At 55.4% G+C, this 245,108-nt stretch overlaps 19 protein-coding genes and 4 long non-coding RNA genes across 61 annotated transcripts; 17 read left to right on the top strand and 6 right to left on the bottom strand.

Moving 5' to 3' along the window:
- Positions 1–4,816: 4,816 nt before the first annotated feature.
- On the bottom strand, positions 4,817–13,320 carry LOC129048904 (uncharacterized). Of its 4 annotated transcripts, none has more exons than XR_010141713.1 (4): positions 12,427–13,320; positions 9,215–12,334; positions 7,973–8,070; positions 4,817–6,376 (listed from the first exon to the last, which is right to left on the bottom strand). It is a non-coding gene; the product is annotated as an uncharacterized LOC129048904 (long non-coding RNA). The 4 variants fall into 4 exon arrangements; XR_010141714.1 differs by having other exon boundaries at positions 4,817–6,361; XR_008511586.2 differs by having other exon boundaries at positions 7,973–8,088; positions 10,547–12,334.
- STIP1 (stress induced phosphoprotein 1) lies at positions 13,313–32,717 on the top strand. The gene is made up of 14 exons (XM_002821589.4): positions 13,313–13,891; positions 20,598–20,807; positions 21,737–21,878; positions 22,025–22,166; positions 23,190–23,358; positions 25,577–25,703; positions 25,799–25,901; positions 26,160–26,280; positions 28,102–28,198; positions 28,332–28,456; positions 31,049–31,085; positions 31,298–31,401; positions 31,623–31,795; positions 32,230–32,717. Exons 1-14 carry the CDS (start codon positions 13,883–13,885, stop codon positions 32,300–32,302), a joined length of 1,632 nt encoding a protein of 543 aa, XP_002821635.2. The 5' UTR covers positions 13,313–13,882; the 3' UTR covers positions 32,303–32,717.
- Positions 32,718–32,825: 108 nt separating this feature from the next.
- On the top strand, positions 32,826–53,021 carry FERMT3 (FERM domain containing kindlin 3). Of its 2 annotated transcripts, none has more exons than XM_054525709.1 (15): positions 32,826–34,989; positions 35,536–35,706; positions 38,790–39,023; positions 39,232–39,351; positions 39,455–39,623; positions 39,825–39,927; positions 48,719–48,826; positions 48,992–49,126; positions 49,208–49,257; positions 49,359–49,483; positions 49,691–49,797; positions 49,907–50,140; positions 50,482–50,606; positions 52,176–52,317; positions 52,441–53,021. In XM_054525709.1, exons 2-15 carry the CDS (start codon positions 35,547–35,549, stop codon positions 52,618–52,620), a joined length of 1,992 nt encoding a protein of 663 aa, XP_054381684.1. In that variant the 5' UTR covers positions 32,826–34,989; positions 35,536–35,546; the 3' UTR covers positions 52,621–53,021. The 2 variants fall into 2 exon arrangements, with proteins under 2 accessions (XP_054381684.1, XP_054381683.1); XM_054525708.1 differs by having other exon boundaries at positions 35,533–35,706.
- TRPT1 (tRNA phosphotransferase 1) lies at positions 52,946–55,410 on the bottom strand. 11 transcript variants are annotated; one of them, XM_054525711.2, is made up of 8 exons: positions 55,321–55,410; positions 54,916–54,999; positions 54,629–54,710; positions 53,931–54,100; positions 53,672–53,846; positions 53,414–53,470; positions 53,229–53,339; positions 52,946–53,097 (listed from the first exon to the last, which is right to left on the bottom strand). In XM_054525711.2, the coding sequence occupies exons 2-8, from the start codon at positions 54,988–54,990 to the stop codon at positions 53,006–53,008; spliced, it is 762 nt and encodes a 253-aa protein (XP_054381686.1). In that variant the 5' UTR covers positions 54,991–54,999; positions 55,321–55,410; the 3' UTR covers positions 52,946–53,005. The 11 variants fall into 11 exon arrangements, with proteins under 11 accessions (XP_054381686.1, XP_009244478.1, XP_054381687.1 ...); XM_009246203.3 differs by having other exon boundaries at positions 55,180–55,384; XM_054525712.2 differs by having other exon boundaries at positions 53,229–53,291; positions 53,925–54,100; positions 55,321–55,382.
- Positions 55,067–60,093, top strand: NUDT22 (nudix hydrolase 22). Of its 7 annotated transcripts, XM_063728090.1 has the most exons (8): positions 55,321–55,439; positions 55,776–56,273; positions 56,710–56,808; positions 58,417–58,514; positions 58,648–58,741; positions 59,392–59,481; positions 59,591–59,675; positions 59,906–60,093. In XM_063728090.1, coding segments are annotated over exons 1-8 (1,041 nt in total). In that variant the 5' UTR covers positions 55,321–55,364; the 3' UTR covers positions 59,908–60,093. The 7 variants fall into 7 exon arrangements, with proteins under 7 accessions (XP_063584159.1, XP_024111017.2, XP_054381695.1 ...); XM_063728089.1 differs by lacking the exon at positions 55,321–55,439 and adding an exon at positions 55,067–55,239 and having other exon boundaries at positions 59,591–59,947; XM_063728087.1 differs by having other exon boundaries at positions 55,319–55,439; positions 59,591–59,947.
- Positions 59,591–63,435, top strand: DNAJC4 (DnaJ heat shock protein family (Hsp40) member C4). Of its 2 annotated transcripts, none has more exons than XM_024255257.2 (6): positions 59,591–60,099; positions 61,026–61,119; positions 61,585–61,769; positions 61,859–62,020; positions 63,041–63,127; positions 63,227–63,435. In XM_024255257.2, the coding sequence occupies exons 1-6, from the start codon at positions 60,014–60,016 to the stop codon at positions 63,336–63,338; spliced, it is 726 nt and encodes a 241-aa protein (XP_024111025.2). In that variant the 5' UTR covers positions 59,591–60,013; the 3' UTR covers positions 63,339–63,435. The 2 variants fall into 2 exon arrangements, with proteins under 2 accessions (XP_024111025.2, XP_063584161.1); XM_063728091.1 differs by having other exon boundaries at positions 61,856–62,020.
- A 219-nt stretch (positions 63,436–63,654) lies between these two features.
- Positions 63,655–67,921, top strand: VEGFB (vascular endothelial growth factor B). Of its 2 annotated transcripts, none has more exons than XM_002821587.5 (7): positions 63,655–64,056; positions 64,606–64,648; positions 64,968–65,164; positions 65,407–65,480; positions 66,316–66,351; positions 66,650–66,784; positions 67,485–67,921. In XM_002821587.5, exons 1-7 carry the CDS (start codon positions 63,997–63,999, stop codon positions 67,504–67,506), a joined length of 567 nt encoding a protein of 188 aa, XP_002821633.2. In that variant the 5' UTR covers positions 63,655–63,996; the 3' UTR covers positions 67,507–67,921. The 2 variants fall into 2 exon arrangements, with proteins under 2 accessions (XP_002821633.2, XP_003777770.2); XM_003777722.5 differs by having other exon boundaries at positions 63,660–64,056; positions 66,549–66,784.
- A 2,171-nt stretch (positions 67,922–70,092) lies between these two features.
- Positions 70,093–73,204, top strand: FKBP2 (FKBP prolyl isomerase 2). Of its 6 annotated transcripts, none has more exons than XM_002821583.4 (6): positions 70,093–70,250; positions 71,504–71,678; positions 72,273–72,385; positions 72,525–72,571; positions 72,915–72,950; positions 73,042–73,204. In XM_002821583.4, the coding sequence occupies exons 2-6, from the start codon at positions 71,508–71,510 to the stop codon at positions 73,101–73,103; spliced, it is 429 nt and encodes a 142-aa protein (XP_002821629.1). In that variant the 5' UTR covers positions 70,093–70,250; positions 71,504–71,507; the 3' UTR covers positions 73,104–73,204. The 6 variants fall into 6 exon arrangements, with proteins under 6 accessions (XP_002821629.1, XP_009244471.1, XP_002821628.1 ...); XM_009246196.3 differs by having other exon boundaries at positions 70,098–70,250; positions 71,477–71,678; XM_002821582.6 differs by having other exon boundaries at positions 70,099–70,356.
- LOC129048903 (translation initiation factor IF-2) lies at positions 70,397–71,312 on the top strand. The gene has a single exon (XM_054525725.2). The coding sequence runs from the start codon at positions 70,397–70,399 to the stop codon at positions 71,195–71,197; it is 801 nt and encodes a 266-aa protein (XP_054381700.1). The 3' UTR covers positions 71,198–71,312.
- Positions 73,205–73,554: 350 nt separating the features above from the next.
- On the bottom strand, positions 73,555–76,015 carry PPP1R14B (protein phosphatase 1 regulatory inhibitor subunit 14B). The gene is made up of 4 exons (XM_024255241.3): positions 75,487–76,015; positions 74,272–74,355; positions 73,998–74,030; positions 73,555–73,893 (listed from the first exon to the last, which is right to left on the bottom strand). The coding sequence occupies exons 1-4, from the start codon at positions 75,742–75,744 to the stop codon at positions 73,825–73,827; spliced, it is 444 nt and encodes a 147-aa protein (XP_024111009.1). The 5' UTR covers positions 75,745–76,015; the 3' UTR covers positions 73,555–73,824.
- An 86-nt stretch (positions 76,016–76,101) lies between these two features.
- On the top strand, positions 76,102–77,285 carry LOC134762092 (uncharacterized). Its single transcript, XR_010141715.1, has 2 exons — positions 76,102–76,690; positions 77,024–77,285. It is a non-coding gene; the product is annotated as an uncharacterized LOC134762092 (long non-coding RNA).
- Positions 77,286–80,563: 3,278 nt separating this feature from the next.
- Positions 80,564–97,138, top strand: PLCB3 (phospholipase C beta 3). Its single transcript, XM_024255240.3, has 31 exons — positions 80,564–80,829; positions 83,506–83,583; positions 83,840–83,908; positions 83,991–84,131; positions 84,327–84,406; positions 84,489–84,542; positions 84,634–84,709; positions 84,813–84,913; positions 85,468–85,634; positions 85,710–85,856; positions 87,537–87,777; positions 87,942–88,026; positions 88,115–88,301; positions 89,087–89,292; positions 90,622–90,718; positions 90,803–90,887; positions 91,175–91,299; positions 91,630–91,784; positions 91,875–92,036; positions 92,727–92,826; positions 92,920–93,024; positions 93,238–93,329; positions 94,155–94,308; positions 94,397–94,432; positions 94,515–94,707; positions 95,091–95,244; positions 95,331–95,407; positions 95,520–95,609; positions 95,700–95,757; positions 96,400–96,486; positions 96,568–97,138. Exons 1-31 carry the CDS (start codon positions 80,731–80,733, stop codon positions 96,769–96,771), a joined length of 3,705 nt encoding a protein of 1,234 aa, XP_024111008.1. The 5' UTR covers positions 80,564–80,730; the 3' UTR covers positions 96,772–97,138.
- Positions 97,139–99,035: 1,897 nt separating this feature from the next.
- BAD (BCL2 associated agonist of cell death) lies at positions 99,036–111,899 on the bottom strand. 2 transcript variants are annotated; one of them, XM_054525726.2, is made up of 4 exons: positions 111,390–111,899; positions 110,703–110,897; positions 100,586–100,776; positions 99,036–99,538 (listed from the first exon to the last, which is right to left on the bottom strand). In XM_054525726.2, the coding sequence occupies exons 1-4, from the start codon at positions 111,451–111,453 to the stop codon at positions 99,410–99,412; spliced, it is 579 nt and encodes a 192-aa protein (XP_054381701.1). In that variant the 5' UTR covers positions 111,454–111,899; the 3' UTR covers positions 99,036–99,409. The 2 variants fall into 2 exon arrangements, with proteins under 2 accessions (XP_054381701.1, XP_024111006.1); XM_024255238.3 differs by lacking the exon at positions 111,390–111,899 and adding an exon at positions 111,152–111,282.
- GPR137 (G protein-coupled receptor 137) lies at positions 99,535–116,019 on the top strand. 6 transcript variants are annotated; one of them, XM_002821577.6, is made up of 8 exons: positions 99,535–99,862; positions 113,032–113,403; positions 113,487–113,536; positions 114,243–114,468; positions 114,588–114,737; positions 114,863–114,991; positions 115,127–115,245; positions 115,662–116,019. In XM_002821577.6, the coding sequence occupies exons 1-8, from the start codon at positions 99,860–99,862 to the stop codon at positions 115,882–115,884; spliced, it is 1,272 nt and encodes a 423-aa protein (XP_002821623.3). In that variant the 5' UTR covers positions 99,535–99,859; the 3' UTR covers positions 115,885–116,019. The 6 variants fall into 6 exon arrangements, with proteins under 6 accessions (XP_002821623.3, XP_002821621.3, XP_024111003.1 ...); XM_002821575.6 differs by having other exon boundaries at positions 115,556–116,019; XM_024255235.2 differs by lacking the exon at positions 99,535–99,862 and adding an exon at positions 111,720–111,901.
- A 3,250-nt stretch (positions 116,020–119,269) lies between these two features.
- On the top strand, positions 119,270–126,537 carry KCNK4 (potassium two pore domain channel subfamily K member 4). Its single transcript, XM_009246193.3, has 6 exons — positions 119,270–119,711; positions 123,377–123,500; positions 123,618–123,778; positions 123,966–124,152; positions 124,608–124,747; positions 125,853–126,537. The coding sequence occupies exons 1-6, from the start codon at positions 119,523–119,525 to the stop codon at positions 126,231–126,233; spliced, it is 1,182 nt and encodes a 393-aa protein (XP_009244468.1). The 5' UTR covers positions 119,270–119,522; the 3' UTR covers positions 126,234–126,537.
- On the top strand, positions 126,203–131,212 carry CATSPERZ (catsper channel auxiliary subunit zeta). Its single transcript, XM_009246192.4, has 5 exons — positions 126,203–126,935; positions 127,162–127,492; positions 129,938–130,017; positions 130,218–130,284; positions 130,987–131,212. The coding sequence occupies exons 1-5, from the start codon at positions 126,915–126,917 to the stop codon at positions 131,088–131,090; spliced, it is 603 nt and encodes a 200-aa protein (XP_009244467.1). The 5' UTR covers positions 126,203–126,914; the 3' UTR covers positions 131,091–131,212.
- Positions 131,213–131,929: 717 nt separating this feature from the next.
- On the top strand, positions 131,930–143,181 carry ESRRA (estrogen related receptor alpha). Of its 2 annotated transcripts, none has more exons than XM_002821568.5 (7): positions 131,930–132,155; positions 133,577–133,913; positions 140,399–140,515; positions 140,687–140,815; positions 141,187–141,354; positions 141,444–141,713; positions 142,148–143,181. In XM_002821568.5, exons 2-7 carry the CDS (start codon positions 133,589–133,591, stop codon positions 142,405–142,407), a joined length of 1,269 nt encoding a protein of 422 aa, XP_002821614.3. In that variant the 5' UTR covers positions 131,930–132,155; positions 133,577–133,588; the 3' UTR covers positions 142,408–143,181. The 2 variants fall into 2 exon arrangements, with proteins under 2 accessions (XP_002821614.3, XP_009244466.1); XM_009246191.4 differs by lacking the exon at positions 131,930–132,155 and adding an exon at positions 132,269–132,864.
- TRMT112 (tRNA methyltransferase activator subunit 11-2) lies at positions 143,132–144,539 on the bottom strand. Its single transcript, XM_002821572.5, has 4 exons — positions 143,896–144,539; positions 143,707–143,808; positions 143,501–143,590; positions 143,132–143,411 (listed from the first exon to the last, which is right to left on the bottom strand). The coding sequence occupies exons 1-4, from the start codon at positions 143,971–143,973 to the stop codon at positions 143,304–143,306; spliced, it is 378 nt and encodes a 125-aa protein (XP_002821618.1). The 5' UTR covers positions 143,974–144,539; the 3' UTR covers positions 143,132–143,303.
- Positions 144,540–148,225, top strand: PRDX5 (peroxiredoxin 5). 2 transcript variants are annotated; one of them, XM_002821571.4, is made up of 6 exons: positions 144,615–144,840; positions 146,178–146,312; positions 147,115–147,246; positions 147,319–147,357; positions 147,461–147,522; positions 148,000–148,225. In XM_002821571.4, the coding sequence occupies exons 1-6, from the start codon at positions 144,664–144,666 to the stop codon at positions 148,103–148,105; spliced, it is 651 nt and encodes a 216-aa protein (XP_002821617.1). In that variant the 5' UTR covers positions 144,615–144,663; the 3' UTR covers positions 148,106–148,225. The 2 variants fall into 2 exon arrangements, with proteins under 2 accessions (XP_024110956.1, XP_002821617.1); XM_024255188.2 differs by lacking the exon at positions 147,115–147,246 and having other exon boundaries at positions 144,540–144,840.
- Positions 148,226–167,786: 19,561 nt separating this feature from the next.
- On the top strand, positions 167,787–185,796 carry CCDC88B (coiled-coil domain containing 88B). Its single transcript, XM_024254789.3, has 25 exons — positions 167,787–167,981; positions 168,072–168,141; positions 168,233–168,291; positions 168,384–168,467; positions 168,562–168,705; positions 168,957–169,102; positions 169,257–169,338; positions 169,485–169,643; positions 170,143–170,289; positions 170,471–170,579; positions 170,743–170,879; positions 170,962–172,122; positions 176,336–176,463; positions 176,555–176,672; positions 178,188–178,283; positions 178,583–178,723; positions 179,224–179,480; positions 179,838–179,981; positions 180,148–180,334; positions 180,447–180,592; positions 180,811–180,909; positions 181,100–181,266; positions 182,127–182,333; positions 182,493–182,561; positions 183,958–185,796. Exons 1-25 carry the CDS (start codon positions 167,787–167,789, stop codon positions 184,011–184,013), a joined length of 4,308 nt encoding a protein of 1,435 aa, XP_024110557.2. The 3' UTR covers positions 184,014–185,796.
- A 249-nt stretch (positions 185,797–186,045) lies between these two features.
- RPS6KA4 (ribosomal protein S6 kinase A4) lies at positions 186,046–199,094 on the top strand. 2 transcript variants are annotated; one of them, XM_024255887.3, is made up of 17 exons: positions 186,046–186,209; positions 186,297–186,368; positions 187,082–187,300; positions 187,396–187,511; positions 188,053–188,160; positions 188,388–188,468; positions 188,561–188,664; positions 188,770–188,920; positions 192,202–192,366; positions 195,052–195,180; positions 195,358–195,491; positions 195,594–195,687; positions 196,323–196,496; positions 196,576–196,770; positions 197,103–197,262; positions 197,441–197,604; positions 198,162–199,094. In XM_024255887.3, exons 1-17 carry the CDS (start codon positions 186,155–186,157, stop codon positions 198,357–198,359), a joined length of 2,319 nt encoding a protein of 772 aa, XP_024111655.1. In that variant the 5' UTR covers positions 186,046–186,154; the 3' UTR covers positions 198,360–199,094. The 2 variants fall into 2 exon arrangements, with proteins under 2 accessions (XP_024111655.1, XP_024111656.1); XM_024255888.3 differs by having other exon boundaries at positions 186,100–186,209; positions 186,297–186,322.
- Positions 199,095–201,023: 1,929 nt separating this feature from the next.
- On the bottom strand, positions 201,024–213,878 carry LOC129048906 (uncharacterized). Its single transcript, XR_008511590.1, has 5 exons — positions 213,799–213,878; positions 212,642–212,948; positions 206,238–207,550; positions 205,299–205,908; positions 201,024–201,576 (listed from the first exon to the last, which is right to left on the bottom strand). It is a non-coding gene; the product is annotated as an uncharacterized LOC129048906 (long non-coding RNA).
- LOC129048905 (uncharacterized) lies at positions 209,013–228,023 on the top strand. Of its 3 annotated transcripts, none has more exons than XR_008511589.1 (3): positions 209,013–209,108; positions 214,095–214,515; positions 227,761–228,022. It is a non-coding gene; the product is annotated as an uncharacterized LOC129048905 (long non-coding RNA). The 3 variants fall into 3 exon arrangements; XR_008511587.1 differs by lacking the exon at positions 209,013–209,108 and adding an exon at positions 221,350–221,469 and having other exon boundaries at positions 213,771–214,515; positions 227,761–228,023; XR_008511588.1 differs by lacking the exon at positions 209,013–209,108 and adding an exon at positions 213,771–213,916.
- Positions 228,024–245,108: the final 17,085 nt, after the last annotated feature.

Genomic DNA, 245,108 nt, shown 5'->3' with positions numbered 1-245,108 from the left:
TTTCACTATATTGGTCAGGCTGGTCTCGAACTCCTGACCTCAGATGATTCACCCACCTCGGCCTCCCAAAGTGCTGGGATTACAAGTGTGAGCCACTGTGCCCAGCCAACAAACATGTATTTAAAATAAACATTTATATCATGTTATTCACCTGCTCAGAAATCTCCAAAACCCATGTCCTACACGGCCAGGCTGCTGAAGCACCCTGGACTACCACTGTGTACTAGCACTACTGTTTCTTTTTGCTGGGATTCAGCTCTGTTGTCACAAAGATAGTGAAGGTCCCTGCTAACAGCTCTCCGTGGTCTACTGGAGGCCTGGGGCACATGCGTAAGTGGTCCTGGGCAGGCAGCAGGATTCTGAACATTGGTGAGGAAGGATATCTTCATAGAATTTGAGATAGACCTTTTGGAAAAAGTAAAATTTTGCCAGGTATGGAAGGTGTGTATGCGTTGGGGGCGTTCCAGGCAGAGAGACCCACAGAAGCAAAGGTGTGGAAGTCTGTGGAATGCTGAATCTTCCACGGGGGCTGTGGCATAGGGTGTTGTCAGTTGAGGATTTTTAATGTTGGAGAGGGGATTTTGTGCAGAGAAAAGCTACCTACTGCTGCTTGTGTTTAAATTAATACTGTATTTATTAAACATATAAATTTTAAAAAATAGTTTTTCTTAAACATCCAAGTGCAATTTGTAAATCTAGTTTTCTATGTATAAGCCTACTAATTTTTTTATAAAAGTAAGAACAATTATGTTCACTTATCTTTGATATTTAATTAACTCATAAGTTCAACAGATTAAATTCTTCTAAAAATTAATGCCAATTACAAACTTAGGTAATTAAATCCTCGAATAGATTTTAAACTATATTTTACAGAGTTAAAGTAGCTGATCCTCTCAAACACCTCAAATTCCCAGCAGAAGAGACTTACAAAGATTTTTTTTTTTTCCTTATCACTTAAGCAACTCTTTTTCTTTTTCCTTTTTTCAGGGACAGTGTCTACAGGGTCTGGAGCAATCATGACTCACTAGCTTTGACCTCCTGGGCTCAATCGATCCTCCAGCCTCAGCCTCCTGAAGAGCTGGGACTACAGGTGTGTGCCACCACACCCAGCTAATTTTTTTTTTTTTTTTTTTAGAGATTGGGTCTCACTGTGTTGCCTAGGCTGGTCTCAAACTCCTGGGCTCAAACAATCTTCCTGCTTCAGCCTTCCAAGGTGTTAGGGTTACAGGCATGAGCCACTGTGCCCAGCCAAGCAACTCTTATATACTAATAAACTTATAAATGTGGGAAATCAGTTATCTTAAATATTCAATCCTGTTTCCAGACTTAGATCCTCTTAGACTGTCACAGTTATCTACTGCTTTGTAATGAGTCACTGAAAATCTACTGGCTTAACATAACAACAGTTCTAAGTCAGCAGTTTGGGCTGAGCTAAGCTAGCCGGTTCATCTGCTGGTGTCACTGGGTCACTCTTGTACCTGCAGCTATAGTCATCTGACAACCCAACTGGGGTTGGGGGTCCAAAGTGGTCTCACCCACATGACTGATGGTTGGTGCTGGCTGTCAGCTGAGGCCCCTTGGCTCTGCTCCACATGGTCTCACCTTTCAAGGTGGCAAAGCCATCCAGAGGAGCAGATGCACCATCACAGCAGGGCTGAAGTTGCAGTGACATGCAGGACCACAGTACAGTTAGGGCTTTCCTGCTACTGGTCTGAGATTTAAGACCAGAGCAGGACCCAGGAGAATTCTACCATATCTAAAGGGATCCCCAGATCCACTCCTCTCCTGTGGGACTTAATGATAAAGTCTGATGCATCACTGTTTCCTAAGAGTCTTTCGAGTGGCAGCTCTTCCCCATTTTTACCCTGCCAGCTTTCTACTTTTTATTGCCTCATTTGGGTAGATAAGCATCCGTCCCTCCAGCTCTCAGGTCCTCCTGTCGTCTTCTCTGTCTGATGACAATTTTGCATTCCACCCTCATCCAGGTTGTACTACTCTCGTCATATCTCACTTTATTACTTGCCTATGTTTCATTTTACTATCCGTTTCATTGGCCATATTGTACAGTCATTATGTTGAGAGGTATATAAGAGAAGGATGGATTACAAGGTATTAAATGTCCAGAGCTTGTAGCTATAAACCAGGAGCCTGGAAAACAGAGGATGCCCTTCCACCTGATTTTTTTTTTTTTTTTTTTTTTTTTGAGATGGAGTCTTACTCTGTTGGCCAGGCTGGAGTGCAGTGGTGCGATCCTGGTCCACTGCAACCTCCGCCTCCCAGGTTCAAGTGATTCTCCTGCCTCAGCCTCCCGGGTAGCTGGGACTACAGGCGCATGCCACCACGCCCAGCTAACTTTTGTATTTTTGTAGAGATGAGGTTTTGCAATGTCGGCCAGGCTGTTCTTGAACTCCTGACCTCAGGTGATCCACCCACGTTGCCCTCCCAAAGTGCTGGGATTACAGACGTGAGCCACCGTGCCCAGCCTCTACATGATTTTTGGCAGAGTTATCTGAAGACCATGTCAGCTGTCTGGGAAAGTCCTCAGTGATCTTGAGAGGGCCAGACAGATACTGAATGTTCTTATCCCACACCACCCTCCCCAGGGGAAGGGCCTTAGTGGGCCACGGGGTTTCGTCCCTGGAGCTGGCAGAGGGGGGGCTTCAGCTGCCCCTACTCTGACTTCAAAGAAGGCCCAGGAAGGAGGTAGATGCTTCAGGGACATTTGGATTGAAGTGCACAAAATCCTTTAAAAGTAATGTTTATTGTAATACGTTTTAACAACATAGAAATAAAGTAAAAAGTGAAAGCCAGCAGGGTGCTGTGGCTCAGGCCTGGAATCACAGTACTTTAGGAGGCCAAAGCAGGAGGATTGCTTGAGCCTGGAAGTTCGAGACCAGCCTGGGAAACATAGTAGGACCCTGACTCCACAAAAAATAAAAATATTGGCCAGGCGCGGTGGCTCACGCCTGTAATCCCAGCACCTTGGGAAGCTGAGGTGGGCGGATCATCTGAGGTCGGGAGTTCGAGACCAGCCTAACCAACATGGAGAAACCCCATCTCTACTAAAAATACAAAATTAGCCGGTCGTGGTGGTGCATGCCTGTAATCCCAGCTACTTGGGAGGCTGAGGCAGGAGAATTGCTTGAACCCGGAAGGCAGAGGTTGTAGTGAGCCAAGATCATGCTATTGCACTCTAGCCTGGGCAAAAATAGCTAAACTCCATCTAAAAAAAATAAAAGTAAAAATATTAGCTGGGCATGTTGGTGCACCTGTAGTCCCAGCTAATCTGGGGGCTGAGGCTGGAGAATCACTTGAACCCAGGAGTTCAAGAGTAGCCTGGGCAACATAGTGAGACCCTGTTTCTACAAAAAAAAAAAAAAAAAAATAGTGAAAGCCCTTGTTATGGGCTGAATCGTGTCTGCCTGAATTCCTATGTTGAAGCCCTAACCCCCAGTAGCTCAGAATGTGACCGTATTTGCATATAGGGCCTTTAAAGGGGTATTAAGGCTGGGTGCGGTGGTTCACACCTATAATCCCAGCACTTTGGGAGGCCGAGGCAGGTGTATCACCTGAGGTCAGGAGTTTGAGACCAGCCTGACCAACATGAAGAAACCCTGTCTCTACTAAAAAATACAAAAATTAGCTTGGTGTGGTGGTACACGCCTATAATTCCAACTACTTGGGAGGCTAAGGCTGGAGAATCACTTGAACCCGGGAGACAGAGGTTGCAGTGAGCTGAGATCGTGCCACTGCACTCAAGCCTGGGTGACAGAACGAGACTCTGTCTCAAAAAAAGAAAGAAAAAAAAGAGGTAATTAAGTTAAAATCAGGCCATTAGGGTGAGCCCTACTGCAGTCTGACTGGTGTCTTTTTTTTTTGAGATAGAGTCTTGCTCTGTTGCCCAGGCTGGAGTGCAGTAGCATGATCTCAGCTGACTGCAACCTCTGCCTCCCAGGTTCAAGCAATTCTCCTGCCTCAGCCTCCCGAGTGGCTGGGACTACAGGTGCCTGTCACCACGCCCGGCTAATTTTTGTATTTTTAGTAGAGACGGGGTTTCACCATGTTGGCCAGGCTGGTCTCAAACTCCTGACCTCAAGTAATCCACCCGCCTCAACCTCCCAAAGTGCTGGGATTACAGGTGTGAGCCACTGCGCCTGGCCTGACTGATATCCTTTTAAGAGGAAAGTTCGGGGCTGGGCGCAGTGGCTCACGCCTGTAATCTCAACACTTTGGGAGGCCGAGGCGGGTGGATCACTTGAGGTCAGAGTTTGAGACCAGCCTGGCCAATATGGTGAAATCCCGTCTCTGTTAAAAATATAAAAATCAGCCGGGCATGGTGGCACACGCCTGTAATCCCAGCTACTCGGGAGGCTGAGGCAGGGGAATCGCTTGAGCCCAGGAGGTGGAGGTTGCAGTGAGCTGAGATCCTGCCACTGCACTCCAGCCTGGGTGGACTCCATCAAAAAAATAAAAGTGGGGGGCAGAAAGTTGGACACACAAAGAGACATTAAGGATGCTGGAGTGCAGAGGAGGGACCACGTGAGGATGCAGGGAGAAGGCAGCCGTCTGCAAGCCATGGGGAGAGGCCTTGGAGGAAACCACACCCGCTGATGCCTTGAACCTGGGCTTGCAGCCTCCAGAACTCTAAGAAAATACATTTCTGCTGTTTAAGCCACCCCATCTGTGGCATTCTGTTATGACAGCCCCAGCAAACTATCACAGCACACCGCCTCCCTGTTCCCAGTCCACAGAGGTAATTCCTTTAGCCACTGGCTGCGTATCGTAGATTTTTTTCCCTGCATGTATAATCATATGTGAAGAAATACACACATAATTTTATTTTTACAAAAATAGGATTCAGCCATACACACTGTTCCACAACTACTATGCTCTTTTTTTTTCTTACTCACAACACTTCTGACACCAAATGTGTGGGTTTTTTTTTTTTCCACATCGACCAACTCTCCAACACCATCTGGGTGTCCTACAATTGAATCCATTCTGATACTATCAACCTGGAGTTGGCATCAGCTCCCACACGTTAAGGGCCCAGTCTCATAAGACTGCCCCTACTTCAAACTCCAGGAGCAAGTCCTGGGCCCCCCATACTTCTGATGTATGAATTGGGGGTTCCCATGACCCCCTCCTCAGGTTCAGTAATTTGCTAGCACAGCTCACAGGACTCAGGAAAACAGTTTACTTACTTTTTTTTTTTTTTGGAGACAGTGTCTCTGGAGTGCAGTGGTGCTCGCTGCAGCCTTGAACTCCTGGGCTCAAGCAATCCTCCAGCCTCGGCCTCCCGAGTAGCTGGGAGTACAGGCATGTGCCACTGCACCCAGCCTTACTTACTATTGCCGGTTTATCATAAAGGATACAAGTTCAGGAACAGCCAGATGGAAGAGATGCATAGGGCAAGGTGCGGAAGGCAGGATGCGGAGCCTCCAAGTGCTCTCTGATCACGCCACCCTCCCAGCACCTCCATGTGTTCTTCTCTGAACCCTGTCATTTAGTTGTTTTTTGTTTGTTTGTTTGTTTTTCAGATGGAGTTTTGCTCTGTCACCCAGGCTGGAGTGCAGTGGTGCCATCTTGGCTCACTGCAACCTCTGCCTCCCGCCCAGGTCAAGCGATTCTCCTGCCTCAGCCTCCTGAGCAGCTGGGGCTACAGGCATGCACCACCACACCCGGCTAATTTTTGTATTTTTAGTAGAGACGGGGTTTCACCGTGTTAGCCAGGCTGGTCTTGAACTCCTGACCTCAGGTGATCCACCTCCCTCAGCCTCCTAAAGTGCTGGGATTACAGGCGTGAGCCACTATATCCGGCCTCATTTAGGAGTGTTATGGCGGCTTCATTATGCAGGTATAATTGATTAATTCTTGACCACTGGTAATTAACTCAATGTCCACCCCATCTCCCCTCCCCAGGGTTTGAACCCTCTAATCATTTCCTGGGTTCCCCTTCCCCTGGCTACCACCCTCATGCGCCAAGAGTCACCTCATTAGCATACATTTATGGTTGAAAGGGGCTCATTATGAGTAACAAAAGATGCTCCTCTCCCACCACCACTCAAAAAATTACAAGTGTTTCAGGAGCTCTGTGCCAGGAACTGGAAGTGAAACCCAAATATGCATACTTATTATATTCACAATATCACAACCACTAACTTTTTTCATTCTACCATATGTCATTGCCATGTCAATATCTACCCAAATGTTGTTTCTTCACACTTGCCAATATCCCATCCTATGGCGGCAGCATCGTGTTTTCCAGTGTCCTCCATGGTTGGACTCAGGTGGTTTCCATCCCTTTTGCTGTCCCAGACAGTGCTGCGTGAGACGTCCTGTGCCACCAGGGTAGGGTCACCTGTGGGACACATTCCTAAGAGCAGAATCACGTTTGTGTTTTCAATAGCTACTGCTAAGCGTACCTTCCTACGGGTGGTGTAGAAGAGGCACGTATCCCACCCACGCCCACACAGGCACACTCTCTACCACTTGGTATTTCTCAACAGAGGTGCTGGAAAGGAGACAGTGGGGTTGGGCCATTTGGATCTGAGGGGCTACAACAATTTGGCTCAGAAAAGAATAAGCAGAAAAGGGAGTGAGGAAGCCCAGAGAGAAGGTTCAAGGGACCTTCAGGGAGAGGCTGAGGGACCCCCAGGGCAGCGGAGGGTGACCAGTTCCATTGGCTCATTCGACAAACACTAAGCACTGACAATGCCCCGGGCTCTGCAGTGGGGTCCAGCACATGGCAGTGAAGGAAACGTCTTCCTCATGGGAAGAAGTCGACACACAGGAGTCATTTCAGAGTGCTTGGATCAGCGGGCTGGGGCGGCTGGAGAGGAGCAGATGGAACAAGCACTAGCATGACACTGGCTCATGAGAATTCCTGAGAATTTCTGCCATACGTGGCGAGGGGGAAAGTGCAGGAACAAATCCTTGGATGTGACTCTTCTAGTTACCTACTGCTGTAGAACAAACTACCTTAAGCTACCTTGCTTTTCTGGCTGGAAACAACAGCCATTTAATTCCATCTCAAGATTTTGTGGGTCAGGGATCAGCTAGGTGATTCTTCTGCTCCATGTGGCCTCGACTAGGGTCACTCAGTGGGATTCGCTGGAGACTGGGCTGGGCTAGAGGGCCCAAGACAGCTTCCTTCATGTTACCTGGAGCCTGCGCTGCGTTGCAGAACAATTGGCTTGCCACAAGGCTAGCATGGGCTTTCCCACACCATGGTGGCCTCAGGGCACTCAGACTTCTTCAGTGGCAGCACAGGCTCCAAGACAGTGTGTCCCAAGAAACAGGAAGTGGAAGCTGCCAGTTTTATAAGGCTTGGAAACTGCAAGAATATTGTATTCTATTGGTCATAGTAGTCCCAACTCCATGGAATTCAAGGGGAGGGGATACAGACCTCCCACTTTGCAATGAGAGGGGTGTCAATGAACATGCACCATCTTTCATCTCCCTCAGTGACCCTTGACATCGTTCTCTTGCCATTGGGTGTCATATTATGTGCTGTGGTCAGTTGCAATCTGCCTGCCATGTAGCAGGCAGGTTTCACCCTCGACCCTCAACCTCGGTGTGCAGGAACTGCTGTGTTTATATTAATATTTCTCTCCCTCAGCTCTATTGACATTTGGAGCCAAATAATTGTGATGACTATTTTGTGCCTTGTAGGGTGTTTAGCAGCATCCCTGGCCACTACCGCATGTGCACATATACACAAACACACACACACACTCAGTTATGACAACTCAAAATGTCTCCAGACATTGCCAAATGACAGCTGGGGACACCCTAGCTGAAAACTATTGCCTCAGCCGGGCGTGGTGGCCCATGCCTGTAATCCCAGCACTTTGGGAGGCCGAGGCGAGTGGATCACCTGAGGTCAGGAGTTTGAGACCAGCCTGGCCAACATGGGAATAACGCATCTCTACTAAAAATACAAAAATTAGCCAGGCGTGGTGGCACATACCTGTAATCCCAGCTACTTGGGAGGCTGAGGCAGAAGAATTGCTTGAACCTGGGAGGCAGAGGCTGCAGAAAGCTGAGACTGTGCCACTTCACTCCAGCCTGGGTGACAGAAAGAGACTGTCTCAAAAAAAAAAAAAAAATTGCCTTGGGATCACCTTGTTCTAACTGTAAGCCTCCATCCTACTCAGCTGTGAGGAACTCATCCCATTCCCTGTTCACATGGTCCTTAACCCTTGGGAAGGGCTCTGATCCACTGTGGGCCGTGGCTGCCGCTGAGCTGGCCTCACCTCAGCGGTCCCCTGAAATATAGAGTCTCTCCTCCCATCCCCCAACCCAACCCCACATCTTACAGAGGCTATATATGGTCTGGGTGCCCAGGCTGGGGGGGCCCCTTGCAGGGTGTCTAAGCACATTGTCACCTCTGACTCTGGCCATCTACCAGCCCAAGGAGCAACACTCCTTCCCCCCACATCCTGAGGGGGTCCCGGGGGTCTGCGTCCAGCTGACGGAATTAGCTGATGGACTGGATGTGGGCTGTGAAAGAGACGAGTCAAGAATGCTTCCACAGTTTTCAGCCTGAGCCACTGAAAGAATAATGATGCCATTGGCAAGAGGAAGTCAAGGGCAGGCGGGGTTGAGAGGGATATTGGGAGTTATGATTTGAGCACCCTGGGAAGTCCATCAGACATCCAAACCAAGATGTCCAGATGGCAGCTGGATAAATAAGTCTGGGACTGGGGGGTGAGATCTGTGCAGAGGACAGAATTATGGGAGTCATCTGAGATGGCATTTATAGCCACGAGACTGGCTGGATCTCCCAGGGAGGGGGGTGTGGATAGCAAGGCCCGGGACTGGGCTCCAGGGTTCTCTGATTAATAATTATTAGATAATAATTATCATTTTATTCCTTGAAGCATCTGGCACAGTGCCTGGCTCTATACAAGTCCTCGGAATTGGACAGAACTCTACAGTACTTTATTTTCCCCATTAATGAGGATGCCAATTCTATCTTTGCAGAAGAGCTACAAGTTAGGATCACTCAGTTAAGTTAAGAAATTAAGAGATTTCTTAGGAGTTTCAAACAAAAATTCCAGGTCTACAGAGCCCAACTTCTGAGCTGCAGCCCTTCTCTAACCCCTACTCCCCACCTACACTGAGATCCAGCTCTCCTAGTTTTTCTGATATTGAGAAAACTTTAAAGTTGGGAATTTGCTCTGCTGAGACTCAGTCACCCTCGCTGTACCTTCAGTGCCATTGCTGCAGGAACTACGGCCTTCAAGCTGACTCCAGATACAGCCTCGCCATGCCTCTCCCTACCAGCACTGAAATAGCAGCGTGAATCACTCTGGGACGTCACGTGATGCCCAGGCCAGGATGCAGCTGTGGTTGGTGCTCCTCTGTTCCAGGGACCTGGGAGGAGGGCCCTGACCGGCCAGAGTGGCTGCCTCCCTGTCCTCCTCTGAGTCCACCAAGAGGCTTGGAGAAGACTGAGTTGGTGGAAGTTAGAAGAGCTAACACTTCTGGGTATTCAGAGGTGGCTTTACTGTAACACTAAAGCAGCTTAAACATCGGGGACCCCATTTGTGCTCCTTCTAAAGCCACACACCTCATTTTTTGTGTGTTTCTTTTCTCAAAGCGAGCTCTCAAATTGTCATAAGCTTCAGGTCTGACAAGACTCAAGGCCAACCCGGGAGGATTATATTGTTCAATCTGCATAGTAACCTTGGGAAGTCAAGAGCACTTCATCCCCACTACCTTACAGAGAAGGACACTTAGAGCACAAAAAAGCCTTCCTTAGGTTTCTTGAAAATTCTGGGCCAGGGCCAGGCATGGTGGCTCACGCCTGTGTAATCCCAACACTTTGGCAGGCCAGGGCAGGTGGATCACTGGAGGTAATGAGTTTGAGACCAGCCTGGCCAACATGGTAAAACCCCATCTCTACTAAAAATACAAAAAAAAAAAAAAAAAAAAAAAAAAAATTAGCTGGGCGTAGTGGCAGGCACCTATAATCCCAGCTACTCGGGAGGCTGAGGCAGAATCGCTTGAACCTGGGAGGCAGAGGTTGCAGTGAGCCAAGATCGCGCTACTGCACTGCAGCCTGGATGACAGAGTGAGACTCTGTCCCCCACTCCCCCCACAAAAAAAGATAAAGAGAATTCTGGGCCGGGTGCGGTGGCTCACACCTGTAATTCCAGCACTTTGGGAGGCTGAGGCATGTGGATCATGAGGCCAGGAGTTCAAGACCGGCCTGGCCAAGATGGTGAATCCCTGTCTCTACTAAAAACACAAAAATTAGCCGGGCGTGGTGGTGGATGCCTGTAATCACAGCTACTCTGGAGGCTGAGGCAGATAATTGCTTGGACCCAGGAGGCAGAGGTTGCAGTAAGCCGAGATCGTGCCACTGCACTCCAGCCTGGGCGACAGAGCAAGACTCCATCTCACCAAAAAAAAAAAAAAAAATTCTGAATTTGCCCTGGCCTCAGGACCTTTGCATCTTCTGTTGCCCTGTGTGGCGCCCTGTAGCCCCTAGGCTTCTCCTCACCCCATCTCTGACAGGCCTTCACTAACCACTCACCTCTGGGAGTGCTTTCCTTCCCTGCCTCCCAGGTCATCTCTCTGTGCCTTGCCTTTTGTGTTCTCTGTAGCACTCACTCTTAAGAATTATCATTTGTGCACCGATTTTGATTTAGTAACTCCATGTAGTTCTTATTCTGTGGCCAGGCACTGTTCTTTATTTTTCTTTGGAGACCGAGTCTTGCTCTGTTGCCCAGGCTGGAGTACAGTGGCACAATCTTGGCTCACTGCAACCTCCACCTCCCAGGTTCAAGCGATTCTCCTGCCTCAGCTCCCCGAGTAGCTGGGACTACAGGCGTGCATCACCATGCGTGGTTAGTTTTTGTATTTTTAGCAGAGACGAGGTTTCTCCATGTTGGCCGGGCTGGTCTCGAACTCCTGACCTTAGGCAATCCCCAGGCACTCTTCTCGACAACTTCTAAGTGCTTTATAAAAATATCAAATCATGTAATCCTCACAACCACTATGATGTCAACACTTTTTAATCCCCATTTGAAGATGGAGGCAACTGAAGTACAGAGAGGTTGTGCAAGTTGCTTAAAGTCACACAGCTGAGAGTTTAGGTATCATCTCTTTCAGTAGAAAAGGTTCCTGTGAGCAGAAGCTTCATCTGGGGCTGCCCTGGTCACTGCTACAGCCCTGCACTCAGAGCAGTGCAACACACTCTAAAAAAAGGTGTGTGGGAAATGGGACCTGGCCACGCAGAGAGAAGCTGCTGGGGAGAAGATGGAAGGCCTGGAAAGGCCACTGCTGGTCAGGTGGGCAGCAGCGTGGTGGCCTAGAGACAGTGCCAAGAAGAAATGAAAGGTGTCCTTGACAGATGGATGTAGATGAATAAGAGAGGAGGCCAAGGCCTCGGAGGAACCCTTGACCCCGCTTTTCTTCATGCTCCCTCCAAAATGCATCCAGAATCAAATTCCTGTCCCCTTCTCTGCTCCCATTCTGGCTCCCTGGGATTACTGCCACAGCCTCCTAAGAGGTATCCCTGCTCTCACCCTCCCCTCTTCCTCCACACAGCAGCCAGAGGGATCCTGAGAAAACTAAAATCATGTCACTTCTCTGCTCAAAACCTGCCAATGTGTTCGGGAGTGGCAATGGCCTCTAGCCCTGCAGGACCTGGCCTCTGCTTCCTCTCGGCAGCTGTGCCTCCTGCCATCCTGGCTACCCCGAGGCAGCTCCCACCCCAGGCCCTTTGCATTGGCTGTTCCATGGGCCTGCAAGGTTCTCCCCTACGTTTCCATGGATCTCACTCCCTTGCTTTCTTCAAGTTTTTTCTCACCGTGCCCCACAATTGAAAATGCAAAACCGCTGGGCACGGTGGCTCACATCTGTAATCCCAGCACTTTGGGAGGCCGAGGCGGGGGGATCACTTGAGGTCAGTAGTCTTGAGACCAGCCTGGTCGACATGGTGAAACTCCGCCTCTACTAAAAGTAAAAAAATTAGCCGGGCGTGGTGGTGCACACATGTAATCCCAGCTAATTGGTAGGCTGAGGCAGGATAATTGCTTGAACCCAGGAGGCAGAGGTTGCAGTGAGCCAAGATCGCCCCACTGCACTCTAGCCTAGGAGACAGAGCGAGAGTTTAAGACCAGCCTGGACAACATGGCGAAATCCGTCTATACAAAAAAAAAACAGAAAAATTAGCTAGGCGTAGTGGTGCTTGCCTCTAACCGCAGGTACTTGGGAGGCTGAGGTGGGAGGATGGCTTGAGCTCAGGAGGTTGAGGCTGCAGCGAGCTGTGATGGCGCCACTGCACTCCAGCCTGGGAGACAGTGAGACTCGACTCCGTCTCAAAAAAAAAAAAAAAAAAAGCAGGCGGTTAGATTGCACAGGCTCTGAACTCCATCCTAAAGCCTCCAGCACTTTCAAGTGAGGGATTACCAGGTTTGCGGATGTGCTGCAACTTGGCTGCAGTGTCCAAAACGGGTGGGGCAGGTGGAATTAAAGATGACGCTGTGGAGACAAGCTACTGGCAGAGAGGACACACTCTAAACCCTGGGAAGATGGCATTACCCAGAGAGAGGGAAGGATGAGGACACTGCAGAGCCCAAGATCATCGCCAGACCCGAGTCATGCGGCTCCTTTGTTCCAGGAACCGCAGCTGACCCTAGAAGCAATAGCAGCATGTTCACTCCGCAGGTGCATCTCTTCCACGCTTTGGGGTGCCTGCCCTGCCTCTGACTTCTGGGGCTGGGATTTAAGGCCCTACCAGGCCACAGCTCGCCAGCTCATAGGCGGTCAACTACTGATTCAGTTCTTCGTCTCCTTCACTCCTTTACATCGGACTCACGAGGGCTGAGGGGCAGCTCCCTTTCGTTAAGTGCTTCCCGCGTGCTAAACACCGCACGAATTCCACTTGGCCCTACAGGACCAAACGACCGGCGCGCTGAGAGAGGGTGTGCAGTTCCACTGAGGACGCCCAGCGGGACAGCCGGGCCCGCCGCGGTGAGATCCCCGGCCTGTCCAGCCCAAGCCCAAGCGCCCTCGCGGTCACGTGGCATTTCCGGAACATTCAGAACCTAACAGCCAGGATGCAGGAGGGCCGGGCCGAGACCGGAGCGCTGGACAACGCGGGCAACTGGCGCTCGAGGGCCAGGCAGCTCCCACCGGCTAGGACCCCCATCCCGATGCGCGGGGGAAGGGTTGGGGCCCTGTGCCGCTGGCGATCCCGGGGACCGCCTGGAAGTCGCGGCACTCGGGAGCGAGGGGGAAAGCAACCCAGAGGCCTCCCAGCCGCCGGAGACACAGCTACTGACCCCAACTGCAGCCGGTACTCGCATATGCCACGGGCGGGGCGAAACCCGGCCTTTTGAAGGGCAGCGATTTAAACCAATCAGCGCAAAGAGTTGGCAACCCTCCGCCCAATTGGAATCGCTCTCATTCTGAAGGCGGTTCCGACATGGAGTCCGGCAGCCCAATGGGAGAGGTGGAAATTTCCAGAACGAACAGAACCAATGGGCGCGGCCAGCGCGGCTACGATTGACAGTGCAAAAGACCAATCCGTGTCGCAGAAGTCCGCTCCTCCCTCCATTCGTGGAGCCTCAGATGGGTGGGTTTATAGAGGAGAGCCCAATCCTGAGGTGCGGGGGAGGCAGGGTTGAGGGAATTACTCCCCGCTGTCCAATGAGAGGGAAGTGGAGATGATGGGCTGGACCTCAAGCCAATAGTAGAGCAGCACAGAGATTCCCCCTGGAAGAACTCGACCAGTGAGCAGGCGAGGAAGGGGCGGGAGCCGGGGGTCCCGGCAGCTTCTAGTAAGTTCCAGAAGGCGGCGCGTGCGGTTGGGAACGCGGAGCGGACGGATTCGATTCAACGGGGTTCCGGGCTGCGCTGCGCTATGGAGCAGGTGAAGGGGGAGGGGCGGGCTGAGGCCCCGAGACTGCTCGGGGACCGGCGGAGGCCAGGCGGCGGTAGGGGGGCGGGGCGGGCGCCGGATCAAGGCGACTAGAGCTGGGTGCTGGGGCCGGACGGGGCGGCGGCGGGGAGGTGAGGGCCGCGGGCGGCGGGCGGGAGCGGGGTCTGTAGCGAGGCCGGCCGCGGGGAGCGCCCATCGCCCCCTGGTTGGGCGAGGAGGGCCGGGAAGAGGCCACAGCTTGGGTGAGTCCGGCCGGCGGCGGGAAGAAGGGTCGCGACCGGGCCCTGAAGGCATCCCGACGGGGCGGCTGTGGGCCATGCTGGGGAGGGTGCGGGCCGCAGGGGGCGGGGTGGAGGTGGGCCGGGGGCCGGGGTCCGCACCCGCGAGGTACCCCTCCGGGAGATCTGACACGGCCGATGGAGAAAATGCTCGGGACTTAGCCACGCGGAACTTGGACGGATCCAGGGAGCGGGGACGGGAATACACTGGGAGTAGCCGAGGATCTTAGCAGCCTGGGATGCAGTTGAGGCAAATCTTACTCTTCCACATCTGAGAAGGTCTGGGTGGGAGAGCGTTGAGCGAGGGTCTGAGGAGCGGCAGACCGACTCTACCTGATGCAGGAAAGGGAACGGTGCCGCAAAAGTCCTTGGAACGTATTCCGTCTCTGACAGTGTTTTACAAATGTATTGCGGCCCCTCCCCCTCTTTTTGTATGCTCGTGTGTGTGATTGTCGAGTGACTGAGGACCAACGCTTCCGAAAGGTGCGTCTGAAAGATGGATTTCTGACTACCCGGGGGTGGTTGTAGACAATTTACAGAGATCAACCGCTGAAAGTTATGGGCCTCTATTGAGCATTTGAGGGGCCGAGTTTGAAGCGGTTGCTGCTTCCTTTCAGTGACTTGGTTATGTCCTCAGTAGTTTGTGGTTGTGAAAGGTCTAGAGGTTTTGTTCCATTGCAAGCTGTCATTGAGCTGTAATGATTCATCGGAAGAAAAAGGACAAAACAACCTCCAAGAAACCTCTACCAACCTGCGAGAAATCATCCTCCCGCTCGGGAGTACTACCCTCTTCGCTCCGGGCCCGTAACACTTGAGGGTGACAATTCTGAAACTTATTTGGTTCTTAACTTCAGGGCCATAAAACTAAGATCGCCCACACGCTCCCCTTAAATAAGACATCTCGATGGACTAGTGACTACCATCCTTTTTTTGGTGTGAGCTACAGAGCTGAGCCTTTGGTCTCCTGTAGCAGTTGCTGCTTTAGGCAAAGCTCGAGCTTCCTTGCTGTATTAAAAAGAGTGGAAATGAAGTCAGTAAACTTTTTTGTGCCCATATAATATTTCAGTTGTATCTAGGGTTAAATGGGCTGTAGTATAGATGAGGAAAAGATTTCTGGAATAAGATGTTGCTCTTTTACCTTTAAGAAAGGATCTGGGGCCGGGCGCGGTGGCTCAGCCTGTAATCCCAGCACTTTGGGAGGCCGAGGCAGGCGGATCACGAGGTCAGGAGATCGAGACCATCCTGGCTAGCACAGTGAAACCCCGTCTCTACTAAAAATACAAAAGAAAAATTAGCCGGGCGTGGTGGTGGGCACCTGTAGTCCCAGCTACTCGGGAGGCTGAGGCAGGAGAATGGCGTGAACTCGGGAGGCGGAGCTTGCAGTGAGCCAAGACTGGGCCACTGCACTCCAGCCTGGGCAACAGAGCGAGACTCCGTCTCAAAAAAAAAAAAAAAAAAAAAAAAAGGATCTCGGCTGGGCGCAGTGGCTCACGCCTATAATCCCAGCACTTTGGGAGGCCAAGGTGGGCGAATCACCTGAGGTCAGGAGTTCGACACCAGCCTGGCCAACATGGTGAAACCCCCTCTCTACTAAAAGTACAAAAATTAGCGGGGCATGGCGCAGGCCTGTAATCCCAGCTGTTGGAGAGGCTGAGATAGGAAAATTGCTTCAACCCGGGAGGCATAGGTTGCAGTGAGCCGTGATCGCGCCACTGCACTCTAGCCTGGGTGACAGAGTGAGACTCCATCTAAAAAAAAAAAAAGAAACGATCTCTGTTACCAAATTTATTTTGTATGTTTTTTTAGAGACAGGGTCTGGTTCTGTGCCCCAGGCTGAAGTGCCCTGGTGGGATCATAGTTCACTGCAGCCTCAAGTTCCTGGCCTCAAGCGATCCTCCTGCCTCAGTCTCCTGAGTAGCTGGGCACACCACCACAACTGGCTAATTTTAAAATTTTTTGTAGAGACGGGGGTTTTGCTGTTTCCCAGGCTGGTCTCGAATTTCTAGGCTCAAGCAATCCTCTAGCCTTGGCCTCCCACTTCATTAGCACCAGGATTACAGGCGTGAGTCACCTTGCCTGGTCTTAAAATGTTTGTTTTTAAATTACCACCACTCGCGATAGAAGTGTATGTACAGGTAGGTAGATGGTAAATGAATATTTGACTTAACTCAGGACAGCAAACTGGCATGGCAGCTGTACAGATGACCTGGCATTTAATCCCAGGTGTGTTTGAGCCCACCATCTGGAAGCCATTCCTGAAAACAAACACGATGTCTCTACCTTTTGTTTTCATTTTCAACTGTGAGGTTTGTATTTCAGTTTAGAAAATACTCAAGTTGGGCCGGGTGCGATGGATCACGCTTGTAATCCCAGAACTTTGGGAGGCCGAGGTGGGCGGATCATGAGGTCAGGAGTTTGAGACCAACCTGTCCAGCATGGTGAAACCCCGTCTCTAGTAAAAATAACAAAAAAAAAAAAAAAAAAAAACTGGGCCGGGCGTGCTGGCTTACACCTGTAATCCCAGCACTTTGGGAGGTTGAGGCGGGTGGATCACGAGGTCAGGAGTTGAAGGCCAGCCTGGCCAATATGGTGAAACCCTGTCTCTATTAAAAATACAAAAATTAGCTGGATGTGGTGGCACGCGCCTGTAGTCCCAGCTACTTGGGAGGCTGAGGCAGGAGAATCGCTTGAACCCAGGAGGCGGACCTTGAAGTGAGCCGAGATTGCGCCACTGGACTCCAGACTGGGCGACAGCGAGACTCCGTCTCAAAAAAAAAAAAAAATTAGGCAGGCATTGTGGCGCGCGCCTGTGATCCCAGCTACGTGGGAGGTTGAGGCAGGACAATTGCTTGAACCCGGGAGGTGGACCTTGAAGTGAGCCGAGATTGCGCCACTGCCCTCCAGCCTGGATGACAGCAAGACTCCGTCTCAAAAAAAAAAAAAAGAAGATGGACAGATTTTGAATGTTCAGGATTGTTTTTTTTTTTTTTTTCAAGAGGGGACTTTCAAATAAATCCCACAATAATACACTTCTTACATTTTACCCAGCACAGGCGTACAGCCATGTAACACATTCAGCAAAACAGTATTTACTGTTATGTGCACTGTGTGCTGGTATTTTTTGTCCCATTTGGTCTCTTAAAACGCTGGTCATGACCTACAAAATTGATTTGCTGACCCACTGCTGATCAGTACTCTGTTTGAAAAATGCTTTTCTAAAGCATAGGCAGGAACTTCACCAGCTGCCTCTTGACACCACTTGAGTTTTGTTAACTGTTGGTCTTCTGGCCTCCGTCTTGGGCTCTAGGATTTTTTATCCCTTGTTTGCTTAATTTGGCCGGTTCCTTCTGCGCTTGCCTCTGTTAGGTCTCTGATTGATGGAAGTTCCTGATCTATTTGAGGATTCCAAAATCATTTCTCTTTTTTTTTTTTTTCCCCAGTTAGAGTCTCACTCTCTCCCCCAGGTGAGAATGGCAGTGGTGCGATCTTGGCTCACTGCAGCCTCCGACTCCCAGGTTCAAATGATTCTCCTGCCTCAGCCTGCTGAGTAGCTGGGACTACAGGCATGCACCACCACATCCGGCTAATTTATTTATTTATTTATTTTTGAGACTGAGTTTCGCTCTTGTTGCCCAGGCTGGAGTGCAATGGTGCGATCTCAGCTCACCGCAACCTTCGCCTCCCAGGTTCAAGCAGTTCTCCTGCCTCAGCCTCCCGAGTAGCTGGGATTACAGGCATGCACCACCACGCCCGGCTAATTTTTTTTTTGTATTTTTAGTAGAGACAGGATTTCTCCATGTTGAGGCTGGTCTCAAACTCCTGACCTCAGGTGATCTGCCCACCTCGGCCTCCCAAAGTCCTGGGATTACAGGCGTGAGCCACCGCACCCGGCAGCGGCTAATTTTTGTATTTGTAGTAGAGATGGGGTTTCACCATGTTGGCCAGGCTGGTCTCGAACTCCTGACTTCAGGTGATCCACCCGCCTCAGCTTCCCAAAGTGCTGAGATTACAGCCTAAAATCATTTCTCTTGACAAAATTATTTCTTGCATCAATTTACTGGGTCGTAGGTGGATAATACATAGATTGAGTTAGTAACTTCGGTGACATAACTCTATCTCACAGAACGCTTACCTCTTAAAAGTGTATTTTGGCCTGGTGTTGTGGCTCACCTTTGGGAGACTGAGGCAGGAGGGTTGCTTTAGGCCAAGAGTTTGAGACAAGCCTGGGCAATATGGCGAGACACCATCTCTACCACAAAAAGAAAAAAACATTTAGCCAGGTGTGGTGACACACACTTGTAGTCCCAGCTACTTAAAAGGCTGAGTTGGCCGGGCGCAGTGGCTCACGCCAGTAATCCCAGCACTTTGGGAGGACAAGGCGGGCAGATCACCTGAGGCCAGGAGTTCCAGACCAGCCTGACCAACATGGAGAAATCCCATCTCTACTAAAAATTCAAAATTAGACGGATGTGGTGGTGCGTGCCTGTAATCCCAGCTACTCAGGAGGCTGAGGCAGGAGAATCGCTTGAACCTGGGAGGCGGAGGTTGCCGTGAGGCAAGATCGTGTCACTACACTCCAGTCTGGGGACAGAGCAAGACTCCGTCTCAAAGAATAATAATAATAAATACAATGAGTTTCTCGAGGGGTTGCCTACCCTCAGGTAGGCTGCTGTGGGGCACCTGACCTTTTGTGGGGCAGCTCGGTAAGGAGAAACCCTTTAGCGAGGACCCTGTTCTGACAGGGCCAAGGCCTGCCTCGCATTTTTTTTTTTTTTTTTTTTTTTTTAATGAAAAAGTAAACTTTTTTTTTTTTTTTTTTTTGAGACAGAGTCTCGCTCTCGCCCAGGCTGGAGTGCAGTGGCATGATCTCGGCTCACTGCAAGCTCTGCCTCCCAGGTTCATGCCATTCTCCTGCCTCAGCCTCCCAAGTAGCTGGGACTACAGGCGCCTGCTACCATGCCCGGCTAATTTTTTGCATTTTTAGTAGAGATGGGGTTTCACCGTGTTAGCCAGGATGGTCTCGATCTCGTGACCTCGTGATCCACCCCCCTTGGCCTCCCAAAGTGCTGGGATTACAAGCGTGAGCCACCGCGCCCGGCTGAAAAAGTAAACTTTAATGTGGAAAATGCAAACTTGAGGAGGGCAGAAAGATCACACACAAGGCTGTCACTTCACACTTGGAGGGTTGCACAGCGGCCCAGCAGAGGCACAGCGGCCCAGCAGAGGCACTCCTCACTTGCCAGACGTTGGAGCAGGTGGGTAGAGGTGCTCCTCTCTCCCCAGTTGGGCACCCGGGCAGAGGCGCTCCTCACTTCCCAGTCGGTGGGGCAGCCGGGCAGAGCTGCCTCACTTTTTAAAACTGCTGTATCCCGCCGGGCGTGGTGGCTCACACCTGTAATCCCAGCACTTTGGGAGGCCAAGGCGTGTGGATCACCTGAGGTCAAGAGTTTAAGACCAGCCTGACCAATATGGTGAAACCTCGTCTCTACTAAAATTACAAAAATTAGGCAGGCATGGGGGTGTGCACCTGTAGTCCCAGCTACTTGGGAGGCTGAGGGAGGAGAATTGCTTGAACCTGGGAGGCGGAGGTTGCAGTGAGCCGAGATCGTGCCACTGCACTCCAGCCTGGGTGACAGAGTGAGACTCTGTCTCAAAAAACAAAACAAAACCAAACCCCGCTGTATCCTTACTTCTTGCACTCCCTATGTTTGAGAAGGGAGAGGTTTAAACCACAGTAGCATTTCTTTATCCTCCATCCCCTTTGTAATGTAGTAATGTTTAAGAATGGCAGGAATCAGTTTGGGGAGCTAGCTTGACTGTTACCCATTAATGAACATTTATCTATCATGTGGCAACATTTTGCCACACCAGGAAATGGAGACTGGTTCTTCCCTGATGGGAGGAGACGGCAACTACGCCATAGGCAAGCATCTTGCCACTCCCAAGAAAGAGAAGCCTCCGCTGCCATCCCACAGCCTTTGGGTCACTGGAGCATGTATCAGTGCCACTCCGCCCACCTTCTTCCTGTGAGGGGTGACTAGGGCTGTGCTCTGTTTGTCATTTGGATGCTTTGGAAATCTGTGGCAAATGAATTGACTTTTCCATGGAAGGAGCATGTGGTACGTTCTGGATTGACTTCGTGAGCTCCATGTGGAGACCGGAAGAGTGGCAGAGCCCTCGTTCGTCACATAGGGGCCAGCGTGGAGTGCAGCCTGGGCTCTTTACCCCTGTTTATTTTTTCTTTGCTGGCTCCTTAGGGAAGGTGTGAGAAATTAAATAAATGAACCGGTTTTCTCTCTTCTGATCTGTAAAGTCACCTATTTATTTGTTGATAACTACATAAAAGAATGAGTATTGTCTTTAAAGCTTGGGATTAAATGGGCACATCATAGAGAAGCTGTGTGTTCCTTTCCCCTCAGGTCAATGAGCTGAAGGAGAAAGGCAACAAAGCCCTGAGCGTGGGTAACATCGATGATGCCTTACAGTGCTACTCCGAAGCCATTAAGCTGGATCCCCACAACCACGTGCTGTACAGCAACCGTTCTGCTGCCTATGCCAAGAAAGGAGACTACCAGAAGGCTTACGAGGATGGCTGCAAGACCGTCGACCTAAAGCCTGACTGGGGCAAGGTCAGCTGTGGGCAGTGGAGAGAGAGAGGCCCTTCAGACCTTTCCAGAAATGCCTTTTGGTGGCCTGAGGTTTACCTGTCCTAATACACTGATAGTTACCTACCCGCCTCCCCATTTGAGTATCCTCCTCAGAAATGGCATTTTTCATCAAATCTAAGATAGCCATTAGTTGTAATACAGGCTTTATTTTTGGTACTAAGAAGGAAGAGGCCGGGGCTGGGCGCGGTGATGCACGCCTGTAATCCCAACACTTCGGGAGGCTGAGGTGGGCGGATCACTTGAGGTCAGGAGTTCAAGACCAGCCTGGCCAACATGGTGAAACACTGTCTGTACTAAAAATGCAAAAAAAAATTTAGCCAGGCATGGTGGCATGTGCTTTTAGTCCCATCTACTCAGGAGACTAAGGCAGGAGGATCACCTGAGCCTGGCAAGCGGAGGTTGCAGTGAGCTGAAATCGTGCCACTGCACTCCAGCCCAGGTGACACAACAAGACCCTGTCTCAAAAAAAAGAGGAAAAAAAAAAAAAAAGGAGGGGAAGAGGCCCGGTGCAGTGGCTCACGCCTATAATCCCAGCACTTTCGGAGGTTGAGGCAGGAGAATTGCTGGAGCCCAAGGGTTTGGGACCAGCCTGGGCAACATAAGGAGTGCCTGTCTTTACCAAAAGTAAGGGAAAAAAATGCTGCCAAAGAAACTGACCACAGTTGATCAGAGGTGAACAGGGTGGGGCAGATGTGCCTCTGCTATTTGGATGGATCCTTAAAGTAGCAGCCTTGGCCTCGTAGCCTATTCCTCTCCTTTTTTTCTCTTTGGACTTCATGTGAATACTCATTTCTTTTCCCCCATAAAAGTAGAATTGTTCTTTTTTGAGTTCATCTTCTAGATTTACCTCTGGGTGTTCTTTATTTTGTGTCTGTCTTTGGTGGTTTAAGGGCTATTCACGAAAAGCAGCAGCTCTAGAGTTCTTAAACCGCTTTGAAGAAGCGAAGCGAACCTATGAGGAGGGCTTAAAACACGAGGCAAATAACCCTCAGCTGAAAGAGGGTTTACAGAATATGGAGGCCAGGTTGGCAGGTAGGTACCACGCACAGTTTTCTTTCTTATTATTAATGGGATTAATTTTGAATCTTCCCCCCAAGAAATGTCAGTCTGGTAGGGTATGGGACACAGTAATTTAGTGAACTCATTTCATAGTGATGTGCTTTCCTTTACTCGGACAGAGAGAAAATTCATGAACCCTTTCAACATGCCTAATCTGTATCAGAAGTTGGAGAGTGATCCCAGGACAAGGACACTACTCAGTGATCCTACCTACCGGGAGCTAATAGAGCAGCTACGAAACAAGCCTTCTGACCTGGGCACGTAAGTGGACGCCGCTCATTGAGGTTCTGGAAATCGGGGGAATGTTATGTTTTCTTCCTGTAACCTCACAGCAGAGGGTTCCCTTGTCTAAACTGTGGAGTTTCTGCCTTTGCTTATTCTCTGCAGAGCAGTAGGTGGTGGTCGTTTATTTGTAGTTATAGAAGGGGTCAGGGGAGCATATATCACAGTAATCTAGAATGTTCCTTGTCATCTGTATACACCTCTTGCCTGCTCTTCTAGAACTCTGATCTAGCGTCAACCCCATCCTTTCCATCTACTTAGGCCCTACTGTCTCTGTTGGTATATCAGAGTGGAAACAGGGTTGAAGTTCATGTGTAAAGATGTGTCTAAATCTTGTACTGGTATCCATCTCTATCGCAATCTTCTGGCCTGAGATCAGCTATGGAAGTATACCTAAAACAAGTCATTCCTCTGTGTATCTGCCAACCTTGAGGAATAAACTTGACCTCTGTGACTTCGTTTTATTTTATTTTATTTTATTTTATTTTTTCGAGGTGGAGTCTCGCTCTGTCACCTAGGCTGGAGTGCAGTGGTGTGATCTCAGTTCACTGCAACTTCCACCTCCTGGGTTCAAGCGATTCTCCTGCCTCAGCCTCCTGAGTAGCTGGGATTACAGGTGTACACCACCACGCCCGGCTAATTTTTGTATGTTTAGTAGTAGCAACGGGTTTCACCATGTTGGCTAGGCTGGTCTCAAACTCCTGACCTCAAGTGGTCTGCCCGCCTCAGCCTCCCAAAGTGCTGGGATTATAGGTGTGAGCCACCGTGCCCAGCTATCTGTGACTTCATTTTATTTATTTTTGTTGACTATTTTAGATGGTGTTTTGACGGTTTGAGTATTCCTCAATTGTAACTCATGATTGGTGCAAAATCTAGCCATCTTTTGATGGGTAAGGAGCTTCTAAACACAGGAATCTGACTTTAGTAGTAAGTGGGAGTTAAAAGACTGATTGTGGGGAGGAGTAATTACAATTTTTCTTTCTTTTTTTAAATCAATACTAGGAAACTACAAGATCCCCGGATCATGACCACTCTCAGCGTCCTCCTTGGGGTCGATCTGGGCAGTATGGATGAGGAGGAAGAGATTGCAACACCTCCACCACCACCCCCTCCCAAAAAGGAGACCAAGCCAGAGCCAATGGAAGAAGATCTTCCAGAGAATAAGAAGCAGGTCTTGTTTTTTTCTCTCCTCATTGTCACCTATTTGTAAACAACTAGAAATCTTTATGTCGAATGGGGACATCTATTGACCTTGATTGACCATGATTATTATGGTTTTTTTAGAGACGGAGTCTCGCTGTGTTTCCCAGGTTGGTCTTGAACTCCTGGCCTCAAGCGATGCTCCTGCTTCAGCTAGGATTACAGTCACGAGCCACTGTGCCCACCTGAAACTATTTTGAGTGCTTTAGTATGTGCTAAGCTTATGGCTATTATTCCTTAGAATGGTCAGCATGTTAAAAAATCAACTTCAGGCCAGGCGCGGTGGCTCATGCCTGTAATCTCAGCACTTTTGGAGGCCAAGGTGGGCAGATCACCTGAGGTCAGGAGTTCAAGACCAGTCTGGCCAACATGGTGAAACCTCATCTTCACTAAAAATACAAAAATTAGCCAGGTGTCATGGTGGGCGCCTGTAGTCCCAGCTACTTGGGAGGCTGAGGCAGAAGAATCTCTTGCAGTCGGGAGGCAGAGGATGCAATAAGCTGAGATCTCGTCATTATCCAGGCTGGGTGACAGAGCGAGACTCTGTCTCAAAAAAAAAAAAAGATGAGCTTCACAAGAGCATTCCTAGGAGTAATGTGTAGCAAAGAGTGAGCAGCGGGAGTTGCCCTTCCCATGGTCACCACAGCAGCTTCATTGCTGCCCGTGTGAATGTTGGTCCGAGCAAGACTGGAAAGTTGGGAGTAATTCACGTCCTTGTCGTGATCCAGAAAAATGTTGTCCACATCAATCCGTAGGCCTTTGCTTCCTGGCTGGACATGGTGTGTGGTTGGGAGTGTCCGCTAAGCAGCACTGTTTTAGAGCAGGAGGCATGCGTCTCAACGATTTCATTTCCCTCCTTGTAAACTGGAACAGCAGATTGTTGCCAAATTTAGCACCTTGAAATGGGTAAGCGTTGGTTGTTTAGGGTGTCTCAGCTGGAAAAAGGCCCTCCAGTGTGGGCGATAGTGAGCTTTGCTGAAGACTCGTGCCACTCAGCCGCTTCTCATCCACTCACCACCCCCTCTGCTATGGTTCCCTGACAACTAAGACCCTGAGGCAACCACAAGACCGACACCAGATCTGCTGCAGCCTCAGAATAAAGCCTGGTCAAATCAAAACCACAATGAGATACCATCTCACACCAGTTAGAATGGCGATCATTAAAAAGTCAGGAAACAAGAGGTGCTGGAGAGGATGTGGAGAAATAGGAACACTTTTACACTGTTGGTGGAACTGTAACCTAGTTCAACCCTTGTGGAAGTCAGTGTGGCGATTCCTCAGGGATCTAGAACTAGAAATTCCATTTGACCCAGCCATCCCATTACTGGGTATATACCCAAAGGACTATAAATCATGCTGCTATAAAGACACATGCACACGTATGTTTATTGCAGCATTATTCACAATAGCAAAGACTTGGAACCAACCCAAATGTCCAACAATGATAGACTGGATTAAGAAAATGTGGCACATATACACCATGGAATACTATGCAGCCATAAAAAATGATGAGTTCATGTCCTTTGTAGGGACATGGATGAAATTGGAAATCATCATTCTCAGTAAACTATCGCAAGAACAAAAAACCAAACACCGCATATTCTCACTCATAGGTGGGAATTGAACAATGAGAACACATGGACACAGGAGGGGGAACATCACACTTTGGGGACTGTTGTGGGGTGGGGGGAGGGGGGAGGGATAGCATTGGGAGATATACCTAATGCTAGATGATGAGTCAGTGGGTGCAGCGCACCAGCATGGCACATGTATACATATGTAACTAACCTGCACATTGCGCACATGTACCATAAAACCTAAAGTATAATAATAATAAATTAAAAAAAAAAAAAAAAGCCTGGTCCAAAACGCTTCTGTCCTCACCGGTTGCTTCAAGTCAAAGGGATTTTCTCTCCCCTAAAGAAGCGCTCTGCTTCCTGACAAAGATCCAGGAGAGTAGGTGGAAAAGGAGTTTCAGAGCAAGCAAAGATGAAGTTAGTTTTCATTCTAACGGCTGATACTTGACTGTATTATCTATAGCTGATTGATGAAGAGGCCTTCAGGAAAACTTGCTAGAATTCTATACATGTTAGTTGTATTTCAGAACTTGTGACAGATCATAGATTCTTGCTGTCTTTGTCACCTCAGTTAGATTTGCTTAGCACTCACTTCTTCTAAACCTCATCTAGGCACTGAAAGAAAAAGAGCTGGGGAACGATGCCTACAAGAAGAAAGACTTTGACACAGCCTTGAAGCATTACGACAAAGCCAAGGAGCTGGACCCCACCAACATGACTTACATTACCAATCAAGCAGGTGAGGCCCAGAAACAAGGGGCAAGGGAATTGTTGGGTGTCTCTGAGGGAAGAAGCAAGGACTGACTGTTCCTTCTTAACCATCCTGCCTGGCAGCGGTATACTTTGAAAAGGGCGACTACAATAAGTGCCGGGAGCTTTGTGAGAAGGCCATTGAAGTGGGGAGAGAAAACCGAGAAGACTATCGACAGATTGCCAAGTAGGCTCGACCTTCCAGAATACCTTGAGTAGCGCGGAGGGTTTGCTGTCCAAGACTTAAGTTTCTCTGCATGGGGAGGAGGGCTGCTGGCCATAGAATTTGCTCTGTTAAGAAAGGGCTGGCAAGAAGGTCACCGGAGACAAGACAAAAGGTGTTGAAGGCAGTGATGCGGGCCTTTCTAGCTGCAGGTGTGTTTTTCTGCAGGAGCTGACCTTATCTCTTTGTCCTAAGCGGTCCTTGTCCCTCTTTCTTTATCAGAGCGTATGCTCGAATTGGCAACTCCTACTTCAAAGAAGAAAAGTACAAGGATGCCATCCATTTCTATAACAAGTCTCTGGCAGAACACCGAACCCCAGATGTGCTCAAGAAATGCCAGCAGGTGCGTAGGAAAAGAACAGGTGTATTTTCTTGTTTTCCTAATAATTGAGCCATTGTTTCTTACTGTTTTATTTAATAATTAACTTGACTTTTTTTTTTTTTTTTTTTTTTGAGATAGGGTCTCACTGTTTCACCCAGGCTGAAGGACAGTGGCACAATCATGGCTCACTGCAGCCTCAACCTCCTGGGCTTCAGTGGTCTTCCCACCTCAGCCTGAGTAGCTAGGATTACAGGCACGTGCCACCACGTCTAGCTAATTTTTTTTTTTTTTTTGAGATGTAGTCTCTATTTCTCACCCAGGCTGGAGTGCAGTGGCATGGTCTCTGCTCACTGCAACCTCCGCCTCCCAGGTTCAAGCAATTCTCCTGCCTCAGCCTCCCGAGTAGCTAAGACTACAGGTGTACACCATTATGCCCTGTTAATTTTTATATTTTTAGTAGAGATGGGGTTTCACCATCTTGGCCAGGCTGGTCTGAAACTCCTGACCTCATGATCCACCCACCTCAAGCTCCCAAAGTGCTGGGATTACAGGCCACTGCACCTAGCCATGTCCAGCTACTTTTTTTATTTGTAGAGAAGGGGTCTCACTGTGTTGCCCAGGTTGGTCTTGAACTCCTGAACTCAAGTGATCCGCCCTCCTCAGCCTCCCAAAGTGCTGGAATTACAGGCGTAAGCCACTATGCCTGGCTGAACCTGACCTTTTTTTAGGTAGTGGCTTTGGTCATCTTATATGATTCTTTCTCTGTCATTTAACAGTGACAACATGTAGGAAGTGATCTGGTTTATTTTTTTTGCAGTTTTTGGTATTGGCCAAGATTTCAACCCTAAATGTGTTAATATTGAGGGCCTGTGCATTAAGAGTGTTAATAGTTCTTGTAACATAACATTTTGACTATTTTATACAACAAAAATGATGTGAATTAGGCCAGTTGTCATAAATTATGTAGGGCGTGACAAAGGATTGGTGAGAAAATGAGTTGTGCTAGTATGGCGTGCATCCTTTCCATACAGGGCTCATTTTGGACCAAGTGTTGTGTCAGTGCCATTCATTCTCTTTCATGGCATACTTAATGATAAAGACTGTAAATTTCTTTTAAAATCTTGCCAGCAATAGCCGGGCGCGGTGGCTCACGCCTGTAATCCCAGCACTTTGGGAGGCCGAGGTGGGTGGATCATGAGATCAGGAGTTCAAGACCAGCCTGGCCAAGAGGGTGAAACCCCGTCTCTACTAAAAATACGAAAAAATTAGTTGGGCGCGGTGGCAGGCGCCTATAATCCCAATTACTCAGGAGGCTGAGGCAGGAGAATCACTTGAACTTGGTGGGGGCGGAGGTTGCAGTGAGCCAAGATCGTGCCACTACACTCCAGCCTGGGTGAGAGTGAGAGTCCATCTCAAAAAAGAAAAAAAAAAAATCTTGCGAGCAATACTCTGAAAATTAAAATCCTAATCTGATTTTTTTTTTTTGAGACGGAGTCTCTCGCACTGTCGCCCAGGCTGGAGTGCAGTGGCGCGATCTCGGCTCACTGCAAGCTTCCGCCTCCCGGGTTCACGCCATTCTCCTGCCTCAGCCTCCCGAGTAGCTGGGACTACAGGCTCCCGCCACCACGCCTGGCTAATTTTTTATATTTTTAATAGAGATGGGGTTTTCACCATGTTAGCCAGGATGGTCTTGATCTCCTGACCTTGTGATCCACCCGCCTCGGCCTCCCAAAGTGCTGGGATCACAGGCGTGAGCCACCGCACCCGGCCCCTAATCTGATTTTTAAGCCCAATATTTAGATGATTATGAGTGTTTATTATTCCAAGAATTATGTTTTGTAGGCAGAGAAAATCCTGAAGGAGCAAGAGCGGCTGGCCTACATAAACCCCGACCTGGCTTTGGAGGAGAAGAACAAAGGCAACGAGTGTTTTCAGAAAGGTATTGCCTGCAGCTCAGGGATCGGGGGAGCGGCGCTGGGTGTGCCTCCCGTGCCTGGCTATGGGGTAATATGGCCGGCTGCATCTGGGGGCTTTCTGCTTTTTAAAAGATAGTCTTTGTTTTTCTTCCCCAGGGGACTATCCCCAGGCCATGAAGCATTATACAGAAGCCATCAAAAGGAACCCGAAAGATGCCAAATTATACAGCAATCGAGCTGCCTGCTACACCAAACTCCTGGAGTTCCAGCTGGCACTCAAGGTGAGGAGACCTGTGGGGGCGGCCATTACTGAAAGCCTGCACATGAGGAGTGGGTTTTCTCTCTGTGTTCTCATTAACATTGAGTTGATGATGATCATGATGTTTGAGACAGTGTCTCACTCTGTCCTGCCTCAGCCTCCTGAGGAGCTAGGACCACAGGCACATGCCACCACATCTGCTATATTTTTTATTTTTTTGTAGAGTTGGGGTCTTGCTTTGTTGCCCAGATTTATAGTGGTGTGTGTGTGTGTGTGTGTGTGTGTGTGTGTGTGTGTAAAATATGGGACCTGTATCTAACTGGTCCTGGCCCATGGAGCTACTACTGGTTGGCAGTACATTAGAAGGTGGGTCCTTTCAGCCCCGTATCCTTCCTCTTTTTTCTTTGTTTTTGCCTTTTTAACCATTTTTAAGAAGTGGAATTGCTGGGCCATGTGGTGTCTGTGTTTACTTTTTTTGTTTGTTTGTTTGAGACAGTCTCGCTCAGCTGCCCACGCTGGAGTGCCATGGCACGATCTTGGCTCACTGCAACCACCATCTCCTGGGTTCAAGCGATTCTCCCATCTCAGCCTCCCAAGTAGCTGGGATTACAGGCACCCGCCATCATGCCTGGCTAATTTTTTGTATTTTAGTAGAAATGGGGTTTCACCATGTTGGCTAGGCTGGCCTTGAATTCCTGACTTCAGGTGATCCACCCGCCTCAGCCTCCCAAAGTGCTAGGATTAGAAGCGTGAACCACTGCGCTTGGCCCCCCCTCCCTTTTTTTTTTTTTTTTTTTTTTTTTAAGACAAGGTCTGGCTCTATCGCCCAGGCTGGCTGGAGTGCAGTGGCACGATCTCAGCTCACTGCAACCTCTGCTTCCCCAGCTTAAACCATCCTCCCACCTCAGCCTCCTGAGTAGCTAGGACTACAGGTGTGCACCACTGTACCCAGCTAATTTTTGTATTTTTTATAGAGACAGAGTTTCACCATGTTTTCCCAGGCTGGTCTCAAACTCCTGGGCTCAAGCGATCCTCCTGCCTCGGACTCCCAAAGTGCTGGGATTACAGGCATAAGCCACTGCGCCTGGCCTATGTTTAATTTTTGAGGAACCACCGTATGTTTTTCAGCAGCTGTACCATCCTTCCTTGCTTTTCTGTTTTGCTCAGCTAGGTAGGTCTGCTGTTCTCAGTCATATCAAGTTAGGTCAAATATGATTGTTTGACACTGTGAAGTTCCCTCATCCTCTCGAATCTCAGCCACCCTGCCTCTATCAGCAGTTTTTTTCAACTGTTCTCTAGCTGACAAACCTGGACCATATTGTGGGAAGGTGACAAAGTGTGACCTGTCTAGAAACAGCCATACCTGGGTTAGTGTTGGTTTTTATATTTTGTGCCACTGTCTTCTGGGTCTGTGTCTTGGCCTAGAGACATCATTTCTACTAGTAGGATTGTACGAGAGTCATGTCAAAAGCACATTGATTTGTGAGGCAAAGAATAGCAGGTTGTCAGTCACCTGGGAGGTGGGCAGTACTTTCCCGATCATGAGAGCGTGGAGAAAGAATGAATGGGATTTCTGCTGCTGTCCCAGCTTCTTGGTGGAAGGGTTGGAATTAAGCCCAGGGGAGCTCAGTGTACTAGATAGTGTTCTCTTCCTCAGCATTTCTCACTTCGAAGATGTTTCAAAGAGAAGAATACATAGTGAATATCTGTTCCACCTTTATCTGACAAATATTGACCTGTTTTTGCTGAACTGTTTGCGAAAGGAAATTGTATACATTTGGTACTTAGAATGAGACATCCAAGTCTTGTGCACACATTGCCTGAAAAGACTCCCTGTCCAGTGTAGCACTGTCAGCACACGCGACCTCACCAGGCCAAGCCCTGATGCCATCTGAGGTCTGTCCATCCATACTGAAACTTGCCCACTTCTCCAAAAATACGTTTTAAAACTCTGAGGTTTTTTTATTTATTTTTGTTTGTTTGTTTTTATTTTTTTGAGACAGTTTCACTCTTGTTGTCCAGGCTGGAGTGCAATGGCGTGATCTTGGCTCACTGCAACCTCCGCCTCCTGGGTTCAAGCAATTCTCTTGCCTCAGCCTCCTGAGTAGCTGGGATTATTACAGGTGCAGCCACCAGCCCAGCAATTTTTTTTCTTTTTTTTTTTTTAGTAGAGACGGGGTTTCACCATGTTGGCCAGGCTGGTGTCGAACTCCTGACCTCAGGTGATCCACCTACCTCAGCCTCCTAGAGTGCTGGGATTACAGGCATGAGCCACCGCACCCGGTGTTGTTTTATTTTTTAATCAGCAATGGTTTTGGATTCCAAAGCTCTCAGGACCAAGGCCCACGCATTTTGTCTAGTTGTCATGTACTCTTCAGTTTCTCAAACTGGAATTGTCCCTCACTATGTGTTTTTCATAACATCAGCCTCTTGCAGAGTCTGGGCAGTTTGTCTTGTGTGGGATGATCCATCATCTGGAGTTGTCTTTCCTGGTGTTGTCACCTCTGTGTGGTGCTGGGTGAGGCCTTAGAGTTGAAAGTCCACATGCTTGAGTTGCCTGTAGTAAGCTTGTCCAAGGGAATGAGCCTAATTTCTTTCTGTTTCTTCATTCTAGGACTGTGAGGAATGTATCCAGCTGGAGCCGACCTTCAGTAAGTGCCTTTCTGCTGCCTGTCCCCTGTCTCTAGCCAAAAGATTAGAGAAGGAAAGGGCAAGCCCTTTGTCTACCTGTGTGTCCTTGGGACCTGTAGGATTTAGGATCCAGCATCAGCAGGTGTGAACAGTGTTGGTGTGCAGGTGAAGAGGTGCAAGGAGCAGCCTTGGGCGCTGCGGTTGGATAACGCGCCACCTCTCCTGTTTGTAGTCAAGGGTTATACACGGAAAGCCGCTGCCCTGGAAGCGATGAAGGACTACACCAAAGCCATGGATGTGTACCAGAAGGCGCTAGACCTGGACTCCAGCTGTAAGGTGGGGCTGCTTCTGGCCTCCAGGGGCTCCCCCTGCCTCTTTCTCTGTTGGGTCTTTTCCATGTTCAGTCCCTGATTTCTTCCCTGTCACCTCCATTTCTCTCTGTTTCTCTCTTACTTGCTCTCTCTCCCCTTGTCAGTTACTTCTGTTATCTTGGACCTGCTGAAGCAGTGAGCTGGGTGGTCCTAACACGCTTCCCCTTTGTCTCTTCTGGACTGCAGGAGGCAGCAGACGGCTACCAGCGCTGTATGATGGCACAGTACAACCGGCACGACAGCCCCGAAGATGTGAAGCGACGAGCCATGGCCGACCCTGAGGTGCAGCAGATCATGAGTGACCCAGCCATGCGCCTTATCCTGGAACAGATGCAGAAGGACCCCCAGGCACTCAGCGAGTACGTAGAGTCAGAGAGGCGGCCTTGCTGGAAATGGAGAACAAAAGCAGGCAGATGAGTGCACGCAGCTGGGGGGTGGTATGCTCAGTCTGCGAGGAAGAGGAATTCTGTCATTCTTCTTGAACTTAAGGAGATTGGCAGTGGGTGGCGAGCTGGAAGGGCTTTGTTTGTTAGTTGTGATAGCTTAAGCAGTCATTTGGAAAGGCCCATTTAGCTGGGAGAAAGGTCTTGACTGGAAGCTGTGTCGTGGGCTCAGAGTAGGACTGGCAAGTTCTGCGAAGTGGAGCAGGCCTCTGCGGCTCGGCGTCCCGGGCCTCGCCAGGACCCCTCCCTGCCGGGGCCTTCTGTAGAGGGGGTTGAATTGGGTTTTTCTCTGAGAGCAAGTAAGACTTTAAAGGTTGTCTCATTTCAAATAACTGCGTCTTCCTCTGTAGACACTTAAAGAATCCTGTAATAGCACAGAAGATCCAGAAGCTGATGGATGTGGGTCTGATTGCAATTCGGTGATGACTTGTTCATCCCCCCTTCCCTTCGCCCTCATGTGGAAAGAGGAGCTGGGACCGCGGCGAGCAGCACGGAGCGGAAGGGAGAGCAGGGGAGAGAAGGCCTCATCTCTCTATATTTATACATAACCCCGGGGAAGACACAGAGACTCGTACCTGCGCTGTTTGTGCCGCTGCTGCCTCTGGGCCCTCCCAGCACACGCATGGTCTCTTCACCGCTGCCCTCAAGTTCCGTGTCTCCTTCCCCTGCGCCCAGTTGCTGTCTCGGCTGCTCTCCCATAGTTGGTTATTTTTTATTTGGGGCAGTGGGCATGTATGGGGAGGGGAGGGGGTTCTTCCAGCCTCAGGTCCCAGCCGTCTCACATTGTTTATTCTGCATCCCCTTCTCCAATAAAACAAGCCAGTTGGGCGTGGTTATATGTTGCTTTGGCCTTGAGTGATTTTTTTTTTTTTTTTAAACCAGGAGTTTGTCTTGCAGGGGCTGCTCCTGGAACCTGATCTTGCTCTTCTCTTTGGGGCAGGCTTAGGAGGAGTCAGGTGGCTTGGCACAGCTCCATGGCTTTGCCGAGAAGGTTGCCAGGTGGCGCTGTTGCTCAGCAGCTGGAAGGGAATCTGAAGGCTTCCCCACCCCAAGTGGTACCAATGAGAGGTTCAGATAAGCTTTGGGGTGACCCCAGTGCTGTTAATTCTCCACATTATAGTCTCAAAGTTAGAAACCGGCTAGATCCAGAGAACAGGATTCTAATGTGAGATGCTGAGACCTCTGTGGGGAGAGGGCAGCTATGCCGTCAGCTGCTGTTAGATTTAGGAGTTGGGTTATGGATTGTTTTTGTTTTTGTTTTGTTATTTGAGATGGAGTCTCAGGCTGGAGTGCAGTGGTGTGATCTCGGCTCACTGCAACCTCCACGTCCTGGGTTCAAGCGATTCTCCTACCTCAGCCTCCCCAGTAGCTGGGATTACAGGAGCCTGCTACCACACCCAGCTGATTATTGTATTTTAGTGGAGACAGGTGTTTCGCCATATTGGCCAGGCTAGTCTCGAACTCCTGACCTCAAGCGATCTGCCCGCCTCAACCTCCCAAAGTGCTGGGATTACAGGCATGAGCCACTGCACCCCCCTGGGTGATGGGTTTTTTTTGAGACGGAGTCTCACTCTGTTGCCCAGGCTGGAGTGCAGTGGCGTGATCCAGCTCACTGCAAGCTCTGCCTCCCGGGTTCACGCCATTCTCCTGCCTCAGCCTCCCGAGTAGCTGGGACTACAGGCGCCCACCATCACACCCGGCTAATTTTTTTTTTTTTTTTCTCTGTATTTTTAGTAGAGACGGGGTTTCACTGTGTTAACCAGGATGGTCTCAATCTCCTGACCTCGTGATCCACCCACCTCGACTTCCCAAAGGTTACAGGCGTGAGCCACCACGCCCGGCCTGGGTGATGGTTTTAACGCAGGGCTCTCACCTGAGAACTTAGGGTGCTAAGCTTTAATTACACTTTTCCATGGTTGCAACAAGCTGCGTTTTCTAAAGCTCTCTTCCTGGACTGGGGAGGTCTCTGGGGCAGGAGTAAAACTTCCTCATTTGCTCCAAGAGTGCTGCTTTCTGGGCTAGGAAGGCGCTGAGACTAGCAGCTGGCTGAACTTCCTGCTGCTAGTTTCATCAGCTTGCTTTTCCCCTGGGAATCCCCGGCAGGCCGCCCCCTTCCCCATCTGAGTGGCGCCATTCAGGCAGCCTCCCCCACCAGCAGGACTCTGCCGCCCCCAGGCCTGCCCACCCTCTGTGCTCCAACCCCCAGTGTGTTCACTGGAAAGGCCACTGTCCTGCGCAGAGCTGGTGGCGGATGTGCCTTGCTCTACTGAAGTCCACATCCAGGGCAGGAGATGAGCAGGAGGGTATAGACCACCAGAGACCCCTGAGGTGTCACCTAAGCAGGGACTTGATGGGAGTGAGCCTCATGGGGATTCAGGGAGGCTCATCCAAGTGGAGCACAGTGGAGGGGTCGTGTTTGGAGCTGGGGGACCTGAGGGCCCGGGAGGTTGTGGATGGTCAGGGCCAAGTTCTGTTCACTCGTTCACCTGGCAGGTCTGAGTTCATGAGTTTGAAAGTAGCCCTACGCGGAGCTAGGAAAAACTGCAAAATGGACTTGTTTCCCTCTGGGGCCTTGAGGGATCCTTGGTTGATAGGGACAGCCAGGCTGGAACCGATTTAACTTGTGAGTCCCAAATAACCTGGATACACTCTGTCAACTCCTGGGCTCTCCCTCCGGCAGCCCAGTGATGTTTCAAAGCCCAAGGTCCCCGCCTCATGTGACAGGCTGGGGATGGGAGACGCTTCCCACAAAGGTGGACCTAGCCCTGAACACACACAGCCGGGGGACTTGAGTTTGCACTGAGCTTTCCTCCAAATGAGGCAGGGGGCGTTTTTATGGTGTTGAGTCGCTAAGTCCTGCTCTCCCTAGCTTCCTGTGCTCTCTGGGGACAAAGGTGGGGGCCCCTGGAACCCTCTGTGGGCTGGCAGCGTGCTTCCTGCACCCAGCGCCAGCCCGCCCTGGGGAGGGGCTGAACCCGCCCTGCTCGTGATAAGGCACAGGCAAGGGCTGCCCTGAAGGAAGCTCCAAAGAGAAAGGAGGGCAGGAAGCCCACGGTCCGCAGGGGTGTAGCCCGAGACCCACCTGCAGCCCCCAGCCCTTGCCAGGAAAGGTAAGCTCAGGCCTCACTGGGACCCTGGGCCCTTCTCTTCCTTACCCTCCTGCAGCCTCTGCCCAGCCTGCTTCTCGCCATGCGGCAGCCTGAACTTTCCACCTCCCCGGGGAGGCTTTGGCTGGTTTGTGATGTTGGCATCTGAGCTGTGGGCCAGGATCGGAACTACTTCCTGGCCTGGGTACGAAGCCATGGCCAGAGTGGCCAGAGTGGCCAGCTGCCCCTGAGGGTCTGGGAGTGAGCTGTGGGCTGGCATTGAGCACGGTGGTCCTGAGTGAGCCCCTTCTTACCCGGCCTCAGTCTGCCCGCCTGTAGGATGGGAGCGGGTTGGACTACATGGTCTCTGAGGGCCCTCGCGGCTCGAGCGCCAGCGCTGGAGAGAGAGTCAGGGTACCACGGGCGTGCTGGCCTGGGGGCTCACTCCCGCCCTCCTTCATGAGCGGCTTTCCTCTGGGTGTGTCCAGGGCACCACAGAGCTCTTCTGCCCAAACCCGGAGGCCTACCAGGGCCTGCCCACCTTGCCTCCTTCCACACTCTCTGTAGCAGCAGCTGCAGCCATGGCGGGGATGAAGACAGCCTCCGGGGACTACATCGATTCGTCATGGGAGCTGCGGGTGTTTGTGGGAGAGGAGGACCCGGAGGCCGAGTCAGTCACCCTGCGGGTCACTGGGGAGTCGCACATCGGCGGGGTGCTCCTGAAGATTGTGGAGCAGATCAGTGAGTGTCCGCTGCCCGCCTGCTGAACTCGGCACCATGGGTGGCCGCCATGGGTGTCTCTGGGCACTTCCGGGCCATCCCTGCTGCTCAGCTCCCGATAATGGTGTCACGGTGACTCAGGCATTAGCTTAATCATTTGGTTCCAAAAAAGACATTTCCCCAACTTCCTCTCTCTCCCACCCTCTTCCCTCCCTCCCTCCCGCTCCAGCTGGTCTGCTAAGGATCAGACCCAGCCACAATCCCCCATTCAGCCACCAATAGGGGCGGAAGGGGTGGTCTTGCCTGGGCCGAGGCCGAAGTCACATTGCTGAGGTCTGAGGGGGTCTAGGTGACCTAGGGGCCTGCCCCCACACTCCCTCCCCTTGGCGGAAGCTTTCAGCAGGTTGGTGACAAGCCCAGCCTGGGTGGGAAGGCCCTGCCCCTGCCCCCACAGGAAGTTACAGCAGAGCAGCCTGTGGTATCAGTCATGGAGGACCACGGGGCCAGTGACACGGGGGCTTCTCATCTTCCTTCCCTGCCGAGGGTGGGGGCTACCCCTTCCTGAGAGGGCGGCAGGAAGACCCCGATAGGCAGAGCCGGAAGACAGGCCCACCACAGTCCCAGCCAAGAGCCTGGGCCTGGCTGCCAGTGGGTGGGGGGTGGGTGATGGCGGGGAGGCTTCCTCAGACCCCGCCAGGCCGCCACGTGCAGCTCAGGAGAAGGTCAGTCTGACTGTGGAGAGGATAGGGCCCAGAACGACCCGGCCACAAGGCTGAGGCTGCGAGGGGAGCTGCCAGGGGCAGGGCCCGGAGCAGCTGTGAGAATAGAAGTGAGGAACAGAGAGAGGGCGGTGAAGACCTGGGTGGCCCCAGGGCACGGCACGAGGGTAACGTAGGAGGCCTTAACCTGGAGTCAGACAGACTCTGCTGCTCTACCCGCTGCTGGGCACCCCAGGGCAAGTCCCTTTAGCTCTGTGTTCCCTGTGGTGGGGATACTGTCATTCCAAAGCACATCAGCTCTGTCTACTGATGCTCAGCCTGGCCGCCCTGGGCCAGTCCCTGGCCTCCTGGAGCAGCAGCGGGTGAGACTGACCCGTGGGGGCTGCGTGCCGGCTGCTGCACAGAAGGAGCTATCACGGGGGCCTGGAGCCCGAGGAGGGGGCTGTCCCGAGCCCAGGATGGGGATAACCCCAGGAGAAGTCCTGAGAGGTGGCCTCAGCAGGAAGGAGCAAGGTGGTGGCGCTGGTACTCTGAGGGCTGTGAATTAGGGCTCTTGGCCGGTGAGGATGCCGGGAGCATGACCAGATATGAGACTGGATGGTGCCTGGCCAGCTCTGCACGGCCCCGAAGGCCTCCAGAAGGGGTCTAGACTTTCTTCTGGAGGGGAAGGTGGCAGCCAAAGGGTTCTCAGCAGGAGGCTGTCCTGCTAAGATCAGCAGCAAGGCGAAAGGCTGGTGGCGGCGGGCCCCTGAGGAGGCTGTGGTCCTGGTTAGAGACACCAGGGCCTCCTAAGGCCGGGCAGGGAGGACGGAGAGGAGGGTGGATTCTAGAGGTGGAATTGGCATTGATTACATGTGGCGGCTAGAAGAGAAAGGGAGGATGCCTGGGCCTTTGGCACGAGTCCGTGTCCCCCAGCCCTGAGAGGTGGTGTGGGGAGCTGGCGAGGAGGGGGACCTGGCGAGGAGAGGGCACCTCTGTGCACAGCGAGTCTGAGCTGAACAGCAAAAGCCGAGACCAGGAGTCATGGTGCTTACAGTCCCAGTGTCAGCCACTTGGCCACAGGAACAGAGGGTTCTGGAAGGGAGGAAGCCAGTGGACAGGCTCCTCAGCTGGCAGCACATGGGTTTCTGGCTGGAGGCCCAGGGCAGGGTCTGGGCTGAGGGCCACGCATGGGGAGGCAGCAGAAAATGGCAACTGAAGCTGCAGAATAGGGAGACCCAGTAAGGGGACCTGGCCGAGGCAGGAGAATAGGGTCCCAGGCCGAACCTGGGGAAAGGACAAGGTAAGGGGCCGGTCAGGAGAGGGGCCAGAGAGGACAGGAGAAGAGCAAGGAGCCAAGAGAAGGGGAAGCGGCGGCGCACAGCCAGGGTCCCACCGGGGCGCCCAGGAGGGAAGGGCCCAGCCTGGGAGGGGAAGCGCCAGAGGACGAGCGCTTCTCTTGGTTTGGCAGCAGTGGTGATGCTCGGCATGTGCAGCAGCGGGGTTGGGGGCTGGCTGAGGCGGGTGGGATGCAGTGGGAATCAGAAAACTCACCGGGAGGACTTGGGAGGAACTCAGGAAACGGGGCTTTGCAAACTCTCAAGGGCTGTGTGCCCAGAGCAGCTTTCCGGCAGCCTTTTTCCTATGCTCTCTCCCGCCTGTTCATGCTCCTGGAGGAAGGAGGCGGGGAGACCTGTGCCTTCCTTACTGTAACTCCAGTTCCCAGCTGGCTGACAAGGGACAGACGCACATCTTTAATTCAATGCTCTCTCATGGATCGTCATGTGCGTGCGCGAGTTTACCACAAACCCTGCAGCTACCACGTGGGAGGCATTGTTCCATGTCCCAGTTTGTAAGATCGTTATTATATCTTACAAACAGGGAAACTGAGGCCCAGTGAGGTTAAGTGGCTTGTCCAAGGTCACACAGCTAATACCTAAAAATATTGAGTGCTCACTGCTCCAGGCCAGGCACAGGTCCAGGCCCTAAGGACATACAGCAGTGAGACAGACGTAGTCTCTGCCTCCAGGAGCTCCCCAGAATGCAAGACAGAGGCCATTAAACCGTGGATTGCGGGAGGACAGAGGGTGCGTCATGTGGAGGGAGCCCAGTGGGCTGGAATGCAGGAGATGGGGCGCTAAGATTGGGGCATCCAGATTCTGGGATGGAGAGCTCCCCTGGGAAACGATATAGAAGCCAAACCTAGAAGGCCAATCAGGGGCTGCCTACAGAGAGCCCTGCTGCTGTTACCATGGGGTAGACCCCAGGCCCGCCCAGGCTGCCCCACTCTTGGCTTAGGCAGGGTAGGGGAGCGGTCGCCCCAGGCTTCTGAATCCTGGGGTTGTGCTGGGTGTTGGGGGCAGCAGGGAGGAAGGCTGGACCCAGATGTGCCCCTGTGCCCCACAGATCGCAAGCAGGACTGGTCAGACCATGCCATTTGGTGGGAACAGAAGAGGCAGTGGCTGCTGCAGACCCACTGGACACTGGACAAGTACGGGATCCTGGCCGACGCACGCCTCTTCTTTGGGCCCCAGCACCGGCCCGTCGTCCTTCGGTTGCCCAACCGCCGCGCACTGCGCCTCCGTGCCAGCTTCTCCCAGCCCCTCTTCCAGGCTGTGGCTGCCATCTGCCGCCTCCTCAGTAAGTTGCCCAGCTGATTCCCCCTGCCCCACGAGGGTGATGCAAAGAGGCAGGTTCCCCCGTTTCCAGGCCCAGCTCTGTTGACACTGTCCTTGCTGTCTGGGTTGCCACCCTGCCTGCAGGGCTGTGACCCACCCCAAGCACCCATGGGTGAGGTGGGGAGGCTGCAGCAGGACCTCGTCCCCGCTGAGAGCCCAGCTCCCCTCAGGCATCCGGCACCCCGAGGAGCTATCCCTGCTCCGGGCTCCTGAGAAGAAGGAGAAGAAGAAGAAAGAGAAGGAGCCAGAGGAAGAGCTCTACGACTTGAGCAAGGTCGTCCTGGCTGGGGGTGAGTGCAGGTGGGGGCGGGCCTGGGGGGGCAGGGGCAGGGGCTGGCCCGTGAGTCCCAGCCCTGGGAGACAGGCCTGGTTGACCCCCAACCTGCACTCCAGGCGTGGCGCCTGCACTGTTCCGGGGGATGCCAGCTCACTTCTCGGATAGTGCCCAGACTGAGGCCTGCTACCACATGCTGAGCCGGCCCCAGCCGCCACCCGACCCCCTCCTGCTCCAGCGTCTGCCACGGCCCAGCTCCCTGTCAGACAAGACCCAGCTCCACAGCAGGTGCGCCCAGAAGCCACGCCCCCTGTGTCGGGGCTCCCCCACCCAGGATCCACCGCCTGTCCCATGTCTGTGCCCACCCCAAATCCACACTTCGTTTCCAGGCCTTTTCTCTGTGTGTGCTTGTCCCCCCAGCCCAGCCCCCCTCCCCACCCCACAGCCGTACCTGGCGCAGCCCTGACTGCTGCTTCTGCCGCGGCCCAGGTGGCTGGACTCGTCGAGGTGTCTCATGCAGCAGGGCATCAAGGCCGGGGACATACTCTGGCTGCGCTTCAAGTACTACAGCTTCTTCGATTTGGATCCCAAGGTGGGCCGGGGCAGGGAGAAAGCAGGCCTCAGGTCCCTGAGATGTGGAGACCTAGGGCCTGGGGTATGGGCTCTGGGATGTTAGTGACTTGTAGTGGCCTGTCCATCTGCCCGTTTGTCCATCCACACCTTTGTTTACTGACCCTACAAACACGCACTGAAACTCATCTACTCACCTCAGCATTGGGCCAGGTCCTGGGCCCTGGGCAGATGCTGAAGTGGGTGGAGACCAGTAAGTCTCAGTGCCTGTTTCCCAGGGAGCTGTCAGGGAGGAAGCTAAGACCCACAGATCCTCATAGACAGTGTGTGTGTGGGTGCCCCTGAGAAGTCTGGGGCTCAGGTGGGAGAGGCCCAGGCCTGGGAGCTCTGGGAAGTCTTCCTGGAGGGGGAAGCATTTGGGACTGCAGCACCTGGGGGTGGGTGAGGAAAGAAGCTTTGCAGGGTGGCCCCTCTGTGCCCTGTTAACTCTTCCTCCCTTCCTCCATTGGCAACCAACATGCTCCAGGCAAAATGCTCCATGCAATGTGCTTTGTGCACATCTCAAAAACTTCCCAGAAGCCCACAGGTTGCTCTTCCTACCTGTGGGCCCCGCCTCTCTGCCCCCTTTCTCTGCAAAACATCGTAGTTGTCTGAACACTTGCTCCGCAGAATCCCACTTCTTGCTTCCAAGCTTTCTCTGGGTGCTGTTGGACTCCCTCTCACTCCTTGGCCGCAGCTATTCTATATATTTTGTCACCATCCACACGTGAGAAGTGCACCTGCTGAGGTGGCCACGCCTCCAGGCTATCTGTCCCCTGGCCATGTCCCACACACTACTTGCTTGACCACTTACTTGCGACATAGACACCACCCCGACCACTCCTCCGGAATATCTTCCTCCTGAAGCCTCCTGTCCACTTGCTTGGGGGTGGCCTCTCCCCGAGCCACTCTGCCAGGCTCTGTGACGCTCCCTCCTCCTCTCCATGGCCTCTCGGTGTTGGTGAGCCACAGGCTCTGCCCCAGGCTCTGCTCTGGGCCTCTGCTCTCTCCCCTCCTTCTCTCAGTCATCTCCAGTCTTGTGGATTTCAATACCATCTCCACACTCTCTCCCAGTTGATCATCTCCAGCTCAGATGGCTGTCTCCTAAGTTTTATTTATTTGTATATTTACTTATTTTTATTTTTTGAGACACAGTCTTGCTCTGTTGTCCAGACTGGAGGGCAGTAGTGTTACCCCAGCTAACTGCAGCCTGGACCTCCCAGGGTCATGGGATCCTTAAGCCTCGGCTCCCCGAGTAGCTGGGACTATAGGTGTGTACTATACCTGGCTAATTTTTTATTTTGAGATGGAGTCTTGCTCTGTTGCCCAAGCTAGAGTGCAGTGGCGCAATCTCGGCTCACTGCAACCTCTTCCTCCTGGGTTCAAGCAATTATCCTGGGATTACAGGTGTGGGCCTGGCTAATTTTTGTATTTTTTTAGTAGAGATGAAGTTTCACTATATTGGTCAGGCTGGTCTCGAACTCCTGACCTCAGGTGATCCACCCGCCTTGGCCTCCCAAAGTGCTGGGGTTATAGGAGTGAGCCACTACGCCTGGCCTAATTTTTTTTTTTTTTTTTTTTTTTTGAGATGGAGTCTTGCTCTTGTTGCCCAGGCTGGAGTGCAATGATGTGATCTCAGGTCATCACAACCTCCACCTCCTGGGTTCAAGCGATTCTCCTGCCTCAGCCTCCCGAGTAGCTGGGATTACAGGCGTTGAGCCACCATGCCCAGCTAATTTTGTATTTTTAGTAGAGACTGGGTTTCTCCATGTTGGTCAGACTGGTCTCGAACTCCTGACCTCAGGTGATTTGCCCACTTTGGCCTCCCACAGTGCTGGGATTACAGGCGTGAGCCACGGCGTTGGGCCAGCTGTGCCTTTTTACTCTAGTGTTTTCCTCTCTATGTCATATTTCCACTTCTTTGTTTTGCCATTTCACACATTATCTATTGACTTTGTAAGAAGGTTTCACTGTCTTACATTCTCTTCGCTGCCCACACAATACACACATTTCCTTGCCTCTTTCTAAGTGAGTAGTGTCTATAGTCTTTGGTTAAAACAATGTGATATGGCTGTAAATAGTAACACATATAAATAGTGTTCCTAGTTAAGCCACAGAGTAACTATGATTATTTTTTCCCTTTTTGCTCAAATGTTTTTGAAGTTCATAATTGCCTTTTTTTTTTTTTTTGAAATGAATTTTGCTCTTGTTGCCCAGGCTGGAGTACAATGTCACAATCTCAGCTCACTGCAACCTCCACCTCCTGGATTCAAGCAATCTCCTGCTTCAGCCTCCCAAGTAGCTGGGATTGCAGGCACGCACCACCATGCCCAGCTAATTGTATTTATTTATCTATTTTTGTTGTTGAGATGGAGTCTTGCTCTTGTTGCCCAGGCTAGAGTGCAATGGTGTGATCTTGGCTCACTGCAATCCTCAGCCTCCCTAGTAGCTGGGATTACAGGCGCCCACCACCACGCCTGGCTAATTTTTTGTATTTTTAGTAGAGATGGGGTTTTACCATGTTGGCCAGGCTGGTCTCGAACTCCTGACCTCAGGTGATCCACAGGCCTCAACCTCCCAAAGTGCTGGGATTACAGGCGTGAGCCACCATGCCTGGCCGACACTTATCTTTTCTTTCTTATTTTTCGGTTCTTTTTCTTTTTGTGTCCTACTCTCTGGAGACCTCTTCAACTTATCCTCTAAAATAGCTATTGAATTTTTAATTTCTGTAACTATATTTTTAAGTTCCAAGAGCTCTTGTTTTTTGAGTGTTCCTTTATAGGGCTTTTTTTTTTTTTTTTTTTTTTTTGACAGGGAGTTTCATTTTTGTCGCCCAGGCTGGAGTGCAATGGCGCAATCTCGGCTCACTGCAACTTCTGCCTCCTGGGTTCAAGCGATTCTCCTGCCTCAGCCTCCCACATAGCTGGGATTATAGATGCCCGCCACCAGCATGCCCAGCTAATTTCTTCTTGTATTTTGAGTAGAGATGGGATTTCACCATGTTGGCCAAGCTGGTCTCGAACTCGTGACCTACGGTGATCTGCCTGCCTTGGCCTCCCAAAGTGCTGGGATTACAGGCATGAGCCATCCACGCCTGGCCATAGGGCTTTCTTTTTAAGTGAACATACGTTTAGAAAAATACACAAATATAATTAACATATCAAGCAACAGAATTTTACTGGGCCCAGAAGCCCCCTTACACTCCAGGCAATAGCTCCCACAGGAAGTAACCACTAACTTTGCTTCTAACATCTTAGATTAGTTCTGTCTGTGAAATGTACATAATGGAGCCACACAGTCTATACTCTTTTTGCACCTGGCTTCTTTCAGCGTTATGTTTGTATGATTCATCCATATTGCATATATCATCGTCTTAAATTCTTTCTCATTGTTGTATAACATTTCATTATGTCAAATACCACAATTAATGTATCCATTTTACTGTTGATGGACATTGTACAATTTCCAGATTGGGGCTGTTATGAATAGAGATGCTATGAACATTCCAAGCTATGTATCTTGGTGAACATGTTTATACCCTGTGATATAGGGCATCCATGAGTTGAACTGTGGTAGCTACTGTTAAACAGCTTTTCAAAGTACACCAGGCCGGGTGCGGTGCTCATGCCTGTAATCCCAGAACTTTGGGAGGCTGAGGTGGGCGGATCACTTGAGGCCAGGAGTTTGAGACCAGCCTGGCCAACACAGTGAAACCCCGTCTCTACTAAAAGTAGAAAAAGTTAGCTGGGCATGGTGGCACATGCCTGTAATCCTGGCTACTCAGGAGGCTGAGGCATGAGAATCGCTTCAACCTGGGAGCTGGAGGCTGCAGTGAGCCAAGATCCCAAGATCGAGCCACTATACTCCAGCCTGGCAACAGAGTGAGATTCTGTCTCAAAACAAACAAACAAACAAGCAAGCAAACAGGTGATTGCACCAGTTTACACTCCCACCAACAGTGGATGAGCGTTTCAGTTGTTCCACGACTCACCAGTGCTTGGTATTTTCTATTTTTTCATTGTAGCCATTCAGATAGGTGTGGTGATGGTATCTCATGTAATTTTGTTTAAACAGTTTCGTTGAGGTAGAATGTACATACCATAAAAATCACCCATTGTAACCATTCAGCTTGATTTTTTTATTTTTACTTATGTATTTATTTATTTATGTATGTGTGTATTTATTTACGTATTTTTGAGACAGAGTCTCACTCTGTTGCCCAGGCTGGAGCGCAATAGCGTGGTCTTGGCTCCCTGCAACCTCTGCCTCCCAGGTTCAAGCAATTCTCCTGCCTCAGCCTCCCAAGTAGCTGGGACTACAGGCACGTGCCACCACACTCAGCTAATTTTTGTATTTTTAGGAGAGACTGGGTTTCACTGTGTTGGCCAGGCTGGTCTTGAACTCCTGACCTCGTGATCCACCCGCCTTGGCCTCCCAAAGTGCTAGGATTACAGGCATGAGCCACCATGCCCGGCTCAGCTTATTTTTAACAAATGTGTATGGTTGTGCAACCATCACCACAAACCAGTTTTAGAACATTTCCACTGCCCCAGACAAGCACTGATTGCACGATGCCCATTTGCAGTTGTTCCTCCTCCCACACCCCGACCACCACTGATCTGCTTTCCATGTGGCTTTAATTTACATTTCCCTGATGACTAATAAAGTTAAGTCCCTTTTCATATGGCTATTAGCCATCTGGATATCCTGCTTTGTGAGGTTTCTGTTCAAATATTTTGACAATTGTCATATTGAGTCATTTGTCTTTTTTTATTGATTTGTAGGAGTTCTTTATATATTCTGGATATGAGCACTTTGCCAGATAAATACATTGTGAATATATTTTCCCCCTCTATGCTTTGCCTTTTAATTGTCTGAATGGTTTCTTTTGATAAACAGCAGCTCTTAATTTTAATAGAACCAAATTTATATTTTTATCTTTCTTTTTTTATTTTTAGAGATGGGATCTCGCTCTGTCACCCAGACTAGAGTGCAGTGGTGCGATCATAGCTCACTGCAACCTTGAACTCCTGGGCTCAAGCAATCTTCCTGCCTTAGCTTCCTGAGTGGCTGGGACTACAGGCATGTGCCACAAGCCTGGCTAATTCTTTAAAAATTGTTTAGAGATGGAGTTTTGCTACGTTGCCCAGATTGGTTCTCAAGTGATCCTCCCGCTTTGGCTTCCTGAGAAGTTGGGATTTTTTTTTTTTTTTTTTTTTTTTTGAGATGGAGTCTCACTCTGTCACACCCAGGCTGGAGTGCAGTGGCACGATCTCGGCTTACTGCAACCTCTGCCTCCCGGGTTCAAGAGATTCCCCTGCCTCAGCCTCCCAAGTAGCTGGGATTATAGGCGCCCGCCACCACACCCAACTAATTTTTGTATTTTTTGTAGAGACAGGGTTTCACCATGTTGGTCAGGCTGGTCTCACACTCCTGACCTCAAATGATCCGCCCGCCTCGGCCTCCCAAAGTGCTAGGATTACAGGCGTGAGCCAGTACGCCCAGTTACATTCCTTTAAAAAAAGAATATTCTGGTCTTGTTTTATGAGTGCAGTGCTTTAGCTCTGTAAGGATTTTTTTTTTTTTTTTTTTTTTTTTTTTTTTGAGATGAAGTCTTCTTCTGTCACCCAGGCTGGAGTTCAATGGCAAGATCTCGGCTCACTGCAATCTCTGTCCCCCTGGTTCAAGCCATTCTCCTGCCTCAGCCTTCTGAGCAGCTGGGATTACAGGCATGCACCACCACGCCTGGCCTAATTATTTTTGTATTTTTAGTAGAGACAGGGTTTCACCACATTGGCCAGGCTGGTCTCAAACTCCTGACCTCGTGATCTGCCCGCCTCAGCCTCCCAAAGTGCTGGGATTACAGGCGTGAGCCACCGGGCCCAGCCTCTATAAGGATTTTTTCACCGGGTGCGGTGGCTCATGCCTGTAATCCCAGCACTTTGGGAGGCCAAGGCGGGCGGATCACGAGGTCAGGAGATCGAGACCATCCTGGCTAACATGGTGAAACCCTGTCTCTACTAAAAATACAAAAAATTAGCTGAGCGTGGTGGTGCGCGCCTGTAGTCCCAGCTACTCGGGAGGTTGAGGCAGGAGAATGGTGTGAACCCGGGAGGCGGACCTTGCAGTGAGCCGAGATCACGCCACTGCACTCCAGCCTGGGCGACAGAGTGAGACTCCGTCTCAAAAAAAAAAAAAAAAAAAAAAAAAATCCTTTGTTTGCTCTGTTGCCAGGCTGGAGCGCAGTGGCACGATCTTGGCTCACTTCAACCTCCACCTCCCAGGTTGAAGCAATTCTCCTGCCGCAGCCTCCCTAGTAGCTGGGACTACAGGCGGGTGCCACCATGCCCAGCTGATTTTTGTACTCTATAAGGATTTTGCTTCGCTTTTGAAGTTCTCTTCTGCGCCCTGCCTGGCCTTCATTTCCTCCAAACTGTTTTATTCTTGTTGTCTTGGTCTCTGTGGTTCACTCTTGAAGCTTTCCTTAAATGTGGGGAGTCCATGCCTGTCCATTCATATTTAAAAGTGAAGCTCTAAGAAACCAATTGGAGACCCTGAGTGTGTGAGTAGGGCTTGGCATCTTGGTGGCCCCCTGGAGGCAATGAGACCGGGGTGCCACTCTTTGTCGGGCATTTCTCTGGTGGCTCAGCCTCTCAGTGGCAACCCCACTGATCTTTCAACTGGAGATAGAAGGCTCCCTGCCAATGTCTTGGGTGACAAGTGGGAAAGGGTGTGGGTGTGTCACTCATCTGAATGCCAGCTTTCTTTAAATTTGTGTTTTTGCTGGGCACGGTGGCTCACGCCTATAATCCCAGCACTTTGGGAGGCCGAGGCAGGTGGATCACCTGAGGACAGGAATGCGAGACCAGCCTGATCAACATGGAGAAAGCCTGTCTCTACTAAAAATACAAAAGTAGCTGGGCGTGGTGGCACATGCCTGTAATCCCAGCTACTCAGGAGGCTGAGGCAGGAGAATCGCTTGAACCTAGGAGGCGGAGGTTGCGGTGAGCCAAGATTGTGCCATTGTACTCCAGCCTAGGCAACAAGAGCAAAGCTCCGTCTTAAGAAAAAAAAAATTATCTGTTTTCAGCCTAGTGCAACCCCCACCCCACCCAGCTGTGTCTGGGGTACCAAATGCAGGGGTGCATCTGGCTCAGCATCTCCAGAGAGTGAGTCCCAGCTTCTGCCAGGTGCCTCCTTGCCATCACTTGGCTGCACGGAGCTGGGGAGGGACTTGCTTTTTTTCATGGACTTATCCAGAGTCCTCTCTTCAGCTCACCCTCGCATCTCATCCAGAGGATCCGCATCAGAGCCTGCCAGGGGTCTGCCATGCAAACTGGATGCCTCTGTTCAGATCTCTGTTCTTTTTGCTGCTTGCTTTCCACCTATTTTCAGGTCTCATTGGTGGATTTACCAGACAGGAGAAGGAAAAGGCATTTGAGGCCCTAGCTCTCTCTGCATAACCCAGTTCTCATCTACAGTTTGCTCTCCATCTTCCAAATTGTTTTCTTTTTCCTTTTTTTTTTTTTTTTGAGACGGAGTCTCGCTCTGTCGCCCAGGCTGGGGTACAGTGGCGCGATCTGGGCTCACTGCAAGCTCTGCCTCCCAGGTTCACACCATTCTGCCTCAGCGTCCTGAGTAGCTGGGATTACAGGCGCCCGCCACCACGCCTGGCTAATTTTTTTGTATTATTGGTAGAGATGGGGTTTCACTGTGTTAGCCAGGATAGTCTCGATCTCCTGACCTGGTGATCCACCCACCTTGGCCTCCCAAAGTGCTGGGATTACAGGCGTGAGCCACTGCGCCTGGCCTTCTTTTTCTTTCTTTTGGAGACAAGGTCTCACTCTATCCCCCAAGCTGGAGTGCAATGGTGCAATCACAGCTCACCACGGCCTCAACCTCGTGGGTTCAGGTGATTCTCCCACCTCAGCCTCCTGAGTACCTGGGACTACAGGCGCGCACCACCTCATGTGGCTAATTTTTTGTATTTTTTAGTAGAGATAGGGTTTCACCATGTTGCCCAAGCTGGTCTGAAACTCCTGGGCTCAAGCTATCCGCCTGCCTTGGCCTCCCAAAGTGCTGGGATTACAGGCGCAAGCCACCGCCCCGGCCTGTCCTTTGTCCTTTTGGGTTTATCTTCCTAAACCTTTGCTATCAATTTTGGGTGGGTTTCAGCGGGATTGTTGGTCTTCTGTGGGTAACTGGGATCCCCTCTTGGAGTCTCTGCCCTCCCTGTTCCTTTTCTCTGGAATCCTCTTCCTTCACTCTTCCCTTGAGTGGCCCATTGTCATCCTTCCTATCTCTACTCAGCTTGTCACCTCCTCAGGGAAGCCTTCCCTGACTGCTTCCCCATGTTCCATTCTCTCATCTCCTCCATTCTCTCATCTCCTTTGAACTTGGGGGGCCCTAGACCGAGGGCTCATGTGAGCTTCCCTGTGGAAACTGTTTCCTTGATAGTGTTTATTGCAGCCTTGAATTATTTGACTTACTGATTGGTTTACTCAGTCTCTCCTGCACCCAGGGCAGCATGCCAGCACACAGTAAACATCAGCACAACCAAGCCAAGATTTAGACGTGCAGGCCTGGGCAGCAGGGGGCTAGCAGACTGTAAGGACGGGGTTGAGGTCTGTGGCCCATGTCTGGCCACTGAATGAATCTGCCTCAGCAAGGAGGGCAGGGCAGAGGGCCAAGGCTGGCAGGGGCTCAGCACAGGGCATCCAGGGCAGCTGGCATCTGACCAGCCCAGCCTCCAGCCTCCCCTCCCACCGATCCAGACAGACCCCGTGCGGCTGACACAGCTGTATGAGCAGGCCCGATGGGACCTGCTGCTGGAGGAGATTGACTGCACCGAGGAGGAGATGATGGTGTTTGCCGCCCTGCAGGTACCAGGCGGGCCTGGGGGCACCAGGGAAGCTGGGAGGTGAGCCAGTCCCAGGGCAGGAAGGGCCTTCCTGAGCGGGGGCTACCTCTAGGGAAGCCCGGCCTGGGGGTACTGCTAGGAGACCAGGCTGCTGGACTCAGCCCTCCCTGGCTTTATGACCACCTAGTACCACATCAACAAGCTGTCCCAGAGCGGGGAGGTGGGGGAGCCGGCTGGCACAGACCCAGGGCTGGACGACCTGGATGCGGCCCTGAGCAACCTGGAGGTGAAGCTGGAGGGGTCGGCGCCCACAGATGTGTTGGTGAGGAGGGGCTCAGGGCAGGGGCTGGGCAGGGAGAAGTGTGAGGCACCTGGTGCCCCTCTGACTCTGGTCCTCCCATAGGACAGCCTCACCACCATCCCAGAGCTCAAGGACCATCTCCGAATCTTCCGGTGAGTTGGGGGCCAGAGTAGGCAGCCCTGCTGGAGGGGTTGGTCTGCATATGGAGGGAGGGGGCGAGGTGGCCTTTCACAAACCCCCGCATCCCACGAAGGCCCCGGAAGCTGACCCTGAAGGGCTACCGCCAGCACTGGGTGGTGTTCAAGGAGACCACACTGTCCTACTACAAGAGTCAGGACGAGGCTCCTGGGGACCCCATTCAGCAGCTCAACCTCAAGGGTGAGTGCACAGGGCCAGGGGCTGGGGGGGGGGGGCGGTCCCCACTTGTTGGCTAGGCAGGTGAATGCTCCACCAGCCCTGTTTCCTCCTGGAGACCGGGGAAGATGCCCTCTGTCCTGAGGTGATGGCGTGGGCTAGCATGCACTCCAGGACCTCAGGCGGCTCTTCCCCTCCCGACCTCCTAGTCCACCCCTTCTCTCCCTCCAGGCTGTGAGGTGGTTCCCGATGTTAACGTCTCCGGCCAGAAGTTCTGCATTAAACTCCTAGTGCCCTCCCCTGAGGGCATGAGTGAGATCTACCTGCGGTGCCAGGATGTGAGTGAGGGCTGGGCAGGGGCCAGGGCTGGGCAGGAGCTGGGGCAGGGGCAGGGGCTGAGGAGCATCAAGCTTGGTTAGCACTGTCCCCCTCACCCCTCTCGCCCAGGAGCAGCAGTATGCCCGCTGGATGGCTGGCTGCCGCCTGGCCTCCAAAGGCCGCACCATGGCCGACAGCAGCTACACCAGTGAGGTGCAGGCTATTCTGGCCTTCCTCAGCCTGCAGCGCACCGGCGGCGGGGGCCCGGGCAACCATCCCCAGGGCCCTGATGCCTCTGCCGAGGGCCTCAACCCCTACGGCCTCGTTGCCCCCCGTTTCCAGCGAAAGTTCAAGGCCAAGCAGGTACCAGGAGTCAGGGTGGGAATGAGCATAGTGCTTACCCAGAGACCCCTGACCCCTGGGTCTCCAGAGCCTTCCTCAGGAAAGCTATGTGCTCACTGGACTTCTCCCACTGCGTCCCTGAGATTGCGCAGCTGGTACCCACCCTCTGGGAGGAGTCACGGTCCAGGTGCCCATGTCCACCTGGCAGCCTGGCGCAGTGCAAATCTGCACCTTGGCGGCCCCACGTGGGCACTGCCCCTTCCCAGGCTCACATGCTGTCACCCTGACGGGGAGGTGGGGGCTCGGTGACTTTGGAGGAGGGGAATAGTGCCTGGCAGCCTGTCACCAGTATGGTCCCGCAGCTCACCCCACGGATCCTGGAAGCCCACCAGAATGTGGCCCAGTTGTCGCTGGCAGAGGCCCAGCTGCGCTTCATCCAGGCCTGGCAGTCCCTGCCCGACTTCGGCATCTCCTACGTCATGGTCAGGTATGGCCCCTGGCCCGGCCCCCTGCCCAGCACCGTCTCTGCCCTCACCTGCCACCCGACTGCTGTGTGCCCACATCCCAAGAGTGGGTTCTGGACAGGCACCCCGAAGACTCCCTTCCCTTGTTCTTTGTAAGCAGGCCTTACTGAGGGCCCCATGTGTGCCCCTCATGCTGTCCCTCCACAACAAACATAAGAGACAAGGCTCATGCCTATAATCTCAGCACTTTGGGAGGCTGAGGCGGGCGGATCACGAGGTCAGGAGTTCAAGACCAGCCTGGCCAACATAGTGAAACCCCGTCTCTACTAAAAATACAAAAATTAGCCGGGTGTGGTGGCATGCACCTGTAGTCCCAGCTACTCAGGAGGCTGAGGCAGGAGAATCCCTTGAACCCAGGAGGCGGAGGCTGCAGTGAACTGACACCACACCACTGCATTCCACCCTGGGTGACAGAGCGAGACTCTGCCTCCAAAAAACAAAGCAAAACAAAACAAAAAAACAAATAAATAGGCGGGGCGCGGTGGCTCACATCTGTAATCCTTGCACTTTGGGAGACCGAGGTGGGCAGATGATTTGAGGTCAGGAGTGTGAGACCAGCCTGACCAACATGGTGAAACCCTATATCTACTAAAAATACAAAAATTAGCCGAGTGTGGTGGCGGGCGCCTATAATCCCAGCTACTCGAGAGGCTGAGGCAGGAGAATCTCTTGAACCCAGGAGGCAGAGGTTGCAGTGAGCCGAGATTGTGCCACTGCACTCCAGCCTGGGTGCGAAAGAGTGAGACTCAGTCTCAAATAAATAAATAAATAAATAAAAGAGCCTGTGCGATGGCTCATGCCTGTAATCCCAGCACTTTGGGAGGCCAAGGCAGGCAGATCACGAGGTCAGGAGTTCGAGACCAGCCTGACCAACATGGTGAAACCCCGTCTCTACTAAAAACACAAAAATTAGCCACGAGTGGTGGCACGTACCTGTAATCCCATCTACTCGGGAGGCTGAGACAGGAGAATCGCTTGAACCTGGGAGGCGGAGGTTGCAGTGAGCAGAGATCGTGCCACTGTACTCCAGCCTGGCAACAAAGCGACACTCCGTCTCAAAAAAAAAAAAAGACAGTTCAGGTCAGAAGAGCAGAAGAACCAGTTCTTGCTCCAGCTCTGCTGTGGACAGTTCACTGTCTGGGCCTGGGTTCACCGATCCGCAAGACAGGGCTAGCGGTGGATGCTGTTATGGGGAGTGGGCCCCTTTGATTAGTTGTTTCCCAAGACTGCAAAGAAGGGAGGGAGACAGCAGCTGATGAGGATGGCAACAAAAAACAAAAAAAGTTACCATTTAAAGGCATGGCCTGTTTGCCCGATGCTGCTAAATGCTGTTGTGGGGATTCTATCAATTAACCCCCATTTTCCAGATGAGGAACTTGAGGCCCAGGGAACCCAAATGGCTTGCTCAGGGTCACACAGCTGGTGAGCTGCAGTCGGGAAGGGCTGGCTTTCCAGCACGGCGCCACCTTGTCTGGGCAGGCTCGGGCCATGCAGGGTGGAGCCCTGGCTCACTCTCTCTCGCTGGGGGCCAGGTTCAAGGGCAGCAGGAAAGATGAGATCCTGGGCATCGCCAACAACCGACTGATCCGCATCGACTTGGCCGTGGGCGACGTGGTCAAGACCTGGCGTTTCAGCAACATGCGCCAGTGGAATGTCAACTGGGACATCCGGCAGGTAGGCCCAGACCCAGGGTATATGGATGGGGGACAGGTGCCAGGCCGGAGCTGGATCCAGCCAGGGTGGGGCAGGGGCTGCTCCCTTATCCCAGCCACCATTTGCCCTCTGTCTGCCCTTCAGGTGGCCATCGAGTTTGATGAGCACATCAATGTGGCCTTCAGCTGCGTGTCTGCCAGCTGCCGAATTGTACACGAGTACATCGGGGGCTACATTTTCCTGTCGACGCGGGAGCGGGCCCGTGGGGAGGAGCTGGATGAAGACCTCTTCCTGCAGCTCACCGGGGGCCATGAGGCCTTCTGAGGGCTGTCTGACTGCCCCTGCCCTGCTCACCACCTGTCATGGCCACTCCCAAGCCCACACCCACAGGGGCTCACTGCCCCACACCCGCTCCAGGCAGGCACCCAGCTGGGCATTTCACCTGCTGTCACTGACTTTGTGCAGGCCAAGGACCTGGCAGGGCCAGACGCTGCGCCATCACTCAGGCCAGGGATGGGGGTGGGGGTCCCTGAGCTCATGTGGTGCCCCCTTTCCTTGTCTGAGTGGCTGAGGCTGATACCCCTGACCTATCTGCAGTCCCCCAGCACACAAGGAAGACCAGATGTAGCTACAGGATGATGAAACATGGTTTCAAACTGGAGTTTCTTTCTTGTTACTTTTTAAAATTTCTTTTTTATAAATTAATATTTTATTGTTGGATCCTCCTCCTTTCTCTGGAGCTGTGCTTGGGGCTACACTGACACTCTGTCTCTTCATCACCAGCCAAGGAAAGGGGCTTTCCTGATAAAGACAAGAGTTGGTTAGAAAAGGGAGATCTAAGTCAGTCTAGGGTTGGAAGCTAGGAGAGCGGTGAGGGCAGAAGGGCACAGCCTTCAGGAACAAGGAATAGGGGCTGGGGTGGTGGCTCTCACGGGTAGGGCGTAGCTGCAGGGCCTCCTTGAAGTACTTGGGAAGCAGGAAGCCATCAGTATTCCCTGGAGTCAGAATCACCCCATTGGCAGAGCGGAAGAAGGGTATTCCATCTGTTGACAGAGCCAGAGATGTGACTCATGCCCTCCCCGAAGGCAAGGGCAGGCCCTGCTTTGTCCAGACTCACCTGCCAGAGCCAGGGGGCCATCGATGAACACAGCTATTTCACAATGGGGCCGCATGCCTGCAGAGACAGCTGGAGCTGAGGCTTGGGCACCTGGAGTGCAGTCAGCAACCTGGGCAGACTGGACTCCTGGGCTGGGGGATGCAGGGGTGCTGCTCCATGCCAGGCATGGGGTGACCCCAGACAAGTGTTGTAACCTTTGAAGGGGACCTGGGAGGACAGAGTGGGTGGGAGTAGCTAGGTGGAGGGGAGGGCACTGACCACTGATGACACCGGGGTCTCCAGGCAGTCCTGGGGCCAGGTGGATGTGTGTCCTTCCCTGGCAGGACAGGCCCTTGAGTAGGATGGATGGCCAGTGCTTCCAGAATGTACCATGGACTAGCATCGGGGGCAGGGCCTGCGGTGTCTCCAGGGGCATCAGCTCCAACTTAGGTACCTGGTTGAATGAGCAGCAGTGAGACCCCCTTCGCAGGCAGGGGTCCCTCCCATCTGGCTCTCGCGCTTGTCCCCTCACCCCAACCTGCAGGGAATGGCCCTGGTTGGCCCGGATGAGAAGGCCAGTGCTGGGATCCCCGGGCTGCAGGGCGAACCGCTGCTTCCTATTGGTGTCCACCACGCGCTGCACATCTTCAGCAGAGAAGCCGCGGAACTGGGGCAACTGCAGGAGGGCGCCCAGGGGCACGAAGCCGTCTGTGGGCAGGCAGGGTGCTCAGGAGCCAACCTTGCTCTGGACTGGGCCAGGGTTAACAGGGAGCCATAGGCAACCGAAACAAAGTCTGGGCTTGGAGATCGCTCGGGCATCCTCTGTGGGACCTTTAGAAAGTCTCCCCTTTCTGGGCCCCAGTTTTTTCAACTTACATAAAAAGAGGATCTGCCTCACGGAGGGGCAGGGAGGTGAGTGCTCAGCATAGCGCTGGCCCGGAGTGCACACTCACACCACCAGCTGCGCCATACCCTCCAGGGCACGCCCTCGGGGTAAGTGCTGACCTGGCTGCTTGGCTGGAGGGGGCGGTCACCAGGCCTGGCCCAGACAAGAACTCTCCTCAGTCTGCTGTGGACATGACAGGGGCTCTAGGCCTTGCTCTCCTCTGTGCATGGGGAGGAAGTGCCCTCTGTGCCTTCCTCAGGGAGCAGTGGAGGCAGCCGTGGGGGCGGAGTCGCAGACAGGCTCACGTTTCTCTCTGGGCTCAAGCCCCAGCCTCCAAGGCCCCCACTTACCAGCTCCCATGGGAAGCCCCAGCTTCAAGGCCCCATGGCGCAGGGCATAGGACAGAGCCTTGGACAGCTGCACGTCTCGGTCCTGAAAGAACCCAGCGGTGGCCCCTGGTATCCATGGTGACCCCGCCCTGCTGCCCATCCTGAAACCTCAATGACCCACTGCAGAGAGAGCCCAGAGAGAGAGGAGTGCCAGTGGTCTCCAGGAATAGTAGGACCCTTCAGCTCCGCCCCCCAGCAACTCCCGGGGAGCCTGGACTGGTGGGAGGGGGTGGGGAGGAGGCGCGCACCTGTTCTCGGGGTCTGGGACCCCTTCTACCCCTGGACCCTGCTGCTTCCTGCCTCCTTCCTCCAGAGAAGTTCATGGTTAAGACCTGTGGGGAGCAGTGACGAGGGGGGACTGCTTTAAGGCCCCTCCCACGTCCCCACCCCTCCCAGAAAGTCACAAAGCCTCAGGAAGTGAGCGCTGGGTGGGAGTATACGGCTCATTAAGTTCACCACCCCTAAGTCCCTGCTGCAGAGACGGAAACTAAGGCCCAGCAGGCCAGACTTGCCCAAGGTCACACCGTCAGCCAGGAGCGCAGGGAGGCCGAGCCCCGCACTCCAGATCGCTGGTGCGCCCCGCAGGGTGGTCTGGGAGGCAGGGCCGACGTGCCGACGGATGGGGCGGAAGCGTCGGGGCGGTGGGGACAAACCTCCAGGATCCTCAACCGCGGCGGGGCGGGCGGCGGACCCGCCAATGAAAAGCCGCGGGGGAACGGGGCGGGCACTTCCGCTTCGGAGAAGGGGCGGAGCCTGCGGGACCCGGCGGTCGGTGAGCGCCCGCTGGAAGCTGGAGCTTCCGGGCCCTGGAAAGGGGTCCCCGCGCGCCCTGGGTCGGAGACAGACCCCGGGGTTTGGGGGACATGGGCATTTGGGGCGCCTGAACCCAAGACCTCTGGATGGTAGGGATGCCTGGGCGTCCTGGGTACCCTGCGGGACTCGGGGCTCCTGCGGGGAAGATGGCATGTTTTACTGCCCAAGGAGTGGTCCGGGGGGTGGAGAAGCGCTGCGGGTACCCTCAGGAGGTCTGCGACAGAGGGGGCCAGCTGCGCAGCCCAGGAGTGGTAGTGGCCCCCTGGGTGACAGGCCTGGTTGTATCCTCCCCCAGAGCTGCCCCGTTCAGACCATGGACCCTGAGGTGACCCTGCTGCTGCAGTGCCCTGGCGGGGGCCTGCCCCAGGAGCAGATACAGGCCGAGCTGAGCCCCGCCCATGACCGTCGCCCACTGCCATGTGGGGAAGAGGCCATCACTGCCATCTGGGAGACCCGGCTAAAGGCCCAACCCTGGCTCTTCGACGCCCCCAAGTTCCGCCTGCACTCAGCCACCCTGGCGCCTATTGGCTCTCGGGGGCCACAGCTGCTCCTGCGCCTGGGCCTTACTTCCTACCGAGACTTCCTGGGCACCAACTGGTCCAGCTCAGCTGCCTGGCTGCGACAGCAGGGGGCCACCGACTGGGGTGACACGCAGGCCTATCTGGCGGACCCACTGGGGGTGGGCGCTGCACTAGCCACAGCCGATGACTTCCTTGTCTTCCTACGCCGCTCCTGGCAGGTGGCTGAGGCCCCTGGGCTGGTGGACGTGCCTGGTGGGCACCCTGAGCCTCAGGTGAGATTCCAGGCTGGGCACAAAGACCCAGACAGCTCAAGGGAGCTGCAGCTCTCCACCCTCCCAATCCTCCCAGCTTTGATTTCCTCATCCCTTAAAGGGAAAATTGGCCTGGTGTTTCTCTGAAAGTTTGCTCAGGGCAGTCCAGCTGGCTCCCCACTGACCCCTGCCCCAGTCCTGTGAGAAACTAGAAAACACGGGGAGGAAAGATTGGGCACAGGAAGAAGATGCCCTACTCCACCCCTGCCACCTGTGTATCTCCTTTGAAGCTAGACCTCTGGTTGTCTGCCAGGGAAAGGACACCAGACTCAGGATCACTAACTCTCTTACACTGTGCCACATCAGGCCCTCAGGGCCAGCAGGTATAGGCTTGCTGGTCCTGAGATAGGGCAGGGGGAAGAGGTGGGGAGCAGGGGCTGAGCCTGACCTCCCACAGGCCCTGTGCCCTGGTGGCAGCCCCCAGCACGAGGACCTCGCTGAGGAGCTGGTGGTACGTGAACTCTTTTCCAGTGTCCTTCAGGAGATCTGTGATGAGGTGAGTGAGGTTGACCTGGACAGGGTGGTAGACATGAAGGGAAGGGGTAGGACTTGCCAGAATCCTACAGGTCTGGGCTGGCAGGAGGCCTGCAGGCATCTGGCCAGCAATGAGGGAAGAAGTTGGCTTTGCAACTATACATACTTGGAGTGGAATTCTAGCCCTCAGCACCCTCTGCCTTGGATTCTTCTTCTTTTCTTTTCTTTTTTTTTTTTAGACGGTCTCGCTCTGTCACCCAGGCTGGAGTGCAGTGGCACGATCTCAGCTCACTGCAAGCTCCGCCTCCCAGGTTCACGCCATTCTCCTGCCTCAGCCTCCCAAGTAGCTGGGACTACAGGCGTCCGCCACCATGCCTGGCTAATTTTTTTGTATTTTTAGTAGAGATGGGGTTTCACCGTGTTAGCCAGGATGGTCTTGATCTCCTGACCTCGTGATCTGCCCACCTCAGCCTCCCAAAGTGCTGGGATTACAGGTGTGGGCCACCGCGCCAGGCCGGATTCTTCTTCTTTTTTTTTTTTTTTTTCTTTTTGAGATAGAGTCTTGCTCTGTTGCCCAGGCTGAGTGCAGTGGTGCCATATCGGCTCACTGCAACCTTCGCCTCCTGGGTTCAAGTGACTCTCATGCCTTGCCCCGCCAAGGATTCTTCTTTTCAATGGGAACAATGATAAATATCTTGCCTACTCCCCAAGTCTGTTGAAAAAGGAGTAAGTGGCCGGGCGCGGTGGCTCACGCCTGTAATCCCAGAACTTTGGGAGGCCGAGGCGGGCGGATCACAAGGTCAGGAGATCGAGACCATCCTGGCTAACACGGTGAAACCCTGACTCTACTAAAAATACCAAAAATTAGCCGGGCGTGGTGGCGGGCACCTGTAGTCCCAGCTACTCAGGAGGTTGAGGCAGGAGAATGGCGTGAACCCAGGAGGTGGAGGTTGCAGTGAGCCAGAATCGTGCCACTGCACTCGCACTCCAGCCTGGACGACAGAGCGAGACTCCGTCTCAAAAAAAAAAAAAAAGAAAGAAAAAGGAGTAAGTAAAGGAGTAAGTGTGGCAGGGTGTGGTGGCTCACACCTGTAATCCCAGGACTTTGGGAGGCCGAGGCCAGCGGATCACCTGAGGTCAGGAGTTCGAGACCAGCCTGGCCAACATGGAGAAACCCCATCTCTACTAAAAATGCAAAAATTAGCCGGGTGTGGTGGCGTGCGCCTGTAATCCCAGCTACTCAGGAGGCTGAGGCAGGAGAATCACTTTAACCTGGGAGGCAGAGGTTGCAGTGAGCTGAGATCGTGCCACTGTACTCCAGCCTGGGCGACAGAGCGAGACTCCATCTCAAAAAAAAAAAAAGAAAAAAAGAAAAAACAGTAAGTGGGAGTCCCAGTCACTAAATTGACTTCTCTTGGGTGACCCTGGGCAACGTGTTCAATCTCTCTGGTTTTGGTGTACCTGTAAAACAAACATGCCCATCATCTGACATTCTGTAATGCTGGGTCCTTGATCTACAAGTTATAAACTGCTGTACACGGGTAACAGGCTGTTTTTCATTGAGACAGGCAGGGATGTGGGCAGTGGCATTGATAGGTGGGACCTCCCCCCACCCCACCCTCCACCGCAGGTGAACCTGCCGCTGCTCACCCTGAGCCAGCCCCTGCTGTTGGGCATCGCCCGAAACGAGACCAGTGCTGGCCGAGCCAGTGCCGAGTTCTATGTCCAGTGAGTAGGCTCGGGTACATGATCCTGGGTCTTGGGAAGGTGGGTGGTAAGGAGTGGGCTGAGGCAGCTGTGGCTCCACAGGGACCCCGCAGGGGCTGGTCACCCACTAAGCCACCCTTGTGTTCTTGTCCAGGTGCAGCCTGACTTCTGAGCAGGTGAGGAAGCACTACCTGAGTGGGGGACCCGAGGCCCACGAGTCTACAGGAATCATCTTTGTGGAGACACAGGTGCAGAGTGACAAACCATCTTGCTTGGAGGCCAGGGCTGGGGCCTGCCGAGGCCTGGCAATGCATATCTTGTAGGGGAGGTGTTGGCTGGGTCACAATTCCCTCCAGAGTCACAAGATTTGCTCTCAGTGCAAGGGAAAGGTCCAGGGACCTGTTCAGCCCCTTAACATGCCTCCCTAAGGACAGTGCAGAGGTCTCTGAGGCTCAGGAATTCTGGGCACAGCCCTGGCAGGAGATGTGGCAAGCTTGAATGCCTGGGTCTCCTTGTCTCCCCACAGAAAGTGCGGAGATTGCAGGAGACGGAGATGTGGGCTGAACTCTGCCCCTCGGCCAAAGGCGCCATCATCCTCTACAACCGGGTTCAGGGAAGTCCCACTGGAGCGGCCCTAAGGTCCCCAGCCCTACTCCCGCCACTCTGAAGATAATAAAGGACTTTATTCTTGGATTCCGTTGGCATCTGCTATTTCTGTGACAGAGAGGAGCAATGGGCCCTGAGTGTGTAAGGCAGGACAAGTGACTTGGGAAAAAAAAACACCCGCCCAGCCTCAGTGTCCCCCTCTGCAAGCAGGGGATAAGAGCTGTGCCTTCCTTGGCTGGCTCCAGAGAGGCTCCGGGGCGGAAGCAGCTCCATAAGATATGCCTTGCTGCAGAGGGGAGCAACAGCGGAACGGAGAGACGGTGGCCGGGCCGAAAACGTCACAAAGCCTCAGAGAGCGGGCTCTGTCCCGCCCGCTCCCCAGGTGGGCGCCCGCGCCTGTCCAGCGCGTCCGCAGGCTGGGGTACCGGAGGCACCAAAGGCCAATAGACATGTAGGGGCGGGGTCTCCACCGGTTTTTTTTTTCCTGACAGGTGGACGTGGTCTTGGCATCCACGCCAATGAGAGTGCGAGGGCGGGGCCTGAATAGACGCAGGAAATGGCGACGGCCGCGAGTCTGTGAGCAGCGGGGGCGGGGCCTGGTTGTGGCCCCTCCTTCTCCCGGCCCCAAGATCCCTGGGTGGGAACGGGGTCTCGGAGTCCCTGGCTGGGTGGCCAGACCCCGAAGCCAGCGCGGGGAAGGGCTGCGGATGCCCGGGTCAGAGGAAGGGGCAGATCCAAGGACACGCGGGTCTGGTCCTGGGCAAGAACCGCCCCCTCCCCGGGCCTGCTTCAGTCTTCCTTCGCAGAACACCGGGCCAGGCCCCTTCCCTCTGCCCCCGGGTGCTTGAGGTCTAGCCCCATCCTGGTCCAGTGCGCTCTTGGTAGCCTCCTTTCCCAGCTGCCCGCCCGCCGCCATGCCGCCCTTACTGCCCCTGCGCCTGTGCCGGCTGTGGCCCCGCAGCCCTCCCTCCCGGCTCCTTGGAGCGGCCGCCGGGCAGCGGTGAGTTGGGCGCGGGGGGCCGGCCCGGTTGTTCAATGGGTTTCTGTTTGCCCTATGTGCTGAGTTAGTTGTGGTCTCTACTCCGTGTCAGGAGGCTCCCAGGTTTGTCTCAGATAACGCTCGCCTTCCTTGCTGAGGATCAGAGATAGAGAAGACCCCCAAGGTCATACAGCGATTTAAGCGGCAGAGGAGGAGTTTGAGTCCAGGTCAAACCCAGCGCTCTTACCACAGCTCTAGTGGTTTTCAAGCATCACTGTATCACTGTGCATAACCCTCTGTAGGGGGTGGGAGATGGGGAGGTGTCGGGTACAAAATCCAGATTCCTGGGCTCTGCTCTGGAGATTCTGAACTGGAGGAATCAATTGGGTGGGGGTCAGGAATCAGTTTTTTCTTTCTTTTTCTTTTTCCTTTTTTTGAGATGGAGTTTCGCTCTTGTTGCCCAGGCTGGCGTGCAATGGAGCAATCTCGGCTTACCGCAACCTCCGCCTCCCGGGTTCGAGCGATTCTCCTGCCTCAGCCTCCCGAGTAGCTGGGATTACGGGCATGCATCACCACGCCCGGCTAATTTTGTATTTTTAGGAGAGACAGGGTTTCTCCATGTTAGTCAGGCTGGTCTTGAACTCCTGACCTCAGGTGATCCGCCCTCCTCGGCCTCCCAAAATGCTGGATTACAGGCGTGAGCCACCGCGCCTGGCCAGGAATCAGTTTTTTCCAACAAGTTTTTGGACTCCACTTTGAGAAATCCTGACCTGCACTATGCCTGAAACACTCCAAAGGGAGGGCTGATCTGGAGACAGATCTGTCCTGGGACCTGTTTCAGCCCTCTCAGCTCTTGGTGGCTGAGTTGAAGGGTGTGGCCCAGAAGGCAGGGCAGAGCTAGCTTCTGGGATCCTTCAGCCCCTGCAGGTTTGGGACTCTGTTCACAGGTCCAGACCCAGTACTTATTATGAACTGTTGGGGGTGCATCCTGGTGCCAGCACTGAGGAAGTTAAACGAGCTTTCTTCTCCAAGTCCAAAGAGGTACCAGTACCCCTAAGGTGGGGAGGGGGAGCAGGAACTCTGAGCCAGTGTGGGTGTGCTTCAAATTCCCAGGAGTAGACCAGCATCTCTGGCGGGTGCCACATTTTTTCAGCCCTCATAGGGAGTGGCAGGTGCTCAATGGTAGGGGAAAGGCTGTGGGCAGGAGCCAGGGCTCCTGTCTGATGGGCTGGGCTTGGTTTTCTTGACCTGCCTGCCTGCTCTTGAGAAACCTGGACCGGGGCATATGGTGAATGCAGGGGGCTGGCAGGTGGGGAGGGCTTGAACACAGGAGGAGGCAGGAGTCCATGCTCTCTGGCCTTCTGAGGAGTGGGCAGGCCTGAGTGAGGGTCACTGACCAGGCAGGGCCTCTGGGTATGACTGGAGCCCTGGTGGGTAGATGTCATCAGCATGGGTCCTGGGGAGGGACAGGCAAAAGGAGATAAGAGGAGTCCTGCCCCACCCCAGCTGCACCCGGACCGGGACCCTGGGAACCCAAGCCTGCACAGCCGCTTTGTGGAGCTGAGCGAGGCATACCGTGTGCTCAGCCGTGAGCAGAGCCGCCGCAGCTATGATGACCAGCTCCGCTCAGGTAGTCCCCCAAAGTCTCCACGAACCACAGCCCATGACAAGTCTGCCCGCCAAACACACAGGTACAGTAATCCTGCCCTCAGCTTGCCCCACCCCCAGGTCTCTTGGGGAGCCTCATTTCCACAATGTCCCTTCCTCTGCCTCCCAGCAGCTCCTGGGCACCCCCCAACGCGCAGTACTGGTCCCAGTTTCACAGTGTGAGGCCACAGGGGCCCCAGTTGAGGCAGCAGCAACACAAACAAAACAAACAAGTGCTGGGGTACTGCCTCCTCCTCATGCTGGCCGGCATGGGCCTGCACTATATTGCCTTCAGGTGATGCCTGTTCTCCCCGGGGCGATGGGCAGAGGGCAGGAGGGTGGGTGATTTCCAGTGTGGTCAGCCAGTCCTCCACAGCACCTCGTGGCCCGTACTCTTGTGTCTCTCAAGCTAAGAGCTGCTTGAAATCGGTCTCTGGAGACTCTCCTTACTTAGTAAAGGCAGCGCTGAACCAAGAGCTAACGTTGTCATTTACAGTTTTTCATATTTCGAATGTAAATCTTTCGTGCTGGCTGCCAGGAAGGGATTGAGCCAAACAAAATCAAGCACAAGCAGCAAATGCAGCACAGCTCATTCATTTGGCAGTAGGCATCTCCCTGCCACTCTCACGCGTGCCACAGAGCTGATTCTCTTTATTCTATTTTTTTTTTTTTTTTTTGAGATGGAGTCTCACTCTGTCGCCAAGGCTGCAGTGTAGTGGCGCGATCTCAGCTCACTGCAACCTCACGTCTGCCTCCCAGGTTCAAGCAATTCTTCTGTCTCAGCCTCCCGAGTAGCTGGGACTACAGGCGTCCACCACCACGCCCGGCTAGTTGTTTTGTATTTTTAGTAGAGATGGGGTTTCACCATATTGGCCAGGCTGGTCTCAAACTCCTGACCTCAGGTGATCCACCCACCTCGGCCTCCCAAAGTACTGGGATTACAGGTGTGAGCTACCGCGCCTGGCCACAAAGCCGATTTTCTATAGCAGATACCTAAAGGCCAGTGCCCACTGCTAGCAGCCTGAGTAGTTCAGTGATGGAGTTAGACCCATACCCTTTCTAGTCTTCTGGGAGGAGCACCCCCATGTCCACAGCTGCTGTCACACCTCGAAGTGACCAGGGACTTCAGATGCCATTGGACCCTAGACAAGCCAAGGCCACTCTGAGCCCTATCTATCACAGGAAGGGTTAGACTGAGGTCCCTAACCCTGTGTGAGGGTAAAAAGCTGTGAGTCCCCTAGAGTGGGGTGGAAGGGGGCAGGACTTCAGGGACAGCAGGAATTGGAGTCCCAGGGTTAATTGTGACCCATTGCAGGAAGGTGAAGCAGATGCACCTTAACTTCATGGATGAAAAGGATCGAATCATCACAGCTTTCTACAACGAAGCCCGGGCACGGGCCAGGTCTGTCCCTGCTCTATTCTGCTCCCTGCTCCCTGCTCCCTGTCAAGGCTCCGCACTTCGGGATCCCTATCCCAACCACCCAGGTGCCCTCTCCTCCAGGGCCAACAGAGCCAGCCTTCAGCAGGAGCGACAACGGCTAGGGCAGCGGCAGCCGCCACCATCCGAGCCAACCCAAGGCCCCGAGATCGTTCCCCCGGGCGCCGGCCCCTGAGGGGCTCACCTGGATGGGGCCTACAGTGCGTTCCCGCCTTGCTTCCTTCCCTGGACGGCCCGCTCCCCGAAACGCGCGCAATAAAGTGATTCGCAGAGCTCGTGTCCGGCTCCCTCCTTAAGGCCCGGCGCCCCCGGCCCCGGCCTCGCCAAGAGGCAGCGCCCCGCCCTCCGGGTAGTGGCGGCGGCGACCCGGGAGCCCGGCCTCCTGGGCGGTGCGTCCCCTTTCCCCTGCCGCGGCGGGAGGCGGGAGGGGGTGTGCGGAGGAGGCGGGCCCCGCCGGCGGCCTCGCCCCCCCACCCCGCCGCCCCGCCCCCGCCCCAAGGCCCGGTGGGGAGCGCGTGTCTGGGTCACATGAGCCGCCCGCCCGCCAGCCCGGGCCTGGCCCCCCGCCGCCCCCGCCGTCCCCGCCGTCCCCGCCGCCGCTGCCCGCCGCCACCGGCCGCCCGCCCGCCCGGCTCCTCCGGCCGCCTCCGCTGCGCTGCGCTGCGCTGCCTGCACCCAGGGCTCGGGAGGGGGCCGCGGAGGAGCCGCCCCCCGCGCCCGGCCCCCGTCCGCCGCGCTCGGGCCCGCGCCATGGGGCTCTGGCTGCCGCCGCCCCCCGCGCCGCCGGGCTAGGACGATGCGGGCGCCCCCGGCGGGCGGCCCCCGCGGGCACCATGAGCCCTCTGCTCCGCCGCCTGCTGCTCGCCGCGCTCCTGCAGCTGGCCCCCGCCCAGGTACGTGCGGCCTGACAGCGCGCCCGCCCGCCGTGCCCTCTCTCAAGGTTGGCGGAAGTGAGGAGGGGACCCGCGGCCTCGGCCAAGGGGATCTTCGGGGTCCGGCCTTGGACGGGGGCCCGGCGCGTGCATCCCCTGGGAGGTGCCCCTCCCCGCTGGCCCGCCAGGCCCAGTCTGGGGCCACTCCTCCGCCCCACCCCGTCCCCTGGGCACCGCCGGGGGCGGGGCTCCCTCGGTGCCTGCAGGACCTGCTTCGGTGCGCACTGTGCGCGCTCCTGATCTGCATGCAGCCCCCAAACATGCTCGGCTCCGCGGCCTGGAAATTTGGCGCGGCCACCAGAGCACCTGTTGTGTTTTGGGCTAGGGTAGGTCCCGGGTGGCCAGAAAAGGACAGGTAAAGCTAGAGCGGTGGCCACAGGAACAGAGCAATCTGGAAAGATGTCAGAGAGGTGGTGAAGCCTCTTGATGCAAGGGCAAAGCCCCAGGGATGGCGACAGGGTCACACCCTCCTAAAGTGTACCTTGGGTACAGGTCTTTTCTCTTCCACAGGCCCCTGTCTCCCAGCCTGATGTCCCTGGCCACCAGAAGAAAGGTAATACTCACAAAAACTCGGCACTAGCCAGCACTAAGAGGGTTTGTCCTGGGCCCTGATTCCAGGTGCCTGGTGTCCACCATCTTGTGTAACTCCCCTAGAATATTCAAACTATTATTCTACCCATTTCACAGAGGAGGAAATTGAGGCAGTGGGGTTACTGGGATCTGGATAAACAGGGCAGGGGAAGACAGGTTGTGAGGGCAGAGTGGGGAGGGCTAGTGGAGGGTGGCTGTGACTTGGGGACTGGGGAGGACAGATGCTGGGAGCAGCTGCAGGAAAACCAGTGAGGACTTAACCCCTACCGGTCTGCTCCCAGTGGTGTCATGGATAGATGTGTATACTCGTGCTACCTGCCAGCCCCGGGAGGTGGTGGTGCCCCTGACTGTGGAGCTCATGGGCACCGTGGCCAAACAGCTGGTGCCCAGCTGCGTGACTGTGCAGCGCTGTGGTGGCTGCTGCCCTGACGATGGCCTGGAGTGTGTGCCCACTGGGCAGCACCAAGTCCGGATGCAGGTACTGGGCAGGTGGGGCAACGGGCAGGGGATGCAGGTACTGGGCAGGTGGGGCAGCGGGCAGGGTGGATGCTGGCTGGCTCTGGGCCTGGGGCAGCCTGGAGACTGAGGCACAGGAGACAGGGTTGGGGGGAAGGCTGGTGGCCAGCCTCCCGGCTATTGGGTGAGCTTTTCTCCCTCCAGTCTTAGAGCATCCCCTTTCTCTCTCTCCCTCACTGTCCCCCGTTCTTCTCCTGAGCACAGATCCTCATGATCCGGTACCCGAGCAGTCAGCTGGGGGAGATGTCCCTGGAAGAACACAGCCAGTGTGAATGCAGGTGCCAGCCAGGCCCAACTTCTGAGCTCGCAGAGGCCAGGCTTGGGGGGTGCTGGGTTTGGTGGTCCACAGAACTGGGGACCAGGTTCCTAAGAGTAGAGCCAAGGGGCCAGGCGTGGTGGCTCACGCCTGTAATCCCAGCACTTTGGGAGGCCGAGGTGGGCGGATCATGAGGTCAGGAGATGGAGACCATCCTGGCTAACGTGGTGAAACCCTGTCTCTACTAAAAAAATACAAAAAATTAGCCGGGCATGGTGGCGGGCGCCTGTAGTCCCAGCTACTCGGGAAGCTGAGGCAGGAGAATGGCATGAACCTGGGAGGCGGAGCTTGCAGTGAGCCAAGATCGTGCCACTGCACTCCAGCCTGGACAACAGAGCAAGACTCTGCCTCAAAAAAAAAAAAAAAAAAATTGTAGAGCCAAGGGTAGGCCTTGGATCTGGGGCAACAAGGTAGGATGCTTGGGCCGGGGGTAGTGGCTCACACCTATAATCCCAGCACTTTGGGAGGCCCAGGCAGGCAGATCACCTGAGGTAAGGCGTTCAAGACCAGCCTGGCCAACATGGTGAAACCCCATCTCTACTAAAAAAAAAAAATACAAAAATTAGCCGGGCATGATGGCGGGTGCCTGTAATCCCAGCTACTTGGGAGGCCGAGACAGGAGAATAGCTTGAACCTGGGAGGTGGAGGTTGCAGTGAGCCGAGACCACGCCACTGCACTCCAGCCTGGGCAAGAAGAGGGAAACACAGTCTCAAAAAGAGAGAGAGAGAGAGAATAGGATGCTGGGATTTCCTCATCTTCCTCTTGTTTGTCTGTGTCTATCTCTCTTACTTTTCAGACCTAAAAAAAAGGACAGTGCTGTGAAGCCGGACAGGTGAGTCTTTTGGACTCCAGCTGAGCGGGGGCTGGGGGAGTACAAGTGAGTCCGGAAGCTGTTGCTCCTCTTTCTCCTCCCACCCGTCCCTCACTTTCCCTTTCCCTCTGCTCCCCAAGCCTGTGTTCTCTGCCCCGACCCCAGCTCTAGGGAAGACTCTTCCTTCCCACCCCAGACATGTCGCTTCTCCTCCCTAGGGCTGCCACTCCCCACCACCGTCCCCAGCCCCGCTCTGTTCCGGGCTGGGACTCTGCCCCTGGAGCACCCTCCCCAGCTGACATCACCCATCCCACTCCAGCCCCAGGCCCCTCTGCCCACGCTGCACCCAGCGCCACCAGCGCCCTGACCCCCGGACCTGCCGCTGCCGCTGCCGACGCCGCAGCTTCCTCCGTTGCCAAGGGCGGGGCTTAGAGCTCAACCCAGACACCTGCAGGTGAGGCGTCTGTGGGGTGGTGTGTGTTTGGGAAGGCACCAAGGCCCTGTCCTGGAGCAGGTCCAGGGTGAGCCTGCCAGTGGGAGGAGGGCCAGGGAAGGGGAAACTGTTGAATGTGTTGAACAAATATTTACCAAACAGCTGCTGGCACCTGGAGCTGTGTAAGCAAGCCCAACATTCTAACTCAGGAGTCAGCTATAGGAGGGACGATGCCAGCAGAGGATGTCAAGGGCTGTAGTGAGGGGTACCTGGCCTCATCTTTCAGAGGTCAGAGATCTCTTGGAGGAGGTGACATCTGCCTGGAGTAGAAATGTAGGACACAGCTTTTCCAGCTTGCAGTTCAGGCCTTCCCAGAAGCCCCTGTGGTAGACATCTACCCTTACCTATGGGCTTCAAGAGGCCAGGGGACATAGTGGAACCCTCGTCCACCCTTACCTGATGTGTTTCTCACCATCCGTGTCCCACAGTGAGGCCATGGGGTGAAATCATATGGGCCGGGCCAGTGGGGGCTCCCGAGGAGTGTCAGGAGGGGATGGCCTTTGCAGAAGGTTCATCCTTCCCCCTGCAGCCTCCAGTGCCCAGGGCCGAGTGGTGTGGCAGGACGCTCAGGTTGTGATCTTAGTGGGCCCGAGGCACACGTGAGTCCAGGGCTGAGGCTGCGCTCCAGCCAGCATGAACAGATCACTTCCTCCCTCCTCAGGTGCCGGAAGCTGCGAAGGTGACACATGGCTTTTCAGACTCAGCAAGGTGACTTGCCTCAGAGGCTATATACCAGTGGGAGAACAAAGAGGAGCCTGGTAAAAAACAGCCAAGCCCCCAAGACCTCAGCCCAGGCAGAAGCTGCTCCAGGACCTGGGCCTCTCAGAGGGCTCTTCTGCCATCCCTTGTCTCCCTAAGGCCGTCATCAAACAGGACAGAGTTGGAAGAGGAGACTGGGAGGCAGCAAGGGGGTCATATACCAGCTCAGGGGAGAATGGGGTACTGTCTCAGTTTCTAACCGCCCTGTGCAAGTAAGCATCTTACAACTGGCTCTTCCTCCCCTCACTAAGAAGACCCAAACCTCTGCATAATGGGATTTGGGCTTTGGTACAAGAACTGTGACCCCCAACCCTGATAAAAGAGATGGAAGGAGCTGTCCCTGCCTGTGTCACCGTTTGTCACTGTCCAGGCTGGCTGGTTTGGCATGAATGTCTGCATCACTAAATCCAAAGCTTGTCTTGCTCCCTCGTCGTGCAGATGGAGGAAATGAGGACTAAGGCCCCACAGCAGATCCCAGGCAGGGCCAGAATTATGTATTCATCACTTTCAAGTTATTGCTAGGCATGGGAGTCAGGGACAGCCCAGTCAATACAGACTGCCTGCCCTCCTGCTCTTCACCGGGGTTCTTTTCTGGAAGGAGACGGCCTTCTGTGGCCAGAGAGCTTGGGGTAGGACCCAGATCTGCTGAGTGACCTTGCTTGTCACTACCCCTGCCTCTCTGAGCAGCAGTTTCCACATGTGCACATAGAGGGAACAGAAGATTGCTGTGGTTGGCGTCCTCAGGCCCCAGAGAAGTTTGAGACTATCTTTACATAATAGAAAAGAACACTTGTTCTTCCTGCCAGGCAGCACTTTCAGCATCTGCTGCTTTTTGTTCCCTGCAGCTTGAATCTAAAGCCCCAGCACCTGCCCTGTCTTAACTTCACTCCCACCTCCCTGAAACGAAAGCACCAAAATTCTGGGGCTGGTGGGCCTGGTTTGGGCGGCAGGCTCCCCTCAACCCAACCCACACAGTGTTTTTCTTTTTTTTTTTTTTTGACGGAGTCTCACTGTCGCCCAGGCTGGAGTGCAATGGTGCGATCTCCACTCACTGCAACCTCCATCTCCTGGGTTCAAGCGATTCTCCTGCCTCAGTCTCCCAAGTAGCTGGGATTATAGGCGCCCACCACGTGGGCCCAGCTAATTTTTGCATTTTTAGTAGAGATGGGTTTCACTGTGTTGGCCAGGCTGGTCTCGAACTCCTGACCTCAGGTGAACCACCTGCCTCCGCCTCCCAAAGTGCTGAGATTAGAGGCGTGAGCCACTGCGCCCGCCCAACCCACACAGTTTTCTCTACCCTCACCTCCCTCGCACCCTGCAGGTCCCTTCATCGGTTGCTGCCTGAGATTCTCCTGACTTGTCTATCCCAGCCCAGGCCCAGCCCCTACCCTTCTCCCTGCAGCCTTCAGTGCCCAGGGCTGAGTGGTTTGGGGTGGATGAAAGGCCAACCTTGGGCATCACTGCTTTGCCTGCTGAAGCAGGACATTCAGGGCAGAGTTAACTCAATTGGGCAGCCACTAGGAGGGGCAGCTACCCTAATGGAGGCTTTCTCTGAGGTGTTGGGTCAGAGCATGTGGGTATGATCTTAGTGGGCCTAAGGCAGGAGTGGGTTGAACCAGGAGACAGTTCCTGACAGCGATTACTGCTTTCAAATCATTTTCTCAGTCATGATGTCACTGGACATGCCATAGGTCAATTAGCGTGAGGCAGAGAGGGGTTAGGGCCCCAGAGCTACCACCTCCAGAGCCCAGTTAGCCCCACCAGACACACACAATGCTTCACATGCACCTCCTCACTTCCTCCTCAATTCTGAGGTCAACATCATGATTGTCTTCCTTTTATAATTGAGGAAACAGGCTCAGAAAATCTAACTGGCCAGGGGGATTTGACCTCAAATCAGCTGTCTCCCTAACCTTCAACCTAGGTTTAGCTGCCTCTCAACTGCAGGTTCATTACTTCAGTTGACAGATGTTTGGTGGCTGCTGGGGCGCCTGAAAATATGTCTGGTCGGGGAACAGACCCAGCCAGATCATTCCAGTCATGAGTCACAGCCCAGGTGCACAGGTAGAGGTAAGCCTGGCTCCTGGGAGAGAGACGTGGGCGGGAGCATTGGCTGGAAGTCAGGGCTTGTCATTGGACATCATCTCGGTCCTGCCGGGGCCCTGTGGGGTGGGTGTCATCAAGCCCGTGTTACACGCCTGTGTTGGATGACAAATTCTACCAAGCACACAGCCGACCGCGAATTCAAACGTGAGTGTCACTGTGAAGCCCAGGCTCCACAGCGACTGAGGGCTGTGGGCCATGATGAGGCCGGGGAAAACAGGAGTGCTGTGGGAGAGGATGGGGGTGACTTGAAATGGCGCCTCAAGACCCCCTCCGGGAACCCACGCCCGCCTGACCTTACTATCACCTCGGCCGGAAGTGTCTCCGGCCTTTTCGGAAGTCACTTTCACCTAACCTTACAGACTACCGCTCCGCCGGAAGTGACGCAGAGCAGCGGCGTCGCGGGGGCGGGGCTAGGGAAAGACCCGCGCCAGCGGGCGTGTGGCCGCGGGTTTCGCACGGTCCAATGAGGGAGGGCGGCGTGGCCCGGCCTGGTAGAGACGAGGACGCGCCTGCGCAGAGGCGGCAGCACCACCGGGGTTGACTCCGGGGGCGCGGCGAGGAGGTGAGCGGCGGCCACAGCCCGGGCTGGGGGGAGCCGGGGTGCAAGAGGGCAGGCTGGATCAGGCCGGGCAGGAGCGGACCGGGCTCCGAGTGTCAACGAGAGCTAGGTGACGAGGAAATTAGGGGTGGGGGCCGGAGCTGCCGGAGATGCCGCAGGGGGAGGGTTCTCACGCCGCACGGGGCGGAGTCCTGGGACTCGGGGCGGGGCGTGGAACCGGGACGGGTGGGACCTCCGAGCTGGTGCCAGTGGAAGGCGGAGCCCGGCGGCGGCGGGGGGCGGAGCTAGGAGGGTCGGGGGACGGAGCCTGGCTCTTGAAGGAGGAGCTGGAGGAGGTGAAAGGCGGAGCCTGGGGGTCGGAAGCAGAGGGGGACGGAGCGCAGGCGCTGGGGGCGGGGCTTCAGCTGGTGAGTGGCGTGGCTACGGCTCCGGAAAAGGGGTCTAGTTCTGTCGAAGGCGGGGCTGCAGGCCCGGGGGCGGCACCGCGTCCTCCGAAGGGCGGTGCCAAGGAGCCAAGTGAGGAGCCCGGCCCGAGTAATGGCCCCGGGCGTCCTCGCGGGGGTGGTCTCCGTGGTGGTCGGGCTTGGGGACGCCGTAGGCCGAGAACTCCACCGGGAGAGGTGGTGTGGGTGGAGCGGGCTCGGCGGCCAGCAGACACAGGGCCAGTCTGGGTGCCCCGGAGACCCCCAAGGGCTCAGAGTTGGGGCGGCGCCCCGGGCGGAGGCACAGGGCCAGGCTGGGGGGTATCTCCCGAGGACCCGGGCTCCTCGGAGCCACCCAGTGGGGATGTGTGGGTGCCTCGGGGCCGGCCCCCTGCAGCGGCCGCAGAGGTGTTGGTGTGCTGGGCCGGGGGCAGCTGGGTGTGGCGTGAGTGGGGCCGCCCAGTCGGGACAACTGCAGTGCAGCCAGATAGGGTCTGGACTTTGCGTAAAGGGACAGGCGGGAACTGAAGAGCGGAGGTGGGGACTGGGAGGGAGGGAAGGTATGGGGGTGAGCAGAGGGGCGGGGCCCTGGCTGCTGTGGCCTCCCCTGACCCCCTCCCCCCGCTGCTGGGGTCCTCGGCCAAGCCCCCTTCTCACTGGACTGGTAAGTGTGGCCCCGGAGCCCGGGGGAGAGGGCGGTGACCCGGGACAAAGGGGATCCCCCGGGGCAAGGAAGATACAGTGGCGGTGGAACCCTCCTCTTACCTACCTGTGTTCCATACTCTCCCTACCCTCCCCCTCGTTCAGTCGGTCGGTCGGGGTCTTTGCCCACAGAGACATGAGGCTGAGCTGGGTCCGGGTCCTGACAGTACTGTCCATCTGCCTGAGCGCTGTGGCCACGGCCACGGGGGCCGAGGGCAAAAGGAAGCTGCAGATCGGGGTCAAGAAGCGGGTGGACCACTGTCCCATCAAATCGCGCAAAGGGGATGTGCTGCACATGCACTACACGGTGAGTGGGTTGGGCGGGCCTTTTGGGAGTGGGTGGGGCTTCCGAGGACCAGAGAGTGCTTGGGAGTCTGGTTCTCCATCAGCCAAGTAGGTGACCTTGGGCAAGTCCCCTCTCCCCTCTAAGCCAGTTTCCATGGTTCTGCCTTGCCCTTGCCTACTGCCCAGGTGGGCACCAGCAGGCAGTGACAGTGTACTGTGAGCTGCCCAAGACTCTGTCCTTTTAAAGAACTATGACCAGCTGGGCGCAGTGGCTCACCCCTGTAATCCCAGCACTTTGGGAGGCCAAGGCGGGTGGATCACCTGAGGTCAGGAATTTGAGACCAGTTTGGCCTCATGATGAAACTTCCTCTGCTAAAAATACAAAATTAGCCGGGCGTGGTGGCGGGCACCTATAATCCCAGCTGCTTGGGAGGCAGAGGCTGCAGTGAGGCGAGATCACTGCACTCCAGCCATGGCAACAGAGACTCCATCTCAAAAACCAAAAAGGGTTGACCACCAGTGCTGTGGGGGCCAGCTTGATGGGGAAAGCAGCTGAGGGAGGGGGGTGTCAGGGGTGGTCCCCCTCTTCCTCACTGGCCTTCTCATGGTTCCACAGGGGAAGCTGGAAGATGGGACAGAGTTTGACAGCAGCCTGCCCCAGAACCAGCCCTTTGTCTTCTCCCTTGGCACAGGCCAGGTCATCAAGGGCTGGGACCAGGGGCTGCTGGGGTGAGTCATGGGGGAATGGGCTTGGGAGTGGGGGCGTGCATGGCCACCGCCCAGCAGGTAAGCTGTGGGAGGCAAGCCCCAGGGATACAAGACAGGGGCCCTGGGTGCTGCCATGGGCTGAGCATGTGTCTTCCTGCAGGATGTGTGAGGGGGAAAAGCGCAAGCTGGTGATCCCATCGGAGCTGGGTAAGAGGCCCCTCCTGAGGGTGCAGAGCAAGTTTGGGGTGTGTGACTGGGAAGGGTGAAAGCTGCTTCAGCCTTTCATTGGTCTTCACCGTATCCATTCATTACAATACATGCCTCCTCCAAGTTTGGCTGTGTCTAGCAGTGAGTACAGGGCAAGATCACTGAAGCACTCAGCTGTAGTGGCCCCGCTCTGCCCTTGCCAGGTCTTTGGCACCCCCTTCCCATCTCCATTACCCTTCTCCATTTCTGGCCTTCTTGCTGAGAGGGGCGGAACACCCTCCCTTTGCCCATGCTGGAAGGGAGCTTGGCCATCACTGACTGTTTCTTTGTGCATTTTCAACAGGGTATGGAGAGCGGGGAGCTCCCCCAAAGATTCCAGGTAGTAAACCTTTTGACACCTCCCATCACCTGCAGCCAGCCCCCCTCCCTGTGGCCCTGGTTGGCATTTTGACTCTCCTTCTCCCCTACAGGCGGTGCAACCCTGGTGTTCGAGGTGGAGCTGCTCAAAATCGAGCGACGATCTGAGCTGTAACCAGACTGGGGAGGGGCAGGGGGAGAGGCCCCCATCAGGGACCAGACTGTTCCAAACAAACAAACAAAAAAACCACACAAAAAAAACACTTAAAAGTCCAAGGAGCAAGCCTGTGTGTGTTTGTGGGCCCTGAGAGACTCAGAGACCTCAGCTCCGGCATACCCCACCACCTTCTCCTTTCCTGACTGTGGAGCCTTGGGGGTCTAGGCTCAATGACACGGTGGCCCTTGCCCAGAGAAAAAGAGTGTTCCTGTCTGCCAACAGCAGTACTGCTCCCCCCACCCCCACAGCTCCCCAGCCACTTTCAACTCCTGGTCTGGGAGCCAGCACTGGGCTATCGTCATGGCTACGTGGCCCTTAGGAAGGCCTGCCGTCACCTAGGGAGAAGCTGAACTGGCAGAAGCCACAGAGCAGTGTGCCCCCCTAAAAAAGACCAGCCGAACCCGTTAGCTGCACCAAAGGCGTATCCTAACTTTATTAAAGGGCCCGCGCCGCAGAGTCAATATAAAAACACAAAAAGTCCCATCAGTTTAATAACAATAAAAAACCCCAAAAGTGGAAAACTGAGGGGGCAGGGGAAGAGACCCCTGGGCCAGGGGCACGAGGAGCCCTGCTCATGGCACCAGGCCTGGCCACAGGGTCCCCCGGTATTGCTGTTGCTACGAGGTTGGGGGGCAGCGATTGTCCTGTGGGAGCCACCGTTCGCCTGGGTCGGGGACCCTCACTTCTTCTGGGGTGTGCTCAGCTTCTGCATGCCCCGGATCTTATCCAGCAGGCCAGAGATGAAGGCCTGGGTGGGGTGGGAGGGTAAACATTAAGGAGACCAGACCCCAAGATGACAGGAGCTGGGCTCCCCTCACCCTGCCACCCCCGCCCCGCGGGGAAATCTCTTACCTCTGTGGGTTTGTAACAGTCAACCAGCAGCTCCTAGCAGGGGATGGGGGAGGAAGGATAAGTGAGTCCTCAGGAGTGGGGGCCTGGAGCTCGCCTATACCCACTTCCAAGAGACTGGGGCAACCCTGAGGCACAGGAGATGCCACAGCCACCTCACAGCTAGGCATTGGCCCCATTCTGCTGAGGCAGGAGCTGGGGCTTGAGGGCCTGGCTCCACAGCCTCGCTTTCCCGGGGCAGTGCCTCAGGCAACCCACCGCCCCCCAGCCCCCTCACCTTGACCCTGGCAGCCCGGGCATCGTCACTCTCCATGTCCAGGAGCTCATCCACATCAATCTCCAGTTCTGGGATCTCCTCTTCCTGGGGTGGGGGTGAGGGAGGAGGGAGAGACATAAGCCTGAGTTGGAGAGAGGGTGTGAGAGGGGCTCTGGGTTGAGGCCCCTGCCTACCTCGGAGGAACCCGGCCCTCTGCCCAGCAGACAGAACAGCAGCTGCTCTGAGGAGGAAAACAGATCAGGCCCGTGCCAAGGCAAACTGCCCAAAGCGGGGTTGCGGGGGGAGCTTCCTGTCCCTGTCAGTGGGCACCAGGGGTACCAGACAAGGCCAGACAGCCAGGGCTGGGGACCTTGGGCTGGGAACCCAGCAGATGTGTCTCCCCAACATCCGCGCCCCCCATCTCACCAGAGCACCGGTGGGTGCAGCTGTCCCAGCTTATCATACCCCCCTCCCCTCCCCCAAACACCTGTCAGCTCCCCGGGAGCCAGGAGGAAGTGAAGGCTGAGGGGTCACTGGGAAGGACCTAGGACTGGCAAAGAGGAAACAAAGAGCCCATGCTTTGGTGAGGGAGGGGGTGCCCACCACCCTGCCACACCCTCCCCAGGAAGCCCCTATCCTGTTTGTAGTCAGCTGCATTCCAGGGCTGGGCTAGGGTAGGCAGGCAGCACCGGGCAAACCCACTCCTCCACCCTGCCCCCCGGGGCCTGAGTCACCGTCTGAACAACCAAGGAGTCATGGGGGTGGAGAAGCAGAGCCCAGAAAGCGGGCTAGCCTGCACGCACGCCAAGATGGAGCTCCAGGCTAGCCCACAGAACAGAACAGCCCAGCCCCAGCCGCCCTACCAGACCAGCACCTTGTAACCACAGTCTAACCCAGCGGGCACTAGGCGGTGAGACCTCCTGCCGCTGCCAGCCCAGACTAGCTCCCTTGCTTCTTGCCCAAGGCCCAGGCTACCCCTTGAGGCTTCTGGAGGACACTAGGCTTGACCTGGGGAGTGGCATGATGGGGGGCAGGGTCCGAGGCAGCGGAGAAGGCAGAAGTGACTTAGGTCAGGCAAGAAAGAGTATATATTGGGGGCGGGAGTGCAGAGAGGAGGGGAGCGCGCGGGGAAGCAGAGCGCCCTTTGACTACAGTGACAGGCGAGCTCACAGTGGAGCTGCCAGGCGGACCGGCACGAGACCGATTTTGGGGTGTCGGCGCGGGGTGGGAACACACCTGGCAGTCGTAGAGGCGCGTGAGCTGCTCCAGGATCCACTCCTCTAGGTTGAGGCGCTTCCGTAGCTCCTTGCGGTCATACTTGACGGTGACCTTCCCCTGGCGCCTCACTGGGCCCTCATCGTCCGCGCCGCCCGGGCCCTCTCCTGCGGCCCCGGGGGGGCTCTGAAAGTAGACGCGTGGTCCTGGGCCGCCACTGCCCGGCCCGGGGGCCGGGGCCGCCAACGCCGCGCCCCCCGCGGTGCCGCTGTCCGCCATGGCGGCCGCCGGGGCCACGTGCGCGCGTCGGGCCCCTCCCTGCGCCACCGCCTCCGGGACGCCCGCCGGTTGGCTCGGGTTAGCTCGCCGGCTCCGCTCCGCGCGGCTCCGCGGCGAGGGCGGCGGCGGGGGCGCCCGGGGGCAGCTGCAGCATGCGGAGCCCCCGGGCCTGGCCTGGCCGCGCCCCGCCCCCTCCCCGCCGATCCGCCCGCCCTTTGTCCCCCGCGGCCGCCGCCCGAGCTGCCGCCGCCGAAGCCCTTTCTCTGTCTCGCTCTTCCTCCGCCCCCCGACCACACCCCCTTAAAGGGCCAGCCCCTCTACAGGCCCCTCTCCCCTACTCCGCCCCCGGGCAGGGGTAGGGGAGGGTCTATTCGGCAGGGGGTGGCCTAGCTGTCCGTACCCCTCAAATGCAACCTTCCAGTCCCAAACCCAGGCGTTCTAAGCGCTCAGGTCGACGATTTGCGCTCACGCCAGGACCCTAGTCCTCATTGGACCCTTCCTCATTCTGTCCTCATTGAGGCCATCTGAGAATAGGGGCCATCTGAGAATGCAGGGGAGTGGACATCGTGTGCAGACAGGGAGTCTGGTGAGGAGATGCTGCGGTCCCCGATGTCCAGGTCCTCAAGCCCTCGGCCAGCGAGGGGCGAACGGGCTCCTCCGCACGGACCGACACGTGGACTGGGCTCCTGGGAAAGGAAGAGTGGAGAAGGCAGGCAGGAGCTGTCCGGGTCCCTAGGCTCTCTGACTAGCAGGTCCCACGCCCCCAGCGGAGGAAGCCGGGGCTGGGGGTGAGCGGTGGCACCCGGCCTGCCCGAACGGCCAACCCCGGGCAGCCACCGCCCACCGGCAAGATGGCGCGAGGCTCGGGCTTGTGGGAAACGGAGTCCGCGCCCAGCGCCGCCCCTCCCCCGCCGTGCGGCCAGGCCGGGAAGCGTAAAGTTGTTTGGTGCGTACTCTGCGCCCCGCGCCCCGGGTGCGCACAGAGGGGGAAACTAAGGCGCAAAGAGCTGGGCAGTGCGGGGGCCGGGACTCATAATAATAAAGGCGGTAATCGCGGCTGCCCCTAGGAGCGTGCGTCGGGACCGCCGCCCAGTCGGCTCCGCAGAGAGGGCGCCTTCCCGGGGCTCCTGCACCCCCGCCCTGCGGCTCCTCGGTCCTTCACATAGTCCTGGCCCACCTCCAATAAGCCGACGGCGCATCCCATTCCCTCCCTCTATTTGATTTTGTGCATCTTTAAATGGTCTCATTCATTCGTGTATTGTCTGTCTCCCACTTCTAGATTGTGAGTGCCGCGGGGCTGAGCCCTGCGCCGACCTGGTCTGCTGGTGCTCCCAGGCTTGAACAGTCTTCAAATCCACTGCTATTAGGCAAATTACCTGGCTCCCGCTGAACCCCGGCACCTAGAACTATGTCACACTCGTAGTAGGCCGCCGCATTGGTTGAACAAATGATTTTGAAAGAATGAATGGCTTCCTCTGTGCCTGCATTTCCTCAGAAGGTTGTAACAAAAATTAAATAGGAAAATTCGTGGAAAGTTCAATTACTACACCACGGAGGTTAATTAAGTCCCACTGCTAGATAAAACGGGAGATGAGACTTTGAACCCAAGCTGTGTGGCTCAAACCCCCTGACACGAAGTCTCTACTCAGCCTCCTCACTTCCCTGTAGACACCACCCAATAAGGCTGCGCAGCTCCCAGGGGATGTTTCTGTGGAAGGCAGGCTCACCTTGTGCCATCCCAAACAGGGTCTTGGATCTGAGAGGCAATGTTTCTGCTCCAGCCCCTCAGACACTCTTTGGAAGTTGTGGGGGGAAGCCCTCTGCAGCGGGTGGGGTTCAGAGATGGATTGGGATTGGCCCTGGGATCACACAGCTGGGGCTGCATCCAAACTCCAACCCAGGATGTTGGGCTCCTCCTTTGCCCTATAGTCAGAGAGAAGAGACCAACAGAAGACAGAGGCTGGGCATTGTGAGGGCAATGGGCTCACAGGGTTCAGTTCAGGGAAGGGTAGAGTGAGCTGACCCTTCCCCTTCCCGTGCCCCTCGTCTGGCCTCAGCCTCCCTTCAGCCAGTCTGGGTGCCAAGGAAGGGCTGACCCTTGCTCTTGCGGATTAGGTAGGATCCACCCTCTCCACAGGGAGTCCCATCCATGGCCTGGCCTCCTGCCCTAAGCCTGGCCTGATAGGAGGATCACTTTACCCCAGTCCAAATTCCCCACCACACCCCACCAGGCCAGTCCAGCTCCGTCTGAACCCAAGCATTGTTTGTGCCTTGAGGGTGCACACAGATTAAAGGGGGAAGACCCTCAAACAGCCCCTAATGCAGCTTCTGTGGAAGTGGGGCCTGCAGGCCATGAAGACCTCCAGCCCTAGCTCTGCCCCCAAGATGCTGTGACCCTGAGCACTGACCTTTCTGTCTGTCCTCCCTCAGGGCTGGTGTGAAGGTCTCCAGCCATGTCCATGTCCACAGGTCAGGCATTCTTTCTGACTCTCCCTCTTTCCCCCCCTGCGCCACGCCCAGGCATACCCAGATTCCTGTCCAGTTCCCATGGCTATCCACCCGAGACCACTTGGTGCAGGTGGGCATGCTGGCCTGCCACCTTCTTGGAAGCTGGGCCACAGAACCTTAGCCTTGGAGTAGAAATACTGGGTTCAAATCCTGCTCTGCCCCGTGGGCTGAGAGGCTGTATGCAAGTCACTTACCTGCTCAGAGCCTCTTCAGGGGGCTTACGGTCCTGACCTCCTGTGGTTGGGGGCCCATGCCCAGCCCTGGCCCTCCTGCCTGAGCCCTACTGGGAATGGAGTGTACCACTGCTCCTCCTCCTTCTAGCCTCAGTCTGTGGCCTCCCTGGCCCTACCGCTTCCAGGGCCCCAGCCCCCCTCCATTAGAGTGCATCCTTGAAGCAGAGGCTCTGGGGAGGGTCCTGTGGGTCAAGACCGCTCCTTTAATCAAGGGTAGAGTCCGGAAAGGCTGCCTGCCTTCACCATTACTGCCTGCTGAGAAACCCTATTACCATTACCAAGGATGGAAGAAAGTGTCTGGGAAGGAAGGAGCCCTGTAATGGGGGCTGCCCTGGCCTCCGGAGACACAGGGTTGGGGGAGGAGAGAGGCTTAAGCCCAGGAAACAGGTGCCCATCCTGTTTTTTTCCGCAAGGAGCTGCTGCCCAATGCTTCTCTAAAGTACCCTTGCCCAAGGCCTAGGGCCCACAGCTCAGATCCCCTAAGCTCAGGCCTTGGTTCCAGGCTTTGCTAGCCCTGGCACAGGCTGGAGGTTCCACTGCCCCAGAGCTGACCTATGCCCTTTCCTCCCTCCCTGGTATACCCACAGCTTCCAGCCACTCATGTCAATTTGGCATCTCCCACCCATTTGCTTATGTATACAACAACCTTTAGGTTCTGGACAAGGTGACTGAGGCACCTAGAGAGACTAGGTTCTGCCACTAGCAAGAGGCTGCTAGCAAGAGCCGGACTTGAACTCCAGCCTGTGAGGGCAGAGGCCAAGCTCCACCTTGCATGGTTCTGTTTTCCCAGTGAGGTCTAGAGGCTCCTGGGCCTCAGGAAGTCGGAGGGTTGAAATCCTCCTGAGAAGCTGTGTGACCTTGGGCAAGTCCCTTCCCCTCTCTGGGTCTCAAGTGGAGATTATAATCACACCCCACAGGGCCAGGGCTGAGAGCGAGGAGATCCGCCAGGTTAGAGTTGACGGAGAACTTGGTGGGGTGTGGAGGAAGGCCAGGGCCAGGCAGGGCTCCTTGTGGGGGTCTCAGAGCCTGGGGCAAAGGGGCCTGCAGGGGAGCTCCTCCTCCGCTGACCCCTCCTCCCCCAGAGCCAGCTGCATCTCTTTCTGGGTTTCTAGGTGACTTGGCTGGCCCCTCTGGATGAGTTCTACTTTAAACCTGCTGCTGTTACTGCCTCTGTATTGGGGGGGCTCCCACAGGGGCCCCCAGGCAGGAACCCCCCCCACCAGCTAAGCCCTGCGGGAGGGGCTGCAGCCCCCACCCATCCCATTGCCCATGCGCCTTCCTCGCTCCCATCTCTGGAACGCAGATTTCAGGGCACCTGCTGTGGGCCAGGCACTGCAGAGCCCCTCCTCAACCCTCCTGTCTGGGGACACCCACAAAGCTTCTGACCCCTCTGGGCAGACAACAGCGTCCCCCCCGCGGTTCCCAGCCAAGAGGCTCACAGTCAGGCTCCAGTCATGGAGTCTGCGGCAACAAGAAGGGGGCTGTTCTAGGGCCCACTCTGGAAGACCAGGATGCTTGGGTCCTCAAAGGAGGTGGCAGGCGCCCGGCCTCCCTGGGCTAGGGACGGGGGAGGGGTGCCTGCCGGCGGGAGGTCCATTAGCCGGCTAAGTGCTCCCAGGGAGGGGGGACCGCGCAGCATAAGAGTGGGTGAGGCGAAGCCAGGGCCGAGCGGGGCGGGAGAAGCTTTTCCTGCATTCAGCTAAGTGCGACAGAAGAAGGTGGGCGACAGGGCTCTGCGGCGACCCCCGGCCCAAGTCCAGCCCTCCACTGGTACTGCAGCCCCCGTCTCTCAGAAACCTCAGTGGGCTGATCCCGGACCGCCTTAAGCAGCGCCCTCTACACCCAGTCCCTCCAGCGGCTCCCCAACAGCCACTTCGGCCCCCAGCGCCCTCCTTCCACCACAGGCCTGAAGAATCAGGTCCTGCTGAGCCCGGCAGCAAAACCCCCGACCCGTCCGCGTGCCCCTGCCCCAATCCCCGCTCGGGCTGCAGTCGCCGCCCCGGCCGCCAGGGGGAGCCGACGCGGGGCGGGCGGGTCCGACGCGATGGGAGGGGGCGGGGCCCGGGAGGCCCCGCCCCGTCCCCGCCCCGCCCAGGCCCCGCCGAGGCTCTGGTCGGTCCGGGACAGACTGGCGGGCGGGCGGGCGCTGACGCCGCGGGGCCGGAGCGGGCTGCGCGGTGGGAGCAGCGGCGCCGTCGGTCCCCGTCAGGGCTCCGTGGGTTCCCGACCCGCCCCTGGCCCGGCCATGGCGGGCGCCCAGCCCGGCGTCCACGCGCTGCAGCTGGAGCCGCCCACCGTCGTGGAGACCCTGCGGCGCGGGAGTAAGTTCATCAAATGGGACGAGGTAAGCGCGCGGGCCCCTGCTCCGCCCAGATCCCGGGACTCTTTCAGTCAAGCTCGACCAGACGCTGGGGACCCCTACCCCAGCCTCGCCTGCCCGTGGCGCCACCCTCATCCCAGCCTGGCTGCGCCCCGGAAACTTAAGTCCCCGATCGTCTCCGTAATGAAGATTTTGTCCCCCCAGCTCCCAGTCCCTCAGCTCTGGAAAATTTGGCTCCACTCCTTGGCGCAGAGAGTTTGAACCCCAATAAACCCCGTCCCCCCGTTTTCTATTCGTTCTTCCCACCGCTCCCTGCCAGGCTAATTCTGGTTCCTCGATCCTGGCCTGGTCCCCAGACCCCTGCCCAGCACTAGACTACCCAGCTGCAGGACCCTGACCTCCAGGCTGGCTCGGGGCATCCTCATTCTGGGTGTGTGCCAGGGCGCCCCTACTTTCCCCGGTGCCCTGCCTGAACAGTCCTCGTCCATTCATCATTTTCCCCCCTGTTCTGGCTGGCACCCCTTCGCCCTGCTTCTGGATCCCAGCCCAGCTCCCTGCTCAGATGGGAGCACCCAGTCACCCCCTAAGTGGAGACTTTGCCCCCCAAGTTCCTCCACCCCTGGGAACTTTGTTCCCCACTCCTTAGGCTTGGGACCTTGAACCCCAATACATCCTGGCCCCCCTTTCCCTGTCCTGCCCCTGGTGCTTCCCAAATGCCTGTGTCCCCACCTTCGGCTGCTCATCCCCATCCTGGGTCCCCTCTTCTGCCCCCTGGGCCCCTCCTTCCCCAGGGCCTCCACCCGGCCGGCCTGAGCTTCCTCGCGGCTCCTTCCCAGTCAGGCCACGGGCCTGGAAGACTCTGGGCTCTTTTCCGGCTGGGTGGGGCCCCGGGGTAGGCGTGGGAGCTGGGGGGAGGAGATGGGGGCGTGGCCTGAAGCGGCAGGTGTGCGAGGAGGGGTGCCTGGGTGCCCCAGGGGCCGGGGGAGACCCCTCCCCCCAGGCTGGCCTGAAGGGAAAAGTTTCTTCTTTTCCTTCCACTGTGATAAACCCAAATAAGGAAGTAGGAACAGGGAGAGGGCCCTGGGGGTGGGGTGGGGGGTGCTGACAGAGGCTTGGGGCAGGAGAGCAGGGGGCCTGGGCTGCCTTTGAGGTCCAGACCCCTGGGGAGAGGTGGGAGGGAAACACTAGGGGCAGTACCCATAGACTCCCCACCCCCTGCACACCATTCGGGGGCCTCAGGCCCAGGGTAGGTTTGGGAATCCCGAGAGGGGCTGGGGCTGGGTGTCAGCCCACTGAAGTGGGGAGGCCCATGCATCCCCAAATTTTGGGGGCCTTCTGCCCCTTCTGTTCCCAGATGAACACCCATCTTTTGTAAGCAAAGCCTGCCATGGGTGGGGCTGGTGCAATCCCCATTGTCCAGAAGAGGAAACTGAGGTCTGGAAAGCAGAGACTTATCCCAGGCCCCACAATGGGGTGTGGCTGAGGCCAGGAGCTGGGAGCCTGGCAGAAGTCTCCGTTCCCTGCTTCCCAGGTCACAGGACGCTGCAACCACACTGCCTGCAAGCAGGTCCTGGCTGCAATGACCTCGGGCAGGCTACGAAGTGTCCCTGTAACTCAGTGTCCTCATCTGTAAAATGGGAGTGACAACAGCACATGCCTCTTAGGCTGATTAGGAGGCCTTCGTGTGCTCGAAGATGCTAGGTGCATAGAAGTGTACCTGGTGCGCAGCGGGGGCGGTGTGTGTATATGAGATGTATTGATAATAATAATATTGTCCACCAGACACTGAGCAGCATTTTGGGGGTGGCACCCAACATGAGGTGGGGTCATTTTCTGTCTGGAAGAACCTGGAATAGGAGGGTTCTACCTGTAGCCACTTGGTCACTCTGGCCCTGGCCGAGTCTAAGCCCTGGAGGACAGCCCCTCTGGCTGCTGGTCCTGAGTCACACGGGGTGGCCCTGAGATTGTGCCAGGGACCAGGCCCTTCTCAGAAAATGGGGCTGGCATGCACTTCTCTGCCCCCTGCCAGCTGCACGGCCGTTTGAGGGAGGAAGAACTTACTGCCCGGTCCTGAGAGTAGGGCAAGTCCCCTTCTAGGGGGACTGTTCTTCTATAAGATGGGGATGAGCTTTGAGGCTGTGAGGACCCTGGCAGATGTGGTAAGGTGGATAATGGGCTTTGAGGCAGACCAAGGGGCCATCGTGGTGTCCCAAGGGATGCAGAAGGGCAGTGGGAGTCAGACTTCTCACTTTCATGCCTTAAACATTCTGTAGTGGGGTGAATTGGGGGGCTGCCACTGTCGCAGAGCTCTCAGCACTTCTGGGGAAACTGAGCCCAGGATGGGGGCTGGGGACCCCTTCCAGGGGGTGGGTCAGATTTCACGGGTAGAGAAGGAAGGGCAGGGTGTCCTGGCGAAGGGAACATGAGACAAAGCCCTGGGAAAGGTCAGGTAGAATCCTAGGGCCAGAGGGAGGTGAGGCTGGGAAGAGGCGTTGGGGTAGGTGTGACACTGAATGTCACACCTAGGACCTTGGCTTTGTTCTGAGGGCCACAGGCAGCCGCACAGGACCTGTGGACTGGATGAGGTTTCGTCTTAGCTCATGGGCAGGAACTCTGGGGTGCATGATGGGAGGGCCCCAGGGGCCAGGCCTGCACCACAGCCCTCACTTCCTGACTCCTGCTGCCCTGTGCTGTCCCCAGGAGACCTCCAGTCGGAACCTGGTGACCCTGCGTGTGGACCCCAATGGCTTCTTCTTGTACTGGACGGGCCCCAACATGGTGAGGGTGGGCACTGGTGCAGCTCGCTCAGGCCAAGGACCCCTGTCCCAGACCCCTGCCCTGCCCGTGGGGGTGGGGCCCGGCTGCAGGCTGACCTCTCCCACTGCTGCCCAGACAGGAAGTGCTCAGGGCAGGAGCTGAGGCTGGGGCTATAGCCAGGGGCTGGCCACTCCCTGGCCTGGGTAGGGAGCTTGGAGGCTCCTGGCTATCGCCCTGCAGCCTCTCATACCCAGCCCGGCATCTGGTTCCCCCCCAGGAGGTGGACACACTGGACATCAGTTCCATCAGGGACACACGGACAGGCCGGTATGCCCGCCTGCCCAAGGTGAGTGATGGAGCCTGGGAGTGAAGACCACAGCGAGGTTGTAGGGGAGCCCCCTCCTCACCCTTCGCTGTCACCTACTCAGGACCCCAAGATCCGGGAAGTTCTGGGCTTTGGGGGTCCCGATGCCCGGCTGGAGGAGAAGCTGATGACGGTGGTGTCTGGGCCAGACCCGGTGAACACAGTGTTCTTGAACTTCATGGCCGTGCAGGATGACACAGCCAAGGTGGGCTGGCACCAAGGGGACGAGGGGGGAGTCACTGTCTTATTCCGTGAGTCGGCCGTCACTTAACGAACACCTGCTGTGTTCTAGGCTGCTCTGTGACCTACTGTGTACCAGAGACAGCTGTGGACCTGGGTTGTGGCTGGGCAGCCCCTCTGTCCCCCACTCACCGCCTCCCCGTGTATACTGGCCCTCCAGGTCTGGTCTGAGGAGCTGTTCAAGCTGGCTATGAACATCCTGGCTCAGAACGCCTCCCGGAACACCTTCCTGCGCAAAGCGTGAGCCCCAGGCCACCCGAGGGGGAGCTGGGGGGTTCACGTGGCTGTTTTCAGGGTGTGACCTCTTCATCTGCCTTCCCAGATACACGAAGCTGAAGCTGCAGGTGAACCAGGATGGTCGGATCCCCGTCAAGAAGTGAGCACCCCTTCCCCCAGCACCTTCCTCCTGCCCTGACCTTGGTGACCTTTGTCCTCCACTGACCCTGAACCCCTCCTGCCCGCATCAGCATCCTGAAGATGTTCTCAGCAGACAAGAAGCGGGTGGAGACTGCGCTGGAATCCTGTGGCCTCAAATTCAACCGGGTGTGTGGGGTGGGGACGGGGCGGGGTGGGGCGTCACGGTGGGCACCCACCCTTCCAGGGCTGGCCGCCCCTGGCTTCTCACCCCACACTCCTCGACCTCCAGAGTGAGTCCATCCGGCCCGATGAGTTTTCCTTGGAAATCTTTGAGCGGTTCCTGAACAAGTTGTGTCTGCGGCCGGACATTGACAAGATCCTGCTGGAGATGTGAGTGGGCCCGGCCTGCCTCACAGCCCCTGTGCTCTGTGTTTAGGTTCTGCTTAGCGTGCCTCTAGCTCAATGGGGAGAGGGGAAACTGGTGGGCCGGGTCCTGGAGCGCCGGGGGGCGGAGGGGTGCCCGGGGAGAACCTGTTGATGATGTGCCTGTGCTCAGAGCCGCCGTTTCTGCCCCTCAGTTACAGGCAGCTCTGGGCTAACCCTGTGCCAGGGTTGGTTTAATCAGCCCACTCTGCAATGGGGTCCAAGGCTCAGGCGTGTTGTGAGGTCTGGAAGCAAGGGGTGGTGGGCTGACCACTTGGCAGCTCCTAAGCCCCGGCCATTGCCAGTGCCCACTAGTCTGCTGCCTTGACAATCTTGAGTAGTCAGGAGAGTAAAGGGGGAAACTGAGGCCCAGAGGTTGGCCATGACTCACCCAGAGTCCCACTCACTGGGTGCCAGATCCAGGGGCAGGCCTTCTGACTCCCTTGCCCAGGGCAAGGGCTTGGCGAGGGGGTGGGAGCCCTGCGAGGCTCCATCCTGACCCAGCTTCCTGTCCCCTCCAGAGGCGCCAAGGGCAAGCCATACCTGACGCTGGAGCAGCTCATGGACTTCATCAACCAGAAGCAACGCGACCCGAGACTCAACGAAGTGCTGTACCCGCCCCTGCGGCCCTCCCAGGCCCGGCTGCTCATCGAAAAGTATGAGCCCAACCAGCAGTTTCTGGAGCGAGGTGAGCTGGCCGGGGTGCAGGTGGGTGGGGGCAGGTAGGACCCCAGCTGACCCTGCTGATCTCCTCCCACCCTAGACCAGATGTCCATGGAGGGCTTTAGCCGCTACCTGGGAGGCGAGGAGAATGGCATCCTGCCCCTGGAAGCCCTGGATCTGAGCGCAGACATGACCCAGCCGCTGAGTGCCTACTTCATCAACTCCTCGCATAACACCTATCTCACTGGTGAGTGGGGAGCAAGGGTGGCGCCCGTGACCTCTGCCCTGTGACCCTTGCACAGCCCCACTCCTGGGGTACAGTCCTTTTGGCCCATTTGCTCATTCATCGGCCAGTGCTGGGATGCAGGCAGGGAACAGGCAGCCAGCCCTGAGCAGTGGGGCCTCATGGTGGCTTTCCCAGGGAAGGGCTGGAACGGCTTGTTAGGGCCTGCAGCAGGAGAGACTGCAGGGTGCATTTTTTTTTTTGAGACAAGAGTTTCGCTCTTGTTGCCCAGGCTGGAGTGCAATGGCACGATCTCGGCTCACCGCAACCTCTGCCTCCCAGGTTCAAGCGATTCTTCTGCCTCAGCCTCCCAAGTAGCTGGGATTACAGGCATGCGCCACCACGCCCGGCTAATTTTGTATTTTTAGTAGAGATGGGGTTTCTCCATGTTGGTCAGGCTGGTCTCAAACTCTCGACCTCAGGTGATCCGCCTGCCTCGCCCTCCCAAAGTGCTGGGATTATAGGCATGAGCCACCCTGCCCAGCCTGCAGGGTGCTTTTAAGAGGCTGGAAGGGGGTTGGGTGCGGTGACTCATGCCTGTAATCCCAGAACTTTGGGAGGCTAAAGCAGGCAGATCACTTGAGCCCAGGTTTTGAGACCAGTCTGGGCAACATAGCATGACCCCATCTCTACAAATAATTTTTAAAAAATTAGCTGGGCATAGTGGCGCATGCCTCTGGTCCCAGCTGCTTGGGAGGCTGAGGTGGGAGTATCGCTTGGTTCTGGGAAGGTTGAGGCAGAAGTAAGCTGTGATTGCACCACTGCACTCCAGCCTGGGTGACAGAGTGAGACCCTTTCTAAAAAAAAAATTAAATAAATAATAAAAAAGCAGAAAGGAAGCTGGTGGGGCAGGGTGCAGAGTGCCGGAGATAGGTGCCTGCTAAGAGAGAGAGAGCAAGGCAGGGCTAAGCCCAGGGGCCTAGAGGCACTTGGATTTATCCTGAGTAGGAGGGAGAGGCTTTTTGGAGGGTGAAGCAGAAGAGATGATGTGACCTGATATGATATGTTTTTAGAAGGATGATGCCAGGTGCTCTATAGAGATTGGATTGAGGCCAGGCACAGTGGTTCACGCCTGTAATCCCAGAACTTTGAGAGGCTGAGGCGTGGATCACCTGAGGTCAGGAGTTCGAGACTAGCCTGGCCAACATGGTGAAACCCCGTCTCTACTAAAAATACAAAAATTAGCCAGGCATGGTGGTGGGCAACTGTAATCCCAGCTACTCGGGAGGCTGAGGCAGGAGAATCACTTGAACCAGGGAGGCGGAGGTTGCAGTGAGCCAAGGTCGTGCCACCGCACTCCAGCCTGGGTGACAGAGCGAGATTCCGTCTCAAAAAAAAAAAAGAGAGATTGGATTGGAGGCAGGGAGGCCTGGAGTCTTCCACACAGGAGGTGGTGTGAGCTGTGCCAGGGCTGAGGTGGGCGGAGGGAGTGAGGAGACGGAGGGATTGTTGAGGCAGTAGGGAGCTATAGTAAGTCTCAGGGATGACTCCCCCAGCTCACGCTGGTGGGATGGACAGGTGGTGGGTATCCATCTGAGAGACAGAGAGCCCTCTGCAAATCCAGCATGGCCTGGTTCCAGGTGGGGCCGGGGTGGTGAGGAGCTGGGCTGGTGGGCGGCCTTGGTGACGGAGCCTCGCCCCCAGCGGGGCAGCTGGCTGGGACCTCGTCGGTGGAGATGTACCGCCAGGCACTGCTGTGGGGCTGCCGCTGCGTGGAGCTGGACGTGTGGAAGGGACGGCCGCCCGAGGAGGAACCCTTCATTACCCACGGCTTCACCATGACCACAGAGGTGCCTCTGCGTGACGTGCTGGAGGCCATTGCCGAGACCGCCTTCAAGACCTCACCCTACCCCGTCATCCTCTCCTTCGAGAACCATGTGGACTCGTGAGTGAGCCCCTGGCATGAAACCCCGTGGACCCGGGGACAGTCCTCCCGCCTCAGCGCTATTGGACTGCTCAGGGACCTCCAACCCTGCGAACCGCCGCTGACATGTCCCGTAGACCTCAGCTTCCCCTGAGGACCTCTGACCTCTGACCTCGGTTTCGCAGGGCAAAGCAGCAGGCAAAGATGGCTGAATACTGCCGCTCCATCTTTGGAGATGCGCTACTCATCGAGCCTCTGGACAAGTACCCGGTACAGGAGCTCGGAGCGAGGGGGGTGGCGTGGGGGCCAGGGTGCTGTGGACCCGGTCTAGGGCCCTGACTCGTCCATGCCTGCCCAGCTGGCCCCAGGCGTTCCCCTGCCCAGCCCCCAGGACCTGATGGGCCGTATCCTGGTGAAGAACAAGAAGCGGCACCGACCCAGCGCAGGTGGCCCAGACAGCGCCGGGCGCAAGCGGCCCCTGGAGCAGAGCAATTCTGCCCTGAGCGAGAGCTCCGCGGCCACCGAGCCCTCCTCCCCGCAGCTTGGTAGGCCCCAGCCCGGCCCGCCACCCTGACCTGACCCCAGCCTCTGGCCTCATGCTCCAGACCCTGTGACACTTCATCCCAGACCCCCAGCCCACCCTCCCGCCTCGCTCGCGCCTGTTCCCACAACTGGCCTGTCTCCTCACCACCTGTTGGCTGGTGTGGGGCCTCTGACCCCTGACCTCAGGTGCAGGTCTCACCGAGCTGCACCCCAACTCCTGACTCCCAACCTCAGCCTCTCACCTGTCAGAGCTTTTCCACAACCCGGTGATGGTTCTGAAGGCTGACCTCTGACCTTAGTAAACCACATCCCACACTGGGTGTGACCTCGGGCCCCTAAGCCCTCGCTGAGTTCACCTGCCCAGTTGGTTATCATTTCAGCAGACCTCTGACCTCTCACCCCTGACTATTCACCTCACTGTGCCCCCTGCTTAGACGTGGCTCTGACTTACCCCTGACCTGTAACCCCTCTGTGTCATCCCTTACCCCGCTATTAAAGCTGTGGTACGCTACTTCCTGACTTCTTACCGCACTGAACCACCCTATCTACCTCCCTGCTGAATACCACTCCAGACCTTTACCTTTGACCTATGACCCCTCTCAACCACTACTGGGTTTAATACCATCTGCCCCCTGACCTCTTGGCCTCTCCCCAAGCCACACTGCCCTGAGAGTACCCCTTGAATTCCCCACTGAGTCACCTCTGCACACACTGGGAAAAACCCTTCCAGGCTTCCTAAGCAGCTGTGTGGTCCTGACCCCTGACCCTGTGGCCCTGTCCTCTGCAGGCTCTCCCAGCTCTGACAGCTGCCCAGGCCTGAGCAACGGGGAGGAGGTGGGGCTTGAGAAGCCCAGCCTGGAGCCTCAGAAGTCTCTGGGTGAGGAGGGCCTGAACCGGGGCCCCTATGTTCTCGGACCTGCTGACCGTGAGGATGAGGAGGAAGATGAGGAAGAGGAGGAACAGACAGACCCCAAAAAGCCAACTACAGATGAGGTCAGGCCCACAGGGTGGGCAGGTGGGGGAGGTAGCATCTATTTACCTCCCAGGGGGCTGGGTCTCACCATCAACAAGACTGACATCACCCCTGCCTCAAGACTGTCATCACCCCTGCCTCCTGGGGCTCAGTGTGGGTGTGACTGAAGGTGGGAGGAGGGGTCTTCAGTCATCAGGCATGGAAACAAGCACACAGTTCTGCTGGTGATGTGGCCTGGGAGGTGCGAGTTAGGGTACAGAACTGGCAGAGGTCAGGAAGTCTGCCCTGGGCAGGGAGGCTGGGCAGGGAGACCTCAGGAAGGGGGACAGTGGCCGGGCGCGGTGGCTCACACCTGTAATCCCAGCTCTCAGGGAGGCAAGAGGCAGGAGGATAGCTTGAGCCCAGGAGTTCGAGACCTGCCTGGGCAATATAGCGAGACCCTGTTCTCCAGAAAAAGGAGAAACAAAAACAAAAACAAAACGAAGGGGGGACAGCATGTGCAAAGGTCCTGGGGCAGGGTCAGGGAGTGCAGGAGTGGGGAGCATTGAGTAGCTGTGGAGTGGTACAGAAAAAATCAGTCTGAGCTGGGCGTGGTGGCTCACACCTGTGATCCCAGCTACTCGGGAGGCTGAGGCACGAGAATCCCTTGAACCTGGGAGGTGGAGGTTGCAGTGAGCTGAGATTACACCATTGCACTCCAGCCTGGGCTACAAAGGGAGACTCTGTCTCAAAAAGAAAAAAAAAATAAGACATTGCTATAAAGACAATTACTGGAGCAGTTAGTGAAATTTAAAGATGGACTACATATTAGATAATATGTTAATGTTTTGTTTCCTGAATTTAATTATTGGATTGGAGTTATAGAAGAGAATGTCCATATATGCTGAAGTATTTATGGGTAAAGGGTCATGATGTCTATAATTTACTCCCAAATGATTCAGTAAAAGTAATGATAATTGTAACACCTATATGGGCCAGGCGAGGTGGCTCATGCCTGTAATCCCAGCACTTTGGGAGGCTGAGGTGGGCGAGTCACCTGAGGTTGGGAGGTTCAAGACCAGCCTGGCCAACATGGTGAAACCCCATCTCTACTAAAAATACATAAATGAGCCGGGCAAGGTGGCGGGCGCCTGTAATCCCAGCTACTTGGGAGGCTGAGGCAGGAAAATTGCTTGAGCTGGGTGGTGTACAGGGCGCATCAGTGAGACCCCAGGGAGAAGATTGTCGGCACCGCCAGCAGTGCGTGTATAGTGATGGGAAGAGGGTCATGCCTCCTTCGTGAGGGGCAGGTGAGGGAATGGCCAGCTGTGGCAGGAATGGCACTGCTGACCCTGGGTTGGGGCCCACAGGGCACGGCCAGCAGCGAGGTGAATGCCACTGAGGAGATGTCCACGCTTGTCAACTACGTCGAGCCTGTCAAGTTCAAGTCCTTTGAGGCTGCTCGAAGTGAGTAGGGGTGGGTGGCAGGCATGGGAGCTTGCCCAGCTCAGCCCTGCCAGGTCTGATGCCCTTGCTTGGCTCACCCCTAAGAGAGGAACAAATGCTTCGAGATGTCGTCCTTCGTGGAGACCAAGGCCATGGAGCAACTGACCAAGAGCCCCATGGAGTTTGTGGAGTATCCTTTGAAGGTGGTGTGGGTGGGCAGGCCAGGGTGGGGTGCTCGGAGGCCGGCTCCGGTGTTCTGTCCCCACTTGTGCCACCTGCACAGGGTGCTGGCCCTCCGGTGGCCCTCCTGCACCCTGACCTGGGGCTTGGGTAGGACCAGGCAGTCTCAGGGGGCATGGCTAGGCTGAGAAACGGAGGCCGGGTGTGGGGGGTCACAGGAGCACCTGGCTGAGGCCGGAGGTGGAGGCTGACGGGGTGGGCCCTGGCACCTGTGTGGCTCCTGACCACCAACCTCAGATACAACAAGCAGCAGCTCAGCCGCATCTACCCCAAGGGCACCCGCGTGGACTCCTCCAACTACATGCCCCAGCTCTTCTGGAACGTAGGGTGCCAGCTTGTTGCACTCAACTTCCAGACCCTCGGTGAGCCCTGGCCCCCTCCATCTTGACCCCGACCCTCAGTCTTACTGACTTCTGACCCATGATCCTGCTGGTCTTGCCTGAATGGACCTCTGACCCTGTCTAATCCCAGATCCCAGGGGAACCGAGCCCCCGACTCACCCCGCCTCCTGCCCTTGGCTGATGCCAGACCCCTCCCCTGTCTGATCTGTCCTGGATCCGGACCCTGATGCCATTTGAGCCCACCCCTGACCCCGGACCTTGGATGCCATCTGACCTGATGATGTCTCATTCCCCACATGGCACCGTCCTGCCTGATCCCTGCCCCTGCTCGACTTGCCCATGGCGCCCCAGATGTGGCGATGCAGCTCAACGCGGGCGTTTTTGAGTACAACGGGCGCAGCGGGTACCTGCTCAAGCCGGAGTTCATGCGGCGGCCGGACAAGTCCTTCGACCCCTTCACTGAGGTCATCGTGGATGGCATCGTGGCCAATGCCTTGCGGGTCAAGGTGGGGCCTGGGGGTCTGGTGCTCAGGCCAGGGGTGTCCTGGGGGCAGGACTCTCAGCATCCGCCTCACCCTCCTTGGCCCACCCCCCAGGTGATCTCAGGGCAGTTCCTGTCCGACAGGAAGGTGGGCATCTACGTGGAGGTGGACATGTTTGGCCTCCCTGTTGACACGCGGCGCAAGTACCGCACCCGGACCTCTCAGGGGAACTCATTCAACCCCGTGTGGGACGAGGAGCCCTTCGACTTCCCCAAGGTGAGCCTGGCCCCCGCACCCGCCCAGGCGCAGGCAGATCCAGCCCAGACCACCCCGGCTCTCAGGTGGGAGAACAGGAACCAGGCACACCGTTGGCGACTGGGGATCAGAAAGTGGGGGGCGCCATAGGTCCCCCAGGACCTGCCTGTCCGAGTGTCAGGCTCCCTGCCCTCCTCAGGGTAAGAGACCAGGGTGAGAAGGTGAGATGGGGGTTGGGGGGTGTCAGCTAGACGTCTGGTGTCCCCTGCAAGGCGTGGACACAGCCTGCCTCATCTCTGAGGCAGGAGCTGAGGTCACAACCCCAAGCTCATATCCGCTCTTCCGCACCTCGCACGGCCCTGCATGGATGCGGCCTCTGCTCCCAACCTGGGCGCGTGTGTTCTTGGTTTCCTGCTCATGGCTCACTCCTGTTTCTAAACTGGCGATGACCAGAACTGTCTGTGGGGGCCCTGGAGGGGCCTGGCTGCCTGTCATCTTGCCTCAGGGTCCTGATGGCTGCAGTCATTCAGTAGGCCAGGCCATGGAGGTAGGGGTCAGCTGTCAGCTTAGTGGCGATGGTGGCTGATGGTCAGTAGGTCAGCTCGTCTGAAGGTCTGCTCTGTTAGGCTTTGATGGCTGTGGTTAGCTGTGGCCTGGTAGCCACGGTGGCCCGGGGTCAGCCCTGCGGCTCAGCTCCAGTCTGGCCCACAGGTGGTGCTGCCCACGCTGGCTTCACTTCGCATCGCAGCCTTTGAGGAGGGGGGTAAATTCGTAGGGCACCGGATCCTGCCTGTCTCTGCCATCCGCTCCGGTGAGGCCTTGGTGGGCTCTGGGCAGCACAGCGGGCAGTGGGTAGGGCCCCCACCTGGCCCAGCAACCCGACCTTGCCCTCCTGACTGCCCAGGGTACCACTACGTCTGCCTGCGGAACGAGGCCAACCAACCGCTGTGCCTGCCGGCCCTACTTATCTACACCGAAGCCTCGGACTACATTCCTGACGACCACCAGGGTGAGCTGGGGGTGGGCGGGGCCGGCCTAGCCAGGGAGTGTGAGGGACAAGGGCCACCCCCAGGGCCTGGGAGTGGCCGAGCTGGATGGCCCCGACTGAGTGGGGAACAGATCCGAGGACAAGCTCTGGAATTCCTCATTGAGACCAGAGGTGGCGGGTGGGGGTGGCCTGGGGGCTCTGTCTCTGAGACCCTGGCCTTCTGCCTCCCCACAGACTACGCGGAGGCCCTGATCAACCCCATTAAGCACGTCAGCCTGATGGACCAGAGGGCCCGGCAGCTGGCCGCCCTCATTGGGGAGAGTGAGGTGAGCCGGGGCAGGGCAGGACTCAGGCTCACTGTGACCCAGGGGGCCGCTGTGGCCATGTGAGGAGGGGCTTCTGGTCTCTCTAGCGCAGTAGGCTTGGCAGCCCTGGGATTTTGAGGAGATGAAAACCACCCATTTGCATTCAGGAGGCCTTCAGGTCAGACCTAGGCCGGAATTCCTCCAGCTCCATGCAGGCTCGGAGTGGGGGTACAGGGGTCCCAGCCACTTCGTCAGGGCAGTGCGAAGCCACAGAAGCTGTTCAGACGTTGTGTCCTGGGAGTCATGAGGAGGGCAGTGGCTTCCGTGGGGAGGGGTCAGGCGCAGAGGTTCACCTGCACTTCCAGACCCAGTCCCCCCGGGGCCTGCGGCAGTCAGGCGGGGAGAGACGACTGCAATTAGGGCTGCCCGGAGCTGTTAGCGGAGAGGCTGGTGCCCACTCTGCGGTTGAGTCCTCTGTTGATTTAATCAGGAGCTGAGCAGCAAGGAAAATGAGCGACTGTAGGCAAGGCTGGGGGACACGGGCAGGGGAGGAGAGGAGGCTTGGGGCTGGGCCAGGCCTTTCCAGAACAATCTGGGAGTTACTGAGCACATGCAGTGGGCTGGCATTATGTTATCTTCCCCACAGCCCATGTGGAAAAGGGGGTTTAGAAAGGCTTGATTTATAGCTCTTCTCATGCAGACAGCCTCCTGTTACAGAGCAGCCCAGCAGTGGCTTGGACTAAGGGATGCTGACAGGGGTGCTAGGGGCCCCAGGAGGTGGTAGAGGACAGAAGGGTCTGGAGGGAACAGCATTTCTGAAAAGAGCATTCTCCTTTCTCCCTATAGGCTCAGGCTGGCCAAGAGATGTGCCAGGACACCCAGTCTCAGCAGCTGGGGTCTCAGCCGTCCTCAAACCCCACCCCTAGCCCACTGGATGCCTCCCACCGCCGGCCCCTCGGCCCCACCACCTCCCCTACCAGCACCTCCCTCAGCAGTCCAGGTAAGGAGCAGCCTGGGTCGGGGGTGGGCTGCGGGGAGGCACCCCACCACCCTGTCCTCCAGCTCCTCACAGGGCCTCTGCTCCCCAGGGCAGCGCGACGATCTCATCGCTAGCATCCTCTCAGGTAGGGGGCAGGGTACCTGGAGGCGGGGGGCTGCCTTGCAGGTTCCCCCCTCCCCCGCCCACCTTTGCTCTGCTGCTCCCAGAGGTGGCCCCCACCCCGCTGGATGAGCTCCGAGGTCACAAGGCTCTGGTCAAGCTCCGGAGCCGGCAAGAGCGAGACCTGCGGGAGCTGCGCAAGAAGCATCAGCGGAAGGCAGTCACCCTCACCCGCCGCCTGCTGGATGGCCTGGCTCAGGCACAGGCTGAGGGCAGGTGCCGGCTGCGGCCAGGTGCCCTGTGAGTGTCTGGACCGCCTGTGTGCTATGTGTGCTGGGTGCGCTGATGTGAACATGGGGGTCGGTGGGCATGGAGAGATGGCAAGAGCCGCTCCTTGACCCCCAGGGAGGAGGGTTCAGTGCAAGGACGGAGGAGGCTTTCCACACCAGGTGTCCCTGTGTCCCCCAGGGAGTGACATCTCTTTTGAAGTCCGTGAGGAGCATGTTGCCCAAACAGGCTCCCATCACTTGGGTGGAGCTAACAGGCCTCCTGGTTTGCATAACAGACCTGGCCCCATGGGATGGTGTCTGCCATCGCTTGCCAGGATGTGCCCCCCTACACACCCTCCCCATCCCAGTCCACGTGACGGGCCCAAGCATCACTCAGAGGGGTTCTCCTCGCAGAGGTGGGGCCACTGATGTGGAGGACACGAAGGAGGGGGAGGACGAGGCAAAGCGGTATCAGGAGTTCCAGAACAGACAGGTGCAGAGCCTGCTGGAGCTGCGGGAGGCCCAGGTGGACGCAGAGGCCCAGCGGAGGCTGGAACACCTGAGACAGGTAGGGGGCCTGCAGTGGCCAGGGAAAGGCTCCTGGATAGACCCGTCATCAGCCTGGCGTCACCTGTCAGCTCCCTGTGTCCACAGGCTCTGCAGCGGCTCAGGGAGGTCGTCGTTGATGCAAACACAACTCAGTTCAAGAGGCTGAAAGAGATGAACGAGAGGTGAAAGCCGAGGATTGTCTATGGGAAGGGCTGGGGACTTCTAGTACCAGAAGGAGGGCAGGGTCTGTGCTTCTGCCGCTGACCCCTCCTCTTCCCCTGCCGGCTTCTCCAGGGAGAAGAAGGAGCTGCAGAAGATCCTGGACAGAAAGCGCCATAACAGCATCTCGGAGGCCAAGACGAGGGACAAGCATAAGAAGGAGGCGTAAGGGCACTGGGGCCGGGGGCCATCTGGGTACTGGGGAGGCAGGGCAGGCGTCTGGGCCCCGAGCCATCCTGCGTTGCTCCTGTGCAGGGAACTGACGGAGATTAACCGTCGGCACATCACTGAGTCAGTCAACTCCATCCGTCGGGTGAGTCAGGCTCCCGGGCCACCCTACCCCACCTCCCTTCCTTCACTCATCAGACACCCGTCTCCGTGCCTGGCCTGGTGCCACATTGCCCTCAAGGTTCTTCTAGAGCCTTTCTCAAGTGCCCAACAGCCCCAGGGTACCCACATCATACCCAAAGCCAACTGTCTGTACCAGTGCCCCTGGCTTTGGTGTCCTTGGGCCCAGTCCTCTCACAACCCTGATACATCACCCTGGGAGCCTTCGCCCACCTGACTTCTTTATTTTTCTTTGAGACAGAGTCTTGCTCTGTCACCCAGGCTGGAGTGCAGTGGCGCGATCTTGGCTCACTGCAACCTCTGCCTCTTGGGTTCAAGCAATTCTCTTGCCTCAGCCTCCCGAGTAGCTGGGATTACAGGCATTCGCCACCACGCCCAGCTAATTTTTGTATTTTTAATAGAGATGCGGTTTCACCATGTTGGCCAGGCTGGTCTCGAACTCCTGACCTCAGGTGGTCTGCCCACCTCAGCCTCCTAAAGTGCTGGGATTATAGGTGTGAGCCACTGTGCCTGGCCTCGCCCACCTGACTTCTATACCCAGCCAGAGCCTCGAGGCTCTAGCCCCTCCCTCGGGGCCCCTCAGCTGAGCCCTTGCCCACCCCTGTAGCTGGAGGAGGCCCAGAAGCAGCGGCATGACCGTCTTGTGGCTGGGCAGCAGCAGGTCCTGCAACAGCTGGCAGAAGAGGAGCCCAAGGTGAGGGCATGGGCGAACAGGTGGGCAGATGGGGTGCAAGGCAGCCAGGCCTCGCCTGTGATGCCCGTCCTCCTCCCACAGCTGCTGGCCCAGCTGGCCCAGGAGTGTCAGGAGCAGCGGGCGAGGCTCCCCCAGGAGATCCGCCGGAGCCTGCTGGGCGAGATGCCGGAGGGGCTGGGGGACGGGCCTCTGGTGGCCTGTGCCAGCAATGGTCACGCACCCGGGAGCAGCGGGCACCTGTCGGGCGCTGACTCCGAGAGCCAGGAGGAGAACACGCAGCTCTGAACTGGCTGAGCGAGGTGGCCGCAGGGCCAGGGCGGGCGCTGGGTGGAGGGCAGGAGGCAACGACACTAATGCTTTTTTTTTTTTTTTTTAACTTTTTATCTAGAAATTTTATTTTTTTAAACCCGGGGCAAGTACCTCAGCTAACTCCCTTCATCCTCCCGGGGCCCCTCCTTCCTGCCCTCAGTCTTAGGTTAGGGCCCTGGTCAGGGCTTTGCTCCCCGTGACACCCACACCCTCGAGCTAGCAGCGTCTCCTCCCTTCCCTGGGAGAGCTGGCTGGAGACTTGGAGCTCCGGGAAGTAGGAGTCACATTTTTTTCTCTATTCTTTGGGGATTTTTTTTACATGAATAAAAGTGGATTTCAGGGACCCTGTGTGCAGTGTGATTTGGGGTGACAGGACTCTGGGCCCTAAGTTTCCTCATGTATAAAATGGGCTTTGGGCGTTTGGTGGGGTTGAGGTCACGTCTCCAGCCAAGGGCTGCTGGGTTGAACCTGAGCTTGCCCTGCCGAGTCTGCTGAGCTTCCGTGGCCTTCTGCTTGTGCCCTCTGCCCCCAAGTCGCTGTTCCTGTTCCCCCATCCTCATGACTTTCGTCTCTCCGAGGCTCTCCCTGTTCTCTCTTTGCTGAGGCTCAGGCCTCTGCTTCAGGAAGCCTTCCCTGCCCCGTTCCTGTGGCCTGATATGACCCAAACGCCTAGCATCTTCCGCCGGGGCTGCTCTGGGCCCCCGACAGGCAGTTGACTCTATCGGGTGATGGATCGGCCAGGGTGGAGCAGGGCAGCTCAGAACCTGCCCAACACCAGGGGACCCGGGTCTTCAGAGATAGGTGGGCAGTAGGCCTGCCTGTGACCCTGGGGGAAGGGAAGTGGACAGTCACAGACACGCAGGGGTTGGGCCACCCAGCATCCCCTCATCCCTGTGAGGGAGATGTTATGCCTGTTTTACAGATGAGGAGACTGAGGCCCGGAGCCATCTCTTGTGTGCCAGGCCACAGCTAAGTCAAGACGTCCTGACCTGGAGGCAGGGCAGGCCTGGACCCTCCGTGGTGGACTGTCTTCAGCCAGCCTGGACCTGTCCCATGCCTCAAGACCAGCGAAAAGTGGCAGAGAGCCCACAGTGCGGGCTCGAGGGCGGGGCTGGGCTCGCAGCAGGGTCGGCTTGGCACCTCTTCAAGGCCTCTCCCAGCTTCCTGGCTCTTCCCAGGCTGCCCGCCTGCATCCCTCCTCCAGGGGAAGGCGGCCTCTTATCTGGGCTTATCTCCTGCCAATTGAGTATCTTCTTTGCTTTGTTTTTGCTGCAGCCTCAGGCAAACAGATGGGGTGGGGAGGCCAGGGAAACAGGCTCCGGAGTAGGGCCCTCCTCCCTCAGGGTCAATGCAATGGCCCCAGACCTCCTCACTTCTGCTGTGGGACCCTGCTCACTTCAGCGTATTCCGTATCCAGGCTCCTCAGCAGCCAACTCCCATCTTCCTGACTCTAGCTGGTGTCCAGAGGGACACACTGCAAGTCAGTTCCCAGGTCCTCAAATACCAGCTGAATGGCTAACTCCTGGGTGTGAGATTCCAGCCCCTCAGAAGCCTGGCCTCTGCTGCTCCCCTATCCTTCCATGGGTCCACTCCTTCCTGCGCCGGGAGGGATGACCCTCACCTCACCTTCAGGTCGCAGCTCTAGCTGCCTCCTCCCTGAAGCCCTCTCTCTGACTGCCCTGCCGACTCCGGGCCCTCGGGAGCTTCCGCGAGCAGGGCCGTGGCGCAATGCATCTCTGCCCAGCACCAAGCACCGGCCCGGGTTATAGGGGGCGCCAATAAATCTTTCTGGAACGGAGCCCCCGCTCTGTCCGGGTCCCCGCGTGAAGCCTGAGTTTCCAGCGACCGCGCGGCTGCCAGCCTGGCTCCGCCGCTCCCTCCCGCCTTGGCGCGGTCCGCCAGGTCCCCGGGCGGCGCTGGCCCCGCGCCGGCCACACAGTAGCTGCTGGAAAGGGCCGACCCAAATAAGAGCGAGTGACCTCTCCCTGGGGGGCCGCGGCACGGTTTGCAGAGCGCAGGATCGGGCGGCCGGCAGCGCTGCGGTCCCAATGCGCGTGCTGGGGACTTGGACCTGGGCCGCGCAGCCCTGGCCCGCGACCCGCCGCGACCCCTTCCGTCTCTGTCTCTGGATGTCAGGCAGAGCCTAAGTTTCCCTCGTAAGACAGCAGCCTCTTTTGAAAGTGTCCGTGAGAGCACTACCCCGGCCTGCCGGGGCCCCAGTCGACGCACAGAAAAGCCTCGGCGGCACAGACGCGGGCTTTATTAACATTTGGTAGTGAGCGCGGCCCCCGGGGCATCGCGGGGACTCGGGTCTCGGTGACGCAACGGTTAAACCTGGCTCGCCACTTAGCGCAGACGCCTGGGGCAGCCCGGAGCCGCAAGGCGGGGCCACGGAGCCACTTCCGGCGGCTATGAGCGGAAAACCCAAAGCTTCCGATGGGACCAAGCCTTCCGTGGCTTCACACGCACCGGAAGGGAATCTGGGTCAGCCCTCCCTCCGAAGGAGACAGCAAGGATCCTCTTTTTGCATAGGCCTGTGGGAAGCACTTCCGCCCATATTCAAGATGGCCGCCCAGGGCAGTGGGAACGGGACTTTCGGGATGTGGAGCGAAGCTCACTGGGAGGGGGCGGAGCTTCCCCTGCCCAAGTTCCGATCCCACCAGGATTGGAAGACTCGCGTCCAGCTGGAGCTTTGCCGCATCTGCGTTGCTGTGCCCGCGCTCTTCGGGCGAGGAAGTCCCTTCTGGTGGGGGGAGAAAAGGATTACATGAGTTAGATTACCAAGGCAGCTCGAGCCAGGCTCTCCACTTCCGTAAGCCTTCCTCTAAGTGAGATCGGGGGGAAGATAATGAAGGCCACAACTCCCAGGAGGCTCCACGCCGGGCGGTCAGGGACGCTCGGGAGGACGCATGGGCCCCCAGGAATAGGAACTGGTTAGATCCCAGGAACTCCGTGCCGGGGACGGGAAGAGAGGATGCCTAGGGCCCTAAATGGAAAGGCCAGAGCTGGAGACCTAGCACCCAGAAGATGAGACGGCAATTCGAGAATCAAAGGGCCGGGAGCGATGGTGAGCGCCTGTAATCCCAGCACTTTGGGAGGTTGAAGCGGGAGGATCTTTTGAGGCCAGGATTTCCAGGCTGCAGTGAGCCGTGATCGCACCACTGCACTCCAGCCTGGGCGACAGAGTGCACAGGTGCCAGCAAAGAGCACAAATACCAGCATGCCTGGTCTTCCAAGAATTCGGGGAACCCAGGAGCTTTGGCCTGGAGTGGGATCTAGACTACAGATCCCAGCATGCCCTGTGACTGACACACACACACACACACACACACACACACACACACGCAGGAGCTTTGGCCTGGAGTGGGATCTAGACTACAGATCCCAGCATGCCCTGTGACTCTCACACACACACACACACACACACACACACACACACACGCAGGAGCTTTGGCCTGGAGTGGGATCTAGACTACAGATCCCAGCATGCCCAGTGACTGACACACACACACACACACACACACACACCACACACACCACACACACACACACACACACACACACACACACCCCCACCCACCAGGCGGGGGAAGAGCTGGGGAGTGGGGTGGTGGGGAAGGTCTTGTGACTACAAATCCCAGAATGCTCTGGAACTAGGAAGGAACAGGACGGCGTTGGGGAGGGGTCGTGGGACTCCAGATCCGGGCGTGCCTTGGGACAAGGCAGGGACAGACCGGCGGGGGGGCGGCCTGGGACAGCAGGTCCTGGCACGCTGGGGACCGGCGCTCACCTTAAAGGAGTCCACAAACTCGTCACTCATCCTCCGGAGCTCGCGGCCATAGCGCTGTGCTGCCCAGAGATTGGGGGGCGCCGAGCGCGAACGGCCCCGAAAGGGGCTGGGCTCCTCCCCCATCCCTTCGTCGTCCTCCGTCCCCGCGGGGTAGGAGCTGTGGCGACTCCGGATCTCCACAGCCCCAGCGCCTACAGAGGGTCAGTGGGTAGGGGGCGACGTTAATCTCAGCTCCTCTAAGCCCCTGGCCCTGCCTGAACCCTCCCCATCAGCTCTGCAGGCCCACTCGTGGGTCTTCCAGGGGCGCATCACAGACCACCTCTCAGAGCCCCAGTCCCTTGTATGTGAATCGAGGGGAAGCTTAGGGGCCTTTGGTGAAGATTCAGGTTAACTTCTCATTAATCCCACGAATCCTTACCGAACGCCAGTAATGGATGAGGCCCTGTGCCCAGCACAAAATAAGGGCATAAGAAATACTAGTTACATCATGAGGTCAGGAGATCGAGACCTTCCTGGCCAACATGGCGAAACCCCGTCTCTACTCAAAACACAAAAATTAGCTGGGCATAGTGGCACGTGCCTGTAGTCCCAGTTACTCGGGAGGCTGAGGCAGGAGAATCGTTTGAACCCAGGAGGAAGAGGTTGCAGTGAGCCGAGATCACGCCACTGCACTCCAGCCTGGGCGACAGGCTTTTTTTCTCAAAAGAAAAAAAAAAAAAACAAGAAGTATTATTAGTGCAAGACCTTCATGGGGCCTCCTGGCAACCCTGGGTTGGTAGCTATTTCATAATGTCTATTCTACATCGGAGGAAGCCAATCCCTTGGATAGGAAAGTGTCCTGCCACGGCCGGCAGGATTGAACCCCTCCTCTGCAAGGGACCTGCAGAGCCCCTGGAGAACAAGAACCTGTCCGCTACATGTCTGCATCCCCCACAGAGCCTTCTCTGGAGACAGTGTCTGGAACTGTTGACGTTTTTAGGTACCATTGTTGGTACACTTATGTGTAGGCCAAGACATCCCTTATTATCCTCCTAACCACCCTGGGAGGTGAGTACTAAACATGCTTAGGTTAGAAGACAGAAGCTTAGAGAGTTAAGACTTGCCCAGTTTCTGTGAAGCTGTGGAGGCCTGAGGCTGGAAGGTTCCAAAAGTTTGGTGGAACCAGAGTCCAGTGATTATCAGCGGAGCTCTGTGTCTCTCCCCTTGTCTAGCCAGCCTTTGACTCTCTGAGCCTGCGTTCTCACCTTTATGAGGGGATAATCCTAGCCCTGACTCCCAGTGGCTGTGTGAAGGTCACATAAAATTAAAAAATGTGAAAGTGCTTTGTGGCTGGGCTTGATTCCTCATGCCTGTAATCCCAGCACTTTGGGAGGCTGAGGCAGGCCGATTGCTTGAGTTCAGGAGTTTGAGACCAGCCTAGGCAATATTGCAAAACCCCATCTCTATTAACTTAAAAAAAAAATAAAAGAAGGCCAGACGCAGTGGCTCACGCCAGTAATCCCAGGACTTTGGGAGGCCAAGGCAGGTGGATCACCTGAGGTCAGGAGTTCGAGACCAGCCTGGCCTCAAACTCTGGTGAAACCCCATCTCTACTAAAAATACAAAAATTAGGTGTGGTGGTTCACGCCTGTAGTCCCAGCTACTCAGGAGGCTGAAGCAGGAGAATTGCTTTAACCCAGGGGGTGGAGGTTGCAGTGAGCCGAGACTGTGCCACTGCACTCCAGCCTGGGTGGCAGAGCGAGACTCTGTCTCAAATAATAATAATAACAAAATAAAAAAAGAAAGTGCTTTGTAGGCTGCAAGTGCACTATGGGTTATTATTCAGAGGCCCGCCTACTATGGTCTGTTTGAACTGTGCTCTGTGCCATCTCCCAACTCCTGCCAACTCCACTCCTCTACCCAGACCAATAAAGACTTAGAACCACTCCCCTGAGCAAACACTCAGAGTGCAATGACAGAGTGAGAAGCAGGTGGGGGGATGGGCGCAGTGGCTCACGCCTGTAATCCCAGCACTTTGGGAGGCCGAGGTTGGGGGGATCACGAGGTCAGGAGTTCAAGACCAGACTGACCAAGATGGTAAAACCCTGTCTCTACTAAAAATACAAAAAAATTAGCCAGGCGCGGTGGCAGGCGCCTGTAATCCCAGCTACTTGGGAGGCTGAAGCAGGAGAATCGCTTGAACCTGGGCAGTAGAGGTTACAGTGAGCCAAGATCACGCCACTGCACCCATCTCAAAAAAAAAAAAGAGAGGCAGGTAGGGAACATGCTTGGTGTTTATGGCAAGGTATGTCTCAGGGAGGCTCTTTGGAGGAGGTAAATTACAGGCCAGGAACTGAAGGCGGGGGATAACCATCAGAATGTCTCTTCTCCCCTCAGAGGACCTGAGCAAGGGCCTGTGGGCCAGTGCAGGGCCTCCAGGGGTCCCAGCTAGGATACATAAATGAGACACATGACTAAGAAAGCAAGTAGGCGGCCGGGTGCGGTGGCTCACACCTTTAATCCCAGCACTTTGGAAGGCTGAGGCGGGCGCATCATGAGGTCAGGAGATCGAGACCATCCTGACTAACACGGTGAAACCCCATCTGTACTAAAAATACAAAAAATTAGCCGGGTATGGTGGTGGGCACCTTAGTTCCAGCTACTCGGGAGGCTGAGGCAGGAGAACGGTGAAACCCCATCTGTACTAAAAATACAAAAAATTAGCCGGGTATGGTGGCGGGCACCTTAGTTCCAGCTACTCGGGAGGCTGAGGCAGGAGAATGGCGTGAATCCGGGAGGCAGAGCTTGCAGTGAGCTGAGATCTCGCCACTGCACTCCAGCCTGGGTGACAGAGCGAGACTCCAGCTCGAGAAAAAAAAAAAAAAGCAAGTAGGCGCAGTGGCTCACGCCAGTAATCCCAACACTTTGGGAGGCCGAGGTAGGTGGATCACTTGAGGCCAGGAGTTCGAGACCAGCCTGACCCAACATGGCAAAAACCCATCTCTACTAAAAATACAAAAAAAGGCCAGGTGTGGTAGCTCACGCCTGTAATCCCAGCACTTTGGGAGCCCAAGGCAGGTGGATCACGAGGTCAGGAGTTCAAGACCAGCCTGACCCACATGGTGAAACCCTGTCTCTACTAAAAATACAAAAATTAGCCGGGTGTGGTGGCAAAAGCCTGTAATCCCAGCTACTCAGGAGGCTGAGGTGGGAGAATCACTTGAACCCGGGAGGCAGAGGTTGCAGTGAGCCAAGATTGCACCACTGCACTCCAGCCTGGGTGGCAGAGCGAGACTCTGTCTCAAAAAAAAAGAAATTAGTCAGGCATGGTGGCGTGGGCCTATAATCCCAGCTACTAGGGAGGTTGAGGCACAAGAATCACTTGAACCTGGGAGGTGGAGGTTGCAGTGAGCTGAGATCTCACCATTGCACTCCAGTCTGGCAGTCTGGGAGACAGAGTGAGACTTTGTCTCAAAAAAAAAAAAAAAAAAAAAAAAACAAGTAAGGGAGTGAGAGGATGGAATCCGGAAAGGCCTAGGGTAAGATAGGCTGTGATCAGAGTGCCTGGGCATTCTGAGCATCACCAAAGCCCAGACCGGCCCCTAGGTCAGGTGGGGATACCTCAAGACCCTGGAGGAGTGAGGCGGCAGTGGGGAGAGGCATACTAGGTCAGGAGTAAAGATTACAGATGAGAGCCGGGCGTGGCGGCTCATGCCTGTAATCCCAGCACTTTGGGAGGCTGAAGGATTTCGGATAGGGGCAGGAGAGCCAGAACAGAAGGGGCACTGATGGAACAGGCCTGTCTGCAGAGTAATTTCCAATTCTGTGGGGCGGTGGCTGTGGAGCAGGGGTCAGCTAGGTGGGCCAGGCCCTGGTCACATTCCTGCTCTGACCTTGGCCCATTCTCCAACCCTTTGGGGCCCCAGTGTCTTCTGTGAAATGGCAGTTCCCCATCTGCCAGGATCGCCATGACAACAAATAAGAGCAGGAAAGCCCCCTACCTGCCCCTCATAGCCTGAGGCCTCTGAGAGTCTCAGCCAGGCGAGTACCCAGCTCTCCCTGTTGTACAGATGAGGAAGCAGAGGCAGAGGTTAGGAACTTGCCTGAGGCCGTGTGGCTGGGACAGCCTGCTTAGCCACCTAAATACGCAGGAAACGGCAGCTGTTCTCCTCCACTAGCTCTGAGTGGGGCCACAGGACCACTGCGCTTGCCAGACACAAGGCCCCACAGGTGGAAGGTGAGTGACTTGCACCCAGGCACTTGGCCTGGGCACTGCCCCTTGCCCAGAGATCAGAACAAGCAGAAGACACTGGCCAGGTATGGTGGATGGTCGGAAGCCCTCCCTGTGTATTCATTCATTTGATCCTTGCCACACCCTATCAGGGAGGTTCCTCATGGTTGCCATTTTACAGAGGAAGAAACTAAGGCAGAGAGCATAAGTAACTTGCCCAAGGTCACAGAGCTAGTAGGTAGCAGAGCTGGGATCCCAACCCAACCAATGTGGCTTCAGGGGCTGTGTGCTTAGCTGTCATGCCCCAGGCTCCTTCCAGCTGTACCTTGGGCTGCCTTGGAGGCCTAGGCTGGGGAAGGCCCCTTTGAGCCTTCTGCTAGCACCAGTTCTGCCAGGAGCCTGTCCTATGGGGTGGGAGTTTTTCACCAAATTCGTGGATTTAGCAATGCCAAGCTAGTTGTTATCAAGATGATACCCATTTGTGTAAATTGAATTATATATATGTAAATACAAATATACATATATATATGTGTGTGTATATATATATGTGTGTGTATATATATATATTTGTGTGTGTGTGTGTGTGTGTGTATATATATGTATTTTTTTTTTTTTTTAGAGGGAGTCTTGCTTTGTCACCCAGGCTGGAGTGCAGTGATGCGATCTTGGCTCACTGCAACCTCTGCTCACTGGGTTCAAATGATTCTCCTGCCTCAGCCTCCCGAGTAGCTGGGATTACAGGTGCCCGCCACCATGCCTGGCTAATTTTTGTATTTTTAGTAGAGACGGGGTTTCACCATGTTGGTCGGGCTGGTCTTGAACTCCTGACCTCAGGCAATCCACGCGCCTCGGCCCCCCAAAGTGCTGGGATTACAGGCGTGAGCCACCGTGCCCGGCCCTAAATTGAATTTTTAAAAAGTGTCCTATTTACGGGGAAAAACCCCGGGGGAGTGTTTGTGAATTCCCTGGGGGAAGGAGAGGGCTAGGCAGGGCCTGGGCCAGCCTCTCCCTTCTCTGGGGAAGGAAAGGAGTGTGGCTCCTCCTTGGGTGTGAACGTGGGTGGGTGCCCAGGCCTGCCCACTCTTGCCATCCGCCTAGAGCCTGGCCCGGAGCTGGGTGTGGAAGCAGAGGGTGGTGGCTGTGGCTAGAAGTACCCCAGGCCCCAGCACGGCACCTCCAGCTTTACATTCTCTGCGTGTTGGGCTTCTGAGTCAGCGGCTGGGGCGGACATCCCTGCTGATGCTTCCACGAGCATCCCTGCACTGGGATTTTCAGAGTCCTCAGATTCCCAAGAAGGAGAATACCAAGTTCTCCCTGTTGTATAGATGAGGAAACAGAGGCACACTTAATTACAAGACACTTGCATGCTGAATTGCACACTTAATTAAAACAGTGGTGTTCCAGACCGTGTGGAGCAGTGAAGCTCTGCCATCAGGCAGGGCTGGGTTTGGATCCTGCCCCTACCACATGCCGACCACACACAATCTGCTGCCGGGGGAGGCTGACGTCACAGTGGCCAGTGCTGCCACCCCACCCTGGGCAGACACTCGCAGCCTGTCAGCCTCCAGCACCTGCAGGCCTCAGCCTTGACTATAGCCTTCCGGTACAGAAGCCCCTTCAGGCCTGCAGAGAATACCCCCCACCTTGCTCAGAGCTCATAAAATCAGAAAGTACTCTAAAGTTGGCAAATGTTTCCTTTTTGTTTTTAAAAAACAGCGACAGGGTCTCTCTCTGTCACCCAGTCTGGAGTGCGGTGGCACGATCTCAGCTTACTGCAGCCTCAAAATCCTAGGCGCAATTGATCTTCCCACCTCAGCCTCCTGAGTAGCTTGGACTACAGGCACCACCATGCCCGGCTAATTTTTTAATTTAAAAAATTTTTAGAGAAGGGTCTTGCCATCTTGCCCAGGCTGGTCTCGAACTCCTGAGCTCAAGTGATCCTCCTGCCTTGGCCTCCCAGAGTGCTGGGATTACAGGCGTGAAAGGCTGGTTGGCAAATGTTCACTTTCTTTTCCCTTTTCCCAAGTTGGCTGAAAATGTTTTCTATAAAGGGGGTTCAGTGGGCCACGTGGTCTCTGTGACAACCACTCACCTTTGCGGCCAGAGCTGAAAGGAAACCATAATAAATGTGTAAATGAATACACTGCACCTTGCTGTGTTCCACTAACACTTTCTTTAGGGACCTTGAAATTTGAATTTCATAGAATGTTCACATGTTACAAAATATAGTTCTTTGGATTTTTGTCCACAATTTAAAAATGTAGGCCCAGTGTGATGGCTCATGCCTGTAATCCCAACACTTTGGGAGGCCGAGGCAAAAGGACTACTTGAGGCCAGGAGTTCGAGACCAGCCTGAGCAACATAGAAAGACCCTTGTCTCTACAAAAATTAAAATAAAAAAATTAGCCAGGCATGGTGGCGTGCACCTGTAGTCCCAGCTACTTAGGAAGCTGAGGTGGGAGGATGGCTGGAGCCCAGCAATTTGAGGCTTTATAAATATATAAAGCCAAGAATATATATAAAGGCAAGCAAATCACTTGAACGCAGGAGGTAGAGGTTGCTGCGAGGCGAGATTCCACCACTGCACTCCAGCCTGGGCGACAGAGCGAGACTCCATCTCGGAAAAAAAAATTTTTTATATATATATTTATATATAAATATATATATAATAAAAATATACATACATAAAGTAATAACAATGGCAGTTCTAATAATAAGAGCAGCAAACACTTAGCCCCTCCTCTGCACCAGGCACTGTTTCCAAGCACTTTTCCTATATTCACTCATCAGGTCTTCGCTACAGCCCTGCGAGGTGGGACTAGTTCTATTCCCGTTTACAGGTGAGGAAACTCACGCAGATGGAGTTAATTAACCTGCTCAAGCTCAACCTGCTAGGAAGGGTAGAGCCACGTTTGAACCCTGCAGTCTGGCCCAGGGGCTAGCACTGGGCTGCTTCTTTCTGCCTCTCCACTGTCCACACCTGTTTCAGACACTGGGCTGTGTGTGCTGTCACAGTACAAGGTGGCTGCAGTCCCTGCTCTGGGGACACCTCAGCTGTCCAGCAGGGGGGCCTGGTGGCAGGGACTATGAGGAGTGACTGAACCAAGTGTGAGTTGCTCTGCGCAGGTAGAGGGGGCAGAGGCCCCGTGGCTCTGGCAGGGCACTGGCACTTGCTGATCTTTTCTGGAAAATCACTTGCTTTTGGAGACACTGAAAACTAAATCAAAAGGTTAAGAAATCCAGCTCTGTCCTCACCTGGCAGCTGTCTTCTCCCGTAGCCCTCTTTCCTACGGGTCTGCAGCTGGGGCTGGGGGGAGGTGTCGTCCCTGGCCTGTGCAGAATGTTACTCCTGTCCTCTGCCACTCCACCAGCACCCTGTCTCCTTTCTGTACCTTGCTACGCCTTCTACCATGATCTTGTCCCACTCTCCCCTCAGACTCATTCCCAGGGACATAACCTAGGCCTTGTCACCATCAAATAACTCCATCCCAAGCTTCCCACCAGCTGACCCGACCTGTGTGGATCATGCCCCTGGGACCCCAACTCCAAGGATGCTGCGGCTTCCCAGGGCTTGCTCCCTTTCCTGAAGCTCAGCCAGCTTGGACCCCACACCTACCCTTCCTTCCTTTGCACACACCTGAAGCCCCTACCCCTAACTGGACTGAGACAAGCACAACTCTGGTTCAGACTCCAAGTCCCTGCCAGCTCCCACTAGCACCCTGCTAAAAATCCCACCAGATGCTTAAAAGCCACCTCTAGCGGCCAGGTGCGGTGGCTCATGCCTGTAATCCCAGCACTTTGGGAGGCTGAGGCGGGTGGATCACGAGGTCAGGAGTTCGAGACCAGCCTGGCCAACATGGTGAAACCCCGTCTCTACTAAAAACACAAAAATTAGCTGGGCATGGCGCATGCCTGTAATCCCAGCTACTGGGGAGGCTGAGGCAGGAGAATGGCGTGAACCCAGGAGGTGGAAGTTGCAGTGAGCCGAGATCGTGCCACTGCACTCCAGCCTGGGTGACAGAGTAAGACTCCATCTCAAAAAAAAAAAAAAAAAAAAAAATCCCCCTCTATCCCACCCTCTAGGGTAGCCTCCAGATCCTCCCTCACCCTTCAGTGTTTCTTCTCCATTAAAAGCAACTTCATCCTACCGGGTGCTCAGGCCAGATTCCTTGGTGTTGGCTGGGCACTGTGGCTCATGCCTGTAATCCCAGCACTTTGTGAGGCCGAGGTGGGAGGATCACTTGAGGCCAGGAGCTCAAGACCAGCCTGGCCAACATAGCAAGACCTTGTCTCTAAAATTAATAATAATTTGGCCAGGCGCGGTGGCTCACGCCTGTAATCCCAGCACTTTGGGAAGCCGAGGCGGGCGGATCACAAGGTCAGGAGATCGAGACCACCCTGGCTAACACGGTGAAACCCCATCTCTAATAAAAATAGAAGAAATGAGCCGGGCATGGTGACGTACGTGCGCCTGTAGTCCCAGCTACTCAGGAGGCTGAGGCAGGAGAACTGCTTGAACCCAGGAGGCGGAGGTTGCAGTGAGCCGAGATTGCACCACTGCACTCCAGCCTGGGCAGCAGAGTGAGACTCCGTCTCAGAAAAAAAAAAAAAAAAGAAAAAGTAAAAAATAAATTAACTGGGTGTGGTCCACACACCTGTATTCCCAGTTACGTGGGAGGATCGCTTAAGCCCAGAAGTTCCAGGCTGTAGTGAGCTGAGATCGCACCTCTGTACTCCCTCCTGGGTGACAGAGCGAGATCCTGTCTCAAAACAAAACAAAACGAACAGAAAAAAAGAAAGCAAGCTATGGGGTCCAATCTGAGAGAATCGAGTGTGTGTGTTTATGCATAAGAGAGCGAGGGGAAGGAGGCCTCTTAAGCCTTCTTAATCCTGAAAATGGGGAGGAGGTCGTTTAAGCTTCAGTGCCAGAGTGACATGACCTAGTTTTCTATTTTTAGAGATGGGGTCTGGCTATGTTGCCCAGGCTGGTCTTGAATTCCTGGGCTCAAGCCAGCCTCCTGAGTTGCTGGGACTACAGACATGTGCCACCCCACCCGGCTTGACCTGGTTTTTGTGTTCAGAAGATATCTATTGTTGTTCTAGGTGCCAAAGCCAGTGCTGGGCACAGGGGTGGTAGAGCCTACTGCGAAATGGACACTGAACCCCAGTGTCCGTCCTTCCATCTTGGAGCTTGTGCTTCTCACCCCACACAGCCCTGCTGTCTGGGAGGACTGTCTACCCCTTGAGGTCAGCTGCCCCTGGCCACTGTGCCAGGACAGCCCTGCTGTGGGTACGAGCCACAGGGCAAGAAAGAATACATCTGGGAGCTGGAAGGCCCAATCCCAGGGAAAGCATGTAGCCTGGGGCAGGGCACCAAGGAGTCTTCCAGCCCCCACCTTCTAAGGAAAGAAACACCAGGCAGGTGTGGCCTTAGGCAGGTCCCTTTTCCTTTTCGGATCACTGCCTGCCTGTCACTGATTTCTATCCTAGCCCCACACTAATAGCTGCCATATATATACATACATATACACATATGTATTTTAAGAGCTGGAGTCTCCCTAAGTCACCCAGGCTGGCCTTGAACTTCTGGGCTCAAGCGATCCTCCTGCCTTGGCCTCCCAAAGTGCTGGGATCACAGGTGTGAGCCACCACGCCCGGCAGCTACCATTTTTTAGCTTTAATATGCACCAGCTCTGTAATCAAGTGCATCCTATATGTTCCTGCTAATTAACTCAACAGTCCTACAATGGTGGTTATTAATTGCTGTTTTACAAAAGAGGAAACTGGGGCTCTGAGAGGTTGGGGACCGACCCAAAGCATTCAGTGCCTGTGGATGCAACTGGGATGCAGGGAGCCAGTGGACTGGGGGTGAGGTGTCCCGGCAGGTGGAGGTGGTGGGGTACTTACCTCCATGATGGCTGCTGCTGGTTGGCTGCTCCTGCTGGTGACTGGCGTCCCGCAGGAGGCCTGGGGCCTGGCGATGATGCTTGCTGGAGCCTGAGGGCCTGTCCCCTGCGGGGCTGGGGCCCAGGCCCCTCTCTGCAGAGCTGGAGTCTTCCTGCTCACTCGGCTCAAACTCTGGGATCTGGAACATGCTCTGGGCTGTGAGGACAAGATGTTAGGTAGTCAAGGCACAGCTGGGGCCAACGGTGGCCCTGGAAGGCAGAGGCAGGTGCCCCTGGCTCCCTCTCCCACCCTAACTCCCCCAGGCCCGCCAGGCCTCCTGGGCCCTCATCTGTCTGCCGGGTCTGGCCTGGCAGGGAGCTGAGGCTGTCGGCTCAGGACCTCAGTCTCCCCTCAGAACCCCGGTGGACCCAGGCCCCGCCCCGCCCGTGGTGACGGCGCACAGGTCTCACCCCAAGCCCGATCTCGAGGCCCCTGACCCGGGCCTGCCGCCTCCCTCCAGCACCCCGGGCTCCGAGCCCTAGTTGCTTGGGCAACGGGAACTGTCAGCGATCTGGCCCAATCACCTCTCGGAACGTCACTCGGGTAGGTCCAGAGGCGGGGTCAACCCGGCCCGGCCCCGCCCCGCCGCCCGACCCAAGGCTCCTCGCCCGCAGCCTTTTTTCTCCCTCCTTCGGCCCCGGTCCTCACATCCTCGCTGCCTCACATCTTGGGCGTGTGTGGGAGCAGGAGAGGGATTCTCTGGGGTCCCCATTTGGAACCTGGAGACCCACTTCTGCCAACAAGTCCTTCAGCCCCTCTGGGCCTTAGTTTCCCCCCAGTGAAGTGGGGATAGTGACAGCTCCCCCGGGAGCCAGTGAAAACTTTGTGAAGGGAGTGATTACTGCGGGCGAAGGCGCTTGGCACAGCCACAACTGAAGCTCAGCCGTCGGATGTGATTATTGTTGCTATTGTTACCGCTCCTTCTGGACTGGGTGCCCGGTCGGAAAGTCCCGCTCCCCGCTCCTCCTCCCAGGCGCGGAAGCTTCGCGCCGCCCGCCTCGGGGGACACCTCCCGCGCCATCTCGGGGGCACTGGAGATAAGGAAAGGAACCTCCTCCCTGGCTGGGATGGCTGCCCGGGCGCGGGAGGAGAGCCGGGGACCCGGTGAGGGTGGACCGTAGGGCCCGTGGGGGCCTCACGCCTGGCAGGCGGCCGGCCAGGTGAGCAGGGCCGCGGGCGCGCCGGGGCGGGGGGCGGACCCGCGCGGGGGATTCGGGGCTCCGCGGGTTCAGGCCCGGGGGCGGGGCCCGGGGGCCATCTTGGCTATGGGCGGAAGTTTTCTTCAGAGACCGAGGGACAGGAATCCGTTGCCGCCCCCAGCCGGGCGGCACGACCCCGATTTGGGTATAGGAGAGAGGAGCGTGGGAACTGGCGGCCCCCCATACAAGTAAAGGCGGGCGGCCCGGGGCACGGCCCACCCGGGGACCGCCTGGATGCGGCACGGCCCCCGCAACTCGGCCGCCCTCCTGCCGCCTCCCGTAACCCCGGGCGCCCGCCAGCGGCGCAGCTCGCGCCAATTCTCGTATGGTTTCACGCCGGGTGCGGCGCCGGACTGCGGAGCCAGCCGAACCCCTGCGCAATTTGCGTAGCGAACGGCGCCCGCGCAGGCGCAGGAGGGAGAGGGGGGCGGAGCAGCGGGAGCCGGAGAGCCGGAGCCCCGGGTCCCCACGACCTGAGCCGGCTCTCCCATCAGCGGCCTGAGGACCTGGCATCCGCCTCCTCCCTCCCCTTGAGGCTGGAGAGTGGACGCGGTGGGGGAGGGTGGGGCGGGGGCAGCTTTTGAGAATTACGAGGACAGGAGGCAGAGGCCCTCCCCATCCGCATTATTGGAGGAGAGAGAGCCTCCCCCAGCTTGGGGAGGGGGAGAGCGGGGCATTGGGCGCCCCCTGCAGCGGCCGCTGCCCTAACCCGACGGGCATCGGCCGGCTCTCCCCCTCCACCCAGGACGACATGAACGACCGAGGCCAGGGACTCCTCTCCTTGGGCCTCTGCATCCCCCCATCCCTGGCTCTGGGGTAGGCCCAGGGAGGAGACACCCCCAACCCCTACCCGGTCTGCCCTGGAGAAAAGAGACTGCCCTTCCATGCCCCTGAGTGAGGGGCCTGGGGCCCAGGCTGCCTGTGTTCTCCAAGGGCAAGGGTCTCTCTGTTGAGGAGGAGGGGCCTGTCAGCCACGACTTCTTTCCTCCTGAGCGCCCCATCTCCCTCTCTGCACCCTGCAATTCCCACCCCTCCGTATTTATTTCCCTGGCCCCGCCGACAGCCCCTCCTTGTCTGTCTCCGGGATTCAGGCCTCCCTCCCTGACATGGAGAGTAACCTGTCTGGCCTGGTGCCTGCTGCCGGGCTGGTGCCTGCGCTGCCACCTGCTGTGACCCTGGGGCTGACGGCTGCCTACACCACCCTGTATGCCCTGCTCTTCTTCTCCGTCTATGCCCAGCTCTGGCTGGTGCTTCTGTATGGGCACAAGCGTCTCAGCTATCAGACGGTGTTCCTGGCCCTGTGTCTGCTCTGGGCCGCCTTGCGTACCACCCTCTTCTCCTTCTACTTCCGAGATACTCCCCGCGCCAACCGCCTGGGGCCCTTGCCCTTCTGGCTTCTCTACTGCTGCCCCGTCTGCCTGCAGTTCTTCACCTTGACGCTTATGAACCTCTACTTTGCCCAGGTAACCAATAGTGGTCCCGGGTGGGGGGCGGGAGGTGGTAAGCCTCAAGGACCCACAGGAGTGAAGGGCGTCTCTGCTCCTAGGTGGTGTTCAAGGCCAAGGTGAAGCGTCGGCCGGAGATGAGCCGAGGCTTGTAAGTACTCGGGACACTGGTGGGCTCAGCCTCCAGGTCAGGGGCAGGGGACAGTCCCATGTAGATCCCTTCCCACCTCTCAGGGCTGAGACAAAGGCAACCCAGGGAATGTCTGTGGAAGATCTTGGAAAAGTTAAAGCACCTGGCACAGATGGCTCAGCAGAGGCGTTGCAGATCTGCAAGACACAAGAATAGGAATGGTTGTGGTAGTGTGAGGGAGAGGGCCCCAGTGTCATCCACCATGGAGGGCGAGCTGGAGGCTCCAGCCCATGGAAGCACCAAAGCCATATGCACTCCTGGGTGACCTGGGGCCACAATGCCCTTGTCATTTGTACAGTGTCTTACGGTTTATAAAGAGCTTTCCCAGCCATCTTTTATTTGTACAATTTCCCTGAGAGGCTACTATCCTCCCTTGAGAGATGAAGAAACTGAGGCCCAGCCAGGTAAGACAGCAGGATCAAGGTCGCAGAGCTGGGGCTCAGACGGAGACTTCTGACTCCAGTTGGTGCACCTTCCGAGGTACCATGGCTGTCAGTCACCTTCTGACCTTTTTGGGCCTCAGTTTCTCCATCTGTAAGAGTGGAGGAACAGGGCTCAGACTGGATGCCCTGAGTTTTGTCGACATCGGGGGTTTCCTGCAGGAGGTGGGGCATGTGGTGAGTGCCAGGGCTGTTGAGGGCCCGCGCTGACTGTGCTGTGGCTGCAGGCTCGCTGTCCGAGGGGCCTTTGTGGGGGCCTCGCTGCTCTTTCTGCTGGTGAACGTGCTGTGTGCTGTGCTCTCCCATCGGCGCCGGGCACAGCCCTGGGCCCTGCTGCTTGTCCGCGTCCTGGTGAGCGACTCCCTGTTCGTCATCTGTGCGCTGTCTCTTGCTGCCTGCCTCTGCCTCGTCGCCAGGCGGGCACCCTCCACTAGCATCTACCTGGAGGCCAAGGTAGGGCCGCAGCACTGATGCCCAGGTGTCTTTTGGGGTCTCTCGGCAGCGGTTCTCAGGGTGTAGAGGAAGCTGGGAGCCTTCTCTCCCTGAGGGTCCTCTGTTGTTACCTGTGCCAGGGGACCAGTGTGTGCCAGGCGGCCGCGATGGGTGGCGCCATGGTCCTGCTCTATGCCAGCCGGGCCTGCTACAACCTGACAGCACTGGCCTTGGCCCCCCAGAGCCGGCTGGACACCTTCGATTACGACTGGTACAATGTGTCTGACCAGGTGGGCATACGCATGTCTGCCACCTCCTTAGTAGCTGTGGCACCTTGGCCCCAGCTGGCCTGGGCCGTGTCCCACTACCCCTTTGGCATGACTGCAGACTGGCACCAGCCCCTGCCTTCCCACAGGCGGACCTGGTGAATGACCTGGGGAACAAAGGCTACCTGGTATTTGGCCTCATCCTCTTTGTGTGGGAGCTGCTGCCCACCACCCTGCTGGTGGGCTTCTTCCGGGTGCACCGGCCCCCACAGGACCTGGTAAGGGTCTGCTCCCTCCTCCGTGGGGCCAGTGGAGAGGGGCGGATGCTGGGAATCCTGGGTTGGGGTCTGGGGATGGGCCTGGGAGGCCAGTGCGGGACAGGAGTAACTATCGATGATGGCTTCCTCCCCTAGAGCACCAGCCACATCCTCAATGGGCAGGTCTTTGCCTCTCGGTCCTACTTCTTTGACCGGGCTGGGCACTGTGAAGATGAGGGCTGCTCCTGGGAGCACAGCCGGGGTGAGAGCACCAGGTAGGAGCCGTGGCACTGCCTCAGTACCCCTGCCCCACCCCCCTGCCGGCTCCATCAAGCTATGGGGGACCGAGATAGCCGGGTCTTGCCTTCCATCCCTGCCATGGCCTTTGCTTCCCCATCTGTACCAGGTGAGGTCCCCTGGGTTCCTGTTGCTAAAGCCTCCACCCCTTGCCCAGAGATGTACTTTGCCCTGGGCCCCGAAGGTCTAGGTCACAGGGGTTCTGTTCTAAGCCTGTCTTCCTCCTGCAGCTCTTGTGACTGTGGCCCTGGTCACTGTCCTGAGACTGACCCTGTTTCTCTGCTGCAGTATGTCGGGCAGTCTAGGCTCTGGGAGCTGGTATGGTGCCATCGGGCGTGAGCCGGGCTGGTGTGGGGGCAGCCAGACGAAGACCACTCCTCTGCTCTTCTCCCAGGTGCCAGGACCAGGCGGCCACCACCACAGTCTCTACTCCACCCCACAGACGTGATCCCCCTCCCTCCCCCACAGAATACCCAGGCCCCAGTCCCCCTCACCCTAGGCCCCTGTGCCAAGTTTGTCTGCCGCTTCTTGCCCAGGATCCTGGGGGTCGTGGCTGCCCCCTCCTCTGGCCGGCTCCTTGCTGCTCCTGTCATAGTGAGCTTGTGCTGTCCCCCTAGGATGGGGGGCGTGGCCCTGGCTGCCAGATGCCCACAGCGCCCTGGCATGACCTGCCACCTCTGCTTCCACACTGGAGCCAGCTACCTCTCCTGTGCCTGCCACTCAATAAACAGTGTCTGCGCCCCACAGTTGTACACCTGTCTGTCATCTGCCTTGTGTTCCTATCACTTTTGCCTGTTTAGCCTAAGGCTGAACAGTCACTGGCCCTTGAAGTGGGCTGCTAGGCTGGGCAGGGGTGACTTACCCCATCAAGGCTGGTGGACTGGGAGAGGAGGGGCCTGCAGTTTGCAAGGGAAGGAGACCACACAGGCCTTTGTTCTCAAAGCTCTCCTGGCCCAGAATTGCCCCCACTAACTCCAGATCCCTCTCCACTTGAACAGTTGCTACTCTTTCCTCAAGACCTGCGTCAACTGTCACCTCCTTTAGGAAGCCTTCTGTCTCCTGGTCAAGGGACATGGTGCCTCTGCTGAGCCCCACAGCCCCACATTACTGAGTATGTGGCCATTGAGGTTTTTTTGTTTTGTTTTTTGAAGCAGGGTCTCACTCTGTCACTCACACTGGAGTGCAGTGGCACGATCATGGCCCACTGCAGCCTCAACCTACCAGGCTCAAGCGATCCTCCTGCCTCAGCCTCCCGAGTAGCTGGGACTACAGGCACATGCCACCATTCCTGACTAAGTTTTTAATTTTTTATTTTAGAGGTGGGGTTTCACCATGTTGCCCAGGCTGGTGTCGAACCCCTGGGCTCAAGCAGTCCACCCACCTCAGCTTCCCAAAGTGCTGGGATTACAGGCATGAGGTACCATGCCTGGCAGCTTCTGAGTCTTAACCCCAATGGATTAGACTTTCTGGAGGCCCTATTTCCCTATCACCACCCCAACCTGGTCTTTAGGAATCAGGAGTTAGTCCAGGGCTTGCTGGGGAGTTGGTGCGGTGACTGAGCAGCCCCCATCTTCCTACCAGGGCGTGGGTTTGCCCAGATGTACAGGTGGTCCCCTAGCTATGCCCTCCTGGTAGCCCTCTTCTCCACTGTCCTTAGTAGCATAGTCACTGCCCTCTGCTCCCATGGCCCTGGCAGTTCTGATGGTTAGGAGTCCTTTGCTGGAGGGTCTGTCCCCTGCCCACATAGGTGGTTGTTCCAGCTTTTCAGAGTTCCCTTGGCTTATCACTGGGCCTGCTTCAAAACCCTTTACTTGGGATCATCCTGGGCACCAGGCCCTCACGGGCCTCCAGAGAGGGCATCTGAGACTCATAGAGAATCAGCTTGAAGCTGGACAATCACTTTTTGTTGAAAGGAAAACTGCTAACGTTTGTGGGGCACTTTATTGTGTGTGCCAGGCTCTGTTTTGAGGATTTCTAAACGCTGACCTCCTTAATGCCCAGAACAGCACCCCGAAGTGATGATTAATCACCCCTTTTCTGTAAGTGGGAACAGGGAGACTCCAGAGTTTGGTAACCCGTCCAGGTTCCCTACCAGTAGTGGGTGGTCAGCCTCAAAGCCCAGGCTGAAAGCCATCCAGCATGAGGGCTGAGGACCCCAGCAGGAACCAGAGGGTCTTTGGAGAGGTCACAGGTTGCAAGTGGGTGAGAACAGGGCGGGGCAAGTTCAGGACCGGCCAGGGCCTGGGTGTTCAGGCAGTGGGAGAGCGGATGCTGGCACCAGTGCCATGCTGGGATCTGCAGGCAGCTTCAGCCACAGCCTTCCGGGGCTGATTTCTGGGCATGGAAGTGAGAACCAAAAGCTGGGGCAGGGAGCACCCTGGAGGGATAGCCGGGGAGCAGGTAGAGGGCCAAAAGCTGGAGTGGGGGCAGGAGGTGCTCCAGCAGCAGCTCCCCAGAGGTGGGTCCCAACCTCCACGTCGGCCAATTCCAGGTGGCCCCACCGGGTTTCCCCCACCCCTTTGTTCCGCGGAGCCCCTCCCTCATGAGTGCTGAGCCCAAGGGCCAGGCTGTCCCCAGGGGCGGAGAGTTGCGGGCCCTTCCCGATCCGGTAATGGGCCTGGGAGATGCCAGATTAGCGTGGTGCCTGTCCGGAGAGGTGGGCCAGCTGATGCCCAGGTCGGGGCCCTGCCACTGGCCACACTGGGCTCCGGTCCAAGGCTAGAAGGCTGGCCCCAGCTGCAACCCCTCTCCGGCTCCTCTGCCACCCACCTCCCGGGGCTGGCCGGCTGTGGGGAGCCGGGCGGCCGCAGGTAAACGGCTTGGGGCGGCGCCGGCGGCGAGGGCGCTGCACGGAGGGAAGCGCGGCGCCGGAGGGGTTAACCGCGGGAGGAGGGGGGCTTCTGCCGGCGGGAGGGGGGTCCCAGCCCCGGCGGCCGCCCGCTCCGCCCCTGCCGCCTCCGCGGCCCAGTCGGCACCGGCGAGGCCGTGCTGGAATCCGGGCCTCAGCCACAGCCGCAGCGGGGCCGACAGTAAGTGCGGGGCGGGCTCCGGTGCTCAGGGAGGACTCCGGGGCAGGGGCGCCCCAGGGGCGACTGGCCGGGCGGGGTGCCCACCTCTCGCGCGTGGGCGCCTCCGGGAGTGGTGTGGCCGCCGGTCCCGCCGCCCGCCACGCTCCGAGGCGTCGCTGTGCGGACGCGGGGGAGGCGGTGGGAGCGAGCTGCGGGCGCTGCGCGGTGGCCTTGCGGTCTGGCGTGTGCACGCTAGTGTCCGCACACGTGTGCGTGGGCTCTGGGTGCCCTGGCGCGGCCGGCACGCCCATGAGGGCCGGGGGTGCCGGGGCGTCTGCGGAGTGTGCAGGTGGGGTGCGTGCGTGCAGCGGGGCGGCGCGGCGCTGCAGCCTCGGGATGGAGCGTGGGCGCGCGGGTCTTTGTGCCCGCGCGTGGCGGCGCGTGCCGGGGCGTGTGTGCGCGTGGGCGCCGCCGCCGGCTGTCCCGGACTGACAGCTGTCTCGGGGACTGCAGCCCCGGTGTGGCCTTTGCGGACCCCCGCCCCGCTTTTTCCGGGAACTGGGCGTCCCCAGCACCCCTCCTCGCCTGGGTGCGGCGGCCGGGACTCGCCCCTGGGTTCCTCGAAACCCGGCGGGGCGCGGGGGCACCCTGGAGGGCTAGCCAGGAAGCAGGGCGAGGCGAGAGGGGTCGGAGAAGCCGCGGAGATGCTGTCGCAGCCACAACGGGCGAGCCGGGACCCGCCATTCCCCTGTCCCCGCCCTGCGCGGTCCGGCCTCTCCTCCGGGTTTCCCTTCCGACGCCTCCGAGCCCCCTCAGCCTGCTCCTCTAGGGCCAGCTCCCCGCACCCCCCCAGGTCCCACACATTTTCTCGCTCGCCCCGCTTCCCCCTAGGCAGGCTTAGGCTCTCTTTCCGCCTCCCACTCGCCTTCCTTTCCCTTCTCGGTGTCCTCCTCTCTTTCCTCACCCGGTAGTCCGAGACAGGGGCTGAGGGCAGCGGAGGTAAGGGGAAGGCTGGAGATAGGAGGGGGACTGGGTGTGTCCAGCCAGAGGGATATCTGTGGACGGTGCAGCTGGGGGCTTCATGGATCTTTGGGTGTGTAGGGGATCGAGAAGGAGGGTGTGGGTGTCAGGCCAGCTCAGTGACCCCAGCATCCCTGGTTTTGCCCGCAGTGACGACAGCTCCCCAGGAGCCCCCCGCCCGGCCCCTCCAGGCGGGCAGTGGAGCTGGCCCAGCGCCTGGGCGCGCCATGCGCAGCACCACGCTCCTGGCCCTGCTGGCGCTGGTCTTGCTTTACTTGGTGTCTGGTGCCCTGGTGTTCCGGGCCCTGGAGCAGCCCCACGAGCAGCAGGCCCAGAGGGAGCTGGGGGAGGTCCGAGAGAAGTTCCTGAGGGCCCATCCGTGTGTGAGCGACCAGGAGCTGGGCCTCCTCATCAAGGTGCGTGGGTGGGCCGCAGCCCCTTCAGCTGTCACCCATCACCCCTGGCACTAGCTGTGTGCCAGTGAGGCCCTGTGCCAGTGCTGCTTTCAGATCAGTATCCCTGAGGACGGGGTGCAGCGGGAGGCTGTGGGACAGAGGCTGGGGTCCAGGTCTCTGCGTTTTCAATAGGGCAACTGTGGGGTCATTTGTTTTCCCTGGAGAGCCTGGCACAGGACTGTGCACCTATAATGTCTCCTTCAGGGTGTGATGGTGGTGGGATGAGGGGGAAATGAATGAATGAATGAATGGCCATGCGCATGGGCTGTGTTACATTTGCACAGGTCTCACTGGTCTAGATTGCCACACAAAATCCAAGACTCTCATTTAAACATGAATTACAGTTAAACCGCAAATGCCTTTTTTTTTTGAGACGGAGTCTCCCTGTGTGGCCCAGTTTGGAGTGCAGTGGTGTGATCTCAGCTCACAGCAACCTCCACCTCCCAGATTCAAGCGATTCTCCTGCCTCAGCCTCCCAAGCAGCTGGGATTACAGGGATTCATCACCACGCCCGGCTAATTTTTGTGTTTTTAGTAGAGACGGGATTTCACCATGTTGGCCAGGCTGGTCTCAAACTCCTGACCTCAAGTGATCCACCCGCCTCGGCCTCCCAAAGTGCTGGGATTGCAGACATGAGCCACCACGCCTGGCCCACAAATGCCTTTTTAATACAAGTCCATCCCAAGCAATATTTTTGTTTGCTAAATCTGGCAACCCTACCTACACCGGTTCCCATACTTTTCTTGGAGTCATGTGCCTTAGAAAAGCCCAAGAACATGGTGAACACACCCCCTCCCCCTGAAAAAGTGTGCATATGAACATGTGCAGGTGATTTGGGAGGGTTCCAGGATCCATGCCACCGGGAATGCCAGGTCAGGTGCCCCTTCCCCCTAGCATGCATGCTTACCATGTGGGGAGAAGGGGGGTGTGTCAGGGTTCCCTGAGGCACTTCTGGTCAGACTCCAACCATAGACTCAAGAGAGTGTTGGCCGGGCACAGTGCCTCATGCCTGCAATCCTAGCACTTTGGGAGGCTGAGGTGGGTGGATCACCTGAGGTCAGGAGTTCAAGACCAGCCTGGCCAACATGGCGAAACCCCATCTCTACTAAAAATACAAAAATTAGCCAGGTGTGGTGGTGCATGCCTGTAGTCCCAGCTACTCGGGAGGCTGAGGCAGGAGAATCGCTTGCTTGAACCCAGGAGGCAGAGATTGCAGTGAGTCAAGATCACACCACTGCACTCCAGCCCAGCCTGGATGATCGGTCTCAAAAAAAAAAAAAAAGAAAAAGAAAGTGTTGGGCTGCAGCCTTCTGGGGTACAGTCAGGCAGGCACCTCTGTTACTTTTTCTGATTTCAGAGTCACAGTCATACAAAAAAATTAAGATTTCGCTTTAATAAATTAATGTCTATTATTTGAAATTGAAGAGTACCCTTTGTTCCCTGCCTGTTCTTTGTGGAGGGAGGGGCCATTGGCACGGAGGCCTCAGCGTTCCAGCGGATTCTCAAGGCAGCAGGACTCAGGGCAGAGATGAGTGTGGGGTGGGGTCAGGACACAGACCACCCAACATCGTCTCTGACACTTCCAGAATGCCAGTGGAGGCTCAGAGAGGCGTGGGAAGAATGTGTCTTGCCAGACCACAGGACAGAGGGAGGGAGGGAAGGAGGGAGGGAATCTGACCTAGTTTGTCTTCACAATGGAATTGCTTTTTTCCTGGATAAGAAAAAGGAAGAAAAGGAGAGGCAGGACCTGGAAGGGTGGGTGACAGCCGCTTTATTTCTCTTCCACGGTAGGATTCACTCCCTGAATTAGTTGTGCAGCAATTGTGCACCTACTGTGTGCTAGGTGCTGTAGTGTTATATGCCAAGGGGATATTGGGGTGGATCAGGCACAGGGTCTGCCTTGGAGGGTGTCACATCTAGGTGAGGGGAGAGATCCATGGTCAGACAGATCACTGTAGGATTCAGTGGAAAGGAAGTTTCCCTCTTTCTGTTAAGCACCAATTGTGCTAGACCTTGAGCTAGGGGCTGGGGAGAAGGACGGAGATGGCAGGGGCCTAAGGGATGACCTGCTGATTGAAATACACCAGGCGAGAGGGGTAGAGAGTAGAGACGAGGGGCAAGAGACGCCCATGTGGAGAGACAGCATGGGCAAAGGCGTGGAAGCTGGAAAGTTCCGGAGCATTTTGCAGAACCTGGAGTTAGCAGATGCCTAGTCATTTGAAGCAAAAATTAGAACACACAGGATGACAAAGGATTTTTCCCTGAAGTCGTGAATTTATTGGAAAAGTGTTGCAAAATACACATTAAATCACTTTTAATTAGCTATTTCGCTTCTTGCTTTTATTAACAATTATTACAGGAAATGGAATCATCTCAGAAAATCTGGGGGGAAGGTTGCTGTAACATGGGGTGCCAAATTGGAGTCCCAGGGAGAAGACTAGGGGAAGTTTGAAAAAAGGACTTGAATGCTGATCTAGGGCGTTTAGGTCTGCAAGGAGTGGGGAGCCATGCAGGGTGTTGAGCAGCCACTTTAGGAAGATGAGTTTGGACTAAGTCTTGCTAATGAGGACTGCAATCAGGGGGCGGGGCGAACAGGTGCTTTATGATACGCCCCACAGACAGCATTCTGGTACCTTGGCACTGCTGCTTGGGGAAGAGTCTCTCTGACTTCCTCTCACCTAGGACAAGCACTCTCAAAATAGTCCCTGCCCATGGGACCTGCATGCTGGCGAGAGGGGGAGACATCCAAATAGGGACATTACATTCATTTAATAATATGTATTGGCTGGTCCGAGTACAGTAGTGTTTACAACTAATTGATCACAACCAGTTACAGATTTCTTGGTCCCTTCTCCACTCCCACTGCTTCACTTGACTAGCCTTAAAATAATAATAATACTTACTGAGAGGTGCTCAATCAATATTATTTACACCGCAGCACAGGGTTTGGCTTGGGCTTCGGCAGGGGTGGGATGTGTGTGTTTTTGTGTGTGCATATAAACCTCCTAAAAATTGGAAGCAAAATTTTGTGGCATATAAACCTTCCTGGAGAGAAAGTCCCTAGCTTTCTTCAGATTTTCTAAGGAAAGGGACTCAAATTCAGCTTCCATAGGTGCAATGGTAGTGGTGGGGTTGGAAAGCTAGAAGCACAGGGTGTGGTCACTGCTTGGGAACTTACTTAACAGTCAGTGCTTACTTTGTAGCAAGTTCACAAAAAAATCTGGGAGGCAGATGCTGTCACTATCATCCCCACTTGAGACATGCAGAAGCTGAGGCCAGAGAGTTAACTTGCCCAAGGTCCCATAGCACCAACATTTGAACCCAGGCAGTCTGGTCCCAGGGTCTGTGCTCCTGACTATGGTAAAAGTGGAAATTTGTTGTCTGAAGTTAGGGGCCAGATACCGAAAATGTTTCTCAAACATTGTAGAAGTCAAACAAACTTGCCTGAAGGTAGACTGGACACAGTTTGCATCTTCTGCTGTAAGAGACTGCCTCCTGGGAGACCAGAGGGAAGGGGAGAACAGGGAGGAGCAGGGAGGGAGTCACCCTAGAGACTGGAGGGGCCACGAGTTGCCCTAGACAGGAGGGAAGAACTGAAGCTCCTCCTTCTGCGCCTTATCCTGCAGGAGGTGGCTGATGCCCTGGGAGGGGGTGCAGACCCAGAAACCAACTCGACCAGCAACAGCAGCCACTCAGCCTGGGACCTGGGCAGCGCCTTCTTTTTCTCAGGGACCATCATCACCACCATCGGTGGGGGAGGGGATTGGCATGTGGGGGGCGGCAAGGAGCTTCCTCATGGGGGAAGGTGCAGGGAGACGGAGGGGTCCCAGGTGGCCCCTAGACTTCCTGCATCGCCCCTCTGCCCAGGCTATGGCAATGTGGCCCTGCGCACAGATGCCGGGCGCCTCTTCTGCATCTTTTATGCGCTGGTGGGGATTCCGCTGTTTGGGATCCTACTGGCAGGGGTTGGGGACCGGCTGGGCTCCTCCCTGCGCCATGGCATCGGTCACATTGAAGCCATCTTCTTGGTGAGCTGCTCCATGCCCTGCCTGCCCTCGTGCTGGGCTCCGGCTACCCTTCCCCATGTCCCTGGCACATAAGCGCGCCCCCAAAGACCATAAGCCTCTCCCACAGGCTCCTGGGGGTGGGAGTGGGGAGTATGGGAGTGGGGATTGTTGGTGTCTCCTGGGTCCTGCCTACTGCCCCTCCCCGCAGAAGTGGCACGTGCCACCAGAGCTAGTAAGAGTTCTGTCAGCGATGCTTTTCCTGCTGATCGGCTGCCTGCTCTTTGTCCTCACGCCAACGTTCGTGTTCTGCTATATGGAGGACTGGAGCAAGCTGGAGGCCATCTACTTTGTCATAGTGACGCTTACCACCGTGGGCTTCGGCGACTATGTGGCCGGTGAGGCCTCCCTTCTTGTGCTGCACTTTCCCATCTACTTTATTCCTGATCGGGGCTCTGCACTCCCGCCTTTCCCTCCAAATCCCATGTGGTTGCTCTAACCCCTGCATCCATCATGGAATGCACCATCACAGCCTTGCACACACGCCAGTGCCTTATGCACACTCACATTCTTATATGCTTGAGTCTCATGCATGCTCACACATATATTAAATGCACCCCTCGCATGTGTCACATTCTTGCACGGGAGTGCCCCTTCTTGCATGCTTTTATCTTGCACACTTTCAACTCATGCACACCACTCATTTTCCTGCCTGCACTCACACACTCAAGCACATACCCATCGCCCTAGGGAGGGCAGGTCCTCTCCAGAACCTGAGAGTGGGGCACTGAACCAGAGCTCACAGGCTTGCCCCACAATCCAATTCTTTCTGCCTTCCCTGGTGGTATCCCAGGCGCGGACCCCAGGCAGGACTCCCCAGCCTATCAGCCGCTGGTGTGGTTCTGGATCCTGCTCGGCCTGGCTTACTTCGCCTCAGTGCTCACCACCATCGGGAACTGGCTGCGAGTAGTGTCCCGCCGCACTCGGGCAGAGGTAGGCGCCCCAGGGTTGGCACTGTGCCTGCGCACTGTGGTGCAAATGTGCTGTTCTCTAGCAGAGGGTTGATCAGGCTGTCTCCTATCCAGGGCGTGGGCTCCTGAGGCAGGGGCTGAGTGAGCCTCTGTGTGTGCCCCGCAGGGAACAGAGGGGTATAAGTTTGTGGGTAACTTCACCACCTCTTCCCTCATGGGTAGGATTGCCGGATTTAGCAAATAAAAATGCAGAAAGCCAGCCCGGGCAACATGGTGAGACCCCGCCTCTAGAAAAGGCACAAAAATTAGCCCTGCGTGGTGGTGTATGCCTGTAGTCCCAGCTACTCGGGAGGCTGAGATGGGAGGATCGCTTGAGCCAGGGGAGGTCGAGGCTGCAGTGGGTCATGATTGCACCACTGCACTCCAGCCTGGGCGACAGAGTAAGCCGTGGTCTCAAACAAACAAACAAACAAACATTAAAAACAACAAAAAAACAAAACTCAGTTAAATTTGAATTTCAAATAAATAAAATTTTATTATGGCGGGGGGGAGCAGTGGCTCACGCTTGTAATCCAAGCATTTTGGGAGGCTGAGGCGGGTGGATCACGAGGTCAGGAGTTCGAGACCAGCCTGGCCAACACAGTGAAACCCTGTCTCTACTAAAAATATAAAAATTAGCTGGACGTGGTGGCGGGCGCCTGTAATCCAAGCTACTTGGAAGGCTGAGGCAGGAGAATCGCTTGAACCGGAGAGGCAGAGGTTGCAGTGAGCCGAGATCGCACCACTGCACTCCAGCCTGGATGACAGAGCTAGACTTGTCTCAAAAACAAACAAACAAACAAACAAACAAACAAAACATGTCCCAACTATTGCACGAGATATATTTATACTAAAATTTTATTTGTTGTTTCTCTGAAATTCACATTTAGCCAGGCGATTTGTATTTTGCCACCCTGCTGGGAGCACCCAGCGGAGGAGCCCTTCCATCCTTGGGGCTGGCTGAGGCTGGAGGACCAGGCAGAAAAGAGGGTTGGGGTTTGATCCCTGCTGGTGAAGGGGCAGGTTCCCGGGAGGTCGTGGAAGTGGTCTAGACCTCTAGTCGAGGGCTGCTTTCCCTCTCCGTGCAGATGGGCGGCCTCACGGCGCAGGCTGCCAGCTGGACTGGCACGGTGACAGCGCGCGTGACCCAGCGAGCCGGGCCCGCCGCCCCGCCGCCGGAGAAGGAGCAGCCACTGCTGCTTCCACCGCCCTGTCCAGCGCAGCCGCTGGGCAGGCCCCGATCCCCTTCGCCCCCCGAGAAGGCTCAGCCGCCTTCCCCGCCCACGGCCTCGGCCCTGGATTATCCCAGCGAGAACCTGGCCTTCATCGACGAGTCCTCGGATACGCAGAGCGAGCGCGGCTGCCCGCTGCCCCGCGCGCCGCGAGATCGCCGCCGCCCCAATCCCCCCAGGAAGCCCGTGCGGCCCCGCGGCCCCGGGCGTCCCCGAGACAAAAGCGTGCCGGTGTAGGGGCAGGATCCCTGGCCGGGCCTCTCAAGGGCTTCGTTTCTGCTCTCCCCGGCATGCCTGGCTTGTTTGACCAAAGAGCCCTCTTTCCACGAGACTGAAGTCTGGGGAGGAGGCTACAGTTGCCTCTCCGCCGCCTCCCCGGCCCCGGCCCTTCCCTCACTTCCATTCATCTCCAGACCCCCCAAGGCTTTCTGTGTCGCTGCCCCGGGCGGGCGTATCCCTCACAGCACCTCACGACTGTGCCTCAAAGCCTGCATCAATAAATGAAAACGGTCTGCACCGCTGCGGGCGTGACGCTCCCGGACGCGAGTGGGTGTGGAAGTGCTTTCCTCGGGCCACCGTGGGGGCACCTCTGGCCTCCCGTGACCCCCAGGCCGAGGGTCCCCGGGCACCCAGGTCGGTCAAGTCTCGGCCCTCTCAGGCCCGCGTCTCTGCCTGGAGGAGGCTGGGTAGGGTCCGGCGTGGGGATCAGCCGGGATGGGCTGCACGTCTCCAGCCTCCGCACACACATTGGCGGGTGGGGTGCGGGAAGGGAGAGGCAGGGGAGAGAATGGCATCTCGCGTGGAGGGCTGTCGTTTGAACTCTCCCAGCGCGAGAGACCCTGCCCCGCTCCCTTCCTGGAGCGTTGACCCCCTTCTCGTCTCGAGGCCTGTGGCGTCTGGGTCCGTTGGGGCAGAACCATGGAGGAAAAGCCTTCGAAAGTAAGACCTCTTCCCGGGCCCGTTACCCTGTCCGCTCCCAACCCACCCTTGGTCCGATTCGGGCCCCTGGCGCTATTTCTTACTCAGCCTTGGCTGCCCGCAGCCCCCACCCAACCCCACGTTCTACGGGATCCCCAACCGGGCCCGGCTCAGTTCCCCAGCCCTCTCTTCCTTCCCGCTCCAGCCATCCGCGACTCTTGGCTCCCTCCTTGTATGTGGCCCACAGGTGTCGCTCAAGTCTTCCGACCGCCAAGGCTCGGACAAGGAGAGCGTGCACAACGACACTCGGGACCTGTGGACCACGACCACGCTGTCCCAGGCACAGCTGAACATGCCGCTGTCCGAGGTCTGCGAGGGCTTCGACGAGGAGGGCCGCAACATTAGCAAGACCCGCGGGTGGCACAGCCCGGGGCGCGGTTCGTTGGACGAGGGGTACAAGGCCAGCCACAAGCCGGAGGAACTGGACGAGCACGCGCTGGTGGAGCTGGAGTTGCACCGCGGCAGCTCCATGGAAATCAATCTGGGGGAGAAGGACACTGCATCCCAGATCGAGGCCGGTCAGTGTGGCCTCGTCAGGCCGTGGGCGCCCGCAGGGCAATAAGCTGGCCAGGGACTCAATTTCTGGAGCTGTAAAATGGGGGGAAACTGATGGGATCCAAGTGTCCAGGATTCCCTGGGAGAGGCGCCCGCGCCAGTATTTCCCCCTTTAAATCCGCCAGGCATTCTTGGAGCGCCCCCTCCCGGGCAGGCGTTGTAACAGGCCTTTCGGTCGTGGCGCGCAGAGTCCGGGGAAGGACGCACCAAATAAATTGCGCAAAGACCCCGTGGTAGGACCTGCGGGGGTTTTTTGTTTCGTTTTGTTTTGTTTTGTTTTTGAGACAGGATCTCACTCTGTCGCCCAGGCTGGATGGAGTGCAGTGGTGCGATTATAGCTCACTGCAGTTCAAGTGATCCTCCCGCCTCCCACTTTTTTTTTTTTTTTGAGACGGAGTCTCGCTGTGTCGCCCAGACTGGGGTGCAATGGCACGATCTCTGCTCGCTGCAACCTCCGCCTCCCGAGTAGCTGGGATTACAGGCGCGCGCCACCACGTGCGGCTAATTTTTGTATTTTTAGTAGAGACGGAGTTTCACCATGTTGGCCAGGCTGGTCTCGAACTCCTGACCTCAAGTGATCCGCCGGCCTCGGCCTCCCAAAGTGCTGGAACTACAGGCTTGAGTCACTGCGCCTGGCCTTTGTTTTTTAGAGACGACGTCCTGCTTTGTCGCCCAGGCTGGAGTGCAGTGTTGTGATCATAGCTCACTACAGCCTCAAACTCCTAGGCTCAAGGTACCCTCCAATCTCAGCCACCCCCACCACCCCGAGCTGGGAGGACAGGCCGGCACCACCCTTCTCAGCTAATTTTTTATTTTTTGTAGAGAAAATTTCGACATGTTGCCCCGGCTGCTCTCAAACTCCTGGGCTCAAGTGATCCTCCTGCCTCGGCTTCCCAAAGTATTGGGATTACAAGTGTGAGCCACTATGCCCGGCGAGACCTGCGTTTTTAATGGAATCATCCCACCAGTTGCAAGAGTTAACTCCTTGTCTTATGATTTGCGCTGGTTGAGGAGGTGTACGTCTTTCCATTAGTCAGTTGCTGGTTACAATTTCTAAGCCCCTACTACGTGCTGGGCACTGTCTGGCACCCCCTCAAACTACTTCATCAGAGAGTCAGAACCAATAACAGTATAACAATGGTTACATATTGAGCACTTGCTGTGTGCCAGGCACGGGGCTTCCCCTGGATTGTCACCTTCAAACTTCACAACCTCCATAAAGAGCTATTTATTATTTATTTATTTATTTTGAGACGGAGTCTCGCTCTGTCGCCCAAGCTGGAGTGCAGTGGCGCCAACCCGGCTCTGCCTCCCGGGTTCACACCATTCTCCTGCCTCAGCCTCTGGAGTAGCTGGGACTACAGGCGCCCGCCAGCACGCCCGGCTAATTTTTTGTATTTTTAGTAGAGACGGGGTTTTACCTTGTTAGCCAGGATGGTCTCAATCTCCTGACCTCGCCCACCTCGGCCTCCCAAAGTGCTGGGATTACAGGTGTGAGCCAACCGCGCCCGGCTATTTATTTATTTTTGAGTCAGAATCTCGCTCCGTTGCCCATGCTGGAGTGCAATGGCGCGATCTCGGCTCACTGCAACTTCCGCCCCCCCGGTTCAAGCAATTCTCCTGCCTCAGCCTCCTGAGTAGCTGGGATTACAGGTGCCTGCCACTATGCCTGGCTAATTTTTGTATTTTTAGTAGAGACGGCGTTTCACCATATTGGCCAGGCTGGTCTTGAACTCCTGATCTTGTGATCTGCCCACCTTGGCCTCCCAAAGTGCTGGGATTACAGGCGTGAGCCACCGCTTGGCCAAGAGCCAAGAGCTGTTCTTTTTTTTTTTTTTTTTTTTTAGTTTTTTTTTGAGACAGAGTCTCACGTCTTTGTACAGGTGCACAATCTCGGCTCACTGCAACCTCCGCCTCCCTGGTTCAAGTGATTCTCCTGCCTCAGCCTCCCGAGTAGCTGGGATTACAGGCACTTGCCAGCATGCCCGGCTAATTTTTGTATTTTTAGTAGAGATGGGGGTTTCACCATGTTGGCCAGGTTGGTCTCGAACTCCTGACCTTGTGATCTGCCCACCTCGGCCTCCCAAAGTGCTAGGATTACAGGCATGAGCCACTGTGCCCGGCCAAGAGCTGTTCTTATTACCCCATTTTACTGATGAAGAACTTGAGGGTCAGAGAGTGTCAGTCACTGGTCCTAAGTGTCACACTGTGGGGCAGTCAGAACTGGAACCAGGTGGGTGGGGCTCTAAAGCTCAGGGTTGTAACCTCTGTCCCATGCTGACCCCAAGGCTGCACCAGGAGCTGGTCTCTGAAGGCCATTCCCTCTCACAAGGTGCCTACCCATCTCCTCTGCTCCAGGGAAGGCCCAGGAGTCTGCAGATGACTAACCCTTTTTTCTCTTCTCCCAGAAAAGTCTTCCTCAATGTCATCGCTCAATATTGTGAAGCACATGCCCCATCAAGCCTACTGGGCAGAGCAGCAGAGCAGGGTTGGAGGGGCTGGGGAGACTGGGAGTTTCAGTGAGGCAGGGGATAGGCAAATTGGGGGTTGATAGGATATGAAAGTTGGGGGTGGTTGGCAGGGTGGAGGGGCGGGCAGGCAGGGTGGGGGCCACAGGGAGGTGGGGGCATTTCAGCTGTGGGCAGAGATGAAGTCCCTGGACGCCTAAGCCTCTTGCTGCTTCTCCAGCTGCCACTGCCCCTGATGGAACTCATGGAGAATGAAGCTCTGGAAATCCTCACCAAAGCCCTCCGGAGTGAGCTCCCCACCAACCCCCAAGAACTCCCACGACAGATTCTGGTGGATTTTGCAGGGCTGGGGCCCGGGGGATGGGATTTCAGGGTGTCTTATGTCTTGTCAGATGCCGTTGGCACTCACAAGTATTCCAAGGGCCCCATAAAAGTTAAAAGCTGAGGGAATGGGCACAGAAAGACCCAGTGGGGAACATGTGGTGATGGGCAGAGGCCTGACTCCAGGCTGAGTGCAGCCCCTCTCCAGCTGAAGGAGGCTTTTCTGTGGCTGTTTCTCCACCTGCACAGTGGGATGACCGCCTTGGTGTGGCCTCGACTCCCTCTGGTTGGGGAGTTGTGAGGAGCCTTTGGACAGTGGATTATGTGGGTGAACTTTTGCTGCTGGGGTAGGAAAGCCCAGCGGTGATAAAGGGCCAGCTGATGGCTTAGAGTGGGTGGCTGGTCCAGAAGGTGGGCAAACTGCTCTGCTACCACCGCCCTAGTTCAGGCCTGCAACGTCTTCCCTAGCCTTGACCTCATCCATCCTCCACCTTAACACTCAGCACCCTTAGAGATGCAAAGTTCCGCAGGCTAACACAGACCTGAGCGCCCTGCGCTGCTGCTACCTCGAATCATCTGCGGTTCCTCGAATCACACATGCGGCGCCCGCTGGTGGGGAGACCTTTCGGTTGCTCACTGCCCTGAGCCGAGCTCTGCCCTCCTCCTAGGCTACCAGTTAGGGATCGGCAGGGACCACTTCCTGACTAAGGAGCTGCAGCGATACATCGAGGGGCTCAAGAAGCGCCGGAGCAAGAGGCTGTACGTGAATTAAAAACGCCACCTTGGGCTCGAGCAGCGACCCGAACCAGCCCCGCGCCTGCCCGGTCCCCAGACCCAAGCCCGACCCCATCCGAGTGGAATTTGAGTCCTAAAGAAATAAAAGAGTCGATGCATGGTCTGTGAGTCAGTGCATGACAGCCCGCGTGAGGCGGACGCACGTGGCCCCGCCCTTCCCCGTGACCTTCATTCGGTCACCGCAGTGACCTTGAGCTTTCTCCGTTCGGGCCCTATCGGCCCTACCTTCCGAGACTCGCAATACAGGGCTTCTTGCATGTTTTAAGTCGGCTTCACCCACCCCAAGTTCCGCAGCTCTGTGGGGCTACTTGGTCTACGGAGTACCCAGTTGGTGTCGCTTTGGGGGGAAGGGGGTAGGGGGAACGGGGCAGCACCTCCCTCCTCGCGACGGCGCGCTAGGCTCCGCCCCTCAAGCATAGGTAGCAGGTCCAGCCTCTCCACTCGTCCCGCCCTTGCGTTTTCATCTGTAAGTGGTCTCTTGGCTCCGCGACTGCAGCCTGCACCGCCTCGCCCACTCCTCTCGCGCGAAGCGCGCCCCGCCTCCTCCGTTACGAAAGAGCGCTTCTGGCCCCACTTGCTCACGGCTCTATTGCCCCCGCCCCCCGCGTCTCCGGCCCCGCCCCTCCCAGGGGCCGCGTACGCATGTGCGCCGCAGTAGCTCGGCGGGCTGCGGGGCGGGACCTGCGCGAAGGCCCTCCCACTGGCGCTGCCGGCTCCGCCCCGACTCGTCCGGGCGCGCAGGCGCCGCCCGCCCCGCTGGTCTGATTAGCATAGGACCCCCGGGCCCCGCCCCCTGTTTTGCATGCGCACGGCCAGCCCCACCCCCGCTGTCAGCTGGAGGAAGCGGAGTAGGAAGCGGCCGCGATGTCCTTTTGTGTCCTACAAGCAGCCGGCGGCGCCGCCGAGTGAGGGGACGCGGCGCGGTGGGGCGGCGCGGCCCGAGGAGGAGGCGGAGGAGGGGCCGCCCGCGGCCCCCGGCTCACTCCGGCACTCCGGGCCGCTCGGCCCCCATGCCTGCCCGACCGCGCTGCCGGAGCCCCAGGTCCGGGGGCGGAGGGGAGCGCTGCCGCGGGGGTGGGCGGGCGGGGCGCGGGGGCCATGTGCGAGCGCGGCAGGGAGGCGGGCGGGGCGGGCTGCAGGCGGGGTCCGACTCTGGGGCCAGTCCGGGCCGCGGTTGGGACCCAGTCGAGGGTCGGACTGGTCAGGGTTCAGGCGGGATCCGGCGTCCGAGTCCTGGTGGGCCGGCCTGGGGCAGGATCTGGCTCTGGCTGCGGGTCCTGACCCGAGTCAGGGTTGGGCCTCCGATCCAGCCCGCCCCGGGGCAGGGTTCAATCCCGCACTTGCCGAAGTCCCTAGGGCTGGCCGGGGTGGAAGACGGGGAGGGCTCTATGTCTGGGAAGGGGCTCTGAAGACCACGTGGGGGCGCTCGAAGGGGCCTGGGGCCACCCTCCTCTCTGGGTCAAAGGTCATCGCACCGGCAGGGGAGAACTTCCTCGTCGGCTCTCCCCACTTACTTCCTGATAACCTGGTAGAGGTCTCCCGCGGGCGGGGAGGGGGAGGCGTAGCAACTTTAGGCAACTTCCCAAAGGTGTGCGCAGGTTGGGGGCGGGACGCGGCGCCCCGGGAGGTGGCGGCCTCTGCGACAGCGGGCGTATAAGAGTGGACCTGCAGGCTGGTCGCGAGGAGGTGGAGCGGCGCCCGCCGTGTGCCTGGGATCGGCATGCTGGGGCAGGAGGGCAGCCGCGTGTCAGGTGTGAAAAGCTCTGGAGGTGTTTTCATGAGTCCGTGCCTGTGCGTGTGGATGTGGGGACCTAGTGAGAGTGTGTGTAATCATGAGCCTTGACTGAGTTCGCGGATGGGGTGTGCGCTCCAGAAGTATGTGAGCACAAGTGTGAGCAGAAGCGAGCACGGGTTTGGGAAGGCGGGTGCGAGTGTGAAAGCCCCCAGCAGAGAGCGAGCCTGCGTGGGCTTGTGGGGCTCCTGAGCACCCTGGTGAGTGGAGTGTGTGAACTCGGTGTGAGCACGTCCACTGGCCTTGGGTCTGCTCTCCAATGCAGAATACCCAGGTGAGGGCAGAGTCTCAGAGGTCCCCCCCATCTGAAGAAAACTGGGAAGTATCCTGCTTTTGGCTAGGGATTCCAGGTGGGGTTGAAGGTTGCCTGGGGGCTACGGTTACCCTGCTCCCTGGCCTGGGTGGGAGAAGGGGCTTTCTAAGCCTCCCCCAGGTTCCCAAGGGGGGGACCTGCTGTCAGTTACTGGCCCTGAAGACTCTGTTTCCATGGCAACAGCTAGGAGGGGGCATTGTTCCTGGGCAGTCCTTCCTTGGACTCTGCCCCCCTTCCTCCCCACTTGCTGGGCTTGGAAGCCTGGCCCTAGGCCCGAGGTTGGGCAACCCGTGTGGCAGGGTGTCTCCCATCCCCCATCCCAGTGCCTCCCTGCGAACCTACAGGTCTCTCCCTGCAGGTGACCAGCGCCATGTCCAGCCAGGTGGTGGGCATTGAGCCTCTCTACATCAAGGCAGAGCCGGCCAGCCCCGACAGTCCAAAGGGTTCCTCGGAGACGGAGACCGAGCCTCCTGTGGCCCTGGCCCCTGGTCCAGCTCCCACTCGCTGCCTCCCAGGCCACAAGGAAGAGGAGGATGGGGAGGGGGCTGGGCCTGGCGAGCAGGGCGGTGGGAAGCTTGTGCTCAGCTCCCTGCCCAAGCGCCTCTGCCTGGTCTGTGGGGACGTGGCCTCCGGCTACCACTACGGTGTGGCATCCTGTGAGGCCTGCAAAGCCTTCTTCAAGAGGACCATCCAGGGTGAGCCCCCAGCCCACTCCCCTGTCCTTTGCCCTGCACCCTCTGGGTACACTGCTGGGTTCAGTAGGCCCCCAGATGGCCATGGCACCGCTTGAGGCTAACAATCTGGTGTTTCCAGTCCCTCTACCTCCCAGACACCCTTTCCCTGAGAAGTATGGTAAAAGCACCAGGTGTGCTGATGCATTGCAGTGGATGTGAGTGAGCTCAGGGGTACCACCTGGGTACTCTAGGCCCAGCACCTTCTACAGTGGCTCTGAAAGAGTCCAAGGCAGCCTCTGTCTGTTCCTAAGCTTTGTTCTTGTTTCTGGCAGCTTCTGACCTCTCCCCAGCATAGAACATGTCCCCTTTTTCTTAATTTTCCCAAAGCAGCACCAACACAAGGCAGATTTTAATTTTTTTTTTTTTTTTTTGAGACAGAGTCTCACTCTGTTGTTCAGGCTAGAGTGTGGTGGCGCAATCTCTGCTCACTGCAACCTCCGTCCCTGGGTTCAAGAGATTCTCCTGCCTCAGCCTCCTGAGTAGCTGGGACTGCAGGTGTGCACCACCATGCCCAGCTAATTTTTGTATTTTTAGTAGAGACGACATTTCACCACGTTGGCCAGGCTGGTCTCGAACTCTTGACCTCAAATGATCCACCTGCCTCGGCCTCCCAAACCAAGGTAGATTTTTATCAGTACTTGAGGGGCTACATCATAGTTTAGCACCCAACTTTAAAAAGACTAACAGGCAAGGCCGGACACGGTTGCTCACACCTGTAATCCCAGTACTTTGGGAGGCCAAGGCGGGCGGATCACCTGAGGTCAGGAGATTGAGACCAGCCTGGCCAGGGTGGTGAAACCCCATCTCTACTAAAAATGCAAAAAATTAGCTGGGCATGGTGGCTTGCCCCTATAATCCCAGCTACTTGCTACTTGAGAGGCTGAGGCAGGAGAATTGCTTGAACCCAGGGGGCAGAGGTTGCAGTGAGCCAAGATCACACTACTGCACTCCAGCCTGGGTGACAGAGCGAGATTCCATCTCAAAAAAAAAGGCTGGGTGCTGTGGCTCATGCCTGTAATCCTAGCACTCTGGGAGGCCGAGGCGGGCGGATCATGAGGTCAGGAGATCGAGACCATCCTGGCTAACACGGTGAAACACCGTCTCTACTAAAAATACAAAAAATTAGCCGGGCATGGTGGCGGGCGCCTGTAATTCCAGCTACTTGGGAGGCTGAGGCAGGAGAATGGCGTGAACCCAGGAGGCGGAGGTTGCAGTGAGCCGAGATCATGCCACTGCACTCCAGCCTGGGTGACAGAGTGAGACTCCATCTCAAAAAAAAAAAAAAAAAAAAAAAAAGGCCGGGCGCGGTGGCTCATGCCTGTAATCCCAGCACTTTGGGAGGCCAAGGTGGGCGGATCACCTGAGGTCAGGAGTTTGAGACCAGCCTGACCAATGTGATGAAACCCTGTCTCTACTAAAAATACAAAAATTAACCAAGCATGGTGGCATGCACCTGTCATCCCAGTTACTCAGGAGGCTGAGACAGGAGAATTGCTTGAACCCGGGAGGCAGAGGTTGCAATGAGCCCAGATCGCGCCATTGCACTCTAGCCTGGGCAACAAAAGTGAAACTCCATCTGAAAAAACAAAAAACAAACAAACAAAAAAAAACAAAAACGCTGGGCTTGGTGGCTCATGGCCTGTAATCCCAGCACTTTGGGAGGCTGAGGCAGGCGGATCACGAGGTCAGGAGTTCGAGACCAGCCTGGCCAACATGGTGAAACCCTGTCTCTACTAAAAATACAAAAATTAGCCGGGCGTGGTGGTGAGTGCCTGTAATCCCAGCTACTTGGGAGGCTGAGGCAGGAGAATTGCTTGAACCCGGGAGGCAGACGTTGCAGTGAGCTGAGATCATGCCACAGCACTCTAGCCTGGGCAACAGAATGAGACACTCTCATCTCAAAAAAAAAAAAAAAAAAAAGAACTTACAGGCATCTCTGCTCTTAAAAGTCACTGATTTTTTTTCTCACTCAGGAAAGCTTATCAGAATTTGGGGGAATGAGCAAGATGCTGACATTAAGCATTGCCTGGGAAGGGCCTATTATTTCCGTTATTTCTGCTTTTATGTAACCATTGGTTACTTTGGGAGCTATAACATGTATAATTAAAAAAAAAAAGGCCAGGTGTGGTGGCTCACGCCTGTAATCTCAGCACTTTTGGAGGCTGAGATGGGAGGATCACAAGGTCAGGAGTTCGAGACCAGCCTGGCCAACATGGTGAAACCCTGTCTCTACTAAAAATACAAAAATTAGCCAGGTGTGGTGGTGGGTGCCTGTAGTCCCAGCTACTCAGGAGGCTGAGGCAGGAGAATTGCTGGAACCCAGGAGGCAGAAGTTGGAGTGAGCCAAGATCGTGCCACTGCACTCCCAGCCTGGGTGACAGAGTGAGTGTCCGTATCAAAAAAAAAATAAATAAATTAAAAAAAAAAAAAAAAAATCTTGGTGCTTACCTTGTGCTAGGCACTGTGTTCTTTTATGATCAGTTAGTCCCCATAGCAACCCTATAAGGTGTCAGTACTGTTATAACTGAGACTAAGAGAGGCATTTGAAACTTTGTTGAAGTCTCACAACTAGGAAATGGCAGAACCAAGATTTGAACTTGGGTCAGTATAGGTCCAGAACTGAACTCTTCAATGTTAGACTGCTTCCTCTGCTTATTACTAATAACGCCGAACTTTGGACAGACGCCGAATGACTGATTGTGACATTCCAGCTAGTTTTTTTTTTTTTTTTTTTTTTTTTTTTTGAGACAGTCTCGCATGGTCACCCAGGCTGGAGTGCAGTGGCACCATCTAGGCTCATTGCAAGCTCCGCCTCCCGGGTTCACGCCATTCTCCTGCCTCAGCCTCCTGAGTAGCTGGGACTACAGGCGCCCGCCACCATGCCTGGCTAATTTTTTGTACTTTTAGAAGAGATGGAGTTTCACCGTGTTAGCCAAGATGGTCTCGATCTCCTGACCTCGAGATCCACCCGCCTTGGCCTCCCAAAGTGCTGGGATTACAGGTGTGAGCCACTGCTTCTGGCCAAATTTTTTTTTTTTTGAGACGGAGTTTTGCTCTTGTTGTCCAGGCTGGAGTGCAACGGCCTGCAGTCGTGGCTCACTGCAACCTCTGCCTCCCAGGTTCAAGCCATTCGCTTGCCTCAGCCTCCCAAGTAGCTGGGATTACAGGTGCCTGCTACCAAGCCCGGCTAATTTTTGTGTTTTTAGTAGGGATGGGGTTTCACCATGTTGGCCAGGCTGGTCTCAAACTCCTGACCTCAGGTGATCTGCCCTCCTCGGGCTTCCAGAGTGCTGGGATTACAGGTATGAGCCACTGCGCCCAGCCAATCCAGCAAGTTTTAACTTGGCCAAAATCCAGCAATCTAAAACTTTGTGTACCCTTCCCGCTCTGAAGACCAGTGAGCCAGCCGGCCAGGGTGCGGGTGTCTCCTACCTACCCTGGGGCCCCTCACTGTATGTTGACTATTGACAAATATTTATTGTGTGCTGGCTGTGAAGAGGAATTGTATATTGAGCACTTAGGTGTCATGAACCATGCTAGATGTTTTGCCCATATTATCCCCTTTAATTCTCACGACCCGACTCTGTGGGACACTTTTACAGCTGGGAAACTGAGGGTTCAAGGGGTTAGGCATGGGACTTGCCCAAGGTCATAAAGGTATGTGGTAGCCAGAGTCCCTGCTCGGCACAGACCTGTTCTTTGCTGTCCTGGCCAGTGTTCCAGGCTTTGGGGACATAGCTGGGGCTGAAGCAGGGCTGTTTCTGCCCTCAGGCAGTTTACATCCTGGCAGAGGCGAGAGCTGGGCAACAGTGAGTTGCACAGACTTGTCTTATTACAGCTGTGGTATGTGCAGGAAGGGGAGGTGCTGGTTCTGAGGCTCCAGAGGGCTCGTCTTTTTTTTTTTTTTTTTTTGAGACGGAGTCTCACTCTGTTGCCCAGGCTACAGTCCAGTGGCGTGATGTTGGCTCAGTGCAAGCTCCGCCTCCTGAGTTCACACCATTCTGCTGCCTCAGCCTCCCGAGCTGCTGGGACTACAGGTGCCCGCCACCACGCCTGGCTAATTTTTTTGTATTTTTAGTAGAGACGGGGTTTCACCATGTTAGCCAGGATGGTCTCAATCTCCTGACCTTGTGATCCACCCGCCTCAGCCTCCCAAAGTGCTGGGATTACGCTCCCGGACTTTTTTTTTTTTTTTTTTAGACAGAGTCTCACTCTGTCGCCAGGCTGTAGTGCAGTGGCACAACGTCAGCTCACTGCAACCTCCGCCTCCCAGGTTCAAGCAATTCTCCTCCCTCAGCCTCCTGAGTAGCTGGGATTACAGGCGCACGCCCAGCTAATTTTTGTATTTTTAGCAGAGATGGGGTTTCACCGTGTTGGTCAGGCTGGTCTTGAACTCCTGACCTTGTGATCTGCCTCCCTCGGCCTCCCAAAGTGCTGGGATTATAGGCGTGAGCCACTGCACCCGGCCTTTTTTTTTTTTTTTTTTTTTTTTTTTTGATACAGAGTTTTGCTCTGGTTGGCCAGGCTGGAGTGCAATGGCACGATCTCGGCTCACTGCAGCCTCTGCCTCCCGGGTTCAAGCGATTCTCCTGCCTCAGCCTCCCGAGCAGCTGGGATTACAGACATGCACCATCATGCCCAGCTAATTTTTTTTTTTTTTTGAGATGGAGTCTCGCTGTGTCACCCAGGCTGGAGTGCAGTGGCACAATCTCGGCTCACTGCAACCTCTGCCTCCTGGGTTCAAGCGATTCTCCTGCCTCAGCCTCCTGAGTAGCTGGGACTACAGGTGCCTGCCACCACGCCCGGCTAATTTTTGTACTTTTAGTAGAGACGGGGTTTTACCATGTTGGCCAGGCTGGTCTCGAACTCCTGACCTCAGGTGATCCACCCACCTCGGCCTCCCAAAGTGCTGGGATTACAGGCGTGAGCCACCGCGCCTGGCCATGGTGTCTTGAGCTGAGTGCTGAAGCCCAAGTAGGGGGTAGGAGAAAATGCACCGGGAGGAGAAATGTGCTGCGGGCCTGCTGTCTAGCTGTGTCATTTGGTCCTTGCGGGGCCCTGTGAGGCCGGGAGGGCCGCCAGCACCCACCATGTGCCAGGCCTCGTTGCTAGTGCTGGGGCCAGTTCCTGCCCTGGTGGAGCTGCCACTGAAGGGGGAGGCGTAATAAACGAGATAGGTGAGTGCATATGCAGCGTGTTCTGTGGTGCTGAGGGCTGAAGAGAAATCAGAAGCAGGGCTCAGAGGCCAGGAGGACTCTGCAAAGGGATTTGGCATTGTCACAGGGTGGCCAGGGAAGACCTCCAAGGTGACAGTGAGCAGAGGGAGGTGAGGGAGCCTGTGTGGACTTCAGGACCAGAGCTCCAGGCAGGGCCTGTTTGAGGAACATGGAGGAGGCGACAGCAAGGAGCAGAGGTCAAAAGGAGGCAAGAAGCAGGGACATAGGCCTGGGAGGACGTGGGTTCGCTTTGGCTTGGACTCAGAGAAGGGAAATCCCCAGAGGGTTTTGAGAAGAGGAGGTACAGGATGTAATGGAGGCTTAATAGGACCCTCTTGGCTGCTGAGTCGAGAACAGACTGGAGCAAGCAGGGACAGAGCAGGAGGCCAGCGAGGGGCGAGGTGACAGTGACTATCGGGTCAAGGGTGGAAGTAGTTGCCAGGGGCAGGAGGTGGATTCTGGACCTTGGAGGAGGTAAAGCCCACCATAATGTGTTGGTGGCTTGGATGTGGGGTGTGAGAGGAACCAGAGATTCTGCCTAGGTTTCTTCTCGGGCAAGTGAACATGTGGAGTCCACGTAGGCTGTGTTTGGTCCGAGATGCCTTCTAGACATGCAGGATGTCGAGGAGGCAGCTGGAGAGATGGGTCTGGAGCTCACAGCAAGTCCAGGCTAGAGGTAGAAACGTGAGAGCCCCATGGCTGGGGAAGATCGCCATGGGATTGGAGATGAGCTCCAAGGACAGCCCTGGCAATCTGGATGAAAGAGCTTGGGAAGATGCACAGAAACCACAAAGTGGCTGGTGTGGTGGGAGGAAAACCAGAAGCAAAAGAAGAAAGTGTTTTAAGTGTTTCTAGGAGCAGGAAGTGATCAACAGCCTTAGATCCTCCTTTTAGGCCAAGTAACATGAGGACTGAGAATTGACCACTGGATTTAGCAATGCAGAGGTCCTTGTGGCCCTTGATGTCAGCAGATGAGGGCGGTGTGGTCCAGAGATGAGGCTTGGGGCCGAGATGCAGCCCCGCTGCCTGGTCCAGCTCCTCCCTCATCCAGGCAGGGCTCCCCCGCCCAGCAGCCACTCCCCTCCCTGCCCGCTCATGGCCGCCTGCTCTCCCTTTCCTCCCCGTACCCCCAGACCTGTGCTTGCCCGGGGAGAGTCAGGGCTCTCTTGTCAGCTGGGTCCCCTCCTGGCCCTGGGAGGCTGCCACTGGAGCCCTGCCTCTTCCTGGCAGGGAGCATCGAGTACAGCTGTCCGGCCTCCAACGAGTGTGAGATCACCAAGCGGAGACGCAAGGCCTGCCAGGCCTGCCGCTTCACCAAGTGCCTGCGGGTGGGCATGCTCAAGGAGGGTGAGCGCTGGGCAGGGGCTGGGCGAGGGCTGGGGGAGTCGGGGACCCGGGCCAGGTGGGGGTGAGGCCTGGGAGTTCTGGTGAGTGGACTCGGGGAGGACAGCTCTGGAGAGCAAGCCCCACCCTGCCCACAGCACCACAGTCACTGTCCTATCTGTCCTACAATTCAAGGAGTGCGCCTGGACCGCGTCCGGGGTGGGCGGCAGAAGTACAAGCGGCGGCCGGAGGTGGACCCACTGCCCTTCCCGGGCCCCTTCCCTGCTGGGCCCCTGGCAGTCGCTGGAGGTCCCCGGAAGACAGGTGAGAGCACTGTGGGTCCCTGGGGCTAGGAAACGGGAGGCCTATGTGTGGCATCATAGTTATCTTGGGCACTGGGACCTGTATTTCCCCTTCGTCTCTTCACTCACTCATTTCCCCAAGACATGTGAAACTGCCTCTTCCTGCATCAGGAAAAGTAGCAGGACTGGGAACAGGGACGATTTTCCAGCACTCACAGCCTGTCCACAAACACACGGGCTTTCCCTGGGACAGTTAGCACTCTTCCCTGGAGGGAAGTCGCTGGCCAGCTGCTACTGAGGAAGGCCACGGGGGAGCCACTGTGGGAAGATGCTTGACCCGAGGCCTGACAGATTCCAGTGCTCCTGACTCTTGTCCTCTAATTGTCACCGCAGCCCCAGTGAATGCACTGGTGTCTCATCTGCTGGTGGTTGAGCCTGAGAAGCTCTATGCCATGCCTGACCCTGCAGGCCCTGATGGGCACCTCCCAGCCGTGGCTACCCTCTGTGACCTCTTTGACCGAGAGATCGTGGTCACCATCAGCTGGGCCAAGAGCATCCCAGGTAAAGGGCCCAGGTGACCCGGGGCTGCCCTGAACGGGCCCGGCTCTGGTGCGCTTGCTCAGCCAGGCCTGCTCCCCGCTGCCCCCTAGGCTTCTCATCGCTGTCGCTGTCTGACCAGATGTCAGTACTGCAGAGCGTGTGGATGGAGGTGCTGGTGCTGGGTGTGGCCCAGCGCTCACTGCCACTGCAGGATGAGCTGGCCTTTGCTGAGGATTTAGTCCTGGATGAAGAGGGGGCACGGGCAGCTGGCCTGGGGGAACTGGGGGCTGCCCTGCTGCAACTAGTGCGGCGGCTGCAGGCCCTGCGGCTGGAGCGAGAGGAGTATGTTCTACTGAAGGCCCTGGCCCTTGCCAATTCAGGTGAGTCTGGGGCAGGCACTGACAGGTGTCTCCGTAAGGTCTTCAGGTTTTTAACTCAGTGATGGTGGCACAGTCCCATTTTGCAGATAAGGACAACTGAGGCTTAGAGAAGAACAATGACTTGTGCAAAGTCAAAAAGCAACCCAAGTGCAGGCTCCAAACTGCACACAGGATTTTGAGCCCTAGTGCCACGCTAACGCAGAAAGGTCAAGTTTAGTGGGAGGGAAGGTGGGGACGTTACAAGGTGGCCACAGCTGAGGGAGAAAGGGTGGGGTCCTGGCCCACGAGCTGGAGCAATGAGTGGTGCCCCAGTCAGCCAATCAACAAATCCTCGTTTGGCTCCTCCTTAGGCCCCATTCAGCAGTGCTCAAGATGTGGGGAGTGCCCTTGCCAGAGATAGCCCAGGCCAACACCACGCTCCTCTCTTCTTGCAGACTCTGTGCACATCGAAGATGCCGAGGCTGTGGAGCAGCTGCGAGAAGCTCTGCACGAGGCCCTGCTGGAGTACGAAGCCGGCCGGGCTGGCCCCGGAGGGGGTGCTGAGCGGCGGCGGGCGGGCAGGCTGCTGCTCACGCTACCGCTCCTCCGCCAGACAGCGGGCAAAGTGCTGGCCCATTTCTACGGGGTGAAGCTGGAGGGCAAGGTGCCCATGCACAAGCTGTTCTTGGAGATGCTCGAGGCCATGATGGACTGAGGCAAGGGGTGGGACTGGTGGGGGTTCTGGCAGGACCTGCCTAGCATGGGGTCAGCCCCAAGGGCTGGGGCGGAGCTGGGGTCTGGGCAGTGCCACAGCCTGCTGGCAGGGCCAGGGCAATGCCATCAGCCCCTGGGAGCAGGCCCCACGCCCTCTCCTCCCCCTCCTAGGGGGTGTCAGAAGCTGGGAACGTGTGTCCAGGCTCTGGGCACAGTGCTGCCCCTTGCAAGCCATAACGTGCCCCCAGAGTGTAGGGGGCCTTGCGGAAGCCATAGGGGGCTGCACGGGATGTGTGGGAGGCAGAAACCTATCTCAGGGAGGGAAGGGGATGGAGGCCACAGTCTCCCAGTGGGTGATGCTTTTGCTGCTGCTTAATCCTACCCCCTCTTCAGAGCAGAGTGGGACTTGGAGAGCAAAGGCCCATGCCCCCTTCGCTCCTCCTCTCATCATTTGCATTGGGCATTAGTGCCCCCCCTTGAAGCAATAACTCCAAGCAGACTCCAGCCCCTGGACCCCTGGGGTGGCCAGGGCTTCCCAATCAGCTCCCAACGAGCCTCCTCAGGGGGTAGGAAAGCACTGCCTCTATGCCCTGCAGAGCAATAACACTATATTTATTTTTGGGTTTGGCCAGGGAGGCGCAGGGACATGGGGCAAGCCAGGGCCCAGAGCCCTTGGCTGTACAGAGACTCTATTTTAATGTATATTTGCTGCAAAGAGAAACCGCTTTTGGTTTTGAACCTTTAATGAGAAAAAAATATATAATATCGAGCTCAAGAACACTGTGTGTTTGGTGTCATTGGGTCAAGGGTTGGGGATACACACGGCAGAATTCGGAAACGGTATATATCAACAAAAATACACACAGTCATAACAAGAAAAACCGGCGCCTGGCACAATCAACTCTCAGTTTCCTCTTCACTCAGTAGCATGTTGGGGATCCCGCGGCTGATGGGGAACATACGTCCAGATTCCGGGCACTGCAGGGTGCCCTCTATCACTTCCACCTGCGGGCGGGGAGGGACAGAGCTGAGCACTGGCAGCCTCAGTGCGGGAGGCAGGTGGCCCGGGAAGCAAGTGATGGGCCGCTTCTCACCTCCAGCAGCAGGTGGTGCATGGTCCTCAGAAACTCCTCATTCTCCTCATATCCCTCAACCGGCCCTTTAGGCACCTGGATCAGGCGCAACTGTGGGCAAGAGGCCGAAATTATCTCCGGGCATCCCGAACTCCCGCCTCAGCCCGGCTGAGGTGTGCCCGCCCCGCACTCCCCGGGATATGCTCGGGTGGGGTAAGGATCCTCACGTTATCGGCCGCCTCCAGGAACGCCGACCACTCCACCTTAGGTATCATACGCGCCACGAAGTTGGGGTTGAATTCCACAGGGCAGATACGGACCTCGGTGGCCTGCAGGGCAGAGGAGTTTAGTTAGGCAAGCACTGGACCCTGGCCCACCATCCCGCCCGAAAAGGGAAGACTGCCGCCGGCGGGTACCTGGAGGCGCAGGGGGAAGCCACGGGACCCCACCCCCCGCACATGCGAGCTCAGCAGATTGTGGGTGAGCAGTTTCATGTTGCCACACAAGCTCTCGCCAGGCCGGAACCGGAAAGAGGTCGTCCTCCTCTGCGTCACTTCCGGGGATGCTCCACTCGATGCTATTGGATGGCCAGGAGAACCGGAAGTGGCGAACCTGCTGGAACTTCTCGTGCTTGTGGGAGCTGAGGTAGGTAGGTGAAAGACCTGTCAGGTCACGCGCCGCTACCGGAAGCGTCTCAGCAGGAGGTTCCTACGGCGCACGCCCAGCTTTTTTTTTGCCACAAATTCTTCGTGAGATGCAAATCATATGCAAAATAGCTGCAATGCAGGGGCTCTCGTTGAATGCAAAATAAACATATTTTACTCCTACACAGGCGCCTAACACCGTCGTTTTCTGTATCCCGCTTTCGGTTAAGGAGCAGAAATACTGCCCTATCTGTAAATTATGCCCATGGAAGCCGAGCCGCGCCTCATTCCTATATGCAAATTAGCTGCTCCAGTGCCGAAAGCTCTGCCCCATTTGTAGTTGCGTCTGCTGTCCAGCCCCCAGTGCAAACGAGGCGTCGGTCCCGGAAGCTGTGTTTTGCGGGTGGCCGCTCGCGCCTGCGCAGTAGAGGCGGCCCAGGCCCGCCTTCCCCAGGGTGTCGCCGCTGTGCTGCCAGCGGTGCCCCGCCTGCTGCGGTGGCCCCAGCCAGGGGGCGGAGTGGAAGTGGCCGTGGGGCGGGTATGGGACTAGCTGGCGTGTGCGCCCTGAGACGCTCAGCGGGCTATATACTCGTCGGTGGGGCCGGCGGTCAGTTTCTGGCAGCGGCAGCGGCAGCAAGACGGTGCAGTGAAGGAGGGTGGGCGTCTGGCGGGGTCCGCAGTTTCAGCAGAGCCGCTGCAGCCATGGCCCCGATCAAGGTGACCGCTGGCCCGGCCGGGCCTGACATCCCCCGCTACCCCCATGGCAACCCCCGTCCGGCTGGTCTGAGAGTATTGCTTTATTTCCTGCCTGCCAGACCCCTCCCCGCCGCCCGCCCGGCTCATCCCTTCAGAAGGCCCTCGTGGCCTTTCTCGCCAATCGTGGGGGCCTCACCTCCCGGGACAGTCCCGAGGCATTGTTTTGTTTGTTTGTTTGTTTGTTTGTTTGAGACGGAGTCTTTCTGTGTCGCCCAGGCTGGAGTGCAGTGTCGCAATCTCTGCTCACTGCAGCCTCCGCCTCCCGGGTTCAAGCGATTCTACTGCCTCAGCCTCCTGAGTAGCTGGGACTACAGGTGCGAGCTACCACCCCCGGCTATTGCATTTTTAGTAGAGACGGGGTTTCACCCTGTTGTTCAGATTGTCTCGAACTCCTGACCTCAGGTGAACCACCCGCCTCGGCCTCCCGAAGTGCTAGGATTACAGGTGTGAGACACCACTCCCGGCCTGATTTCCCCTATCTTCTGAAATAGCTGTCCCTTAGCGCCCCCGCGGGGGCTTCCCCCATCCCACTCCACGACCTCCCCTCCCCCCATGGCGAATTCCCACCTTTCTGTCTTGTCTTTCACTCACCTCCTGGAACCGTCCCCAGGGCCTTGGACCTTCCCCCTTCTCCTCCCAAACCCTGTGAGACCCCATTCCCTTTCTACTCCATCCTGCTCTCAACCTTTGGGCTCCTCAGAGACGCCCTCACCTCTGACTTTCTCTCCCTACCCACTCTGGCCCTATGAAGCCCTCAAGTACTCTGGGGATGGATCCTTCCCCCTTCAAAAGATTCCTTCTTTTGTTCTACACCTCCTGGGTGTAGGGGCCTGGACACCCTCCCCCAATGTTCCACCTGCCGCTGCCCTTCCTCTTCCTCCTCGTGAGGGTGGGACCCTCAGACCTGGCCAAGATCCTCTCCCTCCATGTTGTCAGGGACTCCTCCTCACCCCCAAATATAGCCCTCTAGCCCCTGTCCATTTTATCCCACTCCTTTCCTGTAACCTAGACAGCATGTTATGCAACCGTTTGTGATACATGGGGAAGCCTTCCCTCCCTTTCTCTGTTGTCACCAATGGCCCCTTAAGAGGAGCAGGGCCACCTTGAAACTTGGAGGATATGGGGTAACCCAGTGCGAGCGGGCAGGGAGGGCCCTTGGAAACTGACAGGGCTGGAGTATCCTGCTGGGTTTCAGCCCCGGCTCCTGCAGGCGCAGCTGCCAGGCTCTCTGTTCACCTTCCTGCCTCTGGTTTGCCCCGGCTCCCTCACCCCCCTTACCCTGGAGTCCTTCCTTCTAGGTGGGAGATGCCATCCCAGCAGTGGAGGTGTTTGAAGGGGAGCCAGGGAACAAGGTGAACCTGGCAGAGCTGTTCAAGGGCAAGAAGGGTGTGCTGTTTGGAGTTCCCGGGGCCTTCACCCCTGGATGTTCCAAGGTGAGGCCCTTCCCCTTCTGAAGATCAGGACCTGGGATCTTTTGTGTTGCTCTTAAGTCCTCCGCATAGTCCTGATAGGACTCCTAAAAAGCATTTCAGTGCCATCAGAAAACAAGTAGAGCTGGGTAGAGCTGGGTGCGGTGGCCCACGCCTCTAATCCCAGCACTTTGGGAGGCCAAGGCGGGTGGATCACGAGGTCAGGAGTTCAAAACCAGCCTGGCCAAGATGGTGAAACCCTGTCTCTACTAAAAATGCAAAAAAATCAGCCGGGCATGGTGGCGGGTGCCTGTAATCCCAGGTACTGGCGAGGCTAAGGCAGAGAATTGCTTGAACCCACGAGGCGGAGGTTGCAGTGAGTGGAGATCGTGCCTCTGCACTCTAGCCTGGGTGAAAGAGCGAGACTCCACCTCAGAAAAAAAAAAAAGAAAACAAAAGAAAAAGAAAACAAATAGAGACTGCAAAAAGGGAACAGTACCGGGAATATTGGAGAAAAACATGTTACAATTAAATCCAACACCCCTGTTGGTCCTGCTAAATGACAGGCACTGTGGAAGGTGCTTGGGACTCAGATAAATAAGACATAGTTCTGCCCATGGAAAGTTCACCTCTGGACCATAAGGCATTAGGTTTCATTCTGAGCTTCCTAGTGGCCAAGGCAAAAAGGAAATAGAATGGTTTAGACAGCTCTCATTGTCTGATCAAAGGTGTTGAGGCAGAGCACTGAGAAGGGCCTGGAGATGAAGGGTGGGCTGGGGGTCAGATGCAATTATCCCTTTGCGGACCCTTTGTTCCCCTTCCCCAGACCCACCTGCCAGGGTTTGTGGAGCAGGCCGAGGCTCTGAAGGCCAAGGGAGTCCAGGTGGTGGCCTGTCTGAGTGTTAATGATGCCTTTGTGACTGGCGAGTGGGGCCGAGCCCACAAGGCGGAAGGCAAGGTGAGGTGCGGGGACTGCAGGGAGTCAGGGCCAGGTGGGATATTCTTCTTGTGACCTTTACTTTCTCTGCAGGTTCGGCTCCTGGCTGATCCCACTGGGGCCTTTGGGAAGGTGAGTGTTCCCCTGACCGCCACAGGGACACGGCAGTGCGGGGAGCAGTAGGGGCCCTTGGCCTCTTCAGGGATTTCTGACACTTTTCTCTGTCTCTTCTTAGGAGACAGACTTATTACTAGATGATTCGCTGGTGTCCATCTTTGGGAATCGACGTCTCAAGAGGTAAAAGTGGAGAGTCCTCTGTGGAGAGAGTCCTCTGTGGGGACAGTCCTATGTGGGGAGAGTCATCTGTGGAGGAGAGTCCTCTGTGTGGGAGAGTCCTGTGTAGGGGAGAGTCCTGTGTGGGGAGAGTCTTCTGTGGGGGAGAGTCCTCTGGGGAGAGTCCTGTGTAGGGGAGAGTCCTCTGGGGAGAGAGTCCTGTGTGGGGGAGAGTCCTGTGTGGGGAGAGTCTTCTGTGGGGGAGAGTCCTCTGGGGAGAGAGTCCTGTGTGGGAGAGAGTCCTGTGTGGGGAGAGTCTTCTGTGGGGGAGAGTCCTCTGGGGAGAGAGTCCTGTGTGGGGGAGAGTCCTCTGTGGGGGAGAGTCCTCTGTGGGAGAGTCCTCTCTGAGTTCTCTTGGGCCCCTGGCTGTTCACCGCCTGTCTCCATGCCCAGCCTCCAAGCCCAGGCTGATGCAGCTGGCTGGGCCCCTCTTTCCGGCAGGTTCTCCATGGTGGTACAGGATGGCATAGTGAAGGCCCTGAATGTGGAACCAGATGGCACAGGCCTCACCTGCAGCCTGGCACCCAATATCATCTCACAGCTCTGAGGCCCTGGGCCAGATTATTTCCTCCACCCCTCCCTATCTCACCTGCCCAGCCCTGTGCTGGGGCCCTGCAATTGGAATGTTGGCCAGATTTCTGCAATAAACACTTGTGGCTTGTGTCCATCTCCTTGGTTATGAATGGCTGTTTCGCTGAGCACCAGGCATTCTGGCATCATCACAGACTGGGTGAGAGTGGTGAGGGCGCAGATGGGCTGAAAGGGAGAATGTAGGGGGTCCTGGCTTAATTAAGGGGGAGCTAGGGAGGGCCTTTCAAGGGAGGTTTTTTTTTGTTTTTTTTTTTTGAGACAGAGTTTCACTCTGTGCCTAGGCTGGAGTGCAGTGGCATGATCTCGGCTCACCACAACCTCCGCCTCCCGGGTTCAAGTGATTTTCCTGCCTCAGACTCCCCAGTAGATGGGATTACAGTTGTCTGCCACCAGGCCCGACTAAGTTTTTGTATTTTTGGTAGAGACAGGGTTTCACCATGTTGGCCAGGCTGGTCTCGAACTCCTGACCTCAGGTGATCACCCACCTCCACCTCCTAAAGTGCTGGGATTACAGGTGTGAGCCACTGTGCACGGCCTCGAGGCAGGTGTTACTGAGCACTGAGAAGTAGCCAGCAATCTGAAGAGGAAGGAAAGAAGTGGTCCCCACAGAGGCAGCACAGAGGGCAAGGCCCAGCCGATGCCATGTGGCACACAGTGTGGCCTTTGTACCTTCTCTCTGGGTGCTGACTGATGCCATTTAGTCTGGAAACCCCATGGCGGGAACCTTGGCTCCCAGCATTCGTGCTGGGGCCCAGCCCCACCGTCTTTTCAGACTTGAACCCCTCATGGGCACACCCTCTTCCCAGGAAGAGCTCAGGTCACTTTAGGACCGTCTGATGGACAGGGAGAGGGGCTCTGGCATAGCACTTGCTCATTCCAGGAGGGCTCCCTGGGGGAAGAGTCTAGGTGAGCTGTGGAGGGGAGAAGATGCTGGTGAGGCCTGACCAGCGGTGGCTGGGTGTGAGGGGCCTCGAGTGGGGACACCAGCAGGGTGTGGGGATGGGGACCATTGCCATGGCAGGCCCTGCTCCTGGGCTTCTGCCCCTTGGCGCAGGGAAGCCACGTGTGTGATGGTGAGGCCCCACTGCGTGGAGTCTAGGGGGCCTCTGTGCCCTTTGCGATGCTGCCTGCCTGCCCCAGATGTGGTAACGGCCCTCACAAGAATCGGTGAGGTGTGGACTGCTGCTGCCTCTCAGCTACCTACAAGGAGTCCGGATTCCATCACTGTGTGGAGCTGCCCTGCCATGAACCACATCAATACCTGGTTCCTGGGCACTTCTTGCATAGTAGTCCCCAGGGGTCAGCCCCCACTGCTGACTCAGGCAGGCCACACTCTTGAGAGGTCAGGGAGAAGGTCAAAGCAGGGCCTCATAGAGCCAATGACCCTTGAGGCAGTGGGAGTGGCGCCTCAAGTGGGAGGCAGAGGGAGGCCCATAGCCCTAGGGGTGAGCCCCATAGCCCTAGGGGTGGAGGGTGGGACAATCCCATGCTGCCGCAGCAAGGTGGGTAGCAGGAGTAGTGGGGGAATGTTGGGAACAAGAGAGGATGCCTGGAGGTCAGTGGGGTCTCAGAAGCTGGTGAGCAGCTTGCCTTCCATCCTACAGACACCGTGGCCATGGGCTACCGTGTGCAGCCCCCAAGCTGGGAGGCTGGGAGAGGCACCAGATGGGCAGCAGAGAGCAGGACCTATGATGAGAGCAATGCTCAGGAGGTGGAGGTGGGGATGTGTTGGGAGGGAGGGTGCATCCAGGGAGCTGCCTGCTGAAGGTAGAGGGGCTGGGTGCTTATGGTCACGTCTGTGAGAACAGACACTCAGTAGGAGGGGAGCCAGCCTCCCTGCCCAGGGTTGCAAGTGCTCAGCCTACCCGAGTCGTGCTGCCCACCAACCTCTGTCACCGTGGTTCTCTCCCACAAACTGCTACCCCTTCAGGGGTCCCAGGTGGGGGCAGAGAAGGAGGCTGACTGCACCTCCAGCTGCCCTGGTAAACTGCCTGCCTCTCCTCTCCTGCCAAACTCAGGGGTACAGTGTTGTCCTCATGGACACGCATAGCACAAAGCCCCTTTCTTTCCCGGATACCACCTCTTTATCCTCTCATCATACAAATGAGAAAACAGACATGGAGCTTCCTACAGGGCACCTGTGAGCTAATGAGTGTCTCCATCAGTAAATAGGGGGTGGTGGTAGCAAACAGCCCATCCCACTGGCTGTGCACCCTGCGCTACCCAGGCAGCTCCCTGCTATCAGGGAAGCCCAGCTCCGTCTCTGTCACTCTGCTGCCTGTTTCCTCTGCTCCTGGGCTATTATCTGGGCTGGCTGAGGCCAAGCAAGGCCTCTAGAGGAAGTGTCCCCTCCAAGGTCCGTTGCCACTGGCTGGGCCTCTAGGAAGGGTTGAGGGAGCTTCCAGGGCTGGGGTGGCCCTCAGGACAGCCTGGTGTGGGTGGTGGCGGGGCTGTGGCCTCAGTGGCCCTGACTGCTGAGCATGTGGCTGAGCTTGCTGGAGTGAGGACATCCTTGGGGTGGGGGCAGGGAGGACTGGCCCTGGGAGCTGCTCCAGGCCCTGGAGGGCCCAAGATTAAACAGCACCTGGCAAGAGAAGCTTGCATAGCTGTCTCCAGGGTGGACAGGTGGGGCTTCAGGCCTGGAGATGAGGGCAGACCAGGCCATGGTGTCCTGGAGCAGAGAGCCCTGGACACCTGGGCTGCACCTGGCAGAGCCGTGTGTGTGGCCTTCCTGGGCTCTTGGTGGCCGAAAGACCAACGTTAAAAATCATAACAGGCCGGGTGGCGTGGCTCACACCTGTGATCCCAGCACTTTGGGAGGCCAAGGCGGGTGGGTCATTTTAGGTCAGGAGTTTGAGACTAGCCTGGCCAACATGGAGAAATCCCATCTCTACTAAAAATACAAAAATTACTCAGGCATGGTGGCGCATGTCTGTAATCCCGGCTATGGGGGAGGGAAGCTGAGGCAGGAGAATTGCTTGAACCTGGGAGGTGGAGGTTGCAGTGAGCCGAGATCGCGCTACTGCATGCCAGCCTGGGAGACAAAGCAAGACTCTGTCTCAAAAAAAAAAAAAAAAAAAGAAAAGAAAAGAACCTGAAACATCCACCCAACACGTGCCCCAGTGAAACTCACTTGCCTGTCCTAGCATGCCCAGGGCCATAGCAACTCAGACCCAGAAGGCCAAGGGTGTTACTCAGCATCAGTGGTTCTGGGCCTTCCTGGGTCTAGAGTCCCTTTGAAATGCAGCTGAACAGACCCCAACATAAGCCTGAAGAGTGTTGACCTAAAAGGAAGAAGCCTAGGCAAAATTAATATCAGCAGAGACTTTATTTGGGCCAAGCTTGAGGACTGCATCCCAGGAGCACAGATTCAAGTTGCCCTGAATATACACTCCGATTAGCAGCAGTTGAATTGGATTTTAAAAGGACAAGAGAGTTGTTTACTAAGAATTTACATTAAAATAACAAACTGGCTGGCTGCAGTGGCTCAGGCCTGTAATCCTGATTCCTCTGGCAGCTGAGGTGGAAGCATTGCTTCAGGCCAGTTTGAGGTCAGCTTGGACAACATAGCAAGACACCGTCCCTACAAAATAAATAAATGAATAAATAAATAAATAAATAAATAAATAAGTTGTCATAGCTCATGCCTGTGGTCCTAGCTACTCAGGAGGCTGAGGCGGGAGGATCGCTTGACACCAGGAGTTGGACACTGTAGTGAGCTATAATCGTGCCACTACCCTCCAGCCTGGGTGACAGAGCGAGACTTTGTCTCTAAGAAAATAAAAATAGGCCGGGTGTGCTGGCTCACACCTATAATCCCAGCACTTTGGGAGGCTGAGGTGGGTGGATCACCTGAGGTTGGGAGTTCGAGACCAGCCTAACCAACATGGAGAAACCCCGTCTCTACTAAAAATACAAAATTAGCCAGGCGTGGTGGCTTCTGGCTGTAATCCCAGCTACTCGGGCGGCTGAGGCAGAAGAATCACTTGAACCCGGGAGGCGGAGGTTTTGGTGAGCCAAGATCGCACCACTGCACTCCAGCCTGGGCAACAAGAGCCAAACTCTGTCTCAAAAAAACAAAAAACAAAAACAAAAACAACTAAATAAAAATAAATTAGTGACACCCTGTCTCTACCAAAACAATAAAATAATTAGGTGGGTGTGGTGGCACGTGCCTGTAGTTCTAGCTACTCCAGAGGGTGAGTTGGGAAAATCGCTTGAGCCCAGGAGGCCAAGACTGCAGTGAGCTATGATTATGCCACTGCACTCCAGCCTGGGTAATAGAGCAAGACCCTACCTCAAAAAAAAAAAAAAAAAAAAAAAAAAGCTCAATAAAAGGTTATTTGAAAGATAAAAATCAGGCCAGGCATGGTGGCTCACGCCTGTAATCCCAGCACTTTGGGAGGCTGAGGTGGGTGGATCACCTGAGGTCAGGAGTTCGAGACCAGCCTGGCCAACATGGTGAAACCCCGTCTCTACCAAAAATACAAAATTAGCCAGGCATGGTGGCACCATGCCTGTAGTCCCAGCTACTCGGGAGGCTGAGACAGGAGAATTACTTGAACCTGGGAGGCAGAGGTTGCAGTGAGCCGAGATCACGCCATTGCACTCCAACCTGGGCAACAGAATGAGTCTCACCACAACCTCTGCTTCCCGGGTTCAAGCGATTCTCGTGCCTCAGCCTCCTGAGTAGCTGGGACTACAGGCGCGCACCACCATGCCCGGCTACTTTTTGTATTTTTTAGTAGAGATGGGGTTTCATTATGTTGGCCAGGCTGGTCTCGAACTCCTGGCCTCGTGATCTGCCCGCCTCAGCCTCACAAAGTGCTGGGATTATAGGCGTGAGCCACTGCGCGTGGCCTATCAGGGGAGTTTTCAACAGGCCGTAAGGGAGTCAAGTCTGGGTTTCTGAGACAAAGAAAATGTTGGAGAGGTCCGGGTGTTCCTGGCCTAGATCAGGCTTGGGCTCCAGCCATGAAGGTGCTGTGATCAGGGGCAGTGGAGGCTGCTGGCCCCAAAGGGACACACTCTACTGGGCATGGTTGGGGTTTGGTGACACAGGCATTGAGAAGTGACAGCAGAGAGTGCAATGTGTGCATGGGTATAACTTCTGGAGAAGTTCAGGTAACATCTATGTGAAGGCACAGATTCTTGGTGTTAAGGAGCATGCATATTGGCCTGCCATGTGATTATATTTGTATCATCAATTCTTACTCCTGGAGTTGGGAATCATGTCTTTTTACTTAACATAGGTAAGGAGCCCTGCTCAGGGTGGGGAGCACAGATAATACTTAACACGTTTTGGGAAGGAGTAAAGAAGTGAAGGCCAGGCATGGTAGCTCATGCCTGTAATCCCAGCACTTTGGGAGGCAGAGGTGGGCGGATCACCTGAGGTCTGGATTTCGAGACCAGCCTGACCAACATGGAGAAACCCCGTCTCTACTAAAAATACAAAATTAGCAGGGTGTGGTGGTGCATGCTTGTAATCCCAGCTACTCAGGAGGTTGAGGCAGGAGAATCGCTTGAACCTGAGAGGTGGAGGTTGCAGTGAGCCGAGATTGTGCCATTACCTAGGCAACAAGAGCAAAACTGCATCTCAAAACAAAACAACAACACAACAACAACAAAAGTCTTAGCTATGCACTAGAGAGGTTGAGCTAGTATGCTAGCTGTGTGATTATTCCTTCTGTATTGCTGCTCTGCCATTTTAAACACATCTTTACCTTATGATCCACTGTGGCTGCTTGAGTTCCAGCCATCACATTCATCGTCCAGCCTGCAGGAAGGAGGAAATGAAGAACAGAAGATGAAAGGCCCATGCCAGCTGTCTGTCAAGAAGCTTTTTCTGGAAGCTGCCATATATCCCTTCTACTTAACATCTCATTGGACAGAACTTAGTCACATGGTCATACTAGCTGCAAGGGAAGCTGAGAAGTATCAACTTTATTCCAGGGTGCCATGTGTCTAAATTAAAAATTATGAGTTTTTTTAGTCAGGGAGAGAGAGAGAAAGGATATTGGGTGGACAGCAAGCAGTGTGGCCACACGGGGATCACCTCTGAGAAGAGGGACCTTTGAGGCTCCATGCCTCCCAGGAGATGCTCACTTCCCTGCCTTTCCCGTCAGCCTTGGAAGGGCATGGTTAATACGAAAGCTGGCCCAGATCCATGTGTGGTCCCCTCATCTCCCCAGTGACTTCTCTCCAAGCCTCTGTCCCCATTCCCTGCAACCTTGGTCACCAAAGTCACCCTGATTCCCAGTTGTGGGTCCTCCAATCTCTTCCCTTTCAGCATCTACCAGACAATGTTCCCCGCTGGGATGCCCCTACCCAAATCACTTTAACCTTCAGGGCCCCAAGTCAGTTTCACTGCTGAGGACAACAGCCCTCTTTCCTGGCTCCCTGTCCCTTTCCTGAATTAGTTTCTGAGGGAACTGAGCCACACGGTTCGGCTTCATCAAAGATAGATTTGCCAAATTGACATACAATTCACATATCATAAAATTCAGCCTGTAAATTGTACAGAGGCTAGGCGTGGTGGCTCGTGCCTGTAATCCCAGCACTTTGTGAGGGCAAGGGTGATGCTTACTTGAGTCCAGGAGTTTGAGACCAGCCTGGGCAATATAATGAGACCTTGTCTCTATTATTTTAAAAAAAGTATACAAGTTGGTGGTTTTTAATATATTCACTGAGTTGCGCAACCATCACCACTAAGGCAAAGGCGGATCTTTTTTTTTTTTTTTTTTGAGACGAAGTCTTGCTCTGGCATGATCTTGGCTCAATGCAAGCTCCGCCTCCCGGGTTCCTGCCATTCTCCTGCCTCAGCCTCCTGAGTAGCTGGGACTACAGGCGCCTGCCACCATGCCTGGCTAATTTTTTGTATTTTTAGTAGAGATGGGGTTTCACCGTGTTAGCCAGGATGGTCTCGATCTCCTGACCTCGTGATCCGCCCGCCTCGGCCTCCCAAAGTGCTGGGATTACAGGTGTGAGCCACTGCACCTGGCCTTTTTTTTTTTTTTTTTTTTGAGAGAGGGTCTCACTCTGTCACCCAGGCTGGAGTGCAGTGGTGCGATCATGGCTCACCACCAGCCTCTACCTCCTGGGTTCAAGTGATCTTCCTGCCTCGGTCTCCCTAGTAACTGGGACTACAGGCATGAACCGCCATGCTCAGATAATTTTTGATTTTTTTGGTAGAGACAAAGTCTCTCTGTGTTGCCCGGTCTGGTCTCAAACTCCTCTGCTCAAGTGATCCTCCTGCCTTGGCTTCCCAAAGTGCTGGGATTACAGGCATGAGATACTAGTCCTGGCCCTAAGACAGATCTTTGTTTTGTCTTTTTTTTTTTTGAGACGAAGTCTCAGTCTGTTGCCCAGGCTGGAGTGCAGTGGCACAATCTCAGCTCACTGCAACCTCCTCCTCCCGGGTTCAAGTGATTCTCCTGCCTCAGTCTCTCAAGTAGCTGGGATTACAGGCGCCCGCCACCACGTCTAGCTAATTTTTTTTTTTTTGAGACGGAGTCTCACTCTGTCGCCCAGGCTGGAGTGCAGTGGCGCGATCTCCACTCACTGCGAGCTCTGCCTCCTGGGTTCACGCCATTCTCCTGCTTCAGCCTCCCGAGTAGCCGGGACTACAGGCACCCGCCACCACACCCGGCTAATTTTTTGTATTTTTAGTAGAGATGGGGTTTCACCGTGTTAGCCAGGATGGTCTCGATCTCCTGACCTGGTGATCCGCCCACCTCGGCCTCCCAAAGTGCTGGGATTACAGGCGTGAGCCACCACGCTGGGCCAAATTTTTTGTATTTTTAGTAGAGATAGGGTTTTGCCATGTTGGCCAGGCTGACTTGAACTCCTGACCTCAAGTGATCCTCCTGCCTTGGCCTCCCAAAGTGCTGGGATTACAGGCATGAGACACTATGCCCGACCCTAAGACAGATCTTTAATCTCAGTGACTTCTCACCAAAAGAAGCTGCTTCTCTCCTCTGAGCATGGCAATTCTCATGTCATTATGAGTGGCCCGATCAGGTGTTCAGAAGTTCCACTTGCTCGCCTGTGTCTCCTCACAGTCACGTAGGTATCTTCCCTTCAGTGGCTCTTTGCTGAAAATCATCTCTGCACCAGGCACTGTGCTAGGCTCTGGGGATACAGCAGTGAATATGCCGTGCATGGGCCCTGCAGGCACCAGGTGGGAAGGGTGGAAACAGGGGTGGAAACAGCCACTGCTAAGGTCTGCAGGCCAGGAAGATGAGGGAGGTCTGGGCTGAGCAGTGGTGAGGATGGAGATGGGATATTGCCTGCAAGCTGTGGCTCACGTGGGTTATCTTGGTGGAGAGCTGGGTGTTTCCAGTGTTTGGCTGGGGCAGCTTCCAGCTTCGGACACACTTCTATTTTTGTTTCCTCTTGGGCTCCTTCTACAGGGCTTATTCCCAAACGCCAGAGTGCTGGGTTAAAGGGCTCCGGTGGTTTTATTGGTCTCAGGAAATTCTGAGACCGTGCTGACTTGTACGCTTTTAGAGAGTGAATTTTATGACATGTGAATTGTATGCCAATTTGGCAAATCTATCTTCACTTCCCACATGGAACAATTCAGGGCAGGGACAGGGAGCCAGGTGTGAGGGCTGTTGCCTCTGAGCCACCTGTGACCTGTGCTATGTTCTCTGCTGCAGTTGCCAACTAGAGTTGAGTTTTACCTTTTGGATTTATTTTTTGCCAGTTTAATGGATGTTTAATGGCACCTCGGAGCTGTCTTTAATGTGTGTGTCTTTAATTACGAGGGCAACTGGCAGTCACGGGGCTTGGCCCTGGGTTTCCACCTTGTTTCCTAATTGGATGCTGGGCTCCAGCCTTGCTGTCCCACCTGACAGCAATAAGGAGTGGAGTGGAGCTGGGTGCAGTGGCTCGCGCCTGTAATCCCAGCACTTTGGGAGGCCAAGGCAGGTGGATCACCTGAGGTCGGGAGTTCGAGACCAGCCTGACCAACATGGAGAAACCCTGTCTCTACTAAAAATACAAAATTAGCCGGTTGTGGTGGTGCATGCCTGTAATCCCAGCTATGTGGGAGGCTGAGGCAGGAGAATCGCTTGAACCCAGGAGGCAGAGGTTGCACTGAGCTGAGATCGAGCCACTGCACTCCAGCCTGGGTAAGAGCAAGACTCTGCCTCCAAAAACACACAAAAAAACCAAAACAAAACACAAAGGAATGGAGTGGAGGAGGTGGCGGAGAGCAAGGGGTGGAGGGTGGGGTGGGGTTGTGGGTAGAGTGGGGCTGCGAGACCGCGAGCTCTTAGCACCAGAGGAGGACTGAGATTTCAGCCTCAGCTGCCCTACTTGCCCCCATTCCCTTCTGAGCTGCACTTTCCTGGCTTCTGAAATAAGAGTTCATTTGTTCAAAAACATAAAAAAAAAAAAAAACTGCCTTCAGTATCTTGGCTCCACCACTTCCTGGCTGTGTGGCCTTAAGCAAGTGACTTAACCTCTCTGGGCATCAATTCTTTTCATTGTAAAGTGGGGATAACCAATAGATCCTGTATTTTTTTTTTTTTTAGATGGAGTCTCTCTGTCGCCCAGGCTGGAGTGCAGTGGCGCAATCTCGGCTCACTGCAAGCTCCGTCTCCTGGGTACATGCTGTCTCCTGCCTCAGCCTCCCGAGTAGCTGGGACTACAGGTGCCCGCCACCGTGCCCGAATAATTTTGTTTTTTTTTGTATTTTTAGTAGAGACGGGATTTCACCATGGTCTTGATCTCCTGACCTTGTGATCCGCCCACCTCGGCCTCCCAAAGTGCTGGGATTACAGGCGTGAGCCATTGCGCCCGGCCTGCTCCTGTATTTTACAGCTGAGGAGGGGATTAAGTGATTGAGATGTGGGAAGTGCTTAGAATGGAGCCCAGCACAGATCAGTGGGCAGTGGACGTCGGTGCTCTCATGGACCCCGTGGGCTCAGCACTGCGCTCTCTGCACTGCAGTCATGGGTGAGCCCATGATGGCTTCCACTTGAGAAGGGAGCAGGCAAAGCAAGCACGCGAAGGTGCGGGGTGGCCACGGAGTGGGACCCTGCTGTGGGAGGAGGAGGGGGGCTGCTTTACAAGAGAAAGGACTTTTCTTTTCTTTTGTTTTTTGAGACAGGGTCTCACTTTGTCACCCAGGCTGGAGTGCAGTGGTGTGATCACAGCTCACTGTAGCCTTGAACTCCTGGGCTCAAGTGATCCTTCTGCCTCAGCCTTCCTTGTTGCTGGGATGACAGGTGTGCTCCGTCATGTGAGGCTAATTTTTGGATTTTTTTGTAGAGACGAGGTCTCACCATTGTTGCCCAAGTTGGTCTTGAACCCCTGGGCTGAAGCAATCCTCTTGCTTCAGCCTCACAAAGTGCTGGGATGACAGGTGTGAGCTACCATGCCAAGTCATGAAAGGACTTTTCGGAGAGAGGGGCAGTTGAGAGACCAGTATGGGATAAGGGGAAAGGGTGTGTGTGTGTGTGCGCGTGTGAGTGTGAATGTGTGTGAGCATGTGTGAATGTGCATGTGTGAGCATATGTGAATGTGCGTGAGTGAGCATGTGTGAATGTGCGTGTGTGAGCATGTGTGAATGTGCGTGAGCATGTGTGAATGTGCGTGTGTGAGCATGTGTGAATGTGTGAGCATGTGTGAATGTGCGTGTGTGAGCATGTGTGAATGTGCGTGTGAGCATGCGTGAATGTGTGTGTAAGCATGTGTGAATGTGCATGTGTGAATGTGTGTGTGTGTAGGGAGTTGGCGAGTGTGTGACTCAGACATGAGCTCCAAGTTGAATGGTTGGCGATGCAAAGGTGCCGAGTTGGGAAGAGCGATTAATAAACCAGCGTGGCCGGAGTGGAGGAGAGGAGGAAGGATGAGGTCAGGGTGGTGAGGGGGCGCCTCTCCACGGCCTTGAAGGTCATGGTGAGCTGCTGAGTCAAAGCACAGGGAGAAACCACTGGAGAGCTTTAAGCCAGGCATGGCTGTGAGCCAGGCAGTTTCTGAATGACTGCTTCAGTGCTGGGTGGATGCCCCCTGGAGGAGGATTCGTGCCTGCACTCCAGCATGGCTTGGAGGCAGAGGGTGAGGCACAGCAAGTGCCCCCCGGGAGCATGGGAGTGCCCGGGGAGAACAGGAAGGGAGAGCCGGCCTGGTGTCAGGTAGTGGGGGCTGGGCTGGGCCTCACTCTACAGTTGTGGGACCCCAGGCCCCGCAGGCTGCACTCTGAGTCATGGGGCACCTGGACGGGCACTGGGCAGATGGCCCTGGGCCCCACCCTTCCTGGCTCTGGCTTCCCACTGCCTCCTGCCACCTGGGTAGCTCTTTGGGACCATTCCCCTGGGCATTACTGCTAACGCCACCTCCACTATTTCACCCTCAAGTGGTGGGTGGGGAGACGACCCCTTCTCAGACACTTGGGTGGGAAGGAGGGGGACCCTGAAGATCTAGCAACAGAGGGTCAGCTGCCCAGAAGGCTTTGGAGGCTGTTTTTTGTTTTTTGAGCCTGGGGCCCTGAATCATCTGCTTAGAGAGCTGGGCCCCATCCAGGCCGCTGGGGTGCCAGGCGGAGCTCCGGGGCTGCCTGCAGCAGGGAGAAAGCCTCACTCTGACCTGGCTCTGGTTGGCTCAGGGCTCTTGCTGGATCTGGGCCCCCACCTGCCCTGGCCTCCCTGGCTTCCCCTTCCACCCAAACCCCAGAGCCCTCCTGCTTCTGGCCTTTGAGACTGAACCAGAGCTAGCTAAAAAATTCGAACCCAGGCCGGGAGCTGTGGCTCACGCCTGTAATCCCAGCACTTTGGGAGGCTGAAGCGGGTGGATCACCTGAGAGGTCAGGAGTTCCAGACAAGCCTGGCCAACGTGGTGAAACCCCCATCTCTACTAAAAATACAAAAATTATCCAGGGGTAGTGGCGCACGCCTGTAATCCCAGCTACTCCGGAGGCTGAGACACGAGAATTACTTGAACCTGGGAGGCGGAGGTTGCAGTGAGCCGAGATTGCACCATTGCACTCCAACCTCGGTGACAAGAGCAAAACTCTGTCTCAAAAACCAAAATAAAACAAAACAAAACCCCCCCCAAAATTAGAGCCTATAAGAGGACTGGGAGATGGAGTCCTTCCCAGCTCCACCTGCGTGGATGGAGAAGCCAATTCCCCAGGGAGGAGACAGAGATTGACTGTGCTGTCCCTCTGTCTGTCTGTCTTTCTCAGCTTCTTGCCCACCTCCGGGGTCCCCATGCTGGGCAGCAGTGGACAATGAGCCCCCCCAACTTTTTTTTTTTTTTGAGACGGAGTCTTGCTGTGTCGCCTAGGCTAGAGTGCAGTGGCACGATCTTGGCTCACTGCAACTTCCGCCTCCCGGGTTCAAGCAATTCTCCTGCCTCAGCCTCCCGAGTAGCTGGGATTATAGGCATGTACCACCATGCCTGGCTAATTTTTGTATTTTCAGTAGAGATGGAGTTTCACCATGTTGGCCAGGCTGGTCTCAAACTCCTGACCTCAAATGATCCACCTGCTTCGGCCTCCCCAATAGCTGGGATTATAGGCATGTACCACCATGCCCGGCTAATTTTTGTATTTTCAGTAGAGACGGGGTTTCACCGTGTTGGCCAGGCTGGTCTCAAACTCCTGACCTCAAATGATCTACCTGCTTCAGCCTCCCAAAGTGCTGGGATTACAGGTGTGAGCCACCGCGCCCAGCTGACACTGAGCCCCCTTAAAAGCTGCAAGGAAGAGATGTCTGAGAAAGCCAGTCATTATGGAACTGTAGTCATAGCAAAATATGCAAACATTTAAAATATCTGTCAGCAGAAGGCTATTTAAATGATGATGGGATAGCCACGTGGTAAAATACTACACAGCTGTTAAAAAGGTCAAGGTTCTGAACAGAAATGAAATGGACTGCAAAATACATTGTGAAGCAAGGAAGATGTGTGGCTGTGTATGTGTTTGCAGCCACTTGTTACAGGCTCAGACACGCAGCCATTTGTATCCTCAGGAAGGACACAAGAAATTGCCTTTGGAAACAGGGGATGCGGACCCGGTGAAGGGATGGGAGACAATTTATTTTTTTCTCTATACTCTCATGTATTTTTTTTTTTTTTTGGAGACAGTCTCGCTTTATCCTCCAGGCTGGAGTGCAGGGGAGCAGTCTCGGCTCACTGCAACCTCCACCTCCCAGGTTCAAGCGATTCTCATGCCTCAGCTCCCTGCCTGGGATTACAGGCACCTGCCATCACACTTGGCTAATTTTTGTATTTTTTAGTAGAAACGGGGTTTCTCCATGTTGGCCAGGCTGGTCTCGAACTCCTGACCTTAGGTGATCTGCCCGCCTCAGTTTCCCAAAGTGTTGGGATTACAGGCGTGAGCCACGGTGCCTGCCCTCTATGTACTCTTGACATTGGTTTTTCTTTTTCTTTTTCTTTTTTTTTTTTGAGACGGAGTTTCACTCTTATTGCCCAGGCTGGAGTGCAATGGCGCCATCTCGGCTCACTGGAAGCTCTGCCTCCTGGGTTCAAGCGATTCTCCTGCCTCAAGCTCCCGAGTAGCTGAGATTACAGGCATGCGCCACCACGCCTGGCTAATTTTTGTATTTTTAGTAGAGACAGGGTTTCTCCATGTTGGTCAGGCTGGTCTCGAACTCCTGACCTCAAGTGATCTGCCTGCCTTGGCCTCTCAAAGTGCTGGGATTACAGGCGTGAGCCACCACGCCCAGCCGACATTGTTTTTTTCTTGAGACAGGATCTCGCTGTATCGCCCAAGCTGGAGTGCAGTGGTGTGATCACAACTCACTGCAGCCTTGACTTTCCTGGCTCAAGGGATCCTCTCACCTCAGCCTCCTGAGTAGCTGGGACCACAGGCACGCACCACCATGCCCAGTTAATTTTTTAGTTTTTTTGTACAGATGGGGTCTTGCTATATTGTCCAGGCTGGTCTCCAACTACTGGGCTCAAGCGATCCTCCTGCCTCAGCCTCCCAAGATGCTTGGATTACAGGCATGAGCCACCACACCTGGCCTCATTCTTGACATTTTTGATCATGTGCTGTATCTGAAAAAAAATTTTAAGGGAAAAGTCCAAAGTAAAGGGACCATTTCCACCCTTTAAAGAACACCCCTGAACACCTAATTGGGCCTTGAAACCCCCGGATCTCAGCATCAGCTGATGAGTGAAGCCCCTCTCCAGCCTCCCCTCCTCCCCACAGACGCCCTCTGCCTGACTCAGCTGAGGTGAGTCAGATAACCAAATGGAGGTGCAGCCAGGCTTGTCTGGAGTGACGGATGTGAGAGCAATAGAGACACAGCCCTGCCCCTGAGGCCTGAGGAAGGGCGTGACTCAGATATTGAGCAAGACAGAGGCCCTCAGCCACCAGGAGGTGAGCCCCTGTCACCACACTTGGCTAACCCCGTGGGAGCTGCTGGGCGCGCACAGGACAGGTGCTCCTGAGGGATGCCCGCGCGGGGGTGGGTATGCAAATAGGAACAAGTTTTGCAGAGTGGATGGATGCTTGATATTACTATTATTATTATTTTAATATTATAAAATACTTTATTAAAATTCAGGAAGGGTTAGGTCAGGTGTGGCTCATGCCTGTAATCTCAGAACATTGGGAGGTTGAGTCACTTGAGGTCAGGAGTTTCAGACCAGCCTGGGCAATATGGTGAAAACCTCATCTCTACAAAAAATACAAAAATTAGCCGGGCGTGGTGGTGATGGGTGCCTGTAGTCCCTGGGGAAGCTGAGGCATGAGAATTGGTTGAACCCAGAGGTGGAGACTGCAGTGAGCCAAGATCACGCCACTGTACTCCAGCCTGGGCAAGAGAGTGAGTGAGACTCCATCTCCCCCCACCCCCAAAAAAAAGTAAAATAAAAAAAGTAATAAAATTCAGGAAGGGTTAGTATTTTTAATTCAGTATGTATATATATATATATTTATTTGTTTATTTTTAAGACGGTGTTTCGCTCTTGTCCCCCAGGCTGGATTGTAGTGGCCCGATCTCGGCTCACTGCAGTCTCCGCCTCTGGGTTCAAGCAATTCTCATGCCTCAGCCTCCCCAGCGACTACAGGCATCCATCACCACCACGCCTGGCTAATTTTTGTATTTTTAGTAGAGACGGGGTTTCACCATATTGGCCAGGCTGGTCTCAAACTCCTGACCTCAGGTAATCCACCCACCTCGGCCTCCCACTGTGCCTGGCCAGGTATAGAATTTTAAAAAAACTTATATTTTAGTTTCAGGGGTACACATGCAGCTTTGTTATATGGTAAACTCATGCCACGGGGGTTTGTTGTACAGATTATTTTGTCACCCAGGTATTAAGCCCAGTATCCAATAGTTATTTTTCCTGCTCCTTTCCCGCCTCCCACCCTCCACCCTCAAGTAGGCCCCAGTGTCTGTTGTTCCCCTCTTTGTGTCCGTGTGTTCTCATCATTTAATTCCCACTTATGAGGGACAACATGCGGTGTTTGGTTTCCTGTTCCTGCATTAGTTTGCTAAGAATAATGGCCTCCAGCTCCATCCATGTCCCACGAAAGACATGATCTCTTTCTCTCTTTTTTTTTTTTTTTGAGATGGAGTTTCGCTCTTGTTGCCCAGGCTGGATTGCAGTGGTGCGATTTTGGCTCACCGCAACCTCTGCCTCCTGGGTTCAAGCGATTCTCCTGCCTCAGCCTCCCGAGTAGCTGGGATGACAGGCATGAGCCACCATGCCTGGCTAATTTTGTATTATTAGTAGAGATTGGGTTTCTCCATGTTGGTCAGGCTGGTCTCGAACTCCGGACCTCAGGTGATCCGCCCGCCTCAGCCTCCCAAAGTGCTGGGATGATGGGCGTGAGCCACCATGCCCGGCCTTGATCCTTGATATTATTAATACTAAAGATAATAATCAGGTTGGGTGTGGTGGCTCACACCTGTAATCCCAGCACTTTGGGAGGCTGAGGTGGGCAGATCACCTAAGGTTGGGAGTTTGAGACCAGCCTGGCCAACATGGTGAAACCCCATCTCTACTAAAAAAAATAGAAAAATTAGTCAGGCATGGTGGCGCATGCCTGCAATCCCAGCTCTGTAGGGAGCTGAGGCAGAAGAATCGCTTGAACCCAGGAGATAGAGGTTGTAGTAAGCTGAGATTGCTCCACCATACTCCAGCCTGGGTGATAGGGCAAGACTCCGTCTCAATAATAATAATAATAATAATAATAATAATAATAATAATCACCCCTGGGACATTTAATGAAGGCTTGTGCTGGGCATCAACACCTGGAATTCTGGCAACAACGAGAGGATCACTCCCATTTCCAGAGGCATTTCAAAAGGGCTGAACAGCTGGCTGTGCTCCTCTGCTACCAATCCTGCGTGGTTTCCTGTGGCGTGGTCAAGCCCAGCTCACCTTGACTATAGGTGCCCCTTGCTCCTTGCGCTCTTGCCCCACTGCCTTCTTTTAGTTGGCTCTGCCACTTAAAAGCTGTGTGACCTTAGGCAAATTACTTAACCTCTCTGTTCCCTCCTCTATAAAATGGAGATAATCCATAGTCCTTATTTCACAGACTAGTCCAGAGCCAACACGTTAGTAAGTGTAAAGCACTTATAACCATGCCTAGCTCAAGGGAAGCCCGTGTTTGCTATGATGTCATTATTACGCCATATTTCATCAAATCTAAGATGTTGGCCAGACATAGTGGTGCACGCCTGTAATCCCAGCACTTTGGGAGGTCAAGGCAAGCGGATTGCTTGAGACCAGGAGTTCAAGACCAGCCTGGGCAACATGGTGAAACCCCATCTTTACAAAAAATACAAAAATTAGTCGGGTGGATGGTGGATGTCTGTGGTCCCAGATACTGAGGAGGCTGAGATGGGAGGATCCCTTGAGCCAGGGAGGTTGAGGCTACAGTGAGTTGTGATTGCATCACTGCACTCCAGCCTGGGTGACAGAGATCCTGTCTCAAAACAAAAAACAAAAAAAACTAAGATGTCATCGATTATAAAAATGTCACTAAGAAAAGAGAATGCTGCCAGTTAACGATGTCCCAAGGTTTTTTCATCACTAGACTTTTTCTTTTATATTTCCCGAAAGAGCTCTGTTTCACTTAAATGTAGATTCTCATCATATATATTTCTCATGCACACACAAAAAGGATAATAGAAGCAAAATAAATTGGTTACCATGTTCAGAAAACTCCTTCACATTTGGAGTCCGACTCGTGTGAATCATTTTTGGTCTGAGAGTCGTGATGTCTGTGTCTCTCTGCCACCTCCTTCTCTGAGTCCTTGAGAGTTCTACGGAGAGCAGTACTGCTGCAAACATTCCATAAAACAGCCATAAAACAGCCAGGAGCTCTTAAGCCAGCTTTGCAATTGTGCAGAGGAAATGGAGCCGACTTTTCACTCTGCTCTGGGAGTGTCACTGACAGGCTGGGGGCGGTAGCTCACACCTGTAATCCCAGCACTTTCGGAGGCCAAGGCGGGCGGATTGCCTGAGGTCAGGAGTTTGAGACCAGCCTGGCCAACATGGTGAAACCCCGTCTCTACTAAAAATACAAAAAAGTATCTGGGCGTGGTGGCAGGTGCCTATAATCCCAGCTACTCAGGTGGCTGAGGCAGGAGAATCGCTTGAACCCGGGAGACGGAGGTTGCAGTGACCCGAAATTGCACCACTACACTCCAGCCTGGGTGACAGACAGAGCGAGACTCCGTCTCACCAAAAAAAAAAAAAAAAAAAAGGGAGTGTCACTGACAAGCCTGGTTCCCTTCCCCTGGGGTTTCCCACCATTTGAGTCCCAGGGCTAAAAAGGGTTCTGCTTGCCTCTAGGATTTCTTCCAAGCTGCTGACACTCTTCTGAAGGATTTGATGCTGGTGCTTTTTAGGTGTGGGTCCTGACAGTGATGTTGGGACTGCAGCTAGCCAGACAACAACTGTACCATGTAAACTCACTTCAGAGGTGTAGAATGGGGGCTGCGTGAGGCAGCTCACACTGTCATCTCAGCACTTCAGGAGGCCAAGGCAGGAGGATCACTTGAGCCCAGGAGTTCGAGACCAGCCACACACAGTGAGACTCTGTTTCTACAAAAAACAAGCAAAAGAATTAGCCAGGTGTGGTGGCACACACCCATAGTCCCAGTTACTCAGGAGGCTGAAGTAGGAGGATTGCTTAAGCCCAGGAGGTTGAAGTTGCAGTGAGTTGTGATCTTGCAGCTGCACTCCAGCCTAGGTCACAGATTGAGACTCTGTCTCTTAAAAACAAAACAAAACAAAAAAAGTGAAATGTGAACATTAAGCATCTTGGAGTAGATAAAACATGCATAATTTCCAATCTTTATGCTGACCATGCTTCCAGCTGCCTCAGAGCAGTTGCACATTCTGTTCCTCTTGCCTGGAATACCCTCCCTTCCTTTCCACTTTGCCCTGTTAACCCAGCCATCCCTGATCTCATGCCTACTCCAGGATGCCTTCCCTGATCATCCTGCCAAGGTCAAATCCCCTCCCCTTCATAGCACCTAGTACAGCTACAACAGTCTCGAGTGTATAGAGGATGGGGTGGGGTGAGGTGACAGGAGTGATGCTCCCTTCTGTCTGGGGTTCAGGGGAGGCTTCTTGGAGGAGCATCTGAACCAGGCTTCCCAGGGGATGTGGTTTGGGTAACTTTGAGAAACACTGAAGGGAAAAGAAACGATGCTGTAGTGAGTGAAGCCTGGCATTTGGGAAGATGGGTGTGCGGGTGCCCAGACTCACCAAGCAAGGCCCAGAGCCCTTTTGAGGCCCTTGAAGGTCGCAGGCTGGGGTCATCCTCTCCAGTTTCAGTTTGAGAAAACAAGGCCCAGAGAGGTGAAGGGCTGTCTGGTCATTGCCCATGGAGCCAGGGGAGCTCTGGGCCTTCCACCGCCAACCTCTGGGCTAGCCCTGCAGAGATGCTGGGAGGATGCAGGGAGGTGAGGTGGGGGCTGAGGTAGGACTCAGACTGCCCAGGCCCGCCTGCACCCGGAAGGAGGAAGCTGCACAGGGTGTCTGTGGCTGGCCCCGGGATCCCCCACTCGGGGACTTCCTCTTCCTCTCAGGGCAGGTGCAGCTGCCACAGCGAGACCGGCACCCTGACCCTGGCATGGAGAGGGGCAAGGGGCCCAGGCTCAGAGACTTCCTGAGTGGGAGTCTGGCTACCTGGGTGAGGGGGCAGGTGGCAGCGGGTTGGGGAGGGGAAGTGAGCCCCAGCCAGGGGCTGGTGCTGGTGTTGGCGCTGGCCGGGGGAGGGTGAGGCAGAGCCAGGCCGGGGGGGAGGGCTGGGTTCAAATGTGGGGGATGGAGATATGGTGTGGGGGGCTGTGGTGAGGGAAGAGGGGACAGAGGCACTCAGAGGACGGGTGAGAAGGGGTGCTTGGGCTCACTGGGGCAGGTCGGAGGGGCTCAGGGTTCACTCTGCTGGTCGGCTGACCCCTCTGGCTCCTCACAGGCGCTGGGACTGGCCGGGCTGGTCGGGGAGGCGGAGGAGTCGGAGGGGGAAGAAGAGGAAGAGGAGGAAGAGCCGCCCCTTTGGTTGGAGAAGAGATTCCTGCGCCTCAGCGATGGGGCCCTGCTCCTCCGGGTGCTGGGCATCATGTAAGGGGCATCGGGCCGGGGCGGTGGCGGGGAAGGATCTGAGGGGAGGGGAAGCGGGTGGGCGGAGCCTGATGCGCAGTGGGCGGGGCCTGAGGGACGGTGGGCGAGGCCTGTTGACCGGAGGCGGGTCCTCGAGCCCACCTCCGGCCCATAGTGCCCCCAGCTCCCGAGGGGGACCTCGGATGCTCAGAGGCCTTGACGGACCTGCTGCCTGGCGAGTGTGGAACCTGAACCACCTGTGGGGCCGACTGAGGGACTTCTACCAGGTAAGGGGTCTCGAGAGAAAGGCGGAGACGGGAGGGGAAGGGGAGCCCCTTCGGGAAGGCCCCTCATATAGTCTGCCCCTCTGCCTCCAGGAGGAGCTGCAGCTGCTGATCCTGTCGCCACCCCCAGACCTCCAGACATTGGGATTCGACCCTCTCTCAGGTGCTCTCCCCACCCACCCCCTCCTGCCTCTGCCCCCGTACTACTCTACCTTCCCCGCCCCAGTTAACCCCTTGTGGCATGTGCCTTGCAGAAGAAGCGGTGGAGCAGCTGGAAGGCGTTCTTCGGCTACTGTTGGGAGCGTCAGTACAGGTGAGCCGGCGGTGGGAAGGAAAGGTTAGGGTCGAGCTTTGGCGGCAGAGGAGGGAGATCCTGCACCAGCTCTCCTTCCTGTCTCCCCTCAGTGTGAGCACCGGGAACTCTTCATCCGCCACATCCAGGGCCTCAGTCTCGAGGTCCAGAGCGAGCTGGCCGCTGCCATCCAGGAGGTACTGAGACGGGTCGGCAGCCCAGACTGGTATGGCACCTGGGACGCCCTTGCCACACCGCAGCTTCCACTGAACTGCTCTCCCTGCGCCCCAGGTGACCCAGCCGGGGACCGGCGTGGTGCTGGCACTGTCTGGGCCAGAGCCTGGGGAGCTGGCACCTGCCGAGCTGGAGATGCTGTCCCGGAGCCTGATGGGGACACTGTCGAAGCTGGCACGGGAGCGTGACCTGGGGGTCCAGGTAGGGGCAGCAGGAGCATCGTGGACTCAGCTTGGGGAACTGGAGGACCATCAGGGAGCCGGTTGTGCAAGGGAGATGGAAGTTTGGGGCCCAGGCATGGGGTTGTGGTCTGAGGTCTTGGGCCATCGGGGATGTCACAACCAGATGGCCCAAGACCCCAGACCACAATCCCATGTCTGGCGTTGTGGTTGGGGGTCGATGTGCAGAGGCGTTGGATAAATTAGTCCTGACCCTTGACCCCTGACCTACAGCGGCTGGCTGAACTGCTGCTGGAGCGAGAACCCCTCTGCTTGAGGCCTGAGGCTCCCTCTAGGGCTCCCGCTGAGGGCCCCTCGCACCATCTGGCCCTGCAGCTGGCCAACGCCAAGGCTCAGCTGCGGCGTCTGCGGCAGGAGCTGTGAGTGTGTGCAGCCTGGGAAGGGGACTGAGTGGAGAGGGGCAGATTAAGCCTGGATGGGACCCTAGCCCTGGTGGCTACAGGAGGGGTCAGGCCTGGGAAGGGCTGGGGGTTGTGGGCCCCCAGACCCTCCCCAGCCTCCCCTTCCCTCCAGGGAGGAGAAGGCCGAGCTGCAGCTAGACTCCCAGGCCGAGGTGCAGGGTTTGGAGGCCGAAATAAGAAGGCTCCGCCAGGAGGTGCGCTCACATGCTCCCCGCCACCGCGGCATTCCTTAACCTCCCCGCACCCGGTCCCATTGCCTCCCTCCCAACCCGGCTCCTTCCCGTCCCTAATCCCTCTGGCCCGCGGCTGGCTGTTCTCAGCTCCACACCGTCTGGCCCAGGCCCAGGCGCTGTCGGGACAGGCCAAGCGGGCCGAGCTGTACCGCGAGGAGGCAGAGGCGCTGCGGGAGCGGGCCAGCCGCCTGCCCCGCCTGCAGGAGGAGCTGAGGCGCTGCCGCGAGCGACTGCAGGCGGCTGAGGCCTGCAAGAACCAGCTGGAGGTGAGGCGGAGACGGGGCCGTGGGGCGGGGCGTGCGCGAGGGGGCGGGCCAGGAGGAGGGGCGAGATTGGGTCCCGAGGGGAGAGAGGCAGGTTCTCTGGAGGGGACAGTCACGGGTGGAGATATGGGTGAGGACAAATTCAGGGAGGTGGTGTCTGGGAAAGGGCCTCCAGAGGATGGGGCAGGTGGAGGGGAGAGGTGGGGGCTGTGTAAGTGATGCAGCCTCGGAAGGAAGGCGGTTCCTGGGGAGGAGGGGCGGGGCATGGACAGAAGGGCGGGGCCTGCACAAAGGGCGGGGCCAGGGGCGAGGGAGAAAGTACCTGAAGAGATCTTGGTGGGAAGAAGATGGAAGAGAGTGGCGGGGCCTAGAGACTGATGGGGTGCAGGGTGGGGGAGGGAGGCAGGGTCTGTGACAGGCTGAGGGGAAGGAGTTTGGGACCCTCAGGCCCTGGAGTGCATGGGGGCTGCTTGGCTACCGGTTCTCCCTGCTCTCCCACCAGGAGGAGCGGGTGCTCTCAGGGGTGCTGGAGGCCTCCAAGGCGCTGCTGGAAGAGCAGCTGGAGGCTGCCCGAGAGCGCTGCGCCCGGCTGCACGAGACCCAGCGCGAGAACCTGCTGCTGCGGACCCGGCTGGGCGAGGCCCATGCGGTAAGGTCGCCAGAGTGATCCCAGTTGGGTTGCCCCGTCACCCCATGACCCCATCGATTCCCTAGGGGTCCCTAGTGATTCCTGCAACCTCTGCTCTTGGTGACCTCTAGTGACCCTCCGACCTACACACTTGGCCTGGCCACGGTGTGGAGGGCTTGTCTGACCCTGCCCTCACCCCCAGGAGCTGGACTCTCTGCGGCATCAGGTGGACCAGCTGGCTGAGGAGAATGTGGAGCTGGAGCTGGAGCTTCAGCGGAGCTTGGAGCCACCTCCAGGATCCCCTGGGGAGGGTGAGGGACCCCAGTGGAGGGGCTGGGGTGGGGGCTGCCTATGCTTTCCAGCAGGTGTATTGGGGAGAGCCTCTGACTTCCTCCCTTCCCCCAAGCCTCTGGGGTGTGTATGTGAGGAGCCAGGCAGTAAGGGAGGGGTCCTGACCTCATCTCTCATCCTCAGCACCCCTGGCAGGAGCGGCCCCCTCGCTGCAAGATGAGGTGAGGGAGGCAGAGGCTGGGCGGCTTCGGACACTTGAGAGGGAGAACCGGGAGCTTCGGGGGCTGCTTCAGGTGCTTCAGGGGCAGCCAGGGGGCCAGGTGAGTCCCCTCCCCCAGGGTCCTGGCCGGCCCTTCCCCTAGTCCCTCCCTGGGCCTGACTGTCCCTCTCCTATGCCCTCAGCACCTCCTGCTGGAGGCGCCAAGAGAGGACCCTGTGCTTCCGGTGCTGGAGAAGGCTCCCCAGACTCCTGTGGCCTCCGACCACAGCCCTCAGGGCTTGGTTCAGAAGGCAAGCGATGGAGGCCCCCAGGCCTTGGACTTGGCTCCCCCAGCATTAGACTCAGTGCTCGAGGGGTCAGCTGAGTGTCCCCAGGCACCTGATTCAGACCCACAGGAGGCAGAGAGTTCCCTTCAGACAGCTGCCATGGACCCCCAGGCCTCAGACTGGTCCCCCCAAGAGTCAGGCTCTCCTGTGGAGACACAGGAGTCCCCGGAGAAGGCTGGCCATAGATCCTCTCTCCAGAGCCCTGCCTCTGTGGCCCCACCTCAGAGTCCAGGGACCAAAATTCAGGCCCCGCAGTTACTGGGAGGAGAGACCAACGGAAGAGAGGCTCCCCAAGGTGAATTGGTGCCTGAGGCCTGGGGGTTGAGACAGGAGGGCCCTGAGCACAAGCCAGGGCCTTCGGAGCCCAGCTCTGTGCAGCTGGAGGAGCAGGAGGGCCCAAACCAGGGCCTGGACCTGGCCACGGGACAAACAGAGGCCAGAGAGCATAACCAGAGGCTGGAAGGGACGGTCGGGGACCCAGCCTGGCAAAAACCACAGCAGAAGTCAGAAGGGGCTCTTGAGGTCCAGGCCTGGGAAGGCCCAATCCCAGGCGAGAGCCTGGCCAGTGGTGTCGCAGAGCAGGAGGCCCTCAGGGAGGAGGTGGCACAGTTGAGGAGAAAGGCTGAGGCCCTTGGAGCTGAGCTGGAAGCCCAGGCCCGCAAGCTGGAGGCCCAAGACACGGAGACTGCCCGCCTCTCCAAGGAGCTGGCCCAAGCGCGAAGGGCAGAGGCCGAGGCCCACCGGGAGGCAGAGGCCCAGGCCTGGGAGCAAGCCCGGCTGCGGGAGGCAGTGGAGGCTGCCGGCCGGGAGCTGAAGGCTGCGTCCCAGGAACGGGAGGCGCTGGTGGAGGCGCTGGCAGCAGCGGGCCGGGAGCGGAGGCAGTGGGAGCGTGAGGGGTCCAGGCTGCGGGCCCAGTCGGAGGCCACCGAGGAACGGATGCAGGCGCTGGAGAGCGAGGGCCGCCAGCACTTGAAGGAGGCTGAGAAGGAGCGCCGGGAGAAGGAGGCCCTCCAGGCGGTAGGTCAGGTCGGGGCTCACCACTGGGTTTGGGAAGCAGGGTTCCGGGCTGTTGGGAGTTACTGATTCCATCAGCAGCTGTTCGGTGGGTGCCCAGCACCGAGCTGGGGCTGGAGATAGAAAGGCCAAGTCCACCCCTGCCTTCCAAAGGTGTGCCTGGCCTGGGGCACGGAGCCATGTCCACTGTGTGATGGGGGCGCTGTGGGAGGGGGTGGGACTGCCTGGTGCACATCTTGGCTCTCTGGCTGCAGCAGTCGACTCACCTCCACCCCAGGCCTCCTTCTGTAAAACAGGGGTACTATTCCTGGCCACCTGGGCCGGTCTTAGGAGGACCTTGGGAGACAGTAGCTGTAAAGGTCTGGTTCATGCTGGCAAGGGTATGTTGTAAGTCTTCAAGCACTGGTTATTCAGAGCCAAGTGCTACGAGAGCCCGTGGGAGGGTGAGCTGATGCCCAAGTGGAGGCAAGGAGGCTTTAGGAGGAGTGACCACAGTGTCACTAGGTGGGGAGGACATTTTGTCCAGAGGGAATGGCATGTGCAAAGACAAAGGCATTAAAGACGCTCAGGGGCCGGGTGTGGTGGCTCACACCTGTAATCCCAGCACTTTGGGAGGCCGAGGTGGGTGGATTACTTGAGGTCAGGAGTTCTATACCAGCCTGGCCAACATGGTGAAACCCTGCCTCCACTAAAAATACAAAAATCAGCCAGGCCTGGTGGCAGGCACCTGTAATCTCAGTTACTTGGGAGGATGAGGCAGGAGAATTGCTTGAACCTGGGAGGTGGAGGTTGCAGTGAGCTGAGATTGTGCCACTATACTCCAGCCTGGGCAACAGAGTGAGACTCTGTCTCAAAACAAACCAACAAACACCATCCAACGAAACAAACAAACAAAAAAAGAATGCTCAGGGCCCAGGAGGAAGGGGAGATGAGGGCCAGCTTTGAATGTGTTGGTCCTCCCTCCCCAGGCAGGGAAAGCCAGGGCAGAACTGTGTGGGGCTGGGCTTGAGAAGGGTCACTTTGGTGGACAGGGGAGCTTGGGGCTATCAGGAGGCAGTGACCATGGTGTAAGTGGCAGAGGAAGCTGACTAGGGTGGCATGGGAGTGGGGGTGAGAGAAGGACTGGACACTTTTTTCTTTTTGAGACGGAGTGTCCCTCTGTTGCCCAGGCTGGAGTGCAGTGGGGCGATCTTGGCTCATTGCAACCTCCGCCTCTCAGGTTCAAGAGATTCTCCCACCTCAGCCTCCTGAGTAGCTGGGAGTACAGGCACACGCCACCACGTCTGGCTAATTTTTGTTTTTTTTTTTTTTTTTTTTTTTGAGACGGAGTCTCGCTCTTTCGCTCAGGCCGGACTGCGGTGGCGCTATCTCGGCTCACTGCAAGCTTCGCCTCCCGGGTTCACGCCATTCTCCTGCCTCAGCCTCCTGAGTAGCTGGGACTACAGGCATCCGCCACCGCGCCCGGCTAATTTTTTGTATTTTTAGTAGAGACGGGGTTTCACCATGTTAGCCAGGATGGTCTCGATCTCCTGACCTTGTGATCCACCCGCCTCGGCCTCCCAAAGTGCTGGGATTACAGGCGTGAGCCATCGCGCCCGGCCAATTTTTGTATTTTTAGTAGAGATGGGGTTTCATCATGTTGGCCTGGCTAGTTTCTTTCTTTTCTTTTCTTTTCTTTTTTTTTTTGAGACAGAGTCTCCCTCTGTCGCCAGGCTGGAGGCATGATCTCGGCTCACTGCAACCTCCACCTCCCAGGTTCAGGCGATTTTCCTGCCTCAGCCTCTCGTGTAGCTGGGACTACAGGCAAGCGCCACCATGCCCAGCTAATTTTTTGACTTTTTAGTAGAGACAGGGTTTCACCATGTTGGCCAGGATGGTCTCGATCTCTTGACCTTGTGATCTGCCTGCCTCAGCCTCCCAAAGTGCTGAGATTACAGGCGTGAGCCACCGCGCCTGGCCAACACACTTTTACTTATTCATTTAAACATGTTTACAGGCATCTTCTTGGTGCCAGGCCCTGTACCAGGCTCTGGGCACACAGCAGTGACCAGGAAGCTAGCACTCCAGTGTTTGGGCATGGCTTCAGCTTCCTTCCAAGCTAAGGAAGGGGTTAGGGCTTTTGCCATGGGGGACTGGGCGGTCACTGAAGGCTCCCCAATGGGCAAAGTGGTCAGGTCTGCGTGTGAAAAGGCTCCAGGAAGGGTGTTTGGGCCAATGGGCCCCAGTGCTAGGGGACCTGTGAGACTGCAACACAGGTAGGAACTGAGTCATCCTGCACAGGCAGTTTCCAGTCCCATTTCTGTACAGACAAGGACCCTGAAATTCAGGGAGGAAGAGTAATTTGCTCAGAGATCCCTTATGAGGATAGGGGGTGGGGAGCACACTGCTGGGTAGAAGTGGGGTCAGGCATTGTGCAAGATAGGCCCAGGGTAAGGAGGTTCTGGCGAATGTGAGAGGGAAGGTGAGAGACCGTCTCTGGGGTCCACTCTGTGGGGTATGGCTGAGATGCTGTCTGGCTGGGCGACCTGCCTACTTTCCAGCTGTGTGGCTTGGGGCAAGTTACTTAATCTCTCTGAGTCTCAGTTTTCTCACCAGTAAAACTAGAATAAAAATTGTACCTGCCTCGGCCGGGCACAGTGGCTCACGCCTGTAATCCCAGCACTTTGGGAGGCTGAGGTGGGCAGATGACCGGAGGTCAGGAGTCCGAGACCAGCCTGGCCAACATGGCTCTACTAAGTATACAAAATATACTTAGTATATTTTCCAGCCCGACTCTACTAAAAATACAAAATTAGTCGGGTGTGGTGGCACGCACCTGTAATCCCAGCTACTCGGGAGGCTGAGGCAGGAGAATTGCTTGAACCCAGGAGGCACAGGTTGCAGTGAGCCAAGATCGCGCCACTGCAGTCCAGCCTGGGTGACAGAGCAAGACTCCGTCTCAAAAAAAAAAAAAAAAAAAAAAAAAAATTGTACCTGCCTCACAGGATCCTGTAAGATAATGAGCGTAGGGAACTTGGGGCAATGCCTGGCACCTAGAATGGACCTGTTCCATGGGAGGGAATGGCAGCAGGTAGGCAGTGAAGGTGAGGGTAGGGCTGGTGGGCTGGAAGAGCCGGCTCCAAGGACTGAGAGGGTGGGGGAAACTGGGGCCAAAGGGGAGTTTTGTGAGATTTCCTGGTTGGAGCAGGAGAAGGTGGCTGGCCAGGGGGAGGTCGGGGAACCAGGGGCCTCTCAGGTTGTCCACTGGGTGGGGAAGCCTCCCAGGCTGGGGGGAGGGAGCCCTAGGAGGGCTGTGGCCAGGGCCTGGAGGAGGGCAGGGCAGGGGCTGGGCGGGAGGTTCTAGTCACCATGCCTCCTACCCCAGTACTTGCGCTAGTGGCTGTCAGCCAGCCAGGCAGCAGTGCCTCATGGGACTTGTAGTTTTTCAGGGAGAGGTGGTGGCCAAGGGTGTCAGGAGGTGCAGTGCCCCTTGGGCAAGGCCTAGGTGCAGTTATTAAGCCAGGAAGGTAGTTTTCAGCAGCAAGGCTTGCAGGCTTGGCTTCCAAGGCAGGATTTGGCTGGCAGCTGGTCATGGCCGGCTGTCTCCGAAGCTTCATCCTGCCAGGCCCCCCACGTGGCAGAATGGTTTGGTCTCCCTCCCTCTGGGGCCCACAGGCCAGAATGGGCCTCCCGTCTCCTTCCAAAGTGGTGCAGCCCAACCGCCAAAGGCCACAGGTCACCTGGCTGGCAGCATCCTGGCACCCCCTGCTCCCCAGCCCCCCAGCCCCCACTGTTAACTCCCGAGTTCCTGTCCCGTCAGCCCTCCGTGGCCTTTTCCCTGTAGCCAAGGTCTCTCACCAGACCCGCCTCTGCTGAGCCTCTCTAGCTGTCTAGCTGTCACATGGCTGGGGTGGCAGCCCACCGGGCACGTCCACCTTTCACTGCGCACGTGAAGAACCGTGGGCTCAGAGAGGTGACGGCACTTGCCCAACATGTGTCACTGACTCCTAGCCCAGGGGCCTTCCTCATGCCCTGCCAGGCTTATGACCCCCAGCTCTTTCATGCCCAATTTCGAGGGCACCAGGCTTTGCTCCCATTTTATAGATGGGGAAGTAGAGCCCAAAGGCTTAACGAGACGTGGCCAGGATGGCAGGTCAAGGGCAGAAAGGCAGCTCTCTCGACTCTCAGGCCTCTGTCTCCTGCCCCCTTGCCCTGAGCCTGCTCTGCCTGCCCTCAGGAGCTGGAGAAAGCTGTGGTGCGGGGCAAGGAATTGGGGGCCCGGCTGGAGCATCTGCAGCGTGAGCTGGAGCAGGCGGCTCTCGAGCGCCGGGAATTTCTGCGAGAACAGGAAAGCCAGCACCAGAGGTGGGGACAGGGCTGAGGGGAAGAATGAGGGAGCAGGGGTGTGGTAGGGCGAGGGTGGGGTGGGGCTGGGTGCCAAGGATTCTCCTGGCAGGTACCAGGGCTTGGAGCAGCGGCTGGAAGCTGAGCTGCAGGCGGCGGCGACCAGCAAGGAGGAGGCGCTGATGGAGCTCAAGACCAGGGCCCTGCAGCTGGAAGAGGAGCTGTTCCAGGTGATGCCTGCCAGCCTGGGAGCTGGGGGCCATGCCACACTGCCCTCCATCCCATAAGCAGATGCCAGGGTCATCTGTGCTCCTGGTCTTGCCCCTGGATTCTTGGCTAGCTACTTGTCTCACTCCCCATGTGGGGCCTATTGGAGGGAGCACTGTGCTGGAAGTCAGGTGGCCATGTTGACTTATCCGGGGTCTCATTTTCCCCATTCTGCACATGGACAGAACTTCTGCTGTGGATGACTGCTCCGCCTGTCTCACCCGAGGTCCCCCACTGTCTAGGGAGCTCAGTGCTTGGCATCAAGGAAGCCAGCGATGGTTTCTGATGCCCAGGCTGTGTGCGGGCTCCATACGGAGGGTGGGGTGGTGGTGGGGCCCAATCCCAGGCTGCCATCCTCAGGGAGCTCACAGTCCAGTCAGGATAGAGGCAAGAAAACAGGTGACAATAACTAGGTGCCACGGGCTGTGAGGAGGCCATGCAGGGGCTTGGGAGGGTGGCACCCAGCAAGATACCCAGCAAGTGCACGTGAGTCAATCAGGGAAGGTTTTGTGGAGAAGGTGGGGTTGAAACAGGCTTAGAGAAGGCCCCACACAGTGGCTCACGCCTGTAATCCCAGCACTTTGGGAGGCCAAGGCGGGTGGATCACCTGAGGTCAGGAGTTCGAGACCAGCGTGACCAATATGGTGAAACCCCATTTCTACTAAAAATACAAAAATCAGGCTGGGCATGTGGCTCACACCTGTAATCCCAGCACTTTGGGAGGCCGAGGCAGATGGATCATGAGGTCAGGAGATCGAGAGCATCCTGACAAACACCGTGAAACCCCGTCTCTACTAAAAATACAAAAAAAAAAAAAAAAAGAAATTAGCTGTTAGCTGGGCATGGTGGTGGGCGCCTGTAGTCCCAGCTACTCAGGAGGCCGAGGCGGGGGAATTGCTTGAACCCGGAAGGAGGGGATTGCAGTGAGCCGAGATCGCGCCACTGCACTCCAGCCCAGGTGACAGAGTGAGACTCCGTCTAAAAAAATCCAAAAAAACAAAAACAAAAACAAACCCTAAAAATTAGCCGGGCGTGGTGGCCCACATCTGTAGTCCCAGCTACTCGGGAGGCTGAGGCAGGAGAATTGCTTGAACCCAGGAGGCGGAGGTTGCAGTGAGCGGAGATCACACCTCTGCACTCCAGCCTGGGTGACAGAGTGAGACTCTGTCTCAAAACAAAAACAAAAACAAACCAAAAACCAAAAACCAAAGAGGCTTAGAGGAGTAGTGGGATGGAGAGGTGTTATGAGCAGAAGGCTCTACCGCAGATAGAGAGAAGCTGAGAAGGGCAGGGTGGAGACGGTGGAGCTTCAGGAACCAGGAGCAGGGACTTGTGGGATCCAAGGGAAGGCATGGGATTGGGGCGGGGTGGACCGGGCTAAATGCTGCTGGCAGGGCAGGCCCATAAGCGCAGGTCCTTGCGGCATCCCCAAGGCACTGTGGCTGCCCCGCATGACCTCCCAGGGACTCTCCTTGCAGCTGCGCCAGGGCCCCTCAGGGCTGGGGCCCAAAAAGTGTGCGGAGCCTCGGCTGGTGGAGACCCAGAACGTGCGGCTTATCGAGGTGGAGCGCAGTGTGAGTGTGGGCCCACAGTGGGCCCTGGGGAGGTGCCCCCTGCAGTGTGAGTGTGGGTCCACAGTGGACCCTGGGCTGGGGGGTATCCCGTGCAGTGTGGGTGTGGACTCACAGTGGGCCCTGGGCGGAGAGGTGCCCTGTGCAGTGTGAGTCCTGGGGAGGTGCCCCGTGCAGTGTGAGTGAGGGCCCATAGTGGGCCCGGGGGTGGGGGTGCCCCATGCAGTGTGAGCGTGGGCCTGTGGTAGGCACTGGGGGGTGCCCCCGCCACCTGGCTACCGCTAACCCCCACTTCTGGGCAGAATGCGACGCTGGTGGCAGAGAAGGCAGCTTTGCAGGGGCAGCTGCAGCACCTGGAGGGGCAGCTGGGGAGCCTGCAGGGCCGTGCCCAGGAGCTGCTGCTGCAGAGCCAGCGGGCGCAGGAGCACAGCAGCCGCCTGCAGGTGGGTGGTGGCCCGGGTGCCCATCTCTGCCCATGTACTGCCCCCTCCTGCCCCTTTTGGATCGTCCTGTGGCCTTTTTCTATCCCAGCTCCCCACTTCTTCCCCAGTCTCATTTATCCTTGTCCTCTGACCCCAGCCACCATTTTGCACCATCCTCCCTGCTGCTGTCTCCTCCTACCTGCCACCAGCCCCCACATCTACAGCCATGTCGCCCTGCCCTCTCACCATCTCAGCCCTCCCCTCCACAGGGCGCCATTAGTCCCATTCTGCCCTGTGCCCCTCCTGGACAGCCTGGCCCAGCCAGCCTCTGCCGCCTCTCCCCTGCTCACCATCAGCCTCTGGCTGGGGCTTGTACTGCCTGCTGTGCCCCCAGCCTTTGCCTCCTCCACAGCTCTCTCCTTGTCTTGGGCCCTACCCTCTGCCCTTCGCCCCCCGCCTCTCACTCAATTTCCAGCCAGGGGTTCCTCCCCAGCAGCCCCTGCTTCCCTCCTCCATCCTAGGCCGAGAAGTCTGTGCTGGAGATTCAGGGCCAGGAGCTGCACCGGAAGCTGGAGGTGCTGGAGGAGGAGGTGCGGGCGGCACGGCAGTCCCAGGAGGAGACCCGTGGGCAGCAGCAGGCCCTGCTTCGGGACCACGAGGCCCTGGCACAGCTGCAGCGGCGGCAGGAGGCCGAGCTAGAGGGACTGCTGGTGCGGCACCGAGACCTCAAGGCCAACATGCGGGCACTGGAGCTGGCCCACCGGGAGCTGCAGGGCCGGTGAGCATCACCGAACGCCCAGCTCCTCCCCTGGCACCCCCTATCTGCCAGAGAAGATTCCCCTCGGCAGGTCTGACTCCCCATCAGGAAGCACCTCCACCTCCGCTCTGTGATGCCCCAGCCACTGCTGTGCCCTCTGGGGTAGCTGTGCTCCCCACACTTCTGGGCTGGGCTCCCCGTGGGGTTTACCTGTTGGGAGTGGCGGGCACCTGGCATGGCATTCTGCCCAATGGCTTCCCCTGGGGGACCTATGCGTAGGAGGTGACAGACCCCCCTGCCCCGGGTCCAGATAGTCCAGCCGGCTGCTTGTGGTGGCCATAGGTTCACGCAGCCCTCTTAGCCCCTTGTCCGTCCCAGGCATGAGCAGCTGCAGGCCCAGCGGGCCAGCGTGGAGGCACAGGAGGTGGCCCTGCTGGCAGAGCGTGAACGCCTGATGCAGGATGGGCATCGGCAGCGGGGCCTGGAGGAGGAGCTGCGGAGGCTTCAGAGCGAGCACGACAGGTGCCGGCCCTGCCACAGCCCCTAGCAGCTCTCAGTGGCCCCATCCCAAAAGTGGGTTAGGGGTGTGGGGTCCTGCCTGGCCTCCCCTCCCTGGCATAACTCCTCTGGCCAGCACTCAGACTGAGGACCCAGGTCCCTTGGAGAGCAGCTCTCCTTGCCTCCCAAGGGCTCAGATGCTGCTGGCAGAGGTGTCTCGGGAGCGGGGTGAGCTGCAGGGTGAACGCGGGGAGCTACGGGGCCGGCTGGCGCGGCTGGAGCTGGAGCGGGCACAGCTGGAGATGCAGAGCCAGCAGCTGCGCGAGTCCAACCAGCAGCTGGACCTGAGCGCCTGCCGGCTGACCACGCAGTGTGAGGTGTGGCTGGAGGGCCGGCGGGGTTATGGGCGTGGGTGGGGGTGCAGAAAGCCTAGACCCAGGTGGTCCTGAGCTGGGTCCCACCCCCCAAGCCATGCTGCCCCCCTGCCAGCTATTGACACAGCTGCGAAGTGCCCAGGAAGAGGAGAACCGGCAGCTGCTGGCTGAAGTTCAGGCCCTGAGCCGGGAGAACAGGGAGCTCCTGGAGCGCAGCCTGGAGAGCCGGGACCACCTGCACCGCGAACAGCGGGAGTACCTGTGAGTGGGCCGCCTGGGAGCGGGGTGGGGCCTGCATCCCCTTTGGGCGTTCCTGGGGAGATCCCTCAGCGAGGGCCTAGGGACAGGGTTGGAGCTGACCTTCCAGGTCAGTCCGATCTGCGGCACGGGACCAGTGCATCCTCACTGCAGCCTGTGCCTTGCTACTGCCTCGGCCTCCCTGGGCCTCACACCCACCTCTCCCTTCTCACTCCTGCCAGGGACCAGCTTAATGCCCTGCGCCGCGAGAAGCAGAAGCTCGTGGAGAAGATCATGGACCAATATCGCGTGCTGGAGCCTGGGCCCCTGCCCCGGACCAAGTGAGCAGCCCTGTCACCTCCCTCAGGCTGGACATTCTGCTAACCTCTGCCCCTGCCCTGGCCTCTGACCCCAGGCCCAGCTCAGGTCCAGGCCCCATGAAGGTCAACCTGGCCTTTGCCATCCCCAGGACACCCTTTGCTCCCTCCCTCCTCCCTGTCCTGACCCCCTCTTGTGCCCTCTTGCCCCCAGGAAGGGCAGCTGGCTGGCAGACAAGGTGAAGAGGCTGATGCGGCCCCGGCGGGAGGGGGGCCCCCCTGGGGGGCTGCGCCTGGGGGCCGATGGGGCTGGCAGCACCGAGAGCCTGGGGGGCCCCCCGGAGACGGAGCTTCCTGAGGGCAGGGAGGCAGATGGGACAGGTGGGTCTGAGGGTCAGGTGGCCAGGATGGTCCCTGCCCCACATCCTCCGCCCCCACCTTGGCACCTGCCTCACTGCCTGGCCTGCATGCGTAACCCCATTGGCCTTCCCTGAGGCCTGCCCAGCCTGCCCTGATGCCACCAGGGGCTCTTTGCCCTGGGCCCTGCAGGGTCACCCTTGGCCCACACCTCCCTCCTGCCTGTGCTGTCCCCCACCCAGCCTGCCCCATCCGCAGCGGAGCCCAGGATCTGGGAGGTGCAGTGGACTCTAGGGAGAGGTCATTGATCCTAGACTGCAGATGAGGAGACTGAGGCCCCGGGAGGGGAAGCTTTTGCCCAAGGTCATGCAGTGAGTTAGTACGAAAGCCAGCACAGGGCCAGTGTCCTGCTGTCCCCCTCATTTGCCTGGCTCCTCCTCCACCTCTGCCTCTGACCCCCTCCCTGCATGAGCCTCCGCCCCCCACTCCTCTGACCCCTTCCCTGCATGAGCCTTCTGACCCCCTCCCTGCATGAGCCTCAGCCCCCCCTCCCCTCCTCTGACCCCCTCCCTGCATGAGCCTCAGCCCCCCCTCCCCTCCTCTGACCCTCTCCCTGCATAAGCCTCAGCCTCCTCCCCTCCTCTGACCCCCTCCCTGCATGATCCTCAGCCCCCCCTTCCCTTCTCTGACCTCCTCCCTGCAGGAGCCTCAGCCCCCCTCCCCTCGTCTGACCCCCTCCCTGCATGATCCTCAGCCCCCCTTCCCTTCTCTGATCTCCTCCCTGCATGATCCCCAGCCCCCTCCCCTCGTCTGACCCCCTCCCTGCATGAGCCTCAGCCCCCACTCCCCTCGTCTGACCCCCTCCCTGCATGTGCCTCTTGCAGGGTCCCCTTCCCCAGCACCCATGCGCCGGGCCCAGAGCTCCCTCTGCCTGCGGGATGAGACCTTGGCAGGCGGGCAGCGGCGGAAACTCAGCTCAAGGTTCCCGGTGGGGCGAAGCTCTGAGTCATTCAGCCCTGGGGACACCCCTAGGCAACGATTCCGACAGCGCCGTCCAGGCCCCCTGGGGGCACCCATCTCCCACAGCAAAGGTGAGGGACAAGGGTCACTGTACCAGCCAGCCCCCCAACTCTTTGTGGACCCACCAGCTCCTTGGGGGAGGAGGCTTCCTTCTTGTCCCCTGTGTCTCCTGCAAGCTCTGTCTACTTCCGCACTGGCCCTGGGCCCAGTGGTTGCCTTGTGCCTCCCAGGACCTGGTGTGGGATGGGAGAACTCCGCTGAGACCCTCCAGGAGCACGAAACAGATGCCAGCCGAGAGGGTGAGTGGGGGCCTGCGGAAGGAGTAGTATTCTTTGTACCACCTGGGGCTCCTGGCAGAACCTCATTCATCCATTCTCTCATTTGACAATGATCCTTTAACAAGTGCCAGGTGACGTGCTGGCAGGGGACACAGCAGGGAACGTTCTGGTGTGAGGAGGCAGATAGTAAACAATTTGCCTAAAAATAATTATTATCTACAACAGCCCTGTCCACCAGAAATATGGTGTGAACCACATGATAATTTTAACTTTTCCAGTAGGCTCACCAGAAAAAGTGAAAAGAGACAGGTAAAATGGGTTTTAATAACATTTAACTCAATATGCCTACGCTATTACCATTTCAGCATGTAGCCAGTGTAAAAATCATGAATGAGCTATTAGACGTGATTTTTTTTTTTTTTTTTGAGATGGAGTTTCGCTCTTTGGCTCACTGCGACTTCTGCCTCCCAGGTTCAAACAATTCTCCTGGCTCAGCCTCCCAAGTAGCTGGGATTACAGGCATGGGCCACCAAGCCAGGCTAATTTTGTATTATTATTATTATTTTTTTAAGTAGAGACAGGATTTCACCATGTTGGTCAGGCTGGTCTCGAACTCCTGACCTCAGATGATCCACCTGCTTTGGCCTCCCAAAGTGCTGGGATTATAGGCGTGAGCCACTGCACCCAGCCAGACGTGATTTTTTTCATAGTAAGTCTTCGGCAGTTTGGGAGGCCAAGGCAGGCAGATCACTTGAGGCCAGAAGTTAGAGATCAGCCTAGCCAACATGGTGAAATCCCGTCTCTACTAAAAATACAAAAATTAGCCAGGCATGGTGCCCCATGCCTGTAATACCACTTACTCAGGGGGCTGAGGCAGGAGAATCGCTTGAACCTGGGAGGCAGAGGGTGCAGTGAGCCAAGATCACGCCATTGCACTCCAGCCTCGGTGACAGAGTGAGACTGTCTCAAAAACAAAAAACAAAAAAACACAGTAGGTCTTTGAAGCATGTCACAGGCCAGCCCCATCTCACCTACTTAGCTCCGCCCTGGGCAGCTCAGCCCTAGACCCGGCTGGACCATCAGGAGGCGCTAATGCTCTGGGAAGAAAGGAGAGCAGGGGAGGGGTCAGGAGCTCAGGAGCTCTGGGCAGGCTGGTTGGAGTTTTAGTAACTGGGGTGCTGGGGTGGGCCTCAGAGAGGAGGTGAAATTGGAGCAAAGACTTGGAGGGGAGAGTTTGTCCGTGTGGACATACCCGAGAACAGCATTCCGGGCTGAGGGAACAGCAGGCGTGGTGCAGCTGGAAGCGGGGGGTATTGGCAGGTTGGGGGTGGGCAGAAGGTGCTCGAGCCTGTGGGCCTCCTGGGACTCTGGGAGTCCTCCTGAGGGAGGCGGGTCTGAGCTGAGCCTTTTCCTCTAGGCCCCGAGGTACAGGAACCGGAGAAACGTCCCCTCACCCCGTCCCTCAGCCAGTGACGCCGTGGGGACAGCAGGCTTGGGAGTGCAGCCTTCTCGGCACTGGAGTGTCAGCGGAGGCCCCAGGCAGCCCAAGAGCTCAGGGAGCCAGGGCCCCCAAGGGGAGTCTTTGGACAAGGAGGCCTGGGCCCTGAGATCCTCCACGGTCAGCGCCGGGGCCCGGAGATGGAGCCGGGACGAGTGTGTGGACAGGGGGGACGGCTGGCCCCCACGAGCAGCTCCAGGCCGGGGTTCTGCTTCTTCCAGGTGGCTCCCGCTGAGGCAGCGGTCTCTGGGGGATCCCCCAGCTGAAGGAGGCCGGCAGGAGTTGGCAAGAGAACCCCCTGCCCTGTCCAGGTGGGGAGCTGAGTCCCAGTACTGGGGGACTGTGGCCTGGGCTGATCTTGAGCCTTAACTGGACATGAGGGGCATGAGAATAAAGCTGAACTGCAGCCTCCTGAGTCTTGCTCTGTCTGTTGGCCGCATTGGGTACCTCGGGGCACCAGGACACATGCCGCCCCAGTCCTCCCGGTTGGCGGGGGTCTGTGGGCAGAGGGACCCTGCCTGGACAGGGCAGCACAGGCCTTTCTCCAGGGGCTTGGCCAGTCCGGCCGGCCAAAGCCTGGATGTCCTGGTGAGGTGGAGAGGGGATGGCATCCTGGGTAGCCAGCAGGGATTGGGGTCTAAGATCTGGCCTCAGGGGTGTGGGGCAGTGAAGCCCCTGTTGCCCCGCCCTCACTCTCTCCCAGGGCACCGTCTTCTCTCCATTCACATCTTCCTCCTACTCATCTCCCCTCCCTCCTTGAAGTTGAGCCCCTTCCCAGGGAGTTCGCAGCCTGGTGGGGCATCACTTAATGCCAGGGGCTGCCACGAGAGGTGGGAGGGACGCTGGCTCTCTGACCAGGGCCTCTAGCATGATGCCTGAGAAGGGGGGCAATTAGGCTGGGGTGCAGATTGTGAGTCAGGGTACCTGGGGCCGCCCAGGGGAGGGTGGGGCTGCCCAGGGCTGAGATAAGGCAGCCTGAACTTAGGGGGTGCAGAGCTGGGAGGGATGGTCCGTCTGGCCTCCCAGGTGTGACCTGCAGCAGCTTAAGTCCCTCCTCCTCTCAGCCAGGGCTTCACAGGACAGAGGCATGGGGTGGACACCCTGGCCTCTCCAGCTGGCAGAGGAGCTGAGAGCCCCTCTCACCTGCCTCAGGGCGTGGGGCCTCATGGCTGTCCCACTCTGCTAGGTGGCCCCATTGGTGATCAGGAAGGGAAAGGCAGGAAGAAGACGGAGCAGAGGCTCAGGAGGACCAGTCAGCAGGGGCCCTGGGCCTCATGGGGAGAGGGGGCAGCCCTGTGTGGCACTGACATCTCTTCTTGAGGCCTGCTCAGGGCTCTAAGCTGGGTACTGCACCAGGCTAGGAGACAACAGGAGCAGAACACGTGAGGTGCGCATGGCACCTGGTGGGCTCTGCACGGTGGCTGGGGGCTGACGTGCTTCTGCAGGTCCCCCCGAACAGAAAGCTGGTCAGAAAACTAGCCACTCCTCACCTTGCCATGGGGTCCCAGACTTGGCTCCAGCCCCTTCTTGGTGATGAGGCTCCTCCTTGCAAAGGCCAGTCCGCTGGGGAGAGGGGCCCTGCTGGCCACCCCCAGGACTATGGAGTGGGGTGGGCCCCACTGCCTGAGAGTTGGGTGACTTCCAGGATCCAGACCCCCTCTCAGCCTGCCCAGCACCAGGCGCCTCGTCCCCCACCTTGGGGCACAGACTCCTAATGTCCTCCAGCCACTGGCTGCAGCCGGCATTCCCAGGCAGACTCCTGGCTTGGGGACAAATGCCCCAGAGGCTCCAGGTTACCCACGGGCTCAGGGATGGCTCCCACGGGGTGTTTCCCGTTCCCCGGAGAATCGAGTAAGGTCCCGGAGCGCACGGCCCTGAGGCCTGGCCTGGGGGCTCGGGAGACAGGGCGGCCCCAGCCGGCCGCCCACCGGCAGCCCGGCGCTGTCACGTTCCAGCCGCCTGACTCAGGCCGCGCAGGGCGGGGAGCCGGGAGGCGGTGCCGGCGCCCGCCTCGGCCCCGGAGGCGGCACCAGGAAGCGCCCGCCCCGGCCGGAGCCGCCATGTAACCGGCGCCGCCCGGAGCCCGAGCCGCGCGGGCCCCAGCGACCCGCCCGCCATGGGGGACGAGGACGAGGATGAGAGCTGCGCCGTGGAGCTGCGGATCACAGAAGGTGGGTGTGGGGCCTGACTGCGGCTGCCCGGGTCAGGCCGGGACGGGTCATGGACCGGCTGGGCTCATTCGCCCCCTGTGCCCACAGCCAACCTGACCGGACACGAGGAGAAGGTGAGCGTGGAGAACTTCGAGCTGCTCAAGGTGCTGGGCACGGGAGGTGAGGACCCCCATCCACCGGGCAGGCGTCCCAGGCGCAGTGCCCCTGACCTCCTGCCTGCTCACTCTTGGGCCTGGGCCACGCCACTGAGCAGGCCCCCCACCCTTTCCCGGCACGGCCTGCCTTGCCTGCCCCGCCCTGCCTCGCCAGGGTTTGCATGCCCACTTCCAGGGCACTCCACGTTGACATCACTCCTCCCTCCACGGTCCTGTGCGTGCATGCCCCCCTGGATTTGCCAACACCCTGGGGAGGGGGACTTGCGCCCCTCTCAAGTGATTTGCATAGCTCCTCCCTTTTTTCCAATATAGGATCCCCCTCCCACATTTTGCAAATGCCCCAGCGCTGGTTTGCGCATCCCTTCTCCAGCCAGGTGCACACCTCTGCCTCCCTTCCTTGCACTGGCGTCTTTTCACATCCATCTGATCTCTCGCAGGTTTGCCTATGCCCCGCCCCCACGCCTCGCAGCAGGCCCCCTGGAGTTGCATGCTCCCCAGCCTGGTTTGCAGATCCTTTCCCTGGTTTTGCTGGGCACACTCCCGGGGTGTGCACACCCTTTCCTTAGAAGGCTCTGCCAGCTTTTTGCACACCTGCCTGTTGCCCCAGCTCCTTCGCCTCATTTGCACACCCTCCTGGGTTGGCATCGCCCCCACCCCCCATGCCTGCACCAATCTCCCGCTCACAGCCTACCCTCCACCCACTCGCTGCTCCCACAGCCTACGGCAAAGTGTTCCTGGTGCGGAAGGCGGGCGGGCACGACGCGGGGAAGCTGTACGCCATGAAGGTGCTGCGCAAGGCGGCGCTGGTGCAGCGCGCCAAGACGCAGGAGCACACGCGCACCGAGCGCTCGGTGCTGGAGCTGGTGCGCCAGGCGCCCTTCCTGGTCACGCTGCACTACGCTTTCCAGACGGATGCCAAGCTGCACCTCATCCTGGGTGAGCGCACGCCACATCCCAACGGGGGTGGGGTGGCTGGGGGCAGGCGAGGCCACCTGATGGGGCTGCTTCCTGACTTCCACTGCACCTCCCAGACTATGTGAGCGGCGGGGAGATGTTCACCCACCTCTACCAGCGCCAGTATTTCAAGGAGGCTGAGGTGCGCGTGTATGGGGGTGAGATCGTGCTGGCCCTGGAACACCTGCATAAGGTGGGTGAAGACCTGGCCGCAGGCTGTTGCTGTGGAAACTGGGTCTGGGCCTTGGAAGGAACCTGCACGCAGGGCAGCCTCAGGCTTCCCCCTGGACTTCCTGGGGGGCCAGTGGTGAGCTGGGTGGGAATTGGAGCTGCTTCCCCAGGACCCCTTGCAGGAAGCCTCAACGTTGCCTGGTGGTGTCCCCTCCCCTGGCACCTCCTCGAAGGGGCTTTCCTCTTTCAGGGAACTCGGGGCTGCGTTCACAGAACTTCCTCAAATGGAAACCTCACGGCCTGGCTCCTAAGGCCTCCTTGAAATGGAGCTCTTCACACAGACTTTCCTCTCTCTGGGACCTTGGGGCCTGATCCACGGGGCCCTCCTTCTTTGCTTTATATCTTAAATGGCCTTTCTTATTCAGCGGCTCTGCCCTGGAGACCCCTCTACAGGCAGATGACTTTCTCTGGGGGGGTCTCCTTATCCCGAGCACGGCCAGGAGCTGCAGGAGCTGGGGAGGGTTTGGGGGAGGAAGCCTCAGCACCCCTCTTGCTCCTACCAGCTCGGCATCATTTACCGAGACCTGAAACTGGAGAATGTGCTGCTGGACTCCGAGGGCCACATTGTCCTCACGGACTTCGGGCTAAGCAAGGAGTTCCTGACGGAGGAGGTGAGTGGAGGCCATCTCTGCCTGCAGTGCCCCATTCAGTCCTTCTCATTCCTGCCTCTTCCTGCTCTGGGCCTGCATTCTGGGGCTGCAGAAGTGAATAGCTCCAAGAAGTTTCCACAGCTCAGCTCTCCAACCTCACAAGTTGAGCGAGTCTTACTCTGGGACTTGTGGCGCACTGGGGCACAGGAGAGGCTTTGACATCTAAGCAGGACCTCTTGCCCTCCCAGAAAGAGCGGACCTTCTCCTTCTGTGGCACCATCGAGTACATGGCCCCTGAAATCATCCGTAGCAAGACGGGGCACGGCAAGGTAGGTTGGCAGGGAAGTGGGGCTGGGGGAGGTGGAAAGGTGGGGTGTGAGGCAGGGGAGATGCAGGCCCTCACCCCGGCTCCACCCGGCAGGCTGTGGACTGGTGGAGCCTGGGCATCTTGCTCTTCGAGCTGCTGACGGGGGCCTCGCCCTTCACCCTGGAGGGCGAGAGGAACACGCAGGCTGAGGTGTCTCGGTGAGTAGGGCTGGATGTGGAGGGTGGCCAGGGGGCTGCAGGGCCTGCCTGGGCAGGGCTGTGGGTGGGGGCTTGCTGCCCCTGACGCCCCCCCAATCCTCCCAGACGGATCCTGAAGTGCTCCCCTCCCTTCCCCCCTCGGATCGGGCCCGTGGCACAGGACCTGCTGCAGCGGCTGCTTTGCAAGGATCCCAAGAAGCGATTGGGCGCGGGGCCCCAGGGGGCACAAGAAGTCCGGAACCACCCCTTCTTCCAGGTGAGGCTCCTGACTCAGGGCCCCACACCTCCTGGTGCCACGTGTGGCTGCTGTTCCAGGTTGAGGTTGTGCCTGGCCAGTTTCACTTTATTTGGAAATCCCCCCAGAGAAAGAAAGCAAGTGTGTGTCAGCTAGGTTTCTCTTCACATCCATCCCCACTGAAACTTGGCAGATGTGTTCCTGAAAGAAGGGATTCTAGGTTCATTGGCTGTCGGGGCTGTCAGGGATTTGAGAATGGATTGGTCAGTCCTTTCATTGGACAGACCCAGAGAAGGCAGGTGACCTGCCCCAGATGGCACAGTAAATGGTGCCGAGCTGCGAATAGACCTTGGCTCTAGATAGATCTCCTGCTGGTCCAAATCAGTACGAAAACCCACACTTATGGCTTTTAGCACCCACCCAGCCATTTTGTTTTTTGTCCCTGTACAGTCTGTGTGCCTGTCATTCAGATGGACGGTTGATCAGCACGCATAGGTGTTTGCTCACTTGTTAGGATCACACACATGTTAGAGTACAGTGCAGAGTGAATCTGGCCACGTGAGAATGCACTGACTCAGAAGCTGGGCCTGGCCAGCGTCATCGCCCAGCAGGACTTTGTAACAGTGAATACCTACTGTGTGTCGGCCCTTTGCGGACATGAACTCATTTCACCCTCACAACTACCTGATTCTTATTTTTTAGACGGAGTTTCACTTTGTCTCCTGGGCTGGAGTGCAGTGGCACGATCTCGGCTCAGTGCAACCTCCACCTCAGGGGTTCAAGCGATTCTCCTGCCTCAGCCTCCCAAGTAGCTGGGATTACAGGCACAGGCCACCACGACTGGCTAATTCTTATATTTTTAGTAGAAACGGGGTTTCACCATGTTGGCCGGGCTGGTCTGGAACTCCTGACCTCAAGTGATCCACCTGCCTCAGCCTCCCAAAGTGCTGGGATTACAGGTGTGAGCCACCGCGCCCTGCCACAACCACCTTGATTCTTGTCCCCATCTTTACAGATGAGGAAGCTAAGGCTCCAAACAATTAAGTACTTTGTCCAGGAAGTGATGGAGCTCAGATTCAACCCAAGGCTGAGAGGCTTGAATGCCTGTGCTTAATGGTCTTCTGCTTAAGTGTAGGCATCAGATTTGCCACTTGTCTGACATCTAAACAAAAGCACCCGTTTCTGGGTACTTATTGTGGGCCAGGTACTGTGTTACTCATACTTCGAGTGCCATCTCTTTGAATCTTCCAAGCCCTGGGAGGGCCTGCCTGAGATGATTTCTTACATAGGGATCTATGTCTTTGAGGTGAAGACGTACCTTTGCACGGGGTGGGGAAAGCATCTGGGCAGTGTTGGTTTCTTTCAGTGAATTCTGCAAGCCCACCCTTCACCTATGCTGGGTGCTGTGCTGGGTGCTGGAGTGGGTTGACCAGTCATACAGGAGAGGCCCCAAGGTCTTCAAGGCCGGATGTGTGGAAGGGTGTTTCCCTCCTTCTGCCTTTTCTTTTTCTTTTCTTTTTTTTTTGAGACAGAGTCTCGCTCTATTTCCCAGAGTGCAGTGGCATGATCTTGGCTCACTGCAACCTCTGCTTCCCTGGTTCAAGTGATTCTCCTGCCCAGCCTCCCGAGTAGCTGGGATTATAGGTGCGCACCATCACGGCCAGCTTATTTTTGTATTTTTAGTAGAGTCAGGGATTCACCATGTTGGCCAGGCTGGTCTCAAACTCCTGGCCTCGTGATCTGCCCGCCTTGGCCTCCCAAAGTGCTGGGATTACAGACATGTGAGCCACCACGCCTGGCCTCCTTCTGCTTTTTCTTGGACAACTTCTTTGGTGAGAGCAGTGCTCAGGTCCTTGATGGTAGAACTGGAGGCTTCCAGCTTGAGTCAGTCATCTTGGCTACAGTGACAAAAAGTCCAACTCAAAATGGTGTTATCTGTTGGAATCAAGTTTGGTGCTAGTCACAGAGATCAGAATGAACAGAGTGACCTTTTATTATACTTTTATATAATACTTTTATTATACTTACTTATAAATAAGTGGCTTACTTATTTTTCTTCTGACATAAAAGAAGTCCAGATTAGCAGACCAGGGCTGCCGTGCCGTCTTCACAGTGCCATATTGTCTTCAGGAATCCAAACTCTTCTTCCTTTTTTTTTTTTTTTAATTTTTTTTTTATTCTTAGCAAGTAGCTTCTATCCCTGGGGTTGCTTCATGGTCCAACATGGTTGCTGGAGCTCTTGCCATCTAAGCTGTCCCCCAGGTAGGGAGCAGGAGGAAGGAGAAGGGGTAAAAAGGGCACTTGCCACCTAGGAACCTCCATCTTCAGGATCTTTTACTGGGATCCTACCTAATAATTTTTTTCTGATAAGTTTTGGTCACCCCTAACTGCAAGCAAGTTTGTAAAAATATTCTTTTAATTGTGTATATTGGTTCCTGGAATAAAACTGGGGCTATGGTACTAAGGAAGACAGGGAGAATGGATATTGAGCAGGCAATCAACAGGTTCTGCCGCATTAGCTTAAACATAAAAGGGCATGTTTTGGCTCCCATAAGTGAAAAGGCCAAGGGAAAGTGGTCTGACTTAAGGCAAGACCACATCCAGGTGCTGAAACTATGTCCCTTGGTTCTGCTTTTCTGCATGGGGACTTCATCTAACCCTGAGAGGGTCCCCAGTAGTTCCAGACCACATCCTCTTAGATTTAAGTCCAGCAGGAGAGAGAGATTTGTTTTTCATGCTAATTCTTTTTTTTTTTTGAGACGGGGTTTTCGCTCTTGTCACCCAGGCTGGAGTGCAGTGGCGCTATCTTGGTTCACTGCAACCTCTGCTTCCTGGGTTCAAGTGATTCTCCTGCCTCAGCCTCCCGAGTAGCTGGGATTACAGGTGTGCACCACCACGCCCAGCTAATTTTTTCTTTTTTTTTTGGTAATTTTAGTAGAGATGGGGTTTCACCATGTTAACCAGGCTGGTCTTGGAACTCCTGACCTCAGGTGATCCAGCTGCCTTGGCCTCCCCAAATCCTGGGATTATAGGCATGAGCCACCACGCCCGACCTTTTCACACCAATTCTATTAAGAATTCCAGAACTGACTAAGTGTGGTGGAGTGGTGGTTCTCTAAGGGGAATAGGGATTGTGTTACCAGAGGGAGAGACAAGCCAGGGAGGCAGGACGAATAGCTGCCCACCCCAAATGCCAGATGGGCCCTTGCCTCATGGAGGAACTGCCCAGTGAGGGTGGGCTGAGTGGAGGGAGTTTCTCGTTCCTGACCTTTGACACCTAATCTCTGATTCCCTTCCCTCAGGGCCTCGATTGGGCTGCTCTGGCTGCCAGGAAGATTCCAGCCCCATTCCGGCCCCAAATCCGCTCAGAGCTGGATGTGGGCAACTTTGCAGAGGAATTCACTCGGCTGGAGCCTGTCTACTCACCCCCTGGCAGCCCCCCACCTGGGGACCCCCGAATCTTTCAGGTGAGGGGAAACTCATGGAACCCAGATGCAGGAGAGATGAGATGTTGCTGTCTGCCTCAGCCCTGGCTGACCCGAGGACACCGCCTAGGCCTTGTGTCCTGATTGGGACTCAGCATCTCCCCTAGATGTCTCCACTTAAAGGGGACCTAGGGTTGTCAGTCACAGAGACCACCTGGGCAGGATGTGTGTTTGATAGTTCATGGTTTATCTTTAAACCTTCTGTTAATTTCCCTTCTATTCCATCATCTCTTTATTGTTATGTAAAAATATTGTTTAAAATTATTCACTTGCCACTGGGTGTGGTGGCTCACACCTGTAATCCCAGCACTTTGGGAGGCTGAGGCAGGTGGATCACTTGAGGTCAGGAGTTCGAGACCAGCCTGGCCAACATGGGGGAACCCCGTCTCTACTAAAAATACAAAAATTAGCTGGATGTGGTGGTATGCACCTGTAATCCCAGCTACTCGGGAGGCTGAGGTGGGAGAATCGCTTGAACCTGGGAGGCGGAGGTTGCAGTGAGCCCAGATCACACCATTGCATTCCAGGTTGGGCGACAGAGTGAAACTCCGTCTCAAAAAAAAAAAAAGAGATCTTCACTTTCTCACGTGGACACCTAGGAGGAGATGCATGTTGATATTGTGGCTTTGCATGCCCTTGGCATAGCATGGTACACTCGTGGAGGGACAGGTCCCCTCCACCGAATTTTTCTTTTTTTCTTTTTCTTTGTTTTTTTTTTTTGAGACGGAGTCTCACTCTGTCACCAGGCTGGAGTGCAGTGGCTTGATCTCGGCTCACTGAAATCTCTGCCTCCCAAGTTCATGCGATTCTCCTGCCTTAGCCTCCTGAGTAGTTGGGACTACAGGCGCACGCCACCATGCCCAGCTAATTTTTGTATTTTTAGTAGAGACGGGGTTTCACCATGTTTGCCTGGATGGTCTCCATCTCTTGACCTTGTGGTCCGCCTGCCTTGGCCTCCCAAAGTTCTGGGATTAGAGGCATGAGCCACCATGTCAAGCCCCCTCTACTGAATTTGAGAAGCTTACACCTTTTGGACAAGTCCAAACTCCCTTTGTTTGGGCATTGAGGCCCTTCACGATGTGGTCCTTGCTTAGAACCTTAGCCTCAGTTCTCATCATTTTCCTACTTGATGCTCTGGAGGGCATGATCGAACTGCTCAGAAGTTCCAGAATATACCTCTGTGCCTTTGCACTTGCTGCTCCTGCTACCTGGAGTACATTCTCTACAGTAGTCTACCTGGCAAGCTTCTACCCCTCTTTTAGGCCTCCTAGTCTGCTCACCTGGCCCAGGGGGTCACCCTTTCTTTGTGCTGCAGTCCTCTGTGGACAGCATCTCCTTCTGTGCAGTTTATCATGTTGCCATAATGATATCATATCATTAACACTAAGTAAACCAGTATGGTTTGTTTAATAGACAGACCAAGTATGGCTGGATAAGTCCCTTCTCTGAAGCTCTTAGAATTGACAACTCTATGCTTGAATGTCCACATTCCATTCCATTGTCTCACAGCCCTCATGATAAAGTTCTTTGTCTTGAATTGGTAGGTACTTTCATTCATTCATTTAATGATTCAAAAATGTATAGTGAGTGCCTAAAATATTCCAGGTATGGATCTAGGTACTACATTTTTAGGAGAAGATGACACATAGTTTATTTTTTAAATTATTTTAAAAAATTAATTAATTAATTAATTATTTAGAGACAGGATCTTGTTCTGTCGCCCAGGCTGGAGTGCAGTTGGGCAACCATGGCTCACTGCAATCTTGAACTCCTGGGCTTGAGTGATCCTCCCACCTCAGCCTGCCCAATAGCTAGGACTACAGGCAAGTGCCACCACACCCAGATAATTAATTTTTTTTTTTGAGACAGAGTTTTGCTCTTGTTGCCCAGGCTAGAGTGCAATGGCATGATAGCGGCTCACCGCAACCTCTGCCTCCCGAGTTCAAGCGATTCTCGTGCCTCAGCCTCCCGAGTAGCTGGGATTACAGGCATGTGCCACCACGCCTGGCTAATTTTTGTATTATTAGTAGAGATGGGGTTTCTCCATGTTGGTCAGGCTGGTCTCAAACTCCTGACCTCAGGTGATCTACCTGCCTCAGCCTCCCAAAGTACTGGGATTACAGGCATGAGCCACCGCGCCTGGCCACGACACACAATTAAAATGACCCTTGAAAGCTCCTCAAATTGCCAGGACACGGATCTTTAGGAAAAGCAAAGAATTATCTCTGGTTTCTTTTTGCATTTCTTCAGTAGCTCCCCTTGCAGAAGAAGCCAAAGTCTGGCTTGAAAGGGAGGAATAAAGGTTTTTTTCCTCAGCGGATAGAGTTGGTTTCTCATAAGCTAAGCGTGAACTCAGGCCACACTTTCAATACATTCATTGGTCCTTTCAGTACCTTCAGCCCTTGGCACCTGGGGAGGAATAGGTGGTCACTCTGATGAGAAAGTTGGGGTCACAGGCCGGTGGGGACAGACATGGCCCCAAGTGATTATAAAACCAGGTGGAATAAAATGTGTCCACACATCCTGTGTGTACTAGAATGCAACTGGAACACCCCTCACTGCCCACTTGTCCAGGGTCTTGCCTCTGCCTGGTTCCCCACCAGAGTCTCCTCACCCGCACCCCCAACCCCCATGCCCATGCCCATTCCCCGTACTCCCGCCCTGCAGGGATACTCCTTTGTGGCACCCTCCATCCTCTTTGACCACAACAACGCGGTGATGACCGATGTGCTGGAAGCACCTGGTGCTGGAGACCGGCCAGGTCGGGCAGCGGTGGCCAGGAGCGCTATGATGCAGGTGCTGGGCTGGGCTGGGGGGAAACTGGTTTTAGGCCCGGGGACTCTAGGCCTAGATCCAACTGGTGCCCGCAGCGTGAGCTCAGTGAGGTCCTAAGCCTCTCCGACATGGGGCGTGGCGGGGCCGCGGGGCTACCAGGTGGGACCTCTGACGCGCTCCCTTCGCCTTCGCCTCCAGGACTCGCCCTTCTTCCAGCAGTACGAGCTGGACCTGCGGGAGCCTGCGCTGGGCCAGGGCAGCTTCTCTGTGTGTCGCCGCTGCCGCCAGCGCCAGAGCGGCCAGGAGTTCGCGGTCAAGATCCTCAGTCGCAGGTGGGGGGGCCCAGGCGCGGGAAGGGGTGGGGGTGGCAGAGCGCTGTCCCGGGGGCAGGGCTGAAGCGCGGCGACAGTAACTCTTTCTGCTCCGTCCCCCAGGCTGGAGGCGAACACGCAGCGCGAAGTGGCTGCCCTGCGCCTGTGCCAGTCACACCCCAACGTGGTGAATCTGCACGAGGTGCATCACGACCAGGTGATGGCTTCTGGCCAGGGGAGGGCCGAGAGAAAAGGGGCAGGCGGCGGGGCTTGGGGGCACTATGGGCGGGATCTAGGGGCGAATTGGGCGGGGCCTAGCGTTTGATTCCGGGCCCAAAGGGAACAGGGAGGCGCAGGAAGTGGACTTTGAGGGGAGTAGGGCCTGAAGACGGGAAGGCGGAGCTGAGGATGGACAAGAAAAGGGACTTTGGCCGGGCGCGATGGCTCACGCCTGTGATCCCAGCACTTTGGGAGGCCGAGGTGGGCGGATCACTCGAAGTCAGGAGTTCGAGACCAGCCTGGGAACATGGCGAAACCCCGTCTCTACGAAAAATACAAAAATTAGCCGGACGCGGTGGCGTGCGTCTGTAATCCCAGCTACTTGGGAGGCTGAGGCACAAGAATCGCTTGAATCCTGGAGGCAGAGGTAGCAATGAGCCGAGATCGTGCCACTGCACTCCAGCCTGGGAGACAAAGCAAGACTGTCTCCAAAAAAATAAGAAAGAAAAAGGATTTTGAGGACGGGGTGCTTGAACATGGGCGGGGCTCGAGGGCCGGGGGCGGGGCCTGGGTGGTGGGAGGGGCTCGCCACGGTGGGTGGGTGGTGACCGTGGCCCGCCACGCCGCCCGCAGCTGCACACGTACCTGGTCCTGGAGCTGCTGCGGGGTGGGGAGCTGCTGGAGCACATCCGCAAGAAGCGGCACTTCAGCGAGTCGGAAGCGAGCCAGATCCTGCGCAGCCTCGTGTCGGCCGTGAGCTTCATGCACGAGGAGGCGGGCGTGGTGCACCGCGACCTCAAGCCGGAGGTGGGCGAGCGGCCTCGGCGGCGGGGCGGGGCTGTGGCGCCAGGGGCTGTCTCTGACCACCACCCCGCCGCCCTCGCAGAACATCCTGTACGCCGACGACACGCCCGGGGCCCCGGTGAAGATCATCGACTTCGGGTTCGCGCGGCTGCGGCCGCAGAGTCCCGGGGTGCCCATGCAGACGCCCTGCTTCACGCTGCAGTACGCTGCCCCCGAGCTGCTGGCGCAGCAGGGCTACGACGAGTCCTGCGACCTCTGGAGCCTGGGCGTCATTCTGGTATGGGACGCGGTCCTTGAGGCGGGGTCAGGGTCGCTCGGACCTGGCGTCTTCCTGATGTGCAGCAGCACGAGGGAGGGGACAGGGGTCATCTTGGTGGGGGCGGCTGGGTTTCGTCTGAAGCTGGGATCGGGGTGGTTCAAATACAGAGGCGGGGTCGCTCTGATGCTAGAGTCGGAGCATCCGGATATTGGGGGTTAGAAGTCAGGGTTCACCACGCGTGGGTCTCAGGAGTGCCCCTAGTGGGGAGGGTGAGTGGTTCTGTGGGAGCGGAGGGGTCAGCCTCGGCCCCGCAGCCTGGGCCGGTCTCACCTTCCCCTCACCCCTCCTAGTACATGATGCTGTCGGGGCAGGTCCCCTTCCAGGGGGCCTCTGGCCAGGGCGGGCAGAGCCAGGCGGCCGAGATCATGTGCAAAATCCGCGAGGGGCGCTTCTCCCTTGACGGGGAGGCCTGGCAGGGCGTATCCGAGGAAGCCAAGGAGCTGGTCCGAGGTGCGGAGCTGGAGGTCACAGACCATGGTTGGGGAGGGGGACGCTGGGACAGGGATGGTCACAGGGTCAGGTGTCCTGGATGGGGATGGGTAGGGGAGGAGAGTGGGGCTGTTACGATCTCTTTGGGGCTCAGCCTTTACGCCAGGCTGCTCCCCACACTTCCTTGCCCCGCTTCCAGGGCTCCTGACCGTGGACCCCGCCAAGCGGCTGAAGCTCGAGGGACTGCGGGGCAGCTCGTGGCTGCAGGACGGCAGCGCGCGCTCCTCGCCCCCGCTCCGGACGCCCGACGTGCTCGAGTCCTCTGGGCCCGCAGTGCGCTCGGGTCTCAACGCCACCTTCATGGTAAGGGGCGGGGTCTGTTGAAGGGAAGGGGTGGGCGAAGCCTCGAGAGGTGGGGTCTGGGGAGGCCCGGCCATCGGAGCCCAGAAAGGGGAGGTGAGGCCGGGCGCGGTGGCTCACGCCTGTAATCCCAGCGCTTTGGGAGGCCGAGGCGGGCGGATCACGAGGTCAGGAGTTCGAGACCAGCCTGAACAACATGGTGAAACCCCGTCTCTTCTAAAACTAGAAAAATTAGCCGGGTGTGGTGGCGCGCGCCTGTAATCCCAGCTACTCAGGAGGCTGAGGCAGGAGAATCTCTTGAACCCAGGAGGCGGAGGTTGCAGTGAGCTGAGATTGCACCACTGCACTCCAGCCTGGGTGACAGAGCGAGACTCCTTCAAAAAAAAAAAAAAAAAAAAAAAACGGAAGGTGAACCGAATCCGGTGGTCGGTCTTGGAGGCCAAGGCCCTGTCGGCCTTGACCTAGGCGGCTGGAGGCAAAGTCTGGGAATGGGGGTCAAACTAGATCTGGCAGCCGGGGTCAGGCGGGAGTGGGGGCACTCACCCTTTCCTTTCTGCCAGGCGTTCAACCGGGGCAAGCGGGAAGGCTTCTTCCTGAAGAGCGTGGAGAACGCACCCCTGGCCAAGCGGCGGAAGCAGAAGCTGCGGAGCGCCACCGCCTCCCGCAGGGGCTCCCCTGCACCAGCCAACCCGGGCCGAGCCCCCGTCGCCGCCAAAGGGGCCCCCCGCCGAGCCAACGGCCCCCTGCCCCCCTCCTAATCCCCGCCACTGTGACCCCCTTTTCTCATAGGGGCTGTGACCTGGGAGCCCGGTTCACTCCCGGAGGCCTCTGCCAGCGGCCGACTTGATCCCCAAGGGACTGTCCTTCCCTCTCCTACCCTACCCCATTCCCAGACAGAGCAGAAGTATTTTTATAAGCAGAGAATTTTTTATGTCTTACCAGATAGAGATGCAGGGAAGGGGGGGCCTGCTGGGGAGTGGGGTTTGGGGGGCCCTCTCCCACGACACTGCCTCTTCTGGGCAGAAGGCCCCTCCAGGGGGACTGCTCCAACAGGAAAGAGCCCCTCCCCCACTTCTAAGCACTGAGTTAGGAGTGCTAACTCCTAAACTGGGACCCCCTACCCTGTTCTCCCCTGAGGCCCCGTTCCTGGGAGGGGCACTCCTCAACTGTCACTTTATGGACTGTCTGTGCAATTACGTCCACCAAAGACCTGTGTTGGGGGGACTGAAGGAGAGGCCCTGGGGGACCCTCTGAAGCATTTCTGCCTCACTTTATGTCATCTGCTTCTCCCCTATTGGGGCTAAGGAAGGAGATAGGTGGCCCCTAAAAGAGGAGGCCGTCTTCTCACCCACCCCCTCCCCTTTGGCACAGCTACTCCTGGCTGAGGGTGGGGCCTTGGGGGTCTGGGCTGGGCATCCATGGTCACTGCCTCAGCCCATCCAGGCTGTGCCTTTGACTTTAAAATAAAAGTCCACCCAGTGCTGTGTGTGGCATCTGTGTGTTCTCGTTCGTGTTGTGGGTGTCTAGAGCAGAGATTCTGGGCAGACAGGCTGCTAGCCCGTGGAGTTTGGAACCTCAGTGGGGAGGGACAGGCAGACTCTTCTGGGCAAGAAGATATTCTTTGTTCCTTGACTTTTGCTATGAGCAGGAGGGCACAACTCTCATCCTGGGTGTATATCTGGACAGCTCTGCTGGGTATCATTTAGGATATTCTTGGTTGTAAATACAGCTGCTGCTTGACTTAGGGTGGAACTACATCCCGATAAACCCAACCTGAATAGAAAATGCTGAAAGTCGAAAATACATTGAATGTCTGCAACACAGCAGACGGTGCCCGACTTAGGATCGTTTGACTTAACGGCTTTCAACTTTACCATGGTGCCAAAGCGATAGGCTTTCAGTAGAAAACGCAAATGGTAAGCAGCTTCCTGACTTATGATGGGATTACCCATCGTAGGTCGAAAAATTCGTGTCAAGCGTAAGTCAGTCGGGGACTGTCTGTAAGAGAAAACCCAACCCAAACTTGCTTAAGCAAAACACAGGGTTTTCGGGGGCTCTTGGAACTATGCAGCTTCTCGATAGCTTCAGGCAAGACCTAATCCAGACTGAAGCACATGATCAGGACTCAGCTGCCGAGTCTGCCGAGATTTTATTGTTTTCTTGGTGGTGGTCCAGTCTGGAGGACTCTCCTTATGGACCCAAGACGGGTGCCAGGCACTCCAGGGGCTCCAGATGGAAATCTAGAGATGGAAGTGGTTTCACGGTTCCCAAGGGAAGTCCTGAGATGTGCTCTGATTGGAGCCACTGAGGTCATGTGCTCACACTGAACCAATCACTGTGGCCAGGGAGGCAGTGTGCTGATTGGCTTAGGTCTGGATCATGGCCTCCCCTCTGGAGGTTCATTGGGTGGAGAGTAGGGGAGGGGTGGGCCCTGGAGGGAGGTTACTTGAAGCCGGCTGGGTGGTCAGTGAAGGTGGGAGTGAGCGGATCAGCCCTACTCATTAGGGCCCTCACTGGGATCAGAGCTTGGTTCCCCTCAGGGAGTGTCTGAGACTCCTCCCTGTGTGATCCCTGCGGGGTGTGTGTGTGTGTGGCCATAGGGCGGTTGTGGTCTGAGCACCTTTGCCAGCACCGCAGGTAGGTTCTTTTGTCCACACATGGGGATGTCCTGACAGCTCCCGCCCCAGGGTCTGCCTGAACCCCACCCTGGGCCGCCTCCCCATCGTTTCTCTCCCTGTGGCTACCCTGTGAGACCATCTCACGTGGACCTTCCCCTCCTGTCCCCGGGAGGCCTGGGGATCTGGGCTGGGACCCAGAGGTGCCCAGGTGAGGCGAACCAGGCAGTCCTTGTGGGCAGGTGGGGCTCCGGGGGAGTGGAAAGGGCGGGTATGCGGGCGCCAGCTGTGTCCCATCCTGGTGGTCTGAGAGAACAGGAAGGGGCCCAGGACAAGGCCCTCAGGAGGAGGGAAGAAATTCTGAGGCTTTAATTCTGACTCCTGTGTTACCAGCTGTGTGACTTTAGCAAGTCACCTAACAGCCCCAGCCTCCTCTATTTGTCGAAAAGAGGAACTAGAGAATTAACAGATGTAAGAGTGTGGTCACTCAGTTACCAGGAATTTATTGAGATTTACTGACCTTTTCCAATGTGTAGGGACCCTCCTGAGCACTCTAGGCGGTAATCTCATTGAAGGAGATGAAAGGGTCCCATTTCATCAGATACTCACAAGCACTGAGTATTACCATTTCAAAACCTTTGCTAATTGGGTGGATGCAAAATAGTCTCTCATCTTAAATTTCTTCACCTCTCATTCCATGTAACTCACAGCCACCCTATGAAAGAGGTATCCTTAGCCTCATTTCTTCCTTTTAATTAATTAATTTAGCTTTTATTTAAAAAAGAATTTTTTTTTTTTGAGATGGAGTCTGGCTCTGTTGTCCAAGGCTGGAGTGCAGGGGTGCGATCTCAGCTCACTGCAACCTCTGCCTCCTGGGTTCAAGTGATTCTCCTGCCTCAGCCTCCCGAGTAGCTGGGATTACAGGCGCCCGCCACCACACCCGGCTAATTTTGTATTTTTAGTAGAGAAGAGGTTTCACCATGTTGGGCAGGCTGGTCTCGAACTCCTGACCTCAGGTGATCTGCCTGCCTCGGCCTCCCAAAGTGCTGGGATTACATGTGTGAGCCGCCGTGCCTGGCCTAATTTAGCTTTTAGAGATGGGGTCTTGCTCTGTTGCCCAGGCTGGAGTGCAGTGGTGCCATCGTAGCTCACTGCAGCCTCAAACTCTTGGGCTCAAGCGATCCTTCTATCCTTCTGCTTCAGCCTCCGGAGTACTTAGCCTCATTTCAGGGGTGAAGAAACGGGTTCAGAGGATGCAGTAACCCAGAGAAGGGAGGATGCTGGGTGGAAAGAGCAGGGACTTAGAGGAATGAGCTAGCCTTGGTTTGAATCCTGCCTCTTCTCTGTGTGGTCAAGGAGCCTGCGGGTGGGAGATAGATGTGATTGAGCTGCAGGCTGGCCAGGGTGTAAAGCGGCAGAGTGGAAGGGGACACGGTGGGCACAGGCAGGGAGGTAGGGAGGCCAGAGGCCAGTGCTCAAGGTCTTAGGTCTGGCCCCCTGCTTCTATACCTTGACTTTGGCTGCTGACCAGCCTCACCTAACATGGAGGCTGGCTCTTCCAGGGGAGCCAGGAGAGCTCACCCTCCTACGCTGGGTTTCTGTTTCCACTCTTCAAATGTTCTGAGTGAACAGGCTTGGGCTTCCTGCTCTGATAAAATGTTGGTGCCCCAAGAGGGTCCGACAGCCCTGTAAACCTCTGGCTCCCTCCAAGTCTCTGTTAACTTTTTTTTTTTTTTGGAGACGGAGTTTTGCTCTGGTTGCCCAGGCTGGAGTGTAATGGTGTGATCTCGGCTCACCGCAACCTCTGCCTCCTGGGTTGAATCAATTCTCCTGCCTCAGCCTCCCGAGTAGCTGGGATTACAGGCATGCGCCTCCACGCCCGGCTAATTTTGTGTTTTTAGTAGAGACGGGGTTTCTCCATGTTGGTCAGGCTGGTCTCGAACTCCTGACCTCAGGTGATCCGCCCACCTCGGCCTCCCAAAGTGGTAGGATTACAGGCGTGAGACACCGCTCCCGGCCTGCTGTTAACTATTAATAACTACTGCTAAGAACTAAAGTTCTGGCCGGGCACAGCGGCTCACGCCTGTAATCCCAGCACTTTAGGAAGCCAAGGTGGGCGGATCATCTGAGGTCAGGAGTTCAAGACCAGTCTGGCCAACATGGTGAAACCCTGTCTCTACTAAAAATACAAAAATTAGCCAGGCGTGGTGGCGCATGCATGTAAACCCAGCTACTAGGGAGGCTGAGGCAAGAGAATTGCTTGAACCCAGCAGGCGGAGGTTGCGGTGAGCCAAGATTGTGCCACTGCACTCCAGTCTGGGTGACAGGGCAAGACTCTATCTCAAAGTTCTAGAGTCACTGTTTGACTCTAAGCAAGTTACTTCTCCCTAAAGTACTTTGGGGGTGTAAACAAAAATATTCCTTATGAATGTAGAGATTGCAAACTGGCCTGTGCCTGGCCTATAGAAACTCATTTTTGGGGCCAGCACTTTTTTTTTTTATTTGAGACAGTGTTTTATTCTGTTGCCCACCCTTGAGTATAGTGGTGCAATCTTGGCTCACTATAGCCTCAACCTTCTGGGCCCAAGTGATCCTCCCACCTGAGCCACCCAAGTAGCTGGTATTACAGGCATGCGCCACCATGCCTGGCTAATTTTTGTATTTTTGTAGAGATGGGGTTTCGTCAAGTTGCCCAGGCTGGTCTTGAACTCCTGAGCTCAAGTGATCTGCTTCCCAAAGTGTTGGAACTACAGGCATTAGCCACTGCACCTGGCCTAAGCACATGCTTTAAAATGAGGAAAAGCATATGGAATCCTAGATATTAGGCTTCTACTGATGAGCTGGAAAGGCTGGCCCTGGGGCAGTCTTCCTGCATGGTCTAATCAGCTGGAGCAGAATCACGCTGCTGCCACAGACAGGGCCTCTGCTTTCCAGGTTGCCGCAGTCCCCACCACTCCCTGTGGTTACACCAGCTCTGTCCCACGTTCATCCCTCTGGCCCTCTAGGCATTTGAGTGTGTGACTCTGATACAAACCGTCTGCTTCCACGGTCACTGCTGCACAAAAATGGGCTTTGTGAAATGTCAAAGATACCCCTTAAATCTTTTATTTTCGGCCAGGCGCAGTGGCTTATGCCTGTAATTCCAGCACTTTGGGAGGTCGAGGCGGGTGGATCACTTGAGGTCAGGAGTTCGAGACCAACCCAGCCATGGCAAAACCCCGTCTCTACTAAAAATACAAAAATTAGCCGGGTGTGGTGGCATAGGCCTGTAATCACAGCTACCCAGGAGGCTGAGGGAAGGGAATTGCTTGAACCCGGAAGGTGGAGGTTGCAGTGAGCCGAGATGGCGCCACTGCACTCCAGCCTGGGCGAGAGAGTGAGACTACATCTCGAAAAAAAAAAATCTTTTATTTTGTTTTAAAATTTAAATTTAGTTTGTATTTGTATTTGTGAAAGATGATAAATTTGGCGGAATGGGGTGGCTCACTCCTATAATCCCAGCACTGTGGGAGGCCCAGGAGGGAGAATCCCTTGAGCCCAGGAGTTCCAGACCAGCCTGGACACCATAGTGAGTTGAGAGTTTGTCTCAAAAAAAAAAAAAAGAAAAAAATATATATTCATATGATTCAAAATTCAAAGGATCCATAAAAGTACATAGTGAAAAATGTTCTTCCATATGCTGACCCTCTGCCACGAACCTTCTGTTGCCAGAGGAAGCTAATGTATTCTTGTGTAGTTTTCCAGGAATATTTATGTGTAGTCGAACAAATATATAATAATATGTATGTATAAGTAAAAATTCATATTAATTAAATGTTAATTTTAGAAAAAATCAGTAAGAGGCTGGGCACGGTGGCTCATGCCTATAATCCCAGCACTTTGGGAGGCTGAGGTGGGCGGATCAAGAGGTCAGGAGATTGAGACCATCCTGGCAAACACGGTGAAACCCCGTCTCTACTAAAAATACAAAAAATTAGCCAGGCGTGGTGGCGGGCGCCTATAATCCCAGCTACTCGGGAGGCTGAGGCAGGAGAATGGCGTGAACCCAGGAGGCGGAGCTTGCAGTGAGCGGAGATCGCGCCGCTGCACTCCAACCTGGGCAACAGAGCGAGACTCCGTCTCAAAAAAAAAAAAAGAAAAAATGAGTAAATGCAAAGGAGATTTCAAAAAATCACTCGTGGCATTACTCTCCATAGATAATCTGTGTTAGTTACTATTTTGATGCATTCAATTCTTTTTTTTTTTATTGAGACAGAGTCTTGCTGTGACACCCAGGCTGGAGTACAGTGGCGGTATCTCAGCCCACTGCAACCTCCCACTCCTAAGTTCGAGTGATTCTCCTATCTCAGCCTCGCAGGTAGCTGGGATTACAGGTGTGCAACATCCCACCAGGCTAATTTTTGTATTATTAGTAGAGACGGGGTTTTACCACGTCGGCCAGGCTGGTCTCGAACTCCTGACCTCAGGTGATCCACCTGCGCTGGCCTGCCAAAATGCCACTTACAGGCGTGAGCCACTTCACCTGGTCTGATGCATTCACTTCTAAGTTTTTCTTTCTTTTTTTTTCTTTTTGAGGCAGGGTCTCTCTCTGTCACCCAGGCAGGAGCGCAGTGACATGATCATAGTTCATTGCAGCTTCAGCCTCCTGGGCTGAAGCAATTCTCCCATCTCATTTTTTGATTTTTTTTGTTGTTGTTGTTTTTTGTAGAGATGGAGTCTATGTTGTCCAGGCTGGTCTCGAACTCCTGAGCTCAAGCGAGACTCCCACCTCGGACTTCCAAAGTTTTGGGATTACAGGTGTGAGCCACCATGCACAGCCTAGAATTTTCTTTATTGATACAGATTTTTAGTTAAAATGGCATCAAAATGTAAACAGGTTATTATAGCTGTCTAAAGTCAAACATAGATTGTGAATATCTTTCTATGTCAATGACTATTTTACGATTATTCTTCGTAGCTGTAGAGTGCTTCATTGTATGGGTATGCAATGATTTATTTAGATTGTTTCTATTTTTGGCTGCAGCTCCTTGCTATTTTAAACAGTGCTGCAGTGAACATCCTTGTACCTACGTCTTTGCTCACCTGTCCAAATACTTCCTTAGGTTACGTTTCCTAGAAGCGGAGTTAATAGGCTAAAGGATGTGCCGCTGCATGCACGTTTTAAAGGTCTTTGATATATGTGATCACATTGCCCTTCAGAAAGATCCTATCATTTTATATGACTTGCAGCAGCACGAGCAAGATCCAGGAAGCACTGTCTCCTTTAAAATGAAATGGCAGGCCTCGCCAGCGGAGTGTGTCCTTGCCCTCGTTTTTCTTGGCGGAGCTCCTGGAGGCTGATGCGGGAGCAGAGGCTCTCCCTTTCCTGCCCTACACTCGCCCGCTGGGCCTGTGATGGTGGTGGAGGGTGTTGTGGACCATAAGCAGGGGACGAGGGACAGAAGTTGTGGATCTGACCTTTGTCTCTGCGGGAATGGGCTGGGGGCAGAGTCTGCATGGGGGAGGGAGAGAGTGACCCCAGGGATGTGCTGAAGGGTCCCCGGGGAGTGGGCGTGCTTGAGGGCAGGGGAGCTGGGCGGCGGGGAAGCTTTGCAGAACCATGAACTGAGCCGCCGAGTGGCTTCATACGAGGGCTCTTCTCCCAGCTGTGCAGTCGTGATCAAAACCACTTGGGCTTGAGTCTCCGTGGCCTCTAGAGTGAAGTGGGGATAGAACAAGAGCCACTGGAATTGCCGACTGGTGCATGGCCAAACCCTTGGCAAAGCGCGTGGCTTGCTGGGATTCCCCCACAAAAGGCAGTTTACGAAAAAATTATTAAGAGGACCCAGGAAAATTGGGACCAGCTCAGGCTTGCTCAGGAAGGGACCCATGTCCAGGAAAGAGAGAGCGATGCTCTTCCCTCCCTCCCGGTCCCCCTTCCCTGGGCCACCGGCCTTCCCCTTCCGGCATCAGCCAGAGCCAAGTGTTCTGAACCCCCTCCCCGAAAAGTGAGGACCAGATGGCGCCCCACCCTCTGAATACCTCTCAGCACGGAGTGTGAATCGCCACCGACCTGGCGTGTGTCAGTAGCTGCCTGGGAGCGGCCAGGATGGGCGTGGGAGCACACTCTTGTGTATGTGAATGTGTGCTTATGTGAGTAAATACGTGTGTCAGTGTGAGATTGTGTGTGAGCACCTGTGTGTCTATGTGAGCGTGCGAAGACGTGTGAGTGAATGTGAGGATGCTAGGGAGCATGTGAGTGCGACCTGAGTGCATGAGTGTGTGGGTGTATGGGAGTGTGTACGTGAGCACATGTGAGTGTGAGAATGTGGATGAGTGTGTGTGTAAGCACAAGTGTGTGGGTGTGTATGCAGGTGTGTGCTGTGAGGATTGTGTTTGCAGGTGTGTGAATGTGTATCAATGTATGTGAACAAAGCCTGTGTGTGTTTTGTGTGATTGAGTGTATGTGTGAATATGTGTGATGGTGTGTGGACATGTAAGTGTGAGTGTGAACAAAGCCTGAGTATGTTGTGTGTAAGCATGTGACAGTGTGTGTGCATATGAGTGTGTGTGAATGTGTGAGTGTGCATAAGAACGTGTCAGTGTGTGTCAGTGTCAGTGTATGTGTGTGAATATGTCAATGTGTTGAGTGTATGTATGTTTGTGTCAGTGTGTCAGTGTGTTTGTGTGAGTGCACATGTGAGCATGTGTGTATGGGTTGAGTGTGTGTGAGTGTGTGGGTGTGAGTGTATGAGTGTGTGAGTGTGTGGGTGTAAGTGTGTGAGAGAGTGGGTGAGTGTGTGGGTGTGAGCGTGTAAACGTGTGGGTGTGAGTGTGAGTGGGTGTGAGTGTGTGAGTGGGTGTGTGTTAACGTGTGTGGGTGTGAGTGTTTGGGTGTGTGTGTGGGTGTGAGTGTGTGTGAGTGTGCGGGTGTGAGTGTGTGAGCATGTGTGAGTGTGTGGGTGTGAGTGTGTGAGCGTGTGTAGGTGTAAGAGTGTGAGAGTTTCGTGTGTGAGACTGTCGTTCTCTGAGGGAAGCACACAGCACCATGGTAGAAGCTCTGAAGTAAACACTTCTTTCTTCAGTTGATTCCCCTCCACGGGGACCCTGTTCCCTACTGGGACTGTGTTGTAGCCGGGGGATGTGGGATTCACACCCCGCCAGGAAGCCCTGACTCTCCGCGCTGGGTGGGGCTGGGGCCTGGAGGCTGCAGAGGGGAGCCGCGGGCAGGCACGGGTCGGACGCTGGCCGTGAAGTGATGTGCTGGTTGACGCTGTGGGCATGTGGGGGCTGTCAGGGGAACGGTGACAGAACCAGGGCCAGGCGGGAACTCGTCTCCAGGAATCTGGCTTCGCCTGTGAATGGGGAAAGAAGGGCTGTGGGGAGAAGCACCGCAGGACTAGGTTGGGGGAACTGGAGCCTGGAGGTAACCGTAACAGATGAAGGCTTGTGACTTCATCTCCAGGGCAGACGCAGCCTGGGATGTGTGTGGGGAGTCCCTGGCCTGCTTGGAAAGGGAAGCCCTTCCTTCCCAAAGCTGAGCTTCCCAGGAGGGGTGCTCCGGCTCTGCTGTGGGGAAGACCCTGCCCTCCGCAGCTGCCCTCAGATGTCACCAGAGGAGGGTATCCCTAATAATTGTGTAAAGTATAAGAGGCTCAGGGCACTGACTCAGGTGTGCAAGAAAAATCACTTTTTTTTTTTTGAGACGGAGTCTCGCTCTGTCACCCAGGCTGGAGTGCAGTGGCGCGATCTCCGCTCACTGCAAGCTCCGCCTCCCGGGTTCACGCCGTTCTCCTGCCTCAGCCTCCCAAGTAGCTGGGACTGCAGGCGCCCGCCACCACGCCTGGCTAATTTTTTTTTTTGTATTTTTTAGTACAGACGGGGTTTCACTGTGTTAGCCAGGATGGTCTCAATCTTCTGACCTCGTGATCCACCTGCCTCGGCTTCCCAAAGTGCTGGGATTACAGGTGTGAGCCACTGCGCCCAGCCCCCCCTTTTTTTTTTTGAGACGGAGTCTTACTCTGTTGCCTAGGCTGGAGTGCAGTGGCACAATCTCAGCTCACTGCAACCTCCGCCTCCTGGGTTCAAGCGATCCTCCTGCCTCAGCCTCTCAAGTAGCTGGAATTACAAGTGTGCACCACCACACCCAGCTAATTTTTGTATTTTTAGTAGAGATGAGGTTTCAGTATGTTGGCCAGGCTGGTCTCAAACTCCTGACCTCAAGTGATCTGCCTGCTTCGGCCTCCCAAATTGCTGGGATTATAGGTGTAAGCCACCACCTCCCACCACTTGTTTTTAACCACTCAGCAGTGTTTCTGACATCAAGACCTTGGCTGAACTGGCAGAGAAAAAGTAGCTCCCAACCTTCCTGGGGAACTTCCTACCCTGCTCAGGGTCCTGTCACAGTGGCAGAGACCTTTGAGGGACCAGAGCAGCAAGTAGGGGCCAGGAGAGCCCCCATCATGGGTGCACACAGGAACTTCTGACATGTCCACACTCCAGTCCTCAAAGCCCGCAAGATCCTTCCATGGCGAGCTCAGGGCAGGAGACCCTGGGTGAGCCACTAGTGGGTCCCCTTTTGAGAGGCCCCAGCATGGTTCCTCCCCGGGGCATAGGCTTTCTCTTGGCAGGCTGCTGTGAGTAGTGGCAGGAATCTCTGCTCTCAGGATGCCCAAGGCTGGCTCTCCTTTTTTCTCCAAGACAAAGGATTTTGGAGGACAAAAGTTAAGAAGACCCATAGGTGTTTTGTTTTGTTTTTTTGTGTAGTTTTTTTTTTTTTTTTTTTTTTTTTGACTGTGTCTCACTCTGTCACCAGGCTGGAGTGCAGTGGTATGATCTCGGCTCACTGTGACCTCCGCCTCCCGGGTTCAAGCGATTCCCCTGCCTCAGCCTCCCGAGTAGCTGGGACTACAGGTGCGCGCCACCGTGTCGGGCTAACTTTTTGTATTTTAGTAGAGATGGGGTTTCACCATGTTGGCCAGGATGGTCTCAATCTCCTGACCTCGTGATCCGCTCGCCTCAGTCTCCCAAAGTGCTGGGATGACAGGCATGAGCCACCGTGCCCGGCACCCACAGGTGTTTTTACCTAACACCTGCCTCCCCTAAGGCAAGTGCTGCCTGTTTGAATGGGCCGTGGTTTAAGGAAAAGGGGGAAATAGAGAGAGAAAAAAAAAAAAAAAACAGATGAAGAGCTCAAAGAATGATCAGGCATGTACGCATGCATGAACATCATTAATGTGGGAGTGGTTGTAGATTCCTCCCTGTCCATTCTGCTTCCTTCTCCAGAGATAAGGATTTTTATTGGAGAGTGGACTGGTCTTTGTCTCAGGGCAGAGAGGCATGGTAGGTCCCTCCTACTGCAGTCCAATGGCGTAAAGGGAACCAGGGGCTCTTGGACCCAGGCTCTAGGGACTTGGCCCGAGGCTCCCAGGCTTACCCTGGGAGCATTACCATCCCAGGGAGATGGGGGTGAAGGAGAGTGTGGGGATATTCTGGAAGTGATGTACATCACTGCTGGCCATGTCATTGGCCAGACTTCTCACCTACCCTCCTCACCTCCCTCCCCCGATGCAGAGGAGGCGGAGAAAGGGATGGATGTTGGCAGACCGTCCATTCTTCTCCTTCCCGTGATCATCACATCAAATCACCATCATGTCTTCTCTGGACACCACGATTCCCTATGAACGATCTCCCAGCATCTCCCACCCCTCCTCCATACGGTCCTCCATATAGAAGCCAGGGGAGTTAAAACAATGAGAGCAACACATATCTAATCATTCAACTTCTGTAGGATAAAGCCCACGCCTCTTTCCATGACCCTTGCAGCCTGGCCCCTGTTACCTCTCCAGTCCCCTTTCTCACCATCTCCTGCCATGGGCTCTGCTCTGGCCAAATCAAACCTCTTCCAGGTCCTCAAATGCATTGTGTTCATTCTTTGCACTTGCTGTTCCCTCTGTGGGGCACGCTTTCCCCTTCTCTTGGCCAGGCTGATGCCATGTCATCCGTCAATGCTCAGATGGCTTTATTTCTCAGAGCAGCCCCTCCTGACCCCTCCACTAGCCTACAAGCCCCGACTCTGTGTGCCCTCAGTAGGCAGCAGTTCCCATCGAAGCAGCCGTCCCTGTGTGTTACTGTCATTGTCTTTTCTTTTTTTGGAGACAGGGTCTCGCTCTGTCGCCCAGGCGGGAGTGCAGTGGCATGATCTCAGCTCATGGCAACCTCCACCTCCCAGGTTCAAGCGATTCTTCTGCCCCAGTCTCCCAGGTAGCTGGGACTACAGGTGTCCACCACCACGCCCAGCTAATTTTTGTATTTTTAGTAGAGATGGGGTTTCACCATGTTGGCCAGGCTGGTCTCGAACTCCTAACCTCAGGTGATCCACCCACCTCGGGCTCCCAAAGTGCTGGGATTACAGGCATAAGCTACCACACCCGGCCTGCTGTCATTGTTTAATTATCAGTCTCTCTGCCTGGGATATGAACATGGCGGGGAGGGATGAGACTGTCATCATTTACCATTGTATCCTTGGTGCCACATCATACCTGGCACATAGTAGGTACTCTGGCAATGTTTGTTGAGTGAACAAGTGAATATACTTGCAGATTCAGCCATTCCCTAGCAACCCCAGTTAAGCCCCCTGCCTGGGGTCAACCCAGACCATCACTGCTCTCCTCTCCCCATCTAGGTGCTCAGGGTGGGCTGGGCAGGTGTGCAGGGCCCCTTTCTCAGGCTGCCCCGCACATCCCGTGTTTCTCTGGATGCTGCCTGTGTCACAACAGCTCTGCCACCTGCAGGCTGTGTGGGCATGGGCAAGGCACACTCCCTCTCTGAGCCATGACTTCTTTATTGACTCTTAGATTCAGTTCTGCAGAACCCTGGTGCTCTGAGGAGGTCTCTATGAGCAGGGTAAGGGGAGGTGGGATGGCTGGATAGTCCCTCTGCTTCAACCAGAGTGGCTTTGCTTTGATGTGTTTCTTATGCTGGGGTCAAATATAAGATTCTGTTTGAAAAGGGCTCTGCTGCAAAAAGTAGTGAATATATCTCTAAGCTAGAAGATGAAGCGGGTCTCAAAGCTTAGCCTCAGGAGTTTCCCTGAAGGAGTGTGAAACCCATCTCCATCAATTCTTAGCTAAGTGACCTTGGGCAAATTACCAACCCTCTCTGTGCCTTAGTAACCTTATCCATGAAACAGGGCAATAATGTTGGCCGCCTCGTGACATTGCAAAGATAAGGTCAAGTAATGCATGCCAAGCACTTGGAACACCTCCTAGGCAGAGGGCAGGAGGGCCCCTGGGACGGGTGAGGCATGGAGGTCACTGCCATCCAAGCCAGGCCGACTCAGGCTGGCTCCCACAGGACAGCGCGTAGGTGCAGGTGTGAAGTGGTCTTTCGGCACATTTTCATGGAAAGAAGCCTTTCCTTTCAGATTCCTGAAAACCTCAGAGGTAAGGAATTTTCAGCAGGAAAGTCAGGGAGGGCAATTTCCGTAAGTGCACCTCACACTGATGCTGGCGTCTGACAGCTTCCCCCATAACACTGGACTGAAGGTGGGCGGGGCCCAGGCCGGCTCTGTGGGTTTGCTCTGGGCAGTTTGAAGACAGCAGTCACCAGGCCAGGGCCTCTGCGACTCCTCCCTCCTGCCTGCTCCCTGCGGTGCCCCCACTCTTTCTGATCCTCCCTGGGGCCTGGGAGACAGTGGGACACCCTGGGATGCCTGAAACCGCAGGTTGAGAGGCAGCCGGGGAGTGGGGTCCTCTGGGAGGAGCCTCAGGCAGGTTTCTGGGCCCCCTGTAACTGGCTGAATCAGAATTTCAGGGACTGCAGTCTGGGAATCTGCTTTTAAAAAAGCTTCCCAGGGTCATATGCGGTGACTCATTCCTGTAATCCCAGTACTCTGGGAGGCTGAGGCAGGAGGATTGCTTGAGGCCAGGAGTTCAAAGTTACAGTGCGCTATGATTGTACCACTGCACTTCAGCCTGGGTGGCAGAGCAAGACTCTGTCTCAAAAACAATCACAAAGCAACCTTCCATGGTATATATTCAAGATACGGGGCCACAGACCTCATGAACCTCCTGAACTTTCCTAATGGAGAGACCGAGGCACAGAGGGGAAGGGACTTAGCCAGAGCCACAGGGCTGCCGACTGGCAAAACCAATTCCCGTGATGCCCAGCCGAGGCTTTCTCCCTCCCTGGGCCACACTTTCTGTAATGTGGAATTTTCCATAGGGACACAGATCCAATTTTATACTAGGAGCTCTCAGAAACCAGTATTCTCTGCCAGAATTCCCTGCCATCACCCACTTTAGTGGAAAGCTGGTATTCTACAGAGTAAGGGGTGTCTGCTATGTCCCCCACTCCCACTACACCATACCCAGGTCCTCAGAGCCTCTCTGTGTTATTTTTCCTGCCCAGCGGGGGTCAACAGGTATCTGGCAGGGCCTGCTCACCAACAGATGTCCCTGTAGACCTGTCACAAGGCAGGCTGCTGGGAGCACGCTGGACACAGAGGGGAGGTGGGGAGAAGCTGCCTGGGAGCCAATGAGACCAGGCGGGCACTGACTGCTTAGCGGGGGCAGGTGTTTCTCCACCGAGAGAGTTGCAGACGCCAAACAGACTCTGCAGCTCCGAGCTCTCCAATCTGCCTCAGCGGGGTCTTCCGTGCCCTGCGTCTCCCCTGGCTGGGGCTTGGAAGCTCAGCCCGGAAGGTTCTTCTTGCCTGAGTGAGTCAAGTCCAGAGAAAGTGTCTGTGGTTGCCTGTGGAAAGAGGAAGCACTTTCTGGCTATTTCCTTTAATAACAACAAGAGTAGCGATGACGTTGAGCCCATTTATTGAGCCTCACGATGTGCCAGGCCCTGTGCCACACAGGTAGAAGGTCACACATAAGATCCCTGCTGCCGCTGTTGTTAGATACATAATAGTCATGGCTAATGTCATTATTGAATCCTTCTCTGTACCAGGAGCCAGGCACTGGGCCCAGCACTGTCTACAATTTCCTTTCATGAACAGGTTGTACATTATCATCATCTGCAATTGTTTCCATTTTGTGGATGAAGAAAATGAGGCTTGGAGAGAGAAAGTGAACTGTCCAAGGTCACACAAAGGCATCCACGGGCACTGGCCCTAGAGCCCGGGCCTCCCTACTTGAGAACTAAGCCCTTAACCACAGTGGTTAAGCGGTTATGCTGCCTCTTAAGGTTATCTCCTGCCCGAGAGACATTTCTTTCTAGCAGATGTGTGGTAGTTCGCTTTCCTCTGCAACCCGTTTTAGCTCTCTTTGCCCCAAGGATCTGGTTCTCGCTCCGACTCTGCAGAGCCTAGAGCTCCATAGACGCCAGCCCCGGGCTCTCTTTGCTGGAGGTGGCATGGCAGCTCCATTTGCTGTCTTTGTGAAATAAATCATGTCAGTCATGTGACAGCGCACTGTCCCTCATCATAGCCTAGCTTTCCATTCTGATCCACAACTTGGTACCTCAATGTGAAGACTGTGGTCTGGAATGACAAGATTCCAGAATACAGCAATGAATCACTTAGCCATGGCGACACGTTCTGAGAACTACATTGTTAGGTGATTTCGTCATTGTGTGAACATCAGAGTGCACTTACACAAACCTGGATGGGTAGCCTGCAACACAGCTAGGCTAGATGGTACAGCTGATTGCTCCCACGCCACAAACCTGTATGGCAGGAAGTGCTGAGTAGCGGAGGCAATTGGAATACAATGGTATTTGTGATCTAAACATATCTAATCATAGAAAAGGTGGCACATTGCACTATGATGATATGATGGCCATGAATGACATCACTAGATGAGAAAAATTTTTCAGCTCCCTTATAATCTTTTATTTTTGTTATTTTTCTTTTCTTTCTTTCTTTCTTTTTTTTTTTTTTTTTTAAAAAAGAAAAGCATACAGACAGCCTCTTGCTATGTTGCCCAGGCTGGAGTCAAGCTCCTAGCTTCAAGCAATCCTCCTGCTTTGGCTTCCCAAGTCCCAACCATGTTAGCCAGGCTGGTATCGAACTCCTGGCCTGAAGTGATCTGGTCACCTCAGCTTCCCAAAGTGCCAGGATTATGGGCGTGAGCCACCACACCCAGCCTCCATTATAATCCTATGGGACCACCATGGAATATATGGTCCCTCACTGTCCAAAACATCATCATGCAGCCCATGAAATTAAACTGTTTCAAGGAGAAAAGCAAAGAACACAAATGGAAGATGGATGAGGAGGAATCAATTGTGTGAACACTCAAGAGATGAAGACTCTGAGGTCCCAGTAGACCACCAGCTGTCAGCAGCGCAATATGATAGCAGATTTGTTAAGGTAAGCACCACAAACAGTGCTGCATCTCAGGTGTAGAATGGGCTGAGAACATCTGACACTTCGCCTCCTCTTTTTTGATGTCATAATCACTGTTGTATTATTCTCCACAAGAATCCAAGTGAGAGATTAGTTTGGGGCCCTATCCTCTTAGTTTTATTAGCTCTGTAGAAAGTATGGCTGGCCAGGTGCAGTGGCTTATGCCTATAATCCTGGCATTTTGGGAGGCCAAGGTGGGCGGATCACTTGAGGCCAGGTGTTCCATACCAGCCTGGCTAACATGTGTAATCCTGTCTCTACCAAAAATACAAAAATTAGCCAGGCATAGTGGTGCATGCCTGTAATCCCAGCTACTCTGGAGGCTGAGGCAGGAGAATCACTTGAACTTGGGAGGTGGAGGTTGCAATGAGCCGAGATCGTGCCACTGCACTCCAGCCTGGAGGGCAGAGCGAGACTCTGTCTCAAAAAAAAAAAAAAAAAAAAGTATGGCTGAGGCTGGCATTTTCTGTACTCCTGTCTTCCTTAGCTTCCTTAGCAACATAAAAGCTATAGTGTTGGGTGTGTCAATGGGCTTTTTATAATATCACATTTCCTAGCCTTTCACAAATAGGCCTATAAGATGTAAGCAAAGGTTATTGAGTATGGTTTCTGGGAAAGCTCTCCAAAGGAGGCTAAGCTGAGAGGCATGTCCTTTTGCCTTGCCCCTTCCTACTCTCTGCTGCCTGAAATGTGGATGTGATGTCTGGAGCTGCAGTGGCCATTTTGGGATCATGAGGTAGCCCCAAGGATGGGAGCCTCATGTTAATGACGGCAGAGAGCAAGACAAAATGAGCCCGGGTCACTGATGGCTGTGGACCTGCTCTATCAACCCTGGGCTGGCTACCTCTAGACTTCTTTTTACATGAGAGCAAAATTTAACCTCTCCCTTATTATAGCCACTGTTATTTTGATTCTCTGTAGCTTGTAGCCAGGTGCAATTCTTAACCGATAGCAAAGCTTTTGAGCACACCCGATGCCTCACTTCCCACCTCTATTCATGAATAAAGGGAAGTTGGACATGGATATAGCAGGGTGTCCCTGAGGCGTCTGTACTGGGAACAGAGCCTGCTTTTTTGTGGGCCTGGGGTCTTGTGTTGGCTTGGTCCTGTTTGCAGGAACAGACATGCATGCTGGTTTTATCTCTCAGAACTGGAGGAGGAGAATGAAGTCGTTTGGTGCAGAGGTGCCCTGGGAGGGGAAGGGGCAGCAAGAATGGTGGAGGCGGATGCTGTGAAGCGACGGCTGGGCTGGGGCCAGGGGCTCTGTTTCTGGGAGTGGTAGCGAACCTCTGGGCTCAGGCAGTGTCCCTTCTGGCCTGGGTGACAAAGAACAGTGCAGCTATGGGACAGCACAAAGTCGTGTGTTTCTGCCCCAGCCCTAGCCTAACCTTGACTGGCAGCCTGGGAACACTGGAGGCCAGCAGAAGCAGGGGATGCAGAGAGGATGGGGCCAGGTGAAAGCCAGGTGTGGGCTTGGACCTGAGCACGTGGGAGACACTCAACATGCCCTGGAATCCCCAGGGGTGGCAGGTGCTGAGGTGGGCTGTGCTCTGTGGGTGTGCAGCTGGTCGCTAAGAATCTTGGTAATTTAGCTGGAGACCTTGTTTGTGCCCCGGGTAGCTGAGCTGGATGTGCAGGTTGCAGAGGGAGTTGGAAGCTGATGGACTTAATGAACATCGTAAATCCCACGGCACTCCCAGCATCGTGCCTCCCTATTGCCTGGTGGAGACTTACCTCTTCGGAAAGCTGGTTTCAGCAACTGCTCCATAAACATCCTTGAAGTTCATGGCCCTCTTTGCTGTCTCGGAGCTCACGCTGCACTTTCTCAGTCTGTTCCATGTTTGCTGATTGAATCAGCAATTCAGCCATTTGGATTAAAAGGCATACACAACTTTTTTTTTTTTTAAAAAAAGCAAAAGCATCTTCAGTTGAAGCAGCTCTGCCTGACCTACCATTTGCCAAAGGAGATGTTCTCAGAAACGTGTTGTTGCCAACGCTCAGAATAAAGATCTGAAAGCCTGTAGCAAGGATCAGAAGCCTCATGGCCAACATCTCTGCATTTATAAAGCATGATTTCACCCGTGAGTTTGGTGAGGAGATATTTTAACCCTCATTTTGCAGATGGAGAAGGTACGGGGAGGTCTCGCTTGTGATGATGAGGCCAGTCGTTAGTGGAGACTCCAGGTGTCTTTTTATGTCATCTCACCATCCCTTAGACTGTTAGCTTCAAGGGAAGATGGGCTCATTATTAGCCCAAATATTGGCTTACATAGAATAAAAATGGTAGCTGATATTTGAGCACGGACTCTGAGCCTGGCCCAGGACCAAGTGGCTTTGATCTGTGATTTTGTGTAGTGTGTGTAGCTTACCCAGATCCTGTTCCTCCCACTTGTGCTTTCTGGTCCCTCCAAGCTTGCTCTAGGTCAGTTGCTGGAATGCACAGGATGCTGGGGTAGATGCTCACCCATTTCTGCTGGTCACAGATGAGGAAGCACCTAGCCCTAACGGTGGCTGGCAGCCAGCCTGTCACCCCAAGGGGACCGTACCTCAGGGTCCAGCTGAGGCTACGGATGACAGAGGAGAGAGGGAAGAGGTCAAGTCCTGAGGACACAGCTGAGCTGCTAGATCGAACCAACCCTGAAGTCCACCCTACTGCTGAGCTGTCCTTTAGCCAGGCTGCGTCTCCGTTTATCATTTTATTTCTTGGCACCATCCAGAGCCGAGAGAGAATCTTCATGTCCAGGGGTCAGCATGCAGCTCATAGAGGGGCTGGAAAACACGGCTGTGTCTGTGCTACTTCCTCCCATCTTCAGGTGCCATGAGTGAATCAGGAAAAGATATTGGTACTGTATTAGCAGTTCTCATACTGCTAATAAAGACATACCTGAGACTGTGTAATTTACAAAGGAAAAAGGTTTAATTGACTCACAGTTCCCAGAGCTGGGGAGGCCTCAGGAAACTTACAATCATGGGAGAAGGGAAAGCAAACACGTCCTTCTTCACAGGGCAGCAGGAGCGAGAAGAATAAGCAAAGATGGAAAGCCCCTTATAAACCCATCAGATCTCATGAGAACTCACTCACTGTTACGAGAACAGCATGGGGGTAACCACCAACATGATTCAATTACCTCCCACCAGGTCCCTCCCACTACATGTGGGGATTATGGAAACTACAATTCAAGATGAGATTTGGGTGGGGACACAGCCAAACCATATCAGGGACTAAGGATACCAAGTCACGGGAGTCATCAGCTCAGTTCAATGGGTGTCAATTAACAAAGTGTTCTGCAGTAAGAAATCACCCCATCTGGGTGATATGTGTAACTGGCAGAGGAAGTTGGCTCAGTGATGGGGAGCTTCTAAGGAAGCCTGGCCTGGCTGTGGTATGGGATGTGGACACTGGCCCAGCAGAGGGGCCTATGGCTCCAGCAGAGGGGACATGCAGGTAGCCGACAGCCCGCAGCAGGGCTGTACTCCTTCCACCACACACCACCATTCTTCAGGTGTGGTGACAAGGCAGGGGAAGCTGCTGGGATCTCTTGGGACTTCCAAGGGGCTGAGGTTGTTCATTTACCACACTTCAGTGGTTACTACGGAGGGCTGTCCTGTGGCCCACAGGGGGCAGGGCAAGAATGAGAGTGGACTTGGGGCCAGGTGTGGTGGCGCACACCTGTAATCCCAACACTTTGGGAGGCCGAGGCAGGTGGATGGCTTGAGGTCAGGAGTTTGAGACCAGCCTGGCCAACATGGTGAAACCCCATCTCTACTAAAAAAATACAAAGATTTAGTGGTGGCCCGTGCCTGTAGTCCCAGCTACTTGGGAGGCTGAGGCAGGAAAATCACATGAACCTAGTAGGCAGAGGTTGCGGTGAGCTGCGATCGCACCACTGCACTCCAGCCTGGGTGGCAGAGCAAGACTCTGTCTCAAAAAAAAAAAAAAAAAAAAGAAAGAAAAGAAAACAAAAAGAGAGTGGACTTGGCCCAGAGGTGGGTGAAGGTCAGTAGCCACCTGTGGAGCCTGGGGCTCTGTGCCACGGTGGCCTCTCTGGAGATAAGACGGCAGGTGCCAAAGGGAGGGACCCCCAGGGAGGAGGCAGTGACTTGGCCAGTTCACACTCCAAGTCTGTATTTTGGCTCAGCTGGCCCAGAAGTTCCCTGGTACCCCTTTCCCCAGAGGGAGACGTGTGCAGTGTGTGCAGAGCCCCTTGAGGGGAGGATAGGCTGGCTCCCCACTGCCCCCAGCAGAGGGTGGGAGTGAGACTTAAGAGATGGGACCTCAGTTTCTCAGTGGAGGGTAGTGGGGTGATGCCCACAGCAGCATTTGCAAGCTATGTTCCTTGGAGCTCAAGGAGGTCGGAAGATTATGATAGATGCTCAGCAAAAAGGTTGTCATCAGCCATGTACTGTGCTGCCTCTTGGAAAGTCATCAAGGGCCTCAGCGCATTAAATGCTCTGAGGAGTCCTACATTGTGATGTGTGTTTAATTCAAGGCTCCCCATGGCACACCCAGGAATGCCTGTGGAGCACTGGGGTTCCCTGGAATGAAGTTTGGAAACTGTTCTGGATCTGGCTTGCTCTGAGCCTGGACATTGTCTTGGGAACAGGCCAGGCTTGTCATGGCAGGTGGTTTATGAACAGAAAGCGGCCTCATTAATTTGCAGGGAGGTCATCTTCCCTTGCACCCATCAACCCGGGTCACTCAGCTCTGGGCAGGCCCCTTGCTCTCTCCCCACAAGCCAGGGAGCTCAGCCTGTCTTTTTTTTTTTTTTTTTTCCTTGAGACGGAGTCTCGTTCTATTGCCCAGGCTCTGGAGAGTGCAGTGCTGTGATGTCCCCTCACTGCAACCTCCGCCTCCCAGGTTCAAGCGATTTTCCTGTCTCAGCCTCCCAAATAGCTGGGATTACAGGCACCTGCTACCACGCCCAGCTAATTTTTGTATTTTTAGTAGAGATGGGGTTTCTCCATGTTGGTCAGGCTGGTCTTGAACTCCCAAACTCAGGTGATCTGCCTGCCTCGGCCTCCCAAAGTGCTGGGATTACAGGCGTGAGCCACCGTGCCTGGCCACTCAGCCTGTCCTTCTAAAGCAGTTGCTACAGCTTTGCCTTTTAGGGTTTCTTTCTAGGAGGCAGAATGGTCCCAGGACTCACTCCTCTGTGTGACTCTTGCAGGTGACTGCATGCTGGGAAGGGGAGGAGGGTCCTGATCTCAGGCAGATCTAGGACATTCCATTCCCAGGCTGGTTCCTGATTTCCCTTCTGGGGTTGTTCCTCAGGCCTCTGTAGTGCGGGGCCCTGTTGGGGCTGGGGGAGCTCAATCTCTGCAGTGGAGTTTGGGTCAATCCTTTCCTGGTTTTGTTTCTGTTTCCAAAGAGCCAGGCATTCATTCACAGCAAGAACTTTCTCTACATGTAAGGCTGGAGCTGGGCCCAGGGATAGAGAAGTGGACAAGATGAAGCTTGGTCCCTGCCCTCAGCGGGTGCTCATGTGGTGTGGGGACAAAGACCTCAGCTGATGAGGCCGCGAGGGAAGTGGTTCCAGGGAGCACATGAGAGGGAGGCACTTAACTTTATCCATGGGGGCTGGAAGGGATTCTGGAGATACCGGGAAGGCTGGAGAACCACAGAAACAGGGTGCAGCTCCCAGAACCTGAGGCAAAGTCAGGCCACAGGAGCGATCGGCCGCTGCCACCATTGAACACTGGGTGCCACACCTGGCCCCACTGCAGCCTCTGGCTCTGTGCCCCAGAAGCCACCTACTGTCCTTGAAGTTGGACACTGTGGCCAGAATGGACGGACTTGACACTGTCCCTAATTCTTTCTTTTTTTTTTTTTTGAGACGGAGTCTCTCTCTGTCGCCCAGGCTGGAGTGCAGTGGCCTGATCTCAGCTCACTGCAACCTCCACCTCCCAGGTTCAAGTCATTCTCCTGCCTCAGCCTCCCGAGTAGTTGGGGTTACAGGCATGCGCCATCATGCCTGGCTAATTTTTGTATTTTTAGTAGAGATGGGGTTTCACCATGTTGGTCAGGCTGGTCTCGAACTCCTGACCTCAGGTGATCCACCTGCCTTGGCCTCCCAAAGTGCTGGGATTACAGGCATGAGCCACCGCATCTGGCCTCTCTCTTTTTTTTAGAGACAGGGTCTTGCTGTGCTGCCCAGGCTGGAGTGCAGTGACACGGTCTTGGCTCACTGCAACCTCTGCCTGCAGGGTTCAAGTGATTCTTTTGCTTCGGCCTTCTGAGTAGTTGTGCCTGGCTGTGCCCAGCCAGGATAAATTTTTATTGAAGTCCTTTGCACACTTTCTTTCTTTCTTTCTTTTTTAATGGAGCTTCGCTCTTTAGCCCAGGCTGGAGTGAAGTGGCACGATCTCGGCTCACGGCAACCTCCCCCGACCGGGTTCAGGAGATTCTCCTGCCTCAGCCTCCCAAGTAATTGGGATTACAGGCGCCCGCCACCACGTGCAGCTAATTTTTTTGTATTTTTAGTAGAGACAGGGTTTTGCCATGTTGGCCAGGCTTGTCTCAAACTGCTGACCTCAAGTGATCTTCTCGCTTCAGCCTCCCAAAGTGCTAGGATTACAGGCATGAGCTACCACGTCTAGCTCCCTTTGCACACTTTCTAACTGGATTTTTGTGTTGTCGTTGAGTTGTAGGAGTTATTTCTATATTCTGGATATTAATCTCTTATAAGATACATGATTTGCAAATATTTCTTCCCATTCTGTAGGTTGCCTTGGGCTGTATTTTTAAGTTGTTGAATTCTTTGTAATTTGTTGTTGTTGTTGTTGCTATTGTTTTTTAAAGAGACTAGGTCTCGCTGTGTCACCTAGGAGGGAGTGCAGTGAAGCAATCAGCTCACTGCAGCCTTGAACTCCGGGCTCAAGAGTTCCTCAGCCTCAGCCTCCTGAGTAGCTAGGACTACAGGTGCATGACACTATGCTCGGCTATTTTTTTTATTAAAATTTTTATTTTTATTTTTTGTAGAGATGGGGGGTCTCACTATGTTGCCCAAGCTAGTCTCAAAGTCCTGGCCTCAAGTGATCCTCTTGCCTCGGCCTCCAGGATGTTGGGATTACAGGTGTGTGCCACCGCACCTGGCCCTCGTCAGTTTTTGGAAGATGACAGCACAGCATGTCAAGAACCATAGTGGCCAGCGATCTTGTATCTTTCTTGCCAACAGAAGTCTGGTTTCATGTGGGGAGGCAGCATGCTCAGCCTGGGTCCTGACAATAGGATTTCCATCTGATACTCCACCTTCCCAGTCTCTGTTGCAACTGGGGGTGGCCGTGTGATGCAGTTCTAGCCAAAGAGATGTGAAGAAATGTGAGGAGGAGGGGGTGCTTCTGGGAAACACTTTACTTCTTGATGAGAGGAACACTCCTTTCTTCCCGATAAAAGGCCAATAAAAGTGGACTTGGCTCCTGGATAACATCTCTGAACTATTTCCCCAAACCCAGAATGGCCCATACCCATGCTGCTGCCTCTTATTGCTTCAGCCTCTGACATGTAGATTTTCTGTTCATTGCATCCAGAGACATTCCTAACGGCTACAGCTGTATGACACCTAGGAAGAAAATTCATTTCTTATTCCATTTCCTATCTTAAATTAGGTCAAACAACACTGTGTAATATAACTCCCAGTGGGGTTTGAACATTGAGAACCGCATCAAAACCTGCAACATAAGACAGCTGCAATGTAAATAGGAGCCCCCACGATCAAAGTCCAAAAATGCAATACCTTTCTCCTTCTAAGGCAAAGCCCAGATGAATCCAAGTCAAGACCCCTTCCTCTGCAGTGTCTTACCATGCTCGGCCTTAGGTGGAGGGCCCCAATTGGCTGAAATCTGGCTTCCCCTGGTGACAGTTGCAGCCCGGATGGCTCTTCTCCACTTTTGGAGTGAACTTGATAACAGTCCTGGAGTGCAGTGGCATGATCTTGGCTCACTGCAACCTCTGTGTCCAGGGTTCAAGCGATTCCTGTGCCTCAGTCTGCTGGATAGCTGGGACTACAGGCATGCACCACCACGCCCAGCTAATTTTTGTATTTTTAGTAGAGACGGGGTTTCGCAATGTTGGCCAGGCTGGTCTCGAACTCCTGACCTCAAGTCAAGTGATCTGCCCACCTTGGCTTCCCAAAGTGCTGGGATTACAGGCGTGAGCCACTGTGCCCGGCCACAGTCTATGTTTCTAACCTGGACTGACTTTTCCAAAGAGCCATTTCCTGGCACATATGAGATGTTCCTGGCACACTCCACACCCACAAAGTATAAACATCAGACAGACAAAAGCAGCACCTCCATCATCACAGCAGCAAACCCAGCAACGCATGGTCCAGAGTCCAGCCCAGAGCCCACTGCGGTGGGCAGCCACAGGCCTAGAGGAGCCAGCTGAGCTGGAGCAAAGATGCAGGTAGAACGCACCAGCGACAAGAGGAATGATGTTGCACTTCACCAGGAGATGAGAGTCCACGACCCAGGGATTGAAACTCCGCTGGTGGAAATTGCCCAATGAGACGCAAACTGTGTCCCCTGCCGTCCGTATCCACCCAGGCTCACAGCTTCCTCTGAGAGCAGCGGGGGACAGTTGTCTTCTTGGGTCACTTAACATTTGCGGTGAAGTCACTCCCGGAGCCTTTACCTAGGGCTCCCCGCCCCTCCCCCACCTTGTGCTCATCCTGCTTATTCAAAGGCTCTTAATTTTGATGAGTTTCCCACTCCTCCAGCAGGCCCTTCTCAGAGCTGCATCCTTGATTCTCCGCAGTTCCGGTGGTGTCCTGCTTTGCCCTCTAAGCTTCTCCTTCCTCAGCGAGATCTGCAGGAGGCTTTCAGCTCTGGGCCGTGAAGTCTCAGCAGCTGCTCAGGAATTCCCGGGGCCCTCCAAGGGGCCTCAGACCCGAGGTGTCTCCGCTGCAGAGTCACCGTGGAATATTCCTGATCCAAAGCAGCTGCCAATGCCTCAGATGCCTGTGCCCCCAGAGGGCCAGGGGCAGCTGTGTGTCTTTTCCCAGGGGCTTTTGAATTTCCTAGGACTTATTTTTAGAGCGGCAACAGAAGCCCTCCTTTCTGCCACTCCGTCTCTGCAGCAGTGGGTCAGGCTTCCGGTGTTTATTTCCATCCATGATTCCTCCCCAACTGAGGTTCCCAACTGCAGCAGCTCATTGGAATCGCAAGTCTACTGATGCTCAGACCCCACTCCAGGGATCCTGATGAATTGATCTGGGGTGAGAGCGGGGGAGGGGCCTGCATCAGCATCTTAAAATTTCCCAGTGGTTGTAGCAGCCAGATGGAAAACCAAGGCTTTTCCAGGGATGCAGCTAGGTTGTTTTCCTTTTTCTTTTTCTTGGAGTCAGGGTCTTACTCTGTTGCCCAGGATGGAATTCAGTGATGCAGTCTTTGCCTTTCTGCAACCTGGACCTCCCTGGGCTCAGGTGATCCTCCCACCTCAGCCTCCCAAGTAGCTGGGACCACAAGCGTGCACCACCATGCCTGCCTAATGTTTATATTTTTTGTAGAGGAGGGGTTTCACCATGTTGCCCAGCCTGGTCTTGAACTGTGATTCTCCTGCCTTGGCCTCCCAAAATGCTGGGATTACCATGGTGGGATATGAGCCACCATGCCCAGCCCCAGCTAAGTTTTTTAAACATAAAAACCCATATAAGGCCAGGCGCAGTGGCTCATGCCTGTAATCCCAGCACTTTGGGAGGCCGAGGTGGGCAGATCACAAGGTCATGAGTTCGAGAACAGCTTGGCCAACATGGTGAAACCCCATCTCTACTAAAAATACAAAAATTAGCCAGGCGTGGTGGCGGGCATCTGTAATCTCAGCTACTTGGGAGGCTGAGGCAAGAGAATCACTTGAACCCAGAAGGCGGAGGTTGCAGTGAGCCGAGATCACACCACTGCACTCCAGCCTGGGTGGAAGAGCGAAACTCCGTTTCAAAAACAAACAAACCAACCAACCAACCGAACAACCAACCCACCCCGTACTGGTCCTTTCCTTTTCTTCGATACATAGTCTTACACTGTCTGCTGTGTTGTGGAGTCTTTCTCTCTCCTTTTTCTCCCTTTTTTTTTTTTGAGAGAGAGTCTCACTCTGTGGCTGACGCTGGAGTGCAGTGGTGCGATCTTGGCTCACTGCAACTTCCACCCTCCTGGGTTCAAGTGATTCTCCTGACTCAGCCTCCCAAGCAGCTGGGATGACAGGCACCTGCCACCACGCCTGGCTAATTTTTGTATTTTTAGTAGAGACAGGGTTTCACCATGTTGGCCAGGCTGGTCTCAAGCTCCTGACCTCAAGTGATTGGCCCGTTTTGACCTCCCGAAGTGCTGGGATTACAGGTGTGAGCTACCGTGCCCAGCCCTTTTTCTCTTTTATTTGCTGTAGACCACAGTTAAAGTAGCAACTCATGGTGGTCTAGTGATATATGGAGTTTTTGGCCCAAATTTGAATCACTGTGGACCCATCAGGTCCGTGAACTTACCCCATGCTAATATATTTCCCCAGTTCCTGAATGTACAGTTGGAGTAGGCGTTCCTGGCAACAGGCAGAATCTCCACTTGGGCTCTCTGACCTGCAAAGAAAGAGCCATAAAGATAAGAAGGGCCATGTGTGAGAGCCTGGAGCTTCCCCCCCTCTGAGCTAGGAAGTCAGAGCAATGCGAATTCCTGGGCAGCTGCTCTGAGATTACACAGCCATGAAAGACGTGAGGGTGGCAGGGGAGGTGATTCCTAGCACAGCCCCATTCACATGTCTGTTTGATCTGTACAGAAGGTGGAAAGGTCCTGGGTCCTGGAGGACTGTGTGTTGCTGTAAACGTAGCCAGGTGGTGACTCCACCTGCAGCTGCGGCTCTAGGTGTAGTATCTTCCCTGGATCAAAACAGCACACCCCTGGCACCTGCTATGTAGCTTTTGACCCATCCAAGTATTTTTTCTCCATAGCAGTTTTCAAGGACCACCAAAAGCAGTTTGCTTTTATCTGTCACCTTCACAGTCTTGCCTCAGGGCCACATCAACCCTTCCACTTTCTGCCACAGTATAGTTGGCAGAGATCTTGTTCTCTGCATTCCACAGAACATGACACTGGTCTACTCCCTAGGAAATATTATGCTGATTGGGTCTGCTATGATCTCAATGTCTATCCCCTCCAAAACTCATGTCGAAATTTAATTGCCACTGGGATGGTATTGAGAGGTGAGACCTTTAAGAGATGTTTAGGTCATGAGGGCCCCACCCTCATGAATGGGCTAATGCTATTATTGACAGAGTGGGTTTGTTATTGAGGGAGTGAGTTCGCCCTTTCTTGCCCTCTCTCGCTCTCTCTTTGATCTTCCACCATGTTATGACACAGCAAGAAGGCCCTTGCCAGATGCTGATCCCTTGATCTCAGGCTTTCCAGCCTCCAGAATCATAAGTCAATACACTTCTGATCATTATGAATTATCCAGTCTGTGGTATTCTGTTTTAACAGCACAAAATAGACCAAGACAGGGCCTGAGGAGCAAGAAGCAGCAGATACTTTTCATGTACATTAGTAAGACAAATGAAAATGAGACGGGGGAGATGAACCCCATAATAATTCAGGGGTCTGTCACCTCAGGGAGGTTTATGGGGCACCAATAGTCTGAAGCATGTCAAGATATCCCCTCCAAAGTGAAGGATATATTGCTGCATCTGGACCACCTACCACAAAAATAATGAGGTTTGCATACATCACATTTGAGAGTTTTACTCCAACCCATTTGATCAGAAATGTATTGGCTTATGGTTCTGGAGGATGGAAAGTCCAAGATCAAGGGGCCAGCATCCGGCAAGGGCCTTCTTGCTGCGTCATAACATGGAATAAGGGCAAAGAGTGAGCGAGAAAGGGCAAGAGGGGGCAAACTCCCTCCCTCAGTAACAAACCCACTCCCTCAATAATAATAATGCAATAGGTGCCAGTTTTGAGTGGGGACCAAATCAAGAGAAGACTCTGCAGCCAGTCCAGCCTGCACAGCAAGTGCTCTTCCTTTGGGCCTTGTGACTCCACAGACTGATGATGCTCAGAATGTGCTTGTGAACAGGAATGCTGCTGTCAAGCATGGGCTGCTGGCAAGTGTCAGGAAGAGGATCACTGTGCAGGCCTCCAGGGTTCTGGTGCAAGTCCATGCCCTCTTCTGCAACAGAGTATTCTCCTTTACAGAAACAATTCCTGGGTCGGGCACGGTGGCTCACGCCTATAATCCCAGCACTTTAGGAGGCCAAGGTGGGCGGATCACTTGAGGTCGGGAGTTTGAGACCAATCTGATCACCATAGAGAAACCCCATCTCTACTAAAAATACAGAAAAAATTTATCCAGGCGTGGTGACGCATGCCTGTAATCCCAGCTACTCGGGAGGCTGAGGTAGGAGAATCGCTTGAACCCAGGAGGTGGAGGTTGCGGTGGGTCAGGATTGTGCCATTGCACCCCAGCCTGGGCAATAAGAACAAAATTCCATCTCAAAAACAAACAAATGAAAAAAAAAAAGAAACGGTTTCTGGCTTATAGCTGTGCCCTGGTAGGGACTGAACACTGGACATCAAGTGACCGTGTGGCCTGAGCATCTGTTTCAGAAGGTTGGGTTCCCATGAAACATACCTGGAGGTGAAGATTTGTGAGCAAGGGGTTTATTGGGAAATAGTCTTGGAAATAACACCCATAAGGGAGTGAAGGAGATGAAATTGCGAAGAGGGAAATGTTGAACTATGACGAAGTTGCAACAGAGGGCTAGCTAATTCCCCGGGGAACTCTGGAACTGGGTTAGCTCTTCAGCGATATCCCAGATTCAGGCAAGAGAGTTAAGCCATTGCACCCCTACATCGACGAGCCATTGGAAGCAGGCTTCCTTCAGGGTGGGGTCACATCCGTGGGTGAGGCAACTCCCTGCTGCTGAGGGCCAGGGCCAGAGGGTGATGCAGCTGTGAACCGTCTTGGCAGTTGGGGAACGAGGGCCCCAGTCCTGGAGGTGGGATCTCCCTGAACACCTCAGTATCCAAGGTGTCCAGTGGAAAGTGGGTGTTATCAGACCCACCAAGCCCTGAGGTCAGCCGGTGAGGCTGAATCTATCCTCAAGTGGGAATGTGCTCAGGCACAGGTAAGTTGCAGGAGCAGGTGGCTCAGACTCCTTTGACACTGCTGATCCCCACCTACGGCCTTAGGGATGTGTGATTGAGAAGACTTGTTGGGTTTGGTTTATAGGTGATTTTGCATAATATCCTGGCATTGACTGGAAGTGGGTGCCTGCCGTGTGACAGCCTCATTCAGGGGTTGCTCTGAAGGATACTGAAAGACACATTCAAGCAGAACTCTAGGGGTCCCACTTTGGACTGACAGAGGATCCAGATCTACAGTCATTCGCAGGTAATTGCTAATGGTTTAGCTCAGAAGTTGGCAAACCACAGCCCGCAGGTCAAGTCTGGCCACCCTCTGATTTTGTAAATAAAAGGTGTTTTTGGCACACAGCCACGCCCATGTGTTTGCTTTTTGTGCTGCTTTCATGCGACAACAGCAGAGTTGCATAGTTGCAACGGAGAACAAATGGTCCACAAAGCCTAAAACATTTGTAAATTTGATAGAAAAAATTTGCTAACCCCTGGCTTAGCTGAATGGTCAGGGATTTGGGAAAAACAGAATTGGAAGATGGTGACACGCAGTGTGGGTAGGAAATACGCAGAGCGCTGAGAATGGGCACAGAATGCAAAGATGTCTGTTTCCAATGCGGATGCCCCGCAGAGGGCACCCCCTGCAGAGGAGCTCTTCAGAGCCAGGTGGACACAATGATGAGAGCGTGAAGGAGAATTTCTCTGTGGATGTCAGTAATCCTCTTTCCCCAGCCAGCCCAGTGCTTGCCCATTGTGTCCATGTTCAACGTGGCCACAGTGGCAGAGATGGAGGTTACACAGGGGTTCAGCAGCGAATGTGTACTTCCCGGCACCAGGGCTTCCAGATAACGCTACTGCTGAGTGCCCGGCCTGCCAAGAGCAGAGACTGACACTGAGCCCCTGATACAGTGCATCCAGTGGACCAGGCAGCCTGGGAGCAGGCTGATTACTCAAACCCTTTCTATTACGGAGGGGATGGAGATTTGTTTTCACTGGAAGAGACTGATACTCTGGAGATGTGTTTGCCATCCCTGCTTATAATGCTTCTGCCAGCATCATCTGTGGACTTTGTGAGTCTTATTCACCATCATGGTACAACATTACTTTTGATCAAGGAATTCATTTCATGACAAAAGAAGTGTGACAATAGCTTTATGGTCATGAGGTTCTCCGGTCCTACCAAATACTCCATCACCCAGAAGCCGCTGGCCTCATGGAATGGTGGAATAGCTCAGGGAAGACTTACTCAGTAAGTCGTCATCAGTTGGGAGACGACACCCCGACAGATATGCTTTGAATCAGTGACCAATTTATATTGTTGTTGCTTCTCCATGGCCAGAATACATGGTCCAGGAATCAAGGGATGGAATGAGAGTGGCTTCTCTCATTAAAACTAATATCCCATTCATAGATTTTATTTTCTCCCCTCCCAGCAACTTTGAACCCCACTGGTTTGGAAATCTTAGTTCCCAAGGAGAGAATGCTTCCCCCAGGGGACATCATTGTTTTATTGAATCAAAAGTTGAGATGGGTTGGGCGCGGTGGGTCACGCCTGTACTCCCAGCACTTTGGGAGGCTGAGGTGGGCGGATCACCTGAGGTCGGGAGTTCAAGACCAGCCCGACCACCATGGAGAAACCCCGTCTCTACTAAAAATACAAAATTAGCCGGGCGTGGTGGCGCATGCTTGTAATCTCAGCTACTCGGGAGGCTGAGGCAGGAGAATCACTTGAACCCGGGAGGTGGATGTTGCAGTGAGCCGAGATTGTACCATTGCACTCCAGCCTGGGCAACAAGAGCGAAACTCCGTCTCAAAAAAAAAAAACAAGTTGAGATGGGGTTCTCAGCCACTGGATCAACAGGCAAAAGAGAGGGTTACTCTGCTGACTGGGATTACTGGTCCCAATACCAAGGGGAAAGGGGGTTCCTGCTGTGTGAGGCATATTTCCTCCCCTCCTCTTCCTCATTTTATTTTATTTTATCATTACATCATGTGATTATATTATTTTATGTAAGCTTTACAAATTTTAACCTTACGATTTAGTCTTTAGGTAGCAGAATTTTCAGATGGGATGGTGACTGGCTCAGGAGTAACTAACGCGTCCTGAAGACGGATGGTGTGTTTATCTCCCAGGATGAACCCAGTGACTGTTGGGACTTCGCATCTTCTCATTTTGGGGAGATGGTGTGTTATGGATTGAATTGTGTCTCACCAAAATTCATATGCCGAAGCCCTAATTCTTAATGAAGACATTTGAAGATAGTGTCTTTAGGGAGGTGATCAAGATTAAATGAGGTCATAAGGTGAGCCCGAATCCTATAGGACTGGTGTCCTTATAAGAAAAAGAAGAGACTCAGATCTCCCCCCAACCTCACTCTCCTTGTGCACACAGAGGAAAGGCCACGTGAGGACACAGTGAGAAGGCGGCTGTTTATGAGCCAGGACGAGGCTTCATCCCACCAAAAATCAACCTGATAGTAGTACCTTGATTTTGGACTTCTGGCCTACAGAACTCTGAGAAAATAAATTTCTGTTGTTTAAGCCACCCAGGCTGTGGCATTTTGTTATGGCAGCCTGAGCAGACTAACAGAGTGAGAATGTCTTTCTTTGTATGAAGGATAGTTTCATCTTGTTATGTAGAGACACAGAGTTATTTTTGTTGTTGTACAGAACTCCAAAAATATATGCAGAGGGGTGTGCACAAGTGCAGAGTAGCCAAAGGGGTAGACTTTGCCGGTTATCAAGTTACGGTCTTCCAGCTTCCAGCCCAGCCTTCTATACTCTCTGTGTTGTGATGATGGAGTTGGAATTCTGCAAACCATATTTCTGCTTTGCCTGCTGTTTCCCTGCTGGGCTCTGACAATAGGGGATGTTAGAAAGAGCAATTTTGGCCGGCCATGGTGGCTCACACCTGTAATCCCAGCACTTTAGGATGCCGAGGTGGGCAAATCACCTGAGGTCAGGAGTTCGAGACCAGGCTGGTCAACATGGTGAAACCCCATCTCTACTAAAAATACAAAAATTAGCCAGGCGTAGTGGTGCATACCTGCAATCCCAGCTACTCGGGAGGCTGAGGCAGGAGAATCACTTGAACCCGGGAGGTGGAGATTGTGGTGAGCCGAGATTGTGCCATTGCACTCCAGCCTGAGCAACAAGAGCAAAACTCTGTCTCAAAAAGAAAGAAAGAAAGAAAGAAAGAAAGAAAGAAAGAAAGAAAGAAAGAGCGAGCAGCTTTGAGGCTAGAACAAGACGAAGGTTCTTGCTCCTTTCTGTCTGCTTCCTGTGGGCATCACCCTCACACAACTTCTTCACTGTGGGAGCAGCAGTTCCTTCCTGCAGTAGCTGCTGGATCCAGTTTGCAGTTTTTCCAGCAGGCAGACCAGCCCCATCAAACCCCTCTAGAGATATCAGCACCTGCTGCCCCTGTCTGCTCCTTAGAGGTCTGCATTTCAGGCTTCCACGTTTTCATAATTCCAGTCCCTTTTTCATTCCTCCAGCCCTGGGAGTGTGTGTTGCTTCCCGGAAGGTTCTCCCCTTAGAGTTCTCTTTTTTTGCATTTTTAGTTTTTCAATGCCTAGTTAATAATTCTTTATATTAAATTTCCTCTGTTAACACAACACATGGTTTCTGTCTCCTGATGGGACCATGACTGATATAGACCTGGATCATTGCAGATTCTGCCTTGTGGATTCCCCATAATGAGAGAGAGAAAATCATTAGAGTCTGATTTTGCCAAAAGTACCTGTTGTTTCAAAAAGCCCTCCCCATCCTCAGCCCAACACCTTCTCTCTGCCCAACATCTAAGCCAGTCGTGACTGCACCCAGAGTGCTGCTTGGCTCTGAGCCCCCAGCTCCCAGGATGGACCAGGCACATGGCCTCAGGGCTCAGGCCACTCCTGCCTCCCCACCTAACATCACAGGGTCACCGTGAAATTCAGGGTCCAGCCTGTTCTGTGATTATCTTTCTGGACTCTTCTCACGACTGCCAAGTTTTCTGTAACCACTCCTGGGGTCTCCAGCTCCTTAAAGGAGGCCCCCCACAATGACAGCTTCAGGAGGAGGGAGGCTTTTGAGGAGCACCTGTCCTGGAATCTCCCGGGTGAGCCATTCCAGCTGACTCTGGAGGTGTTCTAGTTACCCCTGTTAGATTTCTCATCTCCAAGTCACCTCCCCAATCCAGTGACAATAAAAGAAGGCTTCCTTCTCCTAGTTCCTTCTGCCAGGGCACTTAGGAGGGTGGGATGGAAAAATTTCCCTTGTCCCCATTCCTACCTGCCTCCCCTGACCTCTAAGGAACCAACTCTTCTCCTAAGGCAATTCCTCTCTTCCTCCAGTTCAGCCAGGATGAATTCCTTAATTTTTCAGTCATTTTCTTCTTCTTTTTTTTTTTTTTCTTTTTGAGACAAAGTCTCACTCTGTCGCCCAGGCTGGAGTGCAGTGGCGTGATCTGGGCTCACTGCAACCTCCGCCTCCTGGGTTCAAGTGACTCTCCTGCCTCAGCCTCCTGAGTAGCTGGATTAGAGGTGCCCACCACCACGCCTGGCTAATTTTTGTATTTTTAGTAGAGATGGGGTTTCACCATGTTGGCCAGGCTGGTATCAAACTCCTGACCTCAGGTGATCCTCCCACCTCAGCCTCCCAAAGTGCTGGGATTACAGGTGTGAACCACCACGCCCGGCCATTTTTCAGTCACTTTCTCCCAGCTGCTGTTCTGGCTGTAAGATCTGTTTTTGAGCCAATTCCATTTCTGCTTGAGTCTGTATGCATAGCTAGTAGCTAGTGACAGCGTCCTGCAGGAATGCATTCACATCTCCTTCTTAGCTTTCGGGTTTACAATAATTACACTAATTTGCCTTTCAGAGACAAAAGAAGATAGTGGTTAAGAGGCAGAGTCCAGAGCCGGACTGCCTAGGTTAAAACTGCGGCCCCTTCCACCAACTAGCTGTGGGACCTTGGGCACGTTATTTATTTATTTACTTTTTTTTTGAGACAGGGTTTTGCTCTGTCGCCCAGGCTAGAGTGCAGCGGCACCATCATGGCTCACTGCAGCCTCGACCTCCTGGGCTCAAGTGATTCTCCCACCTCAGCCTCCCAAGTAGCTGGGACTATAGGGGCACACCTCCACGGTCTGCTAATTTTTTTTTTTGTAGACTCCCACCGTGGTCAGCTAATTTTTTTTTTTTTTTTTTGTAGACAAGGAGTCTCACTATGTTGCCCAGGCTGATCTTGAACTCCTAGGCTCAAGTGACCCTCCTGCCTTGGCCTTCCATAGTCCTGGGATTACAGGTGTGAGCCACCATACCTGGCCTGGGCACATTATTTAAGGTCTTCATGTCTTAATCTCCTCATCGCAAAATGCATATAATAGATTACCCTATCTCAGAGGCAGGGTGTGAGGATTTGATGGGCTAACCCACAGAATGCTGAGAAATGTCCCTGTCACAAAGCAAGCACCCACTGAGTATTCACTGTGATCATTATTCTTGACTTTACCCCAAGAAGAAGACTCATTCCCCGGAAGGGAGTTGAATCAAATACACATTTAGTTTTTGCAGATTGTATTAAATGTAGCTGGTGGAAAAAGGAGAAAGAATCATTTACATATTGCTGAGCTCCTGTTGGAGGCAGGCCCCTCAGTGGGCCTCCTGGGGTGGGCAGGAGAGGCCCCTCTGGGATGCGGCTCCTTAGCATGACCCCAGGGCCAGTGTGTCACAGCTGAGTGGCAGTGGAGGATTTGCAGACCACGTTTTCCACACAATGCAGCCTCAGTGCAAGCCAGCTGCAGCCCTGGAGGGAAGCCCAGCTGTGCCGGACTTCCTGAGAGATGAGGACTCCAAAATAGCATCTTCCAGAGGGATTTTTCAAGGGTCATTGATTCCACGTGATTTTTGCCTCCTGCTTTGGAATCTAACTCTGCATAATGCCATGTATACAGCAGGGGCCCTGTGGAGTAAGGGGTTAACTCAACAGGCCTGGGCTGCCCAAACCCTGCACATTCCAAAGAGAGGACTGGCCCTTGCCTGGCCCCTGCCTGGCCCCTGGGAGATAAGCTCTGAGCTCTTGGAATATCCTGCCTAACAGGAGTGTTTTTTTCACCTGGGGGCCTTGGGCCACCCGAGACAGTTTATGCCAGCAATGTGATTAACAGCGAATGCCTGTTTTTTTTCACCTGGGGCCCTGGGCCAGGCTGTATCAGTCTGCCTTAAGCTAGGGCTGGAGATGAAATAGTTAAGGTCAGTCACGTGGGTGCCACATGCCTCTATGACTGACCCCTAATAAGACGTGGAACATTAGGGCTTGGCTGAGCATCTCTGGTTACAATATTTCGTATGTGTTGTCACACACCTCTACGGACTGACTCTCTGTGTCCCCCTAAAAATCTTTTTTTTTTTTTTTTTTTGAGTTGGAGTTTTGCTCTTGTTGCCCAGGCTGGAGTGCAATGGTGCGATCTTGGCTCACCACAACCTCCATCTCTTGGGTTCAAGCGTTTCTCCTGCCTCAGTTTCCCGAGTAGCTGGGATTACAGGCATGCGCCACCACACCTGGCTAATTTTGTATTTTTAGTAGAGACAGGGTTTCTCCATATTGGTCATGCTGGTCCCGAACTCTCGACCTCAGATGATCTGGCTGCCTCGGCCTCCCAAAGTGTTGGGATTACAGGTGTGGGCCACCGCATCTGGCCTGGCATCCTTTTTCTAAAGAGCTCCCCACCTCCATTCTATTAGGCTCAGGGGTCACAAAACCTAGCTCCACCTGGAATTCCTGGCCTCTGGAAGGGCCGGCTCAGGAGAAAGGCCCATGGGCTTCAGGGTAAATCCTGTCCCTGCCAAAGGTCAGAGTCGAACCCTTAGGGCTTTTGCAATTTAAACTCCAGGTTTGCTGAGCTGGCTTAGAAACTGAGTGAGGAGGGAAAGCAAATGAGTGAGCAAAACTCTACAGTGGACTCCCAGGGCCTCGTGCCCCACAAAAGTCCCACGCACGGAGCTTGGACTGGGTCTCGGCTCAGGGGCCTTCTGCGCTTGTGGAGTGTGAGCTCCTGGACAAGCCTTGACTCATCCTAAGATGAAACCCTTCCCCTGTGTGTGTCTGTGTCTGTGTGTGTGAGTCTATGTGTGGGAGTGTGTGTGTCTGTGTGTGTCTGTCTCTGTGTGTGTGTCTGTACGTGTGTGTGTCTGTGTGTGTGAATGTGTGTGTCTGTCTCTGTGTGTTTGTGTGAGTGCATCTGTGTGTGTCTGTGTGTGAGTGTGTATGTCTGTGTGTGTGTCTGTGTATATGTCTGTGTGTCTGTGTATGTCTGTGTGTGTGTCTCTGTGTCTGTGTCTGTGTGTGAGTGTGTATGTGTGTGCCTGTGTGTGTGTCTGTGTCTCTGTGTGTGTCTATGTGTGTGTCTCTGTGTCTGTGTGTGTCTGTGTGTGTCTGTGTGCGTGTCTGTGTGTCTCCGTGTGTGTGTGTGTGCGCGTGTATGTGTCTCTGTGTGTGTGTGTCTGTACGTCTGTGTGTGTTTTCCTAAATTATTCTTTGTTTTTCTGTCACTCCATCTGCTGTGGCACACCCTTCAATATCAGCTGGAATTGCGATAAAAGCCAGTCGCGTCCTGCACAGACTCAAGACCTGTAGGTGGCCAGAAACACTGATCCTTCCTCACAGTCCTCAGAGCCCCAAAAGCCAGTCCTTCCAAGGTTTGTTTTTGTTTTTTGAGATAAGATCTCGTTCTGTTGCCCAGGCTGGAGTGCAGTGGTGGCAAGATCACAGCTCACTGCTGCCTCAACCTCCCAGCCTCAAGTGAGCCTCCCTCCTTAGCCTCCAAATAGCTAGGTGCACACCACCACACCAGGCTAATTTTAAAATTTTTTTGTAGAGATAGGGTCTTGCCACGTTGCCCAGGCTGGTCTCGAACTCCTGGGCTGAAGTGATTCTCCCATCATGGCCTCCCAAAGTGTTGGGATTACAGGTGTGAGCCACCGCACCTGGCCCCATCTCTTCATATAAGGACACTCACCCCATCATGAGGGCTCTTCCAAGAGCTCCTAAAGGGCGTCTTGGTCATTGCATGGGAGTTACAGATAAAGATTCTTTGCTTGGCCAAACTTTAGTCAGGCTTCTGAATCTTCTGCTAGGCCCATCTGTGCACTTCCTTGTAAAATGCAGTTCTAGGCTGGGTGCGGTGGCTCACGCCTGTAATCCCAGCACTCTAAGAGGCCGAGGTGGGTGGATCACTTGAGGTCAGAAGTTCGAGACCAGCTTGCAACAGGGTGAAACCCCGTCTCCACCAAAAAAATACAAAAATTGGTGGGGCGTGGTGGTGCATGCCTGTAATCCCAGCTGCTTGGGAGGCTGAGGCAGGAGAATCACTTGAACCTGGGAGATGGAGGTTGCAGTGAGCTGAGATCGTGCCCCTGCACTTCAGCCTGGACCACAGAGTGAGATTCCATCTCAAAAAAAAAAAAAAAAAAAAATCCAGTTTTAGCGAAAGAACCCTGGCCTATGTCAGCGAGAATCCTGTTAGGTCGGGTTAAGTAGAATCTCCTCTACCCCTTGGTAATTTTCCATCCACTGACCCCCACACTCCTTGGCTGTAAATTCCTACTTGCCTGTGCTATATTCAGAGTGGAGCCTAATCTCTCTCCCCGACTTCAAGACCTTGTTGTAGGGGTCCCTGTATCAATCTCCATGGTCCTGGATAAAGTTGGCTTGGCCATGCTTTACCAATGTCATGGAATAATTGTTTCTTTAACATTCTCCAAGACCTTCTTGGTCATGGCACCGACAATTGGAGATCCGAGGTGTTGATCACTCAGCATCGCCTCCTCCACGGTCACCTGAGAACAGATTCCAGGACCCAGGGGAGGGTTGCGGCTAATTAACAGAAGCTCGATGTCAGACTTCTGGATCATTGGACCCAGGGTCTCTGCTGGCCACTCTGAAGCAAGCGCTCCTGTTCACAGGCAGATGGTGCAGACCGTGCCCCTGGGGCTCAGGTAGGTCCGGAGAGAGGAGAGAGCAGAGAGCAGGCCCCGGCCTTTCCTTGTAATACTCTTGCCCCTCCGCCCCTCCGCCCCTCCGCCCCTCCGCCCCCACCACCTCCGGGTGCAGTCGGACTCCCGAGCTCCGCATCGGATAAATCACTGCACCTCTTGGGAGCTCAGGGAATGAGGGCCTGGGCAGCCGGGCCACGGGCACCAGGACTTTGTGAGTGGGGAAGGGAGTGGAAATCCTTTCAACTATGGCTGAGGCATTTGCGGGAAACAGTTCATTCCCCCACCCCCTCGCTATCCCCCACAACTACAGAGCTTCCTCTCCCTCCTCCCGGCACCCCCTCTCCCCTCCCCGCCTCCTTCTCTCTCTGGTTCCTTTGCACACACCAGTCTTCTGCCTACAGGCCCTTCCTCTCCATTCCTGGCCTTGGAAACTCCTGCGCACCCCTCAAGAATCTGCTCTGTCCGGCTCCGGGAAGTCTTGCCACACTTTCCAGCTGGCTTAGGGGGCCCCTCCCTGTTCATCCCCCTCCCGCCTGTTCTTCCCCCTCCCTCTTCTTCCCCCTCCCTCCTGTCTCTGGCTCATTTCATGTAGTTCCCATTTATTTGATTTCTTCTTGCACACCCTTTTCAATTTATGTTCTCTTGCTGTATTTTATGAATGCTCATTAAGCCACCTTAAATCCCATCTGGAATGACTTGGGAGGGGGCCAATGCTGCTGCCCTGTGACTCTTGAGAGTTTGATATAAGACGGCCACAGCCGCCAGCCGCAGCCCACGTCCTGGGACTGGAAGATCTCATGATTAGCTCTCCTGGCTCAGCACCAGCTGCCTAAGAAACGTAAGCCTTCTCAAGCTGCCGCCATGAAATATCTGTCCATAAAGATGACTTTTATGGGGAGCCGTGCTGTGGTTCTGAAACGAGATTGACACCTTAGCTTGGTTCATGCATATAGCACTCCTGGGAATTATGTGGAAGAAAGCTCTGGCCATGGGGCCGGGGTCAGAGGGAGGCAGGCAAGGTGGAGGTGCCCAGGGTGTGAAAACTGAGGAAGTGATGACTCTCAGGCTGTGCCAGAGCTGGGTGGACACTGCCTGGCCCCACGGGATGTCCCCCAGTGTGTCCCCTTCCCTGCCTTCTGCTGCCTCATCCCAGATGAAGGCTCTCACTTCCACGCCAGGCTCTGCCTATCTCAGGATGAGACTGTCAACTACCTCCACAGGAGATGCCACACGTGTTGTAAACAGATGTGACTGGCATAGAATATTCCCCAAGTCTGAGTTGTGTGGTTTTGAGTGACAGGTGTCCTGAATGGGACACTCCTATCCAATCCAGATCCTTCCATGCAGCCTCGCCTCCATGCCAGCAGATCTTCTGAGCTGTCTTTGCATTCTTGGTTTCCTATCTCCATGGATGCCTGTCTGACACATGCATGTGTGCACACACACACACACATGCACACCCACCTCCACAAAGCAAATACAAATACATGGGCTTAGGTGAATTGGAATCCATTCATTCGTCAGATATTTCTTAGGCATGTTCTCTATGCTGGGCACTGTCCCACACAATGAGGACATAGCAAGGAACAAAAAAGGGAAAAGTCCTGCCCTCATGGAGCTTATACTTTGGGGTAGGAGTCAGTCCATAGATACAAGCCTAAGGAATAAAATATGCCATATGCTAGGCAATACTACATCAAGGAAGGGGTGGGAGTGTTGGGATGGAGCTGAAACTTCAGGAAGGACCAGCCAAGGAGGCCTAAAGGCATGAGGAAGGGAGCAGTAAGCCCACAGATGTCAGGACAGGAGACCCCACAAAGAGCTGGGGGTAGCAGGTGTGTGGGGGCAGCAGGAGGCCAGTGGGTGGCCAGAGAGAGAGAGAACCCAGGATCACAGTGGGGACAAGGTGGGGGAACACAGTGGCCTGGTGGGCTGTGAGGACTTTGGCTTTGACCATGATGCGCTGCTACTTGGGGAGGTTTAAAGCAGGGGCAGGGCGGGAGATGGGACCTGACTTGCGATTTAACAGGATCCCCCTGGCTGCCTCGAGGAGCGCAGGCCTCTGAGGGTCAGAACTGGACTGGGAGGCTGGTCAGCAGGCTCCTGCTGTCCTCTGTTGGGAGGTGACAGTGGCTAAGACTGGCGTGGAGGCAGCGAGGTGGTGGGAAGTGACAGATTCTCTGTGTGTGTATATATTTTTTTAATTTTTTAATTTTTATTTATTTTTGAGATGGAGTCTCGCTCTGTCACCCAGGCTGGAGTGCAATGGCGTGATCTCGGCTCACTGCAACCTTTGCCTCCCGAGTTCAAGCAATTCTCTTGCCTCAGACTCCCAAGTGTCTGGGATTATACGCGCCTGCCACCATGCTCTGCTAATTTTTGTATTTTTAGTAGAGATAGGGTTTCACCACCTTGGCCAGGCTGGTCTCCAACTCCTGCCTCCGGTGATCCGCCCGACTGGGCCTCCTAAAATGTTGGGATTACAGGTGTGAGCCACTGCACCCAACCTAGATTCTGGGTATATTTGTATATAGTTTGAGTCCAAAGCTGATGGGATTGACTGACAGGTGGGATGTGTGGGAGTGAGAGAGAAGCCAAGGAAGAGCCAAGGCTGATTGATTGGTTTATTTATTTGGGTAAAATTCACATAATATTAATTTAACCATTTTAGAGTGTCTTCAGAGGTATTTAGTACATTCACAGTGTTGTTCAATCATCACCTCTGTCTCATCCCCAAACATTTCCATCAGCCTGAAAGGAAAACTTTGTATGCATTAAACAGTCACTCCTTCTTCCCCCTCCCGGAGCCCCTGACAAGCACGCATCTGCTTTCTGTCTCTGTGGATTTACCTATTCTGGTAAATCACTTAGCATAACGTCTTCAGAGTTCACCTATGTGGTAGCATGTGTTAATTTCCTTCCTTTTTAAGGCTGAATAATATCCCACTGTATGGCTAGACCACATTTGTTTAGTCATTCATCTATCCATGGAGATGGGTGTTGTTTCCATGTTTTAGCTACTGTGAATAGTGCTGCTATGAACATTCATCTACAAGTTTCTCTTTGAACACCTGTTTTTTTCCCTTTTATTTACTTATTTATTTATTTTGAGACAGGGTCTCTCTCTCTTGCACAGGCTGGGGTGCAGTAGCATGATCTCGGCTCACTGCAGCCTCCACCTCCCGACCCAAGTGATTTTTTTTTTTTTTTTTTTGAGTTTCGCTCCTGTTGCCCAGGCTGGAGTGCAATGGCACGATCTTGGCTCATCACAACCTCCGCCTCCCAGGTTCAAGCGATTCTCCTGCTTCAGCCTCCCAAGTAGCTGGGATTACAGGCATGTGCCACCACTCCTGGCTAATTTTGTATTTTTAGTAGAGACGGGGGTTTCTCTAGGTTGGTCAGGCTGGTCTTGAACTCCTGACCTCAGGTGATCCGGCCACCTCAGCCTCCCAAAGTGCTGGGATTACAGGTGTGAGCCATCGAGCCGGCCCCCAGGTGGTTCTTTTACCTCAGCCTCTTGAGTAGCTGAAACCATGGATATGCGCCACCACACCTGGCTAGTTTTTTTATTTTTTTGTGCAGACAGGGTTTTGCCATGTTGCCCAGGCTGGTCTCTAACCCCTAGGCTCAAGTGATTGCCCTACCTCAGCCTCCCAAAGTGCTGGGGTTACAGGCTTAAGCCACTGTGCCTGGCCTGAACACCTGTTTTCAATTCTTTGGGGTATGTATACACAGGAGTAAAACTGCACGATGGTATAGTAATTCCATGCTTAACTTTGCGAGGAACGGCCAAGCTGTTCTCCACAGCAGCAGTACCATTTGACATTCCCACCAGCAAGGTACAAGGGTTCCTCTTTTTCCACATCCCCGCCAAAACTTGCTATTGTCTGTGTTTTTTTTTTAAATTATAGCCATCCTGGAGGGTGGGCGGTGGTATCTCATTGTGGGTTAGATTTGCAGTCCCTAATGACTAATGATGGTGAGCATCTTTTCATGTGCTTCTTGGCCATTTATGGAGCCAAGGGGCTTAACCTGAGCAACCAGAGGAAGGATGGAGCTGCGAAGAAGCAAGATGGGGAACGTGGAGGGAGAGGAGGTCGGTTTGACAGGCTGAGTTTGATGTCCCCAAGTGGAGAGGTCCAACTGTTGGAGGCCTGTGAACCAGAGCGACTCCATCTTGAATAGGAGCTGTGTGAAATGAGGCTGAAACCTCCTGAGCTGCATTCCCAGACAGTTAAGGCACTCTATCACAGGATGAGATGGAGGTCAGCACAAGATACAGGTCCTGAAGACCTTGCTGATAAAACAGGCTGCAGTAAAGAAGCCGGCTAAAACCCTCCAAAACCAAGATGACCACAAGAGTGACCTCTGGTTGTCCTCACTGCTACACTCCCATCAGTGCCATGACAGTTTACAGATGCCATGGCAATGTCAGGAAGTTCCCCTATACGGTCTAAAAAGGGGAGGCATGAATAATCCACCCCGTGTTTAGCAGATCATCAAGAAATAACCATAAAAATAGGCAACCAGCAGCCCTTGGGGCTGCTCTGTCTGTAGAGTAGCCATTATCTTATTCCGCTACTTTTTTTTTTTGAGATGGAGTCTTGCTGTGCCGCAAAGGCTGGAGTGCAGTGGAGCGATCTTGGCTCACTGCAACATCCACCTCCCAGGTTTAAGTGATTCTCCTGCCTCAGCCCCCCAAGTAGCTGGGATTACAGGTGCCCGCCACCATACCTGGGTAATTTTTCTTTTTTTTCTTGTTTTTTTGAGACGGAGTCTCACTCTGTTGGCCAAGCTGGATCTTGGCGCGATCTCGGTTCATTGCAACTTCCACCTCCCAGGTTCAAGCGATTCTTGTGCCTCAGCGTCCTGAGTAGCTGGGACTACAGGTGCATGCCACCATGCCCAGCTAATTTTTTGTATTTTTAGTAGAAACGGATTTCAACATATTGGCCAGGCTGGTCTCGCACTACTGACCTCAGGTGAACTGCCCGCCTTGGTCTCCCAAAGTGCTGGGATTACAGGCATAAGCCACTGCCCCCGACCTAATTTTTGTATTTTTAATAGAGACGGGGTTTCACCATGTTGGCCAGGCTGGTCTCGAAACCCTGACCTCAGGTGATCCACCCACCTCAGCCTCCCAAAGTGCTGGGATTACAGGTGTGAACCACTGCACCTGGCCAATTTTTTGTATTTTTAGTAGAGACGGGGTTTCACCATGTTGGCCAGGCTGGTCTCAAACTCCTGACCTCGTGACGCGCCTGCGTCGGCCTCCCAGAGTGCTGGCATGACAGGCGTGAGCCACCGCACCCGGCCTATTCCTCTACTTTCTTAAAAAACTTGCTTTCACTTTATGGACTCGCCCTGAATTCTTTCTTGCATGAGATCCAAGAACCCTCTCTTGGGGTTTGGATCAGGACTCCTTTCCTGTAACACAACTGTGGTTGGCTGTGACTCAGGGGGTTCGAGGGAGGTCTAGGCTAGAGGTATGAACTTGGATGTGATCCACGAGGTGCAAGCGTGAGTCGGGCACACCCACAGTAGAGTCCGGCCCATGAGGAGGAAGATGGGGCAGGAGTGGGGAGAAGACCAGGTGCACGAGGCCCCTGGAGGCCCTGGAGGGAGTGTTTCAAGGAAGGGAGGGTGAGCACCTGGGTCCCATGCTCTGGCGATTGAGTACCACAGGGCTGACAGCTGACTTGGCAGAGCGAGGTGACCTTGACAAGGGCAGTTTGGGCTGCAAGCCTGCCTTGAGTGGGCTTTGCGAGAGGACAGGAAGTGTGTGAGTGGAAAGGGGAGAGACTGCTCTTCAGAGGCTTCAGGGCCTTTGCTGTCAAGGGAAGGAGGGAAATAAGATGGCATTTGAAAAAGGAGTGAGATGAAGAGAGTTTAAGATGTAAGCGGAGAGGACAGAGAGCTGACGGGATGCCCGACCGATGCCCTGGAGCCTGGGGGAGGGGCAGATATGCTGTGGGGGTGGAGGAAGTTCTTAGTTTAAAAGGATGCAGCAGCTCCGAGGGGAGTGGGGGAGGAAGATAGGGGTCTGAGGAGAGGGGAGGAGGTGGGAGGAGGGCGTGGGCCCAGGGGTGCAGCATGCTTGCCGGGAAGCACTACTGTGGCCCATTTGAGGTTAGCTCAGGAATCAAGATGTTGAAAAGACAGCTGTGTCTTACGCACACATAATCTGCAGGGCGCAGCTATGTAACTGTAAGGACAATTGTTTACATTTGTAAATGGAACTCTTTAACTCTGTGGAAAAGCCACTGTGCGCCTAATTCATTCTAGAAGGCCTGTGTGCTACATCTGCCTAACTCAGGGTTTCTAACCTGGGCTCCCTGAGGGCCTCAGGCATATTTTCAGCACCTTCAATTCCCTTACAAGAATAGTTTTGGGAGTTTCATGTCACTCATAACTTAAATGCTTGATGCTGGTCCACCTGGATGACTACATATGAGTGCACACTGTCCTGTGGGTTCATGATCACACGTGTCAGGGCACACTGCCATGTAGGTTCATGGTCACAGGTGTGAGTGCACACTGCCATGTAGGTTCCTGGTCACACATGTGTGAGTGCACAGTGCCATGTGGGTTCCTGGTCACACAGGTTTGAGTGCACACTGCCACGTGGGTTCGTGGTCACACAGGTGTGAGTGCACACTGCCATGTGGGTTCGTGGTCACACAGGTGTGAGTGCACACTGCCATGTGGGTTCCTGGTCACACAGGTGTGAGTGCACACTGCCATGTGGGTTCATGATCACAGGTGTGAGTGCACACTGCCATGTGAGTTCATGATCACAGGTGTGAGTGCACGCTGCCATGTGGGTTCCTGGTCACACAGGTTTGAGTGCACACTGCCATGTGGGTTCATGATCACAGGTGTGAGTGCACACTGCCATGTGAGTTCATGATCACAGGTGTGAGTGCACGCTGCCATGTGGGTTCCTGGTCACACAGGTTTGAGTGCACACTGCCATGTGGATTCATGATCACAGGTGTGAGTGCACACTGCCATGAGGGTTCGTGGCTACAGGTGTGAGTGCACACTGCCATGTGGGTTCATGATCACAGGTGTGAGTGCACACTGCCATGTGGGTTCATGGTCATAGGTGTGAGTGCACACTGCCATGTGGGTTCATGATCACAGGTGTGAGTGCACACTGCCATGTGGGTTCATGGTCATAGGTGTGAGTGCACACTGCCATGTGGGTTCATGATCACAGGTGTGAGTGCACACTGCCATGTGGGTTCATGGTCATAGGTGTGAGTGCACACTGCCATGTGGGTTCATGATCACAGGTGTGAGTGCACACTGCCATGTGGGTTCATGGTCATAGGTGTGAGTGCACACTGCCATGTGGGTTCATGGTCATAGGTGTGAGTGCACACTGCCATGTGGATTCATGATCACAGGTGTGAGTGCACACTGCCATGAGGGTTCGTGGCTACAGGTGTGAGTGCACACTGCCATGTGGGTTCATGATCACAGGTGTGAGTGCACACTGCCATGTGGGTTCATGGTCATAGGTGTGAGTGCACACTGCCATGTGGGTTCATGATCACAGGTGTGAGTGCACACTGCCATGTGGGTTCATGGTCATAGGTGTGAGTGCACACTGCCATGTGGGTTCATGGTCATAGGTGTGAGTGCACACTGCCATGTGGGTTCGTGGTCACAGGTGTTTGTATTTGTCTCAGCAGAACAGAGGCAGGCTACTATGGACAGATGCATTCTGGCCACGGTTCCAATGAAGAACCCCGGTGGAACAACCCACCAAACCCACTGTGCCACTGCTGAGTAAAGGGGGACTTAGTTTCAGCAAAATGACATCATCACTTATGTTAATTTAGTGCTGTTTGAATTTTACTGGTCGTTTGTTTTGTGTTTAATTTGTATTGGCTTACAGTTCTCTAAGAACAACAATCATAGCTTTTGTGTTTATCTGTATTTAAGTAAATTATAAAGAATGAGGCCGGGTGCGGTGGCTCACGCCTATAATCCCAGCACTTTGGGAGGCCAAGGTGGGTGGATCACTTAAGGCCAGGAGTTCCAGACCAGCCTGGCCAACATGGTGAAACCCTATCTCTACCAAAATTACAAAAAAATTAGCTGAGCACGGTAGTGCACATCCGTAATCCCAGCTACTCGGGAGGCTGAGGTAGGAGGATTGCTTGAACCCGGGAGGTGGAGATTGCAGTGAGTTCCAGTGAACTCCAGCCTGCATGACAGAGCAAGACTCCATCTCACAAAAAGAAAAAAATGGAATGATTTACTCAACAATTGGTGCCGAGAAATTGGATATCCACATGCAAAATAATGAAGTTGAACCCTTACCTTACACCACAGACAAAAATTAACTTAAAATGGATCAAAGACCTAAACATTGAGCTAAAACTATAAAACTCTTAGAAGAAAACATAGGGGAAAAGCTGCGTGACACTGGATTTTGCAATGACTTCTTGGTTTT

The sequence above is a fragment of the Pongo abelii genome, chromosome 9 (assembly GCF_028885655.2).
Source record: "Pongo abelii isolate AG06213 chromosome 9, NHGRI_mPonAbe1-v2.0_pri, whole genome shotgun sequence".
NCBI lineage: Eukaryota > Metazoa > Chordata > Mammalia > Primates > Hominidae > Pongo > Pongo abelii.
This window is presented reverse-complemented; position numbering and strand designations above follow the sequence as displayed.

Excerpts from the sequence above, each read along its gene's own strand:
- STIP1 (XM_002821589.4), top strand. Across the intron at positions 21,879-22,024 it reads TATGGAGGCCAGGTTGGCAG|AGAGAAAATTCATGAACCCT; the intron begins GTAGGTACCACG and ends TTACTCGGACAG. Across the intron at positions 28,199-28,331 it reads CAACGAGTGTTTTCAGAAAG|GGGACTATCCCCAGGCCATG; the intron begins GTATTGCCTGCA and ends TTTCTTCCCCAG.
- FERMT3 (XM_054525709.1), top strand. The coding sequence starts at position 35,547 with ATGGCGGGGATGAAGACAGCCTCCGGGGACTACATCGATTCGTCATGG. Across the intron at positions 39,624-39,824 it reads AAGACCCAGCTCCACAGCAG|GTGGCTGGACTCGTCGAGGT; the intron begins GTGCGCCCAGAA and ends GCCGCGGCCCAG. Across the intron at positions 50,607-52,175 it reads ATCTCCTACGTCATGGTCAG|GTTCAAGGGCAGCAGGAAAG; the intron begins GTATGGCCCCTG and ends GCTGGGGGCCAG.
- TRPT1 (XM_024255251.3), bottom strand. The coding sequence starts at position 54,990 with ATGAACTTCTCTGGAGGAAGGAGGCAGGAAGCAGCAGGGTCCAGGGGT. Across the intron at positions 53,340-53,413 it reads TGGCCCCCTGGCTCTGGCAG|ATGGAATACCCTTCTTCCGC; the intron begins GTGAGTCTGGAC and ends CTCTGTCAACAG. Across the intron at positions 53,098-53,228 it reads CCTGCAGCTACGCCCTACCC|GAAAGCCCCTTTCCTTGGCT; the intron begins GTGAGAGCCACC and ends TGTCTTTATCAG.
- NUDT22 (XM_063728087.1), top strand. The coding sequence starts at position 55,365 with ATGAAAAGCCGCGGGGGAACGGGGCGGGCACTTCCGCTTCGGAGAAGG. Across the intron at positions 55,440-55,775 it reads CCTGCGGGACCCGGCGGTCG|AGCTGCCCCGTTCAGACCAT; the intron begins GTGAGCGCCCGC and ends ATCCTCCCCCAG. Across the intron at positions 58,515-58,647 it reads AGTGCCGAGTTCTATGTCCA|GTGCAGCCTGACTTCTGAGC; the intron begins GTGAGTAGGCTC and ends GTTCTTGTCCAG.
- DNAJC4 (XM_063728091.1), top strand. The coding sequence starts at position 60,014 with ATGCCGCCCTTACTGCCCCTGCGCCTGTGCCGGCTGTGGCCCCGCAGC. Across the intron at positions 61,770-61,855 it reads TCTGCCCGCCAAACACACAG|CAGCTCCTGGGCACCCCCCA; the intron begins GTACAGTAATCC and ends TCTGCCTCCCAG. Across the intron at positions 63,128-63,226 it reads GAAGCCCGGGCACGGGCCAG|GGCCAACAGAGCCAGCCTTC; the intron begins GTCTGTCCCTGC and ends CCTCTCCTCCAG.
- VEGFB (XM_003777722.5), top strand. The coding sequence starts at position 63,997 with ATGAGCCCTCTGCTCCGCCGCCTGCTGCTCGCCGCGCTCCTGCAGCTG. Across the intron at positions 64,649-64,967 it reads CCCTGGCCACCAGAAGAAAG|TGGTGTCATGGATAGATGTG; the intron begins GTAATACTCACA and ends GTCTGCTCCCAG. Across the intron at positions 65,481-66,315 it reads CACAGCCAGTGTGAATGCAG|ACCTAAAAAAAAGGACAGTG; the intron begins GTGCCAGCCAGG and ends CTTACTTTTCAG.
- LOC129048903 (XM_054525725.2), top strand. The coding sequence starts at position 70,397 with ATGCCGCAGGGGGAGGGTTCTCACGCCGCACGGGGCGGAGTCCTGGGA.
- FKBP2 (XM_002821583.4), top strand. The coding sequence starts at position 71,508 with ATGAGGCTGAGCTGGGTCCGGGTCCTGACAGTACTGTCCATCTGCCTG. Across the intron at positions 71,679-72,272 it reads TGCTGCACATGCACTACACG|GGGAAGCTGGAAGATGGGAC; the intron begins GTGAGTGGGTTG and ends ATGGTTCCACAG. Across the intron at positions 72,386-72,524 it reads TGGGACCAGGGGCTGCTGGG|GATGTGTGAGGGGGAAAAGC; the intron begins GTGAGTCATGGG and ends GTCTTCCTGCAG.
- PPP1R14B (XM_024255241.3), bottom strand. The coding sequence starts at position 75,744 with ATGGCGGACAGCGGCACCGCGGGGGGCGCGGCGTTGGCGGCCCCGGCC. Across the intron at positions 74,356-75,486 it reads CGCGCCTCTACGACTGCCAG|GAAGAGGAGATCCCAGAACT; the intron begins GTGTGTTCCCAC and ends CCCCCACCCCAG. Across the intron at positions 73,894-73,997 it reads ACTGTTACAAACCCACAGAG|GCCTTCATCTCTGGCCTGCT; the intron begins GTAAGAGATTTC and ends CACCCCACCCAG.
- PLCB3 (XM_024255240.3), top strand. The coding sequence starts at position 80,731 with ATGGCGGGCGCCCAGCCCGGCGTCCACGCGCTGCAGCTGGAGCCGCCC. Across the intron at positions 84,543-84,633 it reads GGTCGGATCCCCGTCAAGAA|CATCCTGAAGATGTTCTCAG; the intron begins GTGAGCACCCCT and ends TGCCCGCATCAG. Across the intron at positions 89,293-90,621 it reads AAAAGCCAACTACAGATGAG|GGCACGGCCAGCAGCGAGGT; the intron begins GTCAGGCCCACA and ends TGGGGCCCACAG.
- GPR137 (XM_002821577.6), top strand. Across the intron at positions 113,404-113,486 it reads TGAACCTCTACTTTGCCCAG|GTGGTGTTCAAGGCCAAGGT; the intron begins GTAACCAATAGT and ends CTCTGCTCCTAG. Across the intron at positions 113,537-114,242 it reads CCGGAGATGAGCCGAGGCTT|GCTCGCTGTCCGAGGGGCCT; the intron begins GTAAGTACTCGG and ends CTGTGGCTGCAG.
- BAD (XM_054525726.2), bottom strand. The coding sequence starts at position 111,453 with ATGGGGACCCCAGAGAATCCCTCTCCTGCTCCCACACACGCCCAAGAT. Across the intron at positions 110,898-111,389 it reads AGATGTGAGGCAGCGAGGAT|CCCAGAGCATGTTCCAGATC; the intron begins GTGAGGACCGGG and ends TTGTCCTCACAG. Across the intron at positions 99,539-100,585 it reads AGTTTGTGGACTCCTTTAAG|AAGGGACTTCCTCGCCCGAA; the intron begins GTGAGCGCCGGT and ends TCCCCCCACCAG.
- KCNK4 (XM_009246193.3), top strand. The coding sequence starts at position 119,523 with ATGCGCAGCACCACGCTCCTGGCCCTGCTGGCGCTGGTCTTGCTTTAC. Across the intron at positions 124,153-124,607 it reads CTTCGGCGACTATGTGGCCG|GCGCGGACCCCAGGCAGGAC; the intron begins GTGAGGCCTCCC and ends GTGGTATCCCAG. Across the intron at positions 124,748-125,852 it reads CCCGCCGCACTCGGGCAGAG|ATGGGCGGCCTCACGGCGCA; the intron begins GTAGGCGCCCCA and ends CTCTCCGTGCAG.
- CATSPERZ (XM_009246192.4), top strand. The coding sequence starts at position 126,915 with ATGGAGGAAAAGCCTTCGAAA. Across the intron at positions 126,936-127,161 it reads TGGAGGAAAAGCCTTCGAAA|GTGTCGCTCAAGTCTTCCGA; the intron begins GTAAGACCTCTT and ends TGTGGCCCACAG. Across the intron at positions 130,285-130,986 it reads CCTCACCAAAGCCCTCCGGA|GCTACCAGTTAGGGATCGGC; the intron begins GTGAGCTCCCCA and ends CCCTCCTCCTAG.
- ESRRA (XM_002821568.5), top strand. The coding sequence starts at position 133,589 with ATGTCCAGCCAGGTGGTGGGCATTGAGCCTCTCTACATCAAGGCAGAG. Across the intron at positions 133,914-140,398 it reads CTTCAAGAGGACCATCCAGG|GGAGCATCGAGTACAGCTGT; the intron begins GTGAGCCCCCAG and ends TCTTCCTGGCAG. Across the intron at positions 140,516-140,686 it reads GGTGGGCATGCTCAAGGAGG|GAGTGCGCCTGGACCGCGTC; the intron begins GTGAGCGCTGGG and ends CTACAATTCAAG.
- TRMT112 (XM_002821572.5), bottom strand. The coding sequence starts at position 143,973 with ATGAAACTGCTCACCCACAATCTGCTGAGCTCGCATGTGCGGGGGGTG. Across the intron at positions 143,809-143,895 it reads GCTTCCCCCTGCGCCTCCAG|GCCACCGAGGTCCGTATCTG; the intron begins GTACCCGCCGGC and ends TCTGCCCTGCAG. Across the intron at positions 143,412-143,500 it reads TGCACCACCTGCTGCTGGAG|GTGGAAGTGATAGAGGGCAC; the intron begins GTGAGAAGCGGC and ends CCCCGCCCGCAG.
- PRDX5 (XM_002821571.4), top strand. The coding sequence starts at position 144,664 with ATGGGACTAGCTGGCGTGTGCGCCCTGAGACGCTCAGCGGGCTATATA. Across the intron at positions 147,247-147,318 it reads CCCACAAGGCGGAAGGCAAG|GTTCGGCTCCTGGCTGATCC; the intron begins GTGAGGTGCGGG and ends CTTTCTCTGCAG. Across the intron at positions 147,358-147,460 it reads CCACTGGGGCCTTTGGGAAG|GAGACAGACTTATTACTAGA; the intron begins GTGAGTGTTCCC and ends GTCTCTTCTTAG.
- CCDC88B (XM_024254789.3), top strand. The coding sequence starts at position 167,787 with ATGCGCAGTGGGCGGGGCCTGAGGGACGGTGGGCGAGGCCTGTTGACC. Across the intron at positions 168,468-168,561 it reads TGGCCGCTGCCATCCAGGAG|GTGACCCAGCCGGGGACCGG; the intron begins GTACTGAGACGG and ends CCTGCGCCCCAG. Across the intron at positions 170,880-170,961 it reads AGGGGCAGCCAGGGGGCCAG|CACCTCCTGCTGGAGGCGCC; the intron begins GTGAGTCCCCTC and ends CTATGCCCTCAG.
- RPS6KA4 (XM_024255887.3), top strand. The coding sequence starts at position 186,155 with ATGGGGGACGAGGACGAGGATGAGAGCTGCGCCGTGGAGCTGCGGATC. Across the intron at positions 186,210-186,296 it reads GGAGCTGCGGATCACAGAAG|CCAACCTGACCGGACACGAG; the intron begins GTGGGTGTGGGG and ends CTGTGCCCACAG. Across the intron at positions 195,688-196,322 it reads ACGAGGTGCATCACGACCAG|CTGCACACGTACCTGGTCCT; the intron begins GTGATGGCTTCT and ends CGCCGCCCGCAG.